Below are 288358 nucleotides of genomic sequence, written 5' to 3'. Positions count from 1 at the left end.
TCATCATAATGTTTAAATGGCATCATTTAAGAGTCTCAAACTTCTCTGATGAACGAGTCTGATGAGTGAAAAGAGGCCAGTTTTTTAATTTAAAAAAAGCATTATGTCCTCGGAGTGGGAAAGAGTGTGAGAGGCAGTGAAAAGCATAACCTTTACATACCTAAAACACCTGCGTGTCTTTGTATGTAAGCAGAATTGGGCATTTATTTGTGTGCATGTGCACGCATGCGAGCGAGGGAGCAGGTTTTGCGCGCACGCGAGGCACCAGAGTGCTGTTAATTTCCGCCTGGGCACGGGAACGGCCACTAAAAGTATCATTGAAGTGATGAATGTGCTGCTGGGCACAGGCATCAGTGTTTAATCTGAGTCATTGGAGAAATAGCACCACATCAACTTCAAACGACTTCCTTTCATCTGCAGTTAGAGACGGATAGTCACAGATGTGGACCCTCTCCCCTTCTCCTTGTTTCATTTCTCCTGCACATTTTCTTAATGCCTCATGTATCCTCTGCTGTTGAAATAAATGCAAAACCTCATCCTTCACACCTCCACCTTAGATGTATGTGCAGCACACCTGTGCGCCCATGTGTCTGTGCGTGTCAGCGCATACTGTAAGGGATGGGATGGAATAGCATCAAATGGCATGTTTATGTGCTTCAGTACAAATGCTAATCTTTAGTTAATTTAAAGTGAATGATACAGTGCTGTTGAGCAAATTAAGCATAGCAACTCAAAGAGGCTGTTTTATTACACTTATTAATTATATTACACTGACTAAAGTCATCTGTTTCCAGGTAGCTGTGCTGATGGCTGGTGTTTTACTGGAACATCCATTGCAAGTCAGCAATGTCTGTGGTGTAGTTTTTGTTCCATCTTGTTTTTAGCGCATACATTTACTGAATCAATTAAGATTAATTACTAGAATCATTCGATTTGGGCCAGATCAGTATCACAGTGATGGAAAAGATTACAGTGCTAATGATGAGGATGCTGACCGTGACCACAAACAACAGTATAAATGGAGGATGATGAAGAGGGAATGCCCGCACTGCAGACAAGGTGCAAAGGAAAGAAGAGATGGGAGGAAAATGTGAGGACGATGTATCACCGCTGTTTCAGGACGATGATGGCTAATAGCAATCAGTGGCACCATCAAACAGACTAGGAAAGGTCGACTTTGAGGCGACCACTGCGATACAACAGGATAGGTTAAGTAATTCATACAAGACTCCTATTTAGGTGTGCTTGTGATCTCCAGAACAGCTGGCACGTGCATCAGTGATTCTCTCAGCTCACTCCACATCATTGATCAATCAACCAGACCAAGCACTTCCCATGGAGTCTCGCAATAGACTTCAGCTGTGCGGAAGTACCAGGATGCTAACCAGGACTTGGAGTACTAACAACCAAGTTAATTGAGCTTCCCTTACCCCTTACCCAGATTCAGGTCTGCTCTAATTCCAGTCCTTGAGTTTTGAGAACATTGCAACCAGTGTTTTAGAACTATGTTTGAGTTTTAGTTTTCTTTTCTTTTCTTGGTCTTATTGTTTGGTTTCATTGTTTCATCCTCGAAAAGCTCAGTCGTTCACAATCGAGGATGGAGTGAGGTTCACCGCTTTGTGAACACGTGATTGTCTAAAGTATATCAGTCAGTAAACACAGTCTGACTGCAGATGAATGCATTGTTTTTATCTACATTTTATATCTTACACTGACCCTTATCATTTCCCTTCATGTATTTTTTTTCGTTGTGCATACTTCCATATAATTAATAACATTATCACAGACCACTTTACACGGAGCCCCTTGAGGGCTGGGGTGATATCCGGCTTTTTACTTGTTTGATAATCCATTATTGCTCGTAAATGTAATATATTTTTGCTGCATTCGTGTTGTCTGTATGTATGTATATTGAGCCTCGAGGCTATAATACATTTGTATATGTTGGTACAATTATGGAACGGCATATTCTTACCTCGTGCCAGCCGTAAAATGCGGTGTTTCTCCCTGTGTGTAACATTAAAGTTTATGGACGCTCAGTGGAGCTGCCAGGCATTTTAGGACTTCCTGTGTTTTGCGCAGTGACAATATAGTGAAGAAATGCCCATTTTCCTTGTGTGACATATTGTTGTGCTTGGAGTAGCTCCTGTCAAGCAAAAACTACTAAAAAAAAAAAAAAAAAAATCAAAGCTGTGCTCAAGTCCCCACAGATTGAACACAACAGAAAAGATGTAATAAAGCCCACACAGGCAAAAAATGTGGGTGCAAAAGGATTGCAATTACAGCGTGTTAGCATATAGTTTTGCTGCACGGGTTGCGCGTAAACCCAATAAAGAATCAGCCCTTTTTTCTTCTCTTTTTTTCCAGATGTATTTGGGAAGTCATGCAGTGTAGTAACTTGCTCAGGTCACATTCTAGTGAACCTGGATTCACCTGAAGTACATCTCTCCCTCTTTCCCACCTTCCTATTTCCACTGTGAGCAGCAGCTATAAACTTTTGTGTCTTCAGGATTACCTTTCCATCAGGGGAAGAATGAAGTGTGAAAAGCAATCTGAGAAACGCCAGGCCACCGCCACACAAGTTCGGCGGATGCAATTATGCCAATGACAGATCATTTTCTGACCTTTATCCCTCAGCCTGTATGGATGGCGCTTTGCCACTGTGACAGCCTGCTTTTTGTTTTCGTGCACTTTACAATTTTGTGACAGCTGGAGGCCCGGCTCTAAAATGCTGAGGTGCTCATCTGTTTGAAAGACAGCTTGACTTTTTGTGCTGCTCTTTCTCCTTCACTCTCTATTTACTTTTGTTGTGTATGTCTCTGTCAGTGTAACATTCTCATTATTTCTTTATCGGTTTTTCTGCTCCCACTCGTCCATCCCCCTCTTCATCTTTTGTTCTGTCTGTCTCTCTCTCTCTCTCTCTGTCATCTATATTTCCATCAGGCATTCTCCAAAACCTGGGTCCTGGACCAAACCGGCATTTTTCTTCTGGTTGATGCCTTCGCTCAGAGGTTCGGAGACCTGCTTGAGGTGAATTGCTCTCTCACACAACCAGACCCATGAATACATATAGACACACACCTGCACACATAGGATTGCAGTCCACATTCGCCACTCTGCAGGCTCACGCTGCAGGAAAAAAGGTGTCAGATGTATTCAATACCATCCACTTCAACTTGTGCTGCTGCTGCCACTTGTGTCGTACTTGTGAATATATCTGAAAGACTGTCTGAATGCTTGATGTCGCTTTCTTATCTCCTCCACAGTTTACCCATGCCTATAGCTTTTTTGTCATACAAACCATGGGCTGTTATCTGTCATCTCTCCGGTGGGAATGCATTGTCCTCCTCTTCTCCTTTTGTTATCCATGACATTGCTGTGGTGCTGTCTCCCATCCTGCATTGCTTCACTGGTTCGTCATAACTCCATCAACTAAAAATGTTGTTATATGTTACTTTCTTAATGTCGAAATCGCAATGAGAATGCTCTTTACCAGAGACCTAAAAAGATGTCAAAGAACCTTGGTTTGCAGCTTCTGTAAATGACTGTTTGACCTGTGCAGGAAGAATGCCTTGATTTAATTTGTTGCAGGGTTATGGTGCAGCTCCTTCCACCTCCATCCTCACAAATTGCCCTGCCTGTGACATGTAACTTATTTCAGCTTAACCTTTGCTCGCCTTTTCCACATTTTGTTTTTCCGTCCTATGTTCCCACTATCCGTGCTATTGTTGACCAAGCCTCCCTTTGGACTTTGGCTGACGATATCCTTGCATGCAGATGTCCTCCTTTACAAATCTGTGGGATGTGACCTTGAATACATTTAGTCTTCAATATTTTCTCAGTTCTGATCCCACGCGTGCGTACATGAGACTTACATACTCTCCGGTATGTAAGTGTTCATTCCTTTCACATCTATTCTACCCTGCCTTTTCTCTCTTCTGTTCCATCTCTGTGATCCACCTGCAGCTATTTTACATAGATTATACTACATTATCCCATGCAGAGCAGTGTTGCCACCTAATATCTTTTTGTACTTGTCCTTATCTTAACCCGTCTCTCCATAACAGCTTTGCCATGTGGGATATAATTTTCTCTTGGCCATGCTACTGCCAGTAGCAGCTTGCCCATTGGGAGGAGGGTCAGCTGAGGGCCCCTGCCGCGCTTCAGCGGGCGCCAGGGGCCAGAGATCACCCACCGCCTGCTGCAGATACAGAGCAGATCCCACCGCTGCCTACAGATTCTGAACTTCTGACCTTTGTTGGCACGGGCATCGTGGATGTTCAAACACCACCTGGCACAATGATTACAACAGGTAGTGCTGTTTATCTTTAAAGGACAATTACATTTTTTCCCCCTGTTTTCTGTTTCTTTGTCATATCCTCACATATGGGGCCCAGTGACCCTCTTGGCCTGGTGGGTGTCTGGACTATTGTTAGACTGGTAAGAGTTGTCAGAGCTCATACAAGTTTGTTGGCTCAAAGCAATGGTGTTGGGTATTATTAAACTCAACCTAAAGCAATTAAAACAGTCTACAACCTGCAGCATTTAGACCAACGTGTGACACTAATACTTTTCTGCAGGAGCTAATGCTAATGAAACTGTTAGTGGAGTTAAAGAAAGGGGAGTACTGGTTTCTTTCCAGGCTACCACAACTGAAGCTGTCATCTTATACTCCGTGAAATTAAAGATAATGCACAGTAAGTTTAGAACATCTTTGACTAATAATAATACTTCATTGAACTGCTCACGTTTTTTTACAAAGTCCTAAGAGACCTTATAAATGCATGCTTAAAGGTCTAGTGTGCAGGATAAAGTTGTCATTCCTCCCATTCTTGGCCACTGTAGAGACATGTGGATGAGGTCCGTTCCCGCTGTGGGTATAAAGAGCTCATTCTAAAGCAGCAAAAACACAATGATTCTTGTTGTCAAGCGATTATACACTAATGAAAACGAAATTATAGATTTTATATTTAATTTCTGCCATTAGATCCCCCTAAATCCCACACAACAGACCTTAAAAATACAGAATATAGCATTAATAAGTGAAATAACTTACACAATGCCTTTCAACACAATGGCTTGTATTTCACTAAAATACAAAAACTGATTGAGACAATACAGTTAATCACACTCATATACAGTCCTCCTGTTTAGTTTTTGATCAGTGTTGGAATAAAATATCCAACACTGCAGATAAACACCTGCTCTTCTTAGGTCCAAAATGCTTCCTCCTGGGTATAAAGTGCGTTTTACATTTGGACAATTTTCAGAGTCTCAACAATATCAGGAACAACACTAGTGACAATATCAAAGCTAAGGCTGAGCTTGGTTGACTGAATCTCTGCTTAGAGTCGGATGAATATGAGTGAAACAGTGCAAGTTTACGAGTGTAATGTGTCTGGTGTGTTCTTTTAAAAGTACATGGCAGTGATAAGCTCAGTTTGCCAGACTACCAGACATCATTACAGGAAATTGTTCTGGACTTCTTAAAGCAGGATAGATGGAAAACACGCGGCTTACTATCTAAAAGTGTTAAACAAGACGATAAGCTCTCAGAAGGCCAAGGGCAGTGTGCCCGAATGAAACGTAATGGGCAGCACTGAGTTGTAAGGTTGCTGCAAAGACACTAAACTCTGCAACTGTAAAAACACTGTCTTGCTATGTGCTTGATTTTTGGGGTGTACAGTTTGAGGTGTTCAGGTGTTCAGCCACAGAGAATGCCAAGCACAAGTGGGAGAGATGTTAAAGGACCTGAACACGCATCACTGCCAAATAAGAGGTAAATAAGGGTGGTGTTTACTAAAGAGCAGGTTGGAAGGCCATCTTCTCCTTTCCGTTCATTCTGTTGAAAAAAATAACCAACTTTGAGCAACGGGAGCGTTAAACATTTGATATGAGAGGATCATGCTGATAACTGGTATAAAATCCCTGGGCTGTCATCAGTAGAATTTAGATGCCTGGTGTTGCTGGAAGTAATGGAGATAAATGCGGCACGGCTGAGAATCTATCTTGTTTCTTCCCTCTGTGTCAGTGCCTTGCCCTGTGAGCCAGGATAAAATATCTCCTCTGTTATGCTAGTTCACACACACACATACACACACACATCCAGACAAGGGTGTTTTGTCATCTTTTTGTCATTTTTCAAGTAATAATGGGTTGCCGTACACAGTTGTCAGACAGGACAGGAATCCGCTTCCTTCCTTTCACACATGCAGATGTACGCAAAACATCCCACCCACCAGTATCTGGCCACATCAGCATTGTCCATTATCGTTTCGTTTGCATAAAGGCATAATTGTGTGTGGATAAATTGGCTCTACATGGTTTCTTTGTTCAAACTAATTGTTGTCATTGATAGTCAGCCATTTGTCATGTATGCGGCTGAGTCTATATTTGTCAACGTGTTGTGAAAATGGAGATGCAAAGTTGTGCAGTAGAGTACAACCTCAGTGTGCTTTTATCGTTCTAAAAAGCTACACAATAACTCATAAATAGTAAAAGTAAAATATTTGATAAGCTGCAGTAAAGCACAATACAGCGCGCTCATATTCATGGAGCACACAGTGCTGCGATGTTTCAGTCTACAGCTCCTCCATATGGACTAATGGCTGCTGTCCATCGCTTGAAACCAAAGTGCATCAAATTAGAGTTGTGTCTAGACAGCCTGTCCATGTGGATGTGTGCATCCATAAATTTGACATTAAATGCATAGTTAGTATGTGTCTTCCAGATAAATGAGCGTGCAATGCTACACTCGCGTGCGTGTGTGTTTGTGTGCACGTATGTAATTTATCTGCGTCGGAGCCTTTGCTCTCTCAGTGACGCTCGACAGCAACACCCCACCCATTGTCATTCAGACCCCAAAAGGGGCAGCAGGTCATTATCTTATCTGAATAACATAATCAAAGATGGATGTCCTGCCTGTGTGTCATGCATGTGTGTGGATGTATGTGTCTCCCTTACGTTTCAGTACATACATACTGTATGTATGTATGTATGTATATTTATTCAGTGTTTGACTGTCTCTGTATGTATGTGTGCATTTCCAGAGTTAAAGTCCGACCCAAACCCCCCCCCCAAGAGACTCATGCTCACACTGTCCCTCACCCAGCTCTTCTGACACATCACTAAAGGTCTTGGGAAAGGGGGCCCGCTGGCAGCACGTGTATGTATGCATGTGTGTGTCGGTGTGTGTGGTTTTGAGCAATGCGGATGATGGATTGGGGTCATGGGGGGTTGCAGGGTTGCAATGTTGTTGCCAAGACAAACAGCTGCGCTTGTGTCTGGGGCAGGTGTTTCATAGCGACTCAGCACATTGAAATTAGTCAAATCAATACACCCCTTCCGCTTCTTTGCATATTTGTGTGAGTGAGAGTGTGTGTGTGTGTGCATTCCTGTTTTAAATGTGTGCTTTTGATCTATTTAATCACTTCCTCTACTCAGCTAATCATTATTTGTCTGTTTTCTGCGCATGCACGTAGGTTTTGTGCATTAGTAAAAGCCTTTTGTACTTTGCTTACACCCTGTTCCTACACTGTATTTACAGTTGGCTAGAAATTGTAGAATACCTATTGTCTGTAGTTTGCCAGGGCCCACGCACACCAGTCAATTTTCCTCCCCTAAATGGACCATAGAGAACTGCCCATTCTATCACTTTTATACACATAGAGCAAAGGCACTTTTCCCACAATAGTCTTGGTGTGTAGATTATCCACCCTCGGTTGATTTCTGAGCTTTCTGAGAGCCCCGAGGTCTGTCTCAGCTTCCCAGGGTGTGCCGCATTCACTGTGAGCTTCTTTCTCACGCTCAACCAACTTTATGTATTCACCCATAGATATAAACACCACTCTCCTGAGTAAAGACTCTTTTTCCATTGTCTTGCTCTTCTTCTCTCTGTATTTTCATCCCCAGCACTCACTCGTACTCTCTCATCCTCTTATTCAGGTCCTTTTAAAATTCTTCTTCCATCAAACACACCACAGAGGCCAAAGTGGTGGAAGTGTTCTGTATTGTTAATATGCTGCTGCACCAGAACTTCTCCAGGTCCCCGATAGGAGGCCAGGCTCCCAGGGCAAGGGCCATCAAACATTGCTTAAATGATGAGAGAGCCATGAAGGTGAGGCCGACACAGGAGATCGATCCTTTCTCATTGTACTCACTGCTTTCACAGTTGTGTGGTAAGACCTCTGCTGGTGTCCTCACCTTTTTACCATTTCAGTGTTGTTTTTTTTTATATCCACTTCTGCATGCTTTCTTGCTTTGAGTGACTTCTGTGGTGATTTACATGGCGAAAATCCTTTCATATCAACATGTCTCTCCTTTAATAGTCTCTGCACTGCTCAACGCTACCTCGAGGCCGGCAAGTCGCCTCCGCTCAGCTCTAATTAAGTTAATTTGACTAATTGCCTGTCAGTCATGTATCAGGGATGCAGAATAATTCAAAGCGGTTCAAAACTCAGTGTGGGAACCAGGAAATGAGGATCAGAAAAGAAAAGATAGCTAAATAGAATAGCATGGAAGTGCTTAAGCTGCTAACACAATTTACACCAACTTAAGCCACAATTTGGGGATTCCTGTAGCTTTTAAGTGTTTCATTGAGCACTGTTGATCACTGCAAAAGTTCTACCTCTCCATACCTAAATGAAAACAGAAAACAAGAAATAAAGCAGGCAAAGAAAACATTAAACTGTAGCAGAGCAACCTGCACTTGAACCTAAACTGGAAAAAATCAGGATGGACCCATGCCCAAAAGCGAAAACTAGTGGCACTCTGTTTCTCAGCCCTTTCCTTCCCTCTCGTCTCCCTGTCTCTCATTCACACACATGTATGCAGACTGTTGCCTATAAAGCGTTGGGAAGCCAAACAAACAGTCAGAGATAGGTCAGTATAATATAGTCTGTAAGGAGTCTTTTCATGCCAGCAGTAAACCTCTTGAACAGGAACTATCAACCTGAAAGGAGCAGGAAAGTCAAATCTCCATACTTGGAAACACTGGAAGGAAGAAAATGCCCTTCCTCACACAAAGTAGCTGAATGTGCTTACTGCTCAGTCATTATTCAGTGAGTTCAATGCACTGATGGTCCACTGTTCAAAGAACCAATGGAGGCCAAGTAAGGCCAGGTCGCCGAGCTCTTTGTGAGCCCGGTCAGCACCTAGACCATCACAGAGATGTTTTGGGTTTGAAGCCTTGCGCCTGCCCAGACTAAACCAGACTCATCCAGGCCAGACCCAGCCCTCCCCCTGACCGAGTTCTGTATCTGTGGCTCCGGTCCAGCTGTGGCCTTGGTGGCTCGGTCACTATTAAACACAGCTGTGCTGCCTTGCCTCTGGGAACACGTGCACAGACGTACACGAGTACAAAAACAGCCAGAGCTCATACTCTCTTTAACATTATTATCTCCATCCGGATACACAAAGAACAAAAGTGAACCACAGCAGTGGAGCTTGAATCGTGCTCGTATACGATTGTGTTGCCCTTCATTTTACTCATATATTCTCTTTGGAATTAGACGTTCTTCTATTAAGGTTGAAATATGAGACAGGAGTGCAATACAGCCCTAGCAACTGTCTCCCATGAACAATAAAATAGATAATATACAGTAAGTATGCTGCAGTGTCTGTGAATCTTGAATATACTATATTTTTCATGCCCCGCTGTAGAGGGAGTAACTCAAAACTACCCTCTCATGATTAAGAAATAAAGCCCCAGCCAGTGATCCTCTCTCAGATAGCACCTTTATGGGATGATAGTACCTATTTTTTCCCTTAAGGTGATGATATACATAGTAGGTCGCGTTTTAAGCATTGAGCTGGACAATGTCTTCTGTTTGATTGTATAACACTTCTGAGTGCAAGTGACACGCAATGACACGATGATAACCGTAATGGAATCTCAGTGCATCCGTCAACGTGGAGATCACAACCGATGCCTGAGACTAGGCTAGACAGCGAGATCAGATCCTGGGCAGAAATTAATGTTTTGACAAACAGCACATCAACATTTCTTACTCTGAGAAAGACATGCTGTTTGAGCAACATTAGCTGCTGCGCCATATTAAGAGCTGATTTTACTCTGATGACGGGATATTTATTTGTGCCACTAAACATTTGTTTTTGTTCATGTTTTTCTCAGATTAATTTCAATTCAGCAGACTGTATGCAGATGCTTTTATTTTATGAGCTACTGTACAGAAGACAAAATCTGTATCTCTGCCCTCCAGACGCTCCTCCCACACAGTGGCTTCATTAGAGGCACAACTACGCCTGCCCTTTTAACCGTTACTTTTACTATTTTTAGTCTGGATGTCATGGTTGGGATTGCATTGAACCTTACCGTACCCTTATTTCCTCATCATACATCTGCTGACAGCAATACAGTCAAAGTGTAGCACTCTGAAGATTTGGTGGGTGCAACCAAAACACACTCATATTTTGTCAGTAGTTTAAATGTTGATGCGTAATTCAGACATCCCCTGTTGTGAGAACAAAGTAAAAGCTCCCGGTCTTAGTTTCTTCCTGTCAATCTGCATGTGTTTAGCTGTGTTGGCTACATGCACGTTAACCCACAGCACGCTGATGGACGTTTCAGTGTCACACAGTGCTGGGTGCAGGGAGGCAGATTGACAGTGTTATTGCAAGGTATCGTTTCATGTGGTATTTCGGGAATAAAACAACATGAATCCCAACTCGATCAAGCCTGAGGCATTTAAACTAAGATGGACTCCAGTCGTGCCTGCACCCTTGGCATTGGGTCAGGCTCAATCAGGTGTTGGCTACATATCAAAGTTGTAGTGTGCCCTCCTAAAACAATAAACTACTTTCAACTTGAAAGCGCTCTTTTCTGCTCAAAACGAAGCCAGCCAGTGTTTGTTCTGAAACACCTGCTTTTCATTGGCTTTGTGGCTTCTTCATATTTACTTTAATGTAATAGGCAATAGTTTGATGAAAGCACAATACTGTGAACATACTTTGTTTGTAGAGCTAGAGCAGTTACTGTTTATGGTCTGAACCGTGTCCCTCCTTCTTTGACCTTGTCATTTTCCTTCCCCTGCAGGCGCTTCAAAGGCCTCGCTGCACGTCTGAGACATACAGCATCGAACATCCTCAGGCAGGTCAGAGAGCGAGCACTGCTACCAGTGACAGGCCTGACACATGCACACGACACACCGAACTGAACATAAAGCCAACATACTAGGAAGTGAGATGCGCTTCATACAAGCATTAATGCATTCACACACGCACAGAGTTCAGCATCATCACTAATGATTTATCTGCAGTATGTGTTTAACAACATCCTTACAGAAAAGATATATATCACTTCATATCACTCCACCACATGCCTGCCATGAGCACAAACATTTGATTTGGCCAAAACAAGGAAGATTGGGGAGCAGAGGAGTGGATGAACATCCGTGAGTAAACAGTAAAAAAAAAAAAAAAAAAAAAAAGCAAACTTCACTTACACTCTCACTAGCAGCCTCATCATGTGAAGGTAATTATATCGCCTGACAGCACGATGTAATGCAGAGAGCCCATACGGGGCTGGGAATCTTCTAAGCTCCGTACGCACTCGTCTGAAAATTAGACCTTCCTGTAGCAAGTGAAAGTACATTTCGGTATGTGTGTGCGTCTGCAAGTGAGCCAGCACAAATCTAGCCAGCCATGCATGCCGCGAATGTTCATAACCCAAGAAGAGACCCAGTCTAAGGTCAAGTGGATGCACAAACACAGCTAATGCTGGAAGGGCTCTGCCTGATTTTTCTCCAGAAATGAAACCGTGATAGCCTCTGAGACATTTGTCGAATAAGTTTGTACATGCGGTGAGAAAATGATTGTTTTTGGAACGGTCTGCTACAATTCCAAGCCTGTCAAACATTTCCCACGAAACTTTTTTTTTTGCTTCTTTCAGTTGGTAATGTAAGGCCGTACATGGTAGTTTAGCAACGTGAAGTGACACATGTGCCCACACTTGCTGTCTCAGCAGTTTAGGTCATGTGATCATCTTGCCTGCTCCAATAATTCTTAGTGACATAAAATCTCTAATACTTACTTTATGCACATTTGAGCTGTGTGTGTGTGTGCGTTGCCATGTATTTCTCATGTTATGGGCACATAAATCTGTTCACAAGGTCACACTGTGGGGACTTGCCTTCCTAATGGGGAAAAAACACAAGTCCCTGTAATGTCAATCATTCAATTTTAGGGTGAAGACTGGGGTTAAGGTTAGAGTTAGGGAAGGAGTGGTCATGGTTATGGTTAGGTTAAGTCTCCAGGAAATGAATGGAAGTCTGCAATGTCCCCAAAAATGATGGAAAACACGACTGTGTCAGACATTATGTTTGTCGATGGAATCTCTAAGTGCGGTGAAAGCTGTGGTCGTATGCAGCAGCTATCAGGGGAAGATGCTGGCGTGTGCAGATACATGAGTGTGAAGAAGGCGGTCACTGAAGGCAGTGGTCGTAGTTAACTTAACATGGATACATAAATGTGAAAAAGAATTTCTCAGTTGTTTTCCGGTACTTGCCACAAAGAATAATGCTCAGATGAAGTCTGGGGGCTGGTGGAAATTTACAGCGGTCCTCTTAAGATTAGCAAAACAAACCTGCGTGTGAGGCAGCGTCTGTTTGTGCTTGTGTTCAATAAACAAGTGGGACAACTTGATTAAGTCTAGTTTAGTGTGAAGACGTGGGCCTAATGAGGGATATTGGTTTCAATGTGCTAAACAAAAACAATGGCATTATAAAATGGGAGCCAAGTGCTTTATACAGGGAAAGCTCGTTTGATGAAGATCACACTGAATTATACATTACGCATATTACATTAAGCATTTAGCATCCAAGTAATTTGGGCTGCAGGTGCTCTAAAATGGCCATACAGTATAGAAACCAGATTCAGTCCCAGCAGATTATGAAGGATGTACAAGTGCTGATGAATTTAGGTCAAGTCATGATGCATTGAACTGTGCAATGTGTGCAGCCTCTCTGACCCTGCTGTGCTGTGTTTCTATGCACAGCTGTAACTGTAACTCTGTCGTAACAGAGCAGTAATTCTGACAGTGTTACACTTCCCCTTTGCTTTTGCCGCCATTGCTCTGTTTCGCATGAGATTTCCAGCGTCCCCACCTGTATTTACATTCTCACTCTGCTCTTACTGTGGTCTATTCCTCGTCTCATTCTTTCTAATTACCTCTTTCATTCAGTCACTTACTCACCCACAGTCTCCTGTGTTTTTCTGGCTGCTTAGCTGTCATCACTCTGTCATCTGCGTTTTCTAGCCTATGGAGCAAATAAATGCAGCAGAGCAGCAGTGGAGGCAGAATGGCTGCAGTCCAGGTCGTGATGCATAAGCTGTTTGAGGGGAATCTGGTGTCTGACGCCACAAAGGTCATAAAATGGAAAGATGGATGCAGTGCTGACTACTAGTGCAGCACTCAGCTATGGCCAGAGGGAAATATGAGTGCACAGCACGTGTGTGTGTGTGTGTGTGTGTGTGTGTGTGTGTGCGTGCGTGCGTGCGTGCGTGCGTGCGTGCGTGCGTGTGTGTCAGTTCTAACATGTGTGCTCGAGTGTAAGCATGTGAATATGTTTGCCTTTTCATCTGCACTCATTTAACGGTTCATCAGGGAGCAAAAGGCATTAATCGTTAGAATGGAAAATTTATCGGAGATGACGGACACGTAAACACATATAGATACAGCACGTGCATGCACATACACACTGGAGCTTCCGTACATGGGTTGCTGTTGGCCTACAGTTCAAATACAATAATAAAAGCCTTGGGATGAGTTGCCAGGGGGCAGCTTGAGCCGCAGCAGGTTGAGCATGCCTAATGAAAACTTAATGCTCATTGGCAGGGATTGCCACTGCGCTCCCCTCCGAGGATTTAAGATCAGGCCGACATCAAGCCAATGTCAAGATCTGTGGAGCCCAAAGTCAAAAGCCTGGCAGTGTGTCTCTGCATTTCTAGGTACACAGACAGAGAGCGTGAGAGACACAGAGGGAATCTGCAAAAGAGATCTCAACTGGCTCAGAATAGTCACCCTCCTTCCTTACCAACAAAATTCCTCTCGGAGGCTTATTCTGCACGCCGTGCCTTATCCCCATGAAAGCCATAAAATCTGGAGATTGGCGCTTGGATCTGGAATTTTGAGTCTGAGCAAAATTACTCTCCTTAGGAATTAGGTCCAGCAGTGTAGGCAGCAAGTGAGAGAGAGAAAGGAGGGGGCGGGGGGGTGATGCATACTGTATAGAGACAAATGTGTACAGGAAGAGTTGTGGAGAGACAACATCATGTTGAGTCTCGGTGGGAACGTGGTCTCTGCTCCCACAATTTGAATAGGAAAGTGTTGAATGGAATGTTGGCCCGATGTTGTCTGGATAAGGCCTGTCTGCTGTAATCCAAACCAGAGAGCGAGACAGAGGATGTGAGGCACTCTTTCTGTATCGGAGACGTGAGGGCCATGATATCCCTGTGTAATGAGGTTCCCTCTGATCTGCAGAACAGCAGAGAGAGACGGGGAGGAAAGGAGTGACGGACTGGGATATGGAGAGGAAGGGATGTTGGAAGAATGGGAACGAGGCCTTTGAAGGGTGGAAGAAAAGATGCATCGCCGTCAAACCCCAAAATCCTCTCCTCACTTCCTCACATAGAGCACACACCCTGACAGGAGGTGCAGTTGATGAGTATGTGTCCAGGTACTGGGTGACATAGAATGTCCTTCTCACTGCATTGGATAGACCAGATAAATACCCCGTGGGGTGATGAAGGGTTTATATTTCATTGCATCTATATCTTTTAAATCATTTTTCGAACATGGCCGATGAAAATGTGTTGAGTACTTTTTCAAGGGCTTGTGTTTTGTAAATTGGTGATTACCAGCCACGGTGTAGTGAAATAAGAATAACGAGCAAGCTTTTCATTTTCAAAGTGGGTTGTATATTAAATATTACAGCAGAGCAGTTTCTTCTTGACCTGTGTGGCTTCCTGTTCTTTTCTATTTATCTTGCTTTCGTACAGCTTTGTTGTGCCCTGAAAAACAATCTTAGCCACCCTGAAGTGAATGTAAATCATCCCAAAACCTTTATTATCTATAGTTGTTGATACATCTGATACACAGTTTATGTAAAGCACTTTGCAAAAGGGCTAAATACACTTTTTGTCATCAAAGTACAAGTACCTCACTGGTGTACTTTAGTATAAAACCGGACTAAATGTACCTTGTTACTTTGATCTCTGACAGAAGTTGGGTAAAATCTAAACACTGATGTTTAGTGTCTGTAACATTAACTCCAAACTCAAAGTACTTTTGCATCTAAACTGTACTCAGCTGAAGCACTTCAGTACTTTTATTTACTATATTCTCGTGTTGTCACATTAAACCGCGGCTCCCTGGTGAACGCTTCATGTTCCTCCACTCTGTCCCGCTGTGTTTTACTGTAGCTCCATAAGCTGTTAGCTCCGTTAGCCCTCTTAGCTCCATTAGGTGTTAGCTCCATTAGCCAAACACACTGCAGGACTCTGCTGCCCACTGGCTGCTATAGCTAACTAGCTCTCCTGCTGATTTCAACACAGATTTGTCATTCACGATGTAGCATCATCAGGGAAAAAAAGCGCCTGTCCCCCGCAGATGCATCAGAGATGCAGAATGAGTACCAAGCAGAATCACTGTGATCCAAAGCATCACGGAATCAAGCACAATAATATGTGATAGTAATTATAGTAACAGCATGAGAGGATGTTCTCCATTGTAGCCAACGCTTGGTTCAGTTTATTACAAGCAATTTACATACATATGTGCATACATACAAAAATCCCTTTCATCCCAGAGGCGTCCTGAGGAAAGATCATTCCACATTTTCTATTATTGCCAGGACTTTGACATGCTGTTAGTCTCGAGCCTTGCTCTGCCCTCACTGAGATCTCTCTGCACGTCTAGGCAGTCTGATGCAGTGCACATCGGTTTTATTGGTTGCAACATGGGAATTTTTCCTGTTGTTATTCCAAGGGAGTTGAGGCTTGAGGACCACCGAGGGTCTCACCAGCAGAATTGTTTCTAAACAGCGTGCTCAGCAGCGTCGTTCTCGCCCTGCTGCCTGCAGAACTTTTACACAAACACTGTTCTCTGTGTGTGTGCCAGTGTGTGTTTTGTGGATGTAATGATTACACTCCATTGAACAGTCCGACTGTTTTGAGGAATGGCTTAGTAGAGCAGTGCCACAGATGTATGCCAGCAGCAAGGGCTTTACCAGCTGTTTGGAGCGCAGGCCAAAACAACTCAAGATAATGCCGATAATACATTTTCCTAGTGTCATTAAGGATTGCTTGTCCTTTCTCTGCCACTCCAAGAGGACTGTAAGAGGTTTAGCCAACTTAGTCTGTGGTTGTATCTAATGAGTTGGCTCTCTCTCCTTTCGCTCTCTGTGTGTCTAAGCTCCAGGAGCAAAGGGTGAGCAAGTGGACCGCATGTCTTCAGGGTCCTCACCGGAACAGAGAGTCCCCTCAGCCACAACAAAGGTAACTCTTTCTCCAGCTGGGCCAGGGGGGAATCATACAAATACGTCCACATTGTGTTCATGTGCAAAAACAGCATATTACGCGTGTTGCTGTCGTCGTCGCCGCTACTAAACAGAAATTTGAGAAACACACTGTGTTTCACAATCACTCTTTTCATCTACCCACCTCTACTATTTTCTGTTTTTAAATTACATGCTTTATTGTTGTCAGTAGTGATTTGTCTGCCCATCATGAAATATTGCTTCTTCTACCTTTCTGTTATTTCTCACAAACTCATTTTCCAAAGCAGCGGTTTCCCATCCAACGTGTTGCTTCACTATATTAACTGTGATGAAAGTGTTATAGCATTTGGGTGAAAGAAGAAAAGAGTAATGTGACCTTGGCCTAAGGAAGACAATCTGTCAACAGAGTTTGGTTCATTAAGCAGGAGCCCATAGTAAGCCATGATGTCTCTTCATACTGGAACAGTCATGAGAGGCAGAGTTACTGTAAACCTCACCAGGTGTCCCAGAATTACTGTAAAGCTTAATTAGCTTTGACACATGGCCTTGCATTTGAAAGGAAATTACACAAATGTAATGTAATGAGTCTCATTTAACTGATAATTAGATGTCATTCTCCACCAAAAAAAGGCTACGATTTAATGAAACATTTCATAATATCCAGGAGATGTCAAGCTTTGGACCATCTTTCCTCCGGGAAGCTTTTTTAGTCCAGGAAAATGCTAAAATATTTGCTTCCAGGATCTTCAGATGATCATGGACACACATGATATACGCATAAGCTTCTTTCACACATGGTTTACGGTAAATTGCTGGGATGACCTTACAGGCTGGTGATTTTCACACATGCATCGACCCCTGCTCCCATTCACACGTGACCTCGTGGAGGAAATGCGACTGCATGTGTGAACGGGCCTATGGAGAAGCTCACACGACATGTGTGGTGTTGCGCTGTGCAGAGCAGATTTGATGGCGGGACACGCTGACACATTATCATACACATAGTCCCCGCAGCAGGAAAGTTTTGCATAAGGAATGCAAAATAACAATAGGCAATAACAGCATGCGGAGGGATCTTTATTTATCTTGCGCTGACATTTACTTCAGACGGGGGAGTTCTACCAATATTATTCTTTCTCAGACACAAACACGTACACATATACAAAGGGAAGAATTTCATATTTTGGGGCTGAACAAAGTCATCCATCTTCCCTGTGTGATGCCCCAGCTTTGTTGCAGTTCCAAGGTCTGAGTCACATTGAGAATCCCATACAGACAGGGCAACACCTTGTATACAGCATGATAGGATAGGGAAATAGCCATTTTTCCTTGTCAAGCAGCTCAGAACACACACAGGCAAACACGTACACACAATGCGCGGATGTATGAAGAATATCTTGTAAGCAGACACGCAAACAGACCGTCACCCGCACAGTAGTGCAAAGTGAGATGGCATTATAGATCACAGAAGCACCCATGTCGAGGCCGCTGTTGGGTATAAATCAGGACTGACACGTGAGTCATGCCTTATGCATGTTGTTTGACTGTAACCTGCACTAATGAGACAAGCAATAGCACACATCACAGCGCGTTAACTCAGCTTGTTGTTCAGCGTCCTCGACAGGCTTGCCTTGATAGAGCAATACTGGCTGAGAGAAGACTGAACCTGATGACGCTTGATGTCACAGAAATCAATGATGTTGTCAGAGAGAGGAAGGGAGTTTGGTTTGGACTTTTTTTTTTTTTCATGTAGAAAAAAGGAAACAGGCTTGTTCAAGTAGCCTGCCCCAAGGCTGAAAGCATTGATCCTGCGGAGGCTAATATTAATAGTGATGGGGGAGGTGGTTGTGTGTGATAGATAAAATCAGTATGGGTGTAGGTGTGTCTGTTTGTCTGTGCCCACAACACCATCTCAGACTCCAAAGGGCTTCTTGGTTAGAAAATTACTTGAAGCACTTTTTTTTTTTTTTTGCTTAAGAGCTCCCCCACCACCACCACCACCACCACATTTTCCCCGACAATTGAACAGCGTGCTCTTCTGGACTCTTCTGCCCGGGTGTTGGATAAAAACGGGCCGAAAGCACAAATGGAAAAAAAAATGAATTTGCTCGCCGGTTGCGAGCTCCCAATGCTTGTTTGCAGCGTTTTAATCAACGAGGTCTTCATCATGCAAATCAAAACGGAACATTGCAGTAAAAGATTTGGAGCTTGAAAGCAGCATGCAAATATGTTTTTATTAAAATTACGATCAGCACATCAAGACTGTTTTCTCCAGACCCAAAACTCAATTTTGCTCTGCTGTTGAAACAAACCCACACTCATAAAAAACCTCTGTCTTCACATTGTGATCTGAACGGTCTGAATTTATAAACCTAGCTGCCAATACCATTTTTCCCTCGAATCACTTGGGGATCCGTTAACATTCTTGCATGACTTTTATTAACCTTTGAATGGGATCCAAAAAGAGAAATGTCTGTTTGTTTTTGTTACGCCAATGCCTCTACACAGCCGTTTCCCAAAATGTGTTTAGTTTGGAAGGATTTCTAATGGGAAAACAAGACAAACAAGCAAAAAAACAGGCGAAAAAATGAATAATTGCCAACCATAGACAGCAGTATAGAATGTGTAGAACACATATTTGACCAATCACTCACTGTAATCCCTTTTCCAGTGGCCAAACTGTTTCTCTTGTTCCATTTCATCGCTCCCCAGAGCACCCTTACCTCTGCTTTCCACGTTAACGTATCGCTCTTTCTATATTTTGTTTTCTTTGTGTTTAACAGATTCCTCCTGTGACCTTTTCACAGTGAACCGGCGAGTGTGAAGGTTCAGTTTAATTCAGCTGATTTTTCAAATGTCAATGTAAGGAAACCTACATGGCAACAGCACACTGGTTTTTTTCAGCCCTTCCGAACACATCTTCACTGCATCAAGTGTTTCTGTCCGCCTCCTCTTTTGCTATTTTGAGCTATTTCCACAGCACATGAGTTACTCTCACAACGCGCTCAGATTATATATTTGTACAAGCTACGTTATACATTCAGAGTAAATGTCAATGAAGTAAAAGTTAAGAAGTGTTCCAGTGATTCTATTTGAGTCGGATGTGTTCCTTCTACCCCTGCTGTTGACATCAAACATTTCTACTGCGCCCGTCCCCTTTAGCATGTGTTTTTGTCGTCCACGTTCAAGCCAAACAACTATTTTCTACTGCGACTGAATATGAATAGAGGTTAAAACATGACTGGTTTGCTCAAATCGGGTGAATTTAAGAGAGCACGCAAGTGCTCCAGACAGAAAAATGACAAAGTTAAAATGAGGTTGAAGCACTGTGTGAAAATGTAGTCAGAAAAATTCATGAGGCTAGATCCAGACAATCTCATCCTCAGTCTCTTCAGTCACTTCTCCCCTATCCCTCCAAAATATTCACTCAGTGACCTCTGCAGCCACTGTCAGGTTTTCCCTCCATTAATCCGCACCTCTTTATCCCCCTCATCTTAAAACCTGGCCATTACCCCCTTCTTCATGCCATGCTCTCTTCATCTCTCCTCGCTTCTCTTCTGTCCGTCCACCTGTCCATTTTAACTGAAGCATCGCCTGTCTGTCTGACTGACTGTGTGTGAGACGTGTGTGGATGCGTTGCGTATATCACCGTTCTGTTTGCTGCTGTTTGCCTTAGTGAAACTGGGAGGACGTGTTTGAGCTGCTGGTGGCTTATAGTGCATGTATGCTGCCATTTTCCATTCGATTCTATTGGCTCGTGAGCTGTGCGCTTAGCACTGTTTAAGTGAGGCCAGCCAATCGCCTTGAATGATTGATTGCATTGATTGCATCTATGTTCTGCTGCCATGTTCATGTCTATCAGTCTCTCCGTGCTTCCATTTCTCAACCTTTTGCCCCTGTTTTCACCCCGGCCCTCTTTAATCCTTCAGAGCAGGATGAGCAGATGAAAGACGGCAGTGGCCACAGGGAGGACAGCCAATCCTGGATACCCGCAGGTATAACTGAAGACCTAACACCTGGCCTGGGAGCAGACGTAGGAGATCAACAAGCACCTCCTTCCCTCCCTCTCATCCACTGGTGCATATATACTCTCAGGTAGTTCATGAAAAAATGCACCTGCCAACCATCACTCTTCTCTCTTCTCTTTCCAGCCTTTTTAGGGAAAAACAACATTCAACATTTAGATGTTGCGAATGGGGATTTTGTAAGATGTGAGGAGAGAGTGTCTTGAAGGCTATTAGTTGAACCGTAGTGCAGCATATAAAGACTTTTGTAGGCTTCAGATGAATTGAGTTGTTCATACTGTTCAAAGTAGCTTAATGTGATGGATTAAGTTATCCAAGATGGATGGTATCACGATTTCTGCTGTGTTGAAGTAACATATAATCCTCTAAACTTGAGGGTTGAGGGTAAATTTCTGACAATACACCTAAATATTTTTGACTTTACAAGTTAAAAACGGAACACACTGGTAATTTTAGCCTCTCTTAGGCTAGATGGTCTAATTCGGGGAGGCTCAGCTGGGTTTCAGGTCCTCTAAGGGGCACCGTAGTGGACCGCTTTGGAGCACCCAGCCCCTGAAATGGGACACAGCCTGTGAGTTCCAAAATTAAAGAAAAAGAAAGTCTGAGAGCACAGCACACTAGCTCAGAAATGAAAGGATACTTGTTTTCTATTCACTTTAGTTCATGATCTAGGTCGGGCTTTTGCTCTCTTTGAAAACATTTTTTACTTAAAGTAATAAAAGCAGTTTTCAACTTTTGTGTGTGGTAGAAACCCTGGTGGTGGTGTTCTACATGAGAACGCAAAATGATGATATAAACATACAGTGCTACACACACAGCGCGTGAATAATACAACACAGACCACCTCTTCAGTTTTAATGTTTATTATTGATAAGCTGTTTTGTGCGAAAACTCAAGATTTGAGGTGGTGAAGTCATTTTGCAGCGTGCAGTCTGTCCTCCGCTCAGTGCGGCCTGCTGTCTGTTGAAGGCTTGCAGTGCGAGCTTAGATTTCAAAAGGTGGAGATTGATGCAAACTCGAATGAAATGAGTGATTCACAGAAAGCGGCTGAGTGGTCAGCATGAACGAAGTGTCGATGTGTGAAGAATAAACGGGGCGGTTTTTTGCGAGCACTTCGAGCTCCGGCAGTGTTCACACTTAAGCGCACCTGGCCAGCCTCAGCTGCAGCGAGTTGTTGCAGATCTCATAATTTCAGTTCCAGGACACTACAACAGTGTTTGCGTGACTCCGCGGGTCAGCTATCAGAGAGGTTTCCAACACAGTGGTTTTTTTGAACAACACTTGGAAGCGTGCAGCAGCTGTAATGACTCAGAGGAGAGAGAAAGTGAGTTAGCGGTTAAAAGGGAAAGAAACAGGGTGGCTAAAGCAAAGAACATTGTCCCTGTGACCTTGGTGGAATCTGTACACTGATATCCAGTCACACACCACTGCAAACATTACACTGAGCGCCATGCTCATACTGTGCACCCACAGTGCAAGTATGCAGTATCGCCTTATGGATTTGTCAAAGACATGGGGATGTAGATGGCTGGAGTGTCAACACTGCTCTGCGTGTGCACACACAGTAACCCGCCTCAGCACTTTGGCTTTCAGGACGTCACACGTCAATGACACTCCCCCTGTCAATAAAGCTAATCTGATTTCTTTCATTGGGCAAATGAAGTTTGCATTGTATTGCTGCTTGTTCTGTTTTGCGGTATTGACGCTATTAACCGTGATTGCAGGACAGCGCAGGCGATCATGCTTATTACTTTGTTCCTTTTGGATTAGGTTTTTTTAGAATTCCATCAGCAATCTCAGACTGATGTCTGTAAGGGAAATTCTCCTTGTTGCTTGTTGAGAGTTGCTAATTCTCTGAAGAATTATAGACTCGGTGTGATGAATCATATCTCTTTAATACATGCAGCATGGAGGGAAGACTCATGCAGAGTGTTCTCTCTAGATCTCAACAATGTCTTGGCTTTTATACTGTTAGCAGGAAAAGGACAACTGGTTATCACACACACACCTGGTAATCATAAATCTAAAGAGCAATGACCATTTGGGGGAGTTCACTCATCCTGTTTCTTTAGGGTTTATACAATACCATAAACTCCTCAGGTACAGTGAATTGTACCTTCACCTTCCCCCTCTATCCAGTGTCCCCCACTGAATGTCCTTTGATCCTCTTTCTCCCCTCAGTGACAGAGGGCCATTAAGAGTTTTACAATTTACAGACTAATTCCCAGGATTAGTAAGTCATCTGATTCCTACATGTCTGAACAAGTAACCTGTTTGCATCACTCCAGAGAGTCTCTGGTACTGAAAAAGTACACGCTACTTAAACTAATGCAGTCTGAGTTTTGGGATTTATTGTGGGACTGTATTAGATTTCAGTAGTTTTATCATGATGTACCTGATAAACAGATAACTGTGTGTCTGTTCTGATTTAGTTTCAGTTGCTCAAGTGTAATTAACAGACACTGATCTTCCTCTAATGCATGTCTGTTTTCTTCCTCTGGTTCACCCGCAGGTGTACTCAAAAGGCCAACAGCGTCCATCATGAAGAGGTGGTATCGAGCATCCACTTTGTCTTGCTGGACTGTTCACCACTCATTGCACCCTCAGTGCAGCACTGCAATGAATGCATCAGCTTACAAGACAATGCCAACAGGTGAGGAGTAAAGGAAAGATTTCCCATGTACCCAACATGTAATGTCAAGCACAGGCTGAGCAAGGTGTGCAGGTGTCTTACAGCTCAAATGACAACTGGCTGCACTGATTGAATGTGTACTGTTGATATGCATGTACCAATGCTTTAGGTGTTTACCTCAGGATGATTTCACACCGATTTGGGACAGTTGAAATGAACTTAGGTCAGTTTTGCCTAGTTAGTACAATTCATTTAGACTGTCAAACAAACCTTGTTGTGTATCAAACAAGCAGACTGAGACCACTTTAAAAGGTGGGTCTTGTTCCACTGGTGCAGTTTGTGTGGTGAGTTAAAGCGTGGTGTCAATAGCTCAATTACTAATAATTATCCATCTGCTGACTATGAACTGCTGAGGAAACAATTTTAGAATTGATCTTTATATGCAGTGCATATATTGATGTCAGTCATTTGCTAACCATGATAGGATGTTTGTGCATCAGCAAGCGAGCGGGGGCTTTTCCCCTGATCAGTTGACAGAAGACAGCTTTAAGTCCATTGAAATTACTTCCATTACTTTTTTATCCTGCCTCTTCCTATCTGTAATTAGTCATAACATGCAGATGATTTGCAGTCTCTTACCTGACTGAGAACATAAATACACATTAGAGGCTTTTAAGTGCTGCATGACCTGCCGTCAGTCACCGGAATTTGATTTGTGGAATTTGACGTGGGTCCTGATGATTCAGGATCACCACAACTTTCCAGTTAATAAGTTAGCTGTCAGTCTGCATGACCTCGTTTACTCCTCCTAGTTCATTTGTTTAAAGCTGGTGTGAACACGAACTGGACCAGAACTAAAATGCAGCAATGCATCTCTCCCTACTGGGCTCTATTGTCTATAACTTAAAAGTGTTTAGTATTTCATTAATCTACACTGAAACAGAGGCTTTCCTTTGACATTCTGACCTACAAGGAATGAGGTCAGTGCCAGTTTGCTGCTGCTTTCCTGTCAGCTGCAGTGTCGTCCTATACAGTAAGACGATTTGCTCGTGATGTTAATCAGTCTGTAAAGATCATTTGTATTGAGAGAGCGACACAGTGAGCAGCTGCTCCGCGTCCTGTTTGTTTAATTTGAAAATATTCCAACAGAAGCCAGCATTTTTCAACCCTTTCTGGAAATATCTAAATGATCAAACCGAAGAGTGAAATGGAGAGTGTCACTGTCTCGAGGCCATGTTCCATCTTAAAAAGCTTAGCTGTCTGATGCAGGCAGGCAAGCCACTCCATGTTAGTTCAGCACAAGTGTGAGGCACCCCTTCAGACACTCGTGGAGCTCGGTGAGAGCCTGAAGCTCTTGGAGACTCTGCAGGGTGATTTGGCCAAGACAGAAGCTCCGAATCCTCTCATCCATGAACAGATTGCTATCGTGCTCAAGTATGAAGTCCTGGTGGAACGGGCTGTAAGCAGCTCGCTCATTAATGGAAACATACACACATATCTAACAAACAGTGCATACTGTAGGAGGTCCTTTGAACACAGGTTACATTTCGTTAAATGATACCGAATATTGACTGTTGACATCCTCTAAGCTCTCTGAACGCCTCACAGTTAGTGAGAGAACGCGCCTTGCATCACTATTTAATACTATTTACAGAGTGCAAATTAAAATGCCTGTCATACTTTGTGCTGCTGGTCGTAGTAATTGTGCAGGGATGCTGGGAGGGAAACTACTCATTTGCTCCTTGATAGAAACAAAGATGTGACCCAGTAGCAAGAATTTGTTATATAAATATCATTTCACCTTCATGTTAATCAGGCACAAGCTTTTGAAGGACTTTTTGACCCCTCTGAAGAGGAATAATGAAATCTGTGTTTATCCGTGTGAGCACACTTAGATGCATCAAAGCGCTGGCATCAGTGGTGCAGAATACATTATTGTGGTACGTATGGAGAACGAAAATAGCCTCATAAAGATTTCCATCCCACAACTGGTTTCCCCACAGGAGCAGGACATGTGCGAGGCGCTGCATCCAGAGCCGGTGTGTTGCCGGCAGGTGTTGATTGACAGCTTCCTCATACACGTCAGGAGGTTCAGGCTCCGCTCTTCAAAAACAAGATTCACACCACAGGTTGGACACTATCTCACACCCTGTTTCTCTCTTTCTCCCACAGATATTTTTATGCAAACGTGATAAATTCAAAGCTAAATAATTGTTTTGGAACGGTATTGGGCGGCATCGATTCTCCAGGTCTCTGGCACGTGACTGAAGGGATGAATAGCATGTTCGTGGGAAGCGCATTGGTCCATAGCCTCCTGTAGGTGTTTTATTGGGTTGATACTGGTGTCTGTGAAAGCAGTATAGCACATAATTGATCTTTTCGTACTCCACTCATGTAATTGGGTTTTTCTTGTAGTTGTCGTCTGTCTATATTATCTCTACAGGTGCTTGTGCATTGATGGAATTTCTGATTGCTTGATAGCTGTATGAGTATTTGTGTCTGTCTTTTTGTATTTACATGTGTATCAATTTGTCATGGGCAGTGCACATTAATCAAAATTAGGATGAAAAAAAAAAATGCCCAACTTAGCTCAGACTGACTAATTTCCATCCTGTAGTCCTTTGCCAGAATTTGAAATCGGCCCTACCTGCAGAGACGAGATGAGCCTTACATATTAATTGCATTTCAACACATTAACATTAACATTATACATTGCAGAACTGACATTAAATGGATTAAAGAAACATCCAACAAAGGAGCTGGAAGCCTTCATTAAAAGCACCCAGGCCTATCTCTGCGTGTGCTGGCATTGCTCGGGTGCACACTCGATCACACAGATATTTTTCTAATCTTTTCTGAAGCATGGCTTTATATAGTTCACATGTCTCTGTGGTGCGCTTGCGCGTGTGTGTGTGTCAATGCAGGCACACGCACATTTGTATCCATCCATCTGTCTTGTCCCCCAAAGACCAGATGACTCAGCTGGGTGTCTATCTGCATGTCTGACATGATGCAAGGCCTCAGCCTTGACTGGCCCAGTGGGTGGTCACGTCCCCGCGTGGCAGAGCAGCAGGCTGAGGCATCTCTCTCCACCTCCGGCCTGCCACTCCCTTCTTCCTTTATCTCCTCTCGCTGTCCCTCTGTTTTCATCCTACTGTCAAGTGGATTAACAGGGAAAGGTGCAACTATCAAGTGTTGCACATACGGTGAAATACTATCACATTCAATGTATTCGAATGGTGTGTCCCACACGACACACAAATCATTATCACGATTGTTTGCTGTGTAGAACTGGACTTACCAACAACTTTGCTTTGCCGTGTTCTCTAATATAATGTCCTTATGCATACAAGGCATCTTCTTTAGTGGAAAAGTGCTACCAGTACTGAAAGCAAACACCTCACTGCTGCTCTGTCGCTCTCTTTTCCTCTGTCCCTACTGAGCCATTACTGATCTATACAAGGCCTCATCAGAACCAATAGCCTGTATCTAATCTGTTCCTGCTCCTGGTGATTTCTGACTACACGGCTGCTCCCTTCCACAGTATAAGTGACGACTCTGAGTGAAAGACACACCATGACTGATCCGCTGTCCCGTCATCATTCCTCCCTTCCCTCTTCCTGCCTTTTCGTTCCCTTTTCGCTCTTCTCTACCTTCTCTTCTGTTTCCAGATACTCTCATCATTCCTCCCCTTTCCCTCGCCTCCTCCAAGCTCCTTTTTCCTCCCCCCTGCTCCCCCCTGTGTCTTCTGTCTCTGACCTCCCTATCCTCGCGCACACCTTGTTTTGTGAATAGCTGAATGTTTACTTCATGTCGGCCTCATCATCCATTCTGACTGGGCCTCTGCTGGGAGGATTTGCTCTTCTCCTTCGCATTTTATTTGTTCCCCTATTTGCTGTTTCCATTAAAGATGAAATTGAAATCTCCTGTGCTAACACACACACGCGCGCACACACAGAGGCACATAGAAACGCGCACGCTCACAGGCGTCAGTCTGCACACCGCCACACGCGTTGACTAACAAAACAACGGCGTGCTGTGCCAAAGCATATGAAAGAGCACAAACCTCTCGTCCTACTTTTGCTTTACCTTCTTCTCATCCTTTCGCTCCATTTCCTCAGTCTCTGTCCTCGCCTCCACCTCCTCTGCTTCCTCTTAGGTTTTTGCAAGTGCGGGGGGGAGAGACGGTGTGATCCGTGTTTTGTTTTTGTGTTGCATTTTGCTTTATTTTGCTTTCTCCTTCATCACAAAATAACTGACTTTTCGCCTTTCTCCATCTGCCATTTAATTTCAGTTCTCCTTACAAAAGTTTTTCACGTATTCAACACCTTTTACTTCTCTGCTCCTCTTTCTGAGTTTTCCCTTTCCTGTGACAACATGTAGCTCTAAGAAGAGAGACAAACTACCCCTCTTAAATGAGGACCACCTGCTCCCCTGTTTCTTCCCCCTGCAAACACTGTGCTGCTTCTGCTTCTGCTGCCACTCCCGAGCCCTCTTGAAGGCTGCCTCCTCTCCGTCCACAGGGTGACTTTTGAAAACACCCTTTCGGACAGGATGTAGGAAGTGTTTGTAGCATTGCAGAGGAAAACAAAGGCAGTCTTCGGCAGGTTAATGAGGCCAGGAGGCAGCTTTGTGCCGAGCTTCATCAGTATTCAACAGAGGCCTCCCTCGCTCACTCTCCCAATAATATCCCAGTCATTTGGGTCAGCCACATCACTGTGCCTCTGTCAAGGGCACCCACACACACACACAAACAGAAAAAGAGAGAATTCTTTGACAGTTTAATAGAAATACAGTCTCATCAAACGCTCACCTCCTCAAACTCTCTAATCATTAGCTGTGTCCTCCGCTCTCTTGTCTTTTTTTCCATTTTCCTCACTCAATACATCTCTGTCACCCCGACCCTTCCTCCTCTGATTCTACGCTACTCGTCCTTCTTTTTCTGCCCCCACACATACAGCTCCTTCAATTAAGATAAAGTGGCTAATCATATATGAATTATATTAACATCTCTAATAGCTACGGCGAGTTATTGGTTCCTCATTAGGACCCCGCTCACTTCAGCCGAGGCCGGCTTTCAACAACAGCGAGAGCAGCAAAGTGCAGTTAAGGGCCTAAGTGAAAGCAGATACGAGCTGCAGATGTGTGTGCATCTCACCAGGGCCTGGGAGCTGGGACCTCGCCACCAAAGCGGTGTGTATGCAGTGACTGCAGGCCCGGGCTATGAGTAGATGGGAGGCGAGGGAAAGCTGTGAAGATCAAATATCCCGTAAATCAAAGCTGTCGCACAAGTGAGCAGGGCCGTGGGAGCCCTCGGTGTGTGTGGGGCTTCTGGCCCGAGCTGAGGGCCAAAGAGAATAGCTGGGCATCGAGCCAGCTCCTACCATCCCACGTGTCTCCTCCTTTTCTACTCCTTTTACTTTCTCCACATCTTCTCACGTATTCTCACCCCGGACCTCCTTTAATCTCCGCCTCCGCCTACCGTACCCTCACAGCCCACCCTTTGCCTCCTCTAACTCCTTTCGTCGAACCAAATGGCTAACTCTCCTCCCTTCTTTTCCCCACCTCTCTCTCCACCCCCTCTCACGCGCAGCAACATGGCTGCCGTTATGACTAAACATCACATAGATAACAAATTCCAGTCACAATGTTCCAGCTCCTCCACTGTCTAATTATGTTGCAACTGTCACTGAGCACGTCGTCACAGAGGTCTTAAATTAGTGGCTCGGCTTAATGTTGCAGGCACATGTAAGGTGTCAGATCAGTTGGAGTGTGTTTGTGTGTGTGTCTGTGTGCATGAAGTAGGGGTGTGACTTCATTAAGATGAGTTATGATATTAGATTTCCCACCATCCCTCTCTCTCTCTCCACTCTCAATTTGCGTCTACTCGATTGTCGTCACAACACAAGCAAAAGGTGTGTGTATGTGTGTATTCCTGCAGGCTCTACTAGACACAGTGGGCGTCGTCTCAGTTATTTTTGCACCACGTCTGCGTCGTATGTGTGTGCACCTGCTCGCGTTTGTGTTGTCATGTGTAGGTGAACAGCCTCACAGCAGATTGCTGAAACAGGTGGAGAGCACCATCCTCCATAGTCTCTTCAAGACCAAAGCTCCTCAAAAACAATGCAAATGCTGGTGAAGGAGCTGGTGTTTCGCCACCAAGCTCCTAACACAAGCTGGTCTCACTCCAACAGAACAAGCAGTGAATCCACTTTTTTGTTACTTTCTCTCTATATACTGTTACTATAATTTTTCAGATTTTTCCCATTCTGACAGTTTTAGTGTCTTGTACCCTTCACTGGTTTGACCTAGCTGCATTTTGGAGAGACCTCCTTGTGCTATTACGTTAGGCACAATACAACTGTACCAGTTTTATTCTGTTATACTCACTCGGTGATCAGCTCAGTTGCCTGCTAAGTCTCTGTTGTATTGTGCAGTGTGTAGCATAGCAGTTAGCCCCTCAACAATGGCTGCATAATTGCATTAGCCATGGGTCTTGAAGGAATAGTTCTGCATTGTGAATGCTGGCCTTACAGCAGCCCTACGTGTGTTGCGAAAAGCAAGTTTTCAATTAGCTTTTGTCCGTTCATACAGTATATGTTTGTTATGTCTAGGTGTCATCCTCGAGTGCCAATCTGGAAGGTTTGCAACGTTGTGGACAAGGAGCACGGAGAGCACAGCACAGGATCAGGAAGTCCAAGAAACTCAAACCCCAGAGAGAACTAAAGGTTAGTTCTGTCACACAGAGTTGAATAAATAGCTGCAGACTTTGGCTTCATGCCACAGCGTGTCAGTCATGGTTTAGCTGTAAAATATTGCCTGGGTCAAGTTAGATTCAGATTTATGCAAATAAAACATACACACCAAAAGAATTCATTTGCTCAGTACTGTCGAATCTTAAACTTGTACTTTGATCACGGTCTCTGTAGAAGGAACAGAGCATTACACTTTGTGTTTATGATAGATACAAAGATTGCAGACTCTTAAGGGACAAGTATTTTTAGCTTCACACCCACAAACTCTGCCGCACATGCATTTTGCAGTGACAGCTAACACATTCTATGGCTTTCCCTCAGGATGCACAAAAATTTGTTGCTAATATCACAAAATGTACAGCTCCTCCGATATTAACACCTCAGCAGATCTAATGTAGACATTTCACAGTAGCGAGGACTTGACCTTGGCCTACAGTCTCCTGTTAGATGTTGTACATTGTCTCACATGTACTGTAAATCTTCTCACTTTCATTTTCTCACTTTAAATCCTGGGTTTGATTTGTCTCTTCAGCGCTATGCCATAAATGATGTTAAGGGGATAATGATAATCTGGCAAATGACCAAATTCCATAGTGGCCAGTCGAGTCCGCACCTCCTAAAGTTTGTTCTCCTGCATTCTGTCCAAGGCCTTCCTCTCAGTCTTGTTTCCCCTCATCAGTGTCTGTAGCTTAATTCCCAGAGGGCCGTCCAGACCTTTGCCGCATTCTGTCCTCACTCTGGGAAAGTGGTTCTTTCTCCCATTTTTTGAGCACCAGCATCCCTGTCTTGACTCATCGCGTCCGTTGGGTCAACATCGGCAGTGGCATCGCCAAAAATACAATTGGGTCAGACTGGCGCGACTTGTTTTGACAAGAAGCCAAAGGCAAGCAAATACGAGCAGTTGAAGGCAATGGGTCTTATCGTCAGTGATGTAACTGTTTGAAAGAGCCTTCCTAAGCACACCGCACTCAGAAAATAAATGAAAATAAACAGAGGATTACATCTTAAGCTGCACCACAAAACAACTAAAATAGACAAAAAAAAAAGAGAGGTGGAAAATACATATTCCTTTGCTCTGTGTGTCCCCTTGTTGTTCTGGTAGTCGGTGAGTGTAATGAAAGAGAAAGAAACACAGTGAGGAAGATGGTAAGGAGTCTTGTCTGTATTAAACATTGGTGTATTCGCCTTGTGGTTAATGTCAAGTGTGGCTAAGGTACCTGGGTCTCTAAGGGGTTGCCGAGTGAGAGCACTGTTGCTGTGATTAAAACGGTGGAGAACAGCCAGAGGGTGATGGTTGGCACAGATTCTGCTCTGTCTCCCCCCCCCGACACACACACACACACACTATTTCACCCTCCATCCCTCTCCTCTCAGTGCCAGCTGTCAGTTATGTCAGTCAGTGTGCTAATGATGCTCCCTGACAGAGCTCAGAGCACAGTGATACATCTGTCATGCCCAGATATCTCTCTATTCATATGTAAGCAATCCACAAATGCCCTAGTTTTGTATACTTTGGTTTTTACGCAGGATGAGCAATTTGTGATCCCCAAATGTTCACTTTTTAGTACATTACGTCGGCCTCTGTGGCATGCTGTGGTCATTAATACCACTTTCACTCAGACCCCATGTCTGATGCAGGCTAACAAACTCGTGTTCACCCGCATTTGACCCAATCCTGCCACACTGCTGACACAGGTGAATCTTGGGTTGTTGCTGTCAAGGCCCAGCGATTTATTAGCTCCAAATCCATCACTGCTAATAGTGTGCATGTACACAGTTGCTGCTTTCAGGTCATTAAAAGTGGTTGGTGCAACATTTGCTCTTAAGATACAACATGCCAAACATCCCATCTATTATTCTTCTTTTCTTGGATGGTATCAAACCTGTGAAATGTGCACATAATGTGCGTTCATAGTTAATGAGTGTTTAATGACCAACGCAGGTCAAAGCAGTGAAATCTTTACATCACACCCTACCTGCAAGTTTTCACACAAATCTTGCGACAACTCTGTTATCCCCTTTGTCCAATATTTCCTGGTTATCAGTCTTTTAATCTTTCAGATTATTTAAATGTCATGATGTAACATTCACACGCAGGACGACCAAACTGCTCCGTTAGCAGAAACGTGTGCAACTCAGCTCAGAGTTGCTAATATTACTTAGCGAATCAAGTACAATGATTGTACGAGTGTGTGCACAGAAGTGTTGACATCTGTTGACACCAGTGAGGCACACAGCTCGTATCACTTCCAAATAAGCAGCTAATTAAGAAAAAAAAACATATTTTTGGAGTGCCACTCAGAACGAAAAAGTCACTCAGATATGCAAACAACAGCCTGAGTTTTCAATCCGTATGTACTAAAAAGTAGTTTTTACCTCTAGGTCTCTCATGGAACATCTTCCTGGATCTGGACACATCTGCGATGCTGACCAACCGAACACTGATTTCACCTCGGTGAAGATCTGGGCCTCAACGAGTTTGCTGCCTGGATGTACGAGTCCTCTGGAGCTCTCCATAGAACAGGTCCAGTCTCTTCCTCTCCACTGACTCTCAGTTGACTTTGACTTGCTATTCCTCCTCCCATTCATTCTGATGCTTTTTCTGAAAAAGTGGTGCGCAGACAGCTGCTGTAATGCAGATGCGTCTATTTTTAGGTCTGTGCCAGCTTATGATTTGAAGCTTGTGTTTTCCCTGCTGGCTTACAGATTTACTCACCTTTCTTCACGTACTTCTTCTTTCCCCATTTGTCTTCATCCCCCCTCCTTGCCCCTTTCTAAAGGTCACCAGCATTAGTGTTTGAATTCTCCGTGGCTAAGTTATTCATTTGACCTTGTAGTAGTACAGTGCTGCTCTCCTGGGTGAGCCACATGAGACTCTTGTTATGGTTCCAGGGGTCAAAGGGCAAAATGGATATCCTTTCAAATTGAATTTACCCCACAACCCTGAATTCTGTTTGCATATATGTGTATGTGAGCCCTGTGCCTCTCGCATACGCCATTAGAGCTATATCAGGGTATCAAAGGCTGCTCTGCTGCTGGGAATGATGAATGGCTGCCAGGTGCTGAGGTCCATGTGGTGATCACCTCAGGTAAGGGCCTTTGGCCCCGCTGCCAGGGGAACAGAAAGGGTTAAGTGACAACGGCGGCTCATAGCTTAAGCCTCATAGGCCTCCATACCCTCTGGCAGCAGCTCATCAGCTTATTCCCCAACATCTCCAAGGGCCCATGTGAATGTGGAGCTCAGGCAGACAAGTGTTGGGAGAAATGGAGACACAACCTAATTTCCTCCAGACCAGTGTGGGACTGAAGGGGCGGACTAGCTCCTCGGCCTCTGTCTCCAGGCCTGCTGTCCTGGGGCACCAAAACCAGTTCATGTAGCAGCCTGTCAACCTGTGTCAACATCAGTGCTGCCCCTTGCCCTGCTCCACTTCCCCACAATGCACCCCGGCACTCACAGAGGTTACATGAGTGCAGATTTAGTGTGTGAATAACCTTGGCCTGGGGATGTGTCAAAGAGGTCCAATTCAGACCTCCCAGTAACCCCCAGTCACTCCACCCCAAATCTCTCCTCAGTTCACTGGTAAGTCATGTTGCGTAGAGGGAGGGGAGATGGAGCGAGATGGGGGAACACATTAAAGAGATGCCGTTGCATGCTGTCATCATTACGCCTGTTTCTAAAAGGTTCTCAGTCTCTGATGTGCACAAGCTGCAGCACTCAATAGCTGCTAAGATCAATGGTTTCCTGCCTCTAGTGCTGCCTCATATCATCATAAAAAGTTAGTGTTGGTCTTGTGGAGAAGAAAAATAAAAGAAAGCTCTCTCCCTTTGCATTCTCTCTTGACTGGGACTGTTTTCACCTGAGATGTTTCCCGTCTGTTAACGTTAAACCTTGGCTTTGATATTGGAGCATCTTGTGGGAATCGCCAAGAAGGTGCAGGAAACGTTCCTGAACGTTACGTCTTGCAGGCATGAGAGCCTTGAAGGCATGGCTGGGTGGGGGGTCAGGCGGTCAAAGGTCAATCAGCTTTTCAGATCAAGTTTCTTGATTGCGGAGATCAGCTGTTATGCGACTGTGTTGAAAATCAGGTGATTGGCTTTGAGTTAATCTTCTCCCTGGGATGAAGTGAAAGTATTTGTCTGTGTTGATTTTTGATGCTGTTCAGGGTAATCATCTCTCCTTTCTTTTAAAATGAAAGTCAGTCATCTATAAATACTCCTATCCTTCCAAAAAAAAAAAACACTGGGGTTTTGCCAGCATTGAAGTAGATGAAAATCAGTCACTGTCTCTGCACCACAGAACACACAAGCTTTTACTTCTGCTGTACTCACACCGACACGGCATCTATAAATAGTCACTCAAACACACTCTCTCATTCTTCCCTCTTTTTTTCCCCTCCCTCCTTCTCTCACTCTGTGTCCCTCGCTTCCTCGCGTGGCCAGATGTGGGCTTGAGCCCCACAAAATTCAATTTGCAGTCTAATTCCATATCAAAAACATGGTCAAAGCTCTGTTTGTTGAGCGCGACACAAACAAGCAAGGACACAGTCTCAGCATGGCTCCACCCGCAACCTCATTATGGCTGTGCCCTCAAGTAACAGATTTGTCCTTAATTGGTGAGTTGTCCTAATTGACTTTAGCTAATTTATGGATTAGATTATTTTTACCCTCTTTCCTAATTGAACCATAACTTTTATGCGTTTCCCTGGCTGGCCAGGTCGTGGGTAATTGGTGCTGAGTGCTGTGAGTCGTGCATGTCTGTGAAGAAGCTGCGCCATCACATTCAGTTATGTGCAGCATCCATACAGAGAATGAATCCAATAAGTGCTCTGTGGATGAAAAAACAATAGCACTACCTGAGCAGGAGTAAACAGCGTGAGCGTCCATTTCTCAGGCTGATGGAGTGTATCGCCTTGGGGTGCTAGTCCATCTAGAGGCGTGTTGGTTCTTGGAGTGTTTATGTTGGTGCCATTGCCGTATTAGCGTAGCTCACTGGCTGTGAGGTGCTGGGGGTAAAGTGAAGGAGAACACAAGGGAGAGCAGGAAAAGAGGCGGATTAAAGTGGACAAACTTGAGCTTTTAAGAGTTCTGATAAGCATGGACCTTTAAAATCTGCAGGCTCATCAGGAACAGGGCACGTGTCGCATCGTGGACATGGTTGGGTTTTGGATGTAAAGAGCTTCAGCACTGATCCATTAAAATATTTCAACAATTTACAGAATAGGGAGAGACAGGTCCAAGAAGTTATGCTCTGTTTTTTTGAAATGTTTGTTGTTTTGTACTTACATGTACTTTTTTCAGCTCCTCTTTTTGCTTAAAACCAGCCTGAGGCATAACTGCTGCTGTTGTTCTATACAACTACCTATCATTTGTGCATTCATTATCGTGTCTAGCCAAACCAAAAAAGAAACAACTTGGACTTTTTGTGAGTGTATTGAAAATGTTTAAGTTATAGGAGTTGTTGAATATATTAGATAGAACCAGCTGTTCTCTAATTACGATTATTTTTTTTATTTGATTTCTTTTTTTTTTACCACTTATTTTGTGGCTAACTGTGCAGCAGCAGATGTAGAATAATGAAGTACGCTAAATGAAAGTAGCTTGGCTGAACTTCTGTTGTATACACAAATGTAGCAATCAGCTCATCCACCGGTACAGAAACATGAGGGATACAAAGACAGCTCTTTGCAAGTGATGTCGTCTGTTCCCTTCAGGGAGGCGCTGCTGTATTCTGTCACTTGCTTATGCCTGTGCAGTATATGAATGTTATTTTTTTCCAGCGTGTGTGTGTGAGCATGCAGTATACAATGTGTTTGTGTGTCTGAAAGTTCATGATGGCGAGGAGAGGAGGTTGAGACGTGTCAGGGATGAAAGTGCTGCATCTCTCCTTGGCGCTGTCAGCCTGTTACCAGGTGTCACTTCAACTCCTCTCGCCCACCTGCTTTCCAGCCTCCGCCAGACCGCTGCCACGCACGCACGCACACACACACACACACAAAAGCTGCAGACAAGAGAAAGATTAGCAGAACAAGAAAGCTAAGCAAAAAGAAAGAGACGAGAATCAGCACGAACGATGTACCGTGTTCTCCAATAAAAGCCAGTGTTTAAATGACAGCTTAAATGCTGTATGCACTTCCATGGAATTAGTTCATCACTCCAAAAGTAAAAAGCGCTCTGTCACAGATTCATTAATTTAATTAAATCATTCCCTCTCACACTCTCGGCTGCTGTGAAGCTGGTGTAAATCAAACTCGACGCGGATGTTTCACAATAAAAGCCTTCCAGCGACAGGAGAGGATAATGTTCCCTGAACTGCCCGTGGGACTGTAATTTGAAACAGATGGAGGAAGTGCTGAATTTGTGTCAGCGGCAAAGAGCAGTGAATTAACGTGGCAAATGGAGGCAGAACCAGCATCAGGGAGGCCTCTTACATAAACATGAGCAGATTTACAAGAATAGGAATAAAGCCCTGTCTGTAAAGTGAGCCTGTTTGTCTGTTCTGTCGTGGAAAGTAAAGGACAATAGGCAGACTGCTCTCTGTCTAAATGCCTGCTGCCTCTCCAGAAAAATCTCTCCTCTCAATTCGAGTCTGCTCGCAGTTTAGACAGGAGACGTTGAGTTTACAAAACCTGCATCAGGCAGCTGAAATCCAAATAGATGTTGAGGTTTTGGTTCCACAGCAATCTAAAAATACTTTGGTTTGCAAGGAAATATTCAAGCGAGAAACAAGGGTTTACCACACTTGTGTTTTGTGTATGCATTTGCAGAATGGGTGGGGGGGGGCTGAGATTACACAGTGGTGGATAAGAGCCGCAGAGAAGGAGGGGTTCGACGTCAAGAGCCAGTTCACATTTGGAGGCGAGAACAGAATAATTGGAATTAGAACTGATAATGGTATACCAGACAGCCATCGATAGCTCCTGAAATGCTCCGTCGCTACTGTCATGCTGCTCATTTAGCTCCTCTTTGGCAGCAAGACGTCACTGCTGCTTCCACAAAACTTTGTCATAAACAAATCGCATGCAAAGGACAGATAGAATAGCGACATTATTATTGTAATCCAAATAGCAGTATGCTTGCTGCTGTAACATAATGATTGTATAGTTTTTTCTTAAAGTTTTCCTGAAAATGGAGTCACATGAATGGGAGAAGTCTCGAGGAGACCGGGGAAGGAAAGAAGAGAGAGAACAGAGCTCTAAGAAGGTCTCTCAACCCTCGTACGTCAATCTTTTCCCTATTTATAGAGGCTTAGTAGTCTGCTCTTCAGCTTGGAGCCCTCGCTCTCAGGTTCTCATTGTCTCTTTCTCTCTAACTATCTCTCAAGGTTTCTGTCACCGTCTCTCTCACGCTCCCTCTCCTAAATCTGTATCCTTGTTAACACAAGGGGTTTTGCGTAGGAGGGGAGAGATTCCGTCCATCAGGTTTTCTCCTCTTTCCTCCTCCTCCTCCTCTTCCAAACTGACTCACAAACAAGTAAACGCACACAACAGGAACAGTTTCCCTACAGCTTTGCCTCCTAGTTGTTCTGTTGACAGAAAGAGAAAGACAGAAATAGACAATAAGAGAAACGGGAGAGAGAAGAGAAGAGATGCTCTCACAGCTGTTTCCAGAATGGTGGAGCTTCAGACGCTGACAGCCCTTTATCATTAGCTTTCATTCTTCTGTCTTGCCAAAGGAGCATTTTATATTCTGAGCCAGGCTCTGTGTTGGGGGCGGGGGGACTAAATCAATTCCAAATTATTGCACCTCTCAATAACTGATGGCCATGTCTGGGCACAGGAGAAATGATTAATGATGATACTATGGACAATATGAGTAAGACACACACTGAGACATTATCACCCGCATGCCGACAGACACACACACCGACGGTATAACTGTGTGTGCGTCTGTCATAACCGGCGGTGATTACTGAGGGAAAAGAGACATCACTGCTCCTCTTTGTGCTGAGTAGTAGGGAGTTCAGCGTTGCGCATCTGCGCCTGTGAAGCCGTAAAATAGAGTAAGCAGGTGAGACAGGTTTGAAATCATAGGTTAGCTCACAATTCAGTATTATCAGGATATAGTGTGGAACCCATAATAATAACAGTGGCGACACAATGCAGGTGATTCTGAGCCACACAATACATTGTGATGCGTCAATAAGAGAGCCATCGCGTGCAGCTGAGGAGCAAAACAGTCCTCAGAAAACCCCTTGAAAGTTTTCACCGAGCAGGCACCATTCATACACCGCGGGCTCTGTGTTGCCGGACTGACAGCCTGCGGCCTGTTTAGTTTGATGAAGTGATTAGTCACTTGAGAAAATGATTCATCATGAATCAAAATGAACGATTTTGATGAGCAATTTATTGTTGGAGTTTGGTTATCAAGCAAAACTGCGAAGCATCATTTCAGCTGTGAGGATTGGCTGCGTTTCGCTGTTTTTGAACCATTAGTGGGACAAAACAGGCAATTTAAAGGTCTTATTGGAAACTCTTTCCCTTTGTCACTGTTTTTTAGTATCAACTGAAAGCTTGATTGATTGATTGATTGATTGATTGATTGATTGATTGATTGATTGATTGATTGATTGACTGATAAATAGGCCCCCGGTGGCCTGTGGGTTATTGCCCTGACCATGAACTCGTCACTAATTAGCGTCCAGCTGGCGACCTTTGTTGCACGTCATTTTTGATCTTTCTCTCCTCATTTCCTGTTGTCTCTCCTCTGCACAGTGGCGCTTTGAGCTTATTGCTAAAGGCAGCAACTGAACATGCTCACAATGCTTATGATAGCATGTTGATGATTACCAGGTGTAACGTTCTCCATCTTAGTTTAGCGTGCTAACTTTGCTAATTAGCACTAAAAACCAATTACAACAGGAGTTATGCGAAGGTTATTACTTGTGTCTGTATTTGACCTGATCATGGTGCTTTTCAGTTTCTGGAAAATAGTCATGTCTGTTTCAAATTTCATGGGCTAGCCTCTGTTTATGCCTCTAGTCTCTAATAATATAAAAATATATATAATATAAAATATACACCCAGTGTTCTTTCAGTTTCACAGAGGTTAAAGGTAGTGTGAGCCATTCTGGGGAAAAGTTGCTAATATCTCTCCTTCTTCACAATGTGATTACATGTTAGCATGCCGGATTCAAACGCCACCTGTTGCTGATTGGCTGATGTGGTGTTGTTTGGGTCGGTCCCAGCCACTTTAATTGTTTCCCATTTGCCATGGCTGTGCGCTAAACTTTTGCTCAGCGCACACACAAAGAATGGCCAGCAAGCAGCCCATGGGGATATCAACAGTCTTTCTCCAGAATGACTCACTCCACCTTTAAGATAACTACAGAGTGCTCAGAGTCCAGCCCTTTTAACACAAATACACAGCAGCATGGGCTCGGCACTTGAACTGGCAAAAGTCTGAACCGACAGCAGAACAGTTCAAGAGTTAAAAGGTCTGAATTAAAGGAAGAACACATTGGTTCCCAACAGATACAGCATTATTGGTGTCAGCGAATCCACCACATATTGCAAGAGAATACACTGCAGTGAGGTGCTGTTCCAGTTATTGGTGTGCTGGTTTTTTCGACCTCAAACCTTGTCTGTCTGTATTTAGCCCTGCAGATGAAGCTGAGCTGTCTTGGAGTGTCTATAATAAGAAAAATGCAGGATACACCGCGCGCTACCCAAATCACCTGCAATTACCACCCACAGTCTCAGCCATTTATCTCTGACTTCTCCCAGACCGACGCGCAAACTCACAGAACATCCACAGAGATGCATCTAAATAACTGCTTGCGCTCATACGTTTGAGCAAAAAATGTATAAACACACTTGCTTACAAATCTAAGATCTTTGTACAAAGAGCTGCTGTCACGCCCACAGCCCAAATGGCTGTTTTGTGTTGTCAGTCATTTACTCCCAAAACATACACTTACCCGCTCTGACAAAGAGTTCCATCTTTTATTATCTTGCCGCACAACAAAGCCCAAATTCATGTGTGCTTTCTATCTTACTCATAATCTTCCTCACAGCACTCAGGCTGCACTCTGGGGAGTCATCTCAAAACAGTAAGCGCAGCCCCGCGCAAGCATAAAGTGTGCTGTGTTTGCTCGTGCACACACACACACATTCGCACACACTCCCTGATGCTTCGTCCCCGGTGCACTTGATAGCTGGTGATAGTAGCCATTGTGAGAAGCAATGTTCCCCATCTTTGTGTTGGGCTGTTATTACATTAGCAGCCTTGATTTTATCCCCGTCTCTCTTTCTTCAGTTCTCCACCTCTCTGCTTTATACCGCTCTATTTCTTCCTCTATCTATCGACCTCCCTCCGTTCCTCCTTCCTTCCCGCTCTGTCTGTTGTGATTTAGTGCTTACAGTGTTTACTCTCCAATGCAGCACCAGAAACCAGGGAAATTATAACTCTAACCCAGGCTGAGTCTCACTCCAAATTATGACCATTTATTTGTGTCTTTATTATGTCTTCAATGGAGCCTTTTTCACCAGCATCACCAGATCCGAGCGCCCAGTGCAGCTCAACACTGCCATCCAGTGATGGTTTAACCCACTGGTGCTTAACAAAGGGAGCAGATTCTTCACCATCTGTTTATATATGTGCCACATACAGTGACTGTGGTGCACGGTTGTCAATATGCATGTCCGTCTATAGGAGGCTAAACATATATAGCAGAGGGCGTATATGAAGTGTGAGGTTTGCTTGCTTGTTAACTGCTGTGTGGCTCCATTGCTCAAGCGCAGTCAACTGCAGTCGAGGGGAAATCACAGACCTTGTACATTTGTGTGTAACCTCAAGGTGACTGAGTTAGGGGTGACTCGTTCTTTCTGTCTCTCTCCCTGTCTCCGTGGCGGTTTACATTACCCTGGGCAGAGCAGTGCGGAACAGAGTTGCGGCCCGCGGCTGGTTGAATGCAGGAATGCCCCAGCCATCTGCTGCACATTAGAATTAGACCTCCAGCCCAATTCAATTAGCAGCCCAAGCCAGTGCCACTGATTGGACAGAGGGGGGAAGGATACAGTCAGCCACTGGCCCACAGTAAGCACGATGGAGGGAGGCGGGGAGGGTGGAGGAGGCAAAGGGGTCGTGGAGCCAAAGAGCAGAGGAAAAGGAAAAGCAGCAGAAAATGAAACAAAGCAAACACTCCTAAATTAATTCTTCTGAGAAATTAACCATGGGTGGAAAAAATCTGAAAGGTTAGTAGATGCAACCCGAAAATGAAACACACACGACTGCTGGTGGACATGCCTGAGGTCACGTCACGTGTTTGTTCGGCAATTTATCACGCCACGGCAAAGACCCCCCCAGAGATGATGATAAAATAGTCCCAAAGTGTCAGCGAGTTGGAAGTACATTGTCTTTTGCTCTCACAAATCACGCCAAGACAGATTAAACAACAACAGTGGTGAAAGAAGAAACAAAAAGCCTCCAAAAACAAGTCTTATGCCAACTTTTGAGCAAAACAAGAGGAAATAGACAAAGCTGATTGAATAAAGGAAAAAAAAAAAGGCCCTGCAGATAAGCATCTTGTTTGCCTGCATAATGTTTGGACTACGACAGATGGAAACAAACCTGTCATTGTCCACAGCAGAGCTTGAGTGGTGCAGCTACTTTCCCAACTTTGATGAGCAAATTGAACATCTGAAACACACTAAACCTTAAGATACATGTGTCAGAAAATGTCAGCGTAAATAGGTGCATGCCTTCAAACCATTTCACGTTTTCTCAGATGAGCCAAACTGCTTTCTAATGACTCGAAATCATTTGGTATTGTAATCAGTGTGTCATAGGTCAGCAGTGGGTTTAATCAAATGCAGCTTATTAGAAGGTCCACAAATCCTCCGTGCAGTTTTTTTTTTCTTTCATTTGTCAACCTTATTCGCCAACAACGAATGATTGCAAAGGTCTCCCACCTATGAATCAGAGTGATTAGAAAGAGGAGTGTGTGCGTGCGTGCACATTCATGTGTACATGTGTGTGTGTCGTCTGGCCTAAGCAGACGACAGGCTGGGGGTCGTTTAAGATTTTTACAGCACAGCGAGGCAGCCACACACACATGCGGTGATAAATGCGGCTCACTCACGCCAAAGCACAAACATATAGAAAGACACACACATGCTCGCACACAGCTGTACACAGACCTACCTGCCTAATCTGCCTAATCTCCAGAACGTACACACACTGCATACCCACGAACACATATTGACTCGGTGGCAGCAGGACGCACATATCCAGCGGAACATACTTTCTCATATGTTCTAGATGCTGTCAAATATGCTCAGAGCCCTTGGAGACATAATGCACAAAAACATTGGCTCATATAAACAGTGCGCTGTGCGAATATGTTCCCAATTATCTGCTGCATATTTCTCTGATTTTTAACTCATGCCAGACTGGCATCTTTGGAAAACAGAGACTTCTAAACAATTGCGGGATTGTGTATTTTGCTCTAGCGAATGTTCTGCACAGCAGCATTTTTTTTTCTTGTGCGAAAATGGCAAAATATGTTGAAACAGGATTTGCTCCAGCTTTCCCCCCCCCCCATACAGTTGTGTGTAAGTTTGTGCGTGTATCACCGCGTCATTCTGTCGATGTGTGAGCGCAGGGAGGGCATCTTGTCGACTCACTTTTCTCTTCTCTCACCTGTTCCTCACACCACAAACCCCCTGCAGTGGATCAGCACACCGTGCCATGCAAACATGCCTTCAGGCGGCTGCCACACACACACACACACACAAGGACACACACATACTCACACACGTAACTAATTTTCAAAAGTAGATTAGATTTAGACTTTATTGTCCCAGAGGGAGATTTGTTTTCACAGCCAGTTCAACACAGAAACAAGCAGATATAAACAGAGCAGCATATGCATAAAGACAATTCATAGTCTCCATAAATACAGTCACACACACACAACATTGTCGGAGAGTTCAGCGCTGCAGTGGCAGTGACGGGACAAAACTCCTGACAAGTGTCTTTTGCTGTTGTGAGTCTAGGCATGTGGTGGCTCAGTCGTTCATATCTGGGAGTTTAGGTGTGGGAAGGCCGATGGTTTTAGAGGAAGTGTGATGCTGATGTTTGCTTCTGTAGGAGATGGTTAACATGGTGAAGCATGAGGAACAGCAGGATGGGTTGAATTATGTTTTTCAACCCAACGGCAGGAGGTGGGGGGCCACAGACAGTGCTCTCAGCTCGTGGGTAGCATGGAGGCTTCGCTGGAACAGCGTTTCCCAGAGGACTTTTTTCCAGCAGCAGTGTTGAAGTGCGTGAGGTTTATTTTGCGCCACCGGAAAATATTTAGCACGTCCGCTGACACGAGAAGGGCTTTAGTCACATACTTGTACACAGATGTACGTGTCAAGCTACGTTTACATAAATGCTTCAAGACGCATCCAGACAGCCTCTGTCCTGTGGTTGGTCTTGCCTCTCCTCCTCCTCCTCTTCCTCTTTCCTCTATCCTGTCCTCCTCTCACCTCGCTTTCCATACTTCCCCTCTAATAATGGAAAACAGAAAGTAACGTACTCAATTAAGCAACCTACACTAAGACTGAATTAAGATCCTGGTAGGCATTTTCACATGTCACACACAGGAGACAAAATACCTTATTGTTCTCCAGCTATATATAATATATAATCTAATACTGATACATACATTGATGTGTAATTTGACTGTGAAGCTAGGTGTACAATTTTTGAATTTCTGTTCGGTGTTTAATGAACATGTGTTGAAAATGTCAGCGCGATAGAGAATGATGTCCGTGTTAAAGCACGCACTCACCAAAAACGAATCACAGGGCCCAGATTCATTTTCAATGGAAAGCAAATAATTGCCTGTGCAGGAACGAGAAAACGTTCGGGGGAGTTTAATATTCTGTGAATGAGCGCGGCGCTCGCAAGTCGATAAACAGATCAGATTAACAAAAGCCTGCTCTGTATCTAGATCTCCGGGCCTCCCGCTCCTTAACATAGAAACTCACTATGGCAGCTTCAGATTTGCTGTTCGAGCCGTATTCAACAGTGATAGGAACAATCATGCTCGGAGGAAATTGGTGAAGATTCTGATGTTCCTGATGGGAAATGCAGATGAATTGATGTAACGCTATGGTAGACTTATTGCTTTTGGTGTTTGTGAGTTGTGGAATTTTATATTTTTGGATAATAGAGTTAGTGGTCCTTAAGATATCTGATCATTTAGATAATTATGCTCTATCTATTTGACTGTGCAGTTAGCTAAATAATAGACTTTAGACATAAAGACAAAGAGACTGTCCCCTTTGATTAAGAGGAACAGCCTGCCTTTGAGCCTGGGCCATGTCTGGGGGGGGGGGGGGGGGGGGGGTCCAGAGCTTTGAACCAGCTTTGTATCCAGTGGAGCCTTCTTTGCTGCCAGCTGCTCTGTCAATCAATAACCAATAAAACACTGCTAAACAATAGTAATGTGTGGAGGTGTATGATTTATAATCCTCGCTCATCCCTCATCTGATTGTGATTACATTGCATTTGGGGAGATACTGAAAGTTATTGACCTGTCTGCCATGGGTGGAGGGCACGTTCAGCGCAGTGTAGGGTGTGTTTGATGTGCTATGACCATTTGTTTTGATGGAGTTGTTGTCATTGAGTCATGGCAGTCAGGAGAGTATAAGCAAGGGGCTATTGCAGTCATTTGTGTGGAGGGTGTAAAGGAAGGCATGGAGGACACAGCCCTGAGGGGCTCAGGTGCTTGTGACAGTTGATGAGGAGTGGAGGGGGGTTGAGGTGGTGCAGTTTCTTGATCACCTGGTGGCGTTGAACTGCAGTGAAGGTGGAGCTGAAGTCAACAAAGACAGTTGTGGTGAACTCGCCTGTTGATTCCAGATGTTGGAGGAGGGCGTAGAGGGAGGCATGCCACAGGATCCTCCGTTCCTTGTTTGGTCCTGTAGGCAAACTGTTGGGGGTCCAGCTGTGGTCTGATGGCTTGCAGGATGGTATTCGGCATCAGTTTACCCAGATGTGTCTTTAAGTGAGTGCAACCAGTTGGTCGTGGGTTCTTAGTCGCAGGGTTTCTTGGGCACTGGTCCAATGGTGGATGGTTTCCAGACAGTGGGTATTGATGCTGTCCTGTAGGATTCCCAGGAGCTGGAGTGGATGATGGGAGAGAGCTCCATGGCACGGCGTTTGAGCACCTTAGCTGGGATGCCATCTGGCCCTGGTGCCTTGCCAGGCTTGCACCTGCCCAACAGCTGCTGGACATCCTCCTGTGTGAAGGAGGGATGTTTTTTTAAGTAACAAAAACGTATTGGGCAGGAAACCTCAAGAATAGCATAACTCTTGACACGTGTGAAAATTAAAGACAAAAAAAGGGAAGCTATAGACATGCTGTGGACAGGGAAACATTTACCTCAGTGCATTACAGACATACTCATCAGCAGAAGACATTCAGAAGATAATACTGCAGCGCTAGTGAAGCACTTCAAGCCTTTCTCTGTGATGGAAATGCATACGCAGACACAGCAGGCTAAACAGCATGGCAGTAATGACTGTTTCTCATTGGACATCTTTCGTGTGTGTGTGTGTGTGTGTGTGTGTGTGTGTGTGTGTGTGTGTATAATCTCCATCTCCCCATCGCTTTGCCCCTTGGCCAAATTCAGCCACGAAGCCGGTATTATGGGCCAACAGGCTAAACCTTAGCCTGGTGTGCTTAAGTATCCAGATCAATAAGTGTATTATACTGTCTGCGTATGTGTGTCTGTGTTTGTGTGTGTGACTTTAGCAGATCAAGCTATCTGCATGTGCAGAGAGGGGGTTGTGGGTCAATAAGTGATTTCATTGTACACATCCTCTCTGGGGGATTTGTTTCTGTCAACCTATGTAATAACTTGGATGTTGCGCATCATTATGAATTGTTGATGTTAATGTGGGTGGATAGATTGCGTGCTCATCATTTGGGTCAGAGCTCATCACTATTTGTACAGTAGATGAATTGAGTCACTGCATTGAGTCAGCATCTCATTACAACTGTGAGTGTGTGTCAGTCTGGGTTAATGGTTCTGTTCGGACACACACCTCGGTTCAGATTTTGTGTGCAGAATCAGAACATGTGTGTGTCAGAGCATAAGCATTTGAGCTCGAAGCTCTTGTGGTACTGTAGTAGTGCTAGCCGCCCATTTCTTTTTTACACATAATGGTACAAAAACCATCATACTGATAACATCAATATTATCACGTGCACAGGCTCTTCCCTGCCATTTCTGTATTTTCTCCCTCTTCCCTTTTTTTTTTATCAAGACAAAAAGACAAAGCAGCACGAGGAAGACAAGAACAGTGAACCCATGCATGCCAGTGAACTGAATTTCACAGGGAGTAAGGGAACAGGGTTATGCTAGCCGTCGCGTGTTGTGCTGGTTTGATGTTGGTATTTACAGGTGTGTGTGCGTGCATTCTGAAAAGTCGTTCTGTGAGGCGGTTGGGTGAAAGAAAGAGACCTAAAGGAGAGAGCCTCTGGTGGGTGACTGGCTGATGCTGGCATTCTGGTTATCCTCTGTACTCTTGCGATGATGATTGGGTGGTATAGTCTGCAAATGGGGCAGAATTGTGGTCAGCTTCATCTACTGCGATTCAGCTGGAGGTCATGGCCCGACCCACCCAGGCATGGAGCCAGGAAGGCTGTCGACTGTGATGGCCGTTGGGGTAGTTTCGGTAATAAATTTGACAGTTCGCCTTTCATTTCCTTTTCCAAATGACAATATATGCTGTGACAAACCCCAGATTTGCCATATTTTTACCATACTATCATGCAGGTAGCTCGCCCTTTAATATGTCTGGGTTGTTTAGGCCGTAGCCAGAGAATATTGCAAATCAGTGCTTAGGAATGCGTGATGGCATATTGGATTTTAGCATCGATGTTGCTTTGTTCCCAGGGCTCAGCAAATAACTCAGATCCAAGCGGTAATAAACAGGAATTATCCTTTAATGCATCTATATTTTTATGTAGCCATTTACAGTATACTCCATGTATGTATACACGCTGGAAGTGTGTATCTGTCTGAGTGAATGAACACAGGCAGCCTTGAGGAAGGTGCAGGCAGATAAAGAAAGCAGAGATTTCAGCCTCCTTCCTTCATGCTAAGCACACACTGGAGGTCAAGTACCGCATTTCTCAACCTCAATCTCACTCAAGGGCCTTTCTCTTTTTCTTCCCTTGCTCTCTTTTTTTTAGCGTCAGCGATTGCCTTTTTCTGTCGTCTTTCTTCTCGATCAGATGCAGACAGCAGATATTCAGCGCCGCGGCAAAGCCCGTCTACATACACAGCCCTGGACGCCATCTTTTTCCTCAACCTTACATACATACAGACTGTACGCAGAGCCTTTTCTCCCTCATACAGAAATCACGTGTTCGAGCACACAAAGGGCAGTAACGGGCGATCATTCACCCTCGAACACGCACACACACACACGCACTCACCCAGCCCTACCTCTATGTCCTCTTTGCCCTGTCTGAAATGTATTGTTTAGGTAAATGAGTCTGTGCACCCAGCAGGGGAATCAGCATGAATAAGAACCTGAATGCATTACCCCATTACTCTTCCCTCTCTCTCGCTCCCTCTCTCTCTCCTGCTCTGCCTCTCTGTGTGGCCTCTGCCTCGCTCAGCACCCACAGTCCTTGAGAGCTCAAATTGACATTGGAGACCTGGTTATTAATATGTGGGTAGTTGATGTGTACGTGCGCCTCCGTGCGTGTACATGCAGTAGAGAGTGATAGAGTGCTCTTATCATTTGTGTGCACTAGATGTTGTGTGATTTGTGCCGCGAGAAAGATGAAGATGTGTTTGTGAATGTGTGCGCGCGCGCGTGTGTGTTCGTGCCCCCATGCAGGCAGCCAGACTTGGGCAGGCTCTCTAATTAGATAGACAGAGTGGAGCACACAGACTCAGAACAGGAGGAGAGGGATAAAAGAAAGGTTGCCCTTCTATACACCTGCTGAAAGCATTCCACTGTGCACGCGTGTGTGGCTTCACACCATGTGTGTGCATTTGTACGTGTGTTTGTGTTCGCATGCACTTGCCCTTGCGTGTATCCCGCCATATATTTTTACCCACCTGTGCAAAGCTCGCTTGCCCGCTTTTCTTTGTTCCCTCTTCCTTTCAGTGGCCCCCTGCTTGCCTGCAGGAGTGTGTGTGTGTGTGTGTGTGTGTGTGTGTGTGTGTGTGTGTGTGCATTCGTCAGGTGTCACCCAGTGAGTCTGATCCCCACAGAAAGCTGCCGCCGCTGTTGGCATGGTGATGGCTGCAGTACCGTGAGACACTGCTGCCATGGTTTCCAGGCACGCCAAGCAGGGGGGAGAGGGCCAGCGCTGCATCACTATGTTCCCTTCCTCCTTGTGTGTGTGTGAGAGTGAGGGAGCCCCCTTCCTTATAGCCCATATCCCCTCCCCACAGCATCTCACAGACCTCTTTGTCAGGATCTCATCTCTCTGGTGTACTGTATGTGTTTAGGTGTTAGGAGGTGCACATATGTATTTATTCTGTCAGCCCTCTGTTGCAGGACACATATTATGTGCGTGTCTGTGTGTTCTACGTGTGTGTGTGTGTGTGTGTGTGTGTGTGTGTGTGTGTGTGTGTGTGTGTGTGTGTGTGTGTGTGTGCGTGCTTTATTTGCTCACCTACAAATGGATCAGCAATCCATATTACGCTCTGAGCCCATGGGTTGGACTCTGGGCCACTGTAATGTTTACATAATGGATATTCCTGTGAAACCTCTGTGTAGACAGACGCCTGTAGTGGGGAGTGTGTGTGTGTGTGTGTGTGTGTGTGTGTGTGTGTGTGTGTGTGTGTGTGTGTGCGTGCGTGCGTGCGTGCGTGCGTGCGTGCGTGCGTGCGTGCGTGCGTGCGTGCGTGCGTGCGTGTGTGTAAACGCCTGCATATGCATACACATATTCTGTATTCCATCTGAAATATTTCTTTAGAGTACACTCGAGCCTGATTCTGCAGAGTATTCTTTTTTTGTTCTGCTCTTAACAAGAGAGCAATGCAGCACTCTATTTTTAAACATTTTTTTTAGAATCATTCCCGATTTCTATAGTTTTATTTTTATTTTTTATTTTTTTTCTGGCCCTCATCCTGATCAAAGTCCTTGTAATATTTGGTATCTGCTGATATCCAGTCGGATTATTTATTTACACATTGAACAGCTGTAGCCTACTTAATCTGACACACCATATTTTTCGTGAGCTACTCGTTCCACATACTGGGGATGGAGATCCTGCTTCACAAATATTAAGTTCAATGATTGATATGGTGTGAATAAAAATTCCTTTGGGAACTGCTGACCCCTGAAATGGACGTGGCGATCAGCTGGAGAGAAGCCGCCTCACTAAGAAAACACTCAGTCCACTCGTTTCTGTAGACCCAACAATTTTGTTCTCTCGTTCCAAGTTACTCACAGATTTAACATTACTTAGTGAATTCTTGTTCCGACAGCTGATGAGACCTGCTGCTTGACATTTTAACCTGCGAAAGCGACCGTCAGCGCCAGATAAAAAGGCGAAGCTGCTGCCTGAATGTTTTATACTCCGCTCTTCGCTAATGATAATTAGCAGGCATTTAGCCAACCTTCCCTTTCAGAACTCACAGTCAAATAAGATATGTCTGCGCAGAGGCATCTCTATTATTGTGATGTCCTGTTGTCCCTTGTGCTTCTTAATTAACTTGCAGAAATGGTGATTACAGGTCAGTCATGCTTTCCACAGTTATCAGAAGCGTAAAATGGCTCGATGTGAATGCAATGCAGGGCGGCAGCCTTTTCCTTCTGCATCGAGCATTTTCTATGAGTGGACTAGACCTCGGAATGTTTGTCATCGTAGTCTATGTAGAAAACAGCAGACATTCACAAAGGAGCTCCCAGCAAGAAGCAGCTTCTGCCCATGGGGATGTGAGAGCCCTTGCCTGAAGCTCTGGCAGCTGGCTGGAGGTTATCTGAGCATGCCGGCTACCTTGGTGTCTGGTAAATGTGTCTGTCTGTCATTCTCTCTCAGCTTTACTCTCTTTGTCTCCTGCCCCCTCCACATTTCTGTCTTTTTATACATGATATATATATGTATATATTCGATTTGGCTCTGTAACCGTTGTCTAAATTAGCCACTAATAGAAGAAACTCTTATCCCAGCACCAATACACAGCATGCACAGATGTTAAACTTATATTTTAGCTTAACCTGTGCTCTTTTAGGTTAAACCCATCCATCCCTGCAGTCACTCATGCTACACACATTCAACACACACACACACACACACTGGACTATTCTTATTGTGGCTTGTGTTCATTTAAGATTTTGCGCAGCCTTGTTTTCCTTCTTCTTCCCTTACTACAAGCGCAGTAAATATGTCACAGCCTGCCCCTCTGATCCTCTCTTCTACCACGCTGCCCTCAGCCTCCAGGCCTTGCTGTCTTCTCTCAGGCCATGTGCTGTCTTCTGCTGCCATCCTCTAGCTGTCCACCATGCGTCCTTGGACCTTCCTCATCACCTGACTGCCACTTCCCATCCTCTTACCCGTTCACCTCATTCCCTAATCCGCCTTGACTATTCCATGTTTCATGTGTATTCATGTCTTGGCTGTCTAGCCTTCTGTACTTCCTCCATCCTGTATCCTCCAACCCTGTACCTGAACCTGTTTGTGCTGGCCTGACCTTCCTGTTTGACCTTTTTGCCTCATTATCGGAGTTTGCATTCTTGTCTGCTCCTTTTCGGATTTGTTGGTCTGTGTTGGACTGCTGCCTCCTGGTTTTGACCCTTGCCTGCATCATCATCCTGTAAAACTTCTGCGCCTTGAGTTTTGCTAATGCATCATTGAACTGCACCGACTCCTATCCCCTGTGTTCCTGTTACCCTGCTTGCACCAGCCATGACCAACAAGAAAAAAAGAAAAAAGGCTGGATTAATCATTTGTGTAACCTGCAGGAACAAACTAATAGGTGCTGGTCATATCGATGCTGTGGCACAGCTGAAGAGGATAGGTGGAATCCGTGGTGTTATTTTGTTGAGGGAAGGTTAATGTTACATTATGAATCTGCAGACTGTGATATGTGCAGAGGACAGGAGACTTACTTTGCATTTAAATGTTGTTATTATAGAAAGTATATGTAAATAGCGCTCATTAATAACTGCTTAGATTTAGCCTGAAAGTGATTTTGTTCCCCGCTATCACATTTTTACGCAGTAACGAGCGAGCGGCGCTGACAGACTCAAAGTTACCTCTCGATAAGCACCTTGGTTGACACGCTGCTCTCAGACTGGATATCTTACACAGAGACAGTGTATTTCTATTCATTAGCGTGTGTCTGTTGGATCAGGGTGAAGTAATCCATAATAAAATGTCACCGCACCCAACACTGTACAAAATATTTACACATATTACAAACAAGCAGACTCCGTTAATCCTCTGAACATGCTGTTAGCCGCTCTATAATCTGCCCAGCAGTGTCCTGAAGCACATTTTTTCACTCTGAGCAGGACAACGATCTGAAGTGTTTCAGATGTGTGTGAAACACCAGCACACATGGAACTCAGGTTTTCCGGCCTTATCTCCATGACAGCCTTCCGCTTTGAGTTTCCTTACCTCCATTTTCCTCCTGTCATCCTTTCGATAATTTGGTTTCCTTTTCTTTCTGTCTTCATTTCCGCCACCCTGCCTCAATCTCCGTCTGTCATTCGCTTCTTCCCTTTCTTCTTCATCCTTGCAGAACATTATTCAAGGAAAGGACATCAGGGAGCAGCTGCTCACCAGATAAGACTTTGATAACGTTACCTTTGCTTGGAAAATCACCTTTGTTGAAGTCATATTTTTCAAAACACAAGGGTTGAAAAACACAACTAAAATATTGACAGAAGTATAGTTCACATGCAAAAATGAAACAGTGCTCATCCAGAGACATTTATTACTTAATTTAAGAAACATCATCTTTTCATAAAACCTGTGGTAAATGACCCTTTTTCTTGCAGGGTCTAGAAAGCTTACATGCCAGGATTTATCTGATTTTCCACCTGAAGGCCACATTTATTGAGCGTGCCAGAGGAGCAGGGCTGCTGATCTAGCCCCATTTCAGCATTTTACAACATGATGAATCAGATGTTCGGGATGAACTGGCCTGTGATACTAGATCAGCAGGAGGACCCGGAGTACATAAGTACATAGCATTCACCTCATGGATGCCATTTATTAAAATTTAATCAAGTATCTCTGAAGAGGACTTTTGAGGCAATAGCACAGACTGATCCTTTTTTTAACCCACACCCACCCACCCTCTGCTTATCAACAAGGCGTTCTAATAATACACTGCAAGACGTTAACCCATGCATACATATTTCAGTCATTGCATGATGTACTTTTGACGTGTGGGATCGTACCAATGAGGAGGGGATGGACCAGCGAGTTAAGATCAGCTCTGCTTTATCTGTCAAAGGCTGAACTAAATGGGGCGAAAGACAAAAATGCCAATGAGCGTTGACGACACTGATAAGGGCGGTGTTATGGTGATAGATCTCAGAGCAATCATGATGACATTGGCGGTAATGAGCTCAATAAAGACGGTTATGATGGTGAATGTGAGCACCGTTTTGTTTAGTGCGTATGTACGTTTGGCTGGTTGTGTGGAGGAGATCATGTCAGAACAACTGCTTTAGTTCAGTCTGAAGAAAAAGGCAGGGGAGAGAAATGCATCAGATTGAAGCGAGGTACACTTTTCCATTTTCATCTCTCATTTTGGACATTTTGACAATGCGGACCGAGGCTGACGCATGGACACGCTCATCTTCCTTGTCTCTGAAGGTCATGCCAAATAAGTTGCATTTTAAAGCAATTCAAATGGATTTTCCCATTTTGAATCCAATTTGATGACTAATTTGATATCCGGTATTTTTCCTCCCTGTTCTTTTCTTCCTGTATAGCCTATTATACCATTCACAGTCATTTTGTTATATTACAAATCCTCATCCCCGCTGACCTAGATAGTACGCCTCTCCATCTCCACTAAATGTTGATTTGCCATCACTGACAGATATGAAGTACTTTACATTGTAAAGACAAAAATGAAGCCGACAATTATGGAAACTACCAACACATTCTGTGACAAGTAAAGCACTTAAGAACTTAAATCTCTTTCTAATTACGAAAGAGCTTGGAGTATACAGTAAGGCACTGCCGAGTCTAAGCTATAACAGTCGTCCTTGTGCTATGCTGCTTAAATGGCATCTGTAGGGTTTGCGGTTTGTTTTTGGGATGTCAGTGGAAGCTGGGCATAATGCCAACAAATGGACACCTATAATTGATACCTCTGAATTGCTTGTTAGTGTTCATTTTTGAGTTTTGTTCCCTGGAATAACGGCTCATGGCCATGCTCGGAAAGTAAATCTTAAAAACTCCATGTCACTTTCCGCCACTGCTTTTTAATGAATGGCAAAAGACGAAATCAATGGTGTGATGGAACAAGAGGGTGCAGATTAATAGTTTCACGCATACAACAGTTTGTGGCAATGAAAGAAACACTTCAGAAGAGCACTAACACCCTCTCCCTGCTTCACATTTGTTCCCCATATTATCAGCCTTTCTCACTCTCCACCAACGCTGATTGCGTCGCTGGCCTGTCGAACTGCAGCAAGAAATTGTTTTTCGAGGCCTGAAAACAGGACAAAAGACAAAAATGACATCAAGAGCTGATGACACTGATAAGGGTGGTGTTATGTTAGATCTGAGTGTAATCACGATGACTGGCTGTAATGAACACAATGCAGGTGATTACGGTGTTGAATACGAGCCTCGTTTTGTTTGGTTTACATGTATGTTCAGCTGTGCGGTGAAGACCATGTTTGAACAACTGTTACTTGGTCTTAAGAAAAGGACAATAGGCCAAAAAAACATCCATTCAACAATGACATGTCTGGACTCTTTATTAGCCAAAACCACTGTTAGTCACCGTGCAGTTAGCTTGATTTACAGCAGTCACCTTTGAGATGTTACATCCAAAAATCCCTTGCAGCAAATAGTCATTAAAAACTCTAAGTCCATTTCCGTCCACATGTTCTTATGTGCACTTTCTGTGTGTGCATGTAGAAATCTGAATGGAGAATATAAAAACAAAACTAGAAAAATATGTTTTTATGCTTGGTGGGGTGGAAAAGTTGGACGCTGGTGTATCAATAAAAGCAAAATGAGACAAAATGCGTCGTTAACAGACTTCAGTTCACACAATGACAGTGAGCGGTGAATATGCATGGTAGAGACTGTGCATGAATGGATTATTAATGGCCAGTCAGTGGATGTGTTGGTGTCAGAGGGTTAGTGACGCTGTATGACTGGCTAAGTGCTCATCAGGGTGACGGCTTGTGGGAAGAAACAGTTTTTGTGTCTTGTTGTTTTGGCGTCCACTCATCTGTAGCGTCTACCAAAGTCTGTGGGGCCCAGCAGACGGGGTCAGGGAAAGAGACACTAATGGATATGCTGTGGGCTGTGCAATATAGACTGGCATGTATGTTTAGTGTTGCGCTGTCATTCCTAGGAATGAATGGGAGCCATCTTGACACAATGTGTTCAGTTCTCTTAATACATCCATGAAACTGACAGACCCACACGCACTGTACATCTGACTGCAATTACCGAGGAATCTCTGCACAGCTCGTCATTGCACTCCTCAACCAGCACACACTTGAACACATCAGTCAGCTGGCCACATGAGCAGTTGATTAGCCCCACTTGTGTGTGTCAGTTCAGTTTGTCAGGTGAACAGATAGTATCCGGACACTCTTTGTGTTGAGTGTCAGACACTGAAGCTCCGATTCCCCCCATAAGCACTGGCGTGTTTCATAAGTGTCCCAGAAGGGGTTCTCTGTTCTCCTCCACTGAAAATATATCTAGTCTGTTTTTGACTGAAGTTGCGTCAAGCCGAACAGAGCAGACTGAGCCTGACAGGAAGTCAGACACAGGAACTGCACAAAGAACCCGGTCCATTTTCAAAATAAAACATTTTCTCGCAGCAGCACAGAAGCACAGAAATCAAGGAAAAATTACCAAAATAATGCTTCTAAATGCTCTCTGTGGGGTATGAAGGCGTTAGGTGGATGGAACAAAATGGCATCGCAGGTTGAACAAGATGCAGCCGTGCTGGTGCAATAAATATCTTCCCTTTCTGGAAATGCAGTACAGATTTGCACTGTGATTAGCATCATTTCTAATTAATACATGACTTTTGAGTAAAGACTAGCATTAACATTGCCAGTATAATCACCAGTTAAGACCTCTGCTTTGTCTGCACACACTGTCCAAAACATCAGCTGTATTTTTAGTTAAATTACTTGTTGTGCTCTGTACAGTAGTTATTACAACCATCAATATCTCCTCATGCTGGAGAGCACACCCGAAAGCACTTATCCTGGTCTGGTATTGGCAGGAAAGAAGATGATAGTGACAATATAGATGACAAAGTGATTGATTGTGAAAGTTAATGATGAGATAATGATTGATGGTGATGAGAAGCAGCCATCGGTTTGTGTTTGTTTCACAAGAACAGGAAAATCAGCTTGCACGGACTTGCGGTGTGTTCATGCGCTCCGTGCTTTCTGAAACAATTGTTTGTCGATTATAAGTTGTTGGACAAACAGAAGCGCGGCGCCGCGGTGATTCTGTGCAGCAAAACCCTGATTTGGCTCCTCGTTCACTCTCCTGGAACAATGCTGGAAGAGTGTAGACTTGTTTAGCCAGGGCTGGTCTGCTGGTTGCAGGCCAGCAACAAAGCGTTGTCATTTATTCGGAAACACAGAGATGGCATTACTCTATGCAACTATAAGGGCGCCTCATTTCTACTGCATCTGTCTCGCTTCTCAGTAACAAGGCCTTGTCTTTATAGTGGATGTATCCGTTTAATGAATTCTGTCTGGGTGCTATTTTTACCCTGTACACAGTTCTGAATACGCACTGATTTCTAAAGTATATCTTGTTGAATGATCACAGCCTTAATGAAACATCCCCGCTTCTTTTATGTGAAGAGCTCAGGCAATCAGCAGATGGGATTGAGTTCTTCTACACTGATAGAGATGCAATATCATCAAATCAATCTGATGGATTCAATTAAAAATACCCCGCTTGCCTTTTCATGTCAAAGTTACAGACTTGGAGGCATTTTTTTTTATAGATTCACACACTTTTTTTCTTTTTTTTTTCCAAGATTTCTGACAGGGTTTTTAACAGACAAATGTCTGCAGTGTCATTGTCCCAGCCAAAATCACTGTCATTAAAGAGATTCTGAGCAGGAAATGTGCCGTTCCTTTATTCAGAGCGGCTGGAGCCTCAGCTGAACATAGATCAGCGGTGGGTGTTGATCCATCTGTTTCCCCCCCCCCCCGATTTCTAGCTCCTTTAAGTAGTAAGCACTGGTCTGGGATCAGTGTCAGTGTAGGGTTTGGTGCAGGGCCAAGGTGTGAGGGGATTAATGTTTGTGTGTACGTATGTAAGTGTGATGATTACCACAGACACATGATTCTCCGGGACGAGAGCTAGAGCAGGATTACTGCTGACTCACGAGGGGGCTCGTGCTGATTTGTGTGCGTGTGTGTGCATGCGCGTGTGTTTCAGTGTGAAGCGTACTGCGTATTAGTGTGCAGACTGTATTTGCTTGCTACAGAGTGATGAGAAGAGGTGATGGTGGTGTGTGTGCCTCCTAACCAGCATGTGTTTAACAAGATCCTAATTCTGTCTTGCACCTGAACATGAACACCTTTTCTGCTCCCTGGAGACTTCCAGCAAAATCCAACACTGCCGCCCACACACACACACACACACACACACACACACACACACACACACACACACACACACACACACACACACACACACACACACACACTCACTACACTTCCTTCACCAACTTTTGCAAAACTTCAGCAAAACAGCAGTCTGTCTATTACTCACAGACACATTCACACGGACACACAAACACAGACGTAGGCACACAAATATACTAGGCTGAATGCTAGTGTGGCACCAGTCTTGCCATGCTGGATCCTGTTGGGAGCTGTAATTATGTGCCAGCTAGAGAATTAGGAGTGTTAACCAAGCAGCAGTGCAAACAACAACAGATTAAGACTGAAACAACAAGCCACTCAGTACCCGATGTTCACTGAATACGCTGGTGTATGAGCTTGATTAGTATATGGGCTCCTCGGACAGGGCTACCAAATCTTCTCCTATTGGCTCAAAAGTTAATCCTCGCTGCTACATGCCAAGCTATTACCTGAAGCCAAACCTTATCCTAATTTTAATGTCAGCCGTTAACCAAAATTGTTACATAAATCTAAACTGCACTAATGATCATTTTAGCTGTCAAAGTGCTTTTCCTAAACCACGATCCCATTGGTTCATATATAACTGTTGAAGCTTTATGCACAAACTCTCAAATACACTCATGCACACTTTTAATATGCACACCCACCAGTAACTCGTTGCCAGGTGCTGACAAGATCGAGATTTAGTCCTTGTTAGTGGAAAAAAAAAATCACGCTGGCTCTGCTGGAGACTTTGGTCGCAGGACTGGCCTACTTCAGTGTGCTTTGGCCTGGTTTGGGAGCGCTCTGATTACTCTTTGAGCAGGAACAGAACGGAGGTGGATTTGCCTCCCACAAGCCCATCATCCGCACCGCCTAGTATGACAGCCGTGTTGTGTACGTGTGTGTATGTGTATGTGTGTGTGTGTGTGTGTGCGTGTGTGTGTGTGTGTGTGTGTGTGTGTGTGTCCGTGTGCATGTGCGGCGTGTCTGCGGGCGTCGCTGTGTGTCACGAGCTGCGTGGAGCAGGTTGTGATGAGAACAAACTGACATCGTGGCCCAGGAGTCCTGCACACTGATTGAAATATATGTGAGAGAGAGGTTTCTATTTCACTCACATATAGAGTGCTGCTCCCTGTCTCCCCCTCCACCATCCTCAGGTTGCATACTCACAAATAAACTGTTTACATGAACAAAATATGCAGTGATAGTAAAATGTGTAGAGTTCCTCCCCTGGCATTGATTAAACTCATCAAAATTACATATTTAGAAGGGTTTTTTTTTCCATGAAAAGTCCCTTCATGCCGTAAAATGGCCTAGTTGTAACTCTGCAACATTGCCTTAATTATGCATGCTGCTGTGAATATGCAAATAGTCCAAGCCTCTATCTCCACCCACCCGTCAAATGGCACTTTCTGGCAGAAGCCCTGAGGGAAAACTTCTCCCATGTGCCATATGCACCTGAATTACGTGGCCTTACCTTGCCAACACTATTCTCACTGCTTAGGAGGGCTGCCTTTGCCAAAATCCTAAAGTTTTCTGTCAGAATTATCATTATGAAAATATCCATCATCTAACTTCGCGTCGTCGCTATCTGACAAACTGTTCTCAGTAACGTTTGCTGTAACTTTTTTCGTCAGCACCTTCAAGCCACATAAAATGTCCTGTCAGCGTTTGACATGAATCATCTTGGCAGGCTAACGTTGGCTAGCATTATCTAGCAAAGAGCAGATTTGTTTGGACACAGTCAACGGATAAAACACAAGAAAAATAAACTCACCAACATGCTGGCTCTTAGTGACTGCGTCCCCAGGATAAATGGAGGGAACAGTGCGGAGCTTCAGTACTTTAAGTTCTGTGGCAAAACATCATCTGTTTTTGTGTCAAATTTTCAAACCAGTGCTCTGGAAAAAAAATAGGCGACAGCAAACCGGAGTTTTCAGACTATGGAAACACATGAAAGCTGCCATTTCTCCCTTTGCAACTTTGGGGAAAAAAAAAAAAAAAAAACTTAGCTTGCAAACTTCCAATGCATAGCTTCACCTGCCTCTAATACCCCTCGTTTCACCGTAGCCCCACCCTGCAAGTTGACAGGATTGGGTACGTTACGTATGTGTACACCTTAAACACCCTTCATGTTTCTGTCCTTGGTCCATCGCAGTTTCAAAGTGGAAATGCTCAGCCAGGATATCATGATATGTCTTGTAGTATAACGTATAAAGAAATTGCTTTTCATAATCTGCTGAAGTATTTACATGACAGCTAGCTGTCAGTATTCCTCTGCTTCATAGATACTCCTTGAATATCAAATCGGATATTTGCATCCCAACTGTTTGTGAATAACAATACATGTAGACTCTGCATGCATTTCAGTGTGAGGAATATTATATTTTAAACTGAGCACGTACCCGCTGTAAAAACATAGACTGTAAAAACTGCCAAAATAGGGTTTCCACAAGTACAACAGGCTGGGACATCCTGAGTGGATGTCCACATCCTGCACAGACAGACACACACTTCACATGCTCAGCGCACATTATACGCTTCGTGCTGCAATGCAAGCTGGCTGCATGGTTGAATGGATGTATGATTTGAGACCTGTCTTTGAAGTCCAGCCAGGCAGGGAATGGGAATTGATGGATTTATGTTTCATAACATGCTTTACTGGCACACTGCCCTTCTCAGTCACCCTGGCTCATTTCTGGTTTATACTGCAAATTTTAATCCTATTTATCCAAAGCTGACAGCCTTGTATAATTCACCCTTCTCCTTCTACACTTTCTCTTTGTCTCTCTTAATTCTTCTTTTTCTGTCTCTGTTTGTATGTTTCTATATACTTCCCTACCTCCATCTCCTTTTATGTCATCCCTCTCTCACTTTCTCTTTCACTGGTCTCTCCATCGCTTCTGGCTAAGAAGGTGTTCGCCCTGTACTCCCTGGTGGTGTGGCAGCTGTCTAAACAGAGCCACTCTGATATTTGCCTGTGTGCCCTCACCTCTGTGCTCCACTATGCTAGAAAGATGAAGAGGGTCAGTCTATCTGTGCTACACGTAATGGGGGTTTGAACATTTGCTACGGGCACATTACAACCTCTATCAGTATGCATAAGGGTAATAAGGGTTGTGAAGTTACTAATGCAATGGAAATAAAGCAGACTTTGACTCTTTCATACACTGAAAGAGGCCAGCCTTTAATAGGCTGTGCAGATTTTGGTCACCAGCACTGTACCAACTCCTTTGTCCCTGGAATGGGACTGTACCAGTTTGATTAAAACAGCTGCTATGTCCGTGTTTTAGAAAATCTGGACGGCCCTCCAGAGGTCAGCCGAAGAAGATTCACCTCATGTGTTGATCTTTTGGTTTAATTTTATTTATAATCAATGAGCTTGACAAATCTGCTTATGTGTTTGGCAAGAAGCCTTCATCCATTAATTAAAAATGGCTACTCAAAGTCTTATATTCCAGAGGCTCTCAAACCCCCCCAAAAAGCATCGCTATTCCCCCTTCCAGCAAAGCATAGGCTGTCATACTTAAACCCCTCATTCACCCTTCTTTATACAGAAATTGAACTTTAAGAGCTTTTTCAGAGAGATTTGTGCTACTGACACTAAAGCTTGTTGGCAGTTTCCACCAAAGTTAGTTAGAAAAAAGAAGAATATTCCTAAAATCTACAATTAGGACAGTTGTTACCAGATGGAGAAGATGCAGCTCAATAAGCTTCTCCTCATCCTCCAACCCTCAATGTTCTGTCTCATCACCCTGTCCTTAATGGCTAAAACACACACTATGTAAAAGTATGTAAAACCAAAGTACGACATCTTGCTTGTCACATCATGAAAGCGTGGCACAGTTACATGTACTCAATGACTGCTCTTATGCCCTGTGAGATTTACCATCTTACTCCCCAAAGGGCCTTGGGTCAACCTGGGGTGCTAATTTCGGAAGTGTAAATGTAAACACAAATTGGAAAAGACAGCTCTTTTCCTTACCACATATATCACACCTCACTGCAAAGCTTGAAATTGAAGCTGACAGTTGCATCTCGCTAAGAACTTTGGCAATGTGGAACATAACAGCAGCACAACTGACTTTGACTCGACTTTGCATAGAGCAGACTAATGTTTTGCATAGGTAATGTTTTGGCCTGAAGGGTATGCCAAGATATCCTGTAAAGGAAACGAATTACAGCTGCTTTTATCCATGATCTTATTCTTTTGGTCACTACCCAAATTGTGGTGCCAGAGGTGAGCTCCTCCTTCAGCATCTGCACGACTGCAGGTAATGCATAAGGGTGATGTCATGCTCTTGTAAGCAGATCGGCAAGATATGTAAACTTTGGTGCAAACCCTCACTACCAACCAACAGAGACATACTACCGTTTACAGGTAAAATATTGTGTAGTTGTTCTTGATGGTGTCACCCCACCTGTTTCAGTGCACACTGAAGGTCACAGCCTGACAAATCCAGCAGAACCAAAGCACCGGTAAGGGACAGTGATGCAGGGTTGAGGTCACAAGCTGGACACTCTGCACTCCTCTCCACCAACAAAATCACCAACAGAACTGATGACAAGGGGATGCACCAGTACCTCACCTCGTAGAGGACGTGCCCCACGTACTAAGACTGTGTCCTTACTGCAGCGGCCCAGCTTCGGTTTCAGCCCGGAGCCTTTTTGCTGCATGTCATCCCCGCTCTCTTCCCCTTTTCCTGTCTCTCTCCAGCTGCTCTATCAATTAAAAGGCAAAAAGCCAAGAAAAAAAGAAAGGAAGTGGTGATAAGGCACAGCAGCCATCGAGAATGTACTCAACCTACTGCTGAGGACACCGCTTTCCCTCCAGCTTCACAAGGACCAGATGTCTTGGAGCCTATTCCCTCATCCACTAAATCTATGCCACGTCCCTGGAAAGGTTTCACTCCACACGTCAGTTCAAGCACTGTGGATAATGTGTCCATAGCATGCAAGTTAGCCAGTAGAGCTCATAGCTAACCAAATATAATGTCAACATCTCTCAGACATAACAACAACACTCAAAAACATTCAGAACACCATAACCAAGCCCTTATTTTGGCTCTACTTGAGTGCTTAAGCTAACTGTATAATTCAGAATGCATGCCTCTTTCTCATGGACCATGGAAAGGTCTAACAAGCAATTGACACCTGCAAATGCATTCTACATCTGTACTAATCACCGCCCTGACCTCATTTTCTCATCTTTTGCCAGTCAAACTCTCAACTACAGTCCCCTCTCTCTCTCTGTTTCTGCTTGTCCTCCCGGCTCTGTTGGGAGAGTGGCCCGCGTCCACACACACACACACACACACACACACACACACACACACACACACACACACACATTCTAGCGTACGATTGTGCACACTCATTCGTACTGGGATTTGATGAGATAGTGAATGTTGATGAAGGCTTGACACCAGGAAAATGTGTGTCTATTGCCCCACAGGGGCTCTGGCTGTGATCAAAAATGTATCAAAGAGGGAATAAAACTTGAAACAGCAAACTTGAAAAGACCTCATCATTTTGTACCTGATCACAAAAGGTTTTCCCCGGGTTTTTTGGGGCAATGTAAGCCAGTCGCTCACCAATTACGGTCGCTGGTTGTCACAGTTCTCAGTTTTTACCCCAAAATCTCGCCATTGTTTAACAGCCTATTAGCTTGCATTTCAAAGTAATATTAGTCATGCAAGCTGCAGTCGACTTTCTCTCTGTGGGGTTGCCCTGATGGCTGATGGGTCTAGGACAAACTTGCATGGGAATAGCAGGCAGTTGCTGTGACTGCATTAGCTGGAATCTGAACCCAAGCTGTGCTGTCATCTCTCCTTTAGTGTCCTGTCTGTCGGCGCTGCCAAATGCAAATATAGATGAACCAGCACCTTTAAAACTACGGGAGCTGCACCAGCCCCTCTCCCGGTCTTACACATGAGCCGAGCTCTGGTCAAACAGCAGGGAGGGAAATTATGTTTGGCTCTCTGTCCTCAGAGCCTACAGTCATACTTTAGATGTACAGTAGGAACACATTCACCATCAACCAGTTGCTATTACCATGCATATTCGTTGCATTAGTTATTAGAAAGCACTTACTGTATTAATGCCTTATCCTGGGGTTTAGGGTTACTGAGGGTTAGGTTGTTAGCTACAATGTTCAACAACTTTCTTACTTTTAATCAGCAGTAATCAGGAGGTTATTGAGGGAAAACCCGTAAGTTAATGGCCTAGTGATTGTAGAATATGGCCATGCAGGGTAGGGCATTAAAAAGTGCTTTATAATGACTAATAAAGACCTGACATGCTAACTAGTAAGGAGCTGATATGCATGCTAATAAGCAGCAAGTTAATGGTGTTAATGTGTACCTTAATATAAAGCGTCGCTGATCCTGCCAATGGCAATGAAGGAATTGAACGTAACATGAACAGCTAAGCTGACGGCTACTGGTCTGCCACTGTCCAGTGAGATCCCCAAGACCTGTTCCCTGCTGTGGAAACGCCCACTGTCGACCATGACAAGTGAACTAGTGTGCTGTTGTCTCCTGACGGTATCCCAGAGCTGTTTCCTCTGTGACTGGAAACTCCCAAAAAGGTGAATTCTCCTCTGAAAAGGTAGATGTAAAATGAGCACAGTTCAGTTGCTGTTCATGTACCTCAGAGTGGGTCCTGAGAGCTGTCAGCTCTTCACTGTAGCACTAAAATATACATAAACACCTCTTACCAGTGCTGAAACTGGAATGCTCAGACAGTATTTAGACACTACTGCTGTCACTGCATCTGCTGTCGAACTTTTGTCCTGGTCTCTTTGCCTGTCTGTCTACATGGTTGTCTCCTTGGCTTGCAGAGGGCTTGCAGAGGGCTTGCGTGTGCGCACTCGCGTGCCAAAGTGCATTAATAAACACAGGTGATAACAGACAGATGAATGAATAGCTGTGCATTATCACATGCCGAGCACACACAGGCTAAATTATTTATGCAGCTGTGATACTGAGTTTTTCATCTCTGCTTCGTTTCTCGTCTCTCCATGCTGTGAAAAGCAGATGGCATATTTTGAGGTGGCAGTCATGTGTGCAGAAGGATGGATAGATGGATGGGATAATCTCTCAGTCCACACTTTTTTTTTTTGTCTCTCCCTCTCCCTGAATTTAGCCCCTCCCTGCACATTCCTGCTCTGTATGTGTGTTTGCATGCACTACTTGGAGGATCTAACAGGGCTCGCAGGTTTTTGTGCGACATTTCTGTATATGTTGGTGCAGTTGCATACTCATGTATGTAGGAGTGTGTATGTGTCTGTGTGTGCATTTGTGTGTGTTCGTGCTTCCCGGTCCACACAAAGGCCCAGCCAGAGTCCATTGGCTGGGCGGGAGCGCGTACAGCGTAGTAATGAGGGCGTCATTAGTTTGGCTGGGAGGCTCCTCCGCTATTAGCTAATGGATTCTCAGCCATCTGCTCTGACAGGCTCCACTGGTTACTCATTTCCACCTCGATCAGAGTGTGCTACTGGAGATGTCTTCCCTCTCTCCGTGTGGAGGCTCTGGGAGTGGCTGAGCCTCTCCTGCTGCGTGGTTCAACTCCTCCTGTCTGTTTATCTGGCTCACTGTCAGGCAGCCGCTGGTCTGTCTCTGCGGACGCTTTTGAACCTCAGTCAGCATCTGCACCATTTCTTCTTTCTCACAGTCTACATTGTAACACTTTGTCTTTTTCCTCTCTTTTTCAGTTATCTCCTGCTCTCTCTTTGGTTTGCTTGACTGACCATTTCTTTGTTAAGTGTTCTGGGGTGTAAACACTTGCATGTTTCATTCTATTTAGCGGTATGCTGTATTTAGCTGATGTAACTGTCTACCAGTAATGCTGGCCTTTTGTACATCACAAAGATGTTTCAGCCACACTTTCTTTCTTTCTTTTCTTTCTTTCTCATAGTATGACCTCGAGAATGTCTTTCAAGGTATGTCTTGAGTGTGTTTGAAATGTCTGTTACAAGAAGCCATCAAGTGGAGCTCTGTGTTCACTCACCATCTTTGCTGGTGTCTCCAATGCACCAGGTCATGGTGAAGGACGTCGGAGGACGTTAAAAGTACACAGACAGGCAACAGGCCAGTTTAAGGTGCAGTGTGGTGGCCAAAGAATTATCACAATCACTGAAATCTGCATTTTAAAAGCCAGGATTTCTGCCTGGGGGAAAACAACAAGTTCTTGGAAAAGATTATGTGTGACCTATCTTGTCAGCTTCACTGGGAGCTGACCTCTTTCTTCCACTCGGGCTGGATCCAGAAATAGTTTGTGGGCCTATTGCTGGTGGGTCTCCACAGGACACAAGCTGTAATAGATTTTAAACAGACTGGCTCCCAGGGATAGAGAATAAACTTGCCACCTGGGATCCTTTTTGGCAAACGCGTCTGAAAACCTGGTCTATTTACCTGCTGTGTGCAGTGATGAAATGTAACTGCTACAACCTGTAAGTGCATTTAATCAAGTTTGAGGTACTTGTACCATACTTTATACCTCTACTCCACTCTATTTCACAGAGAAATATTCTACTTTTTACTACACTGCATTTATTTGATTATTGATTTGATTATTTTTTAAGAATATTCAGACAAAACAAATGCAGAGCTTATAAAATGTGATGCATCGTCTTACACGTGATATGTACACATGCCGTAAAATGTGGTAAAATATGGTCACCAGGATGTCAGATAGACAGCAGAACACAAAATGTATGCTTTCATCATCTACTCTGTAATGCAGATTGGCTGTAGATTAGAACTTTCTGTCATTAGCCCAGAGTAAGTGTCTGTCTGTTTGACTAATAGTCTCTATTTGTTTTTATCTGCCCGTATCCCCAATTCCCCCATGATCCTCTTCCTCTTCCTCTCTCTCTAACGCTGTCCATCCATTTCTCATTTACTATGAATATGGCAACATCCGTCCCTGCGGGGTCCTTCCGAGAAATTACACACCCTTTGCTTTGACACAGACGTGTTGGAGCATTTATCACACCTATCAGGATGCGCCGTCAACATATGATCACATCCACTGTCTCTCAGGGGGGCCTCAGCTCATCCGGCACACACGCTTAACACACATCATACACAGACTGCCAAACATCCAGATGTATCTGTCAACTTTATGACATCCGTCGCACACAGGCCTCCATTCTCACACACGCACACACACTTGCATCCACACATATACCACGGTTATTACAAATCTTCTCTCTCTCATGGTTTTCTCTTCCTACTGGTTTAGCATGGCTCCCTTGGGCACAGTAGAACCCTATCCTGTTTAATTGAGTGTATCTCATCATCTGCAGTGGGCCTTCCCTCCTCTAATGAGTTTTAAGAGCTCCTTTGCTTTTTACCACCCTTTGCACTTTGAGGGAGTCTAACACTGTGTGTGTGTGTGTGTGTGTGTGTGTGTGTGTGTGTGTGTGTGTGTGTGTGTGTGTGTGTGTGTGTGAGAGAGTACTCGTGAGTTTTAAACTGATCGGGTGGGCTAAGTGACGGGAATCAACGCGCCAATGCGTATCATCTTGTTGACGTGGAGTCTAAGAAAGTCTGAGTGAAGGAGACAGACAGGGAAGCGGCACAGCCTGACGTGCACTGAGCGACTGAACTTGTCTCCAGAAGTCATGATAAACACGGGGCCGTGTTGCAGTCGCAGGAAGTCGGTTTGTGCACTGCGCTGCTTCACAGGAACCCTTAAAAAAGGAGTAAATTGACTGCATGCATGCGTCACTTTTTAAGAAGATTTTTCCTGTTTTGCAGCAGGATATTAACGACTCTTTTAGCACCTCGCTTCAAGTTAAAAACAAGTGCAAATGCTGCTGAAAGGCTCGTGCTGAACACCTGCTTTGCCTCTCTTTTGTCTCCCTCCTCTCTCACATAATGTCTTTCCTTCATGCTTTCCTTCACTTCCCTCCCTCTCCTCTTCTCCTCCCTCTGCTTTTCTTCACTGCTATGGTAGCCACATATGTTGATCCAGCTTTGTCTGGCTGGTTTGTCTCTTTGGGCCCTGAGACAATCAAGTCACACACAGATACACTTGACTGGATTATGGTGACGCCTCGCAGTGTTTTAAATGGACCCTGGAGATATTGTACAGGCAGACACGCTTAATCAACCATCATGTGGATACACACACATAAACAAAACTGTAAATATACATACATGCTCATGCACCAGTCTTGTATAGATCTACAGACAGGAACACAATAAAGTATACTGACACACATTTAGTTTGCTGTATTAACTGACAGTTGCTACTCACGCACACACTCCTGTGGGCAGAGCGTGAGCATCTCCCGACACACTGGGAAAGCAGCGCTAATTCCAGCTGCTTTCCAGTGACAGTACGCGTGTGACGCTGCGTCACACTGAACTCTGCCATGTGCTGTCGCCTCCGCTGGCTGCTGGTACAGGCTGATGCTTCGCAGGGCATAAACACACACACACTGTGGTCTGGCTCTCCTCTTCCCTCCTTAGCCACGATCACTGTCCCACTCTCTGTGCCACTCTTGTAGCCAGGTGCAGGTATAAATAGGGGATGGGGCTGAGAACAGGGGTAGGTGAGGAAAGAAACCAAGAGTGGTAAGTAAGGAAAGATTAACCTCCTTTTTAGAGGGTGTGGGAGTGTGTTTTTATACATCTAGTGTGCATGCCAGGCTAAGTGCTCATCCCTCACATGTTGTGCTGCACCTGCTTAACCTCTACCTCCATCTTTGTCTCTTCTTATTCCTTCCTTTTATCTTTGAGCCTTTTATAAGTACTCTTTGCCCTTGCTTTCTCATTCCACACTTGAGTAGTGCATCGCTACATCGCATATGCAAAGGGTTTGTGTGTGTCTGTGTTTGTGTGTGTGAGAGAGTGATGCTCCCTGTGGTTCCTGTTGTAATTCTGTATGCTTTCAGCTTGTTCTAGGTTCCCAGTGTGACTCAACCTCACATGTCTATTTGTGTCTCTTTCTCCCTCTCTCTCTGTCTTCTTACTCCCTACATCTTGCTCTTAGTAGCTCTTCCTTGCTTCCATTCTCTAACAATTTTTCCCTGCGTATTTCCTCTCTCTCTCCCTCTCTCTCTCTCTGTCACACACACACACACACACACACACACTCTCCTGCTTTATTTCCCACTCTTAATCTTTTTTCACAGTTCATTTCACATTTTCTCCTCGTGCTTCTCTCTCTGTCCCTCCGTCTTTCTTCCTCCTCTCACTTTCTCCCTACTCCACTCTCTCTCTTTCCCCCATCCTCCTTCCATGCCTGCCATCTCTTCTTTCATTTTCTGACTCAACACCTTGCTCTTTGCATGTCTATTTCTGGTCTCTATCTTCCTCTCCCCATGCCAGCATCGCCTCCCCCTGGTTCTCATTATCTGTCTCCCTCTCTTCCTCTCTCCTGCCTCTGTCTCTGCTTAGATACCTTCTATTCCCGAACTTGTCCCACCCCCATGTGCATGTGTGCACGTGCACCCACGCGCATACACAGATGCACATTTATAAAGGTGCTGCATCCTTGGACGAGTCATTTTCTTTGTATTCGTTTTCCGCTTCTGGGAACACGAGAAACATGTTAAGACTGCTTGTTAAAAGAAAAGACCCATTTCTAGGATTTGCTGGAAGCAGTTTAGCCTTACAAAATTATACACAGAGCACCAAAACATTTTTGAAACACACGTATTGAATTATTAAAGAAATTAAACTTGCAGCAGGTCGTGTTTTCCTTCTCACACAGTTGACATCATCTGCATGCTTTAGGTAACATGCAGTGCCCTTGCTTGCCATATTGTCTACTCCAGTAACCACAGATTTAAAAAAAACAAACATCTTACAGGAACAGAAGGCAACCTGCCAATAAAGTAGCATCTGTTCCTGAAATGTGTTTTTTTTTTTCCCATTTGTGAGCATTCAGCGATGTGATCTGAAAAAGACTATGTGTTATTATAAATCTCGCAAAGCCTTTGATATTCTTTCTTTCTTGCTGCCCTCTGTTCAGCTCTTTCTTTTTTTTTTTTCAATTTTTTACACCATGAACTCATGTTTTTGTCACTAATGATCCCCACTCAGAGCAGCTCGCAGACAAAGCAGAGCAGATGTTGCTCAGATAGCTGCTGTTAAATTATGGCACATTATGCTATTTGTCATTCAAACCTTAGCCGCTAACAAACAAGCCAGCCACGAGTGATATGATCAGACTGCAGCAAACATTTGTGCAAACGTCTCTACACCTTTGACTTTTTTTTTGTTCCCCCTCTTCTTGTTTGCACTGCTTTTGTTGGCACATTGTTACCGTGCCCTCATTTCTTTGTCACTTGCGCGGTGTAAGATGCACACCCCCTGCTACCCTCCATAAAATGGAGCAGATATTCATTAAAAAGCTGCTGCGGAGTTATAATGCATTTTACCTTTTTATCACACACATGTTGATCGCCGACAAACAAGAAAGAGGTTTGTCACATGATCTGTGTCATTATGTGTACAATTACAATTACATTGTTTCATCTCTGTGCCACTTTTCCACCATGTGCTTCATTCCCTCTCATCTTCGCCTCCATCCCCAGTGGAGCAATGGAAGCGTCAACTGAACTCCACAGCAATGAGTCTTGGAAAGCCGCGTGGAGGAAACGACTTCTCCACCAGCGAGTGAACTAACTGAACGCCTCATGAGATCAGCCCGAGCAGGTACAGACGCTAGAAAACACAAAGCAGCGTTCAGCACTGCAGTACATGTCGTCAGATTGAAGCAGACGCACTCTGTTCACATTGATAAACTCAACTCTTGCTCCTGTTTTTCACACTTGGTGTCATAAAGCAAGGACTGGTGGCAGTATAATAGCAGAAAACAGTATGTTCACACACGTTTATCCTGTTTTTGGCTCAAGACCCACGGGGCTTTTGTTGTTACGATTAGATTAACCCTTGAGTCGAAAAAAAAAAAAGTTTGAGCAGAAGAGTGAGCTCGTGGTTCAACAACCGCCTTGTAGGCTGTGCCAGAAAAGCTGCTGTGAAAATGGATTGATTTGATTCAGCACACAATATTGTAGTCCCAGTATGGCTTTTACACTGTGTAAGTTGAGCATTCAGCGCACACACTGCCACACATAAAAAAAGGAATGGTGTTCATTTTTACGCTCGCTCGTAGATGCCTCTGCATCTGCTGCAGAGGCTTAGAGATGATGGGATTTTCAATAGGTCCGTGTTGAATTGTGCGCGTGTGAAATGCCTGTGGTGCAGTGGTAGCCCTTACAGGCCAGTTGAGAGCTCACTTGTCAGAAATTAAATAAACTGGTCCAGATGTCAATTGTAAGGAATTACGACCTCAGTTACGAGCAATGCGTACAATAATAGAAGAATAACTGCAGCAGTCAGCTGTTTTCAGTGGGAAAAAAGCTCTGGTAAACCCACAGCACACTATCTCTCCAGCTGAGTTTGCAATTAGTGAACACAATAGAGCGTTTAGCAGTTAAAGAGCCGGAGATTTCTTCCAAAACAGGGACTGAAGGTTGGACACGCTGGACGTTAATATCGTTCCACGTCTACTGGATGTGCTAACAGCCCACTGTCAAACAAGTTTGCCTGTCATTGGGAGGTTTACAGCTTGTTGCGCTGCCCCCAAGTGGCCAAAACCAATCAATGAATACTTTTGAGATGAGTGTCATTAACACTCATTTCTGGGAAACATAAAATTAGCACCAAGCTAGTTTTTACTCACAGTTTTGTTTTTGTTTTTTTTCTGGTGCCCACATATCGCACTGGAAAATAATTTCCAAATAAAAGCAAAAAATGCAGCTCTGTGTGCATCTAACACTTGTCTGGTACACCCTGACACTTGAGAAATGGATCCGCGCTGCAGCGGTGGATGGAAAATGGACACAGTGTTCTTTCTATCTGTCGAGGATAAGTACATTAAAAAATAAAACAAAGAACTTTTCCAAGTCTTGACCCAGCACCGCGAAGAAAGAGGCGAGCCTCCTCTGTGTGTCAAACAGAGCAGAGTTCAAATAGAGATATGTTCATGCCGGTTTATTGTGAGCCAATGATGCTGTGGGGAACATAGAGTGACATTTGAGAGAGAGCGAGGGAGAAGATCTGGGAGCTCTTCTGAAAAGATTAAGAGATTTTGAGGAAGGTGGAAGGAGGCAGACAGAGAGATAGATTGAGATAGAAGTGGCGTGTCGACTGAAATTGGAAGTGAAGTATCTGCAGTACCGTGGACACACACACACACACACGCACACATGTACACACCGTAACCGTCTTAACAATGAGGTGGAGAGTGTGTGGAGGGGATACATCTCTCATGCAGCTGTGTCCTGTTGCCCATCAGAGCTATATGCCCCCTCCTGCTCTCTCTCTCTCTAAACCATGTCTCCGTTTAGACCTCACACGTCATTAGCTGGAAACCCCGTTGCTTTCTGCCGAGTCCTTCCTTTCTTAACAGCCTCTCTCTCTGCCCAAACTCAATTCCCCCCTACTGGACCGAGAGAAGGAGAGTAGTAGGAGGTTGGTGAGTCAGAGGCAGGTGTCTGACAGGCAGCCAGAAAGCTCAAGAAATTTCTCACCCACTACCTCCTGTGTTTCCTTCCCATCCACTTTTCTCTCTGTGGTCTGTTGAGGCCCGGTGCTGCTCACTGGAGATACCAAGACCCACAGAGGAGGGCCAAACCCCCCCTCCCATCTCCCTCTCCTGCTCTTCCTGTCTTTCTTGCACTTATTCTCCTCTTCTTTTTTCCTCTCCTCTCATTCTCCATGACCCATACGTTCCCTTTTATGCACCTGACCATTCCCTCTGCTTTCCCTCTCTCTTTAACCTCCCTCCCAGCCTCTGCAGTCCAGGCTTCTCAACCAGCACGATGCTGGCACACAGTCCTCTCCTGCTGGAACACCACTCACAAACACACATGTTGCTGTGGCCAAATATGCACTCCCACACTGATAACTCTATATACAGATGCGCACAGACTCAAAAACGCACAACAAGGCAAGAGCCCACTGAGGAAATAGTGTTTGTTTATTTGCCTCGCTCTTGTTTCATGTGCATTTTTCCCTCATCAAGCATTCATCCTGTGTAGTTCACCTTTGGGACAGCACTTCTAAGCTCTCTGTTCCCTCTTGTTTCACTTTGTTTGGCCGAGATGCTTTGAGCCAGTATCAGATTGGTTTGTTGTAGCCCACGTTTTGTGTCCGGCTGCTGTTGGAGGTGTTTTCTGACTCCAGCGTATCTATTCTCACCATGCTTCCTCCCCCTTTTTACCTCCTGTTCACACAGTCCACACTCACTATGATGCACACACACAGACATAGTCAACAGAAGAAACACATTCTGTCCATCTATGAAGATGACTCTTTGCCACGCCCTACTTCTTTTTTATCAGTCATTATTAGATTTATTGGATTTTGTTCCATCATGGAACAAAGACATGTATTTTTATAAAGAAGTGGGCACCGACCTCTTTAGACCCTGAACAATAACACACACACACACTCATACCAACAGGGAAATAAGCAAAGCAGAAAACAATGAAAACTCTGAGTAATGAGGAGCTTCAGTAGCACATTAATGTTGTACCTCTACTCATTAAAACAAAAAGGAAAAAAGAGGAAAAGCTCACATTACCACATTGTACTCCTCCAAAATTAATTTAATAGGTTGGAATATCTGAATGCTGTTCTTAATGTACTTGAGAAAAGGCTCCATACCCTGACAAATTCATTGTACCATCTGAAGAGAGACAGTCTTATTTTCTCTGTAACATCCAGTATGACACATCCTGAATCCAATGGGGATGGGGGGGGGGGGCTTGTTCTCCGAGCCAGTAAAGTGGTTAAGACGATTACATTCTTTTGGGGTAAAGAGACGGGTTAGGGTCAAAGTGTTGAAAATCATTGTCGTCATTTCACCAAAGGATTGAAGTATTTTGAGCGCAGCGTTGATAGACGGAGAAAGGTTGGAAAGAAGAAGGAGTAAATCATCAGCATACATGGAGGCTTTTATATTTACTCCACACCAGTGTTTGCCAAAGATGTGCCAAACACCCTTCTGCTGTATTTATTCAAGGTCTGCATTCATCCTTGATCACATCTACAAATAGCTGTGTCATCCTGCCCTTTTAAATGAATATTTTGCTCCGCACACTTTTCATTTCTCCACTTTACTTGACATCCTCCTAATTTTTAACACCTCGTAATCATCAGCCGTGCCCTCTACTGCTATTTCCCGGAGCCGTTTTCTGTGTCACTGTGTTAGTCTGCTGAGAAAATGTGCAGTGGTTGTCAGCCTTTTCTTCCTGCGTGTGTGTGGCTCAAATCCCACTATTGGGACTTATAATACAGTAAATCCTGGTTGAAGCAGATGTTAGAAATGTCTGCAAAGAGGCTAAAAATGTACAATTTTTATCGTATTCTGCTATGTACGGTAGGGATGTAGCACTTGAGTCTTTATTGCATGGAGCTCTTTAAGGACCAGAGGTGAGGTTTTGCTGTGGAGGTCCACCCAGCTGCTTTTCTATGGACCAACAAGTGGAAACTTGTAAATAGATGGGCTGAATATGTTTGTTGATGCTTTCTCTATTTTTACGCCACTCAGATCACAAAGGACTTTGGTGCAGTGTACCCTCAATTCACCACTTAAAAATCCCTGAACCCTGCAGAAATGCTGCCAGACTCATCAGGCTTTCTGAGCGGACCCAATCAGAAACCAAAGGACTGTATGTGGGTGGACAAGGGCAAGCGATGGAGAGAGAGCGCCCGAGTGCAATTTTTATTTTTTACAATTCTATGTTTCTCCCGAATTGTAATTACCAGTTTTCAATGTGTTCTGGTCTGTGTCACTGCTATGAAGCGCCAGTGTTGGCCCGGGGAGGGAGCAGACAGATATGTGCCACCTTCATGACAAATGGGGAACTATTTTCATGAATGATTCCACATAACGCAGTCAAGTGTACTGTGCCCAGTGCGCTGAGGTCTGCCAGGATGTTAACATGTGCAAACACACCAGCAGGACCCTCTGACAATCTGATAGTAACCATCACACCAGAGCAACACAATCTGTAGCTTTTGTGCGCACATAAAAGCACACACACACAACCATCCATTTTCACTGCATCCATTCATCGCATTCATCCCCCTAACACTCCTTATTTCCTCCCTCCTTTCCTCTGTTCCATTTCCCCACCTCTAATTGCTCTGCCGGTTTCCCTTCCTTCAGATTCATTGCTTTTCATGCCTTCCACCTCTTATCAGAGTGACTCGATATTTATCTGCACACTGTTCTCTGTCTGATCACCTGTTCCCCACTGCCTGCTCCCAGCTGTGTTTGTGCATTGCCGTCCATGCACTGAGATGGCTCTAACAGCTGAGACACAACCACCAATCTATCTATAAATCAATCACGCTGTCACCTGCTGGCACTTCTGTGCATATGCATGCGTGTGTACAATTCACAGGCACGCCTTTCATTTGCCTCCATTTTTCCTCAATGTCTTCTTTTCCCTCCCTTTATTGAATTCTGACTCCGTTAGGGTTTGTGGAGTAGTTTGGTCTCCTTAGTGTATCATCTGCTTTGTTGTTGCATCTGTCCTGATGTGAACATGCGTGCAGGTGTAGCAGCAGACGCCACGAGTGCATATGAACGCATGTCTCTAAGTGTGTGTGATTGCGTGTGTCTGCTCGAGTGCACAACTGCTCCTCCTTTCAGCTCGACTTGTTTATCTTTCCCTGCTACCTTTATTTGCCAAAAGGCTCAGTCCCAGAAGGCTTGTGACAGTTTTAGTTGTCAAACGTGCATTTGCATTTGCTCCTCTGTGTGCGTCTTTCTGTCTCTCTCTGTTGTTGGTTTGGTCTCATTCACGTTTAAAGTTCCTGTAACTTGTCTGACTCCTTGGTTTGGAATGGGTGACGCTAAGACATGGAGACGTCATGCTATGTTGGAACAAAGAGGAAGCGTTGGGAGAAGTTCACATCAATACTGTAAAGATGATCCAAGATTTATCTCAAAGGGCCTCACAATCTGAGTGTACCACACCCTCTATCCTTAGAACCTTCAGATAAGGGAAAACCTCCCCCACAGCATGCAGTAGATGTCGTTCTGCTGGAGCACGAGGGTCAAGTAGAGTGCGCATGCTGTATAATATTCTTGTCAACATGGAATGGTCACGTATAGAGAAAAGAGTATAAATTAGGACCTATGGAGAGAGAAGTTTAAGGGGAATTAGAGCGTATGTTTGCTCTGGAAAATGATGTGAGCTAATCCTGCAATCTTTTAGAACTGCTTGCACAAAGTGTGTTGACATGTAATCATCACAGGTATTTGTACTTTACTTCAGTACTTCTGCCACCCACACTGTGCTCCTCCTCGTCATTCTTTAGATGAAGAGCCAGATGAGAAGCGGGTTGTGTTTGATGGAAGTGCAGACACGCTGTGGAGATGACAGCTGGAACGGGGAGCGGAGGGAAAGCGTCCTCGCCTGAACAGGTGAGAAAAGAAACCTGGGCAGTATGTGCCGCGTTGAACGCCAGGTTTCACCACACAATGCATGTCCGAATAAAAAAAAACAAAAAAACGAGTTTGCCAAAGTGAGTACACAGTTACTAGAAGAAGTCTTCCCCTGGGCAGTGACAGAAAGTTCTCTTTAGCAAACAAACTGAAGCAGTTTTGGTTTCTGTCTTGCAAATCCAACAAGGCAGAAGCACAAAGACGGGCCAGGATTAATAGCCCAAAAGGGAAAAGGAGCCAGAACATCCAAGTGGCTTGATCCATTTAGCTGACAGTCTGGCTCACATTAGAAATGGAACAAAGTGACAGCCAACAAATCACCACCATGTTTGTGTGTTTTACATGATTAAATGATGGGGGGGAGTATTAAATCAAAGTTACACACTCGCCGCTTAAAAACACTCCTTCCTCAATACAATAACAATCTCCCCACATGAGCGAGCGTTCATTGTTGAAAACACAAAGCCATTCCTCATTGACCACACGCGGTATTTACAAGTTAGTGGGTTCTTTGAAAGTGATCTCAGCCTCCTCGCTGTGTAGTTAAGTAGCTTCTCTTATCTTTTCTTTGGAAGCCATTTTAGACCCACTGTGCTGGCATGTTTATATCAGCAACACAGCCATTAATCTTGCAGTCGTGTGACTACGTAATAATTAAGTTCTACATATTTAATAGTCAGGGTGATCGCATTATTCCCAGCTGATGGGGTCTAGATCTGTATTAATGTGTCATTGTCGCCTCATTGTCTCCTGACCAGAGACTGCAGGTCTTACACAGGATATATAAGATTTTGAGAACATTATGTCGGTTTCATGGGGGAGTAATAAGAGAAAAATATGTTAGAAATATTCAGACTGGTCCCCGTCACTGGGCTCTGTGGAGTAATCTCTGTCTGAATAGGGATCATGAAATGTTGAGTCTGACTCTATCCCACTCCACCTCATTGCTTTGTCATTTGCGCCACGTCGACTAGCTTTTCCTTGTTCTGTTTGTGGAGCGCAGATGACTCCAACATCAAATGTTTGGAGTCCACCTTTTATGCTATTGTTGTCACCGTCTGCTCTCTGTAGTTGAAAACACGGAGAGGAGTTCAACCTGTTTTATGGTTAAGTTAAGCAGAGCATATAAAGAGATCCTTATTTTTTCCTTCACAGCCATGCATTCCTTTGTTGCCATGTGTTGTGTGTGTGTGTGTGTGTGTGTTTGATCCCATCAGTGTGTTAGTAGAAGTCTGCGTACTTTGGCAGTTCAACAAAGGCACGTTGAAACTTCTCAGGTTTTCACTTTTCTCTCTACATGGGGTGCTCTATTTTCAGAGCTCTGGCAATATGATTCACATTGAAGCAGCGCTGCAAACAGTCCCGAAAGCTGCCATAATCAATACTTTGTTATTGACAGCGGGTCAAATGATTACGCATACAAGAAAGGGGTCGCTCGTGGTAATTAACCCACAGAGAGTTATCACCTAACTCTGCAGATCCCTTCAGCTCTGCTCAGCTTCTCAGCTTCTCTCTGTTTTGGTTTCCCAGGCTTTGCTGTTTTCCATCACTCTCACTGTGTTTATTCGTCTAGTTTCCAGCCACAACAGGCAGTTATTTCAGTCAAAAAGCTAAGATACACTCACTGTACACCAAACGACAGACAAAGTTAGCAGCCAGCTAGTGAACAAAGCGGAGTGTTTAGCAGCTAAATTGTTTGATGTACCCTTCAGGAGTTGGTGGAGACCAAAGCAGAGCTAAAGGGACGGTGAATGTTTCACTGACATTCATCAAATGGCCAGAAACACGATTCCAAAGTAAAGCTCATGCTGTTTGCTGCATTAGCTTTAAAGATAGAAATCACTTAATTGAGTTGTCTTTCTCTCTTTAGAAACATACTGCATAATATTCAGCACTGACAATGTGCTGTGAAGGAGAGGCAGAGGTTACGACACAGATAATACAAACTAGAGAGTCAAAAGTTGCGAACAAGAGCCGACAAGTGGTTGAAGTCAAGCACCAGTTGGGAACATCGGCTCCTCAGGCTTCAACAATTACTGTTAACTGTGGGAAATGGACTGAAGGAGCAGTGCTTGGAGTGCCACAGTCGTCCAGCGTCACCTGCACTGCTGGGCCGTGGACTCAGATGTGTTTTGCGCTTTGTGTATTTTGTCTCACAAGTGTTTTGGTGTGTTAAATTTCTTTGAATGTTTGTGCTTCCCCTCCTTTAATTGGGGTTGTGGAGACGTTTTCTATGTGTCCAAGATTGTCACAGCTGCCACTAAATGTTACAAAAGGGCAACATCTCACTGATAGCAGCCGTAAACACACCACAAGCTGGGAATGGTAAAGAACTTGCCTGTTTGTCTAGCAAACCGCAGTCCCTCTCTTGGCAGGCACCGACGCTGTCTGAACTTTTTATGCACTGAACTCTTTCATTCTGAGCTCTTTCAGGACACTGTTTTACCCTCACGATGTGGACACCGACAACAAAACCCGGTCTTCTTGGAAGATAAGCTGTCAAAGGGCCGGTGCTGTGCTGCCAAGTGAGCAACCGTCTGGCCTTGTGTAGCTGACCTCAGGTAGTGTACGCGTGAATGTGTGAGTCTGTGTGTATACGCGCACCTGACACTATATAACCTGCCAGCCACCTGCTTTCAGGTTTGCTCACCCACAGTCACCAACCTCACCTCCATACATGAAACCACTTCCATTGTCTGTGTTTGTGAGCCTTTACCCTTGTTTGTTTTCCCCGAGTGTCTTTCTATTTTGCCTGCAATGTAAAAACTATGATTAGCCATCGTCAGCGGGGCAAAAGGCAGCTTTTTGAATACCGACATTAAAACGAAGGGGAAAGAAAATGTGCGATTTGGGAAGTGTTTAAACAAGCTTTAAAGGGACAGTGTTGAGTGTGTCAAATTGATTTCTCTTTACTTTTACTTGTAGATATGCACTTCCTGTCAGGGTGGTGTCGATCGTTTGTTGTCCTCTAATCCCCTGCTCTTGTCTTCCTAGCCTTTTCACCCCAGTTTACTTATTCCTCCCTCACCCCCGTATGTGTCGCTCTCCTCCCTTCACCCTCCTGTCTCTTCTCTCTGTGTCTTTTTCCATTTTTCTCGCTCCACCTTCCCTCTCTCACTTTATCGTGTCGTCCCTGTTCCCCCCTCATGCTTTCATCTGTCTCTCTCTATTCTTACCCATCATCCCTTATCTCTTCTGTCTTTCTCTCCCCTGTCATGCTTTCATCCCTCCCCTCTTATCACTCCTGTCTCATCTCGTCTCATCCCACTTTCCGCTCATCCTTTCATCCATGTCCCCATTTGTCAGTTAAGTTACTTTGCTGACTGCTTATCATAGACAGTTTTGCCTAAACAGTGTACAAAATGTCACTTTCAAAAAGCAGCAAGCAACAGTGTCTGCAGTCAACCCACACTGGGTTTCTAAATTGAAATGTAAGGTGTACATATGATGTGATGACATCTATTCGCTAATATCTACAGCACATTTATATCTCTATATCCTCCGTCCTCATATTCAGCAATCCATAATATAATCTAAAATGATGTAATCTATGAGATGATGCACTACAACTTCCTGATTCAGGTTCTGGTGTTAGGTCAGTACCCAGTGCTGCTCATCAGGCCAGTGGGTACTAGGAAAACCTCAGTGATTGGATAACTCAACTGGACCGTCCTCACTGCCAGCATGTCTTCACAGGTTGGTACGTGCATGAGGTGTGTGTGCGTGCGTGCATGTGTGTCCCAGATCCATGCTTCTGTTCTTTTCTCCTTGCAGAGCCTGCATTTGTAGAATGAGGACGTCATTGCCGAGGAAGGACATTTTGATTTAACCAAAGTTTGCTAAGGTTGTGCTTCAGCGGCCCTGCACACCTCTGATACCCCCACACATCACTTATTATTCATTCACAATGATTAAAGCACTTCTCAGGTCTGTGTGGGTGTGGACAAACTTGATTGGCATATCTCTCACTGTCCTGTCCTGTTGTACTCCCACTGCTTTGTTGCACCTGTTAGAGTTGGACAAGTTACACCGGTATTGCTATGTTTTACATGTTGATTATATAGTGCATACATGACATCACACCCATGTAAGACATACATGGGTGTGATCCACATCCTGTCACTGTTTTCTTGCTAATTTGCTGATTGGCAGCTGGTGGCGGTAACTTGCAAACCAATATATTAACGCACCAACAAAGGCAGTGCAGAAAAGACTATTAGGAAACATGCATGGAAACAGTGCACATTTTATAATGTTAGAAAATATCATTATGAGCAAGGAGAAGCGCTCTATAGATGGACACACATGCACATGAATTCAGACACACGTGCACAGGTTAGCGCACACATCTCACCTGTCAGCCAAATCTAAGTTTGGATGAGCCGCCCTCGCTCACAGCATGACATGCAGCCATGCAAAGGTGAATGAGTACAGGTGCTGGTGCGTGCATGTGCTACTTTCCTGTGTGCGCGCGCGAGAGAACATCTGCCTCCATCCAAGCACATGGCGACTCTGAATAGCCTCCATCTCGGCCTCACTACAATTAGAGGAAAAGTGACGCGTTGCTTCAAGGTGCCGCAATTAGGCTGAGTCACGTCAGCGCTGGACAGCTCTGATGAAGGGCTATTAGAGAGCTAGGGATGATGGAGGCACTCATCACACCCTCCCACCTCTACCACCACCACCTTTACCACATCACCATCATCACCATCCGTCACCACAACCCCCACCGCACGGCCCCCCCTGCCCTCCTCCTCCACATCCATCACCATTACCACCAAACTTTCCCAGGCAAATACTCTGAGCAAGAGTCATTCTAACCTGGCAGCTCTCTCCCTGCCATTTTTCCCTCCTCTCTTTTCTGCATCTGTCTCATTTCCTGCCACGGATTCATATATATTTCGGGATAAGTGCTCTCCATGAATCTTACACCTGCTTTCTCCCTCTCTCTCTCTCTCTCTCTCTCTCTCTCTCACTCTCTCTCTCTCTCTCTCTCGCTGCCTTTTCCAACTTTCTATCCTTCATCCACTCTCCTTCCTTCTGTTCATCTGCACGTCTATTCATCTTTCTCTCTCTAGCCTCTGCGAGTGCTTCACTCTCCTTCCTTCCTTCTCCTTTTTTTCCTCAGTCATGCACCTCTTAATAGCTCAATTTCTCTTATTCTCCCCTTATCTTTGCCAATTTGATGCATTTCACCTGGCTTGAATCATTTTGCCTGTATCAATCCATCTCCTCCTCCCTCACTCTTTTATTCTCATGTCTATTTTAATATCTTACCCCAAAGCCTCTATTTATCTCTGAAAATGAATATTTTGTGTGGCTTCTAGGAACTCTGACTCGAGAAAGTATTATTTTAAATACAGATTTTGGAGCTATTCTATGGTTTAGTTTGATTTTATTGCAAAATTGTGGGAGCTCTGTTGAAAAATCTGTTACTTACTGTAGTTGATGGAACAAATTACTTCATCTCATGACATCTTACTGTAACCAAGCAATTTAACGCCTCATGGATTCAATGCTGTTTTCGACTCTTTTTAATATTTGTTTGAATCCAGTAAGTTTTAGCTCAAGTAGTTCACTGGTGTTATGCTAATTTGGTGTTATGATTCCAAATATTGGTTTCAAAAGAGAGTTTTACTGACACAATTATTTGACATTTGCAGAGTTCCAAACATAATTAGATGCAAAAAAAAAAAAAAAAGGACAAATCTGTTTTTGCAACATGTGCTGAAGGCTTTGATGAATGCAAACTATAATGTCACTTTAGCATTAATGAACTGGTTTTTAGGCAAGTCAGCTGCAAGGTGCACAAATAGAAGAGTTTAATCAAACGATCATAAATGCAGCATTCATATTCATAAGTCCCGCTTGCGCTTGTGAAAACATGCCCCTAATTTGATCAGGTAAACAGTTCCTTGAGGACTGGATTGTACACGCTGGTGTACATACAACAAGAATATCAGTGTCATTTTTAAACCGTTTTAATGAAATCTACCCCAATTACAATGTGTAACACACAAGCTGCAGGGAAATTCAGTTCAGTGCAAAGCCCAGTGTCAGGAGAACAGTGTCCAAATGACTAACTTCAACCCGCAATTTATCTGTCACCAGCAGCCGCCTTCCTTGGATGTCAAGGATGCATTGCTATGTACAGCAAACGTGCAAAGGTCTTTGTAACTGCTTCGTTTCAAAGTAGCAATTCAAGAAATCAGGGTGCACCACTGCTCAGTAAAGCCCTTAATGTGCAAATCAGTTACAAATAAACATGTAATCTGCATGCAGTCTCTTCTGCTCACTGTGAGCTGGTCAAACAGTGTGTTATATTCATATTGAGGTCATTTTTAATGTCTTTCATGCTGCAGTTACAGCTCCTTCTTGGTAAGTGTTAATATCTAGTAGCAACTAAGATCTATGGAGGGACTGTTTTGTGCAGTGAAATGTGTGAATGCCATTTTTCTATGCACTTATCATTGGCCAAGAATAAACAGCTGGTGCAAACGGTGCTCGGTCACACAGTGAGAAACAGCATAACTATCTGTGCCTCTCTGAATCTCTCCGTCTTTCCCTTTGTGTCTCCATCACCTTCCAGACCACCTGTAATAACACCCAGGCCGTCGTGGAGAGCCACACAGAGAAGAGAACTGATGGTGTGTTTGCGCCAGCAGGCGGAAAACGCCTGCTGCGCCTCCTGGACGACCTTAACACGCCGGCACCTGACCGCTTTGGCTGCCAGCCACCGCTGGACTGCGGCTCCTGGTATAACTGCCACAGAGAGACCAGTTTGTCAATGTAAGAGAGGGCATTTTGGTGAGGGGGCGAGGGAGGTCTGCGTGTAGGTGTGTGTGAGATTACTGCAAGACATAAACAACTTCCTGCCTCCTTAGCGCCATGACTACTCCTGAATCCCCTCTCTTTTTCAGTGTGTTGATTATTGTGTACCAGACTAAGAGCCTCGTGTCATGACTTTATCATAAGTCCAATTTAGATTCTTGCATTTGCATAAACTGTGGTGTCTATGTAGTTGTTCCCAATAGAATTCCTGCTGTTTCCTGTGCATGTGTGTGTTTGTGTGTACCTACGCTGTCAGTACATGTTCTTGCTGGCGTTGAGGGGCCCCCTGGTGGAGGGAGGACTCCCATCTCTGGTCAGTATTCCCTTCCCTAATCTAAACGCTCTCCTCGTCCTGTTTGGCCATGCACCCTATTTCACTGTAATTTCAGAATGTCTGTAAGTATTATTCTGGGTGATTCATAACATTAAATATGAATTTGCGGCCTTGAACGTTCTCCACCACCGTTTGGTTAAAGAATTGTATTTTCCTCGCTGTGCTTAAGAAAGAGATACAAATATTTTAACAGCTGATCTCATTTTCACATTTATTTCTGCAAGTATTTGACTTTGTGTTTCAGTGGTAGTAGTAATAGTAGTAGTACTATTTAAACTGCAGATTGCAGCGTGGGTAATAAAAGGGTTGTTTCAACACAGTCATTGAATATCTCTCTGCCACAGCCGACCAGAAAGCCTTATTAACATTATTCTTTCATTACGTTGCCATTGCTTTGTTGTGAATGAACAGTATTATCAACGCAGACATTGTCAACCTGGTAATTTTTGAGTTTCGCATTTAATTAAAAGAGCCCTGTGTTCATTTCAGCAATCCGTCCATTTTCTACACCCTCCATCCTTCGTTTCGCTCTCCTCCACCTACTGTATCTCTGTCTCTGCTCCTTTCACCATGGTTACACCTGGTAATGTCCTTGTTCCTCCTATCTGACATTTTATCCCCCTCCATCACCCTTTGCCATCCGCCTTTCCATCTCCCCACACTGGAATTACCCTGATTATGATTATAGCCGTGATGATAATGATAACCACTGCAAAATTGCACTCTCTCTCTCTCTCTCTCTCTCTCTCTCTCTCTCTCTCTCTCTCTCTCTCTCTCTCTGTCTCTCTCTCTCTCTCTCTCTCTCTCTCTCTCTCTCTCTCTCTCTCTCTCTCTCTCTCTCTCTCTCTCATATCCAACACCCAGGAGATTATGATTGACTGAAAAGCTGCCTGCAAATGTTTCCTTCGTCTCATTTTTTCAGCTTTCCTCGATCTCTTTGTTTTTTCCTTTTTCTTCTTTTTTTTTTGTTGTTGATTTGGCTTTTTCATACTTTCCTTGCTCTCTCTCCACTCATCGCTCTCTCCCTCTCCAGCTCACCTCTTGTCTCTCTTCAGTCTTTTTCAATTTTCTGGCAGTCTTTCATCTCTGTTGTTGTGCCCCTTTTCAACCTTTCCTGGTCTATCTTACCTCCACCACTTGTCCCCGGCTCTCTCCTTTCTCGCTCCTGGTTTTCATCCTCTTATTTGTTCTCTTCTCCCTCTCGCCACTCTTCTCCTCTCATGCCTGTTTGTTCTACTTCTACAAAAAAAAACAAGGTAAATTAGCTTTTTAGCCATACTGCATTCAGGAAATAACCAGAGAGTTGCCTTGCCTCTTGACGATGTGGAGTGGACAGCATGAAATGGCTTTGTTACTCCGCTTCCTTGCGTATTTCCTGCTCTTTCTTTGTTTTTCCTTCCACAGTGCAACATTGAAACCCATATATCTTCTTGCCAAAGCTGTATCATACATGGAGTCCCAGATCAACAGAAGACCATGATCAGACAGAAGCTACAGGGGGTTTAAGGAGGAGGTGAAGCCCAATGGAAAGATTTTGACTCAGGCCACCGTAGGACTGTATTATGCTGTTTCAGCTAATTTTCTTCCCACTCCAGCCAAGATGCACTACCTCTTCAACCTTAAGGGATACAGTATCTCACGCAATAACACGTGATGAGGGCTTATATGAATATTATACACATAGCGTACACATGAATGCTGTGTAGTACGTCTGAAATGTGTTCAAGAAAATGGAAATACGCCTGGTAACAGTGATCTCCAAGTTCAAGCCACTCTCTCTCTCTCTCTTTTTTTTTTTTGAACTCCAAAAATAAAATGATAGAAAATTACTCCATTTCAGTAATCACAGTATTTTTCAAAATGATTTTTTGAACTCGAGTCTCCCCTAGCTTACAAAGATACCTCCGCCTTCTGCTTGGATTAATGCACCACATATCAGTACTATACAATGCTTTATTAGAGCAGTAATTCCTCTTACCTTTGCAGACTTTCACCACATTTTATCTGATTTTTTCTTTTTTTTCTTTTTTTTTTTTTAAGGTTTGAACTTCTCAAATTGTTCACTGCTGCCGTCGACTGAGGAAGCATTTTCCACACTGAACTAGAAGTTGTGAGAAACCCATCTGCTTTCAGCCTTTCAAAATCATAATTTCGGGTTCTTATTCATTGTGTCTCTTACTATTTTTTAGTATTATTACATACAGTAAGCAATGATTTGGAAGGCCGAGATCGGCGACATTTCTTATAACTTTTTCTAAACCGGAGTTGAAAAAGGTCAGATCGATAAGAAACAACAGCAAACAAATGGAAAGGGAGACTGCTGCTCTCCAGACAGCCAGCAAAGCCTCAATAGCGTAGCCAGGAGCAGCATCTTTACTGGCTACTGTAAGTCGAGAGTAAAAGCTGACCCAGACTCCCCTAATATCAAAAACACCATCTCTGTTTTTTGTTTCTCCCTTTTTTTTTAATCTTTTCCCCTCTCACTCACTCAATCTACTTGTCTTAGTGCCCCTTCCACTTGCTCGTCCCTCCAGACTTGGTGCTATCATCAGCTGGATATTTGAATACTGTGTGAGCACTGCAGTCCCATTTACGTGGCGTGCAATATCCTACTCATTATCCACTCTATAAGCATGGATTAGAGCGAGCGACACACCTGACAGAGAATTTCATTAGGGCAATCAGGGTGAATTTAGGGCATTTCAATTAGAGAATGGGATGCTCTTCTCTGTTCCTGATTTCGGCTGATAAAGTGAGTTTATTTTTGTGTTAAGATCCTGCCTATTGCAGCTTGAAGTTTATTTGCACAACATTGACTGAATAGAATGCTAAAAAAGGGAGAAAGCAGATGCAATCAATAATATGCCGCTGAGATAAAATGCCAAAGAGGCTTATATCAACTTCTCACCTCAACACAAACAACAACAGATGAAAATGAAACACTATATCACCATTATCACAGACAACCAAAAGTAAATAACAATCAAAACACAGGAGAATATCAGCAGTATACAGAAAATAACTAAGGGAATGATAATTACTTGGATATCATCAAAAAGGGGAAAAATGACCAGTGATATTGCAAGTTTGTCTGGTTTCAGAACACCACAGCAAATGCATGAATAAATTAGACTGTTTGATGGTGGGAGATCTTAATAAACCAGACTAGCATGCTTGAGTAGGGAAAATTTATTTATATTGCTACAGTATTTGACAAACAATCTGACATTTACAAATAACTGTAATGATCTTATACCAAGAAGCTCCTCTCAGACATATTATTGTCTCTGAGACCAAAGCATTCAAAGCTGTATTTTAATGTAGACAAAGTATCATAATGCAGTTCATACGGTAGCCCGTGTGTGGCACTTTAACATGACCACACATCCGTCCTGTCACAACATCCAAATTGGCCACAAGAGTATGAGGCGCATGAGCGAAAGACGAGCCCGATGGGCTTCTTTGTGTTACAAATGGTGTTCTTTCTTGCACAGTCAGACAAAAAAAAAAGCAAACCCTGAGATCTAATTGGTAGTCCTTGAAATAAATTTCAAGCAGAAGAACATTAGTTGAAGCTGTGTGAAAAATACAATGATTTTCAATGGATTTAAAACAGCTTTTCCATAAAAATGTCAACCCAGGCCTGATGTATTCGCTCCATACTGATCAATAATTATGCGTGGAAACCCTCCCGAATATGATGCCCATATCAATAGTTATGTGTTACTGTAGAAGGAGAAAATATCGGTGCATTTTTTTGGTGTGCGAGGTTAAACAAGAATCTGGAAGTGACTCCTATGGAACAGAGATTAGTAAGTGCAGCTAGAAAGTTGGGAGGTTTGGCTTTGCACACAGTTACAGTCGTAAGTTGACAATATAGAACCATCATGCAAAATATAGGCACAATCATTTAGCGTACACTGGTTGATCTTTGTTTTTGTTGTTGATTTCAGGCTTTTCTTGGACCAGCTTGTAGATCAGAGTGACATGGAGGCCTTTGTTGCTTTGCTGAGGGAGAAACTTGGCTCGCTCTCGTGTTTCACAGCATCTGCACAAACAAACTGCTGCCAATATTTGGTCCATTTATTACTGAACACACACTGATGTCATGGTATAAAGACGGCCTCGCAGATGAGATGATGGATTGGAAGATGAGCTGTAGCTTAATAATCATTTGAAGAATCGATCGATTGTATTATCTTAGCTGACAGATTGATGAATACGGCAGGAGATATGAACGTGTATACGTGTGTTTATTTCTGTGTGTGCGTGTCAGGCGTTTTCACAAGTGATTGTCGTGTGTATGATGTCCTACGGGACATGAAAGGTCTCCAGAAGCTGCAGGACTACAACCTGACACCTCGCGTAGTGTCCACGAGCCTGGTGCTCTTTCCCGAGACGCCATCGAACGCAGCATGTCTGCGAACACAACACACATCCGCGCTCCCCCTCGCACACACTGAAATGGACACACCGTGGAGAAAATTCTCCTGATGCATCAGCCCACAGCGTCAATTCCACCCGTCACACTCTCCCCAGTCAATCCAGTGCATTACCACAATCAATATAAGAGGTCCTCATCTGCTGTGCTGTGGCGTGTCTTTGCTGTGTTCACTGTTTGCCAGTTTTATGATTCAGGCCCAGTTTGAAACTCCTTTGAAAAACGCAGCAGGAGGCTCAGCTAAAAGCTCCCCTTTAGCTGAAAGAGAGAAGGCCTCGCGCCGCTGTCAATGTGTCACTTTACCACATGCCACTGCATATCAATAGCACTACATTACTATAGAAACAACATGAATCAACACTCTGCTGATGGCTTTTGTGTACAGTACATTTGTGTTGCGCCGCATTTACTTTGTCCATGGCTGTGGGTATTGAGGGTGTGCGTAGGTGTTCATTTCCATTAACACTGATGACACTCTTCTAAAAAATAAGAAATCTGAACCGGGATGTGAAAGGTTGGTGACCGTGATTTTATCATCTGCAAAACAATCTTCTAGCATCTGCAATTTTCAAAATAACCCTTTGCCAGTTGTGCAAGTGGTCTTCTGAAATAGCCATTCTGTTTATTATGTCGTCCGTGCACAAGGGCCGTGAAGAAGTTGCAGTAGTATTTTGTCCTCTTTAAGTATTCATTCTCCAATCGCAGCATGAAAGGCTTGGGTGCTTGGCAAATCTCTTGGAAACAGTCCCTGGGCGTGAGTCTGAGCCAGTGTGTGTGTGTCACTGTTTGGTTTTCCTTCCATCTTTTCAATGGCCTGCTTTGTTGCCTCCGTGTGTCAGTTTGTACGTACCCATGTGTTTGCGTGCCTCCTCTCCTCAGTCGGAGCCTGTTGAAGATGGCCGCCTTAGTAGTGGGTGTTCCAGGTAGAGGTGGCCGAGCAGCACGGCAAGCAGGAGTTCAGACCAGGTGAGATCACGCGCGCATGTGCACTGGTACTACATCAGTGTTGCGCATTCACTGGTGTTTGAGAAAGAACATGGTTATATCTGATGCCTCCTGCTGAGGAAATCACCCTAACCTTTAAGAAATTAAAACAAGGAAAATTGGAACCAAAGAAGGAAATGAAACAAGATTACATCAAACCATGGCCTCATGTAGCTTCCATCAGTCCTCTGCTGCAGACCATGGCTCCACTCGTGCTGCTGCAGCTTCACTGCAATAGTTCTCTCAAAAGAGAGTGGAATCATCAATACAGCAGAGGCAGAGAGATTGTTGTGCCTCAGATTGTGTAAGAGAAGTTCATTTGCGCACAATTGCAGTGAATTATATTGCCGTGACTGTCTGAACATTAAATATTAATTGTCTCAGACTGCCGCCCTTATGTTGCTGATCTCCACTAAATGGAACACTTTACACAGACGCCATTTGTCACACTTATTTGCTGTCATCTCGTATTTGGTCCCCTGCTAAAAGTAGCTCCCTCCTAACTGCATCTTTGCTCAAGACTCCAGCATCAACACAGTGACATTTTGAATGTGAAGGCAGAGGTAATTCTTATTTATTAATCTCTTTGAGATAATCAAGCTTTCTGTTTTCCTTCAACTCGCATTTATCCAGGAAAGGTTGACTGAGCACACTCCTGCTGTAGAGCAGCGTGTGGCTGCACTTCCAAACTCTTCACAGCGGAGAGGTACTCTTCTGTTATTGGAGGTGACAACTGCAACAGAGCAGTTAGGTTTTTTTTTTGTTTTTTTTTAAATCCTTCGTGTCTGTGGCAAGTGACAGACAGATACAACTAGAACAGAAAAGACTTAATTAAAGATAGATATTTCACAACAAAGTGCTCCACAGCGACATCGCCATCAATCAAGAATTACAATAAATACAACAAAATACAAGCTCGTATCACCAGGATTTGTTGTTGACAGTTATACCTGAAGGTATGAAGGGTCTCTGGGCACAGGAAGTCCACAAGGTGGTACCCTGTACGTCCATAATGACGGTTAGAGCTTGCATCCACCATAGAGAGTTTGTGATACCAGCATGACACCAATTAACAAACTCATCCACACATCCACGACGCTTTGATCCGTCTTCAGCGATCAAACCAACAAGCAGTGTGTCATCAGCGAATTTAACAAGGAAAACATCGGATGAGTTGTATGGAGAGTCAATAGACCTGGAGAGACTCGCGGGGCCCTCGTGTCGGTAATCATAGGGGAGGACACTGCAGCGTTTACTCTGACACACTGTGATCCGTCATTCAAAGAGGACTCCACCCACCTGATGATTAGCAGCGGAGCACCATGCAGGAGACAGTCTTGCTTGCATTTTTCCCCAGCTGGCTCCACAAATAGAATTTTTTATCTCCTATCTGAAAGATCTATGAAAGATGTGCTCAATAGACAGTGGGCGCAATTTGTAGTTAATAACTTCCTCAATTATTTGGTGAAAAACAGAATAAAGAAGTTTGGCTCATGACTTAATGACCTTAATTACCATTTTGATGAATCACCTCTGCCTTTGTACAGTTAGTTCCTTTCATCCTCTTCAGTCAGCTACATTACAGGAGGGGGTTTTTCTGTCCTTGCCTTTAGACATCAAGAGCCGCTTTTGTCTTTGTTCTTATTTAAACACGCAGATATTCAAAATGTTGAATTTTTTTCGTGGAATAGGAAAGTAACATGAAGTTGGATTTCTGTAAAGTGACTAAAATCCAGCCTTTATTTAAGCGTAAGATCATCATTCTACAGAATCTGCCACAGTGCAATAATAGACTGTTTAATAAACTAAACCAGGCTCAAGGTTTTTGGATAGCAACTCTGAACTATGAACAAGAAAGATTTCATTTTATGAAATGCTGTAGAGGCAGTCAGCAGTTTAGACTCCACTCGACAAAACGCAGTTCCATCTTCATGCACAGATTTAAAGAACTCATCCGTTTCATGTGAGGCTTATGAATAACACTGTTTTTGCAGAAGGCCTTCAATTAAAAGCAGCGAGCAGTGCTAATTGCTAAAAAATGAGACAACAGGTGTGACTCATCTTGCCACAATGAGCCACATATCACAGGCCAGAATGTTTTCCAGCTTCGTTTCAAACACAACAGACGCTGCATTTTCCTATTGTTGGGCCCGTCAGCAGTTAGCAGTTTCACTGAATGGCTGACTACAGAGACAGAAAATGTAGCAGTCCTAACTTCTGTGACATGTTTCTATTGTTGTTAGGCATGCCACGCTCTGTCAGTCGGCCAGGAGAGACAATGCAGACTCCCGATTCCTTGTTCAGCGAGTCAGAAACAGCCTGCATGTGGTTCTCTGTGTGCGCCTGGTGGGAGAGCCCTTCAGGTACATTCTGACACTGTTTCCCACAACACACTGAGACCCACATCATCCAGCAACAGGCCCGTCGCCACTGAGTGCACATCGACTGCCTCCCGGTTATGTTAAGTGTGATGAAGTCGAACTGTGATGCTGTGCTATTATTGGCTAAAATGCACAAAAGATGAAGATCACATTGCATCGAAAAAGTATTGAAAATCTTGTAAAGCTCATGACGCAGCAGCATTGTTGCAAAAACTTCCAAACTTCATCAGATGCTCCCTTAATTCCATCCAGCAGTATCTATAAAATGAAAACTATGAAATCAGATGTAAATATGAACATCGTTTATGAGCACTTAAAAAAAAAAAGCCTCACTGCCTCCACTTTTTTCTCTTATCTTCTCTCTCTGAGAATCCTCTTCTCTCTTGTTTCACACTGTTCTGACCCGCAGTCCTCCATGAGTACATTAACACAGATGAATAGCCGTGCTTGAACAACCATAATTAGAGCAGAAAATTTCATCTGCTAATGTGTTTGGCTAGGTACTCACTGTGCACGTACACCGACTTCCCAGCCGTCGACACGCAGGTTTATGAAAAGGAACACAGTATGAATCACACTGCAGTACTTCTAAGCTGAAGAGCCTCAGCACTTAATGGTACTCTTGAGCTTCCCTCCAGGAGCTCTATTTGAGTAGTTGCCTGAACAACAAGGGATTACATGCAGGTATTGTATATTTCAGACACATTGCGGGGGACTTTTATATCAGTTAAAAAGTCTCCGTGTGGACTTCCAGCGTAGCGTTCAGTGACAAGCTGCGGGAGCTCCGGCAGAATGAAACTGTATCTTTTTTTTAGCACTTTTTCATCTGCAACTTTCTGCCATAGTGGACTTGTGATGATTTTTTTTATACACCGCTAGTCGAAATGCCCCCAAACCAAACACAGCTGCAGCCTGCTCAACATGCTCTGGCCCCGCCTCATAGTGACTCACCGAACTGAGAAGCATCCTCAACGTGGCCGGAGGACGCAGCAGACGGGACCCACAAACGTGAACTTCTCTTCTCATTCTGCACTTTATAGCAGAGTTGAAAGCTGCTTTGGGAGACGATCTGTCGTCTATCAGGAATACGACAAATTCACATGGATCCATGTGGCCTGCTACATCCAGCTTGTCCACAAGTCACACACAGCAGCGAGGAAAAAGTCTTCAAGACAGTGGGCGAGGCCAAGGCATTGATCAACATGCTTAAAGCAGATGGGGACTGTTAATAATTAAGGTATTGGAATATAGACTCCAGACTCCAGTGAGCTATAACACAATCTTTAAGTACATGCAGACATTATGGGACAATATATTTGGGCTACTATGAGTCACTATGTTCCTTTTCAAATAGATTGAGTTTAGCATAAAAGAGCATTATTTCTGCTGAGAGCACGTCCCATAGAACTGACATGATGCCCGTCTTACCCATTTAACGTCTGGTTGCGAACGCACCCAGTCTAGCTTGATTGCCCCTTATTGTTTTCCTCACTAATGGAAGGTCCATCATATTTCAATTTCACCAGACTTTCCAGAATATTTAACATGTGATTCTGCGGGGATCTGTTACCCTATTGGTTAATTTAGCTACATAGTTATGAGCACCACCTGTATGGAAACAGGTCCCATTGGCGCTATCACAGTTGTTTCCGTCGTTTGGGGATGGAAATGTGTGTTTTGGGGAGGGTTATGTTCTGGGGAGGGTTCGTTTATTTGTTTTGTTTCGCTTTCTTTCCTCTCTTGGTTTCTTCATTCACTCCGCTCTTCAGATAACTCCAGAAACACACGCCCTGATTCCTCCATTCGATTTTTAGCTGGGAAATTAAAGGTATGGGTAATCCTGTCAAAAGTACTTCACTCACCTGAGATGCCTTTAATACTCACGTACCATTTTTATAGGAAACCCATTTACGTCCATGGGCAGGAAACATTTTTCATGCCAATTTCTATTCTAAATCCAAAGGGGTAGTTATACTGATTAATAAATGGGTCCAAATTTGTTCTGCTAAGGTTATTGCAGATAGAAACTGCAGGTACTTGATTACTGTAGTACTGTCGTACAAAATGCAGTGAATATATATGCCTGGAATTTAAACTACTGATTTTTGGTGGGGGGCAGCACGATGGCGCAGCAGGTAGTGCGCGTGCCTCACAGCAAGAAGGTTGCCAGTTCGATCCCCGGGCGGGGCCTTTCTGTGTGAAGTTTGCATGTTCTTCCCGTGCATGCATGGGTTCTCTCCGGGCACTCCGGCTTCCTCCCACAGACCAAAAACATGCTCATTAGGTTAATTGGTGACTCTAAAATTGCCCCTAGGTGTGAGTGTGAATGTTTGTTTGTCTTTGCATGTGGCCCTGCGATCGGCTGGTGACCGGTCCAGGGTGTACCCCGCCTCTCGCCCATTGACAGCTGGGATAGGCTCCAGCCCCCCCGCAACCCCAAAAGGGATAGGCGGTATAGAAAATGGATGGATGGATGGATTTTTGGTGGGGATTTAAACTGTTGATCCGACACTAGATCGATCAAACCCCTCCACTCAATCCTCCACGTCCAAACACGTGTTGCCCCTGGAGATTTTATAACCCACAAACTTCCTCTCTGGGGTGCACCAGTCATGCTCCAATTTTGAGCATTTTTTTTTTATTGATAGCGCTCTCATTTCTCACCTCAGCTGAATATCACACAATTGTCATCTCTGATCATCCACCTCACAATATAGATATCCAACTCCAGGTCCGCCCACTACTCATCACTCCGGAGGTTCAACTTCTCTTAGCTGACAGTACATTTACAGAGTTCATGTTAACATCCATAGACAATTTCACAGCTACTAATCAACCTAGTTCCACTTCATGCTCTCTCCTCAGTGAAACTCTAAAAGCATACTTGCAGGGACAAATAAATAATAAATAATAATAAATAATTTCCTGCTCATTATCTCACTTATTTGCGTAAAAGGCATAAAATAAAGATTCATGTGCCAGAATTACTTGAACACACATTTGATCTAGAACCTGAGTTTGATCTTATTATTGCAAATGACGCAGAGTGGCTTCTGTTGTGTACTCCCAGTGAGTATCATGAACATGGAGACAAAGCAAGCACACTTTTCTGTACCCGGCTTGGACTCAAACAGTTCAAAGTCCTGCACAGGGTTCATTTTTCTAAAGGTTGTCTGAAATGTTTCTAGCAGTACATGACAGGTGTAACAGACGTCATACATCTCCATGCCACTTCAGTCACATGTTCTGTTAATGCTCGAAGTTGTACCCGTTTTGGCAGGACTAGTTTGATATCATTTCTAAAACGTTAAAGATTAAAATTAGAAACAGCCCTTTTTATTGCAATATTACAGGGCCTCAGGACTGCACTTAATTCACCTCTGAGCAGTTAAGCATTTTAGCTTTCACATGGTTATTAGCACGTCTTCTACTCCAGTGGAAATCTAATCAAGCACATGAAATTCTTGCCATTCGTTGAGAAATGACAACCCTTTATAAAATACTCATTTGAAGTCATACCACCAGACGAAACCTTTGTCTTCTTTTTTTATCATTCTCTTTGTTTTGTTTAATTGTGTCTTGCTTGTTGCTTTGTTTCATTATTGCTCCTTCAACAGGGAGAGTTTGTTAATATGCGTAAGGGATACATACAGCCACGAGCAATTTTCCACTTCTGGTGAGGAGGGGGGGCTTTGAAGGCATGGTGGGATGCTGTGGGAGAATTGGAATACACAATTTGGGGGGGGGGGGGTATTGGAATTACATTCTTCCTGTAACATGTTGGACCCACCTCACAGCAGAATATCTAAAACAGAGAAATGTGACTAGATTTTGAATATGTGTGTTAAACCCGCGTTCCTTAATAAGGAAATGAATACAAAAACGCACACAAATAATGCAGCACTCAGACGCCTCTCAGGAGGTTTTGGTTGCACTGTGGTTGAGTGACATGTGCCACCTCCCATCACATCGCCATGCAAAGCAGTGCTTTTCCTTAATGTTGGTGGTTTTGCTCTTGTGTGTGTTCATTGGGTCCACTGTAATGATAATGCCCTTTTAATGATGTAAAAAACGAAGATTCAATTGAAATCCACTAGTGGTCTTACGTCCCTCAGATATATGTAATTATGTCCTACAGTTCCTCTTAGCAGCTCCTCAATATTACATTGAGGACAGTGGGTCGTGTCCCACCATGAATCAGTGTGTTAATGGCTGATTGACGCTCGGTGTCGAGCAAATGAGGTCTAGTAAGCTGGGTGATGCTGCAGCAAAGACCTGAGGCTCGCTGTAATTGGAAATGACAGGGTGGATGCTGTGGCAGAGAGGGGTCAGCTGCCTGCGCACACACGCAGACGTAGCACACATGCGCACACGTTTTTCATTCTTCATTCGCTCTCTTTCCTGGTGTTACACACATGCATGCACACATGCACGCTCACCTTCTAACACCTCTTTCCCTCTGTCTTTTTCTGATTCACTCACTCACACTCACGGCCTGGTTGTAATTAGTGGCACAGGGTAGTGGTCACACATAACGCTGCTAATTGGGCCGGCAGGCACCATTACCCAGAGCTAATCACCATTCTCTGTGTGACGAGGCGTCCTGGCCCTCTGACCGCTAGCTGCTAGCAGGATCCATATCACATTGCCAGAGCTCAGGGAGCCCTGCTGCACCAATTAACCGGCTAAACTCACTGACTCACACTGTAGGTCTCGAGCATACTCCACTTTACCATATTTTCAGGTGGTGCTTTTCATTCGGGTCGTGCTGCTCAAGGCGAGCCAGCGTTCTTACCCATATGTGACATCTAACCAACTGCAGGGCAGACTGTTGTACTTCTGAAAATATCCTTGAGTGGAACACTTGCCTTGTCCTTACCTGTGCCACTTGACAGACTCTGTGCTTGTGGGTCTATAATGGGCATTGTTATCCTCATTTGGGAAGTACCCAGTGCTGGTCAGCTGCACCAGACTGGTTCTGTGAGTGGCCTAAAGATGACCCGCTGCTGTCCTAAGGTCTTAGCTATTTCGGGTGTTTCCTGCCTCAGTATGACTGCAGTCTCTTCATCCTCACTCTGACGCGATGGGGCCTTTAAGAGCCCTACAAAATGCATCTGGCCCATCAGAGTCTCGAGGCGAGCCAACCTGTTGAGTGCAGCAGCCTTTGAACGGGAGGGAGAGAGAGAGAGAGGAGAGAGGATTGCTGTCTGGAATGGAGGCAGTAACCTGAACATGGCTGAGCAGGAACTTCAGGCTTTTTTCAGCTTTCCACATCAGGAGGCTTTCATTTTTGTGCCCATTAAACATGACCCGACTTTAATTGCATTTGCAAGCCTCTGGACCAGACCTCATTCCAAATGAGGGTTCGTAGCTCTTTTCAACAATGCTTGATTTAGCTTCAGCTGTCTTGTAATGTCAGAGAGCAGTAGCTTACTCTTTTTTATTGTTTTCTTAATGGTTTATTGCTCTGTGCAAAGAGTTAATTTGTACAAATGTTCATTGACTAAGTATGGGCTGTTTGCTTTTTAAAATCTTTGCATTTGTTATTGTCTCCCAAGTGACCACCTGATTTACTACACTTTTAACTAGTTGCTGTAGAGAGTAAGTTTCCTAGCAGCATTATAGAGTCCTGTTCATGGCGCTGGGAAGAGTAATGAAATCATTTAGAGGTGACTCGGCTAATTTAACTGTTAGCTAGTCACAGTGTTTCCCACGGTGTATTACAGGGCAGACGGGCTGCCTCACCTGAAGTAAAGACTGCCTTCGCCACCATCAGAAGAAATGATTACACCATTATAAGCTATAATGTTCACCTCCAGGGAAAATAGCTGAGGCGTGTCATCATACAACAAAGGCCTCATATTTGAAGAGTGAGACTGCTGTTTACTGTCGTGTTGGAACTAAATTCTCTCTAATTCAGCAGACGTCGCAACACGTGGCAGTGTTGGGAAGAGCAAACCATCAGTTTTTCTTCTGGGAAGACTCCGAGCAGGCCAGGCAAGAAATAGTTTTCAATGTACGTAGGGTGAGTTTTGTATTAAGACAGAGTTGAAAAAAAAAACAAAACCCTAAGCTATTGTATCCCTAAAGATGCTCTTAGCTGGTTAAGTTAACATCTTGCAACTATTAGAAGATACACAGAAAGACTATCATGATCAAATTAGCCTGGGGCCCTGGGTCTTTTCAGTCCTCCACCCTCAACATTATTTTGTTCTGTGATGCACTTTGGGCGTTAGATATATCACACTGGAACTTGGCTGAAGTTAACTTCCCCAGTCAATTCTCGTGTGCATGTGTATTCATCGTTTGCAGATAATGGGGATGACCTTTTGTCAACTCCGAAGGAGAAAGAATGCAGACGATTCACGGAAAATCTCTTTTCTTTGGCCTTTTGCAGTTTGACTTCTCTCTTCTGCCCCTTCACAATCGCCACCTGTCTGACTTCTGCTAATCTTCCTCTGTGGATAAATGGCTCCATTCAATTCACTAAACACCTGTCTCTCTTCAATCGCTATGTCACTCATCTGCTTTTGTGCGCGTGTGTGTTTGCGTGTCTATCCAGGCTGTTGGCGGAGGAAAACGTTGAATTGGGGTAACAGGTGAGCCGGCTGCATAACGGCCTTTTCAAGCTCAGTGACACACAGGAGAAGATGGAGGCCAAGAAGCAGGTGGCCGCTTCCAGTGTGACAAAACCCCGTCTGTCAAAGCACAGCAGAAGATAGAAGCTGACAAGCAGCACAGGGTAAGCCTTGGATAGTCCCTTAACATGGTAGCTGTTGACCTTTGTGGCAAAAGAAAGAGTTACAGACACTTAAGACTGTGCTTAATACATAGTCTGACAAGGCTATACAGAGATATAACATTGGCACAAAAACATCCATGGTTCCCGGATGATGTATGCTAATGATTGTGATGATGGTCTGATTTCCTCTCTCGCACCACAGTGAGGCTGTTGGTTGTGGTTTTGACTGAACTGTCTGAATAACTACTGGATGGATACATGGACATTCATGTTCCCCACAGGATAAACTAACTATGGAGTTCCCATAACTTGGTTTAGACCAAGTACTTGCAAAGCTAATGCTAATCAAATCAGCCTCTTTCTTATTAGCTCTAATTAGTAGGGCTTCAGTTGTTGTTAGTTGTTAATTGTGAATGTTAATGACCAACTATGTTGATTAGTCTGAGTAACTTACTGTAAAAAGCAAAAAAGTCCAAATTCTCCATTTCCAGCTTAAATATGGATATTTCAGCCCCCCCGCAACCCCGAAAGGGATAGTCGGGCAAAGACGATGGATGGATGGATGGATGGATGGATGGATGGATGGATGGATGGATGGATGGATGGATGGATGGATGGAGAATAATCCTCCTATTCAGCCTTACTAATTAGCAGATGTTAGCATACTGATACGCTAAGCTAAGATGGTGAACACTGTAAGCACTGCACCCGCTAAACATCACCATGTTCGCATTGTTATTTTGAGCCTATTAGCGTGTTAGCATTTAGCTCAAAGCACCGCTGTGCCAAAGTACAGACTCCCAAAGCCGCAGCTCTTAGTCTTGTCATCCAAATATGTGCATTCAAGTGCGTTTTTACCTGAGAAAAGTTCAGAATGATAAGGAATTATATCCTGTTGTCATCCATTCCTGTCCTTTCTCATTTACTGTGGAGTCTCTTAAATAAAACGAGCATGACAAAGATCAAGTCCCATGGCTGCCCCCCAGCACTGGTGCAGACAGTGATGCAGGCCATCATGATCCTTCAGGGCAAAGAGCCCACCTGGGCGGAGGCCAAGAGCCAGCTGGGAGGGAGACAGCAGCAGGATGAAGGGATGAATAGGGGAAGGAAATTGAAAGGAGAGATGCAGGGAGACAGAGCCATTTGGGCCTGACAGAGAGGAGATTGGGAGTGTGGCAAAGAAACACAGAGAAAGCTGTGAACTAAAGTGCCCTAAAAATGAGCAGCGTAAAACCTGACAAGTACAAAATGTGTACAGTCACACCATTCATGGGGAGGAACAGGAGGGGAAAGGTAGGATTATTGGTAGTATTTTCAGCCTGGGGTTTATTTTTTGTCATCTTCATTTGCATAGCGTGGCCAAATTGTTGAATTGAAGTCATTATCTCTTTCAGAGTAGAGGCTAACACGTCAGCCTGAAATTAGGATCACGTTCCTTGAACTCCTCTCCACCCTCGCAGTTTGTCGACAGATGAACAGGTTCAGGAGCTGCAGGTCAGAGTTGAGCGTTGGAGAATTGGTGCTGCTGTATTGGCTGCAAAGTAAGAAGTGGAGCTGCATGTCTTGAATTTATCAGTGTCAGTTTAGTTCAAAAACACTGATCTGTCCCGTTCTGAAAGACAAACAGCGAATCAAAAAGTGCCATAGCAGTTTTTTAAGAGCAGCCCTCCACTTACCCTCAGTGCTACAGCTCTGTCACACCTCCCATGCAACTGTGTTTGACACCTAATGCTGTCGAATCTTTAAAATGCCGCTTTCCTTCCCCTTGCCTGTGGTTCGGAACCACAGCTTATTTTTATTTGGATATATATTTATATTTTGGGCTTTTCAAAAAGGATTACAGCGGCTGAATATTCACTGTAAAGGCGTTGAGATTCAAAGTCACACATTCCCAATATCACCTTAAGTTCATTTTTTAATTAGATGCTGATACAAAAGAAGAGATGTGATTTATGGAAAAATATAATTTTCTCAAGTGCTGGAAAGTATAATGAAGTTTGCTAGCGCACAAGTGAAATGTGTCCCCTCTGACTCACTGAGCTAAATTTTCATCTTGATAATCACGGTCCCGTAACGGTAGAGGCGTTGAAAGAAAAAACGGATAAAAACACATAAAACACAAAGCACTAGGGTGATTGGGGAGATTACAAGGAAGGTCACAAAACAAGGAAACATTTCGCTCCTTACAAGAGCAACTCGGATTAGGGAATTAATCAAACTGATAGTTATAAAAGAAAGTTATAGAAAGAGAAAATATTTCCACTGTTCCCTGCTCTGTGTGCCCTTGGAATTTCTTGCATATGAGGTAAATTTTAAGTGAAAGATACTTTGAAAATAAAACGGAGCATCCGGCGTTTCACTCTGACCGACCCTGGCCTTCCTGCATTTGCTGTTAATAATAATACTGATGGAGATGATGTCAAACAGACGCAGCTTCATAACTGGAGGCATCAGAGACCTTGAAATATGCTCTGATGTTCTGTCCCTCTGTGTGACAAGAAGCAGAGGTGAACCGAGGAGAGGCGGCGAACAAAAAAGCTTTTATTATCGCTTTCATTTAAACATGGTAAAAGCCTGCCTGTGTTAAATGACTGTGTGTCGCGTTGCACTTGGCTTTTTCGATAAGTTACCTAGTTATGTGGCTTTCTCCTGTTTTAAGCTGGAGACTGATAGTGGACCTTTAAGGCCAAACTCTGAAGTGCATCAAGAATAAGATGAAAACAGTAAGTCAGCTAATTAGGCCAGGCAGCACATTACTATTGATCTGTATTTCCTGCTGCAAAAATGGCGTTTCTGAAGCAAAACATAGAGATAGAAAATGCAAAATTACAATCCAACTGGATAAAAACATTTGGCAGCTATCACAAGGACAGTGGCACAGGTGACGACTGCTGGGTGACAACCTTTCAACAAGAGATTATTTAGGACTGTCAGACCAAAGGATGAATATATTAATAGAAGGCTTCCACAGCTGTAATAGAGACACTGGTGTATGTGAGCAGTGTGTGTGTGTGTGTGTGTGGGGGGGGGGGGGGGGGGGGGGCAGCTTTTTGAAAGTCAGAGCATCAGCTTTCCCTCTTATCACTCCATCCCATAATCCTGCATTAAAATGTAATGCAAAGGGAAATTTGCCTTCCCATTGTTGCTCTTGATGTTTCCTGGACAGTGTAGATGAGCACACACTGATTAAGTGTGTGTGGGATGTACAGCACACACAAAGTTGGAGTTATTTTGGCAAAATCCATTTCCTTCTTGAGGGGACAGTGTTTGCCTACCCGTCTGTCAGGAGCCCCGTCTTTGTGTCACATTGTAGTCAGACCCAGCATGTTGACATGCACAGCTCAATTTGTCCAACTCTGTGTCTGTTTGCCTCTGGCTGCACGTTTCCATTGACTTGCATGCATTTCTTCTAAATTCTGCTTTGCCTTGGGTGATGCCACTGAAGGGCCTTTCCACCATTTATTTAGCTACCTAGAGCAGGTATTTTTTCCCAGTGTGGGCAAGTGAGCAGCAGCAAAGCGAAGACTTGGAGGTAGCTGAGGGTTTTTACAGAATGCTTAGTGCCGGGAGCAGAAACCGCCGCTGCTTCAATCCTCTCCTTCACCACTCTTTTCCCTCAGTTTAGCCTCAGACATTAGCAGGTCGAGGAAGGTAATCAGTACATTGAAAACATGAGAACATGAGCCCACGTACAGACATTTCTAATGGAAAACAGATTGTCTTGAACTGTTATCAGCTGAGGCATTGCAGTGAAGTGCATTATGGTCATATTTTAGGAAGGCTCTTGGTAGTTGAAGGGATTTACTTTGACTGGATATCAGATAAGCCGTCAGTAGTGGAAAGCCAGGGAAAGCTACAAAGAAAGTTTACAAGAGCTAATATATTCTTCCTGTTTTCCACAACTCCTGCGACTTCTGTTTTCCCTTTCGCTCTCATCTGTTTCTAAACTTAACTCTTTTCACGTGTGTGTGTGTGTGTGTGTGTGTGTGTGTGTGTGTGTGTGTGTGTGTGTGTGTGTGTGTGTGTGTGTGTGTGTGGTCTGTGTGGCATGTCTGTGTCCTCTCCTCTCATCTGTAGCTGCACTGACAGTTTGTTTCTGAACAGGAGCTCGATCAAAATAAAAATGCCTCATTGAATCAAATTAGCTCATTTTGAAATTCCCAGTTGTGAAATACTTGGTATGAAGATTTCACCATGTGTATAACAAATGAAAGTGCGTCATTTCCAATTATTTTCCGCTGTCGATATCCAAAAAAAAATGCCCAACTGATGGCAGTTGTTTTACTCATTCGATGTCTCCACACCTACTAAAGCTATAGATACCAGAACAATAAAACAAACCGTCAAACGCTCTGCACCATGTGTGTCATTAGTTTGCTTGAGGCGGATTGCCAATATGCATCACAGATTACTGATTACTAACTGTGGAGCAAGTAAACAGGAAAAAGCTGTTCATGTTGTTCATTTTCACATTGGAAGGACAAATGGTTTGTGCAGTCTGTGTTGCTTTTGTCAGCAAAGTGACTGCTGTGTGTTCTTAGAAATACAGAGTGTGTCCTCCGAGAGTTTGGTGGCTGCAAAGATTTATGTACTATTAAAGAGAGAGAGTGAGAGGACCAAACAAAGGAGCACGAGTAAGTCACCTCGCTACCTTTCCATCCCGATCTTTAGGTCATCGCTGTTCCCATCCTCTGTCTTTTCAGAACGTCCTTCATCTCCTCAGATCCTCTCTCTCCTCTCTGTTCTCTGGCCAATTTCATCCCAGTGCGCGCCATTCAGAGAGTTTCTTCCTAGTTCGCCTTTCTGACCTTTCTTTCTCTGTCTCGAGGTCTTTGCTCTGCTTCATTGCTCTCACTTCATTCAGCTGCCAGTTCACAGTGTAGCCACAGCGTGACATTTAGGGACAATTGAGTTGTGGCAGTTACAGATTGCGACTGCAGCGTCTCGCAGTGATGTATTTGTCTAATAGCCGAGCCGTCTGTTCCCTTTGACTTGCCAATAATCAATAACCCTCTCTGTTTCTTCGTTCATCCACATTCCCATCCATCGGGGTAAGACTCTAACTCATTTGATTATGAAAATGAACACCTACCCCTCAGCTCTTTTTGGTAAACCCAATAAACTTCACTCTTTTGGTACTCAAACTAAAGCAAATACACAAGTAAATAGTATTTTTTTAAATGATTAATTGCGTTACCACTGCGCCTATGCTTAAAACGTGACATTTATACAGCTTAGTTCAGAGCTTGCAGTTTGATATTTTCAGTCTTTTATGTTGCCAATATGTTTATGCGACTGGCTCACTCTGAGCTTTCAGAGCAGCTGGAAAACAACAAACACACCATGGTCAAGACAAATCGCAACCCGAGAAGTCAGGCGTGAGGACAGGCAGATTGAGGGCGGATGACAAAGAAGGGAAAGGATGAGTCTGGAAAGAGTTAGAGAGAGGACAAGAAGAGGGCAGAAAGAGAGAGAAGGCTGACAGATTGAATGAAGTCAAAGCTGCAAGAATTGGTTGAAAAAGAGTGAAAATAGAAGCAGGAGAGGGAATTGCAGGAGGAGAGGTGGAAGAGTTGATGAAGAATGTCAAGTCTGTGGATGACCTGAGGGAAAAGTTAGATGAAATGAGAAAAGAGACAGAGCCGGATTTGATCCAATTCTTTAAAAACCTATATGTGGACGACTTATCTGGGTAGTCATATTCTTGTAAAATGTGAGTTTTTTGGTAATCGCTGGTTGGTTAAATGCCATTCTGGTTTACAACAGTTGAGTATGCTCTAGAGTATGTGCTGCCAGTATGTAGTGGCATGGGCACAAAACGTTTGGGCAGCCCTGGTCAAAATTTCTATACTTACTATTACTTTGAAAAGGTGTATAGTGGAGTGGAAGACAGACTGATCTCTGAAAGGCATGAAGTTAGACTTTCTTTTCAACATTTTAAGCAGGATTAGTGGATTATTTTTGATTTGAGCAATTTTAGAGGAAAAAAGGAAAGAACGCAATGCACAGGTTTGGACACTCCAAGAGATTTGAGCTCTCAGATAGCTTTTACCAAGGACTCAAACCTTAATTAGCTTGTTAGGGCCATGGCTTGTTCACAATCAAAGCAAGGAAAGGCCAAGTGATGCAAATTTCCAAGCTTTCTAAATACTCTGAGTCCTCAAAACTTGTCCCAACTATCAGCAGTCACGGGCTCCTCTCAGCAGCTGCAGAGCACTCTGAAAATTAAAATAATTGATGCCCACAAAGCTGGAGAAAGCTATAAGAAGATAGCAAAGTGTTTTCAGGTAGCCGTCTCCTCAGTTTGTAATGTAATTAAGAAATGGCAGTCAGCAGGAACGGTGGAGGTCAGTCTGAGGTCTGGAAGACCAAGAAAACTTTCAGGGAGAACTGCTCACAGGGTTGCTAGAAAGGCAAATTAAACCCCAGCACGACTGCAAAAGTCCTTCAGGAAGATTTAGTCGACTCTGCAGTGGTGGTGAACTGCTCTACTGTGCAGCCACATCTGCACAATATGACCTTCATGCAAGAGTCATCAGAGGAAAACCTTCCTGCATCCCCACCACAAAATTCACCATCAGAAGTTTGCAGAGGAACATCCAAACAAGGCTGATGCATTTTGGAAACAAGTCCTGTGGACTGATGAAGTTAGAATAGAACATTTCGGCTGCAATCATCATGAGTTTGGAGAAAAACGGGTGCAGAATTTCATGAGAAGAGCAGCTCTTCAACTGTTGAGCACGAGGTGGATCGATCATGCTTTGGACTTGTGTTGCAGGCAGTGGCACAGGGAACAAAACATGGTAGAGGGAAGAATGGGTTCAATTTAATATCAGAAAATTCTGTCCATCTGTAACAAAAAAAAAAGCTGAAGATTAAAAGAGGATGGTTTCTACACCAGGATAATGACTCAAAACACACCTCAAAATCGACAATGGGCTACCTCAAGGTGAAGGTTTTGCCATGGCCCTCACAGTCTCCTGACCTAAACATTACTGAAAATCTGTGGATAGACCTCAAAAGAGCGGTGCATGAAAGACAGCCCAAGAATCTCACAGAGCTAGAAGCATTTGAATGGTTGAAAATCCCCCAAACAAGAACTGAAAGACTCCAGAAAACCTTTACGGGTTGTGATATGTGCCAAAGAGGGAGTTAGGAAGTATTGACCATGCAGGGCGCCCAAAGACAGACGTTTCCCTCAAGAGATGGTGGAGACCAAAACAGAGCTATAGGAAGAGTGGATATTGGACTATTGGACTGATTTAATAGTCCCTCAGCAATGCCCCCCATTACTATACTCAACAACGCTGTGTCTGCTGTGGAAACCTTTAGGTTTCTGGAATCCACTAAATTAAAGGGGGCATCCAACATAGACTCCATCATCAAGAAGACCCAGCAGATGTACTTCCTGAAGCAGCTCACGAAGTTCAACCTGCCTGAGGAGCTACTGATCCAGTTCGACACTGCGACCGTCCAGTCCCTGTTCATCCGTCGCTGTCTGCTTTGAAATGGCCACCGAACAGGACACGAACGGACAGTTTGGACTGCAGAGAAAATCACTGGTGTCAACCTGCCCTCCATTCAGGACTCACACACCTCCAGAGTCAGAAAACAGGCTGGAAACGTCAGTGCAGGGCCGCGTCACCCTGGACAGAATTGGCTCCATCTTCTCCCCACTGGTAGGCGCTCCAGAGCTCTGTAGATTTTATATCTAATAAAGCTTGTTTATATTGAGAATAGGTAATTGATAATGATGCTGATGATTTCATGTAGTATGGATTGCCATTGTTCTTAATGTTTGGAATTATCTATATATTATCTTTTTTTGTCTATGGGTAGGAGGACAGGGAAAGATGAAAGGGGGCTGACGGAGTGGAAATAAGGTACAGTAGGGGGGCGAAAGAAGACAAATAAGTGAAGGAGGACAGAGGGCGAGGGATGGCAAGGAGCCATAGCAGGAGGAGGCATGAGGAAGGAAGAGGGATGAGAGAGAAGAAGAGGTGGAGAAAGGGTGACTGAATGAAGATGAAAGCTAGTGCTGAGGTCAGTAGAAAAATAGTTTCAAAAGCTGAGGGCAGAGACAGAGGGAAAGGGGAGAGCCGAGGGAGGATTAGTAAATATTTGATAATAAATTTGTAAGACATGAAATGTAAATCTTAAGACAAATGAAGCCTGTGCTCTTTATTTTTTTTTTTATACAGACTGTTGATCATAGATGCATTTCCCAAACTCCCAGTAAAATAGTAATTCACTTGTGAATTGTTACACAGACGTAAAACACATAAATCCAGGAAGAAGCTATTGACACAAAATGAAAATGACTCTACAACCAAAGAATACAGACCAAGGATTCAGAAGACAATGACTATTTAACACAACTGGGTATTGTAGAAGTGCACTGTGGAGGTGGAGAGTAGACTAGAGCAAGACTAATTTCCACTGCAGCAATGCTGACGGATGGACTAAAGGAACCTTATTTTACCCTATAAATTTTTTATTCCTAGATCCTCCAAACTATTAGCTGCTTCCCCTTTGTTCCTTTTCTCTGCTTCCCTACCTTTCTTTCTTTCCCCTCACTCAACCTCCCCTAAGCTCTCTGCTGGGATCAAACTTTTAGAATAGCTCTGACTTTGTTCTAAGTCAGCTTGTTCATAAAATTACAGGAAAAGCTTTGGCACTTCCAGCATGAACTTGCAGCCACAAAGAGCGCCATGATTAACCTCGGGCAGTCGTCGCTATCCACCTGCATGTACAGCGCATGTTGTGCTACACGCCCCAGTAAAAGCAACATGTCTGGGGTCAGTATTTAGTAGTCAGTTATTTAGCTTTAGATTTTGTCTTTTTTTTATTTAATTTATTCAAAAACACAACCAAATATACAATAATATAAGCTGCTGGACTTGAAAGCTTAAAAAGCTTGATGCTTAAGATGGCTCAGAATGTAATTTGTACTGGTACAAACAGCAGCCTCGTGTACACTCACACAGCATTGAAGGATCGCGCCTTTGATGAATTATGACTGAGCTCTGTAGAGAGAAAAGCAGTCATGAAATTAAGATGTTTCAGAAATGATAAAACCGGAGGAATGTGGGGCAGAACTTGTATCCTTTGATCTTGCAAACAGAACTATGTACCTTTACAGGTACTGAACATTCGGTCATGTTTGGAGCGATGGTAGGCTGAATCAAATATGGAGGCGATGCGCGTCATTCGACAGGCTTGATTCCAAAAAAGCTGGCACTCTTTGGCACACAGCCTTTTTCAATATGCGTTCTTCTCTGTACTTGTGTTTTTGAGAAACGTCATCAGTCTCAGTCCAAGTAGTGGTCCAATTCAAAAGTCTGCGTCTCGCCAAGTACAGTCAAATACCCGGATGTGTTCTTGCACCTCCCATTTTATTGAGGATGCATCGGGTGGTGACTTGTGTGGGCTTGGGGCAGCCAGGTATCCCAGAATGCATTGCGTAGCAACGATGGCGGAGGAGAGGACTCACAACTATAAGTTCCATCCATCCATCCATTTTCTATGCCGCTTATCCCTTTCGGGGTCGCGGGGGGCCGGAGCCTATCTCGGCTGTCAATGGGCGAGAGGTGGGGTACGCCCTGGACCGATCGCCAGCCGATTCTGCACACAACCATTAACACTCACACTCACACCTAGGGGCAATTTAGAGTCACCAATCAACCTAATGAGCATGTTTTTGGTCTGTGGGAGGAAGCCGGAGTGCCCGGAGAGAACCCACGCATGCACGGGAAGAACATGCAAACTTCACACAGAAAGGCCCGACCCGGGAATCGAACCTGCGACTTTCTTGCTGTGAGGCACGCGCACTACCTGCTGCGCCACCGTGCAGCCCAACTATAAGTTCCAAGTTTCGAAATACTACTGTTTTAGTAGTACAGAAGGTGGTTTTAAGATTATTTTATGTGGGGAAGTGGATGTTAAAACTTAAAATCTGTGGTCGATTCATCACGATAGGGCATGGTTTAAAATTTGCTCCAAAGTTTTTGGAGATGTGTCGTCCTGCTAACGTCATCAAGTACACTGCCGTCCCCTTTGCAGAATGACAGTCCTGCGTCTTCCCGTCCTGGAGAGACTGTACTCCCAGGTCGAACTTGCTAAGTCCGAACTGCCAAGTTCTAAGTCCGAACTTGGCGTACTTGCTATTGCGAAACGGTCACTGTCTTTGGAGACATGGTGATTCTTTGGCGTTATTGTAGGCAGTAGGTGACATGAGGGGGGATGCCATCCACCGGCCACCCTCCCACTGTCTCCTTGTAGCAGAGAGAGACTACAGGACTATGGGGATTGTTTATTTGAATATGTTGGTGTAGTCTGCCTGACTCACTGATCCTTTATCTGACTGAGGTTTATGCAATTTAGAATCTATAGCCTCAACCATGGCTCTGACATGTCAGCAGCCTAACTACTGTGTATTGATGAATCCATGGTGTCGAAGTAGCAGGCAGAGTCATAATTGTGCCTTTTTCTCTCAGTTCCACCCTTCTGTCACTTCCATCTTGGATCTATAATACTCCCTAAACCACCGTACTCTATAGAGAAGTCTCACCTTCATGATCAAAGTCATCACCAGCTGACTGTAGGTAATGCAGTGTGTGTATTTATCCTCTGCAGGTCTGGTCTGTTTGAGGTCCACAAGCTTCACAACCCCTGCGAGGAGGAGTCTTAAGAAAACACAGAACACACACTAAAATAGCTCGTTTCCTTCTTGTTTGATTCGAGATAATCCAGCAGGACAAAGCTTTTATTTTCAAAGGCTTGGAACACACCTAATGCCCCCAAAGACACACTGTTGTGCTTTCAAATGTAGAACTGTGTAGAAGTTATGCTCCCCTTCTGCCTGTGCATTTCTCAGTATCCCCTGGATCATACTTGTGCTGTGTGATTGATGTGTTTTTTGTTTCATCTTCCCATTGATAAACTGGTGCATGCATTATTGGGATCGCTTGATGCTTAATAGAGCTGTTCAGGTTGAGCTGGGACGAGGAAACCTTTGCTTTGCCACCTGGTTTGTATTTGTTGTTGGAGGTTTTTATTGTTCTTGCTGCTGCAGCGAGATTATTCTTCCCCCCGGTAACAATAAGAGAGGGAGTCGGTGTGCCGTGATGTCTTCATCACGGTTTCCCTGCTGCGTCCTGAAAAATTTTCAGGTTCTGCTTAAGTGTGACACTGACAATGGAGAACAACTGTACGCCTTCTGTATTTGATTAAAAAAACAGCCCCCTGCACTGTGTATATATCATACCCTGGTGATGATGAATACATGTCTTCTTCTCTTCTCCCTCTGACAACTGAAGATCTATTCACGGCTGCTCCACTGAAGAGACGGGAGAGCCGGAGAGCGTGTGGGTTTGTGGATGTGTGTCACTCACTTCCATTGCTTTATTCCATCAGTGGGAATTGGATTTGACAAAGTCGAGCTCAATATTAATGTGATCACAGGAGGATTTTGCTGCTGCCAAGATTTCTTCTCCCTTCAGCTTAGAGTAGAGTCTAGTGTTTATCTAGCTAAGTTAATGATGTAGGGCCGTGATTCATGACTTGTATTAACTCACCCAGTTAGACGAAAGTTTCACTGTTACATAATCTTAATGAACACATACAACAAACCCTACTTTCTTACTAATTTCTCTTTCTCTCGACGCTCCTTTTATTATGTATTCTTTGCTCTCTCCACATGGTTTCTTCATAGCCGTTTGTCACCTGCCCCCTCTTGCCTTGCATCACAATATCCATCCATCCGCCCCCCCTTATCGCTTCCTCTGTCACCCTTGAATTGACTGGCCTCACTCTTCCTCTTCTGGATGATTGGGAGAATAGCTTTAATGAGCTGCAGAAGAGTTTGACGTTGAGCTCTCCTCCTCGTCACCTCCTTTATTGTTAACAACATCGGCGCTCGCTTTGTGGAGCCTCCCGCTCTGTGCTGCTCTTCAAGCTGTGAGTGTCAGCTGTTATCCCATCAGCCCCTGTTGCTTCTTCTGCCTCGTTCTTCTCTGTCCATGTGGCTGTCTCTCTCTCTCGCTCGCTCGCTCTCGCTGTCTGTTTTCTGGCTGTCTGACTGAGCCCTCCCTCCCACCCGCCATCAGAAGCCCCTCTTTGATTAACTCTGATCGCCAAAATGGCCACCAGAGACTGAAGCTGTGACACAGTGGTGTCGAGTTTAAGTTGAGAACTGCATCAGCTTGAAATGAAACAAATGTCATCGCTTGAAAACTCAAAAATCCCATCACAGGGTTACGTTTAGGTGTCAAGTTAGTTACGCCGTCTTGGCTCATCCATTCTCACGTTCTCTGCCCTCTCCCCCCAGGTTGCGGAGGAATCCACCTGCAGGACTCCTCTGATCTTTGTCCTGTCTCCTGGGGTGGACCCCACAGGAGCCCTGCTGCAGCTGGCTGAGGCCTCTGGCATGAGCAAACACTTCCATGCTCTCTCTGTGGGCCAGGGACAGGCCCCCATTGTGAAGAGCATGATAAAGAACCGTAGGACACCATCTTTGCTCTGTCTTACTGCTCTCCTGTCCCTGATTTGTTCTGCCGCTTCGCAGTGTTATTTCTTTCTCCCGCAAGTGTTTCTTTTAGGCTCAAGTGTCATTTGTGCTTGACAAAGTGCACAAAATACTTGATGAATATTTGATTGATTTGGTTTATTCAGATGAATCTTTCACTCTGCTCATCGACCCACTGTTCCCCTGCTCTCTCATGCTCATCAGCATGATTTGCAGCTATTTATTATACCAGTGGAGGCCTGACTGTCAGTTTCTATGGTTTGTTGCTTTTCAGACACGCCTCTCTGTAACTAGGGAAATGTCACTGTTATACATCAAGCAATTTGTTTGTTTGAGGAAGTCGATTTTTATTGTCTTTCCTTTGATTCATTTTCATCCTTCCCTGTCCTCACTCTTCTTTACCAGCGTACAGCAGCCATAAAGATGTGGGTACAAGTGGCACACAACCAACTTCTGCTACCTTAAAGGAATCTAATTTACTTACAGAGCTATGATTCTAAATAAATGGTTTTATACGACATTGACAAAGTTGGGGTTTGATCGTCCCACTGAAACCACACATTACGGCCAGTTCCTCACTGTTTAATGCCAATGCAGGTGCAACAATCCATGACCTGTGCAGCAGCCCTGCTGAGACCGCTACTCTGTATAATACACTGCACATTATGAACTTAATTGATTCATTAGGTTGCTCGTTAAGCTTGGATACAGTCATAGCCAGCGCTGACTGAAGATAAAGCACCTCATTTTACTCAAAAACATGCATGAAAATAGGCAGGTATGGTGGCCCTGTGGTTCAGACGTATGCTACCTTTGTTGCATGTCGTACCTTTCTCTCACTACCCATGTTTCCTGTGTGTATTTTCCACCTGTTGTTCATGAGGTATGTGCATATTAGACGCCATTTCAGCACAGGGAGCTGTCCCTACTAAGACCCCTCACTGCTGTTTCTCCTGGACGCCTGAGTATGACAAGCTAGTAGAGAAGCCCCAGCTCTTCACACGTGTCCACAAACCATTATCATAAGACTTAAGGCCCAAAGTATAACACCATATGAACATAGTGTGTGAAGTACAGAAAAGCGTTCCCAAACAAAGCTCCAGCATCCTCCTAGAAAGACATTTCTGCTTCTGGGCTGGAACACTTTATATTGGCTTCAGTGATTCTGACTTTGAGGTCAGGGCCTCATCTAACACTGAAGGAAACAGTGACAGCTATTGGCATGTCTGCCATCAGATGGACTGCCATCAGTGCAGCGAGGATGGTGGTGAAAACTGCGGCGATGACTATGATGAGGTTGAGCAGAATTTATTCATGGCTGATGCGTTCTTTGTCAGTAACGTGCTCTAAAACACAAATATAGACGTAAAGGTGCCATATCTAAGAATTGGCCAAATTCATACTACAAATAAATTGGAGGTCACCAGAAAGTTGTCCACCCCCGTCGCAACAAACAATGAGCTGCATAGTACAGACCCAACCTCAACGTTAACAGCTGTTTGTGTAGATGAAACATTGAGTTCAGCATCAAAGTTCGCCCCCGTTACTCACTAAGAGCTGTCACCAGCGCATGTAAAGTAGCATAACACGGTATTGGTTAGCGTGCAAGCTACTGTGGCTATTTCTGCAACACAATACTTTGCAATAACGTCAAAACTGTTATTTCTAATTTTCGTTAATTTTCAGCTAAAATTCTTACATGTAGATCCTTGAGCTCAGTCAGAAAGGTCTTTTTTTCCCCCGTCAGAGTGAGGGCCAGTTAGAGCAATGAACAACGACAGTCTAGTTCACATGAATAAGACTGAATCCTGTGCATGGCCCATTCTGTCTACTTCATGCAGCAAGGAATTTTTTACCTGCCCTTGGTCTGTGTCTTTAATTTCAAAGTCAGTCTGTTAAGATCATCGTCTTGATGCCCTCCCCCCCAGGCTGCTGAGTCTGTACCTGGATGAGTATGAGGAGTTTCCCTGGGATGCACTGAAGTACCTCATTGCTGGGGTCAGATATGGAGGTCATGTCACAGACGACTGGGACATACGTCAGTGATTGCTTCTGCGATGCTGCCATGAACCCTCTTCAGGTGAGACACTGTAGCACACACACATCGCTTCAAGTCAGCAAACATGGGCGAACCACTGTATGCACCATCGGATATGAAGAAATGATGAGCCGCGCCTTCAGACTCGAGCTGTGCTGCAATATAAAGACCCAGTATTAAGGTGCTGTATTTAAATTGCTGTCCTTTAAATAAGAAGGATGTATTAATATCCAAATGCACGCAGTCCACTGACAGAAAAACACATTAGTTTCCGAGGAAGCGCACTGCGGCTGCACTCAGCTGACAGAGGCCACCTCAGCTACCTGCTGATGCTCCCCCTGCTCACAGAGTGCCAGCACCACCAAGTGGACACTCAGATTATTACAGCCTAGGAAATAAAGACACAGTGCCACCCTGATGAACACTGACAGGAACACTTAGTCCTTGCTTTTTTTCATTTAATCACTTACACAAATGCACACAGGCATCCGTGTCCACTCACTTCATTTCTAACCAACCATTCTCAAAAGACTTAAGGCTGGGGCATGCTGGTGGTGGAGCAGATAAAGTGCCATTTCTTATTTACAAAAAGCCAGATTGAAGTCTTCAGGATTTTCCTGTTGACACTTGATCCAGCTGTCACGACATGATTAAGGTATATGAATAGCTCGGCTCCTAAAAACACTAAAACCACCTCATAATGCACACCATAATAGGTAGATGGAACCATGGTAACTAGTTATTCCTTTGGCATTTTTGTCATATTCTAATTGAGCTGTATTGTGTAGTTTTACTAGGGTACCTGGATCCAACATATATTAGGCTCATACTTTTAGTCTTATGACAGTATTTAATGTGTGTGGTTGTCTGTACTCGGGTGGGGATTTACTATCTTTTGCATTTGTGTTTTAAAGTCTGAACTTGTGCGTCTCATGAATGGGTAATGAAGAGGGCGCGGTGAATATCAAATTGCAATTTTGCAAGTTGAAGTTTGAGAGTTGTCTGTGGGGATGTGTCCCACGTGCCGTCAAGGAAGATGATAAATATGTGAATGTGTCTGTGTGTTTGTGTGTGTGCGTGTGTGCTGGGCAAAGTGATGAGAAGCTTAGTGGTGATGTCATTGGAGACCTGTGTATCAACACTGTGGGAGAAGGTACCAGACCCTCACTGCACACACACGCACACACACACATGCATTTTCCAAACCAAGCTCTTTCAAGGCTCCTGCTTCTCTGCTTTTTATTCATTCTTTTTCCAAACCACATCATGTAATTCTCAACTTCTCATGCTGATGCACTCCTTTGCTTGCTGCCTTCCTTTTTTTCTAACTTCATAAAGTGAGCAGACACGGGCTAGAATGAAGAAGTGCTGAGATCAATATTATTGACACAGGTTGGAGAATGAATAGTCTCGGATAAAACGAGACCAAAAAAAAAAAAGCCAATGCTGCGTCAGGATGAAACGTATGGAGAAACACTGCTTCTTTTCATCCTCACGACGCCGCCCACCTGCTCACACACACTTTATTTAAGCACGACAGACAGCATTGTGCCTCTGTTTAACACTCAGCTGTACAGTATGCTGCTCCTAGATATTCAGGACTCTTGTGTATTGATCTTTGTGATTGTGATCTGATCAACACTGATCTGCTCTCCTCAGCCAGTCAAACAGCTGCAGGCCTGTGTCTGTACTGACTCACTGGTCTGTTATTAAAGGTGTATTTATCCATCACTCTGCCTGACTGCACAGACACACACTTATTGTTCTCCTCTTTCTAACCACACACACACACACACACACACACACACACACACACACACGCGCGCACACTGTGATGGGACTCTGGCAGCATTCCAGCTGTAATTCTGTCCGAACACTCTACTCTGGCTTCATTATCACTGGACCTCTCTTTACTGTGGGGCAAGAACACAGGGTGCTGTCGGCCCGGGTCAAGGGGCTGGAAAAGACTCTGGCTACAAGTGTGTGTATCTTTGTGTGTGTGTGTGTGTGTGTGTGTGTGTGTGTGTGTGTGTGTGTGTGTGTGTGGTGTGTATGAGTCAGTGGAATGTGTGTGTCTGTGTGTTGGGGGGGTGAGTGAGCAGGGGTCATTCAGGGCAGTGCATGTTTATCTTCAACTGTCTGATTCTGTCCTCATTATGGGCTGTGCATGAAAGCATGTATGCAGATGCATGTATATGTGTGCGTGCATGTGTGTGTGTGCGTGTGTGTGTGCGTGCATGTATTTGTGGGTAGCGGTTCATCAGGTGGAGCATACCTTGGCCCTCGGTGGCTGAACAAAGCCAGCGTCTGTGGACTAATCGCAGTGTAATAAGCAAAGTAAACCTTCCAAGGCTGCTCCACTTTCCTAAAAAGACCCTGAGCTCATTGTGCTCAGGCCAGTGGCTTATTACAGCTAGATGTACTGTATGTGCATCTGTGTGTGCTTGCGTGTGTGTGTCTTTCTTTTTATAGGAGTATTGGACAGCTATTAGGGCTGCTGCCTCCAGCTGAGCTTCTCTGTTCCTGTGACCACTTGGAAACTAGACAACTCTCTGTTTCTCCCTCTTTTTAAATTCTTTCTAATTGTGCCTCTCATCTATCCTCCGATCGTTTCTCATTTTGCTAAGTGATGCGGTGTATCTTTGGTCTTATCTGGTCTAAGCAGCAACAACAGCCCCTCATAGACTCTCTGTCCTGCTTATTTATCCCTTCATCCCTCTCTTCTCCGCCCCTCCTTGGCATGGCAGCCTGTCATTAGTTCTGAGCTCACCGACTGATGGCTTTAATTTTGGCCTGCCTGCCTCTCAGTCTCTGGACATTTTGTATCTGGTTTCTGCGCAAGGCTCTGCTACGTGTCTGTGTGCTTCTATGTGTTCAGTGGTTATATGGCATAAGCACTAGAGATGACTGTTGCATGCAGAGGTGCTTTCATCACTCCATTGGAGTACTCCTCAGATGTATGCATGAGTTTGCATCTAATACGTTCATGGATCTGGACCTCAGTCCAGGCTGCACATCTATTCATGCGTCAGCGCCTCTATTCTACTCTCAAAGCATCATTTTCTCATTGTATGGCAGGCATCATTGACCAGGCAAAGAGTTTGCTTGCTGGGCAGGCAATTCACTGCCAGCACTTCATGTCAACAGACACAATTCTGTTAGCATTAATTTTCGATATCTGAACCACAGAGGAATATTTTCATTAGATGAAAATTACATCCATCCTCGGATTGACACATGCAGATACACAGACAGTGGCGCACAGTAAGAAACACACACACATGCAAACAATTGAGTTAATCAAGGTGAGGTAAAGGATATTATTATGCTAATACACATTTCCCCCAAGCTGAAAGAAGAGGACAGAGGGAGGGAGCGACTGAAGGAGAAATGAACCTATTCAAACAAATGAATGCTAATGAAGCTTCGCAGACAAGACGTTTGGAGTCGGTCAGCGTTGTGAGAGAGAAGGCCCGGACTTCCCCGCTGGAAAAAACTCCTGAAAAGGACGGAGAGGAAAATTTCGAAGGACCCTGGAGAAAGTGAGCCGGGAGGAAGAATGGTCCAGTAATGAGAGAGGGGAACCAGAGAGGGGGGGGCCTGAGTTCAAGGTTGTATTCAGACGTAAGGATTGTCCCCTGAAAGACCGAACACAGACTTCCTCAGGGTTTAAGAGCCTCTTTATCAGACCCAGGTCTGTGTGTGTGTGTGTGTGTGTGTGTGTGTGTGTGTGTGTGTGTGTGTGTGTGTGTGTGTGTGTGTGTGTGTGTGTGTGTGTGTGTGTCTGTGTGATCATAAGTGAATAAGATGAATAGTGTATGAATACTGTATGTTTTGTGGCTAATAAGTGCCATAATGATACAAATATGCATTTTTTTTAGCACTTTGTTACCAGTTGGATGTCTCTTTTTACTTTTTTCTTTCCCAGTCCATGGAAATATTAAGTTCTTTCAGTCACTGGAAGCCCATTTCTCCCGCCTGCTTCCCGTTTAAAACTAAAACCAGTTTATCGAAAAATGACTCATTTTTAAAAGACGGTGTGAACATTTAGTAAATGTCAGTGATTCAGTCAGAGTCAGTGAGTTACAAACATTTTCAAATGACAGACCTCTTAAAACCAGATTTCCTGCAGACCTGGAGACCCCTGTTAGCAGATGCTGTCTGTAACTTCAGTAACAAAAACACACATACTGTCTGACTACTGAATGCTGATGTTCAACAAATCTACAGTTTGCTGGCAGACCTGCTGACATCATGCAACCCTCGGGGCCAAATTCATCTGTTTTGGAGCTACATGATGGATTTAGCTTGTGCTTTAATTTGTGAACTAACCCAATTTTACCCAATGTGCTCTAGTTTTCAGTTTTTCGGGAAATGACAGCAACCTTACGTAACATTTGATTCCTTAACTGACTCCTGGCTCTCAGTTACTGCCTTCTTTACTCTTGAACCTAATGGGAACGACGCACCAACATGACATGAAATAGATCCATTGAATGGTTAATAATAGAATTATTGGACAGTGAGTTTGGGGAGGGGGGAGTCATTCGTGGTCAGATGAAGCAGAGTCTGTGTTCCAACAGAGTAAATGCTCTGTTGGCTCTGACTGCAGTGGGCTGATCCTCAATGAGAAATGCTTATTACTAACAATATTTTGGGGTCGCCATGGAAGCCTACGATGAGAAGTTAGAGCACTGCAGCTGCTGTTTTATTATGGACACCTACAGGCTACTTTTTCTCAGGCTGTTTACTGGATGCATCCTTCAGAGGAGGAAATGAGCTGCTGATCATTAAGCTCATCATTTCGAAAGGCGATACGACTGCAGAGATCAGTGATGAGTCTATCCGTCATGCTTTGCCCATGGGTGAATACATTTTCTCAGCCTGGGCTGTGATCTATCTGAGTGTACGGTGCTCCCCGTGTCGACTTTTGCACCCAAGCGCGTTATGAATGTTGGATGGGGGCTTCATGTTTTGTTTTTTTGGGGGGGAGAGGGCTGCGTCATCAGTGGCTGGAGAAGGAGATGGACAGCTTTGCAGATTTTCCACTATTACGCTGTTTTTTAGCAGTGAGAGTCAGCACATTTTTGGATTGTACATAAAAGGTCAGATCAGCTCTTAGTTTATCAGAAGCAGAGCAGAAACACTGCAGCCATAAAGTAATACTGTGTTGTTTCTTGATTTGAACATTAAACAGTATTTCAAGTCACTGCAATTAAACAAACGGCTGCAAAACTTAACCACAGTATTGTTTTTTTGCCTTTGTTTTCTCCAAGATGGAAGGTAAGTCTGGAGTTACTGATAACGCAAATTATAAAGTTTTCCATATCCTCAATATATACAGTACTTGGGCTATAGCTAAATATAGAATATCTAACTTTAATATGTAAATGAATGAAATGGTTGTTGGGTGTTGTGAGAAGAATGTCTCATTTATCAATCACAATGTGCAGTTTGTTTGTTTGTTTTCTTTCTTTCTTTCCTTGTGTCCCGCCAGCACTTTAGTCATTCAGCCACTGGATGGCGACCCAGGACAGCTATGGTTTGGTTTTGGTTTAGATTGACAGACAGCAGAAAGAAAAATGTCAGAGCAAAGTTCTGCAGAGCGATGGTGACTTTCACATTCAACAGATTTTGACAGAAGTTAACATCCAGCAGAAGTCAACGGAAGACAGTCTGGAGACCAAGAGGACCCAGAGCGTCCACAGGTGAAAGAGGAATGGGGGGGACTCGGCAGCAGACAGTGAGAGCAGCTTGAGCTGAAGCAGGTGACTGATACCTTTAAGTTCACAGTCAAGATCAGACTCTTTACTTGATCAACGAAACTCAAGAGTGTGGTAGAAGAGAAGCCTCTGAGCTATCTTGTAGTTTGGAGCTCAGTGGTATCAGAAGCAAAGGGCAACCATCTGCTCCTTTCTCACATCTCTCATGTAGCTGAGGGCCAAGATCAGGAAGGAAGCAAGCACGGAGACTCAGGATCAGCGGAGAAAAGCAAAAGTCATGCCAAGGATGTATGCAACCCTGGCTTAGCAGAGATTCACTGTAATGCTGACACATGGAGAATCCATACAGATGATCATAATCCTCCAAATCTTTGAAACGATTGTTGCACAGTGAGTGCTTACTTCCTTCCTCTTCAGTTATATGAGTGACGTGAACTCTGATGTTGAAGCTGAGAAACTCCCTCTTGTGGTGATGGTTCACTGAATGTTGTGCTGGTGATAGCCATGGCCGCAGCAATTACATTTTGGGGCTGTCTGTCCGTCCATCCATCCCATTCGCATGAATGTGATGGCAAAATCTTGAGGGAATTTCTTCAAATTTGGTAAAAACATTCACTTGGACTCAGAGAAGAACTGATGATCAAAGGTCAAGATCGCTGTGACCTCGCAAACACATTTTTGATCATATCTCAACAATTCATACGCAAATTATGACAAAAGTTTGCACAAATGTCTTGTGGGATAGAATTAAGAACTGATGAAATTTTACATCCAAAAAGTTCAACCTCACTATGACATCATAATGTTCTGCAAAAACTCTTTTCTGGCCATTTTTCAACATCATAACTCAGGAACAGAAGAAGAGATTGTGAGCATATTTCACATTTGGTCAGAATTGGTGACACTAATCTTGGGTGTCCACCATGAAACTGGGGTGTTTGCACAGATCTTGTGTTCTGCTGGGGTGAAGATGTGTGGGAAGCATCCACGTTTTAGAATTTGTAGCATCTTTGCAGCAACATCCATATGTGAAGCATTGTAGTTCACCACAAGCTCACTGGTTGTGCTGACAGTCAGCTTTAGGTGATTGTCGTTGCACCATGTGCTCTTGCAGTTTACCAGCTAGACGTAAAGTGAAAGTGGAATTGATCAGTGGAGCTACCTCATATTCAGAATTGGCTTTGGCAAAGTATGTTCTGATTCTGGTTCTGGTTCTGATTCTATGTGTACAGGTGAGGAATCTGACTCTGGTTTTTCATTGATCTCCATGTACTAGGCACAGGAATAGATAGAGCTAAGAACAAGGACAACAAACAAACAACTGAACAAATAAAGGTAAGAATGGTAGAGAATAAAGAATGCTCAGAGCTGTAAAGTGCACTCAAATGTGAAAAAGATCCACCAACATGAATAAAAAGTCTAAATACAAGTCATTCAGATGTTGTAAAGAATACAAATAGTGCAAAGACATACATAATGAATGAGTACACGTACATGGAGTGGATTATTATGCACAGGATATGCATGTAAATGTAAATACATTATGTATAGCTTTATAGCATGCAAGAGTTGACTGACTGCATATACATGTTAACAACTGCATTTCAAACTGAAAAAAAAAAAATTCATATTCATTTTTCAATATTCATCCTAGATTTCCTGGTCGTACATTCATGTGATGAAACAACACTCAAAAATATTTTAATGAAAGTTTGATGTGACTGAGATTGGATTTGCATTAAAAAAAAAAACTAACCTTCATATGAAAGTGTTGATCAGAGGTGGTGTGAAAATACTATTCTGGTCTAAAGAAGTCGCTCATAGCAGCTTGGCTCTGTATGTCAGGTCTGTCTACACAACAGCAACATGATATATGAGACACTGTACCTGTTATATGTGCTAATATGGATGCACCCATCTCATGTTTTCTCCCTGATGCAATTTCAACAGCTAAACTCAGGTTTTTGGCTGATGCAGACCAATCAAATACAAGTGCTCTTTTTAAAAACATTATTCACAAGGACAAGAGTTAAGTGAGGCTGGACGATACAACACACCCCTCATTCTGAAAGTTATTATTCTACATTTCTTCCAAAGCTTGATATTCATACATTTATTTCCCTCAACAGGTTTGACTGTGGAGCTTCTGTCCAAGGCCAAATTGAGTGTGGTGACATGGCTGATGGGTCCTGTGATGTGTCAGATATGTTGCCATGATGAATGATGAACACTGATACAACAGCCAAAATGTATACATCATAAAAGAAATAAAGTTTGTTCTAGGATATAAAATGGAATGACACATCCTGCCATGACTCTAATGGGAATAAGATACAGAACAAAAATGCCAGTTCAGATATTTTAGAATGAAATAGTTTAGTCAACAATTTCTTAATCAATATTTAATATTAAATTTTAATGAATGGACTCTGGTCCAGGTTATCGGAGACCTTTTTCAGAAGCAGAAGTGTCAGATCGCTCTTCCAAGTGATTTCAAGAACTAGACCAAAGGACAAATTACTCAATGATTTAAAAATTGATTCTCAACAATCTGGAAACCCCAAAACATGCCTATAGACCATAAAAATGGCTCATTTCTAATATATTACCAATTTCTAAATTATTTTTTCACATTCAAAAGCCATAATTTACAATTTATTACCCCTTGTAATTATACAGAAGAACCTATTTATTTGTGCATTGCATTTACCATCATTTGTATGATCATGTCAATGGAGGCGAGGTCAGGAACAAGTTCTGTTGACAGACCACGTGTGTGAATGTGTATATTTACATGTAGGGCAGCTGTCGGTGTCGTATCATCGAAAGTAAACTAAACACGTACCCCCGGATGTATAAATGTGCTTTAACACTGTGGAAACGTCCGTAATGCCTCGTGTGTCAGCTGTGCATCACAATCCACGCGCTCCAGTTTATCGCCCTCGTGAGCGAGCTCGTATCGGACCCTCGCCCTCTCCGGGGTTACCCAGGCAACCTAACGTTTCTATGGAGACATGCACACTCAGCTACAGGTTTGACTGAAGGGATGGTGAGTTCACGGAACATTTAAAGAAGCTTTCACAAAGAATGACTTTTCCTAATTCATTTTAACTTTATGTAGTTGTTGGAGCAGACCAGTAAAAGGCTGGAATAGGTCGTCCAGTAGTTAAGGTCGTTTGGGCTAAAGGGCTGCGGTAGTTACATGAGAGCTAAATAGATTGCTAGCTAAAAGTTGCTAGCTGGCTAACACTACATGTTTAAAGTTTGTGTGTAAAGAGCTTGCACACCGTTCATTGCACTGTCAGTCACGTGCACAACTGTTGGGCAACGGCCACTTTTTACGTAGTTTTAACGTTGTCCAAATTCGATTAAAAGCTTGATTTATTCTATTAGATAAACAAAATACATGCGCTTGGAAAGCTACTCATATCAGAATAAGATAAACGATGTAAGTATTGATTTGAAAATACCTCCTTTCTCACTGCGATTATAGCCAATTTATACTCTTTTTAACAGCAAGCAACAGGAGAGTTAACGTCGAAGTTTAAAATGATGAATTGTCTCAATATGTCTCAGCATTTCAGTGTGTGTCTGTGTGCTGACTTGCTTCAGTAACCGCAGAGAAAGAAGTGAAGATGAAGATAGAAGCTCTGAGGGAAATGGAAGAGGATTATTCTAAGACCATCCGCCTGGTAAAGCTGATTGATTGTAATGTCTTACTTTTCCTCAATTACCATTCCATTATATCAATAAATAACTATCCATCTCTCCTTCTCTCACTCCTTTTCTCCTTGGGCCCCTCCTTTCATCTCTCCATCCACTCGCAGTTGTTTATCCGGTGTGTGGCTCTTCCTGGTGTAACTGAAGAGTTGTGGACAGAGGAGAATGAGAAGGCTTTGGATCAGTTTATTGTAGACACCTCTATCACAACCATGGTGGTCTACGTGGACACTGAAGCCAGGCTCCAGGTGGAGTACTCCATGCCCTTGCCGGTACAGCACGCTTTCCTCTCCATTTTAATCCTTAAATCCTAATTTTGTTGCTAATTTTGATGCACAAGTACTTTTATGGTCATGTTTGAGAAAGGGCTTTGAATGCCCCTTTTTCACACTCCAAAAAAAGCATCCATCTTCTTCACCACCACACCTGAAAATTCCTTCAGGTGGTAGCGCAGCTGTGCTATTTCATCCGCATGCCAGGAGCCATAATCACAGCAGAGACGTTTGATGCGGCCATACAGTTTGGCACAGTGCGGGGAAACACTGCCAAGAGGCTGCTTCATGACATGACCTGTTTGCATGCCCCCCCAATTGCCCTCAGCACCTACAGGGAGAGGAGCATAAAGGACAAATATACCAACAGTATGCACTGCTTCCTTGCCAGCTTGACAGGTGGGTGCGTCAATGAAAAGAGCGTGAGACAGTTCACCGTTAAACACTACACAAGGTAGTAGTTATACAAAATGTGTGGGCACCTGCAAAGGTGTCTTTGCCTTTCTCACCATAATTTCTTACTGAGACTTTTATATACTTTCATTGTTGAACAGATGATGTATATAAGGAGATGGTTAACACAGTTCTATACATCCCAATGGAAGGCCTACAGTGCAGCCCTGAGGAGGCCAGCAAGGACAAGAAGCTGGTGCAGAGAATGGAGAGTAAGCCAGACGAGCTCTGTATGTGTGGGGGCAGTCAGGGTGCTCTTTTCTGTCTGTCTCTATCGATCTCTGTGGAGTCTTTGTCTCACAAATTTTTGTTCGAAACATTGTCCAAACTGCAGCATTTCCTTTCAGTCTTACACTCATTAGAGAGTTTTTATTGAATAAGGCTCAGGGCCCCTAACCTCTCACCTGCATCAACTTGTTCATTGTTTTTTTTATTCCACTCTTTATCCACCCATTATATTCCTTTTTTTAATTTATCTCTAAAAACCTTCCTCCTGTCAAATCCATGCTTTTGTGCTCCTTTGCTCCCTCCATCCCTGTTTTTTTTCTTCTGACTTCTTCTCTCTGACTCTCCCTATGCCTACTTCCCTTTTCTTTCTCTCACTTGTTCTTCCTGTTTTTAGCTGTCATGATCCACTGGACTGATCAGATTAAGGAGCTGCTGAATGATGAAGAAATAATGATGACCGACAACTGTGGCCCGCTGCAGGAGATAGCCTTCTGGAAGAGTCGCTCTGCCAAACTGTTGGACATCAGCCAGCAGCTAAAAAAGCCAGCGGTCAGGCACATCCAGAGCATCCTGCACCTCTCCAATTCTCTCTATGAACAACGCTTCTGCAAACTGGCCAAGGAAATACAGGTACAGCAAGTCTGCAAATTTGAAGTCTAAAATAATCTCTTAGAAAATACATTTAATGTCATACTTTAGATGAAAGAACAATTCCGCTCTGCTTCGTGGAGAATACGCACCTGGGTTTATTTTTGACGGATGCTACGTCAAGCTGCACAGAGAAGATAGAGGCAGCCAGGAAGTCAGACACAAGAATGGAATAGACAGTCTGGTCAATTTTCAATATAAAACACCTTCTCAGACTCCCAGTCATATATCAACAATAAACACAAAGCAGACAAAAATAGAAACCATTGAACTACATAACCTACTCCCCCATAATAGAAGCACAAACATGAAAGAAAAATGACCAAATCAGTAAAATCTGGGGAAATCAACAAAATCAGGCCTGGTTTCTGAAATGCTCCCAGAACTCAGAGAGCTTGAATCCATGTGGAGGACGGGACAAAACTGCGTTGCAGCTGGAACCCGATGGAATCTTTGGCTTACTCGTAAAGTATTGCTGGTGCTGCTCATTATTGCAACATTAGTGTATCTGTATTTACCCACAAGTACAAGTTAGAAAGTTAGAAAATGTTGACATGAAATCTTCTGTTAACTTGGCTAAAGCATGACGATAAGAATAATAAGAATAATTATTATTCTTATTATTATAAGAATGATAATAAGATTTTTGTCTGTCTTTTGTGTGTGTGTTGCCCAGGATTGCTCCCTGCAGGCCCAATCCAACCTGACGTTCCTGTCTATGCTGAAGGAGCCCTGTGCAGAACTTGCACACCTCAAGCCGAGCCAAGTTGCTCCTAAGCTGCGACACATTGTCAGTCTCATTCGCATCATCTGGGTCAACTCCGCCCACTACAACACCAGCGAGAGGATCATTGGCCTCTTCTGCAAGGTACCTGTATTTTACTAAAGCATTTGGGTAACAGGGAGTGACATACACAGACGCATCATGTAATCCATATTCATATTTTTGGTTTTGTAGAAATAACAGCTATTTTGTAGATAATTAATAGATGTGCTAATTCAGATTCCTTAACAGAGCAATCGTGTAATCCACAGATAAACCAGCAGAACAACATTTGCAGATAACCTTTGGTCCTTTAAGTTGTAGATCAGTTGGATTAGATTTTTCTCTTGTCCTGATAAGGCATCATCATTACTGGAGCCCACTCCCACTCATCCTGGTTGCTCAGACATCATTGTTACAATACCATGGGAATGAATGCACTGAATAAAAGACCCCTTCACTGTCTCCATTACCACAGCTCTTTTCATTTCAACTGAGAGCTCCACAGACCGAGGGGAAAACCTTAAATAACCTTAAATCATTATGTTGTGACCCACCATCATTTGGTGCCCTGCTGCATTTCTTGTGTTTTTCCTGTCCCTTATGTACCCCTTGATTTTGAGATTTTCTTCATCTTTTTCATCTTTGCTCTCTCACTCTCACAAACACACAGACACACACTTGTGTGCCTTTGATGTTACATAAAACGTGTGAGTGTTTGCATGTGGGTTCAGTGATTGGCAACACAAGCACTCCTGCAGTTGTGCTCCCTTCAGAGTCACTGGGGTTTCGTCAAACAGACAATGTCTTTTTTAATACCATTTACCAGTCACTGAAGGCTGCAGGGCAAGACCTTTCGACTGGGCTCTTCTGGCTAAGAGAAGAAGTAACACTACTGGGTGATTCATTGTAGTCCCTCTGTAGCTGTTGCTGTTCTTGTCTTTTGTTTACATCAGTATAACAAGCAGCCTGATATCCTTTGCCTCTTCTACATCTGTCAAGGATAAATTTAACCTTGTGTGGTTGTTTTACAAAGAAGGAGCGAAAAACAGACATGAAGTTAGGAAGACGCATTACTGCAGTGTCTTCTGCTGTGTTGCAGATGAATAACGAGATCAGCCGCCTGTGCTTCCAAAGCATCTCTCTGGACAGGGTCTTTGAGGGCTATGTGTTATCCAGCAAGCAAAACATTAACGACTGTATCCAGTGCTGCCTGTCCTGGAAGGAAATTTACCTGCACGCCTCACAGATTCACCACAAGTAGGCGAAATCTCACCTGTGTAGGGCCTCAACACATCTGGGTACCACTGAGCATGGGTTTGATTTCTGATTAATATTCACTGCTTGGTACGGGTCTCTGTTTTCACATCAGGTACTCTCCAAAAAGCTGGGACCTGGACCAAACAAGCTTTTTTGTGGTGGTTGATGCTGCCATTCAGAGGTTCAGAGACCTGCTTGAGGTGAATTTTACCCACACTCACGTACACGGAGACATTAACACTTGTACAATACATGCACACTGCAGCTGTGTAACTTATGCCGTTGAAATCCATGTCAGACCAAGCGATCACCCCTGTAAACAAATGCTGAAGCCAATGCAAGGGTTGCTTATAAGACAGACAAGATAAAACTTTATTGATCCCATACTGGGTACATTACAGAAGGAATAAAAGGGAGTGGTAGGAAAAAGAACAAATAGACAATAAAAAGTACACAAAAATCAACTCTATATATATATGTGTGTGTGTGTGTGTGTGTGTGTGTGTGTATGTGTGTGTGTACATTATATATAAAACTAAACTGAGCCTGAAATGATGGCTCAGTTTCACAATGGAACTTTTGAAATTGAGGGATTGTGGAAAATAAAATACAGTGTTTTATACTGCTGCATCATAGAAAGTATATAACACAGTAAAAGAAAAATATGTAGCACAGTAAAAAATTTAGAAGCAAAGTAAAAAATACATAATATTGCACAAGATAGTTGCACAGCTGTAATGGATATTAGTAAATGTTAACATAAATAACGTATTATTTCTTATTTGAGTTGTTGTTTTCACATGATTTCTCTCAGATATGTGATTGCCAGTATCAGTTTGCCCGCTGGGAAGATGGTCAGCAGAGGGCCCTGCCATGCTTCAGCAGTTGCCAAGGACCAGAGTTCACCCGCTCCCTCCTCGAGATAGAAGGAAACTTCCACTGTGGTCTAAAGACACTACGCTCTGTTCAGAAGAGCATCCTTGATGTCAGGAACACCACATGGTGCCAGGATTTCAGCAGGTGGGTCTGTTACTCATTTACACATTCAAACTAAGACTAAACCCCAAAGTTTGAATTAAAATATTGATTAATTGTCATGATACAATCAATACAATTTTCATTAAAGCATCCACCAATTCCTGAAAATGTATCAGCTGCTCTGATGTAATCTGTGCATCCTCACTATCTCAATACGTGCTATGCAGGATTTTTAACTACTCTTTGACATAAGCTCTCTCTCTGCCTCTCTGGATATTAGTGCATAGGTTCTATTTTCCTGGAATTTGGTACAAGCAAGATCTCTGGAAGCAAACACAAATAGGGTTAGAAAACCAGCACATTTTTGCTATTTTGTTAGTTGGTGCTGCCACACAGAGTTAATTGCACAGTGAATGGCTGATGTATATCGCTGTTCCATCTGCTGGAATATCTGCTGCTTATAGTTGCACAAACACTGAAAAAAAGCAAATTAATATATTTAAATCCTCTAGTTCCTCTTCTCCGCTGCAAGTTTTGACTGAGCTCACGACCCTGAGGACAGCCACATTACTCCAAATTATTTTCCTATTACCCCTGGAGTTTCAGTCTTAGCATTCAATCCAGATTTATCCTGTTGCCATGTTGGGAGATTTAGATAATAAATGAAGTTATTGCTGCTCCATCCATGTGTAAAATTATGCATAGCCCCTCATAGGCACAGCCCATTTTGCATCAGAGACTGTAGACAAAACGTGTGTCATTCGTGCTGCTGTGTGATGGCTATAGATGTTTAATCAACTGCGACCGCAGTTAAAAAAACATATGTTCTTGTGTGTGTGTACACAGGTTCCGTGTGTTGGTAAAGGATCTGGAAGTGAGGATGCAGAACCTGATCATTTCAGTGTTTAAGACGGTGCACACAGTGGAGGAAGGAGTTCGGCTTCTGGACATTTTTAGGCCTATGTCTACTCGAGAGGTGTGTCTCTCACAAATACACGCACATGCACACACACAGAGTCATGTTTCTGTCACTTTTGGGAACATTACATAGACTTACACTCAACCTTACCCTAACCCTAACCCTAACCCAAGTCTTCTCCTTCTCATACCCCCACACAATTCATCTGCTCATTCTGCTCCATCCAATCCTCTCCGTTCCAGGCCATTAAGATCGTCACAGACGAGAGGGTGGAGGAAGTGTGCAACATTTTTAGCAAGGAGCTCAAACTAATCAACAAAGAGCTGAACTTAAAGACAAGGTCTTTTCCTGACCATATGCCCCCAATAGCAGGCCAGGCCCACTGGGTGAGGGCCCTCAAACATCGCTTAGAGAGACCCATGGAGGTGAGCTCGTTTGACCACACAGTAATCTTTTTCTTGTTGTCTTGGTACATAGCAGCTACTTCACGCCATCACATAAGCAGTGTGTGAACTGCGGTAAGAGCTCTGTCCACACTGGTTCTGCTTGGTTGAATTTTATCCATGTGTTGACTGTAAACTGATAGTATTTATGGTCCTTGGCTTCTTCCTCGTTTATCCCCTTTCCTTCCCCTCCAGGTGCTTCAGAGGGCCCACTTCATTCCCGAGTCATACAGCCACAAGCAGGTCGTTTTCACCTGTGGCCAGGTGGTCCACATTTTGGATGAGATGATGAGGAAAAACTTCAGCGAGTGGAGCCAGAACCTGGATGGACAGTACCTCAAGAGCCTGGAGCAGCCACTCATGGTGCGCTGCAAGGACAAGACAGCCATGTTGGACATCAACTTTGACAAGTGGGTTTCACAAACATGAGACATAAAGCATTCACATTAAAGTGTACATGCATGCAGTGTCTTACACTGTGCACTTTCTTCTGTGTACTTGTGTCACACAAAAACCTAGCCGATACTTTGTGTGTTATTTCTGCATCAATACCCTTACAAGAGAGAATTTTCTCCATCAGTTGGATACAGAAATACACTCTTACACAGTTTATTCATGTAGAAACAAGGCAATTTGACACTAACAAATTTGACACATACACGTCCTCATTTTTCATTTTGTGTTTTTTATGCTTTTCCAGCAACCTGTTGAACCTGTTCTCTGAGATCCACTACTGGGATCGACTGAAGTTTGAGATCCCCCAGTGTGTGTGTGACATTCACCAGGACAGAGAAGACCTCAGAGGCCTGAGGGAGAGAACACTGCTGCTGATCAGGGACTATAACAGGTCTGACACACACACACACACACACACACACACACACACACACACACACACACACACACACACACACACACAGACAGAAGAGGAGAACATGCATACGACACTCAACAATGATTTCTAATATCAGGACACACACACTCTCAACAGTTCTTAGATCATTTTGCCTGCTCTAGCAGTATTCACCCACTAGTATTTACTTAATTACCTTCTCACCTCTGTGTGTGTGTGTGTGTGTGTGTGTGTGTGTGTGTGTGTGTGTGTGTCAGGATCATTGGGATGCTGTCTCCTGATGAGTTGGGTCTGTTTCGGGAGCGAATTCGTTTAATGGATAAGAAGATTCAGCCAGGGCTGACCAAGCTCCTGTGGCTGTCTAAAGGAGCTTCTAACATCTTCATCCGAGACTGTCTCCTGCACATTGACAAGGTCAGAACACATGGTTCACCTCATGCTGATGTGGGCACGTATACAGCTGTTCAGTAAGAAAACCAAACTGGATTGTAGTTACTGAGGAGCTGCTTTCCTCTTCTCTCCTCTTCATTACTCTCCAGGTTCAGGTGATAGTTGATGGATACAAAGTATCCACTCTATCCATCTCCAACCTTTGTCGGCAAATCGGTGAAACATTGCTGGTTAGACTGGATGGAAAGACTGTGTACAGGTAATGACAAATGGGATTTCTTCCTCATTGCATGGGATGCCTAATACTGTAAATACACAAAATAAATAATGTGAATTCTTCCTAAGTCCAGCTTAAGACATGATTTATATATCATATATATTTAATACTGTATTTACACTATGTATGTAAAATGCATTTTCATTAAGTGCGATAAAACAGTGGGTTAAGCAGTTTTTCAGTTGATTTTAAACAAGACACAACCTCACCACTTCAAATGTCTCTACTTCTTGACATTGTCCAAGGCCTGTGTCTTAATTGTACCTGGGTTCCAAGTGATGCACATTGGTTTCCTTGTTTGTTGCATCTTGGGTGTTTCTCATGTTGTAATTTTTAGGAACCTGGAGTTTGAGGATGACCAGAAGGCTCACCAGCAGAGCAATCTCCAAATACTGCGCTTGGCACACCAGGATATTGTTGATATCATGACTCGCATTCACAACACCTTCTCTAATGATGGACCTGAGGTCTGTGCTGTGTTTTTCTGTCATTCATTCACTATTGGTAGCATTCCATCAGAAATATGCATGCACTTTTAGAAAGCACATTTATAGGATTGCTATTCTAGACTTACTTTATGTGATATAGTGTAAATATTCAAGGTTGAGGCTGAAGTTGAAGATTTTCCACTCGAAACGGGTCATTATTCAGTTCTTTTTCTGGAGATGGAGTTTAAAGCTGTACAGAAATTGCTGGATAAAAGTATTGACCTGCATAAGTTGTTCAACTAGTAAAATAATCCCAAATGTTCAGATGTTCAGAAAACACAGATTTACTAAGCCGTCTGCATCTTTGATTTGATAATGGGTATAGGCCAACGCTGCTGTGTCGTGTGTAAATTGTAACCATGGTGTTTAAGGTCCAAGAGCACTGGGTGACCTACACAGAGAAGGTGGACCACATGGTAGAAGAAGCTCTAAGAAGCAACATCAAGTGCTCCTTGAAGAAGCTATCCAGGGCCATCAATGGAGACAGCAAGACATCGCCTAATCCCTTGTTCAAAGTCCTGGTAGCACTGCGCCAGACAACTCCCCAAACCACACCAAAGGTACCAGCAACCCCCTTTAATCCAGTTAGGTCATGTGATAGTGATTTGTTTACACTACGTCCAAATATGCCCACATGTGTTGGGATATGTCTGCATGTACTGACCTTCACTCGCACCTTTCTTATTCTTACTGAGACACACACAGTGATCCATCCTGTCGTGCTGCTCCCCTGTCTGAGTCAAACTGAATATATTGCGCGTTTGCGTCTGTGTGTGTGCGTCTCTGTTTTGACAGGTGGAGTTCTCCCCGACACATGGAAAGCTCGCTCAGATTGTGAACATTATGCCTCAGCTCATCAACACTATCTCAGAATTTAAACGACTACCTGAACTTCTCTCCTGCAGACTGTCACAGGGCAATCCCATACACATCAGCATAGGTTAGAACTATTCCTTAATTTATTTCAATTTATATAGCAAGTTTTTCCTCAGAGAAAGATTTGCCATGTTTCGGAAAGGAGTCCTAGTGTGCACATCCAACCCAGCCCTGATATGTAAATGTCCCTGGTCCTCTTTGATCTTTCAGAGCAAGACGAGGAGATAAGGAAGATTCAGGCTGCAGTTGCAACAGGGATGACAGCTAATGCCAGCCACCTGCAGGCCTATCTGAAGACCTGGGACAAATACAGGGACATCTGGGAGATCAACAAGGACTCCTTTATACAACGCTATCAGAGACTAAACCCACCAGTCACTTCTTTTGATGCAGATATACACAGGCACTGCGCAATACATACTAATTTCTAGTTTTTTGATACTTCGTTGCTGCAAAAGTGTTGGAGTATCTTGTAAGGGGAATTAATTTTCTGCATTTCTGTGTCATGTCCATTCTTTATTTCACCCCCAGGTACACTGAAAAGGTAAACAGTGTTGAACAAGAAGAAACTGTACTGAACATCAGGTTTGTCACGTTGGACTGTTCGCCGCTCAAGTCCTCCTTGGTGCAGCACTGCAGTGAGTGGCAAACCAAGTTCACTCAGCTGCTCAGCCGCATGGCCAGCACGCGCCTAAGAGAGCTTCATGCTTCACTGCAAGACAATGCCAACAGGTGGGGGAGTCAAGTGGAAGGATTTTATTTACTGTTTTACTTTACGTCTAAACCTTGTCCATGAAATAGACTGAATTCAGGTGAAAAATATAAATTATGGCTTTAACCTACCTGTCTCTTCAGTCACTGAGGGAAAATGAAGATGATGAAGATGGGAAAGGAAAGAGAGGAGTTTTTGATCCTGTGTGACTCATCGTTGTTGTTTGTATGCGTGTGTTTAGGCTGAGACAACCCCCCCAGACTCTGGCAGAGCTTGCTGAGAGCCTGAAACTCTTGGAGACTCTCCAGGGTGATTTGGCCAAGATGGAGGCTCAAATTCCTCTCATCCATGATCAGTTTGCTATCCTGGACAAATACGAGGTCCCAGTGGAACAGGCTGTAAGCACCTCGCTCATTAATAAGAAAATATATACACACAGAGAACATGATACAGGGCTGCACACTACATAATTACCAGTGACTTTACCCTTGTGTTTGCATCCCTGTAATTACTGACCTGACCTGAGGTCAGTGAAATAATGTGCCTGCTATGAGCACCAATCAAAATACCTGTCATATCTTCTCTTGTAGTAATGAGTACTGTATATGTACACATAAACTAACACTCACAACATTCCTTATCATTATTCTAATCGTGCCACTTGGTTCACCCACAGGTGCAGAATATGCGTGAGATGCTGAACGGGGAGTGGGTTTGGTTCCAGCAGGTGCTCATTGACAGTAATATCATGCTGCAGAAGCACAAGGAGAAGTTTAAGAACAGCCTCATCAGCTCCTCTGAAGAGTTCAAGAAGAGGATCCAGAGTGCTGTGCAGGAGTTCAACAGCACAGGTCACCCAGTCTCTCTCTTACTCTCTCTTTCACACACTCTTATACACTATCACCAAGCGTGTCATCACCGTTTTGTGTGCACCTTGCTGGAGCTCTTCCTCTCTCTCTCTCTGTCCCTGCTGAGCCATTACTGATCTATACAAAGCCTCTTTTGAACCAGTAGCCTGTATCTAATCTGTTCCTGCCCCTGATGATTTCTGACTGCAGCGCTGCTCCATTCCACAGAATAAGTGATGTCACTGAAGGGAAGACACATCGTGACTGATTTCCTGCCCCGTCATCATCCCTCGCTCCCCTGCGCCTCCTCTCTGCCTTTCCCACTTCTTTTAACTTCTGTCATTTCCCTTCTGTTTTTGTGCCGCCATGTTTTCTTCCTCATTTTTCCCCTTCCTCCATTTGTTCAGTATTTTCTTTTGGCTCACTATTCTGCACAGCTGTTAGTTGGCCATCCATGGTTTGGATGATAATTTCCCAATATATGAACATCTGAGTGTATTCTTGCTGACCATTAGGACCCACTAGACATTTTATAAGATGTTTTCCTTTTGTTTTTGTGCTTTTGTGTGTGGACATATGAATGTACATTTTTGTGTGTTTTTATACTTTTTTCCATGTCTGTCTCCTTACATTTTTGCTTACATATCCAGGTCCATTTGACAGTGCACTGAGCACTGAGTTGGCCTTAAAGCAAATAGCAGGGCATCGCAGCCAATTGGAGGCTCTAAAGCAGGACGAGAGCACCATCCTACAAGGGCTGGGCTTCTTCAAAATAGAACAGCCCCTTTCCAAAAGCATCCGGACCCTGGAGAAGGTCTGACGCAGCACTGGCCTCATAGTCTTAACATACTGTTGTCTTTTGTAAGCTTGTACAAACTCAACATAATGAGCAGTTAATTGAATGAAGGTTACTGTGGGGACTGTGGTTGTGATGAAGTGGCTCAAAATGTGTGGATGAGGCAAGCAGCCCAAGATGATGATGATGATGATGATGATGATGATGATGATGATGATGGATTTTAAAGTCCATCCCTTTACCATTTAACATTTAAGGACTGAGGTTTGTCTTTGTTTGTGTCTGCATGTTTTGTACAGGACTTAGACCACCTGCAGCAGGTCTGGGAGTTCACACAGGATTGGAACACCAACTGGAACATCTGGAAGGCTGGTCAGTTTGCTACGCTGCAGACAGAGAGCATGGAGAGCGCAGCACAGGACATGTTCAAGAAACTCCTCAAACTTCAGAGAGAACTAAAGGTTGGTTCTGTCACACAGAGTTCAATAAATAGCTGCAGACTTCGCTTCACGCCTCCGTGTGTCAGGCATGGTTTAGCTGTAAAATATTACCTGGATCAAGTTAGATTTAGTTTTATGCAAATAAAACATACACACCAAAAGAATTCATTCGCTCGGTACTGTTGAATCTTAAACTTATACTTTGATCACGGCAGACGGAGCAGGGAGTTACAGTTTATGATAGATACAGAGTTTGCAAACTGTTAGGGGACATCATTCCAAGTATTTTTAGCTTCACTTGCCCAAACTCTGCCTTTTAAATGCATTTTACAGTGACAGCTAAAGAAGTTCTATGGCTTTCTCTCAGGATGTACAAATGCTAATATGCAAATTGCTAATATCACCAAATGCACAGCTCCCCTAAAATGAACTCCTCACTAGATCTCACATTTAAATTGCACAGTAGTATCTGATATTTGTCTGATTGTAGGATAAGGAGTGGGACATCGTAGATTTTTCCATGAACAAGATTGACCAGTTCAAGCGGATCATCCCTCTCATTGATGATCTGAGGAACCCAGCCATGAGAGACAGGTACTGACAGAAGCGTATCTTCATGTATTTACTTGTCATATAACACTTGCCATTTCAGTATATCTTGCAACTGTTTACAGTAGTTACAATGTACAAGATGTGGCTGTAACATGAATAAGAAATGCCTGTCAAATGGGTGGCAAGTAATTAATGCAGTAATGTCCTTATTTAAGACTAGTACCAGATGGGATAAATGATATGCATGTTTAGTTTGCTGTACAGGGAGGTGTTTTACAATTTTTACTGAAAGGATGGACATTAAGCATGTCAGCTCTTCCTGAATATTTTGCTTTCCAACATTTTCCCCTCAGTCTTGTTTCCCGTCATCAGTGTCATCCAGTCCTTTGCTGCATTCAGTCCTCACTTTAGGAAAGTAGTTCCACATTTGAATGCATATATGCTGCCTGGAAAGAAAAAACTCTTTAACAGAACCCAGAAGCCTCTCTCACCATAAAACAGCTCTGCCAAAAAAAAAAAAATAAATAAAAAAGATAAAGAAGCAAAACACATCCCATCATCTCTGTTATGGTACAGTAGTTGATGAGGGTGATGAAAAAAAGGCATGTTGAGTGTGGATGGAAGGAATAAAAAGGGTGTGTTAACTAGGTGTCGAATGAGTTACTGTGATTAAGAAGGAGAACAGCCAGAAAAGTGCTACTTTGCACTAATTCTGCTCTGTCAACTCCCACTCTGTTTCACCCTCCATCCCTCCCAGCTCAGTACCAGCTGTCATTTATCTCAGCCAGGGCACTAATGATGCTCCCTGACAGAGCTCAGAGCACGGTGGTACATCTGTCACGCACAGACATCTCTCTATTCCTGTAATAATAATGATAAAATAATTATACATTTTATTTAATGGTGCCTCTCGTGGCACACAGGGTCACTTTACATCATAAAAGATCAGCCATAAAATAGAGTAAACAAAAAATCTGTGCAGTTTACAGTAGGACATGCAGTAAGCAACAGAGCATAGGTTAGCTAATGAGTCAGAAAATATTATTATTAATAATATTGTAGTTAAAATAGGATGCAGTTGATGCAGTTAAAGTGAGTCAGCTAGTTTGAAGAGATTTTGTAATGGAGTCCAGCATGTGGATGTGAGAGGAAAGGGATTTCAAAAGTTTAGATGCAACATAAGAGAAGGCCCTAGCACCTATTGTGCTGAGGTGGATGTCTGGTACTGCCAGCAGACCTGCTGATGCAGAGGGAGATTAAATCTGAAGGAGATCTGTGAGATAAGAAGGGGATAGATTATGGAGAGCTTTAAAAGTTAATATTAAGGTTTTAAAGTTAATCTGTGATGACACGGAGGCAGGGTGGTTGAATCAGCAAGGGAGTGACGTGTTCAGTGGACTTTGAGCATGTAATAATCTGTGTGGCAGGGGTCTGGATGAGTTGAGGTAATTGAAGAAATTTGTTGGAGATGCCTGCCAGTGCTGCATTGCAGTGATGTGACCAAAGCGTTGACTGAGACTTTCGTTGAGCGTTGCATTAAAGTGGGTGGTAATCTGGACGTGCTTCGCAGAATGGAAAAAGGCAGTCCAGGAGGTATTGTTTATATGACTGGAGAAAAAAGCCTACTGTCCCAGATAATGAGAGATAATGAGATAAGATGTTGTGAAGAGAGAAGCCAAATAATAAACAGGAGTGGCCCCAACACTGTACCCTGTGGAAGTTTGTCTGTCTCTGTTTGCTATCGGCTAATGGTCTCAAGATGGAGGGCGTTGTATGTTGTACAAATTGTAATTGTAAATTTGAGTTCAAAAACAAACTGACACAAACACAAATACAGTACATATACAGTATCAATACAAAGCAAGGTATGAAGCTGCTTTAAATGATGATTATTGACATCTCACATTCCTTATAACAAAGTTACTGTATTGCAGCCAAGAGAGAGATATTCTGACAAAGACAAACCATGCTTTCAATGCCATCTTTCTTTCAGGCACTGGAAGCAGATCTGCGAGGAGCTGCAGTGCTCCTTTGACCAAACCAGCACTGAATTCACCCTGGAGAAGATCATTTTTCTCGGCCTCGACAAGTATGCTGACAAGATCTGTGAGATCTCTGGAGCGGCCAGCAAGGAACTCTCAATAGAACAGGTCATCTGATGCTTAGTGGGCATTTTTGTAGCTTGTTCTGCCTCCATTTGTTCTAACCAGGGTCTCGCCCAGGAAGTTAGAAGCGTAACTGAGTGGCTCCCTTCCACTCTGCCTTTAAGACTCCTGTTCTTGGGCAGCTCAGCCAGCCCATGAAGCAGAAGTGCCTGCCTCTCAGCCTTTGACAAACTGAATCCTGCCCCTAGCCGCTAGCACTTGTAGAGGTTTGAGGGCTAGATTTATGCACATGGAAGCACAGTGCAAATTTGTTCTATGGCTTTCATTCAATTTGCACTCGCAGTCTGCATGTACTTAGCAGACGATTTACTAAAACAGCAGATAATTGTACAATTAGAAACATTCTGGGGACATTCTGTGAGTGCCTAAAAGGTACAGTCATGTGATAGGATTAATTTGAGATTAGCCAGCTCAGAAAAGAAATCAATCTGTCAATTTGAAATCTTTCAGATGAAAGTGAAATGATAAAGTGATTCCTACCTTAGTGGTGTCTAACCTGCCTATTACAAAGCTGCCATTTTACATTAAGACATGTTTGTAAAGTGTATTTTGTGATATCTAGGTCCATCTCTGATGCATGGTATGGAAGCAGCAGAAGTTAAGAAAGCTGAACTCACACGCAAAGCCAGGACACATGGTTTCCAGCCATTAATTATCTAGTCATGACAATGTGTCATATTGAGCTTGTGGAAAAGGAGAATAATAGAAACGTGGCCCCCTCATTTTGCCACCTCTCAGTGCTGCGTTCTGTCTGTTAACATTACTATTTTTGTTTGATATTTAAGGGCCTGGAGGACATTATGAAGACATGGGAGGAAACGTTCCTGGACATTGCACCTCACAAAGATGAAGGCCACTACCGGCTGAGGTGAGAAAGTGTTTGGGTGGAGGGTTCAAAAAGTTATAATTGTAAACCAGGCTGAAGCGCACTCCAACCTATGGTCATAGATTTGTGCCTTCATTATGTCTTATTTACATGCAAGGCTAGTTCCCACAGCTCAGCGCAGCTTGATACTGCCATCTGGTGATTTCTCAATCGAGATTTTTTGTATGTACTGTAGTTAATGAAATGCCTCAGTAGCTTGGCTGTATATAGTAGAAAGCATACATTATGTGATGCCGATGTAAGAACAATCTGTATGTGAACCACCTTGTTGGAGAAGTCAGAAAAAAGGAGTGAGATTGTTGAGTGACAAGAGTGAGCAGAGCAGCGACAGTCTGGCTGATGAAAGCAGGAATGCCCAGCCCATCTGCTGCATATAAAAATGATAGTGGTATGAATAAAGATGAGCACCAGCATTTAGACCTTCATGTTGGCAAATTGAACTTACGGAAATAAAAAGAACAGTTCATAAAATGAATTAAATATAAATGTTAGGGGGAACCTCTATTCATGACCTCAGTGTTTCTACAACCCTGGTTACAGTTCTGCTTATATCTTGTGCATTATTAAACTACTGAGTGCAAAGAGGACTTTCCCAACTCAACAGACAATATAAAACTGCATTTGTCCCTCCAGATACTGTAAATTCAAGGTTCTTAAACCAAAGATATGCTCCATCGGTCTGTTTAGCTTACTCGTTTAGCTTACTTACTTAATAGCCGAGGCCTATTATACCTTGCTGTGGCAACGTTAAGCATCAGTCAATATGGTGCACAGCATGAAAATTCTGAAGAAATTATATGGCGTTCTTCCGACAATGAGATTGCTTCAATGTACTGGACTCATAAAGCAGGATGTCAGGTCTCCCCAAACAGGAAACTGTATCAAAAACACAACAAATGTGTTTCCATAGTTATCTGTCAGGCCAAGTCAAAGCCAAAGCCATCTTAAATGATTAAACAGAGGGGTAAAGCTACAGTCAGCCACTGGGGAGAGGGGAGAGAGGCGAGGTGAGATGATAATATTATGCAGTTAAAATATGTAACATTAATTACAGCCTCAAGGACTACCAACAAGGTTAATTGAAACCTTTTGGCACAAACTGAACATGATAATCCTCACAAAGATGACATTCATTGCAGAAGTTATGCAGCTGCATTGCATTACACTAAACTGTGCAGGTTTACCTAATAAACTGATAACTTAAGTGTCACCACTGGAAGACATTATGAGCAATCATCAGCGGCCATGTTTGACCCCCTCCCCTCCTTCTTTGCTAGAGGCACAGAGGAGGTTTTCCAGACCCTGGAGGACAACCAGGTTGCTCTGTCCACAATGAAGGCTTCTCGCTTTGTCAAAGCCTTTGAGCGGGAGGTGGACTGCTGGGAACGCCGGCTGTCCCAGGTGCTGGAAGTCATCGAGATGATCCTCACTGTGCAACGTCAGTGGATTTATCTGGAGGTACTGTACAGGAAGCATATTCAACTTTACTGTGTCATACTATTCATTGTTATACATGGGTATTCATTCACAGCTCTCTGAGTTTGGTTTTCTCATGTTTGTTTTCTGCTATCAATTAATTATACTATCACCTTCCTTTTATGGACTCTTATACAATTAACCTCTTTCCACTACCACAATCTTTTTCTTTAACTCTCCATTTTTCGTCACTAGAATATTTTCCAAGGAAAGGACATCCGGGAGCAGCTGCCTCATGAGTGCAAAGAGTTTGAAGACGTTAGTTCGAGTTGGAAGACCATCATGGGCCGACTCCACAAGGACAACAATGCCTTGCAAGGAACACACCACCCTGGTATGACAGCATACTTTTCTACTTTACATTTTTCTTTAAAGAGCAACCATAGTATTAGATTTTCTTCTGTGTCTCTGCGGCATATAAACAGATGTCCTTCAACAAATTGTGTGCCTATATATAAGGTAGGCCAATATTTATATTATCTTAAACTTGTGTTGTCTAATGTTGAGATGTATTTATTTTCTTTTTGCTGTAGTTATCCTGTGATGGGTATACAGCTACTTTGTATGTCTTCCATGTTTAATCCCAATCCTTCATGTGAGAGGTAAATTCTGCTTTGAAATTAGGAGTGAAAAACATACTGTACCACAAAACACGTGGTTAAAGAACAGTTGGTAGGATTCTAGTATGTTAAGAAACAAACCTCTGATGATGACATCAGCCCAAAGAGACTTCGTATTCAAGAATAAAATACATATTTTATTACATGAATAAGAACAATATTCAGAACGTAGTCTTGAATTGGCCTCTCGGCTCTGTCTTTCAGGCTTGCTGGAGAAGCTGTCAGAGATGAGTGCCAAGCTGGAGGAGATCCAGAAGGCTCTTGACATGTACCTGGAGACCAAGAGGCAGATCTTCCCAAGATTCTACTTCCTGTCCAATGATGACGTGCTGGAGATCCTAGGGCAGTCACAGAACCCAGAGGCCATGCAGCCCCACATGAAAAAGTGTTTCGACAACATCAAGAGCCTGCACATTGAAAAGGCAGGAAACTGAGATACACACATACTTTCTGTAGCCAGTGCTACTCAGAGAGAGTCTTTTAAGGTTCCTAAACATCATACATTTACATGATTGATGCTTCTAGAAATGCTGCTGTGTATCTGTGTCTTCTCTAGGATTTCAGTAAGCCAGTCGCTGTTGGGATGTCCTCTGCTGATGGAGAGTTTGTTGCTTTCACTTCCCCAGTGAAACTCGACAGACCTGTGGAGGTAAAGCGGTGGTGATCGTGGTGATGAGAGTGTTATGCAGATAAATCTATATGAAGCCATCATAGTATTGATGCTAATGAATGCAATAAAAAGAGTTATAGTAGAGGATGTCTACACTATTTTGTTTTGTATGTATGTAGGTTTGGCTGTGCGATGTTGAGAAGACCATGCGTATTACACTGAAGTATTGTTTGAGTGACTGCCTTGTAGCTCTGAAGAAGATGAAAGGACAGAGGGACAAATGGGTCAGAGACTGGCCAGGACAGGTACGCCCTTGTCATTGGGTTAGTGTAGAAATAACTTGCTTAAAGGTACACAAGCTGTATTCCCTAACCTCAAAATGTATTGAATATTCTTCTGCTTATTATTATTATTATTATTATTAGTAGTAGTAGTAGTAGTAGTATTAGTGTTAGTATTTTCATGCTAACATAAATGAAAACAAAGATAAAAGGTTCTTTAAAGTGTAGGATTCACTTTTCCTTAAATGTGTATACTTCCTGTTTTAGATGCTGATCACAGCCAGTCAGATCCAGTGGACCACTGACGTCACTAACTCTCTCATTACCAGCAAAGACAGAGGTGATAAGTCCTCTCTTAAGACCATGAAGAAGAAACAGGTGTGATAGACTTTTTGTCACTTGACTAAACTTTTCAGGAATTTGTGTGAAAATAGGACATTATATATAGATTTGTTTATGTATTTATGTATTAGATTATTGAGTGAAATCATTTTGATGATCTGTTAACACACCAGTATGTCTCCATACAGCAAGCTGAAAGCTCTGTACCTAGCATGATGATTCTAAGCAGGTGAAATGTGTCTTCATTTCTCAGGTGTCCATGCTTCAGTGCTATTCAGAGACCATCCGTGGCAACCTGTCCAAAGTCCTACGTCTAAAGATTGTAGCGCTGGTCACAGTGGAGGTCCACGCTCGGGATGTCATTGATAAACTGGCTAAAGCAGGCTGCAATGACATCAATGCTTTTGAGTGGCTCTGCCAGCTGCGACTGTACTGGGAGAAGGTAAGCTCTGAGAGGGACAAGTGAGGACAACAGACAGGAGTTACTGTTCTTTGTGGCTTTTGTGGTTTAGATGATGAGGGCTGGAATCCATGCAGAGGAAATACACCTCAGTACATCTTGTCTTCTCCATCAGTTACCCATCACTGATTTTACTGACATTTAGCACCAAAAATAAAATAGAACAAGTGTGTATAGATAGATAGGTTTTACTGATTCAGACATATATCCTGTCTCTGTTCCACATTTTTCCATATTATCAGCATTTCTCTCTCCACCACTCAATTTACTGATTTAATGCCAGCATGAGATCAATTTTGCTGAGATGAGCTGGATTTTCTGTTTTGTTTGTTCTCCCTATAGGATGTGAATGACTGCATAATCCGACAGACCAACACACGTTTCAAGTATGGCTACGAGTATCTCGGCAACTCTGGACGGCTCGTCATCACTCCACTTACTGACAGGTCAGCAGCATCAGTTATTCAGTCAATTAGTGCACCGATCAACCAAAGCATCAACACATCAGTCAATCTGTCACATGCCGGTTAATTAATTCTTGAGTGATTTATTAAAGTATTTTGTATTTTTATATTTAAAATGTAATTTTAATGTTGAATATTGATGCAGAGAATCAGACCTCTGAATGATTCCCCATTCTGGAGACTGAGGACAGGTTTACACCGTGATTAGTATCTTGTGTAATTAAATGTCAAGTAAATTACATGAGAGCAGACAGAAGCTACCATTAGCATTGTCACAGTCATATAATCACTAGATTAAACCTGCATTCACAGATAAAAGGATTACTGCCAGTTATTATGTTAATGGTTGTCATAGTGGGATTAGTAACTGCAACATGTAATATATTAGTTCATGCTGGCACGTCTCATCTCGTATATCATTTATCACCATATCATATATTTATTTTTAAGGTGCAGCATAAAAAGCTAACATGCTACATGCAAATGCTACATCCAAGTCATGCAGTCATTGTCTTTTTTCAAGATTTCAATATGTGTTTATTGAATTTGTCTAATATTGCTTTAATACCAAGAACGAATGAAATCATATAATGAATATAGCTTTCCACACTGATTGTCGGGTGAATGTCCATGTTTGATTCTGCTCAGGTGTTACATGACCCTGACCACAGCGCTCCATCTTCATCGGGGGGGCTCTCCTAAAGGCCCTGCTGGGACTGGGAAGACAGAGACTGTGAAGGACTTGGGCAAAGCTCTAGGCATGTACGTCATTGTAGTCAACTGCTCTGAAGGACTAGACTACAAATCCATGGGACGCATGTACTCCGGCCTGGCACAGGTAGGCAAGAAAAGATGTGTGTGTTTTAATCGTCAGCAACTCTGTGTAATTGAGCTCTTAAATCTATAATGTCACTGTGTCCACGCTGAACAGACAGGGGCATGGGGGTGCTTCGATGAGTTCAACCGCATCAACATCGAGGTGTTGTCAGTAGTGGCCCAGCAGATCCTCTCCATCCTTTCTGCCCTCTCAGCTGGACAATCCAAGTTCCATTTTGATGGACAGCACATACGTCTGGTCTGGTCATGCGGCATCTTTATCACCATGAATCCCGGTAAATCAGAGCTGATGTGCAAATGTACACACTGCTGTATGTGACCACAGGTTGGTTGAAATGCCAACATTTTAATCATACAGTAGAAATAGAAATATTTTTATTGGATGTTTGGATTGTTTTTTGTGCGTCTTTGAAATCTGTGATAATTGTCTCTTTCTGTATGTATAATTCTAATCTTCTCTCTCCATTTGTATTTTTTCCTAGGTTATGCTGGTCGTACTGAGCTTCCAGACAACCTCAAGTCCATGTTCAGACCTATCTCCATGGTAGTGCCAGACTCCACTCTAATTGCTGAGATCATGCTGTTTGGAGAAGGCTTCAACAACTGCAAGGTGAGACCGCTCACGGAAAATTTATACTGGTAGTGTGCTTGGATGCCCTTATTTTTGAAGCCGGGCAAGCATTGGTCTGTTGGGTGTGACAGTAACAAGGAGTTGCAAGTCATCCAGGAACATGGAGATGTTGCTTTCCTCTTTGTTACTGTGGGAACTTTCTTAAACTCCCTCACTGACATCAGTTCACTAACCAGGCAACTTGTCTTTATAGCGGTTGTACAGTTAAATTAATTATGTATGGGCACTATTTTTACCCTGTACACAATTCTGAATACGCACTGATTTCCAAAGTGTATCTTGTTGAATGATCACAGCCTTAATGAAACATCCTCATTTTATGTGAAGAGCTCAGGCAATCAGCAGATGAGATTGAGTTCTTCTACACTGATAGAGATGCAATATCACCAAATCAATCTGATGAACTCAATCAAAAATACCATGGTTGCCTTTTCATGTCACCGCTACAGACTTCAAGGTTTTTTTCTTGATTTATCAAGTTTTTAACAGGCAAATTCCTGTTATTGTACTGTACAAGCCATTTAAAGTGATCTTGCTGGAAAATGTGAATGGCTGGAGCCTTGGCTGAACATACAGTGGTGGGTGTTGATCAATCTGTTTCCCTGTGATTTGTAGCTCCTTTTAGCTGGATGCGCTGATTTGAGATCAAAGTCAGAATGGGGTTTGGTGCAGAGCCAAGCTGTGAGGGCATTGTCGTGTGTAAGTGTGATGATTTCCACAGACACATGATTTTCTGGGACCAGAGCTAGAACAGGATTAGTGTTGACTCACCAGGGAGCTCTTGCTGCTTCATTCACTTTGTATGTGTGTGTTTATTTTGAGGGTGATGACAGAGTTGATGTGCATTAGTGTGCAGGCTATATTTGTTTGCTAAAAGAGTGATGAGAGGAAGTGATGGTGGTATGTGTGCTTCCTAGCCTATGTGTATTTAAGAAGATCCCGGTTATGCCTTGCACTTCCACATCAAGACCTATTTTGTTCCTTAGAGGCTTCAGCAAAATTCAACGCTAGCTGTGAATGTTCTTCCACTGAATGTGTAGATGCTGGGACAACTTTAGTGGCCATCCATACAGCATGAAGTCTATACAGACAAATGGATGTGACAAACACTTTCCATGCTCAATTCACATTATTCTCTTTTGCTGCAATGCAAGTTAGTGACATGTTTTACTGACACACTGCCCTGCAACCTCACCCTGGCTCATCTCTGGTTCATACTGCAAATTTAAATCCTGTTTGAGATGACATTTTGCCCTTCTCCCTCTGTCCTCCTTTGTGCCTTCCTTTCCTGTCTATGTCTGTATGTTACTATATGTCACTCTACCTCTGTCTCCATCTTTCTCCTCATAGCTCCTGGCTAAGAAGGTGTTCACACTGTACTCCCTGGCAGTGCAACAGTTGTCTAAACAGGACCACTATGATTTTGGCTTGCGTGCTCTCACCTCCTTGCTTCGCTATGCTGGAAAGAAGCGCCGATCTTGCCCCAATGTTCCTGATGAAGAAGTAGGTCTCTCTCTCTCTCTCTCTCTCTCTCTCTCTCTCTCTCTCTCTCTCTCTCTCTCTCTCTCTCTCAAGACTGTAACTTGCTTGGGAATAGTAAGTTACATGCTCATGCTACGTCTGCATGAGCTGGTATGTGAACTCAAGCTGTGCTGTCGTCTGTCTTTTAGTGTCCTGTATAACTCCAACGCCAAATCATTGGAGAACCATCACATTTGAATTTAAATGAACAAACAACTGTCTTTCAAATTAACTAAACTTTTCAATAGGAATGGTAATTGTCTGTTTGTATCTCTGCGCTCAGATCCTGCTAATGGCTATGAAGGACATGAACATTGCTAAGCTGACGTCTGCGGACCTGCCACTGTTCAATGGCATCACCCAGGACTTGTTCCCTGCTGTGGAAACACCGACTGAAGACTATGGCCAGGTATGTCAGCAGTCAGCATTTCTACTGTTTAGCTATTGTTTTGCTTTGTTGGCTCTGACTACATGACAATGTTCCCTCTTATTTGATCCCAAAATAGCAAAAGGTTGTCCTGAGAGTTGTCAGCTCCTCTTAATATAAACTGTAGCACCACTATATAGATAAACAGCTCCTACCAATATTGAAACTGGAATGCTCAGCAGAGTTAGACAGCATTTAGACACAACTACTGTCACTGCATCTGACATCTTACATTTAATGTATCTTGGTCTCTCTGTCTTTCTATGTGTCTGTCTGTTTAACTTAAGTGGAGTGTGTTGATAAGGTTTGCTGAAAAAATATACAGTAGATAACACAACTGTGTTTATGTAGCATGTGTCTATCTGAATCTTAATGCATAATTGACATGCAGTACTTGCAGTGCAGTTGGGAGGCTTTGATTAATTAGGACAATGGATTCACAGCCATGTGCTCTGATAGCCTTCACTGATTACTCATTTCTACCTTGAGCAGAGATGTCTTTCCACTGTGTCGAGGTTCAACCCTTGCTACTGTGTGGTTCAACTCCTGTCTGTTTGTCTGGCTCACTCTCTCTCTCTATGGTCACTTTTGTAACACAGTCAGTCAGTCAGTCAGTCAGTCAGTCAGTGTATCTTTTTTTTCATATATAGATACTTGTCAATCTATTCTTCTTACCTTTCATTATCAGTTACTTTCTCTCTTTGGTAATTTATATACCAAAATGGCCAAACGTAATTCAGCTTGGTACATCATGATCAATGTTTCATAATTATCTGTATATTTGCAGTGTCACTCAGGGTATCGCACTCACTCCCTCTCTTTTGCTGTCATTTTGGTGCAGTTGAAGGAGGCTATAGAGGCGCAGCTTCGTCAGAGCGGTTTGCAGGTGACTCCTTTTACCATGACCAAAGTCATCCAACTATATGAGACCAAAAACTCTCGACACTCCTCCATGCTGGTGGGCAAGACAGGGAGCGCTAAGAGTGTCACCTGGAGGACCCTGCAGAGTGCCCTCACGGCCCTGCACCACAGGGGAGTGCCTGGCTTCCAGCTGGTGCAGGTCGGTGTGGATGGAAAACAATACGCTGTAATGTATTAGCTAGTACTGCTGCTCAGTTTGAGGGTTGGGTTCTAGACAGTCAAATTCGCACAAACTGACAAATAACATCTGCTTCTGAAAAAACAGAGTTTCTTGTTTTAAATTCTAACTCTACACAAATTAGTCTGTTTTAGGTCAGGAAGTTCTCCAACTTTATTTTAGGAAATCATGAGCAAAACATGAAATTAAGGGACACATTATGAGCAGTGATTTTGTTTTATTATTGCTTGCTGTAGAGGACTCAAGTGTCTAAATACAATTGCCACCAAAAAGTGACTGTTGTCAGCCTTTTCCCATTTTATTCTGTTTGCTTCTTTGTATTTGCACCCAGTGAAAAATTTAGATTAAGTGGTTTGGTGGACTTGTTTACTGTTTTCATCATTACATGATCTTCTTACTGATCTGTCTATTTACTTCAGCAGCATGTATAACTAAAGTGTTACACACCCTAAAGACATATACTTGAAAAAGAGTCTTCAGTAATGATGATCTGCCATTATAATGCACTTTTTCTCATCTTGTCTTTCATTCTTTGGTCCCTGTGGCGCAACAGGAGTATCCTCTGAACCCCAAAGCAATGAGTCTGGGAGAGCTGTATGGAGAAAATGACCTCTCCACCAATGAATGGACTGATGGAGTGCTGTCCTCCATCATGAGATCAGCCTGTGCAGGTGCTGACACGAAAAACACATGTAGTACAAGTGAACACATACAAGGGACTGACGATTCTTCCTCTGCTCATTCCCCGTTCAAACCTCAATCCCTCCATCCAGCTCAACCGAATCCCGTTTTCTATCATTCGTTCATGCAGAAGCCTTAGTTGGCAATTTATTACTCTCTGACTGTTGCTTCAGACAGTGCATCTAGAATTTTTCTATGTGCACTTCTGCTTTGGAAAGTTGACATCATGGAGTACAGGGAAGCTGTATGTTACCGTATTGTGAATGTCCTTATGTGTCAATCATTGAACTCTTTTTGTGGTCAGTATGTAACTGGTTCTCAAACCAAAAATCCAAAGGTTGAAACTCAATTTCTTCTCAGAATGTTTTAATTGAAAAGGTAGAATGGTCAGCATTGCATAGACAAATTAATCCTACTGTCAGTTTAAATAAACATTTTATTTCTGTCACTTTTCCTTGTCTGTCACTCACTGCGTCTCCTCTCCACTCTTAGATGAGAAACCAGATGAGAAGTGGATTGTGTTTGACGGGCCTGTTGATACACTGTGGATAGAGAGCATGAACTCTGTTATGGATGACAACAAGGTGCTCACGCTCATCAATGGAGAGCGAATCTCCATGCCTGAGCAGGTGAGAGCAGAACTGGAAACAAGACATTTTCCACAAGACATGTTGATTTTTCTGGCGGAAAAGCACAGATGTGTCTAATAACATGAACGATGGCTTTGTCCTTTTCAAGTGTCCCAGTAAACCATGACAGTGTGACAGTGAGCCAGCATGCACGTGAAACTGAGGCAGCCATCAATAACCTGGGCTTTTCCTCCTTTTACATTGCAAAATGTCTTCCATTAAAAAGCCTTTTTAATGTAGGAACATGTGCACAGTGTGTGAAATATTGAAGTGGATTCATTGTGACCGTGTATACAGTCGACATAATTCGCATGTTGCAAGCTTTCACCAGTTTCCAAATGGAAAGCAGTGAATACGCAGTGACTAAAATGTCTTTTGTTGTCGGCAGCAGCAAACTGAGCTGTTTTGGTTTCTGTTTAGTAAATCCGACAAAGCAAAAGCACAAGGACGGGGTAAGATTAATAGCTTAAAATTGAGAAGGAGCCAGAGCATTCAAGTGACTTGATCCATTTAGCTGGCTCACGTCAGAAATGGAACAAAGTGACAGCCAACAAATCACCGCCATGTCTGTGTGCTTTACATGATTAAAAGAGGGAAGGAGCTTCAAGTAAAATTTACCCCTCAAACTAATGATCTGAGAAACACAATTCTCCACTTGAGACATAATGCATTAAAGCGAATGATCAAAAAGTCATTGTTTTAAGTTAATTAATTTAGCTGTTTCTTGAAATTGAAGTTGGCATTCTGTGTTTTGAGTAGAGAACATAGTAACATTGAAATGTACCTTTTACAATAACAGTAATCTGGTGCAATAAGATGTTGTCCCAGAAGAATAAACTAATAACTAAACAAAATCTAATTATCATGCATTATTATATTGTAGTCAATCAGGACAGTAATACTGTATTTAAATTCTTCTATCATAGGTGTCTCTGCTGTTTGAAGTGGAGAACCTGGCAATGGCCTCTCCAGCTACAGTGTCTCGCTGTGGGATGGTCTACAATGATTACACTGATCTGGGATGGAAGCCTTCTGTTCAGTCCTGGCTGGACAAGCGACCCAAGGTACACTTATAATAACTCTTTTTGTAAGAATAATTTGATTTGAAGGACATAACAAAACCTTCATGAATGACGATTTTATGACCTTACTTTATGCTACCCTCTCTCCTCCACCATTGCAACATTTCTCCACAGACTGAAGCAGACCATTTAAAATGTCTGTTTGAGAAGTATGTAGAGAGCACGCTGTACTTTAAGAGGAGCAACTGTAAGGAGCTGATTCCCATCACTGAGCTTAATGGAGTAACCTCTCTCTGCCGCCTCTATGACTCCCTAGCCACATCCAGCAATGGGGTATGACAAGCAGAGTGCAATCTGTAACCACTGCACATTCTAGTTTTCCAGCACACCTTAAATGTTGATCCTTAACTGCACTTGATGTTGATGCTGACATCATCTCGTAAGCATCCCCAGTATGAAGAACAATGTGATTCTCTCCCTTTCTCAGGTGAATACCTCAGACACAGAAAACTTGGGTAAGATGGTGGAGCTCTGGTTCACCTTCAGCCTTATCTGGTCCATCTGTGCCTCTGTTGACGAGGATGGACGCAAGAAGATAGACAACTTCCTACGGGAAATGGAGGGCAACTTCCCCATTAAGGTCCTCTGTAGAGCATAATATTTGTTTACACACGTATGACATACAATGTCAGCCACATGGCACCGCCTCTCTTCACTGGGTTCCTCGCTTGACCAGTGTTAGGTGTGCTGTAGGTTGCAACTGCTGTGTCTTAACTATATTTTGCTAATTGAGTTTGGGCCTAGGCGGCACAGGTAGTGCGCATGCCTCACAGCAAGAAGGTCACCGGTTCGATCCCCGGGTCGGGCGGGGCCTTTCTGTGTGAAGTTTGCATGTTCGTCCCGTGCATTCGTGGGCTCTTTCCGGGCACTCCGGCTTCCTCCCACAGACCAAAAACATACTCATTAGGTTAATTGTCCTTAGGTGTGAGTGTGAGTGTGAATGGTTGTGTTTATATATGTTGTCCTGTGATCAGCTGGTGACCGGTGGACACCACTGTCCATCAGCATATTGAATGAATCTGTCTCAGCATGCACCAACATTCTCTAAATTTTCTATGAAAACTCTTTCAGGACACAGTTTATGAGTATTATGTGGACACCAAGAACAAAACCTGGGCTTCGTTTGAAGATAAGCTGTCAAAGGACTGGCGCTACAATGCCAAGTAAGAAACCAGGTGGTCTTACGTAGCTGACATCTACTGTTGTGTATATGTATGTATGTACAGTATGAGCATGGGGATGTTTTATCCATTTCACTCAATGCCGATTCAGTTAACTTTTATAGATGACACAAGCTACCATCTACATCTACAACACATCAGTATCTCTCCCTCTACCCTCTCCTGCAGCGCTCCGTTCTATAAGATCATGGTTCCTACAGTGGACACAGTTCGCTACAACTTCCTGGTTAAGGCTCTGGTGTTGGGTCAGTACCCAGTGCTTCTCACGGGGCCAGTGGGCACTGGTAAAACCTCCGTGGCCCAGAGCATCCTGCAGGGATTAGATAAGAAGTGGGCCGCCCTCACTGTCAACATGTCTTCTCAGGTTAGGGCCTTGGCATGGTCTGTGTGTCTGTATGCCAGGTATGTGTTAATCTTCTAGAAAAAGTGTTACTGCAAAGAAAGGTCATTTTGGTAAGTGGTGTGATATCATCTTTGATATTTTATTATATTTTATGTTTATCTTCATTTGCATGTGTGTCTGCCCTCTTGTCTTTCCGTGAAGCTTAAGGTTATAATTGGAATATCCCCGTTGTGTCCTCCTGTGCCAGACATCCCTAGCCCTTGACTTAGTCTCATTAAAGACAAAGATAGGATATAAATCCCATGATATGGATTCACATGCTGTCCACTAGGCTGCAAAACACATGCTAAAGTAGAGTATACTTGCACAGAATTCACCCACAGATGCACAGGCTAGCACACACATCTCATCTGTCCACTAAATATAACTTTGGATGAGTCGCCATCACTCGCAGCATGAAATACGGTCACACTGAGATGATTGAGTACAGGTGTTGGATGTGCATGTTCATGTGCTTGTGCATATTTCTGTGTGTGAGAGCAACTGCCTCCATCCCACCACGTCATGGCTCTGAATAGCCTCCATCTCGGTTTTACTACAATTAGAGTCAAAGTGCTGCATTGCTCTAAGGCGGATGTCAGTGCTGGATGGCAGTGATGAAGGGCTATTAGAGAGCCCCCCCGTCCCTCTTTAACCACCATCACCATAATCACCATCACCCCCGCAGCCCAGCTCTAAGCTGGCAGCTCTCTCCCTCCCATTTTTCCCTCCTCTTTCTTCTGCATCTGTCTCATTTCCTGCCATATGAATTGATTCATATATATTTTCGGATAATTGCTCCTGATAAATCTTCTCTCTGCATTTTCCAGCTCTCTGTCCTTTACACACTCTGCTGCCTATAGTTCATCTGCACATCTGTTAAGTTCAGCTTTAGCTTCTTTTTTCTTACAGATGGTCTTGAATAAGACTTTTTAAAGATTTCAAAGGGTGTCCCCCAAGGTTCAATTTTAGCTCCTATACCCAGTACCATTCCATCTTTTCCATATCATCGTCTCTCTCTCTGTCTCTCCTCACTGTCCAGACCACTTCTAATAACATCCAGGCCATTGTGGAGAGCCGCATTGAGAAGAGGACCAAAGGTGTGTTTGTGCCAGCAGGTGGGAAGCGCCTGCTCTTCTTCCTAGATGATGTCAACATGCCAGCCCATGACCTCTTTGGCTCCCAGCCGCCACTGGAACTGCTGCGTCTCTGGATCGACTATGGCTTCTGGTATGACCGCCAGAAACGGACCCTAAAGTTTGTCAAGGTGAGAAAGTTTGGAGGCGTCCTTCATAATTGTCTTTCAATGACCATTCATGTTCAGTATGTGAGGCAAGAGCTTTACGTGTGAAATACGCTTCATTTCATAGATGTGTGGTCATTAAAGTCTGCAGTTTTCTGTTGTGTTTGTGTGTGTATTTGTCTGCTTTGTTAGGATATGTTCTTGTTGGCAGCCATGGGGCCCCCTGGTGGAGGGAGAACACACATTTCTGGCCGCTTACAGAGTCGATTCAACGTCATCAATATGACCTTCCCTAATGTGAGTCCTGCTGACAGTTTCCTCTCTTCACCTTTTTTCATTTACCACTGTGGACTACATGTGTCATTATAGCACTGTATTGAGTTTTACTTTAACTTTAATAGGCAAAGAAAATACAGACTCATAAATAAGAAATAAAATAAAAATACCCACGATATATAAATTAGTAGTAGTAGTAGTTTTGGCTTTTTGTCTTGTGTGTAGGATGAAGTTTTACCCACTAGCTATAGATAAATCATAATGATAATCACTGCAAAATTGTGCGCTCTCTCTCTCTCTCTCTCTCTCTCTCTCTCTCTCTCTCTCTCTCTTTCTCTTTCTTCTCTTCTCTCTCTCGTGTCCGACACAAAGAGGATTATGATAGTCCGAAAGCATTCCTGCCATCTTATCTCATTTCTTTGTCTTGTTTTGTTTTACTTGGCTCTCTCCACTCATTGTTCACTCCCTCTCCAGCTCACCTCTTGTCTCTTTTCAGTCTTTTTCAAAACTCTCTGTTGTTGTTCTCCTTTCAACCTTTCCCATCCATCTTTTCTCAGCACTTATTTGTTAGTCCCTCTCTTGACACCTCTCTTTGCCTGGCTTTTTGTGTTGCCACAAAAGAACAAACTAAATTTGCTTATGACACCTGACACTTTAGTTGCCTTGACTGTTGAATGTATGAAGTGGACAACATGAAACACAATTCCTATGCTGTTTTTCTTTCTCTTGACCAATACAGATTTGAAATACTCTCTGTGTATATTATTGATATGGCTGTATCATTCACAAGACATACCAAACATGAACAGACCTGTCTTCTCTGCATGCAGGAGTCCCAGATCAGGCGGATCTACAGCACCATGATCAACCAAAAGCTCCAGGGGTTTAAGGAGGAGGTGAAGCCCATTGGAGAGATTCTGACTCAGGCCACCTTAGAACTGTATTATGCTGTTTCAGCTCGTTTTCTTCCCACTCCAGCCAAGATACACTACCTCTTCAACCTCAGGGATATCTCCAAGGTACACAATAATACATAAAGAGGGGTTAGCTTGATGCAAGTATACCCACAGCACACACACGCACATACATACAGAACATACAGTGCTTGAAATGTGTTTTGATGAAAATACAACTGGATCCTTTTTAAAGGTAGTTCAGTGTAGGAAAGATTATTATCCCTGGCTGGCCAGGGCTAATTTAACTTGGTCACAATATATTTCTTTTGAATTTAAAATGCTTTATTAATGTGCTAATTGAAATGTTAGATGACATATGTCTGTTTTTGTTTTCTGTTCGACCCCTTCTAGGTGTTTCAGGGCCTGCTAAGAGCTCACCCAGACTTACACGACACCAAAAACAACATCACAAGACTGTGGATCCATGAGTGCTTCAGGTAACCATATTTCCCATAGTTCCAGCCACCTTGTGACAGTGTCTTCATGCATCATTATCCATCAGCTGAAGCCTAGGATATATCCAGTAGTGAGTGGTTTTCTACTTTTCTACTTTGTGTGTATACTTCATATTCTTTGTTGTGTGCGTTTTGTGGTTGATTTCAGAGTTTTCTCAGATCGGCTTGTAGATCACACTGACATGGAGGCCTTCATTGCTTTGCTGGGGGAGAAACTGGGCTCACTTTTCAACCTCACGTTCCACAACATTTGCCCAAACAAACAACTGCCAATATTTGGTACATTTATTATTGTACACACACATGCATGCACATTGCAATGACAATGTCACACCAATGAGTGTTGAAATATCCTTAAAGACAGGATGATGGATTGGTACTGGACTATGAATGTGTATACATGTACTTATTTATTATAGTTATTACTCTAACTGTGTGTGTGTCAGGTGATTTCCTGAGTGAGTCTCGTGTATATGAGGACCTACTGGACATGAAAGGTCTCAAAAAGTTCATGGAAACCCAGCTGGAGGACTACAACCTGACACCTGGCGTTGTGCCCATGAGCCTGGTGCTCTTCCGAGATGCCGTCGAACACAGTGCGTCTGTGAACACAACATACACACACACACACACACACATACACACACACACACACATACACACCTCCGGACTCACTCACTGAGCATAAAATTCTCCTGATGCATCACTTCCACTCATCACATTCTCTCCAGTCAACCCAGTGCATTACCACAATCAATATAAGAGGTCCTCTTCTGCAGTTTCATGATTCAGGCCCAGTTTGAAACTCCTTTGAAAAACACAGCAGGAGGCTCAGCTAAAAGCTCCCCTTTAGCTGAAAGAGAGAAGGCCTCGCAGCACCAGGCTCTGCACACACGTCCACACACATCAATGTGTCACTTCACCGCATGCCACTGCATATCAATACCACTGCATTACTACAGAAACAAAGGGAATCAGCACTTGGTTGTGACATGTATTGTTGGTTTGTATATGTGGGCAGGGATTTCAAGGGACACGGAAGTTTTGTGTCAATATTAGAACAGAAAAAGAAGAGAAATTCTTTTCAGTTGTACAAACCACACAGGGTAATTATAAGAATGCTGTAAAGAAAGGTTTTGATAATATTTTTGTCTTTCCTCCACAGTAACACGTGCAGTGCGTGTCATCAGTCAGCTCAGGGGCAACATGCTGCTGGTTGGTGTTGGGGGCTCTGGTAGACAGAGTCTGTCTAAGATGGCTGCCTCCATCTGCGAGTACCAGGTGTTCCAGGTGGAAGTCACCAAGCAGTACCGCAAACAGGAGTTTAGAGAAGGTGAGATTAAATGCACTACTATTATATTCACAGATATCTGTGAAAGGGGATGTATTACTGCCCCACTTCTTTCTTTCTGGAAGTAACTCTCTGGTCTGGAAATTTAAACACGAGATGATGGATGGAAATTAAACAAGATTAGAACAACCATGGACTCACATATACACTTTAATATTCACCACCAAGCATGACTAAAGCTTTAGCACCCGGTTGGCTGACCTGAATTCAGTTTTCGATTAATTATCTCCACTTTTGTACAGTCAATTCCTTTAATCTCACCTTCAGTTAGCTACAATACAAAAGGTGTTTTTTCTGTCCTGGCTTTCAGACATCAAGAAGCTGTACCGCTTGACCGGTGTGGACAACAAACCCACAGTCTTCCTGTTCAATGACACCCAGATTGTGGATGAATCCTTCCTAGAGGACATCAATAACATCCTGAGCTCTGGAGAGGTGCCTAACCTCTACAAGCCAGATGAGTTTGTCGAGGTCTGTATTGTCTTCAAATTGTTTTTGACCCCGTGCTTGCCTCCCTATTTTCATGTCTATTTGCACACTTTAATACTACTAACTATAGAGGTTTGGTATCCTTGGTCAAATTAATGAAACCTCTGCTGGATATAAGATATGGTTTTATGATCACTTGTAACATTTTGCTGATTTTCTCAATTTCTGAATATGGCTGACTTAAGTCTGCCCTTGAAATCTTCCATAAATCCAGTATGTATTTGACAGTTTGACATACATCATGTGCATCTATAGATCATTGAAGTAAGATTAAAAACACGTGTTTCTGTTGCTGTTCTACACCTAGGTATGCAATGCTCTGTCAGAGTCTGCCAGGAAAGACAAGGTGGTGGAGACTCCTGACTCTTTGTTCAGTTACCTGATAGAGCGAGTCAGAAACAACCTTCACATAGTTCTCTGCATGAGCCCGGTGGGAGAGCCCTTCAGGTTGGTTCTGATACTGTTTCCTGCTGCACACTGCATCCTATCATATATCCTGAGTCACAACATGTTCCTTCCTCCTCTTTCTTCTCCTCTCCTCTCTTTGAGAATCCTACTTGCGCTTTATGGAAATGAGTACAATTTGAATCACATTATAGTCCTTATAGCTGAAGAGTCACAGCATTTCAGCAGCTTCTCTGTAGCCGCCTTATGTGCATTGTTGCCCTAACAGGGGATTACTTGAAACAAAGTATTTTCATTTCATTTTATAGTGATTTTATTTTACACACAATTAAATACTGGCCTTCACAGTTGTGTTGATAAAGTGCCCAGTAGTCTGTATTTCTATAGTTAGACAGATTTTTGCAATTATCTTAAATTAATTGAGTGAATATATGCTTGTTACTGCTCTGTACTCTGCTGCTGAAAACTGTAAAATTAGTGCCTCTCCCTGAGAGGCACGCCTACACTGTGGACTGTGAGTCGTGCCTCGCCATGAGACAGTATGTTAATGGATTATTGACGGCAGGTCTTGAGCAAATCAGGTCGAGTAACTCGGGTGATTCTATTGCAAGGACATGAGGCTTAGTGTGTTAACAAACAGTGTGGATGCTGTGACAGAGAGGGTCAGTTGTCTGCACACACACACACACACACACACACACACACACACACACACACACACACACACACACACACACACACACAGATGAAGTATGCACACAGACAGATGCACATTTTCTGTTTATCATTCACTCTTTCTCTTGTCACACAGATTCTTCTCACAAAACACCTCTCCCCCTCAGGCACTGATGGCCTGGCTGTAATTAGTGGCACAGGGTAGTGGTGACACATAATGCTGCTAATTGGGCTAGCAGGCACCGTTACCCAGAGCTAACCATTCTCTGTGTTACAAGGCATCATGGCCCTCTAAACACTAGCTGCTAGCAGGATCCATATCACGTTGCCAGAGCGCAGGGAGCCCTGCTACACCAATTAAGCGGGTAAATTCACTGACTCACATTGTAGGTCTTGAGTATACTCTGCTCTACATTGCTGTAGGACGTTCTCTCAAAATGAGCCTGTTGGGAGCTTTTGTGTCATTCTGCCTGAGGCTAGTCAGTGTTATTTACACATCTATTTTAAGGTACCCATCTGAAACTGCCAAATGTACCTGCTCTAGTATACAGACCCTGTGTCTTCAGGGCTATGGTGGGGATCACTGCATCAACAAATTATTTCCGAATAAAATTCAGAAATGTCTGGTTGCCAACAGGAAACGTATCCTCCAGTACCCAGCCCTCGTCAACTGCACCTCCATTGACTGGTTCTGTGAGTGGCCCAAAGATGCTCTGCTGGAGGTAGCTGAGAGGTACTTGGATGGGCTGGAGCTGGGCTCCTTGGAAGGGGTGAGGAATGCAAGCACACAGACATAAACCTACATTTGTTGTATCTGCTGTTATCTGAATGTCAGACCATCTTTTTACATATGTTGCATGATGTTTTAGATCCAAACAAAGGTTGCCAGCATCTTTGTCACCACACACCAGTCAGTAGCAGAGGTGTCCCAACGGATGAAGTTGGAGCTGAGGAGACATAATTATGTGACTCCCACCAACTACCTGGAGCTGGTGTCTGGATACAAGAAGTAGGCATCTCATCTTCAGTGTTTCTCCTTCATTTGTTCTCACTTCACTGCTTCATATGTGTCTTCAGGATCACATAGATGGATAACAAAGATACACTACGCTTGTCCTGTTATAGTCTTGGAGTATGAGTGCACACACCTTAAGTAAAGATACATCACCTGTGGGTGCTTTGGATAATTTGGGTGTTATGTGCATCAGATTAGACCCAAACCAGAACAATCAGGAGCACAACACTACCCTGTTTAATGTGTGCGTGTCAATCCAGGCTGTTGGCAGAGAAACGCAGTGAACTGGGGGAACAGGTGAACAAGCTGCATAACGGCCTTTTCAAGATCAGTGACACAAGGGAGAAGGTGGAGGCCATGTCTGTAGAGCTGGAGGAGGCCAAGAAGCAGGTGGCCGAGTTCCAGATACAGTGTGATGAGTACCTGTCCGTCATTGTGCAGCAGAAGATAGAAGCTGACAAACAGCAGAAGGTGAGATTAAAGTAATAGTTTGATTAAGGCATTTGCAGACTTCACATCCACCTGACTTAACAAATCACAAAGAAAAAGTTTATGTTAGTGGCTCATGTTTGGATGGGTGTGTGGTAGTTGGCTAATAGGAAAGAAGCATATAATAGTCAATGACACATTGGAGTATGTTTGTGTGTGCTTGTGTTGAGGCGGTGAGTGCTAACAGTGAGAAAATCGGGGCAGAGGAGTTACAGTGTAAAGCCATGGCTGAGAATGCACAGAGAGACCTGGATGAGGCCCTGCCTGCCCTGGAGGAGGCCATGAAGGTAGATCCATGCCCTGTTGACTGCTTTAATCTTGCCAGTCCCTCTATGTTGGTAATTTTGTCTTCACTGCATGAGCTCACTTTGTTCATTATCATGTCTGGTTGAATTGTCATTTGATGAGTAATGATTGACCTTTCAGTATTGACTGCTCTATTCGTCCTCTGCACAAATGTAAGAGCCTTGTCATTTGAGTGTGTGCTTTCTGTCTGTCTACATTTGAAAACGACTCAGCAAGCAGTATCCCCCGCCTTCTCAAATCTCCCTTTGTCTCTTTGCGCATAGGCTCTGGAGTCTCTGAATAAGAAGGACATGACAGAGATCAAGTCGTATGGCCGTCCCCCAGCACTGGTGGAAACAGTGATGCAGGCTGTCATGACCCTTCTAGGCAAAGAGCCCACCTGGGCAGAGGCCAAGAGACAGCTGGGTGAGAGACAGCAACAGTGCAGAGATTAGGGATGGATGAGGAGAGTTAGGCAAAGAAATAAAGTAATTGAGAAAAGTGAAACTGCTATGCTAATCGCTTTTGCCCCAGAAGCAAACCGGTCAAAACCACACGAGGACAGATTGTGTACAGTTACACTTAAAGAAAAGAAAGATGTAACTGGAAGGAAGGGGGTTGTACTTATGCTCCATTAGAAGTGCCATCATTAATGACCTTGGTAAAAATTCAGCCTGGGACTTGTTTTTACCATTATGGCAATGGATTGCAATTAAAATTGTCTTTAAGTTATTACTGAACTAACATGTCTTATATAGAATTTATCAAACAGATTATGACAAATTCATTTTTAAGGATTGACCCTAAGCCTAATGACAAAGCTGTGGAGTTGTCGCAAAATTGGATGACACAAAACAGGTTCACAGATTTGGGGAGAATATAACAAAAGTCCAAAACAGGACAGCACTTCTTTCCTTTGAGAGCAATGACTTAATGAAACTGAGAGCTGCATATAAGAGAGATTTGGCAAAAAATGTTTTGTTCTTCATGTTTGTCTGACCTATTTGACCTTGGAATGTTTCTGGCAGGGGAGTCCAACTTCATCAAAACGTTAGTTAACTTTGACAAGGACAATATATCGGACCGTGTGTTGAAGAAGATTGGCCAGTACTGCAGACAGGTAGACTTCCAGCCAGAGATCATCGGCAAAGTATCGCTGGCTGCAAAGTCCCTCTGCATGTGGGTCAGAGCCATGGAGGTAAGAAGGTGTCTGCTGTCTACCAACACACACACACACATATGCACTCACAAAATCAAAATCACAAAACAATGAGACTCCTATTGGTTAAATGAATATATGAAGCAAAACTAAATCCATGTGTATACTCTTCCTCCAGGTTTATGGACGTATCTACAGGGTGGTAGAGCCAAAGCGAGCCCAGCTGAATGCTGCCATGGCCCAGCTAGCAGAGAAACAGGCTGCACTGGCTGAGGCCCAGAACAAACTACGAGAGGTACGGAGTCCCAGTGCATCTAGCCACCGGCTTGATAAATGTTTAGACGTTAGCTCAAGTTAAATCAAGTTTATATACAAGTGCAACAGTATTGTAATAGATCAGATTTACTTGCGTGTGTGAGCAGGTGGGGGAGAAACTAGACCAGCTGAAAAAGCAGCATGGTGAGAAGCTGGCCATGAAGGAGAGTTTGAGGAAGAAGTCTGATGAGATGGAGGTGAAGCTGGACCGAGCTGACAAGCTGGTGACTGGACTTGCTGGAGAGAGGGTCCGCTGGGAGGAGAGAGCTGCTGTAGGCCATACACGTGCACACACACATACACAGCAAAAATAATAACCCTTCTCCTTACAATTGGTCCTTTCAAGTCGCCAGCAAGAAGCAGGCAGATCATATAAAACATAACTCACACACGCCTATGTAACTTGCATGTGTGTGTGTGTGCTTCAGGGTCTTGAAGAAAACATGGGATACCTCGTTGGAGACTGTTTGCTAGCAGCATCTTTCCTGTCCTACATGGGACCCTTCCTTTCCAACTATAGAGATGAGCTGCTTGCCATCTGGATGAAGGAGGTGAGACACAGACACACACACACACACACACACACACACACACACACACACACACACACACACACACACACACACACACACACGCACACACACACACACCTCATAAAAACATATATCCTGCTGTGCAGTTCTACCGGTGCTCACAAATTGATGGTTGTATTTCCAACTAAGCCCATGTTTTACCCTGTTTTTTTTTCTCTCTTTCTTTAACTCCATCTCGCTCTCGGTTTGTCTTCCCCTCAGGTTCGGGACTTAGATATCCCATGCACACCAGGGTTCAGTTTTGCAGTTTTCCTGTCCAAGCCTACAGCAGTGAGGGACTGGAACATTCAGGGCCTACCGTCTGATGCATTCTCGACTGAGAATGGAGTCATCGTCACCCGAGGGAACCGGTCAGTACAGGAAGACACAACCTGTTGACAAAGGGTTTATTAACTGCATTTGGGTTTATCAGTCTTGGATTTGGTTGCCTTCGCTGTACAGAATATGTGTTTTGTACTGTAAGTACAAGTTGCTTCTTTTATTTCTGTCCCGTCTTTCAAGATGGCCACTGATGGTGGACCCTCAAGGTCAAGCTCTGAAGTGGATCAAAAATATGGAGATGAAGAGAGTAAGAGATTCCTTTTCAGTTATTGTGTCATTACATTTCTGGAACAATCTTGGTTGTTTGGGTGTCTGCATAGGAAACAGTTTGTGAATAAAAGATTTTCCGGAGAAGACAGGAAATGCAGTCAAATTCTGCTCTTATTTTATTGAATTAATGTAGTTGCAGCTAGTAGTATTCAGTATTCCGCATTTAGTTTCTCGTTTATTGCTGAGTAAAACCCTGGAAACCCTTGTTTTGTCAGTGTTGTCAGCACAGTTCTGATGATGTGTAAAACTGCTTCTTAGAACTGGCCCAAGGAAAAGAATTTATTTCATAATGGATAGGAAACATCTCTTTGTCTCTCAAATGAAGTTAGACAATTTAACATGATACCAGTTTCTGTTTTTCTGCCTCAAGGCATATTCACATTTCAGCAGAAAAACAAGGCTCTGACTCTGCACGTTTCCCACTCTGGAACTCCCAGTGGCACTGCACCGAGTGTTGTTAGCAGTAGAGTGCTACTTTTCAGACAGTGTTTTTGTAACGAACCTGGTTGCTTCATCTGCATGCTAATGCATCGCCAACCAAATATCCATTTTGAGCCAGTTTTGTATTCAGGTTTGGAAATTAAAAATTTGTTTTCCATCCACCTTTCACTTCAAACAGCAGTGAACAGTTGGCTGTGCCCACAAAGGCCGGGGCAACCCAAGCTGAGGATGCATCCACAGACATCCACAAAGCATATAAAATAATGAAGGGAATACACGATGATGGGAATACACCTTCACTTCCCACGATCGTTGATACTTTTCACTTGCTCTCTTTAAAGCAGTTTCAACAGGCTGTGTTTTGGTGTGCGTGTTATCTCTGTTCTGTTTCTCCAGCTGCACTCAGGTCTCTCCTGCAAAAGAGACCTTGAGCTCAATGAGACGGCCTAACTAAATAAAGATTATATATGATTCATTTCTCTTTCTGTGCTCCTGTGTGTTTCTGTGTGTTCACATGTTCAGGGTCTGAAAGTGATAGACTTTCAAATGCCAGACTACCTGCGGGTGCTGGAGAATGCCATCCAGTTTGGGAATCCTGTTTTGCTGCAGAATGTCCAGGAGGAGTTGGAGCCCTCTCTCAACCCGGTTCTTAACAAGTCCCTGACACGGATAGGTCAGTCAGACACACAGACACGCACTCAATATTTGTTTCCTATATTTTTCTGAAGATATATTCAAATAAATATGAGGAGTGCCTGAATCTATTGTCTGTAAGGGTGTGCGTTTGTGTGCACTTTCTTCCAGGTGGCAGGCTGCTGTTGAAACTGGGTGATAAGGAGGTGGAGTACAGTCCCGAGTTTCGTTTCTACATCGCCACCAAGCTGTCTAACCCCCACTACACACCAGAGATTTCTACAAAGACCACCATAGTCAACTTTGCTGTCAAGGAGCAGGTCTGTGTGTGTTTGTGTGTGCACATCTGTGTGTCTTCTTCTGCAAGTTTTGACTCGATTTCACTACAGCACACTTATCTATGTGTGTGTATCCTCATTTGTGTGCACATACATTTTGAGAGTATGAGCTGCTGCCTTGAATTGTCTGTGTATGGGATTATGTGTGTGTATGAGCAGGGTCTGGAAGCCCAGCTACTGGGAATTGTGGTGCGTAAGGAGCGTCCGGAGCTCGAAGAGCAGAAAGACTCTCTGGTGATCAGCATTGCCTCTGGCAAGAGAAGCCTGCAAGAGCTGGAGGATGAGATCCTCAGGTTGTTCAGATGACATTTTAGAACACTATGACCTTTGATTTTTTTCATACGTATGTTATTATTACATATTACCATTTTTTTCTAGATATGATGTATTATAATTTGATATATTCGGAAATGATATGTTATGTTATATGTACTGTATGTGTGTCTACCAGGCTGCTGAATGAGGCGACTGGCTCACTGCTGGATGATGTGCAGCTGGTGAACACCCTGCAGACAAGCAAAGTGACAGCCACCGAGGTTTCAGAGCAGCTGGAGATCAGTGAACAGACCGAGATCAAGATTGACTCTGCTAGAGAGGTCAGGTGTATGGATGAAGGGATTGGGGATTGGGGTCTCATGATAAATTGCATACCTTTGGTGTTTTGGACCATTTGTAAGCCATCACTGGGGTTTCTGGAGAATTGATAGGCATTTGTTATTCGTTTATAGACTACATATTTAATGAAATTGAAATCGCTCTCTTAACAGGCCTACCGCCCATGTGCCCAGCGGGCCTCCGTTCTCTTCTTCATCCTAAACGACATGGGCCGCATCGACCCAATGTACCAGTTCTCCCTGGATGCCTACATTAACCTGTTCAACCTCAGCTTAGAAAAGAGCAAGCGCAGCCACAAGCTGGAGGAAAGGATTGCCAACCTCAATGACTACCACACGTATGCAGTGTACAGGTAAACAAGGACACATTAAGAGAAGCTCTTTCCATAGGTGGTGTCTTCGGGCAGGTGAGTCAAGCGAATTCCAGTCAGAAAATGTTTTGTATGGACAGAGTGCTTTACAATTTGTCTCTCATTCACCCATTCATGTACACAAAGCGACATGGGGTTCAGCGTCTTGTCAACAGCAATTTGGCATGGGGACTGAAGGAGCTGGGGGTCAAACTGCCAACCCTGCAGACATGCTGTAGTATCACACACACTATGTCTGTAGAGTTACTCTAGCTAACTCACTGTGTTATCATCTCTAGGTACACGTGTCGTGGTCTGTTTGAGGTCCACAAGCTGCTCTTCAGCTTCCAGATGTGTGCCAAAATCCTGGAGGTGGCTGGCAGACTCAACATGGATGAGTACAGCTTCTTCCTCCGAGGAGGGATTGTAAGAAAACACAGAACACACGCAGAAATCTTCTTTATGCCTTATTTCATTTGAGATAATCCAACAAAATACAGTCATTTATTTTCAAAGGCTTGCAACACACTTAATGCCCCAAAAGACGTTCCACTGTATATTTAAATGTTGATCCATGTAGATTTTATGCTTCATTCACAGTGTGTTTTCCCAAGCTTGCCAAAGCCAGTAGGAGATGCGTTTTCCATGACTACCTGTCTTCACCAGTGAATTTGTTACTGTGCCTCGGACAGCCATGATTCTGTGTGACTGATGTGTTGGTGGATTGTTTGGTCTATTTATTGATGCACCCATGCGCGAATAGTTTGACTACTGATTCATTGATGGGTGTTTTTCAAGGTACTTGACAAGGAGGATCAGATGGACAACCCCTGTCCCAGTTGGCTGGCAGACTCCAGCTGGGACAACATCACAGAGCTGGACAAGCTGCCCAACTTCCATGGCATCATGACCTCCTTTGAACAGTACCCCCGGGACTGGAACCTTTGGTTCACCAGTGCTGAGCCAGAGAATGCCACACTACCAGGTCTGTGTGTGTTGTGGGAGGATTTATTTTTCTTTTGTGCTGTGTTGCTGCGGAAACTCCTTCCCACTTTCAACAATGAAGTTGAATCATGCTCTACAGGCAGGGTGGATATATCGATGTGTGATAAAGGCAGCTTGTTCATGCTGCTGTGCATTTACATGTTTCAAGTTGTGGCTAAAATATTACACTTTGACAACATTGAACATATCATACCTTTAAATGCTTTCTGTGTTTGATACAGGATATTAACCCCCTGTGATTATAAACATGTGTATTCTCCTCTGCTATTTCTTACAACTGAGGATCTGTTAATGGGTGGTTCACTGCAGAGCAGCCCCTCTCTGCTGAAGTATACTTCTTTCAGCCATCCACCTCATTGTATCCTTTGCTCACTACCCTTTTCATTTCTTTTTTACTCAGCTCTCTTAATAATCACGCTAATCATACATCTACTTCACCCCTGAATTCCCTGGTGTCACCTTTCCTCTCTGTTTTTTTTTCCTTTTAGGTGATTGGGAGAATAACTGTAATGAGCTCCAGAAGATGCTGATAGTGCGCTCCCTGCGTCAGGACCGTGTGTCCTCGTGCGTCACCTCCTTCATTGTTCACAACCTCGGCTCTCGCTTTGTGGAGCCGCCTGTTCTCGACATGAAGGCTGTGAGTGGCAGCTGTTATCCCTTTCATCCTTGTTGCTTCTTCTCCCTTGACTATTAGTTTCGAAGCTTTGAATGTGAATGAAACAAATGTTTTAGATGTCTCAGTTGTGTAATTGCAGCTCACTTGAAAACTTCATTTCACAAAGCCCAACAGTGTTTCTGTTAGGTGTCAAGTGAGGTAGACCGTGTTTGCTCATTCTCACGTTCTCTGCCCTCTCCTCAGGTTGTGGAGGAATCCACCTGCAGGACTCCTCTGATCTTTGTTCTGTCTCCTGGGGTGGACCCCACAGGAGCCCTGCTGCAGCTGGCTGAGGCCTCTGGCATGAGCAAACGCTTCCATGCTCTCTCTCTGGGCCAGGGTCAGGCCCCCATCGCCAAGAGCATGATAGAGGAGGGCATAAAGAATGGTACAATTCCATCTATGCTCTCTCAAAGTGCTCTTCTGTTACCTGATTTACTATGTTGCTGTATCATTTTTTTCCTCCCACAGGTTTTTCTTTTGTGCATTTTCTTCCTCTTATGGTCACCCAAGATTACCCAAACACACAAAAGCAACTAGAGATGACCAAGAAAATCTAAACAAATCCTACCAGCTTCTCTCAAGCCCTCTTTTTCTCTGCCCAGGTCACTGGGTGTTCCTTGCCAACTGCCACCTCTCTCTCTCATGGATGCCTGAGCTGGACAAGCTGGTGGAACAGCTACAGGTGCAGAAGCCCCACGCAAACTTCAGACTGTGGCTTAGCTCTTCACCACACCCAGAATTTCCCATTACCATCCTGCAGGCTGGCATCAAGATGACTACTGAGCCTCCAAAGGTGCTTGTGCTCACACATTCCAATTTCCAGACATAAGATATTTACAATGCAGGCATATATGCATGATATACATGGCAACAAATTTACAATCTGTTTTACTTGCTTACATATATTTTACACACGCAACACCCTCCATAGTGTTAACGATACCCCCTGCTGTTCTCAGGGTGTGAAAGCCAACATGAAGCGTCTGTACCAGTTGGTGACGGAGGCCCAGTTCAACCGCTGTTCAAGACCCATCTTGTACAGGAAGCTGCTCTTCTCCCTCTGCTTTTTTCACAGCATCCTGCTGGAAAGGAAGAAGTTTCTACAGCTGGGCTGGAACATTGTCTATGGCTTCAATGACTCTGACTTTGAGGTGAGGGCCTCTTGTGATAGTGAAGGAAACAGTGACAGGTGTTGGAATGAACAGAGCATAATAGAAAGATTACTCTCCTGTTCAGTCCAGTGAAGATCTACTGAGTGATGCAGTGAAGATGATCAGGATATAGTTGTAGCTGTGATGGAAATGATTGACTTAGATGCATCGTTGATGATGTCCTCTTCAGTAATCTGCTCTAAATTGCAAATATAGACTTAATCAAAAAAGTCATCTTATACCCTGTCAGAGTGAGGGCCAGTTAGACTAATGAATAATGACAGTCTAGTTAGGATGCATGATATTGAATCCCATTTACTGCATTTGTTAACATTTCTTCCTCTCCTATCTATTTTTACTGTTTCTGTCTACTTTGTATAGCAGATAATTTTACTTTCCCTTGATCTGTATCTGCATTTTAAAGTCAGTCTGTTAAGATCATTGTCTCAATGCCCCCCTAGGTGAGTGAGAGTCTGCTGAGTCTGTACCTGGATGAGTATGAGGAGATTCCCTGGGATGCACTGAAGTACCTCATTGCTGGGGTCAACTATGGAGGTCATGTCACAGATGACTGGGACAGACGTCTTCTGACCACATACATCAATGACTACTTCTGTGATGCTGCGATAAACCAGCCCTTCTTCAAGTGAGACACACATCATAGTGTACTAATGTTTCTTGCTAATAATTTATTATGCGTCAACAAAAAAGTATGAATTGTAGATGTACACATGCCTGGACATTTTGATAATTTAGTCTTCAAATGCACACAGTCTCACTGAAAACACATTTTTCCCTGGTTGAAGCAAATTCCAGCTGCCAATTGAACCGCCCGCCTCGGTTCCTGGCAGGTCATAGAGTGCCAGCACCACCAAGTGGACAATCATATTATTACATCTGAAGACATTCAGACACTTTGTTGCACTTTTCATCCTCTGTTACTTCCACAAATCCTGTGTCCACTCCCTTCGCTTCTAACTGACCACACAAAATATTTAAGGGGAAATCTCTGTAAAAAAAAAAAAAACGTTCAGTGCATCAGCTCAAACCGACACAGACCGTACAAAGAAGACTGTGCATCCACTCCGTATGTGTGTATTTAAGGATACGTTTTCAGGCACTCTTAACGTTCGGACAGAATGGGTTATCAGAAAGTTGTAGCTGTGGTATAGGACAGTGAGCTGCTCCCCCTTGAATAGAATACACTATCGCTTAAGTATATTCTTGTCATTTATATGAGAAGGCTTTTTTATTGCTGTACTTGCATTATTACTAGTCACATTGTTAAAGCTAAAGTAAGTCCATTTTCTATTGAATTATTGTACCTTTGTTGTATTATTATTCATCAGTTTTTATAAATGAAATCACTGACTTTGCTTTCTGATAACCCTTGTTTCTGTCAGGTTGTCCTCCTTAACCTCCTACTACATCCCCCGAGACGGTCCTCAGTCCTCCTACAAGGAATATATCAGCATGCTTCCAGCCACAGAGCACCCAGAGGTGTTTGGCCAGCACTTTAATGCCGACATCGCCAGCCAGATCGCTGAGAGCAGGACGCTGTTTGACACCCTGCTCTCCTTGCAGCCCCAGGTCACCAGTCCCACCGCTGCGGGGGCCAGGCCCAGTAGAGAGGATAAGGTAAGGAGAAAGCAAGGTGAGAGATAAAATGGCTTAAGATGAGACCAACAATTTTTATATCTACGCTGTGGTTGAGCAATACAACATACAACATACAGTAAGTTTCATCTCTATTGTAGCATATATAGAGTATAACTAACTAGAAAAGCAGCAAAGCAAAGTGCAAAAAGAACCACCAAGTTTTTACCTGCATATTTTCGATGTATCATCTCATCATCTGGCTACTTAACCATCTCCTTACGCCTTCAGTTAAATGAGCAACACTAAAATACTTCTCTCCCACAGTAGTTATGGAGTTCAGCCAGATGTTCATTCCAGCCAGGTTTAACGTGTAACAATACCCAGTGTGCCTGACAGTTTTCCCTTTCCTGTTCATACATTAGATTAGTTCTTACCTCTGGTATTTATGGCTGTTTACTTTATGTTCTCAAGTCTGGGTAGTATCTTTAAGCATGTGACCTGTCAAGCCAGCTTGTCTTTAAGATATACACAGATACAATCAGCATTGAGGTCAGGGGAAAACCTGCAAAACACTCAGCACCTTGATCTTAGCTGCAGGTGTATTTCTCAGATTCCCAGTGCCCAGTAGTTTCCTCCTGCTTGTTTGAATGGAGCTTGTGTGGGCCAAACAGTTGAAACACAGCAGCTTGATCACATGCTGTTCATATAATGTGCCACTAAGTATGTAAGTAGATGTATTTGGCATGGCCGTAGTCATAGCTGTCGTGTCAGTGCCTGTTTTTGAGTCAGACTAGTCAACGCTCAGAGCAGTAAGCTTAAGAAGTCTCTCCCCATGAAGCCGCTGTCCATATTTGACTAATTTTTTCCGAGCAAGGCCAAGGCATCCATATGGTTACACAACCCTAGCATGTGATCATCAGTGTAATAAGATACAGATCTAGGAATTTATGCTTCTGTATGGAGAGCACTGCACTGTAAAGTTTTAGGACAGGAACTGAATCTTTGTGTTGCTGTCAAGATTTCACCCTGGCTCTTTATCTTAGATTAAAATAAGTGTTATGTTTGTCTAAGAAAAAGGTCAGAACACTCACCCATATACTACAAAACTCAAATGTGGATCCCACTCGGGTGTCTTTTTGACATATTTTAATCACTTGTATGTGGAAATGACTGTGTTGTTTTGAGTTCGAGGGAGCCTTATCTCTTCAGATCCATCACCAGTTCTCTATTAAAACAAACTGGCTGTTGCATAACAATGACACTAGTCTTTCTATTTTCCTTAAATGTTAGGGGAGTGTAATAGTGCAGACAAATACATGCAAGTGGTCCAGCTGATAATGGCTTTCAGCAATGTAATCTCATCACCCAGCTCATTTTTAGTGGTTCTTGTGGTTATTGGAGCATGTTGGATTCTGTGTGTGTGTGTGTGTTTTGGAAAGGATTACTATCAACAGTCATAGCCTGAGCTATTGTAAGTCCTTCAGTGATATGCACTGCCATGAACTCTGCAGTTCTTCATTGCAAATTCTTGTGTGGTAAGTTAATCATTCTCATCTGCTCTCATACATTGGTGCTTCCAGGTATTAGAGCTGTTGGCAGACATTCGTGGGAAGATCCCAGCATTGATTGACTACGAGGGCACCAGGTCGCTTCTCCAGGACAACCCTTCACCTCTTAATGTTGTCCTGCTGCAAGAGATCCAGAGATACAACTCTCTGCTGGACACCGTCATGTATGAACTTTACCTGTTTTCCAGATAAAATGAACTGCAAGTGTCAGTTTATGGAGAATTAGGTTGAGCAATTCATAAGGTCAGGTCAGACCCTTCCAACATGTACTAATGGTCCAGTTGGGGTGGTTAAACCATTCACACAAGTGAATTTTACTGCAAAATTAAAATATAAAAGTCCTGGCAGCCACAACTCAAATGAATTAATAGTGCTTGTGTTGGTTCCAACATAAAACGAATGCAGAAAACAATCGTCCAATCACCTGGCCTGTTTCTTTGTACCGCTGTGTCTGAGTGCATGGTGCAGACCAGGAAGTAGGGACTGCTGAACACATACAGTATAACAGTGGGTAAAAACGATTTGTTGCTGTATAACTGGATGTTTGTGTGTTAGCTTGTCCCTGGTGGAGCTGGAGAAAGGGATCAAAGGCTTAGTGGTGATGTCGTCCAGCTTGGAGGAGACCTTCCACTGCATCTATGACGCCCGTGTACCACCGCTGTGGGAGAAGGTACCAGACACACACACACGCACACACAGCACTTGCAATAACACACACAATCATCTTAAGTCCTCCTCCAAAACAAGTTGTTTTGTTGCAGAAAATAAATGAACACATATGCTTTACTGCCTTCATTTGTTCTTGCCAGTCTGTGCTGCTTGAGGTGTAATTCTCAACGTCTTACTTCGTATAATGTGTAGAGGATGCATACTCTAAGAGGGATGCATATACAGTATGGGAGGTGAGACCTCCTGAAGTGAGAAGTGAGACTGCGCCTGCTACCTTCCTTTTATCTTACTTCATAAGGTGGGCAGACTATGATAAAGAAGTGCTGCTACGATCAATAATATTGAGACAGCTGGTCTGTGGAGAGTTGACTTAAATAACACAAGAATAAAAAGACTACGCTGGCTCAGGATTAAAATTATAAAAGGAATGCTTGAGAAAGGTAGCAAATCATGAAAACATCCAAGGTAAACAGTGAAACAAATGTGGCCTTTATTGGTTTGGCTACACTGTACTGTGTAATCAAGTATTGACCGAGCATGTCTTTGTGAGGTTCACAGATAATGTTTCGATACAGACACACAGCTATGTTTATTTTTCCATAACCTATTCTGACTTCATTTGGAGTGAAGCCTTTCTCTCTACAAAAAAAAGTATGATAGATTTCTATGGTCTGCTGCCGTGTAATGGAGACCACTCAGGACTCTTGTGTATTGATCTTTGTGATTGTGATCTGATCAACACTGATCTGCTCTCCTCAGCCAGTCAAACAGCTGCAGGCCTGTGTCTGTACTGACTCACTGGTCTGTTATTAAAGGTGTATTTATCCATCACTCTGCCTGACTGCACAGACACACACTTATTGTTCTCCTCTTTCTAACCACACACACACACACACACACACACACACACACACACACACAGACACACACACACACACACACACGCACGCTATGATGGGACTCTGGCAGCATTCCAGCTGTAATTCTGTCCGAACACTCTACTCTGGCTTCATTATCACTGGACCTCTCTTTACTGTGGGGCAAGAACACAGGGTGCTGTCGGCCCGGGTCAAGGGGCTGGAAAATACTCTGGCTACAAGTGTGTGTATCTTTGTGTGTGTGTGTGTGTGTGTGTGTGAGAGTGTGTGTGTGTGTGTGTGTGTGTGTGTGTGTGTGTGTGTGTATGTGTGTGTGTGTGTGTGTGTGTGTGTGTGTGTGTGTGTGTGTGTGTGTGTGTGTGTGTGGTGTGTATGAGTCAGTGGAATGTGTGTGTCTGTGTGTTGTTGGGGGGGTGAGTGAGCAGGGGTCATTCAGGGCAGTGCGTGTTTATCTTCAACTGTCTGATTCTGTCCTCATTATGGGCTGTGCATGAAAGCATGTATGCAGATGCATGTATATGTTTGTGTGCGTGTGTGTGTGCGTGTGTGCGTGTGTGTGTGCGTGCATGTATTTGTGGGTAGCGGTTCATCAGGTGGAGCATACCTTGGCCCTCGGTGGCTGAACAAAGCCAGCGTCTGTGGACTAATCGCAGTGTAATAAGCAAAGTAAACCTTCCAAGGCTGCTCCACTTTCCTAAAAAGACCCTGAGCTCATTGTGCTCAGGCCAGTGGCTTATTACAGCTAGATGTACTGTATGTGCATCTGTGTGTGTGTGTGTGTGTGTGTGTGTGTGTGTGTGTGTGTGTGTGTGTGTGTGTGTGTGTGTATGTGTATCTATTTCCTTTTATAGGAGTATTGGACAGCTATTAAGGCTGCTGCCCCCAGCTGAGCTTCTCTGTTCTATTGACCACCTGGGCTGTTTCTCTTTTTGTATGCGTTGCTTTACTCACCGTTTACTTCATCTTCGTCTGCATCTCATTCCTTTTTTAATCCTCCATCAAGTGTTCCCTCCATTTTGCTCTTCTCTCTCTCTGTGTCTTCATGCCTCATCTGGTCTAAGCAGCAACAACAGCCCCTCATAGACTCTCTGTCCTGCTTATTTATCCCTCTATCCCTCTCTTCTCCGCCCCTCCTTGGCATGGCAGCCTGTCATTAGTTCTGAGCTCACCGACTGATGGCTTTAATTTTGGCCTGCCTGCCTCTCAGTCTCTGGACATTTTGTATCTGGTTTCTGCGCAAGGCTCTGCTGCATGTGCGTTTCTGTGTGAGTGTTTTGGGATTGTATAGCATATGTGCATTGGAAGACACGTGCCTGTTATGAGAATGCATAAAAGGTAATTACATGCCAGTGATCCTGTGGTCATTCCCTCCTGGGTGGCAAAAAGGCTCTCAGACAGGAGAGTAGTGATATACTGCAATTAAGATGTGCTGAAAGCAAGACACAAATAAGCAAATAATAATGATAAACCCAGTATTGATCCCATTTCTTCACATATTCCTGAGATGGAATAAAGAGTTTAACTTTAAACACTGAATCAACAGCCACCAGCTCCACTCTGTAGACTTTCCCCACAAACGTTTGGTCTTTTTGCTGTGTGACAGATGACCAATAAGGAGCTACTGGCAGATTTTTTTTTTTTTTTTTAAACAATGTTTTTATTGATTTTCAATAAGAGCATACCAAAAACACATCCACACATACCATACTAGTTGCACAATGACACATATGTATCCAAACTTTTGCACCCCCCTGTCGGCCCAAACCTGAAAACCACCATCTGCCCTACCAGAAGTGAACTACACATTATGCCAAATAGGTGAAAATTGAGGATTGGGGGGTGTATCATCAATATGTCTATGAGCTTTAAACCATATATCAATGGAGTTTTTAAGGAAGGTATTTGTTGTTTTTTTTCTTTAAAGTCTTAAGATCTGCTGAATAAAAATGTAGGCTTAATGGCAGCTTAGATGTTGATGCTTGTTCAATATAAACCCATGCTGGAGGAGAGTGTGTGACAAAATGAAACATAGCACTGTGCAGCTGAGTGGCCCAGTGATACCACTGTAAACTGGGCATCTGTAATCCACCCCTAACATATGGCAAATACAATAATCTGAGTCTTAATCTAGGTTTTCTGTTGTTCCAGATAAACCTACAAAATACCCTATTAATTTCTTTAAAAAAGGATTTAGGCACTGGTAGTGGGAGTGATTGAAACAAATATAAGAATTTTGGCAAGATAGTCATCTTAATTATGTTGATCCGGCCAATCATTGATATTGGCATTGTTGTCCATTTTTCATGTGAGTCTTGTACCTCTCTCATCAACGGGTCATATTTTGCTTTAACAACTGTATTAATTTTGGGGGTAATCTTAATCCCAAGAGAGGTAAAGCCCTCGCTCACATTAAAAAAGGGTATACTTAACTGGATTAGTTCTTTTGTCTTTATTCGAGAAAAGTACAGAAGTTTTTGCATTATTAAATCTGTATCCAGAAAACTGGCCAAATGTATTAATTAAATGTAATAATGTCTGGATACTGTTTGATAAGTTTGACAAAAAGTGAATCACATCGTCTGCATATAACGATATCCTATGTTCATGATCCCAGATTGTTATACCTGACAAGTTGGCTTCGGCTCTAATGGACATGGCTAAAGGCTCAATGGCCAAAGTGAACAATAGTGGGGAGAGGGGACAGCCCTGACGGGTTGACCTTTCTAACGTAAACAGGCTTGATAAATTGTTATTCGTCATTACACATGCTGTAGGGTTGGTATACAATAATTCTATCCATTTCAGAAATTTTTCCCCAAGTCCATATCTTGGTAACAAATTGAACAAATAAGGCCACTCAATTCTATCAAATGCTTGTCTGGCATCTATTGATAACAGCACTGTATCCCTGGTATCATTTTTAGAGTGAATTATGTTGAGGACCCTTCTAATGTTATAAAATCCCTGGCGACTCCGCACGAACCCTTTCTGGTCACTATGTACCAAAGAAGGGATATATGGATCTAGCCTTTTAGCAAGAACTTTACACAACATTTTTTGTCTCTACTCCCATAAGACTAATAGGCCTATATGAGGAGCAGTTAGTTAGTATTTTCCCAGGTTTCAAAATAAGGATTATTGTAGCGAGTCTTAAAGTTGGTGGTAATATACCATTATTAAATAACTCGTTAAACATATTCAAAAGTTGGGTCAACAACTGCTTCTGGAAGGTTTTATAAAACTCTATTGACAGGCCATCAGGCCCTGGAGCTTTGCCTGAATTGATACTTTTAATGGCCTGTAATAGCTCTTCCATCGTTATGCCTTTATCCAGGTCCTCTTTAACCTGCTCTGTGAGCGTTTTAAACTGGAGCTGATTAAGAAAGGTATCTCTATTAGCATGTGTGGGGGAGCATTCCGACCTGTACAGTGATTGGTAAAATTCTTTAAATGTATTATTAATAGCTTGAGGATCGTTTGATACCTCCCCTGATTGAGTAGTTATGCCATTAATTGCTCTTTCAGGTCATATTTTTTAATTCCCCAAGCCAGCAATTTGCCGGCCTTTTCTCCTTGAGCATAAAAGACCTGGTTCAACCACAGTAAAATTTTTGCTGCTTCATGAGATGTGCTGGCAGATTTTATGGCAGCTTGACTGTGAAGAATAGTGAATTGTTTCACGGGGACTTACACTAAAGCAATGCCTAAACCAGACGAAGCATGCAACACATAAAGAAGATTCCATGTTACCAGGCAAAAGCTGTTTTAAAAGCATGGGCTCCATAGTTGCTATTATGACATATGTTGTGATCTGCGTTGCTGCCACTCTAGAGAGCTGCGTGCCTGAGACTGTCAGTGTAATCGCTCTTCTGTTATATATCTTTGTACATTGATTACATTTTTAATATTTAACTGTCAGACAATGTAGACGAGGCTGGCATCGCATTATTTCTGATGTCAGAGTGGGTAATCGATTACTCAAAAATGTAATCATTCATTGATAATGAAAGCATAATGAATTAGATATCTTTGGTACTGCTAATGGTTAGTGAATCATTCTCGTTCATCTTCTGTGGTTCTCTGCAAATCGTGTTAGTAGCAAATCAACCAAAGGAAGTAAAAGTCATCATATTAAAATTTAAACTATGTTAATGCCTCGCTTGTGAATTTTCACACAGTTCTCCCACACCACTCCTGCATCCTCTGCGTGTGTTGACAAGACCACGGTGCTACTGCACTGCACTGAACTTGTACTTGTTCCCATGGTGAATAGCTGCCAACAGCTGGAAGCATGAAATGACTGTAGATTTGCCGTGTCTCTCTCTCTCCCTCTCTCTGCTTCACTCTTGCTGTCCGCTAGGCGTACCCCTCGCTGAAGCCGCTGGCAGCGTGGACCAGGGATCTTTGCCAGCGAGTCAATCAGTTTGCACGCTGGGCAGAGACGGCCCAGCCCCCCAACTTGTTCTGGCTCTCCGGCTTCACCTTTCCCAACGGTTTCCTCACCGCGGTGCTGCAGTCCTCTGCTCGACAGCACAATGTGAGAGTTCACTCAACCACACGCGCACAGGCAGAAAGACAGTTCTGCAGGGAAAGGCTGCTTGTGTTGCCTTGTTTGTGATTGATGGCCATACATTTTACAACTGAAGAATGAACTGTTTTTCACACCTTACACTGTCAATTATGTTCTATTCTATTTGCACAGCACTCATAATACACACACAAAAACACCCTGGGAAGCACAGCGGTTTTCAGACACACTGCACTCACCCCCTTGTGCTGGTTTGGCAAACCCAACCTCCTGAACAGTCTGTTCTCTCACTCCTTTGAGTCCATACATTCATCTCAGCATCTCGCAGCCAACAGCCACTTAATGTTGCACATTAAGAAACCTGAGCAATTTATCAGACAGATATGCATGCATGCCTGTCAGTTAATGTGAAAAAGCCATTCTAATATGGCTCTGCTGCAACAAATGGACATTTGGACCGCCGATAATAACAGCTGTTCACATTGTGTGGAACTGCTCTTGCAGATTTCAGTGGACACGCTGTCTTGGGAGTTTCTTGTGTCCACTGTGGATGACAGCAACCTCCTTTACCCACCCAAGGTGACTCCCTATACACACATTTCTATTTCCATAAAGATTTCCATAAACCTACCACTTTCCTGAGCCATTAGCTCTCATCTGTCATCTCCACTTTCCAGCACGTTCTTCATTTCTGCTCAAACATTGTGCCTGTGTGTGTGGTTTTTCCTGAAAAGTGTATTTCCATTCAAAGCAGCACACATCTTTGCACCTCTCTCTTCGCCTTCCTCAAATCTGCTCTTGCGTTTTAATTTATTTTTTACCGAAGAAGTTTTACAATTCAAATTTTGACACTGGTAAAAAATGTTTTCATTCGTCAGATTGCTGCCACTTCAGAATATCTGTCAGTGTGACTCTTTGTTTCTCACTCCTCTTTGCCTCACATCACTTCTCTCTCTTTTTCTCTACATTTCACCTCCCTGTGCTACTCCAAACCCAATGCACTCTTCCAGCCCTTCCTGTCTTTTGTGCTGCTTCCCTCTTGCCTCTTTTAGCTCTCTGACTCTATTTCCTTCTGTCCAAACTGGTCCTTCCTTCTTTTTCTGTCCCCTCCTTCTCTCCCTCTTTCTTCCTATGTCCTGTCTCTCATGGTTCCTCTAACTCCTCTTCTCTCTACCATCTTTCCCCCTTCCCTTATTCTCGAGCTCATGGCTTACCCTCATGACCCATGCTCCTCTACTTTCTCTGCCTCCCGTTTTTCCTCTCTCCTTCCCTTCCTTCTTCCCTCTCTCCTCTATCTTCCTCTTTCCCTCTTCCCTCCCTCCTTCTTTTCCCTGTAGCCCTCCCCTTCCCCTCATTTCCTCCCCTCCCTCTCTTTTCCTCTTTCAGTTTCATTACCTAATTGGCATGGCTGTTTGTCATAAGCTGTGGGCAAACTGTCACCTCCAAACAAGTGTTTATATCTCTCGCCTCATCCGTCCCTGCCATTCCCTCCAGGATGGAGTATTTGTCCGAGGTCTGTACCTGGAGGGGGCGGGTTGGGACAAGAAGAACTCCTGTCTGGTGGAAGCAGAACCCATGCAGATGGTCTGTCCCATCCCCACCATCCACTTCAAACCTGTGGAAAACCGCAAGAAGATGGCCAAGAGTGAGTTGTTTGGGCCTTTTGTCTGGGACTTCTTGTTTTCACCATCGGTTTGAAAGCAGCATGTGACGTCATGTCTTGTGATCTCACCGTCTCAACTCTGTGTCTGTGTCTCGTGTGCGTGCGCAGGCATGTACCTGTGTCCGTGTTACTACTTCCCGGTGCGTTCAGGTGGAGCAGGCCGAGCATCTTTTGTGGTCAGTGTAGAACTCAAATCTGGAGCTGTGACCCCAGACAACTGGATCAAGAGGGGGACCGCTCTTCTCATGAGCCTGGACAACTGAAGGCCTTAACACACACACACACACACACACACACACACACACACACACACACACACACACACACACACACACACACACACACACAAAGACACAGACTATTACACAATATTATTTATTACATGAGCTGTTTATTACTATATATGCCATTTCTAACATTGGATATGATCCTTATTTGTGACCTTCACATCTAAAGCCCACAATGGAGAGCAAATGAAACAGCACTGTTACTTCTCAAATGTGTGGGATTCTGAAAAGCACACTTTCACACCTGGGGCTTCACAATAAATGGACTGAGTCATTGTTTGACTCTTTGAAGCTGCTCTGACACAATTCTGGTGAAGTCTCTTTCTCTTCTGTTTCGTTTTTGTCTCCAGTCTCTGCCGTCAGCTGACCGATTATTCACTCCTCTTCACAGACGTGCATCAGTCTTTCCATGCTGACCCCCTTTTACCCTGCTCAGACACACACACACACACACACACACACACACACACACACACACACACACACACACACACACACACACACACACACGGGATAGTCTCTTACTGTAAAGTGTAATGTTTTACTGGAAACTTGCTTCTTTGCAACATCTGGATCAAGTGGCTGTCTGGTCATGTAAGTGTCTGTTGTGCTCATTGCTTCTGTGATCTGCTGAGCTCTTTCAGTCATTGTCATCTATGTTGTGTTACCACAACAGAAATGACAAAGCACTTGCGTGAAGGCAGCCCTGGTCTATAAAAAGATGTGTGCAAAATAACGTAATTGAAAAATTTCCTTAATTATTCAGAGTCCTGTAATATATCACTTCCTGGCTTTGTGCACTTATTCGCCAGCTAGTCTTAGAAATACAAATTAATTAAAATCTGAACAGAAGTCTGCAATTAATTGTAGTTTTACATCTTTAAACCAAAGAATAATATTTTAATTTTGTGATAATTACATTTATCCTTAGTTTGGCACGCTCACACACAGAACCTTGCACACACATGCAAACAATTGAGTTAATCAAGGTGAGGTAAAGGTTATTTTCATGCTAATACACATTTCCCCCAAGCTGAAAGAAGAGGACAGAGGGAGGGAGCGACTGAAGGAGAAATGAACCTATTCAAACAAATGAATGCTAATGAAGCTTCGCAGACAAGACGTTTGGAGTCGGTCAGCGTTGTGAGAGAGAAGGCCCGGACTTCCCCGCTGGAAAAAACTCAGCCCAAACTCCTGAAAGGGAGGGAGAGAAAAACAAGAGAAGGACCCTGGAGAAAGTGAGCCGGGAGGAAGAATGGTCCAGTAATGAGAGAGGGGAACCAGAGAGGGGGGGGCCTGAGTTCAAGGTTGTATTCAGACGTAAGGATTGTCCCCTGAAAGACCGAACACAGACTTCCTCAGGGTTTAAGAGCCTCTTTATCAGACCCAGGTCTGTGTGTGTGTGAGTGTGTGTCTGAGTGTGTGTGTACACTGGTGGTCTCAGGTTGGGTGGGCAATGGGGGGGGCACTCATAGCAACATGCTGAATTCAAATTCAAATTGGCTTATTCTCAGGCTGGTTGTAACACAAATATCAGACTTGGGAGGTGTTTTTATGGATTAAAGCTTCGTCTCGAATCAGCTAGGGTGTAAATGTGGCTTGGAAACATTTTAGATGTGTTTGTTGAGCCTTATTGTCTAATACGTATGTCTAATGCATGATTTTTTTTTAAAGTGCAATTTTCAAGTGTTTATGGTTTTGTAAGAGGTGCTGTCTCTGCTCTCAAACGCTGAACGTCTTATTTTGGAGCCAAGGTTTTCAAATGCTCGCCGCCCGCAGAAATATTCATTTCTTGAGGGCACTGGAGGCCAACTTCTTCCATCTGCTTATCCACTCAGATACTATAAAACAGACGCTTCTGAAATTCCTGCCTTTAGAAGAAATTTGGACAGTCATTGAATATCTGTGACGAGGGAATGCAAGATTTCTTATGTAACGCGGAGCTATGAAAACGATTCTCTGCAGACCCCTGAGGATAAGCAGTGAGGTTAAAGCGTCTCCTATTGAAGACAGTGAAACTGAACCAGTCTGCAGTTTGCTGGGGGCCCCCTGACGACTCTTTAAGCACCTTGGGGAGCCAACTGAACCTCAGCGTGGGAGCTGCTGACCTTAATCACTGTGCTTTGATTTCCCAACATGCTCTTGCCCCAGTTTTTAAGTTTATTGGGAAATGACAGGGACCTGATAAGACTACCAGACGTTACTCAAGCACAACTTTTGATTCCTCAAGTGGCTCTTGGCCCCTTTAGTAACAACCTCTAACCGGGAGTTTGACTCTTAAACCACACAGTCTCACGAGGGAAAACCTGGGGTCCAGTTGTTGAACAGTAGTTAATAGTGGAATTTGGGTAAGTTGTACAGTGCGTTTGCCAGTGACTATGGAGGCGGGGCAGTTAATGTCCAAGACTCTTCCACCGAAAATAAACCTGCATGAGGGAAGAGAGAGAAGGAGAGAGAAAGGGAGAGGAGGGAGGGAGGAGGAGGAAGGGAAAGAGCCTTTCAACGGGGACAGAAGGGAAAGAGTCTCCGTTTCAATGGAATAAAAACTGCGCAGTTTCTTTAAGGACTGCCTGTTCTGGCCGCGGCGGACCATTCCTCTCTAGGAAATGGATATCAGTTGTGTTTTTGGATGATTAGGGAATCCGTGCCCGTTGCAACCTCCGCTACCTTGGAGGCTACAGGAGCTGGCGATTTTTTTTTTTAACAGATGGTCTTCAGAGGAGCAAACGAGCTGTGCAATCATTTAGAAAGGCGATATGACTGTGCAGAGATGCGGGATCAGTGATGAGTCTATCCGTCATGCCTTGCCCATGGGCGAACACAGCCACATTTTCTCAGCCTGCGCTGTGATCTATCTGCGTGTACGGTGCTCCCCGTGTCGACGTTTGCACCCAAACGCGTTATGGATGTTGGATGGGGGCTTCATGGTTTTTTTTTTTTTTTTTTGGGAGAGGGCTTCTCGAGGGCTGCGTCATCCGTGGCTGGGAAAGGAGATGGACTGCTTTGCAGATTTTCCACTATTACACTGTTCTTTAGCAGCGAGAGTCAGCGCGGCACCTCCCCAGCACATTTTTTGGATTGCACATAAAAGGTAAGCATAGCGCACAGTGTGACTGTCAGGAATACATGCTGACATGTGAGGCTACTGGCCGTGTTACCTAATTGTAACAGGGGAACCAATCAGACTCCATTGAAAACAACCTGAACTACGGTTCTTTCATCCTGTGATCAATCTTACAGGACACGATCGACATAATGGCAAAAAATACGAGCCGTTACGAGAACACGATCACTGTAGGAGACAGTTGTAGTCGTAAAGTCAAGATGTAGCAGAGCAGAAACACTGTGTGCCTATGTGCAAACAGCGGGCTGCATTATTGTGACATGATTTGATCGCGTTATGCGCACAATGCAATAGGCTGCACAACTGGAACTTTACGTGAATAGGGCCGACAAGTTTCTACACTGCAGCAGCTTCACGTTCCTGCGTGGCTGACAGCTGTTTTGTCCGTTTTGCCCACATTCACATCGAAAGTGGCGTTGGTGATGTCATGTTTTTACGGTAAGGAAGGGATAGTTTACGGGAAGGTATGTCTGGAGTTGGTGATGTCGCAATCGCCTTGCGTTGATCTCGCGTACACGTTCGGAAATGCACGAAAATGCGATGGATCGTGTCCGTGGGTGTGATCGGCCACGCGTGGCCGTGATATGTTGCAGGTTCGGGGTTGAATAGCGGCTTGTTGAATGAAATGCGGGCTCGCTGCTTTCAGTGGAAGGAGTGTCGCATTTTCTTTATGAAATGTCATGTGGTGAAGTTGTGGCGGGTTCTCCACTATTTCCAGGAAGAGCGTTTGAATTCTCTTCCCTTGGATTTTTTTTTCTGTCTCCACCCCTCTCGCTGCTCTTTCTGCTGCACTTTGGGCATTTTGCCACTAGATGGCAACCCAGGACAGTGAACGTCAGGCAACACCTGTGATTTTTGTGGCTCTAAACTCTCAGCGTAAAGCGATGGTGCGCATTTGGCGCTGGGGTGCGCACCTGTGGCGCACATGGACACCTTTAATACACCTGGCCGTTTGTGTCTCACGCTGCGTCCAAATCCCACATCACCACTTTGTTGCAATAACTAACAGAGAGGGTGAGCATGTGGTGTGTTCATTTCAAGTCCATTTAAATGTCAGTCAGTGAATAATAAATCTTATTTTGACCGTGTTGTTGTCCCACAATGCATTGCAAATCGAGTAATACTCACAGCTGCAACAAATTAAAACTAATCGCGGGCGGTGTGCGGGCCAGGACTATACAAAACAAAAGATAACTGGCTTTTTGCCTGAAGACTTTCTTTTATTTTTGTTATTAATTTCCCACAGCGTCTCTCCAAAGCCGCAGACTGGAGTCCTCCGACGCACCGTTTGCGTTCATTTCCTGCAGTGTTTGTTAAAACTGCAGCAAACATGTAACTGTACGCTGCGATGCCTCTGCCCAGGTAAATATGTCATTTAGGTCTTACCCACACGCTTCCTGCCGTGATTCTGAACACCGCTGCGCTAAAAGTACTGCTCTGTGTCGCAGGTTGAAAGTTAAAGGTTTCACTGGCTGCGTTTGAATGCATCAGTCTTGAGACCAAAGTGGACCTGAAACGGTATTAAACCTCCATGTTGCTTAGCTGACAGTACGAAGTCATTTCCTGTCCCTGTGACATGTAGCAGTGTAGTGTGTGACACTTCCTAACAGTGTCTCTTCTCCTGCTGTGACATCTGGATAATAGTTATTGTTTTTTTTCTGATTCTTTTGTGTATTCATATAGACTCATACAACGATGTACTGCTAATGTAAAGTTAGTGTATGTCCTGTTACTGTCCCTTGATTAGTGGCTTCCAGGGCCGTCTGTTACATGTCTACAAGCTCCTCTTCTCCTCCTGTATGATTGAAATCAATGAGTTATTAAAGCTTTTACTTAGATTGACATGAAATAATTCCACGCAAACACTGAAGCTGTGTATCAGCTCCAGTGTACAAAGCTGTATTAACTGCACAGATTGCTGAAGTGCAGGAGTGTGTATCCTCCGCTAGATGGCGACACATTTCCAGTCCATCCCTGGGTTGTGCGTGAACAGCTGCTAATTTCTCACAGTGCATGGGGTGGAATGGCAGACTGTGGTCTCTGAATACACACTGTTGTTCAATTGTCTGAATTTGACAGTAGATAAAACCAGCAGATTCACTGCAGTAGTGCAGTACATGGCGAGCATAACTCTCTGAGGCCTTTACCATGTCTGTGAGTGTTAAAATCCCCGATCAAAAAGATTAATGTTCATCTTTCCCGTTCACAGAGAAGGGGCGAGGAACATGGCGTTCAAGCGTTGTTGTGCCACGCTTGAAAAACCAGCAGCGCCGGACTGAAGCGATAAGTGAAATGTCTTCCCGGGTGTGTGACCTGCTGCAGGCACGAATGGACCAACGTTAAATCACCAGCGCAGCCTGTCAGGATGGAGCGCACGGCCTGGGCTTGGAAAGCACTGATGCCATTCCTCAGTGATGGTAAGACAGACAGCAACAGCCGTCACAGTCATTCCTTGAAGCAGCCCTTTCCATTATTTGACATCATTAATTAGGGTGGAAACAGGTTGGGGCACTGGACCGCTAGCTTTTCAGCTGTGCTGCGTTAACTGAAGGTTAAAACCCGCTACTGTAAACATTCAGTCACTCAGTGTTTAGTTAACAGCATTCACTCAGATGTTTACATTCCATCAAAGAGTGAATAGTTCCTGAACATTTCGAGGCGTTTTACTGCACCTGACTGTCAGTAACAGCAGAGTGATTGCACTGATCCATATCAGACCCACTGTTTAAGCGCTGCTGTCCCTGCAGGGGAGCCATCTGCATTTTGCTGCAAGCGCCCACCTGCCCAGGTAAGACCTCTGACCCTTTACCAAGACTCTGACCTGCCTGCAGCGACGCACGGCACGGGCACGACGTTTCTGTTATGACACGTTTTTCCTGTTTTGTCTCTCCAGAAGATGTTTTTGTCTGAGCGTCTTTCAGAACAAGGAAAGGTTTGAGTAACTCAAACTGAAATATCCGTATGTTCGCATGCCGTCTCTGACAGGGAGGAGGTGAAGGTGAAGTTTAGAAGCTTTTCGCTGACAGGTGCGCGAACCCCTGCTGATGTGGGCTCAAGTCACTGTAGGAGCTTCTGCTTCTTCCTCACTGTTTCAGCGAAGGCAACATACGTGAGGGATTTTGCCTCCTTTTCTCCTTAAAGGAAATGGTAGTTTAGCAGTCTCAGGTGTGTTTGGGGTCTCCATGACTCAGGAGGTATGTTTCAGGTTTTGAGGCCTGATGGAAACAGTTTCAAACAGACAGCCTCAGTTTGTGCTGACCTGCTGTTTGCTTGTTTGAAAGTGATATTATTATGTGTTATGAATCAGTTTGGTTTGTTAGTTTTTTTCTATTTGTCATGTGATGAGTGAGCTTTCATGCAGCCTATTGTTTCAGTATCATCCCGTCCTATAAAAGCTCTGCGGTGTCGGATTAAATTCATGACCTGCTGACAACTGAAGATTTAAATTTTCATCGTGTACCTCAGTGTTTTTCTCCTGTGGTCGAGCTGCTGCCATTTTCACCATTGCTGCTAAATTGATTGGGACTGGGGCCAAGCAGGCAAGCACGCACACACGCACACACGCACACACGCACACACGCACACACGCACACACTTCAGCTGAGCTGTGCACATTCAACACCCTCGCTTAGGCGTATGCTCACCTCATCCAACACCAGCTTTGTTTCATTTTCACACAGCGGCCGTCAAACACTCTCTGACACACATGTCAAACACCCCAACACCCTTCTCACCTACTGTTTTGATCTCTTCATAGGGACAAAGACACACACACACACACACACACACACACACACACACACACACACACACACACACACACACACACTCTCTCTCCCTAATGCCAGCGTCTCCGAGGACCCTGCTGAGTCTCTCACACCTGGGCTTTTCCATCACTTTGCCTGCTCAGCTTTATTGCATACATTTACAGCTGGCCATGAATCAGATCCATTATACACATGAATGCGCGTGCATGTGGACACACAATCCAGCTCAAGACCGAGTACACACCCTCCATTGTGATTGTAGGCAGATACACGCACACATACATGTGAAGCACAGTCTGGCTACGAGGTTTTCTGTAGGAAACGATGTTCCTGAGCAGAGAGGAGGAGGAGGAGGGAGGGAGGGAGGGAGGACGGACTGCTGGAAAACTGTTTCTCATCTGTGTATTTAAGAGGAATCTCTTGTCCAGCACCATTAATGACTATGAATCAAGTAGCCTGTCTTTGCATGTGGCAGTCAGTGCGTTTATATTCCTTGCATTGTTTTTTCTGTGGGGGCATAAAGTGAGAGTAACCGTCAGAGAAAAAGAGGGTTACTCTACATTTCCCGGTGAAACTGCAGCTGTGAGCGCTGGCATCAGTCAGCATGACACACCTGTCAATCGGCTTGCATCTGCGGCCGACACACACACACACACACACACACACACACACACACACACACACACGCACACACGCACGCGCTCTCCCCCTTTAGAGACGCCACCTCGTATCACCTTCCCTTTGGGTTCGAGTGTCACCATGTATCTCATCTACCATCATTACAGCTGCTAGCTTTTTTTATACACTGCCGCAGAGATAAATGTGTCACAAGGCTGCTACTGTATCCTGGCGGCCAAGTTAGATATTTTGCTCATTATGCACTTTAAATGTGTGCGTTTGAGTTCCCAACCTTTTTGACTGTCGTTCCCTCTTAATGTTGCTACAACTCCAGAAAGCTGACTTTAATACCGATAATAAATCCAATGCTACAGTGATGTCATACTCGACTTGCAGAGCTTGGCAGCAGCCTTTACACCAGGGTTTAGATGTTGACTGATTGTGAAATAATTCCATATGCTGCACCTGGGACCAGTTTTGTCAGACGGCTTATTTGGACAGGGATCTGGTTTAAGACGTGGTAGATGAGTGGCACATGTTCAGCCTGCATGGTTTTGCTTTGCAGCGCACAAGGAGTCCATAGACTCCAGGGTGTACACTGTCCTGCAGATGTTGATCAAGGAAGTAACTCACAAGTTAAATCTCAAAACCAGGCATGGAAATGAAAGCCTTGACATGCGAGTCACACTTTTACTGGTCCAAGAAATGCCAGTACCACAAGTAACATTTGATTTCAGCCTGTTTGCTTTGCGCCTCCTTTCATACGAGCAGGTGCCAGTGTGAGTGTTCAGCTCAGGGTGCAGGACAGGATTGCAGGACTTGGACTTGTCTACGTCCTCCTCCACCTCCTTCTTTTCTTTCTTCTACATGCTTCAATCCATGTGCCATCCACATGTGCCACACACCCTGTGGAGGTGGCACAGCAAAGGTTCTGTGCTTTTCTGCGCTTCTTATTTATCTATTTAGTGCTGACTTCAGTCTGTCATAGCAGTGATAAAGAAGTGTGGCTATTTCAGCCATCATAGCATTAGTCTGCTTCCGCTGCCTGATGTTGAATGAAACCACATTTCTACAGAAGTGTGAAATCGCCTCAGACCCTGAGAACGAAGGTCACGCGATGAAAGGGAGGGAAAAAAGCTTTTGGTTCAAATGAGAACAGATTTGAAGAGAGGATACGGAGCGAGATTGAGGAAGAGAGGTGGTGAGAGCTGACTCAGGATGCCCGGGGGAGGACGGCAGGAAGCAGTGGGTGAGGAGGAGGACAGGAAAGAGAGGGAGGGGGAAGAGACTCCTCTTCATCATCCTCCTCCTCCTCTGTCATCATCAGCAGTGTCACTGAGGGGAGGAGTGGCGCAGGGAGGGAAGGAGGAGAGGTGGAGCTGACATCATCCACCTCCTGGAGGTCTGCGAGGGCGTTACCACATTCTCCCTGTTAAAGCTTTTAACAGTCACATTTATGCCATCAAAGGGATTCGAATGCATATTAAACAACAGCTGGCAGAGGACAAAAAAAAAATCTCATTGAAGAAACGCTGAGTAAAGAAAACTGGCAGCGAATGAGAGAACAGAAAGGCAGGGATGGAAGAACAGATAGAGAGGAGAGAAGAGGAGTGGAAAGATGTGATGAAAGAGAGGTGTGCAGAACGAGAGCTCCTCTGCCTTTCTGGTTATGTAACGTTCCTGCAAATGAGGGCATTGGGTTTGTGTGTGCGTGCTAGTTCTCATGTGAGCTCTCTTTGTAAACTGTGTGTGTGTAGAGAGGTGACAGAGTTTGCAATGAGGACGATGGCCAACATGCCTCCTGTCCTCTGCCGGGCTTGTTGTTTAGCCTGATTTACCCAGCTGTCACAGTTTGGTATGCCCTATGTTTGTGTGTGTGTGCATAACTGTGTTTTGTGCGGCTATGTATATGCTCTGACATCTATGACTGTTTCAGTGTTAATGCGTGCACCTGTGTCTAAGGCAGTTAGGAGAGGTTAGATGCTGCATGATTAATGCGAGCCTGCGGTAACTCCAGCAAGTGCAGGGAAAAGACGTGTGTGTGTGTTTGTGGGGGGGGGGGTGTAGCGGGTAAGCAGAGATGCTGCTTTTTAATGTGATGCATCACTTGTCACCTCCAAACAACCCAAAACGAATGAGGAGAGCTGTAATATTAGAAGGAAAATGGAAGTAATGCACTGCAAACGCAAACCCTATCACGTGCCAGACAGCCTGAACATTTAGAACATATTGGTATTTGTAAGGCCGACGAAAGCATTCGTTTCTGATAATGGGCACCTCGAAGGGCATTATCCTGCTTATACCATGGTCACTTACGAAAGAAAGAAATATTAGATCAATTATTAATACGTTAATGTTGTTTTTTACCGTTCAAATCGTAAGTTTTTCACAAGAAGCGGCTGAGTGGACTATTTAATATCTCTCGTTGTGACGCATTGCCAAGGTAACCGGCTCTGGCCACAGAACCTGCAGCTCGGTCGGTCGCGGCTGTTATATTAGGCCTAATCAGTGGAGGGAAGTGAGATGATTGCTTAACGTTAAGTTATGTGATACAAAGTATCATTTCAGAGGGCAAGTGCACCTCTTACCACTTGTGTGTGTCCTTACTGTCTTGCTGTTGTGATAAATAAACTGTGAAATAACGTATGTTTACGTATGTTCTGAGTTTCTGTTGCCACGGTTACCAACTAGCATTTGAGCCAGCGCAGTAATTTAGAACAATCAGGCTATTCGACCGGAACTTTTTTATAGGTGTCCTAAAACACTTTTTAATGCACACCCTGCAGCCAATCAGAATCGAGTATTCACCCAGACCATGGTGTAAGTTTAGAAAATATATAGGCCTCCACTTTACTTTCTTAAAACATGCAACAACTGTGTGAAGCTTATTGGCTTCAACATGTTCAACAGTATGGAGAAATGCGCCTACCTCAAAGCAGCTCTGCAGAAAGTCTGTAATCTCAACAAGAATCCATCTGAATCTCCCACCAGGTGAGGGAGAGCTTTGCTTTTCAACACTGAGTGATCAGCTGCTTTATTACTATATCTAGCATTGCTTGGCTATCACAGGAGGCATGCTAAGAGAATATGGGATCAAATGATATGCTGAAGTCGTCAGGTTGGGAACCCATAGTTTATGCATGATTCTCCTTGTTGCATTCAGTGTTGCATGAATAATGATAAATGTGTTTTGACTGTAGTTAAAGTTCTACCTTAGAGACAAGTGCAGTTCCTGGGACTCCCAGGATAGAGTGCGTCTCTTCCCGGGATGGAAAATGTTTTATTTTCAGGAAAAATATTAACCCCTGGTTTGCACCTTGTCTCCACTCTGGAGAAGTAGTGTTACATAAAACCTGAAGTCACATCAGGACCCTGAAGTACAAAGCCAACCCCATCTGACGCCGTAGGACAGTGTGTGACTGAATGTCACCTGACTCTGTTTGTGTGTGTGTGTGTGTGTGTGTGTGTGTGTGTGTGTGTGTGTGTTTGTGTGTGTGTGTTTGTGCGTGCGTGCGTGCTAAATCCGATTCATAGAAGTGCAACAAAGGTCAGCTCGAACATTTCAGAGAGAATGTCAAGACAAATACAAGTGACTGACTCGTTGTTTCTTCTCAGGCATGATGGAAGCCGCTCGGAGTGTTTGCTGTGTGCTTCAGTGCATTCTCGTGTTCCGTGACGTGATTTGGGGTCTGATTTGTTGGTCCACTTCTTTGATGTCGGCTTGGTGTGCGAGAGACCTAAAAGAGGGGACGACATGTAGCAAAGGACCCCAGCTTGGGATTGAACCATGGGCTCTGTAGTGAGGACGCAGCCTGAACATGGAGCACTGTTGTCATACAGAGAGTCACACAAGGAAGGATTTTTGTCCAAAACATTGGGGACCAGGTGTCCAGTTGTCCCACTGAATAACTGTGGTCCATTTGCTTCTCTTAGCTCTAGACTTTGACAGTTAACATAATAATTATTTTCCAGTGTGGTCTCTCTGCACTGTAAACGTATCGCCACCTTCATGTGGTGTTGTGGGAAGAAAATGTCGGCGCAGTCTTTGGCAAAGAGGGCACAAGACGTGAACCTGAAAAAAAGAGAGGTGGCTGTGAGGCTTCTGCAGGCTTTGGTAGATAGTGGATGTGCATTTCCCAAACCAAATCCTTCTCTTGAACAAATCCACTGCCAGCCCCCCTTCAAAGTGGGAACAAAAAGCCCCTCTGCAGCTCTAAGCTGTCTTGTGTAGTGCTCCCTCACCCTCGGACCCTCCCTTCCCACCATCACTCCCCGTCTTTTTACCCCAGCTCCTGTTCTGGCTTTCTGACTCTCAGGTTTCTCCCCACCCCACCCCCCAGCCCTCTACACCCCCATGGCCCCCCTTTGACCCCCTGTTACCCCCCATCCACCCCCTTACCCTCCCTCTCCCCAGGGCAAGCCCACAGCTCCCAGCTCCTTTGTGCCTTCCTCCCTCTCCCTCCTCCTCCACCTCTGCCTCCCCCTGCCTTTGTGTGTTAGAGGCCAGCTAAGGGAGAGGAGAGGGAGGCTGCAGGGGAGGAGAGAGGAGCTGGAAGAGAGGCATCCTATAGATCAGATGTGAAACTAGAGCTTGAAGCCTTTTTATTTTGACATGCTCTTACTTGACTTGTGGATTTGCGCATCGAGTGGAGGCTGTGCCTTCGCCTCTCTCGTGTTGTCAGTGTCCTTTGTGACAGTAATCAACTGGAACACACTTTAGAGATGGTTTTTGTCACAATTTCTACTGTTTCTTACCATCTCCAGTAGTTTGAATTGATATGCCTTTGATTGGCCGTACAATGATGGATATTGCACCTTGAATTAACCAGCGTCCTTTAAAAAGACAGTAGGAAGTAAAGTGTGTAAACTTTAGTTTTCCATATTCGTCACTTTCAGTTCTTCTTCAGTGAGAGCTATGTGCTTTATCAGCTCAAAGCTGACGATGCAAATAATCTGTTCATTATTTTCTCAATTCATCAATTAGTTGTTTCATCTATAAAATGTCAGAAAATGGTGAACAGCGCCTCCCAAAGAAACCCAAAAACTGACCTTAAGTTTTCGAATCGGCATGACTGACGACTTATCCAGCCTGACAGCCCTGAATATGATTCCCATCAATCCAAATGTAGGATAGCATGAAAGAATTTATGCTCGTATTTGAGTTGATCAGGCTGTTCAGTGCTCACTCTGGTTTTTACGGGCTAACCGACCACTGTACGGCCTGAACAGACCAGAGAGGAAGCAAACATTCGGTCTTACATTATATGTGATTTTTAGCTTCATCTGAATAGATTTTACATTCTCTGTGTTTGTAAAAAACACTGCAACATTTCACTACAGAAAGGAGAATTGTACATTTTCATCTATGTGTTTTGTGGCCGCTGATTGTTGAGAAAGACCAGAGTTTTATTTTGGCTCCAGAAAAGCCATAGACATGTTTTGACTTTCATGCTACTTGACGTGCTTCAGGGTTACTCCGACGCAGACACACAAGCATTTACGACAGTTTTTCTACATTTGCACATGGCGTGCACGTAGCATTGACGTGTCATGTTTAGTATGTTACACACATACAGCACGTGCACAGACATGCACAAAAGCAATCCCACACTGAACACACACACTTCATGTTCACTTCATGAGCTGTAGCTTAATGAATGTATACCCATGAATGTAGAGTATGTCCAAGGAGGGTTCAACAGGGGGCGATATAGAGCAGTACAGGCACAGATACAGTACACTAGGAGCACAGACAGTACAGTTGACTGATGTGTTTTGCTGTCACACTACACTGTCTGTGTCCTCTGTGGACTCATGCTGAATTTTAGGTCACTGTCATTATTCTTGAAGTGACGCAGTTGAAAATATATTTGATAGCTGTGTGTTGTCACCTGACCGCGTGCTGATGTCACTTTTGTTCTGTTTTTCCACTGTATTTCTGCTGGAGTGACTGCTGTTGGCGTGCTCACCAATCCTTAAGTAGACTTCATTGTTTAGATTTTTTTTTAATACCTGAGAGCATGACACCTACAAGTCCGACCTCAATTAGCCGAGATGTCACCTGTTAGGAAAAAAAGAGAGAGCCGTATTTGAAATCATGCGTCAGCCATACAAGCATATTCAGAAGCGACAAACACAACTGCCCCCGTTGGCACAGGTCATTGAGTTCAGACAGTGGAAGGGAGCCATTATGTGGCTAAGAGGGCCTGAGTGTTTGTGTTTGTGTGTTTGAGTCCAAACGAGGTGGCCAGACACTGAAGGCGTCACTCACCTACTGACCTACCTAAATGTCTCTCAGATAAACAACACGCACGCACGTATACGAAAAGAGTGACATGTAAGCACACGCGGGGTGATAGAAGCTGCTGCGTGAACGTACGGAGTGTGTTGACGAGCTTGTCTCAGTGTGTGTACCGTACATGCATTTTGCATTCGCTGCCCGAACACCCACGGCACCACACATGCATTTTTTAAAACCCCAGGAAACGGAAAGGTAGGTCACGCTGCGTGGATCCGGGTGTGTGTGCGCGTGCTTATTCGCGAGCGTGCCCGCGTGAATCTGGGTGTATGCATGTATGTGTGAAATCCCCTCGCAGGGAGCGCAGGCTCAGTCGGAGAGTGTATTCCTGGAAAGCCAGCTGCCACTCCTGTTATCACAGCTAACTCGATTAGAGGAGCTTCTGCCGCCGAGCCCTCTGCTCTGAGAGCTGCAACATGCACACGCACACCCACACGTGTTGGAGGACCCCCACTCTAGATTTAATTGAATCAGCCAAAATAAAGTACATTGAATCTCCAACTAATGCAGTGTCGTAACCGCTGCACTTAAAGCGTGTGCCTATAAAACTCCATGAGTCACACGTATATAAAAGCTGCCTGAGACATACACACAACCAGAAAAGCTCAACGCAGCAATTTTCAAGTGAAGTAAAAACAAAAATGCAGCAATCTGGCCATAAAAACATATAGATTCAACCATAAGAAATATGACTTCAGTCTTTAGGAAAGTTTGGAGCGCCGGTCTTAAAATTCATTGCACCCAACGTGGCCCCCAGGATGTCGCCCTAATATGCTCTTTTCCAAATCGCTAATAGAGAACAGCTCTTTGTTGCTGTTGCACCAATTACCCACAGCATAGCAGGGATGTCAGTTGGGTGGCCAGCCTTTCACGAGAGGTGCTGACCTTTGCCAGCGATCATGCTAATCATTGATCATTTAGATAAACACAGGCTACCATAAGAGCCCATTATTGTCCCTCCCACAGCCTTCCTATGGACAGTGGTTATAATTATGCCCCGGGGTAATCGGCTGACTAATTGCTGTTGGTGGGATACATGCATCGCCTCGCATCAAACCCAAGGCGAAGCTCCGCTGTTACTTCTAATTACCTGCTGTTAAGTTTGACAACTGACCCCGAGTGCTGCTTTCGGAGCCGATGGCTGGTTTTGTGGGACGGGAAGGGGATACTGGAGATCGACCTCTGGTGCGGACGCTGCCACAATGGCCCAGATGGATGGTTTCTGTAGTTACACACACACACACACACACACACACACACACACACACACACACCGTGGGGTGAACAGGCACATGCTGGCTTTAGAGGCAGCAGACCCATTCATCATGTGTCTGTCTGTAGAAGAGCTGCTATTCATTGTCTCGGCTCCAGCTTGTTCTCCAGGAGCTGGCCTGTCTCATACATCCCTCTACCTCTCTCACCGCTTCTCTCTTTGTCTTTCTCTTGCCTCTCGTCTTTATATCTTTGATACTCTCCCTGCCTCTCTCACACGCTTTATCTATCTCGCCTCACTGAGAGAACAAAGAGGACACAGCTAGTTACCTTGTCTGCGTCTGTCTGCCTGCTTGTGTGTTTGAAATGTATGAAGTGCGCCGTTAAGGACTCATCCCAGTAAGCTCATTTCTCCAGTGCCACAGAAATCACTCAAAGTTAGAAGTGTTTTATGGATCACAGAGGGCTAAGAAGCTGGAACAGACACCTGCTATGTAGCCTGCTGTAGCCCTTCACTTAATATCAGCTCAAACTCATGAGAAGAGGGACGTGCAGTCGAAGCAAGAGGAAGATTATATACACTTAAACACAAAATGTAGTCAGAAAATGTGTTTCTGCCTTTAAACATCCACCCATGCATCCACTCTATGGTCACATATGTGTGTTTTTCTTTGCAGCCATGCTGTCAGCATTGCTACTGGTCACATGTGGCTTTCCCAGACCCACATGATTTCATAATCCATTAGATTAGATTAGATATGACAGAATTCTGGTTCCTGTTTTACACAGTTAAACACAGGCGAAACTATAGTATAACAAAGTTTAAGGGCAACAAAACAAGGTTTAGTTCTCTCGTAAGGCCTGTGAATGATACTTGATGATACTTTTTATTGGACTTCTGTTGTGTGAGCAGTTTCCACGATGGTCGTCTTTGTTTGTGTTGCAGTATCCAGCATTGTAAAGAACAGTCAGAGTAAATACACTCACAAGATAACCTTGTTGGGAAGTAACCTTGTGTGTGCGCGTAAAAGTTGTTCACCAGCGTCACCAGGTCTTGTGAGAGTGAACCGCCAGAGCAGCGTTTACAGAAACTACGTGATACCAACATGTAAAATTGCCAAAGCATTTACAGATTAAATGTACATGTGTGAAAGCAAACTGAGGTGTCCTCTTCCAACCTTGAGTGAATGTTAAGGACAACCGCGAGGATGGTCCACTCTCATTGGAGGACGCGCGCTGACAGGTGGACAAACACAGAGTGTGGCAGCGTTCTTCCTCTCCTCATCGTGAGTGTCAGGAGGTACCCGTCCAAGCGTTTCCTGGGCGGCCTGAGCTGGATGGGAACACTTCCTCCAGCTTCCCGACGTCTTTCACTGTGTGTAACACTTACACACAGGCAATTACACGTTCACAGGTGTGGAGACAGCACAGTTAGCTGTTCGAGTTCACTCATCCACCATGTGAGGTTTGTTTATCGCTGCTGCTTTCAGACTAATTGCTTTGGCTTCATCAAGGCTTGTCAACATTGTACAGTATGTACAGTATGATTGTGCGTGTGTGTGTGCATGTGTGTGTGCATGCATACGCTACACAGGCCACATCCAGGGCCAGGAGCAGGGTTGTGTTGCCATGGTGAAAATGAAATCCAAAATGCAGAGTTGCAAGGAAACCCCTGATTGGCTGAGGAGCCATGCATGGGATTGTGATGCATGCTGTCAGCTGGCCAATGGGACGCAGGCTGAGCCAGGGCTGTTGCTAAGGGGAGTAGCTTGGAACAGAGTCAGCTGGGTTTTCTCTCTCTCTCCTCTCTCTCTCTCTCTGCGTCTTCCAGTCAGCTTCTGGCTCGCTCGCCCGCTCTCTCCTGCCGCTCGCTCTGCCTTTGCCCTCATTGACTCCTTCTCCCCCTCCTTCCTGTCTCCCCATTGCTCTCCCTCCTACATTTTTTTTTTTTTTTTTTTTTGCACTTCTACACGTGCGAAAGGGGAAAGAGCACATGTTGAAAAATTCACTGAATATTTCATGCAGCTTGTTGTGCGGGGCTGGGGCCGGATCCGAAGACACTCTGCACACAAAGTGGTGTGTGTGTGTGTGTGTGTGTGTGTGTGTGTGTGTGTGTGTGTGTGTGTGTGTGTGTGTGTGTGTGTGTGTGTGTGTGTGTGTGTGTGTGTGTGTGTGTGTGTGTGTGTGTGCGCGCGGAAGTTTGCATGTTTTCTTAGTCCGTGTGTCGGTCTGAGCTGTCGTTCATGTGTGATTGTATGGTTTATTGTCGTGCTCATTGCTTTGTACCTCTGTGTGTGGACTCGTGAGCCCTTCCACTGTCTCTTACCTCTCAGTGTTTGTGTGTTTGGGGTGTTTTAGGTGTGTGGAAGGGTTGTATGCTTTCGTACGTGTTTAATGCCTGTGGGCTCTCCAGGGACTAGGGGCTCTCCAGCTGAAGTGGGGTGTGCTTGAACGCAAGCCAGGCAGCGTTGGGTACGCGCCTGGCGTCACGTAGTGCTGAGCCCCCTCCACTGCCACCTCCCCTCCACCCTCTCAGCTCCCCATACCCAACTGCTGGGTCATCACCATTATTCACTTCACACCTCACATCTGTACCCTGATGAACAGCGTTAAGTTATGTATGAGTTAACAGTCTTAACGCGGGGTGATTTGGTATTTTTAAAAAAGGATAAATCAATAAAAAAAACAAATTAAGTCATGGAAAACAGAGAAATCTTTAGCTTCCATGTGATGTGGCTATCGGTCTTGGATGTACAGCGCTGGATCTCAAGCAATCTGATGACATGTCAATGACATGTAACAGCTCGCTGCTGCTGACTCCCATAATGCATGGCTCTATGTGCTTTGGTTGCCATGCCAACTTTTGTATAACTAAGATGGAAGTTAATGGCCTGTGTCAGGTTTTCATTGTCGCTCTCCGTGCAGCCTGGACAACAGCTTTACTGTCATATACGTAATGCACTTGATATGCATAAGCAAGAGGCGAGTTAAAGCCGTAACTTTACTGTGGATTTGTAGTTTCTCTTATTGCTCGTGGTGGAGATTTTGTTCCATGAATAAAGGACGTACAGATGAGTCGTATATTGTTCACATGGTAAGACTCTGAGACAATTTTGTGCAGTATTTGGCTTTAGAAATGAAGGTGAGTCTGGCTGTTTAATGTGCCACCCACTGAACAGAAAGTCAAATTACAGTGGCCTTCATTTGCCTCCTGTGCCTTTGTGTGTGTGTGCGCATTAATGACACACAGTGTGCGCAGAGTAGGCTGAGGTATTGCGTGTGCGTCCACTCATGAGAATGTGGGTTAGCATCAGTCACAGAGTCATCGTCAATTATGCATTTATGACACAGTTGCTGGTGTCAGAAATAGTTGCAGTCGGCTGTCCGACATTGGTTTGAGCCTAACATCCTGATCCAGCTCGATCTGAGGTGTCGCACTGAGTCATGTTACGCTCTGCGGTATTCAATGATCAAACTTTGCCAAGAGGCAGCAGCGACACAAAGAATGACCTTTTTGTTCGTTTTTGGAGAGGCAGGAATATTGTACGTCACCTCACAGTGGGCAGAAACAAAGCATCCGCTCTGTCTACACATTTTTCTGCCGCTCCCCCTTCTGTTTCCTTCCTCCTCTCATTTCCTCCTTCCACACTTCCTGTTTCCTGGCTCTCATCCTCTCTTTGTTCAGCTTACTCTCTCACGGATACGTTTTTTTCTCCTTCCACTGTCATTTAGTTTTTCCTGCTGTGTGTGTGTGTGTGTGTGTGTGTGTGTGTGTGTGTGTGTGTGTGTGTGTGTGTGTGTGTGTGTGTGTGTGTGTGTGTGTGTGTTGAAGTAACCTTATGTGTGGTTGTGTAATGGATCTATTGTGCCGATGGCTGCCAGGGGAATCACTGAAGTGAGGCTTCCTACTTATGAATCAAACTCCACTAATAGAGCATGGCTGGCTTTGAGATGACATAACACACACACACATTGAGACACACACACACACACCATGGCTGTCCCATAGCCCCCAATCATTCATTCATAATAATCCTCACAATCAGTTATTCAGAATGAGAGATGGAGGGAGAAGAGTGATGAGTGAAAAATTGGGAGGCAGAGGGTGGCACTCACTCGCTTCATGTGAAAACAAAGCAATTACAGGCATTATTAGTCCTGTTAGGTGTGTGTGTGTGTGTGTGTGTGTGTGTGTGTGTGTGTGTGTGTGTGTGTGTGTGTGTGTGTGTGTGTGTGTGTGCGCACACGCAAAGATAAGATCAGAAGCAGGAGCCCCAGCTGTGGCTGGAGCTGGGCTCTTAGCTCTCCCACTGGTTTCATTTGGGTTATCGCCATTGTCCTCTTATTGATAGCGTGTGTGTGTGTGCGTGCGCGTGTGTGTGTGTGTTTCCTTCCCCTTTGCAAAAAGCATTCACATGGCATTAATGTAACAAGTTCAGCCTGAAATGGAACCACAAATATCCGAAATAACCAGGAATGAGAACATCTCGGCACGCTTCAGTGCACGTAGGTGTGTTTTGAAGAACACACTCTCACACACGTGCACATGGTTTCCACTTCTGTAACAATGGAAAACATTATACACACGTGCATGAGCGCACACACTCAGAAAGTTTCCTAGCGTGCACTTGTGCAGTCAGTGGGACTTATTGGAAGAGAATAAAGCAGTCAGCCTCTGTGCAGTGGTTTAAAAATAGAAATAACACACACGCGCGCACACACACTCGGCTTGCAGCTCAGAAATAGAAGAAGGGAAAAGTATCTGAGTAGCTGAGCCCAGCCGCTTTCCCCCTTTTTCTTCCTCTCTTTCCTGCTCTGTGTTTTTGCCTTTTTCTCCTCCTCATCCGTCCTTTTCCGTCTCTTCCCCTCTCTCCCTCCGCTCGCTCTGCACTCTGCTTCAGACAGAAAACAAAGAGCGAGTCAGCAGAGAAGAAAGAGCAGAGGTAAGAGAGCGAGAACGAGAGAGAGAGTTAAACCGAAAGCGAGCGTCCGTGGGAATCAGACGCGCCAAGTTTGCATCACCACAGCGCCACGTGCATGTGTTTGGGTCACATGCAGTCGTGTGTGTTTGATGTTCGTCAGCGTGTTGCTGCGTGCATTCAAGCAGCACAGTCTGCATATATCGACGTGTCTGTGGTAGATAGAGACGGTGAGACCTGGGATTTCAGTCATCGCTCTCTCTGCTTCTCAGGCTGGGATTCAGATAGAGGCAGAAAAAATAAGTAAAAGACTGAGTGTGAGGGCAGAGCAGGTGTCATGGTGGATAACAGAGCGCACTGTTACTGCCAATATTTATCTGTTAACACAGAAAAGTTCCCTCACCACTCTGCACGTCTTTCCATCCCCTCTGTCTGCGTGTGTGTTTTCCACGCAGCGCAGCGACAGTTTATTATCCCTCTGATCACCGCTGACTGCCCTGCACAGAGAGAGAGGGGGAGAGGAGTGATGAAGAAGTCGAAATTTGATGTCAGAGACGACGACAGAAAGACAGAGGGAGGAGGAAGATGAAAGCGAAGGAGAGAGAGAGGAGATGATTATGCAGTTTAAGATAATGCTGGCTTTGAAGAGAGAAGAGAGCGAGCTCGAGCGAGATAAACAAAGAGGAAGGCAGCACAGCTGAGTTGTCTCTTTGCTCCTTCACCTGCACTCTTTCTGTGTCTTCTTCCATTATTCTTTTACTTTCCTTCCTTCTCTCTCTGGTTTTCAGTTATTTTTATCTCTGACTCTGTGTCGGCCCCTCAAAATGTCAAGGTATATTTCACAATAAAGCTGTGGATGGCATTTCTTCTCTTTTTCCCAAATGAGTCTCAGCACAGGGAGGAACTCTAAACCGAAGCGCATGCAGATAAATCAGAATAAAATCCTGCGACGCGGGCTCACTGCCTCTGATGCGCTGCTGGAAATACAACCATTACAAGCTGAACCGCACATGAATGAGACAATAAAAGGAGTAAATGCAACTGCGGAGGCGTCTCTGTGACATCTGAGTTGTTGGGAGGGTATGAAGGGCAACAATTCACCTCATTCACACATCCGCTCACATCTGATTAAACGCCGCGCTGATGGAAGCAGAAGCAAACTCAGATCCAAAGCTTCAGTCTCGAGATGAGCAAGGCTGCACGAGCCGTCTTCTTACTCCTTGTTCATCAGTAGTTTTTTTTATGATGACCTACATTTGTGAATTCAGACTAGAATGCACGTTTTCAGCATGAAGTGAGAGAAATACTGAGGCTCAGAGTTCGTTCTTCATCACTGTCATCAGCCCATTCAGTAGCTGCTCTGTAGCTTTTGATCGAATCATCAGCTGAGGAAGATCATGTGATATGACCATGTCGTCTTTCCATCACGTGCGTGTGATGAAGGTCCGCTGAGCACGTTTTCAGCGCGCGTTGGACGCATTCATAGCTGTCACAGGATAACCTCAGGCTGTCACCATTACCAGATTACGTGATGTTTCGCTTTCACTTCTTCTTCTCTCGCACACCCATGCGCTCGCTTTCTCTCTCATGCTGACATCCACTCAATGAAATGTCTTTTGAAGCCCCCCCCCCCCCCCCCCCCCAACTTGAACACATTAAAAACCGTGCATGCAAGAAGGCCCAAGAATCTGACAGAAGTAGAAGCCTAATGGGTGAAAATCCCCCAATCTCAGTCTGAGAGACGGCAGTGATCTGTGTCCCGCCACCACACACCTGGCCCGTTAAACATTTACCTGTACGAGTGTGTGCTATCCAGTGTGTCAGTTTGTGAGTGTGTGTGTGTGTGTGTGTGTGTGTGTGTGAGAAAGAGAGAAAGACACACAATGTGAGTGGTTCTCGTAACAATGTGAGAGACAGGAAGACAAAAACAAGCTTCTCATCAAATCTTAGTTTCCTTTGCTCTTTCTTGTAATCACTCACTCATCACGCTGACTTACTGCGACATGTTGAGGAGACAATAGACGTGTAGGCCGGACCAAAAGCCTTTTTTTTTTTTTTTTTTTCGAGCTTCCGGGCACAACGCTAGGTTCTAGCTAAAGGAAGTGGGCGTTGTAGTTTTGAGCCACTTAAAGTTCCTGAGAAATACAGTAGGAAGCAGCAGGTGTTTGTCGGCTTCTGCTCAGCGCTCCTCTGCGCTTTGAAAGACTTTCCACTCGTCTCACGCTTGTGGGGTTTTCTTACATGTGGACAGCGTTTGCACTCCCTGCTGGTGTTTGTCAGAGCCGGCCTTCGCTGCTTCTACCCCCTCCGCCCGTCTCTCCCAGTGCTCCACTCCTTCCATCTCTCCGTCTCTCCCTCTGTCACTGCGATATGACCTCTCGGTCAGCGACCTCATCAATAAGGGGCTCGTTTGGGGGAAGGGCAGGGTCAGGGGTGTGTGTGTGTCGGTGTGTGTGTCTGTGTATGTGTGTGCCTGACCCTGATGGGGCCCCTAGCCTCGTTCGATTGAGAGTGGGGGAGACTAGCAGGGCAGGGTCTTCCAGGCCCCACATTTTCCGCCATCTTAGGTTTCTGTCTATTGACTGCTGTGGCGACCAGCGATCTCATGTCTGTGTGTGTGCGTGCGTGCGTGCGTGCGTGCGTGCGTGCGTGCGTGCGTGCGTGTGTGTGTCCAGTGTCTGTATCTCCTGTCCATTCTCCTCGCAGGTGGACAAGACAATCACTCATTCTCATCTCTCTCTCTCAGTCTATATGAATCTCTGCCTCTCTGTGTGGGTCTACTCTCCTTCCACCCCTCCCTCCCATTCAGCTTCTCCATCCTCCCTCCCCCTCCCTCCCTCCCTCATGTTCCTGCTCTCTCATCCTTTTATTCTGTCCCTCTCTCCCTGCCTGCCTCCCTTCCTCCGGTCAGGTGAGAGGGAGGTGAGGGAGGAGGAGGAGGAGGAGGAGGAGGAGGAGGAGGAGGAGGAGTATTAGCCTCGCTGTCTGGAGCCAGTGGTAACCTTATATCTGGACAGAGAGAGACAGAGAGAGGAAGGGTTGGTAGTAACTTGAGCTTTAGTGATTGTGCATTCAACACAGAGGTCATTTTTGTAGACACTGGATATGTGAGCACACACTCACAGTCTCCTTCCTGGGCCAAAATGTATGTATACATCGAGCAAACCCACACTGGGAAAGTGTATTCAGTTCACTCTATCAGTGATGTCATCCCAATGCAACGCCGCCGTGGCCATTGTCCTCTGCCATCCTCCGGAAACGGAGGCTCTGAGGTTTGTGGATGATTGGCTTGTCCAGGCAGCTGGAAAATGGAGTTTAGTCAGCTCTGTGCCCTCAGGCTGCTGCTCTGTGCTGCAACACACACACACACACACACACACACACACACACACACACACACACACACACACACACACACACACACACACAATGTAAATACAGTAAATGTACTCAACACAGATGAGCTAAAGGAAGGAAATGGAGAGATTCATAATTAGGGGGAGAAACAAGCAAAGCAAAAAGGATTATGTACTAGTCCATGTTTTCAAACCAAACAGTAAGTCTCCTCAGCGTGGTTTGAAAGGATGAAGCTGTTTGGCAGTTTTTCGGACGGTTTGTCACACAGCTCTGGCAATGTGCCACGTGAGCAGTCATACCAGTAAAGTGACTCGATTAATTAGAAACAGGAAGGAGAGCGTTACAGTGGCAAAAGGGAGACGCAAACAGAGGTTGAACGGAACAAAAGCAGAGAGGAAAGCAAACCGAAAGCGTCGTGCAGCTCTGAGAAATCTCTGCAGAGAGAGACGGGCCGATGCACGGGAACTTTCTTTGGCTTTCATTCAGTCTTCGCTGGTGATGGTGAAACAGTGTTCGTTAGCGAGCAGCTGTGGGCTGAATGCTGCAGTCGCTTTCATGCCTTCAGATGACTTTCAATTCTGATCTTTTCACGGCCTGTGCTGCAGCTGGTGAACTGATTCCGGGACCAGTATTTGCTGGCTCTGATTCAACGACTTCTGCCTTTCACTTTTCTGTTGACGTCACATGTGACGTTGAGAAAACTCGCTTTCTCAAAGTTGGCCCAGCCTGTCAGTTCGATTTGACCTGCTGACCACGCAGGAGGCGTTCAGAGCTGCGTAGATGAGATCTCATTGGTTGAGTTGGAAGCTTAAATATCCACTTGATGTACAAATCTGATCACAAACCAGTTTATTTAAGCCATAAACTCACCTCATGTGCACATGCCTGACTGCATGAAGTGACAAATGCTCCCAGTGTTAAACAGCTGTTTTGCTTTACAAGGATAACATTTATTCATTAATGTTGTTCATTTTTAAGATCTTAATTTCTTTATGGTGAAGACAAAATGTTGTTTATATGGTGCAGTTTTCACAGAGCTCCTCTGTGTGTGCGTGTGGTCAACCTTTCTTCGCAGGTTGAGCAGGTTTGTCATAGCTACTCATGCTATTACCTAATTGTTCTGGTTATTCCAGACAAACTGCTGTTGCAACTGTTGAAGGGATTGGCCTACTTAATGGTCCGCTGTAGAGCTGAGTCAGCTAATCAAGTACTCAGTCAATCGATCATTAAAGTCATTTATCAAACATCTGCTGGTTGTAGCATGATGAAAATAAGGGCTTCGTGCAGCCGTGTGCACTGTGGAGGTTGTGACCGCTGATGGCTCCATGAAGCAATGTTTTGATGAGCGGGTCCGTGTTTTTATACGTGTTGCATCACCCGCACATGAGCACACAGGTGATGCAATACATGTGTTAAGCCATTCCAGTGAGAGTGGGTGACGGTGGAAACACGCCAAGAAAAGTAGCAATACAACAGGAAAAGGTGGGGCCTGAAACACTGAATGTCAACGTAACTCTGCTTACAACAAACCTCCACAGGGTACTGTTTAGATTTTCGAATTGGACTTTTCTGAACATTGCCTAACTTAGTAGCCAGTAATCACCCATAATTCAAAGCTCTCAGTTGCGATATTGTGCCGTTGAGCCAAAAGCCAAGTTTATTTTAGTCCCAGTATTTACTCCTGAGTCTGTATAATCAGCTGCAGGCCACTCCAGCTCAGGTTAGACCGCAGACAGGTTTGTAGGCCCACAGCCGCACCGCAGTGCCAAGGTGAACGAGTCCTCTCCAGGCTGAGGGGACCAGATGTGTCAAGTGGTTGAGCTGGGGACACAATAGGCCCCCTGGGGGCCTGTTGAAGTGCCTTGTCGGGGGCAAGGGGACTTTGGGTCCCCCCCCCCCGCACCCCCAACCCCCTGTCCCTCTCAGACCGGGGCTTTTCCTGGGCAGCGTGGCGCAGTGTGTGGCCTGGCCCTGGGCCAGAGCAGCCAGCCTGCCTGCCTCTGCCAGCCCCCCTCCCCTGAGACCAGAGACAAAGCTGGGACACGGCCAGACACTCCACGCTCTCTGTTTATCTCTCCATCATTCCCCTCCTCTCTCTACACTCTTTTTCTTCTCAAACATTAGGGGTCATTGTGACCCCTTTTTCTTTCAGATCACACCATCCCAGCTCTTTCCCCGTCTGCTTTCTTTCTCTTCCTTTCTTTTGCTTTAGTTCTGCTCCACGAATTCATGTTATGTTTGTCTTTCGTCTCTTACTCTTGGTTTATTTTACCATCTCACTCTTTCTGCACCACTCCTAATCTCCCGTCAGTGTCCAGAGTTTCTCACACATCATTTCACACACTGACACACACACACACACACACACACACACACAGTCATTGTTTCTTACATCTGCACACATACCCAAACACACACAGGTTCACAGGTATCAGCCAACCAGCTGCGCGCGCGCGCGCACACACACACACACACACACACACACACACACACACACACACACACACACACACACACACACACACACACACACACACACACACACACACATTCACCCACATTCAGTCTCTCTTCAAGCCCCCGCACACAGAGGTACTATTGCACTTTTCCCATATAAACACACATATAGCCCGACTCAACACATCCCCTCCCCACACCCCCTCCCTCTCGCTGGTGGTGTGTGAGTGAGTGTGTGTGTGTGTGTGTTACAGTGTGTCTGTCATCCTGTCGCTGTGTGTGGGCTCCACATCAAACCAGCTGCCTAACCAATAAAGGCTAGTGTTAGCCACCAGTCTCAGACCGGCTAGCATGCATCAGTCACTGAGGGTGTGTGTTTGTGTGTGTGTGTTTGTGTGTGTGTGTGTGTGTGTGTGTGTGCATGTGTGCTCCATCCTCCACAACCACCCACGGTGCTGCTGCCAACAACTCTGGTTGACTCTGTTACTTTATTGGGAGATGACTGCCGCTCTCTCACTCTCTCTCTCTCACAGCAATCATTTTCAACTTTCATTTATTTCCTCTCTCTGATTTGCGCTCGTTGACTTTCCCTCTTTCTTCAACGCTGAACTTCTTTTCATCTTTCATTTGTTGACTTTTTTTATTTTCATTATTCTCTATTCTTCTCGTGCTTTCCTCTCTTCCATAACTTTCTAATCACCACTCCGTCTGTCACTCTGCCGGTCTCAAAATGACTCCGAACCACAAACTTCACACCTCACATGAAAGAACAACACACACACAAGCCGGGGTGCAAAAGGGATTGCACATACCCGCAGCCAGCTCACTCAGCATGCTGCCCTATTTCCTGTCTACTTTTCAAGAATCTGAAGCATTTAATTTTTTTCCATTGAAATGCCTGCTCGGTCTCACTGCCCTCTGTTTCTCTTTGACCTTTTCTGCTCAGGCTATGACAGAATTGTGTTTCAGTATGCTTCAAACAGTGTGCTTACTGGTGGTCAGTGTCTGAACGGAGAGGAGAGACTGTGCAAATATGTGCTGTTAGCCTCATTTGAACGATGATCACATCTCAGTGATGGCGGGCTGTGCATCGCGATGCCTTTGAGTGTGGCACTTCTCGGCAGCTCTTAACATTTTGGACCACATTTCATATTAACTTCTTCATTTCAGCCATATCCCAACATTTACTGTTACTTTGGTGGTTCAACTCTAGCTTTGATTCATTGGAGGCTCTGCTCACTGAAACACTGCGTCCATATGTTCTTGAGCAAGGCATTCAGCCCCCAGTTCCTCTAGTATAGCTGTCAGATGCTTGAAATACATATGCATGGTAAGTCAACTTGCAAAGATGCATTAGACTTGGAATCACTCAGCCAAGTCTGTCCTACATAGAGACCTGAGTGGACGTGTGAGTAACAGTTCAGCACCTGTCTTCATAAAGATGCACAAACACACCATCACATACACACTCCTTCGGTCACAAAACACAAACGAGAGCATCGCGCCCGTCGCTTGACCTGCATTCCTCAGCGTGAACTGGTGTGGCCTTACCCCACCGCTCGTCACCCTCACCTCCCAACCCCACTCACCCCTTCTAACCCTCATACCACAGCTCCCAGTTCCCCCTGAAAGAAGCTTCAACAGCCTTCAATGCAGCTTAGCTCCTGTTTTCATAGCATTCATTTAGCGCTATCAGCCAGCCAGGTTGTTTTAGCACATTAACAATAGAGGCAAGTTTCTGAACTTGGGTCCTGATCTATAGCTCAGATTATTTTGCTACGTGTTCCACAGTGTGTTTCCCCCTTCACTCAGTCTCTAACATGACATGGGACAGTTCCTTCCATTGCTACTGTGCATGTCACAATATGCCTGCGTATCAGTGCTTAACACATTAACGCTGCAGACCTGCAGCTTCACGGTGTGCTTGTGTAAAATGAAGTTGCAGTAAAAGTGAATTGATCTGTATGGTCCTGCATTAAAGGCTTCGCTTGGATTCGGTTGAGGCTAACGTAGCGCGTCACGTTACATGATTCTGACGTTGTCTCTCTTTCAGCTCTCACTGACGGGGATCACTTTCTCTCCCATCAGGTCAGCCTGTCTTAACATAGCTCACTGAGGTGGCGCTGGCTTGGGATCAGTTTTTAATTTACTCTACAGACAAAAGGAGAGGTTGACTGATAACACATCTCTTTCTTTCTCTGCATTTGCTCTCTGTTATGATTGATTGTTGCTGTTTGTGTGTGTGCGTGTGTGTGCGTGTGCGTGCATGTGCATGCGTGCATGCGCTTTACTAGAGAGAGAAGTGTGTGCAGGGGAGGTAATCTTTTTAATTCTATGCAGTGTTTGAAGTTTTCCTTTGGTCGGCTCCAAACTTTAACATCAAACGCTCAGGTCACCCGCCCTCCCTTCATCTCTGCGTCTTCCTCCTCCCATCACCCCCCCCTCCTCTCGCTCTCTGTGATCTGGTGAGACTAGCACAGGAGTGTCCCGCAGATAAAGTGGGGGCAAGGAAGATTAGACATACTGACGCCCCTACGCACACGCACGCGCACGCACGTACATCACAGAGACAAGAGAGGACACAGCCGAGTAACTGTTTGTGCAGTGAGTTCAGACAATGACTTTGTGGAGCTGCATACGTCCACAACAGTGTGTGTGTGTGTGTGTGTGTGTGTGTGTGTGTGTGTGTGTGTGTGTGTGTGTGTGTGTGTGTGAGCAGCTGGTACGGCCAGTTGTTTCATCATCACTCTGTAACCATGTTTGACACGCAGGGCTATTTTTACAACACAGTCAGACCCACAACCCACTAGATGACTCACAAGTCACTATGAGCCAAACACACACACACACACACACACAACCTGAGGATTTCCACTGAGATGCACGTGGTGGGGAAAAGTCTCACACCCTCGTCCACTGCCCAAGTAACAATTAAGTTTACCTCTGTTGCTATGGCGTCGGGTTGTCTTTTTGTGTTTGTGTGTGTGTGTGTGTGTGTGTGTGTGTGTGTGTGTGTGTGTGTGTGTGTGTGTGTGTGTGTGTGTGTGTGTGTGTGTGTGTGTGTGTGTGTGTGTGTGTGTGTGTGTGTGTGTGTGTGTGTGTGTGTGTGTGTGTGTGTGTGTGTGCGCGTCATGTGCCTCTCAGGGAGGAGCTGAACAGCTGCATGTGGTTTGTGTTTGTGTATCTGACAGCGCTGGCCCCTCTCTCTCTCCTGTCTGGACTCATGGTGAGCCCTCCTCCTCCTCATTCGCCAGCTATCAAAGCACTGACCAAATGACGGACACACACACACACACGCACGCACACACAATGCCACATTCTCTGCACATACTACTTCTTTTGTGTCTTGGTCTAAGCAGAGCCAGATGCGAAGTAGCACATGCACGTGCTTGTGTTCCCCAAACTGGTGTGTGTGTTTCTTCCTTTGTCTTCTTGCATTTTCTATGTGTGTCTGTTCCTTCATGTGTGTGCAGGTTTTCTTTGTTCCTGGGTGTTTCTGTAACTATGAGCACGTTTCTGTACTTGTGGGGTGCAGTATGTTGCCGTATAATACGTGATCATAAGTGAACTTTTGTGTGTGTGTGCGTGCCCCATGTGTCTCCTGGTTACAAGGCTCGTTGTATTGTCTAAACCTCCAGTCTTTTCTGCTTTGGTGTGCTGACTCAGCTGATCTGGAGCATTTAATTGGACGTGTGTTGCAGATCCGGCAGCGTTTAATAGGGTCTGTGTGCTTTCTGGGCTCAGACTCACGACCCAGTCAGCCAACAAGTCTCTGAACACAGCGTGCATGTGTGTGTGTAGCTGGTGTGTGTACTGTGATACCAGTTTAACACGAGTCATTACAGTATATGTGTTGGCAGAAGTATCTTAGAAAAGTATTTACTATGTGGAAGTTCTATAGGCAGACTGAAGGGCTGTGTGCGTGCGAGTGTGTGTGTGTGTGTGAGTGCGCACATGTGTGCAATAATGTATTGACCTTGTCTCTCATTGCCAGTTCCCAGAAGGTTGATGAATAAATAAAGGCGTGACGCCTCCCCAGCGAGCCTGTGTCTGCTGCTAGCAAGACAGTATGACACCACACACACACACACACACACACACACACACACACACACACACACACACACACACACACACACACACACACACACACACACACACATACACATACACACATGCACACATGCACACAAAGCCAATGCCCACTCTGTTTGCAGGGCTATATTTGCACAGAGGAATAATGTTGGTTCCATGTGATACTCTGACCCAGAATTCTACCTTTTTTGTGCCTCTGCATTCATATATATTTCTAGATATGTGTGTGTGTGTGTGTGTGTGTGTGTGTGTGTGTGTGTGTGTGGCTGGCAAACTAGGCAACCGCCCAAGTCCCTGCACTATCCTGGTAGCCCCTTTGCTTGGAGCTTGTTTTGTCTTTCTTCTCCTCCTTGGTTGTGTTTCCAGACTGCTTCCAAAGCTGCTGGTGTAGATTTTAGTTGACAGTTTAACACTGTGTACTCTCCACATCGCTTGCAGAGAAACAGAACTGAGCAGGTTATATGTATTTTGTTTTTCATTGACAGTTTTCAGTGAGGGAGGAAACAAAAAACGTGCCCAAGCAGCGACCTCCGGGCCTGAAAAATGAAGTGCCAAAAGCTACAGTTCTGCTAATGGCCACTTGAGGTTCTCCATAGACTCCCATATTAAAATGCCCAACTTTACAGAGAAATAAACATGTGTACAGCCTGCCACAAATCATGGTTTTGCTCATAAATTTGTGGGTGATGTCACAGTCCATGTTTTATACAGTCTGTGTTTGTGCCCGGGAGTTAAACTTCTGAAATAAAAACATTTGCATATTAATGAATTCTGGATTAATGAGTGAGAAGGAGTAGATGAACCCACTCTATGTGCATCCATATACATGCAAGAGTCCCCAGCACCCACTGTCATGCCTGTCATGATGACAGATTCTCTCTTACACAGTGTACGTGTGTGTGTGTGTGTCTCTCTCTCTCTGTCATACACACACACACACACAGACAGAAGTATGGTGGGAGTGGTCAGTAAGATGAAGTGCCAAACCACTGCTGAGGTCATGAGGGTTAGAGCTCTGTGGGTCAAAGGTCAGGCCAGACAGTCAGGCCTCTGCACGTGCCCAAAGAAGAGCAGGTGTCCTAGCAACCAGGGCAAGTGGAGGGAGGTGAAATGTACAAATGCACACTGGAAGAAATAAGTGGAAGCAGTTAGAGACACACACATTCTCTCTCTCACACACACACACACACACACACACACACACACACACACACACACACACACACACACACACATACACACATTCAGAACCACCCTGCAGCACACGCTCCAGCATATTGAACACAGTTGTGGGATTTTCCTTCTCGGTGTGATTTAGTGCTTTTGCGTCATTCGGTCGTCGCCACCCACTGAATTTCACTGAATTCCGTCCTCTAATTAGTACAACAAAAAGCATCATTCACAGCGCAGCATCCACTCTGTATTCATACGGTCACGTGACGTGCCAGGATACACTGACTGAGTGACAAAACTGACGACATGGCACATCTGGCTGCGAAGAGCAGGATTTTTGCAGTACATCTCCTGTCACGCTGTGTAAAGTTGCATGCTTGCTCCTGTCCTGAAGCATCTCATTGTGTACCTGTAATTTGTCTAATGGTAAGTCCGGTCATCGGCTGGTCATGTTTAGTTTGTTTGGCTTTGTCTGCATTATTTCACTGTCAGGACCTGGGCCAAGAGTTGAGACACTACCACTGCTTTCATTAAGACCACTATAACTCATAATAATGGCTGTCATGAACCCGAGTGAGCTGCAGACTTATTAGGACGCATAAATCACACAGTTGTAGGTTGCTCTTGTGTATTTATAACTCCTGTTCATATCCCATAATTAAATTTCGTCCATCCCAACAGTGACATTTACTTTTTTAGTAATGCTACATCCAGTTTTGGCATGTATGTAGCGCTTTGCTGTCATGTGGATTACATAAAAATGAAGACTTTTACAATGGCTTTCTCCACAAGGTGTCTTGTAATTACTCCTGACGGCTGTAAGAAGTGCTGAAGTTGTTTATATTTTTCAGCTGCACCTGAGTTTTTATACAGCTCTGCTTTAAGCGGGTATTTTCCTGCCGCTTTATTTTTCTTTGGGGAGCTTACACATGGTCCTCATAAGGTGATGTTTTTTCTAATTTAAAGAGAAAGTTACCACATGCAGCACATCGCAAGTGGACAACTTTGATGTGGGCTCACAGGTTTAAGGTCGCTCTGATTTAAGTAAGCAATAAATTCCTTCATGCCCTGTCTGTGTCCCTCTCAGACGCACACACACATAATGACTTGTCCCTTTTGAGGTCAGGGTTGCAGACATCAAAGCGAAGCAGACAGCCGAGTTGGTAGCCAATTTCAGACATGAGCTTCTCTCCTTAAATGTGCTGGCGATTTTCTGCGGCCACGTCATGTTTGAGTCATTTTTTATGCAAAAGTCACGCAGGCAAACCTACCAGGACCTGATAGCATTTCTGGAACACTGCTACAGGGCTCGAAAAGGCTACAGCACAAACAGGGATTTACACACACATCAAAGAGAGAGGTTGCATGCACATCATGTTCCTCCAAGACAACACTTTGATGACTTAATCATCAATTCTTACACACAGGGAAATTTCTGAAATAAACAATGAAATAGCACAAATGAGCCAGTCTTAAGTTGTAGAGGTGTTTTCTTGCTTCTTTTCTATTCACACTGGGAATATTGGGAATATAATAGTCACACCTCCTCAGTCATGTTTCCTACACAGCCTCCATACCCAGACAAACACTGAGGCAATACATATGGCAAGTGTGAGAGCGACACATTGTCCAACACAGTAATTATAAATGAGGACTTCAGGAAGAAAAAGGTGCAGAGTGAAGTCAGAGAGGACAGCAAATCCGAGTCAGAAAGAGATCATAATGATGGGCGACTAAAGAGACAGAGCCGACTGGAGGAGACACAGAGAGAAGAGGTGACAGAGAGATGAGAGCATATGGATGGGGGAGGGAGGGGGGGAGGGAGGCAGGAGGAAGCGGGAAAACTAATTAAAGAAAGTAGACTTTTAGTTGGGTGTTGATTCCACGAGGAGTAATGGTCCCAGGTGTGTGAGATGAGGGGAAACAGAGGAGATGAGGGAAGGGGAAGGAAACTAGGTCCCCATACACCATATGTTCTCCATCTTCCCCTCTTTCTTCTCACTCGCTTTCATTCCCTTTCATTTCAGGCTTTGCACTGGCTCAGTGAGAAAAGCTTATGGTGGATCGCTTTTCTTCTCGTTGCACAGCTTCCTCGCGGTTCTGTCAGCTATCGCTGCGTACCGCAGGTTAAGTGAGGTGACAGCGGGATCGCGTGTGAGGTGGCGTGGAGACGGAGTGATTGTGCAGCTGTTTGCATATGCCTTTGTGTACATTTCAGAAAGGACCGATAGCTTCCTTTCACGATCTGACGCCTGTTTATTAGGGATTTCTGTTTGCTGTTCTCACTGTAGATTTCACTGTTTGTCTGACACATTCCGTTTTTTTTAATGTTTAACTTCTCCTTTGTTTACATCACTTATTGTTTGGAAGTGAATTTCTCTGCCTGCTTTGTGTAAAGGTGCAGCGCTGCCAAAGTACGGTAGGTTTGGTCGCTGCGAGTTTTGCTGAAGTGCCCCTTTGCAGGCTGCGCTTTGTCCGACAGACTTGTGAGTACAGTACAAGTCCACGTATACTCGCGTTTCATTCCTTGACCGCAGGAACAGACCGCGAGTTTAAAATGACATGTCATCTAAATATAGCAGCTAAACTCATGCGCCCTCCTCCTCAATGCAGCCCCACTCCGGATAATCACCCTCCTCATCACGGATCTCTCCACCCCGTCATGAAATGCAAGCTGCTCCCACTGTACATTCCACCCAGAGGAATGAGCCAACTCCCCTGTAAATTAGAGAGCGGGGGGCTAGTCATTGTTTTCTGCCAAACAAAGGCAGTTAGCAAACAGGAGCCGAGCAGCCTCCAACTAGTGGTTAGTCGGGTTTACCGGCCGGGGGCCTGGAGGGAAGCTGCTGCCGCCGCTGCTGCTGTGTCACCAGGTCGGAGTGCCTCAAGGCTCAGTCCCCGGGCCCATCTTTGGTCCCTTTTTTTTCTCTCTGTTGTGACTGTGTGTTTGTGTCTGTATGTGTGCCCATGTGTGGACCCTCAGGCTGTTGTCAGGCAGATCACGGAGCTGTTGTGAGTTAGCCCGGCTGTCTGTGTCTACCTACATGCCTCTGTTCCCCAAAGAAGGACAAAGAAAGGAGGAGAAGGAAAGGAGGGAGACTGGGGATGGGAGTAGGGGGGTTACAACAGAGGGATGGAGCGAGCGCATTCCTTGACACGCACAAAACATGTCCGCAGGGAACTGCAAGCCCAGCAAGATTCACAGACATCCAAGTTCTTATAACAAGACTCCCCTCTTCTCCCCCTCCCCATCTTTGTCCTCCACCTTCCCCTCCTCCCCCTCTCCTTGGCCCTGGAGTGGTTTAAGCGAAGGGATAATCTGTGGAGGAATTCCAAAAGGCAGGAATCCAGGGATTATCCAAAGAGGAAAATGGTAGATGATGGAATATTTAACGCTTTACCTGAAATGATTGCTCGGGTTTCAGGCTTTGGGGTTTGAATTTGTGACAGCGTGACCAATTTCAGTTCATAAATAAGGTGATGAAAATTTAACTAAACAATTCAGCATCAGCCTAAACACGATGTGCTGGCTGCTGGCTCGAGATGTTGACAGCATGCGGTGCAGGGATGTTCCTCATGACGAATTCCCCTGACGTTGAGATGGAAGTTAAAACTTGGACGACTCAGGAAACAGTCAAAGCTTGAGCATAATGTCATCTATAAGGGGCTCTATAACATTTTAGGTGCAACAGTTAGCCGTGGTTGTTAAAATTAGTAACAATGCCCATTTTTTAGAAAGCAGGACTAGGAAGACAAATTATGTCAATATGTAATTAGATGTGTACTTTGATAAAATAATAAGTTAAACCAAGTCATATTTCTGGTGCCCAGTAATAGTAGCAACATTTAAGCAGTGTTAACACTTCTTAAATGATGTTTACTGTTCTTACCGTTAGAAGTAACACGATAGTCGTGTTCACTCGTCAGAATGAAGTTACATCAGCATCAGTCAGAGTTAGTAATCTGGTGTTCTGTTTCACCAGTAAGAAGTGCTCATCTAATTGTCAGCCAATCAGACATTATGCTGTGACCATGAGAGCCAGTCGCATCTCATCTGGGTCAGTCCAAGATGATGGAGGATTATGGTCTGTTTATTGGTATCAAGTTACAGCTGGCTGATGAGTTGATGGGACATTGTGATGAGGCATTTTTCACATATCTGACAGTGATCAACAGTAGACAGATTGAGGAAATAACCAGCAAATGAATCGAAGCCCAAACCAAATGAAGACTAAAAAAAGCACTAACTCTAGATATTCTGGTTTAAGTCATGGATTCGAACCTTCTGTGTCATTTATTTCTTGCTTCTGCGAGTCTGTTGTATCCGTCTGCTCCTGCAGCATCCCGTCAATCTCTGTGGACTTTCTATGACCCCAACGCATAGAGCACAAAAAAACCTGGTGCTATTCTGTAAACTACAATAAATATAGGCTGGCAGCAGCACGGTGTTTAAAATGCTCTTACACTATGTAATTGTAAACACGCTGCATCTTTGGGGCTTAGCTCCTCCTGTCCTACTTAACTGGTCGATAAACAGGCTTTAGCTTTAATTATGGTGATGTCTAATATTGCGCCTTCTTACATCATGCTGGTATCTTGTTTATGTGTTTTGTCTGGCCGTGTGTTATTTGTGCATGTCCGTCACAATTTCTCCACGCTTGCATGTGTGCCAGCGTGTGTGTGTGTGTTTTGGATGTCTAAGGATGTAATGATGGTGGGTGTATGTCTTGTCTGGTAGCTGTTATCATTACTGCTCTGTGTGGTTGGTCAGTACATCGGGTTCTGTTCGCCTCAGTATCTGTGAGTGTTTTCATGTGTGTGCGGAGAATTACATCAGACGTGTATTTTTAACAGACTCGCTTAATTTCTGCTATGATGGCGAGGAAGGAAGAAACTTTAAAACATGACCTGGTCCGTGAACATTTCCGCCTCAGCCACGGCCAGTTTTCATCTGGTTGTTTAACAATGGAGACAACAACTGCTATGATCCCACGCTCCTCAACAATGTCATCAAACTACATCTTTTGTTTTCATTGTTTTGATTGAGAGAACCCGAGCAGCAGAAATTACACACTGTGCGTCTGAATGACGATGCTTGAGCTGTTGTGCTTGCGGTGATTTTTGAGGTGTGCGGCAGAAAAGTACGTTGAAGTAAACACTGCAGCGTCCTGTGATACACTCGATACTCGGGATGTCATGTCTCAGTTAATTCTGCTATTCTCTGTGATTAACCAATTATCGTGGTCTGCACAGTGAGGTCCATAAAGAAACAGTTTTCTGAGTGTGGTGCGGAAAAAAATGATTGGCCGACACAGAGCCCGAACTTTGACCCCATCCAATAACTTTTCAATGAACTGGAACGCTGACTGCGAGCCAGGCCAAACATCAGTGCTGGACCTCACTGATGCTTTTGTGGTCGAATGGGAGCAAAGCCTTCCCAGAAGTGCTACAATAGATGTGCCTGTTTTTTTTAGCACTACTACAGTTTGTGTTTGCCAGTGCCGCTGATACATGTTGTGTGTGTATGTGTGTAAGCTCTCATGTTTGTGGTGTGCTTGCTTTTCAGGTACAGCCAATATCTGGCCCACCCAGTTACAGCCGGTACACACCCAGAGTGTGCTCAGCAGTGGCAGGTAGGAGGAACAAGCGTGTGTGTGTGCGTGTGTGTGTGTGTGTGTGTGTGTGTGTGTGTATTTCTACCCTAATAGATTATCGATGCACTGCTGGCTTGGTTGGCTTCAGCAGACAGTGGAAATGGGCCTGGACTCCCCTGAGGAAACAAGATATCTCCAACACACACGCACACACAGCTAACACACACATACAGTAACTCCAAACACAGGCACAATGTGACTTCATAGAGAGACAGCTCTTGTGCGTGGCACTTTAAAGCACATTTTTCACACTCACACACACACACACACACGCACGCACACACACACTTACATACAATTAGCCACACCACACACCTGCTGGGTCTTGAGAGGAAGCTGAGCTCCATTCTGCCTGTATCTGAAGATGAAAGGAGGAGAAGACGAGAGACAGGCGGGAGGGGAGAGGAGGAGGAGGGATTAGAGGAGAGGAGGAAGAGGAGGTGGAGGAGGAGAGAGAGATGGAGACTGGCAGAGAGGTGGAGGACAAAGAAAGAGCCCAGATAAAGAGGAAGAGGAGGAGCAGGGATGAAGAGTGTTAGCCAACTCTGCACGCTCCCACCTATCCTCTCTTCTCTCCCACTCTGCTTTGTGAACAGATGGGTGGAGGTATCAGATTGTGATGAAAGCCAAAGCAGGAAAAAAGGGACAGACAGACAGACACGTACATACAGTACACACACACACACACACACACACACACGCACACACACACACACACACACACACACACACTCTTTCACTCCACCACACAGATGCAGTACTTTGCATGCCTTGTTGCTCTCTGTCTCCTCACTCTGCCCCTCTATCATATTAACATATATGATCACACTGTGCGTGCGTGTGTGTTTTGTGTGTCGTGATCACGGACTCATCAGGTCAAACAGGTTCGACAAGGCACTGCACACACACAATGCAACAAATCTGCATTGAGAGCCAGTGATGTTGATGTTTTTATTCCTGGACGGGGAGACAGACACAGAGAGGGAGGGAGCGAGGGAGAGGCTCCAGGCACATGATGTATCAGACGAACGGTGGGAAGAAAGAGATAAGGCGCGATGAAGAAAGAGGAGGATGAGAGGGAGAGAAGAAAAGAAGGCATCAAACTTGTGAGCCCTGTGGGTCTTTGCTCACAGAGGGGTGGAGGGCAAATGGAGGCATGGTGGAGAATTCAAATGTCTCGGTGTCAGCGGGTTCACCGGCAATCTGTTCAGAATCCATCGCACATCACAACACACAGTTCTGCTTGAGCTTGGAACTGATGAAATTTGTGTCATGCGGCGTTGCATTTTTAAAGCTGCACCGGGCCGGCAACTTCAAATGACACAGAAAAGGTAGCGGCTCGCCATTTAAGGACTTCACCACCCTGACATATTGTCACAAAGCATCAGTGGACTGCACACAGTACGCACATTTAATCCAAACCACACAGCCTGATTGGTCTATGCCAGCAGATAACACAGAGCAGGTGGACAGAAGAAATATGTGATGAAATATATGAATATAGATCACAGGATGTACAGCTGTGGATGCTGCCTTTAGGATACAAATGTCGGTCACGGATCAGGGATGGAGATGGAGCACTGAAGAGACAGAAGCAGTTGGATGTTTTCACCGGGCGATATCAAGCCCAACATTCTGTGAGATGTGCGATGAGCCTGCTTTGCTTGGAAAAGCTCAACCAAGTTTTTAACGATTAAAGGCGTACAGTCAGACCCACCAAGGGTTCCAGGTGTGTTTGCGTACGTGGAGAGATTTCCTCTGGTCACCGAGTCTGTACGTCGTCAGCTTTCTGCCAGTCATGGTGGTCAAATGTACTGCCAGCATGAACTCTGTGCTCCCAGTCAAACAAGTTTAGCTGAACGTTTTTTTTCTGGCCAGACCACCCTCTGAAATCTAGCTATGTTTACATTCAGCTGTCAAGTGAATTTTATGCAAACTTTCAAAAAGTAAAATGCAAATGAGGTGTTTTCCGTCAGTCAGTCTGAAGTGAATGAAAATAGGCTTCCTGGATGTCAAAACCGGGCATCCGCTGGAAGAAGTCTTTCAACAACTAATCTCTATTGGATTGATAACTTGTGGTATTTCAGAGCCTCCAAACCATCTCTTAACTTTCCTGCAACAAAACCGAACCCTTTACGCCAGAAACCATCCCTACTGAAGCAACAGTTTGACATTTTGAGAAAGACACGTGTACACTTTCCTGCCAAGAGTTACATTTGGAGATCAATACTTCCCTCATATCTGTCCGGTTAGTATAAGCCTACAGCTGATTCCCTTTAGCTTAGCATAAATGGAACGCAACCAGCACAGACTTCAGGAAGTTACTGCTTCCTCCAATCAGCGTCTTAGCTTCAACAGATCAACCTGACTTGCGATAGTGAGGAATCAACTGCAGCGGGGAAAGGAGAGGTAAGATATTTGATGGAGGGGGGAAAGAGATGGGGGGCGGGGGTGCCGGGAGAGATGGCGCCTAAACCAGTGTTAATTGAACACAGCTGTACCTCGTTAAACATTAATTGGCAATTAATCAGATCACACCCATCACCCCAGTTGAATGTAACTTGAATATATCTTTTAAAAGAGAGAGAGAGAAGGGGGGGTTAAGTAAATTATTCACAGTAGGACAAGGAAAGCCTGTTCTAGCTCAGCCTCTGTCTCCCTCTCTCACTCCACTTTTCTCTCCTCCATCTCCTCCCTCTTTCTCTCCCCCCCTCTGCTCCATTCAGCCCATTAATCTAGTTTTCTGCCTTTATCTCCGCTTCCTGTCCCTCACCCGTCTGTCGCTCACCCAGAGATGGAGAGAGAGGGAGTGGAAGAGAGATGTCACAACAAGGAGGAAGTGTCAGAGGGGAAAGGAGGGCTGGAGGAGGAGGAGCAGGAAGGGGAGGCCCTGATGGAGCGTCTTAGTAGCGGAGTTGTTACTGTGCACACTACATAATGTCACCAGTTCGATTCCAGCTGGGGGACCCTTGTTGTAGGGCTGGACGGTATACCGGTTCACACAGAATACCGGTGTATATTTTTGTTATGATATGAATTTTTAATACACTGCCACCCCGGTGAGTGTGATTACACAATGTTCGGAACTTTGTGCCGCGCGACACTGTTTCAGATGGGACCGTTTTCAATGTTGCGCTTCTAACCTGGCATGGTGCAGGGCGTGGTGAGGGTAAACTGTAGTGCTCTGGTGTTACGTTACGGTGAAGATGGATGGGACAGACACTGAAAGTTCCGAAATCGAAGCTGCAGAACTAGCAGAACATGATGACACAGAAGAACTTGTGCCAAAAAGAGGAGCCGTGCCTGTTGTTTTGTCAGGCTAACACGAGCAATTTGCTCCACTACCTTAGCTGCAAGCATGTCTTGTAACAAAAAGACGAAAGACAAACCACACAAGCCTGGAATCACATGAAAGCAGAGGGTCTGATGATCACGAAGATGTCTGCCTCCTCACTGTGCGAGGAAAACTCTGCGAGCGAGCAGCCAAAGAGTAGCAGGAAAAAACTTTGCTAAATCATACAGTATGTTTTACTTTTGCTGTTTTGTGGTCAAAAGTTATATTCCAGCTTGAAAAAACGCTGCTAATGTCTCCTCCTATGACTCTGCGTTAGTTTGAGATCGATCATGAAGGTCCTGGTTGTTTACATAAAGAGGAGGGGGTTTCTGGAGTGGAGGGAGCGCTCTTCACACGATGATCTCTTACTTCCTTCTGGATCGTCATTGGTGTTACTATGATGAATTTGGCCCCTCGAATCTCTTGACTCTGACTGGTCAATAGAGGTGTCAATCATCAAAATAGACCAATGAGTCGCTGAGCGCTCCGTCTCATGAATGAGCAGAGCACTCAGAGGACTCTGCTGGGCTGCCTGATGTGTTATTTTCCTGTTTTATTTGCATTTTGTCCTTTTATGAGAGATAAGAACATTAGCAAGCAGAAAAAAAGGCTTTTCAACAGAGGAGCTTCTCCATATGCTTGGACGAGATAACGGTACTCTGCCCAAATGAGCGCCTGGATGTACCTGTGTTAAAACATCTGTCCTCCAGATGAAAGAAAAAGAATACCGTCATATACCATGAAGCCATTGGAATTTTGAAAAATACTGTGATATACATTTTTGGTCATACCGCCCAGCACTACTTTGTTGCATCTCATACCCTTGCTCTCCCCACGCTCTGCCTCTTAGCTATCAAACTAACCAATAAGGCAAAACGAATCTATAAAATAACAGAGGCCCTGCATGAAGGGAGTCATGGCGAACAGTAATGGCCACACTTGCATCGACGCTGGTTTTCAGGTTCTGTTTGTAAGGATCTTCATCCAACCTAATCACAACAAGTTCATTCATTCTGCCTTTATTCAAAACCTTGAAAAATCATTGAGGGCACGGTCTGATTTCCAGTGACGTTACTATACCCAAACCCACAACATGATTGTTCTCATTTACATATTTTTCTGTTTCTGTCATCAGAAATTAATTGCAGGCCATAAACGTTAGCCCCAACCATGTCTCAGCTTGACATCATCCTTTTCCAAAAGCTCTCTTTTGCCCATCTATCACCAAAGGTCCGGTTTTGCTCTACATTGGCGTCTGACCACGTCTGAAGAGCCGCTCTTGAAGGCGGGATGGAAAGGCTGTTGTCATACAGATGGGTGAGACGTAATGATTGTTCAGATGAGGGTAACGGCACATGCTTTTGGTTTGACGTCCTTTGAAGCTGTTCGCAGAGTTGCACTCAGCTGTACATTTGAAACACGACAGAAATAGTTGTGTAAAGAATGAAAGAAGAGAGCTCGACCTCCCGAACAACCGCTGCGTGAAACGTGCATGCTGGTCGGATTTAGAAAGTGTTTAAAAAAAAGAAAAAAAAAAAGACGCATCCCCCGCTAGCCGATTCCAATGTCAAAAAGGTGTGCAGAGAGAGCCAAAACTGAGAGAAAGTGTCTTTTCACATTTAGCCAGCTAGTGTGGATGTACTTTGAGAGCAGCCAGTACGCGCTGCTGAAGTTTATATCCAGCATATGTGGCCACAGGCACTTTGTGTTCCCAGCGTTTGAAGACGTACAGTGTGTGCGCGCCGTAAAACCAGTCTGTCCTGTAGATATAGTGTGCCAGCCTGTTCTGCCCAGCGCTGCTGGCTCTTATATAACAGCACTGATTACAGCAACAAGGATAACCTGCAGTGCACTCGCTGACACACATTCTTTCTCTCCCGCCTTCCCCCGATCTGTCGCTCTCTCTTCATCCCTGCCGACACTTGTTTCCTCTCCCCCAAATCTCAGCTATTTCCATCTCGCTCAATTAAACGCTCTCTTAAACGCTTTGTTTCCTTCTGTCTCTTTTCATTATCCGTCGCTCCTTCCTCTCCCTTTGCTCTTTTTATTGCTGTCACTTTGGCCGCATCCCAGAATTCCCAGCCTTTCTCTGCTTGTATCTCCTGTTCACTCTTTTTCACTGTCCTCTCTATCAGTCATCATCTATCTGCCCTCACCATCTAAGTCTTTCGTTCTCTCCCTCGCTCTCCGTCTGGGCTCCAGCTCAAATATTACAAATGCTATTGCATACTGGCTAGGGGCCAAATCAGCAAGGCGATAAATCAATACAGAGAGAGAATTATGTAACGTGCCACCATATTGACTGGCCCGCTCTCCTCCTCCACCCTCCTGGGTGGTTTCCTCCTCCACTCCTCGCTCTCTGTCATCGACTCACCTTGTTTTGCTCCCCTTTGTTTGCCTTTTGCCCTCATTTAACAAGGGAAATTGTCAAAGTTATTTACAGCCTTGGCCTCGGGGTTACTTTTAGGGTGAAGGCATGTTCTGTGCGCTGGCGTATGGGTTCATACTGCTGCTGTCAGCAGACAGTTATCTCTTGTTGGAGGGCATGGGATCTGATAATTGTCAGATAATGAGAAAACAGTGATAAAATGCAAGATGTTCGACATGACAGGGGTTTGACTCATCAACAAGGACAAATTTAAAGCCATTGTTTTATGAAGCATTTGGGATCTTTGTGTGTTTTTTGTGTGTTTACTGGTTCATCTGCTCTTACATTGCAGTGCTTAATTACAGTACACCCAGTGCCCCAGGCAGTACAATAGAAATGAAACATGGAAAAACTTAAAGTATTAACTGGTGTACATGCTCTCAGTGCTGTTGGTCCATGTGCGGTACTCAGTCATCTGCAGCATTAGGCTGTGAGTGTAAGCTGTTTTCCAGTGGTGGCTCGCTGAAGAAACGCTTCTGCAGGTGTGAATCTTGCCTTGATCTCTCTGTGAATTTTGCTTCTCCTCGTGTTCGTCAGGGACGTAGTCCTTGACTGAAGTGCTGGCTTCATACTGGAACTGGTCCCAGTGGTTTGAGAGCGCGCTGCCTGCTCGCTGCTCCGTGGGGGTGGTAGGGAAGAGTTATTCAGGGTTAAATGCTGAGGACAAATGCTGCGTTTGTGTGAAAACTTGTTTTTTTCTGCGTGTGTGTATATATATAAGCAATACTTGCTGATTTTCCAACTTTATAAGCTAAAGTCTGAGCAGTGCTTCTGCCCCTTCTGTTGTCATGCACCAGTGTTGTGTCTGCAACACTTTAATGATGTCATCGAATGTATAATGTTAACTTTCTCTCTTGGTTCATTGTTTAACTTCCTGTCTGGGTGCTGGCCAAACTCAATTCAATTCAATATTCCTTTATTTGTCCCGCGAGGGGAAATTCCATTTCACAGCAGTACCAATAAAGCGGACAGAATAGTATAACAAGTGCATGCAAGTTAAACACAACAAGTATATACAAAAGGGTGGGATAAAAAGAAAATGTCATCCTTAAAAAGAATTGTAAATAGTATTTACAGACTGTTATGTACCGGTAAACTCCAGTGATATCCTCAACCACTGAGTATTTGTTTGATGCACCAGACTGCAAATGTGCATGCACAGTGAGATTTCAGCAGGTTGACTCTTCTGTCAGCCTCTACTGTGAATTTCAGCCTCAGTTAAATGTGTAGGTTCGTCTATGCTGATGAATAAAACTGTGAACTGCTGCAGAGCATGAAGGGTTTTGATGACATAGTTTATTTGTGTGTGTGTGTACATGCTGTTCTGCAGGATGTTGATTGAACAGTGTAGACTGGTGAATGGACAAAGAAGCAATGAGCGTTAGCTGAAGAGTATGTGAGCTGGAGCACACCACGTGGAAACACATAGCTTCACCGACAGGCTGACAAAAAATGAATCCATAATGCTTTTGTATTAATGTAAAGTATGTGCAGAGGTCAGGGATCTGGTGACTCGTGAGATCAGAAATAATTAGACGTGGTTATCAGCTGTAATACATTTCCATCGCAGCTGCTCTCTGATGAAAGGTTTTCATTTCAAACAGGCAGCTTTAGAACACGAACGCACGCTATACAGCAGGAGGTGAAATGAAATTAACCTCAGACACTTTCAACAACTGGCCCAAACTGCTGCCACAATAAGCTGTTGATTTTATAGAAACTCTTGAGTTTTGCCTTCAGGGTTTTTTGTCTCACTGTTCTCTGTTACCTCTCCATTCTGGTCATGCAGTCTGGAGCTGTGGCTCCTGATGCCCTGGCTTCTTTATGGAGGGGGGGGGGGCGTCTATAGGAGTCAGTGAGTGCAGTAATAGTGCCTATATTTCCTCCAGCCTATGCCCTGGTCAGAGAGTGCAGCGGCTCCATGCTGTATTTTCCATACCGTCACCCCCCACCCGCCCCCTCTCTCTCTCCCTCTGTCTCTCCCCCGCTCCCGCTCCCTCTCTCTCTCTCTCTCTCTCTCTCTCCCTCTGTCTCTCCCCCGCTCCCTCTCTCTCTCTCCCTCTGTCTCTCCTCCGCTCCCTCTCCCGGCTTTCCGACTGTACTTTTTCTCTCCGCTCAGGAATTCCATCTTCCTGCACGTGGCCGGCACTCAAGAGGGCACGCTGTGTGTGTGTGTGTGTGTGTGTGTGTGTGTGTGTGTGTGTGTGTGTGTGTGTGTGTGTGTGTGTGTGTGTGTGTGTGTGAACGTGAGCCATAGGAAACATCTCTCAATGAAAAAGAAAACATGAAGCATGCATTTGTGTGTGTGTGTGTGTGTGTGTGTGTGTGTGTGTGTGCGTGTGTGTGTGAGAGAGAGACATGCTAACAAGTGGGAAGTGGGCGCTGCTAACTCCACTGTCCCAGCCTCCCGTTTGTAAAGGGCTATGAAAAGATTATTTCATAGGAAACATTATATTAAACTTTCTAAATGTCAGTTTGAAGAGTTATGGTTGTTTTTTCATTTGTCCAAATTTCTTAAGTTGCACATTAAGTAATATTAATGTGGAAAGCCAGGTTTTCTTCTAGGTTTTTTTTTTAGTTTTGGCTACATAAGAACAGCTACAGCCGAGCACAAAACAAATTTAGTCAGACAACCAGACAGTCTATCAGACAGGAAATGTAGTCAGAAGAGAAAGTGATGGCAAATGGTATGTTGTGTTATTATCCAAACTGTCTGTTGTAAACGTTCAGCTAACAGACCAACTTCCTGGTTCCACTTAGACCTACCTTACTTGGAGTCTTTGTTTCCGTGTGCATGGTTTTCCCATGCAAAAAGGAACTGTGGCACACATTTTGAGTGCCATCACTTTGTGGTTTTCCAAAAATGTTGCCGTGGTCCATCTGAGCAACTGCTCTGCAAAGCACAACGTTATCAGAATCGATGTACATGATGGACAAAACTGTGAAAATAAGACCCAAATTGTAATGAACCCGGATGAACCGTCAAGGTTGGAAAATTGACAGGAAAAGTAGACAGAGCTCAGTCTGTGAAGAGGAAATGGCAGTGAAGCAATCGTCTAATCCAATTCATTTAATAGGAAACAGAAATTAGGTGTAGGAAATCCAATCCAAACACTGAACGTATGCTGGTAGACAGAAGTGAACGCATGAGTTAGCCAGAGTTAGCAAGTCCTCCACTGGTCAGGCTGGACCAGATCTGGATACTGAACCTGGAAGCCATTGCTCTCATCGCACCACATGTTAGCTAGTTTTCATGCCAAACCTTATCACTGGCTTCACACATCTGTTGGTGCAAAGATGTTGGTGTAATAAATTCACATCTGCGCTGCAACACCCGTCGCAGAGTTTCACAACCCCGACTGAAGGTTATCTGCATCTGCATCGATTTGTTTTATTTAATCATCTGTAGGTCAAAGCATACCTCCGTCAGGCTTACATCACACTAATGAAGAAGAGAAATCAAGGTACAGAGTGAGCACAGAGGCTCCTTCTGCTCTCCAATCCCATCTGTTTGACACACAGAGGCAGGGAGGGGAAGGATGGAGAGAGAGAGGGAGGGAGGGAGGAGAGAGGGAGGGGTGGTAGACGAATGAGAACGAGGCCAGATCAGGCTGAGGGAGGGGTGGGGGTGGGGGGGTGGCAAGGGGGGAGGTGCTGTTTAGAGAAAGGCAGGGAGTGAAAAAAAAAAAAAAAAAATCAGAGGCAGGCTGGGGGGTTGGGCTCCGAGCCTGTGCATGTGTATGTGAGAGAGGCAGAGAGAAAGCAGCAAGCGAATGTGTGTTGTGTATGTCTGTGTGTGTTTGTGCGCGTGTGTGCGCTCGCTCTGTTCCTTTCCTTTCTTTGTTTGACTACTGAGTGGGGAAAAAAAAAAGCGAGACAGAATATAGAGAGATAGAGAGAGGGTGAGGAAGAGAGACACAGACAGAGGAGAGGAAGAGGATCTAAAACGAGTCACTTTTTTTTAAAGAGAGAAAGGGAGAGAAGAAGAAAGACAAAGGATTTCTATTTTGGTCTGTTTTTTCTTTTCTTTTTTTTCCTTGCAGTTTGTAAAATGAGAAAAAATATACACCAACAACAACAGCAGCACTGAATGCTTTTGAAAACAGTGTCATATTCAGGAGCAGTGTGTGTTTTGTGTGCTGGCTCGGTACGCGTGTGTGTGTGTGCCTGCGCTGAGGAGGTGGGGGGAGGCAGCCTGTGCAGTTTAAAGGGAAAATACAAGGCACACACAAAGCTGGGAGCGCAGGCAGGCAGGCAAGCAGGAAGGCAGGCAGCAGGAGAGGCAAGGGAAGGGGAAAGGTAGTGGGAATCTGCTGAGCTGGCTGACGCTTTCACTAACAAACCTCTTTTGGATTTTACTCCACCGAGCCCACCCCGTGTCTCCCTCTGAGCTCACCCTGAGCCCGGCCACGGTAAGACAAGCTTCCTATCCACAAGCTCTCAGCTGTTTCGCCGCTACCGCTCTGCAGACAAAAGCAGGAGAAAGTTGCTGTGTGTGTATGTGTGCAGATGGAGAGGAGCTAAGCTAAAGGCTGAAGCTAAGGCTAAAAGGCGTGAGGAATGCAGCACAAAGGGAGCTTGTGTGCTCCAGCTGGGGCTGTGTGTGTATATGTGTGCGTGTCTGTGTGTGTGTGTGTCTTTGTGGACGGGCTTGGATGTTTGTGTCATGGGGCTTCCCAAACTTTTGCATGTGAAAGATGCCCCGAAAATAGATGAGCACCGGATTGCAGAGCCCCTTTTCGGTGAAAGATTTGTCCTGTCCCGGCTGATTGTGCACCGAAGGTTGAGAGAGTGAAAGCTCCGATCAGATCAGTCATTATATGGAGTCTGCTAGAGCTGCACATGAAAGCAGATATTCAGGAATTAAAGCAGTTGTCATTATGCCGGGAAACAAAAGGAAACCTCGTCAGGGGGAGTCTTGAAGGTCCCAACACGTTAGTTTAAAAACCAGGGGGTCATGTCAGAGCGGGGTGATTTAAATACCCCTGATGGCTCTGCAGCCAGCTGGCTCACCGGCGTGGAAAACAAAATACAAAAGTAGTTAATTTTTGCTTCTCTGTCTCCTTTCTCTCATCCCTTTTCACTCCTTCTCCCATGTCTTTTCTCTCTTCTTCATCATCACCCCTGGCTCTTCACTGATTTAAATGCCACTTTGCACAAAAGGTTTGTCTCTTCCTTCCTCCTCCTCGCCTCCTTTTTTCTCTCCTTTGCTTTTTTCCGCCCGCTCCTCTCTTTTATCTCTCCATCGTGAAATTGGCAGGTGACTGTATTGAACAGGGGTCTTGTGACTTTGCTGCCTAAGCATTAATCAGTGAATGCCTATCTCCTCTGCACACACACACATACACAGATGCCGGCTCCCATTAGCTTCTTACGCACAGTTAAACACACGCACACACACACACATAAACACACAGTACTACAAAGTGTGTTGTCCTGTCCGGTGTGTTGTGGTCTGGGGGCTTTCAGCTTGTTCCTGTCACTAGTCTGGTCTGCGGTCAGCACCCGTGTTGTAAATGTGTGTGTTACTGATATATGAAGAGCTAAGAGGAGCCAGCATTCTGCGTGTGTGTGCGTGTGTGCTCCTCCCTACACGAGTGTGTGAGAAACACAACACTTGTGCCGGCGTCTGCCCGGAGCTAATATCGGTGTCAGTATGTGACTGGATGTGTGTGTGCATGTGTGTCTGTCCCTGTCCTAATTAAGTCCGTGCACCCCCCCTCCCCCTGTGAACCAATACAAACATTCCTAGAATAAAAGCCTCACTAGAAAGACATCTCACGCGTAGTTCTGTAAACTGATCCCTACAGTACTCCACCACACACACAAACACACACACACACACGTGAGCGCCTGGCTTGCACATGCGCACACACAGACTTACACACACAAGGAAAAATTACTGTTACTATTCCATTTGCTGCCCCCACCCTTCCTGCTCCCCCCCCCCAGGGAATTTCCTCCTTTCTCTCTTTTCATTAGTTCATTACCAGCGGAAGTAGAACATCCTCTACTCTCTGACATTTCTCTTTCCCCTTTCTCGTCTTTCTTTTTTATTTCCTCCACCACTTCCTGTCCAGCTGTGATTATCCAGTGGTGGCGTGCCAGGCGCGGTTCAGCCAGGGTCGCCAACTGCGGGCTGGAATACATCATAGCTGCTCTCTCGCTACCTCACGTAGCCTTGCCCTGATTAGGAAATACTGTATACAGGACTCAGCCAGCACTAATGCTGCACTAATCTGTGGAAACTGTGCTGCTGGGTCCCATGCTGATGGTATATTAGGTCTACAGCAGAATGCGATGCAGCATGATGTATTACATTATGGTATGTCAGAACTGATTGTGCTGCGATGGATTACTTTTTGATAGAGTTCTGCATGGAGGAGCGACTTATTTTAGGAGCAGGTTTTGGAATAAAAACAAATAACATCATAGATGATCTGATTTATCTGACTTTAATCATGTTGTAGAAAAGAAAATTATGTTCTGTAATGAGCAGTTTTATGGTAAGTGGAACCACACAGGGCATACTGGAGAACATAAGTATAGTAAAATTGAATTGATAGTGTAAAATACGTATTGCATCATTGTTCAGTGTGTTTGTTAGTTTTTATTTTTATCCTAATCCCACGTGGGCATATCAACGCATGAATATGTCTATATACTTTCAAAATAAGTCATGTTTGTGTGCAAATGTTTGAAGTTTATCAGGATAAAAGATTTTTTTCTCAGCTCCTCTCTTCAGTAAAAAGGACAACATAAAACCAAGGGGTTATGTTTTTAGTTACACACAGAGTAATTCAGTATAATAGCATCTGTAATGTGGTCAGACAGATTCCATTACTTTCCGTCATGGCTGTTGTTTTTTACTCTGTAGGCTACAGTTTTGCATAGTCATTAGTTGGGGGAGGGGGTGACCCGGCCCAGCTGTGAGTGAACGTGTGTGTTTTGCCAATGCGGATAAAATATGGGGATGTGGCCCGTGATGACAGTTGATTCTGGAGCTGTCTGTGTAGCAACAAGCCATTTCCTGCACTGAGAGCCATTAGGACGCCACCCAAACCTCCCACCCCCGTCTGTCACCCACCATGCTCCTGTGTTCCTCTGCAGATGTGCACACACAAACACACAGACATGGGGGGGGGTGTTTTTGTGATTGAATTTGTGTGTGCATGTGTGCTGCTCTCCTCTTTACCCCTCCTCAGCCCCGGGGCAGTCCCCCCACGGCTGAAGGGGGGAGATTGTGCATTCATTGGAATGGAGGCTGAGATGGCAGGGAGGAGGAGGAGGAGGAGGAGGAGGAGGAGGAGGAGGAGGGTGAGGGTGATTGAGTGTGCTGCCTGGAGAAGAAAAAGGGAGACAGAAAGAAGAGAGAGGGGAAGAGGAGAGGGGGAGGGGTGGTCCGCCTTGTGTTTAAAAACAGGGAGAAAAGGGGGAGGAGAGGGAGAGGAGCAGACAGGCAGGAGAGGAGGTTCAGGGGTGGAGGTGAGGGGAGGCTGGCTGGCGCCGTGGCTGGGTTGTGTCTGTGGAGAGGGGCTGGAGCTGGGCTAAAAACAGCTCATGTTCAAGTGCTGATTTGAGACACTTCCATGTAAATAAATGTCTCTCTGGGACCGCCAGCCTCTGATTGATAGAAAGTCACAGCCGGCTGATGGAAGCTTTTTCTGCACGTCTGAACTCTTTGGTGTCTGTTAGATCTCGATACGTGTTAGATTTCTGTTCTCGTGGGTTGCAGTGAAGAATCAAAACCGTTGTTTGACAGTTGAGAGTAACTAAAGTGATAAACAGCGAAGTTGCTTCAGCACCTTTGCTGATTTTCTCCCCTGCGCTTGATGTTCGTTTATATTTTTCGTCGCTGAATGTTTTCCATCTTTGGAAGGCTCTACTGAGTTTGCCATCACTTTTAGCTTGACTTGCTGTGACCACATCAGAGCCATGATGGCTACTGCTCTCAAAGCCCCCCGCCACACAGTTCTTTGCTTTGTTTGTCACATCACCTCTTTTGCAGCAGAGGGATGAAGCTTCGTGCAAATGGGTGTTGCTAAATGCTTTAGGAAAGTGGTGAAAAGTTGAGTGACTGATGTGCAGCATCATGTATTATCAGAGAGCAGAAAAACAGACATGTGTCTTTATCCAGATATGCTACTTAGTACTTCAAACACTGTGTTTAAAGCAAAAATTGGGTATAATGTGTGGCTGAGTATAGTGATGTACTTTGGATTTGTGTTGGACAGCGTTGGCGGTTTGTGCTAAAGTAACATTACACAGATGTCCAGTATTTATTTAGTTTGGAAGAATACAAGCATTAGTGAACTGTGTATATGCAGTGGGTGGTACCAGCTGGCCTTGTATTGTCTCCAAAAGATTTCCAAGATGCAACGTGGTGGATTCAGTACCGCATATACAGTACTTTGGTGCAAGTGCTAACAACATTCCCCTTGCACAGTCAGCTGTTCAGAGAGCACATTTGCCAGAATTTGTCGAGGATCCAGGTGCATACATTTCAGTGGCACACATACACACACACACACACACACACACACACACGGCTTTATCTATGACTACACTTACCAATTTTAGATTCAAAAGCACAGTTTGTCATTGCACAGAGGGAAGAGGCTTAGATGGTTAATTCTATTATGCAGGGTCAAAGGCCTCATGCAGATTAACTTTGGCCTTGGAGCCAATATCCACTATAGAAAACTAGCCTGTGTAGGTAGCTGTATATGATTAGCAGAGAGGAAGACAAAGAGAGCGGCAGAGACATGATGAAAGACAGAGACGGAGAGGAGAGGCAGTCTGGTGGAAGGTCAGATCCACGTGCTGCAGCCTGTCTTCCTTATTTATTCAAGTTGGTCTGGATCTGAGCTGCAGTCGGGGAGATGCATGAGAGAGCAGAATTAGAGAGAGAGGGAAGAAAAAGATCTGGACATACAGAGATATCTGGGAAAGTGAAAGAAGAAAAATAGCCCCGCTGAGTTATTTTTGAAGTGTGCGCACACACAGGCACACACATACACACAGGGCCATTGGCAGAGGTAGTTTGCTGAATGTGCACATGGCTTCTTTGTGTGATGGAGACGGGCTGGGGTTTGTTGATTTGAGGTAATAGCTTCCAGTTGTCTCAGTCAGGAGAGGGCTGTGTCACTACTACTGGGGATAGGCAGGGGATTGGCAGGCTGAGTGGAGTCAAAATCCACAACACACACACACGCAGCTGAACACTTGGACATTGTGCGATCATGATTGGGGTTTCTCGTGTTGGCCTTTGTACCACGGAGCCTGTGACTGACTGAAACAGGTGTGTATGTGTGTCGGTGGGTCTGTCCTCACTGCACAGCTGGTTTTATCACTCCTCAGCAAAGGTCAGCGGTGGAGCTGTGTGTGTGTTTATAGCATCTCTTGCATAATGAGTGTCAAGGGTTGCAGATTGTTAAAGCGTGCCTGCTCTGTAATGAAGGATGCAGACTTCTTTATAGCTCATGATGAAAGGGGAGGGAAGAAGGGAGAGAAGAAGAGACGTGGGGGGGGGTTAACACTTGAAAGACTGTCGAGTTTTAGAATTGAAACCTGTCCAGCAGTTGTGTGGGACTTTAACTGGACTTTGTGTCTTTCCTGCTGTTTCTGCACCAAGCACATCTTTATTTCCCCGTTAATGAAGCATGAATATTCCCAAGATAAAGGAATGTGTTTTTTTCCCCTCACTTGTGTTGTTTGTATTTGTCACCAGCTGCTTGTAATGTTAGTGATATCAGCATTGGAGCTTGTCCTACTGTTGCACTCTGAGTAGGAGCAGCTGCGAAATGCCTGAATTGTAAACCACACAGAATATATAAGTGCACAAACACAGATTTAAATAAACACACACAGACACATGACAGTTGGCCCATGCCTTGTGTTTTTACTGCGCTCTGTAATTGTGCACGCTACAAATGTGCAGACTCTTTGAAGGTTACTGCTCCCCTTACATCGTCTCTTTGTTTTCACTGCGGTGTTTCTCCTCAAGTGATGTGGCCGTGCCCAGCGCCTCATTGTGTGTGCATGGGACGTTGTTTCTGTACTCAAGTTTAAGGTTTGCGTGTGAAGCTGCATGTGCATGTGCTAGGGACTGCTCTCAAAAGGAGATGCAGGTTAGGTTTTGCACTTTATTGTGTGTGTGTGTGTGTGTGTGTGTGTGTGTGTGTGTGTGTGTGTGTCTGGGAATATTTGTGAATGAAGAGTGAGTCTCTGTCAGGGCTGTGCTGCTCGTAGGTGTGCTGTACGTTCTGCTCTTAATGATGTAAGACTGACGCAGCCTGCCTTATCTTACTGGTCTCACTGGTTTTTCTGTCATGATGTGAGCGTCTTTACCCCAGGGCTGCTCATATGAAGACATGCAGTCATGTATTTCAATTTCTTTTTTCTAATAAGCTAACAAGTAGTAAGTGACCTATTTTCTTATTGAACCAAATCTTAGTCTAATAATTTGGCTACTTGCACAGTCAGCAAACCTGAACACCTGACCTGGGCATCCCACTGGATTCACATGTCTGTTAGCTCTCCTTTGATCCACCAGTTATTGAAAAAGATCTCTTTGGCTTCCTCGATGTTCAGCTGTCTTCCCTTGGTTTCAGTCATATGTACTCAAATGCAGCATATGCAGTCATATGCATACCCTCTGCAGTCCTACTAGCATCTGTACTTCATTATGCAAAACTACATTCTGCTGACCGAACCTCTGTGCATGGCAAACACATGACACAGCTGATGAATCGTGTGTGTGCATGTGTTTAGTTGCATGTGTGTGCAATAAAACAGTAATACACACAAGTTAAACTCAACATCTGACATCAGTAATTAGGTTAGTATGTCTGTGGATGTTCATTAACAGCACATACAAAAGAAAAACACACACACCAGACCATCTGCCCTCGAAACTACACACACACACACACACACACACACACTCACACACACACACATACACTGTTTATGACATGACCCCACAGTGACCTCAATCGATCCGGCTGATTGACTTACAGTAATGCATCAGCCTGATTATGTTTCTAAGGAGAATGGAGGGTTTATAACAAGAGGAGAGGAGGAAGATGAAGGTGTGTGTGTGTGTGTGTGTGTGTGTGTGTGTGTGTGTGTGTGTGTGTGAGAGACAGCTGTAATTAACTGATCAGCTCGGAGGGGGAAGTTTCACTGTGTAAATTATTTGGTTAGAGATCTCTTCTCCTCTCTTCCTCTTTCATATCTGCCTCCTCTTTCCTATCTTCCTCTGTTCCTCCCCATCCTCTTCCTCCTCCTCCTCCTCCTCCTCCTCCTCAGTCTGCCACCTCCGCTTTGCTCTTTTCTTCTCCCTATTCTTCCTCTCTTTCCTGTTCTCTCTCCCGTGTGTTACATCGCCTGTCTCTTTAACCCACTTCCACACTGAACCCTGACCCCTCTCACTTGTGTAACTTCTATGATAACGGTGCTTTTGTGTTCACAATGTCTCTCGCTCCACTTCTTCTCCATACGTGAGTCACAAGTCACAGCTGAGCCACACAGGAGTCAATTCATTCTGTAAGATCTAATTGAATCTTTCCAATTTTCTACTTTATTAGCAGACTTTGTGTCTAATGTACTTACCGTGCTTTCTCTTTGAGTGTGTGTGAGCAGATTCTTTTAAGTTGTGCATGTGTGGAATTGACAGGTGTGCATTTACTGAGTGTATAAAACAGAGTGTGAGAAATCAAAGCTGTGTCTGTCTCGCAATGTTTACGAGGATATCTGTGTCTCTGCATGAGTGTGTCTGGAGGGCAGCGGGTGCACTGTGACCTTTATGGGCCTGAGTTTGCGTGTGTGCATGTGTGTGCCCCCAGCCCGGTAACATGATCTGTCTTAAGGAGTGGAACCCTCCATCCCTCCTCTGTCTGTCTGCACCCTGACCGTCCTTCCCTCTCTCATATACCATCCCCTATCCGCTCACTGCCTTCTCTCCTTTCTGTCTGCCCCTTTTCCTGTCTTTCATCCCTCTTTCCCTCCTCCTGTCCCCTCTTTGTCCTTGTAACCTTAAACTTGTAAGGCTGTCAGTCAAAACCTAGAAGTACATCTGCCCAAACCCTCAACCCTTTTGGCTTTTGGCACCCTTTTCTCTCTCTGTCACACACAAACACACATACTGCTGTGATTAAATGGCTTTGATTGCAGAGATCAGAGAAGGGAGAAGTGTGTGTGTGTGTGTGTGTGTGTGTGTGTGTGTGTGTGTGTGTGTGTGTGTGTGTGTTTGGTGGGGGGGGGGTCAGAGTTGGTGTTGTAATTGATTTTCTGTGTTTCCTTTGTTTGACTAGTGTGTGAGATGTCTGGAAGCACTCTGAAAGCTGCCTATACTGTACTCTACTAATACGAGGTGGTATAGATTGTGTGTGTGAGTGTGTGAGAGTGAGGGTTGGGTGGGGCAGGGTGATGGAGGAGGTCATGAGACTAAATCTCCCACAGGATTTCTATCACTGATATATAGAAGTAGGATGATCGCAGTGTGTGTATTCGATCTCCTCTCTGGCAGATGGTCACACTGCATATTCAGGCTCCTTCCTTCTGTTTTCATTCAGCGGAAACAGAGAAACTATGACCCTAAATGTATTCCTGAGGCATGCAAAATACCAAGTCCATGCGTTCAAGTGGCTTTGGGAGTTCGGATCCTTTCATAAGATACAGACAAGACATTAAAAACTCCTACACTCATCAGCTGATGGCCATAGGCTGACATGTGTAGGCGGTTTTAATATATTGGAGCAGTGTTGTGGTTCTAACGAGTGTTACTGCCCAAACTGGAGTCCTCCCTTCGCCCACCACTACAAAATATTCTCTCAGAAATCTCTCTGTTCTCTCTCCTAAGTGTTCGGCTCAGGCCGACTCTTCTGAGCCTTTTATTCAAAGTTTCCAATCAAACTGGAGCCTTAAACATGGGGCTGAGCATGCACCATGTGCTGTTTGGGCTGTGTGTTTGCAGTTTCCATGAACTGTGTGTGCGTGTGTGTGCGTGTCCTGTCCTCTGTTGCCATATGGCAGCTGTATTAGTCCACAGTGTAAACACAGCTGGCTGCCTCCCGTGGCTGCATGGGTGAACAGCAGTCTGCCTGCAGATACAAAAGACCCAAATAGGAGGATCACATTCACCACTAGTGCATTAATGGCTATTAGGCATGTTGGGATTCATGGTGTGTTATTTGTGAGGGACGTTAGTGTTGATGTTGGAGCCTGATATCAGACTGTTACTGTCTGTCAGTGGATGCTCGCGTTGCTTTGCTGCAGGGAGTTGGGATTTTTATTTTATTTTGTAATTGTGATGACATTTTTGAACATTGCAGTCTGAACAGGATACTTAAAAATTTGTTCCCTCTAATGGAAAGACAAAGTACAATCTCTTGAAATAACAAGTCTTTGTCATTATATTGTTTTTTGTATAAATCGGTGACGGTAAAGGCTCCATTCCTGTGTGTTTGTTTTGCTCGGACTATGTGTGGATACTATAATTTGTTAGTATTCATATGGCCGGCTGATAAAGGCATTTATCAAAGAGTAATGTTTCTGATGGCCTGAAGCAGAGACACAAAGAGGGAGATAAAGCAGAGAGGAGAAGGCAGGTACTGAACATTTCACATCATAAATAATGTCAGAAACACTGGTGCATGCTAGCCAGTGCTCAGGGTAGCGTGAAATCTGCTCTCGCCCCGTCCTCTCTTATCTCCCCTCCCTATCGCACTCCCTCCCTCGCTCTCTGTTCATGTGTGTCTGTGTGTGTGTGTGTGTGTCTGTGCACGCAGGGTAATTGAGGTGTGTGACCTTGCTGTAGGCCTGGCAGGTGTGAAGGGAGGAATGGAGGGAAGCAGGGGATGAGATGAATGGGGGGACAGGGTGAAGGGATGGATGGATGGATGGATGGATGGATGGATGGAGGGAGGGAGGGAGGGCTCTGCTGCTACATGTTGGCAGACTGATATCCTGCCTGCATGCATATATGTATGGTAATGTTAGGCGTTCTGTAGTGGAAAGAAATTCAAGTGATTGTGTGTGTGGGTGGAAGCCCATTCTTCTGCTGTAAGGCCCTCTGCATGCAACTTGGAAATGAGACCATGTGCACATGTGTGTGGGTGTGTGTGTTATCAGGCAGGACGGCATATATAATTTTCTGTATGGCGCAATGTGTGCATCTGAGTCTTTTTCCTACTCAAATGGTTGCACGTCGCATTTTTGACGTTGTCAGATTGAAGTATGTCGGTATAATTGCCGCAAAAAAAGGAGATGATTGGCAGCCTTTATGTCAAACCCTTTCTATTACTATCATTAAGACTACATTTCCTATACACCCTGTTACTTCCTGCCACAAAGATGTTGATGAGTGTTGGTTCTTCTGCCACTCCCTGGTGTTTACTGAAGCTTTACAGAGGAGGAGAAACATGTTGGTGGCATTTTTTTCCTTTAGCTCTTTTCAGAAATGCACCCCTTTATGTCAGTCTGTTAGCAATTTAACATTTTTGTCTCGTGTCTGAATGAACGTTTGAGTCACTTTTATGTTAAAGTCATAACGGCCATCTAGGTCAGACCGAGTAATATTTCTGTGGCACATTCAAGGCGGTACTTTCAAGGTGGGAATTGAATGCAGTCAGATTAACGTAGCACGAGGTTAAACATGTGTGCCTTGTCCTCATATTCTAAGGTTGCTGTAATAAATCAGATATTTCAGCCGACCTCTCTAATGCAAAAAATTAGTTCAATAAATGAGGGAAACGCTTTGAGAGAGGCAAATTTAAGTTAGCGAGGAGGTCGATCTTCTCATATCAATCTGTAAAAAATATGTTCTCCTCACGGTGCGACGGGGCCAGAAAAGGTTGACAAGCTCTCACACATCCACAGCAATATTTCTGACCAACAGTTCATTCATGCCAGCTGTAAATGTCCTGTCATGTGTGGACAAAGTCATGAGGAGCATTAGCCTAAAAGTCATCTCTGTGTGAACGACACAATGGCATCACTTTAACAGATAAAGGAGTCTGTCGATCTCTACCTGCGCTGCAGTCAGATTAACGATCTCTACCTGCGCTGCGCCCTCTCTGATACATACTAGAATACAGAACACAGCAGAAATGCAACTTAATATTCACAACTACATTTTCATCAGTGTTAAACAGCCTGAAAATCAGAAGCATGTTGAGCTCTTTGTATCTACAGAGGGGATGGCTCCTCTTCCATGCAGACTGCCGTGTTGCACCACCATGTTTCTACAGTAGCCCCGAACGGACAAACCAAACGCGTCTCCGAGTAGCGCCTTTTAGCGTGTTCTTGGTGACTTCCATGGACAGAACCAGGCTGATATCAAGTCATCTCCTTGAATTAACTTGCATTAGTCTTGCAGCTGTGTTTTGTGCCTGGTGTGCAGTAATTATAATAACGCTCTATAATGATGAACTGATGTTACATGTAGCTCCTTTTGACAAGAAAGGGCATGTTTTCATCTCCACTCTGAGCCTGCCATCGTGTTCCCCGCAGAACTGTGTGCAACCAGAGCAGAGAGGCAGTGAGCTCTCACACACCCACCCCCCTCTTCTTCTTCTTCTTCTTCTTCTTCTTCTTCTTCTCCTCCTCCTCCTCTGTCGCTCTGCACCCTCCTCCCCTCTGCTCCCTGCACAGTAGCACAGTGCATCTGTGTCATGTCACTGGGTTCTGGCGTCCCGGAGTAACCCCCACCCCCCACCCTCCCATAACAGCACGCTCTCTCTCTCTCTCTCTCTCGCTCGCTCTCTCTCTCTCTCTCTCTCTCTGTCCTTGTGTGGCTCAGGCTGTCATCTCCGATCTCTTCATCTTCTCTCCATCCAACTCATCCCTGTCTTCTTTCCCCTCAAGAAACCTCCCCCTCTTGCCTGTCTCTGTCGTCCTCTGTTTCGCTGTACTTAATGTGTGTCACTATTTTAATATCTCCCCCTCTCTCTCACCCCATCACGCAGCACAGACCCAAATACACATCACTGCTCTCTCGCCCTCACTCTCTGTCCTTCCCCCTCTCTCATGGAGCGTACACAAACATAAAACTGTCTCGGTGCATACATTAATAGATCCAAGCTCCTTAGCTGGCTGCTGCATGCATAATCTATCTGCTCATACAGAGTGTGAACAGTGCGCTGAACAGTGCGTGTGTTTGAGGCCCTAGGCTCCTCCCTCCAGAGAGAGAGACAGACAGGTGTGGACCAGATTGAGTTCCGCCTCATTTCCTCTGCCCTGTGCAGCTGGTCAAGGACACACATTGACGCACACGCAAAAACACACACAGGCATGTCATTGACACATGGTTATGCACACGCACACACACTTCAAATACAAGGGCAGGGACATGCATACTGCACACACCTCATAGAAAGACACAATACAAGATGTAGAAGGATCAAATGCAGCTTTAGGGATGTGTGTGCGTGTGTGTGTGTGTGTGTGTGTGTGTGTGTGTGTGTGTGTGTGTGTGTGTGTGTGTGTGTGTGGTGAGTGTTCATAGGGCCCCCTGCACTTGAATTCCTATGGAAGAGGATTACAGCAATGATTACAACGAGATTGGCAGAGTATTTCCATGGCGACGCTGAGAGATTTGCAGATGGTAGAAATCCTGCCCCAGTATAAAGTCGCTTAAGTCCCTCCCACCGCATGTTATATTCATAATTTATCCAGCACACACACACACACACACACACACTGCACTCACATTATAATATTTATAGCTGTCTTTGGTTATTTATATTTGACATGACAGAACTCGTATTGGTCGTCCATTTTTCATGCTGGTATCAAATGTATCAACAGTGGAGGCACATTATGATCATAACACATGCTCCTGAACTCTCTCTCTCTCTCTCTCTCTCTCTCTCTCTCTCTCTCTCTCTCTCTCTCTCTCACACACACACACACACAAACACTCCCCGCTGACATTAGCAGTGTTCATGTCAAGGCAGTCTCAGGAGGAGCTGGTCATTAGCCATCAAACAGTTCTTCCCCTCCAAGCTTCTTTCCTCCACTTTAATTTTCCATTTGTATTTCACGCATATGTCTGATTTATTTTAAGTGCAACAGCAGAGGGAGATTCAGCTCTTTCATCACCAATACTACAAGCGGCCAACAGCAGGCAGTGCAAATGGTTTTGAAATGAATTGTTTCGTTCCCCTTGAGATGTCCAGTAGAACAGAATGTGGCAAAAAAGGCTGCAAGATGAAATCATTAGGTTGCATTTCTTTCCAGTGTGGATCGAATGAAACCATAGATTATCTGAAGGCAGGCTGTGCTCTTTGGATTAGGTGTGGTGACATAGAGGATGTGAAATATGTCTCATCCACACCGTGAAATAGATTTGTGCAGAACCTCTCCCTGTTTTGTTCTGTTCTGCTTTCTGTTGCCTCGCTTGACTTAGTTTCTTTGTTATGGCATTTCCACCTTGATAGATATTACACACACACACACACACACACACACCCTCTTTTGTCTGTGGTGTTGAGGTCTGTTGTGATTATGTATGGGTCTGTGTGTGTGTGTGTGTGTGTGTGTGTGTGTGTGTGTGTGTGTGTGTGTGTGTGTGTGTGTGTGTGTGTGTGTGTGTGTGTGTGTGTGTTTGTGTGTATGTGTATATGCCCGTCTACTGTGGAGCCTACCCAGTGCAGGAAGTGTGGGGTCACAGTGTCTGGAGGGCAGCCAGACAGCCTCCCTCCCCTTTAAATGTCCAGACACTCATACTTTGCCTTTAAGAACTCAGCCTATAGGAAGGGGGAGGGGCGGTGGTGGTATGTATACATTATGGGTTTTTATGCTTACTTGCTGGTGAAAGTGATTAAGTGCTTGTCATATTGTGCAAGTAAATAAGTGAGTGTGTGCGCGAGTCTTTGTGTGTGTGTGTGCGGGCGTGCGTGTGTGTGTGGTCCTGTGAAGACGGTATGAGCCACCATGTGGGGATCACGTGTGCCACAGCAGATAAAGGAGTCTTTGTGAGCAGATGCAGAGGATGCAGCTCAAGCACACACACATGCACAGATAGACACACATGATCTTATCCAGACGCACGCTGTTGTGTTTTTACACGCTGTCTCTCAGCTCACTTTTGCTTTCAAACACACCCTTATTGTTCAACTCACCTGGTGTGGTTGCAAATTAGAAATTTCCACTTCCAGCCGTTTATATTTATTAGGTATGAAATCACTGCGGTTTGGAGTCCACACACACACACACACACACACACACACACACACAGTGGTGTGATTATAAAGACCTGAGTCAGTGTTTTTGGTATGTGACGGTTAACTTAAATGGCATTGTGCAACTGGATAGTACAGTTTAGCACCTCTGCACTGGTATGTGGGCTTGGCAGGGCTTGCCTGACCACTCTCCAACTTTACCTCTTACACACTCAGCCAGAGACAGTAACAGTGCATCCTGTGCTAATGTCTCCAGCTTTAAACACACCTTCCTCATAAACACGTCTAATTCCCTCTCCACCCCCCCCCACACCCCCACACACACAACAAACACACCAAATGGCGCACATAGGCAGAGTTCCTTAAAGGGTGAGGGAATCGCTGTTGTTATGACTCATTATCAGAGTCCCTTCACTTATCACTCAACAAAAATAGCATTTTCTTTTCTTCTTTTTCCAGTGTGTTTGTTTTGTTTAGCTTGTATGAAGGGATGCCTCAGGCCACATTTCTCAGATTGCATGTGTGTGTTTGGATGCGTGTGAAGCGAGTTCAGGCACGCCGGCTGCCTCCCTCCCTTCTTTCTAATGTTGTTGTTGTTTTTGAGCTACTAGCAGTGTGTCAGCATTAGGGTTGGGCGATATGTTAAAATTTTGCAACCACTCAGCATCAACCAGAAACCGTTGACTACCTGTTAGGATTAATTGTGTAAAAACTCCACACCTCAGAGTTTTGATAATCCCTCTGCACAAGTGGAAAGTTTGGCCTGACTGGCAGTAGAGAAAGAAGTTTGCAAGCACCCCACAGCTGTGTTCTTCATGGTTAGCCAGGGAGCTTTGCTCTCTGCTCGGCATTTCTGCACTCAGCTACATTAGATGCTGTTTTAGGAAGTTGACAAGTCAGAGTTTCAGGCTTTGACGGCAAAGCTGTGTATAATTTTGGCGGACTGACGTCAGAAGACTGCCAGCATCGACTGCTGCGAATCCTCTGCAGCTGTGAGGGACGCACTCTGCTTGGCTGCTTTGGCATAGTGTGTGTGTGTGTGTGTGTGTGTGTGTGTGTGTGTGTGTGTGTGTGTGTGTGTGTGTGTGTGTGTGTGTGTGTGTTGGGGGGGGAAGGACAGTGGGGGTAAAAACAGCACTTTACAAGTGTTAAAAGGGTTATGCTCATCAAACACTCATTTACATGTACTTGCACAAACATCTCTCACACACACTCACAAACTCTCTCTCTCTCACACACATACACACACACACACACACACACACACACACACACACACACACACACACACACACACACACACACACACACACACACACATAATCATACTGTTCACAGGTCTTGATTTTGGCAGCAGCCACAGCCGGGCTGCTTTCATTAGCGTCTGTCTAGACACGATTTATTACCAACTGTTCATTCTTGTCTTCTCTCCTTCTCTCTGTCTGTCTCTGTCCTCCTGTTTGTTGTTGCTGGATTTTCAGACAGTCTCAGCATGTGTGTATGTGTGTGTGTGTGTGTGCGTGTGTGTGTTTGTGGTGTGGCTTTAGTCAGTGAGTCTGTCTGTCACCCTCCTCCTCTTTAAGTGGGTGTCATTTTCTTGCCTGTCCCCAAAGAGGAAGTCGGTCTGTCTGTCTTGTCTGTCACTTCATCTCTCCATCCGTTTCTCGCGTGTGCGTGCGTGTGTGTGGGAGTCGGAGTGGGTGCGATGGTTTGTGAGCCAGGCTTGGTTTTGACCATGACCTTTTACTGAAGCCATGTGGCAGAAGTTCACCGAGCCGAACAGCCCCGACCACAGTCAACCTGACACTCCTCCTCACTGTCTGTAGATGTGCCAGCCCTGGCCGTGCAAACACATGCATGTTTACAGGCAAATGAGACAGAAAACAGACTTGCTGCCTCTTTCATGCATGCACACAAAAATAATTCCTTCCCCACCCAGTTTGAAACCAGTTTATTGGGTTTGAGTGATGTGGTATTTGATGCATTTGCCACGTACCTTTTTAAATAGCAGCAGATCTGACAGAAAATGCGAGAACAGATGAGTGTTAATATCTATTTTAGTTTTTGGAGGTTTGAAAGAGACATGTAGAAACATGGAAACACACGAAGAACATCCACTCTGAGCAGCTTTAAATAGCCAAGTGAGGGAGGAAAAGTGATCCCCCACGATTGACAGAATCTGTAAAACGGTCTCCTGTACGATAAACCACCACAGAGGAGGAAGAAACCCCCCTGTCACTCAAACAGCTTGAACAGCAGTACCCTCTTACAAATGTCTGCCCACATCCTGATCTCACGCAGGAGTTCAGGATGTGGCGCGACAGCATTCCAAGGAGCTCTGAAGTTGTTCACAAAGCAGAGTGTCCTCGCTCATGATGGCTCCTTCATGTGTGCATGCTGATCAGCGCTCGTATTGTAATATCCACCCAGGGCTGTTGACTTTGCTAAAGCTTCATTTAAGGAATTAACCTGTCCCAAGAGACACGCAGGCAGACAGTGAATGTAGCCTGAAAGACACTGAAGGAGAAAACACTGTCATTTAGCACTCCTGCAGCAGCCTGCTATTGTATGTGTGTGTGTGTGTGTATGTATGTGTGCTGGTATGAAGCTCGCTGCCCCGACTTGAAGAGACCTACTGAATCACAAGTGACTAAGGGCTGGAGCAGCCCAAGCATGGCTACTCTGCTCACGCCATGCAGGCTCACACACGTCGAGGAGATGTATGTGTGTGTTTGCCATGAAGTCAATGTGTTAAGCTGATTTTAATGTGCTCTAGGTCAGTATGTACAGCGCGCAGCAAAGCAGTCAGACAGGGCTCATGTAATTAAGAACGCAGGTGTGAGACTGTTCACGCGCAAACCTTTGCATCAGATGGTCTGACGTGTGTGTGCTTAATCGCATATGTACGACATATATGGATGTGTTCAGCATGTGTTCATACATTTGTGTGCGTTTGTAGTTTGTATAGTACATAGTGTATGTGTGTGTGTCTTTGAGGTGGAACACCGAGGTGTGTCAGCTTTATGTGGGATGTTTCCTACACAATGGCACTTTTGACAACAGTTTGACGTTTTTATTGGTTTTGCCTGCTTAATGACCTGGATGGTTTACTTTTTCTTGTGCTAGGTCACTTCATTTCCTCAATCCTCAGATTGCATAATTTCCTCAGCATCTACGTACAGTCGATCATGGAACTGCTTGGATGCTTGCTCATTTACCTTCTAGAGGTTGTTTAGGTTGCCCTGATAGCCTTTGGTTACAGCACATTAAACATGACCTTTGATGCATGTCATGCTTCTCTGTCCTCCCTTGTTTATCGTCGACCTCTTCACTCTCAAGGTTGTTAAGGTCTGTAATAAGTGAAACGGTATGCAGCAAGGCTTTGTTCTGACAAACCCCTTGACATCTTGGAAAAAAAATTTGCAGGGAAGTCGCAAAGAAGTTGAACCGTTTGCTGCAACAAAGTGCAGCGTCATCCAGAAGTCACTGTTGGCCAATCAAATAAGAGCCCGTCTCCACTGAGTCGTGTTCTGCTGTCTGATCCTGATCTGAGCCTTCAAACTATTTTCATCATCATTTTCATCCTCTTACTGTACGTCTACCATCACTCTTCCATCAGAGCCCTTTACTCTTGATGGAGTGCTGTGTTGGTCTAAATGCCACACACACACACACACACACACACACACACACACACACACACACACACACTAAATGCTCTCTCTCCCTCATCTGTCTGTGTTGAATCAGCCCTGCTCTGTTTGCGCTCTCTCATCTTTCTCAACCCATCTTGGTTTTTCCTTCTTTTCATCTTTTGTCTGGCTCAAGGCCTTTACTTCATCCCCCTCCTCCTCCTCCTCCTCCTCCTCCCATCCCTCTCAGCCTCTACATCTCCTCTGGTCTCCACCTCTGGGCAGAGTCTCTGTTGCTCCACCCCTCAGCATCTCCCTTTGACATTATCCAGCACACAGAGAGAGAGGCGCCCACTGGTTAACCTTTACATAAACACCACTTTCTATATCTCTCTATCACTCCGTCAGCCTTTCATTAGTTCTCTTGTGTTCTCTCACAAATGGTCTCTGTCTTTATCCTTGTCTCTCTATCTCTTTGATTACAATCATAGCTTCAAAGTGTACTTCATTGCCTTCTTGGTTTTGATTTTGTCTCTCTGTTACGCCTTGCCACGCTCCCCCTTCATCCTCTCAAGGTCTCTCTCTCTCTTTCACTCGTTATCTTTCTCACAAGCCTCCTCCCTCCTTCTCTCCCCACAGTCCTGATATTGATCAAGGTCAAATGATTATGTCAAAGCTTGTGACATTTACTCGATGTGTCATGAAAGAATATATTCTACCCTTGCAACAATCCAGCCTTCGCGCACACTTACTTTCTCTGGCATGCCTTCTTTTAAGGTAGCCCTGCTCGCCCACATTCTCCCTCACCCACCTACAGACACACACACACACACACACACACACACACAGCCAGTCCACCTTTACATTGTGGCCAGCTGTGACCCTTTGGGGGGTGTGACATTTGACCTTGAGTTCAAAGGTTTGGGGCCGTAACCACCAGGCTGCAATATCAGTGAAGGCTGAGCCAGCTATATCTGCCTGCGACTGACACAGCTGGCACACACACACACACACACACACACACACACACACACACACACACACACACACACACACACACACACACACACACACAAGCTGCCTTAGGCTATGTATACTGCGTTGGTTCTGTGTGTACAGTCTCAATAGAGAAACATATGGAAGCCGCCATGTGTGGGTGTGTTTTATGTTGCAGCCCTGTAGGTAGAATATCAGAACAGACAAAGAAGACAGGAGAGGAAGAAAATAGAAGACTGAAAGATGAGCAGACTGAAAGAGAGAGAGGTTTTCATCATACACAGATTGGTTTGCAGGACAGCAGCTTCATCCATGTGTCTTTAGTAGATCATTCACTTCGCTGTTCCATGCTAGCACTTCAGCATGGACATTGACCAACAGTACAGTCACCAAAAAAGCTAGCGCATTCCTAAAGAAAGCCAAACCCTGCATTGTGGTATGATAACTAAAGGAACCTTACACCTTGAAAATGGACACAGTGTCTTTGTGTGTGTGTGTGGGTCAAAGGTCAGATGTTACAGAAGAAGAGAGAGGACAGGCTGATGGCTTACGTGTGGAGTGTGAGGAGGAGGAGGAAGAAGAGAGAGGTGGTGACATTTAGGTTGTGACTAGTGTCAACCACAACCAGTTGTCTAAAGGGCACATTCTGTGTGTGTGATTGTACAAGAGAGACAGAGAGTGTGTGTCTTTTTCTGTTTCTGTGGACCGTTTGTAGTGCATTTGTGTTTAGCCATGCTCTTTTTAGTGTTTGACCACCGTCACAGGTGCTGTGTGTTCTCAGAGTGCAAGCAGAGGTGTGTTTTTGCGTGTGTGTTTTTAGTGTGTGTGTGTGTGTGTGTGTGTGTGTGTATGTGTGTGTGTGTGTGTGTGTGTTGGGGGTGGGGAGGTACGCCAGAGTGCCACCTGTTCTCAGTCATGTGGCCCAGCACTGACACTGTGAATCACTGAACAGGCGGCACATGAGGAACACACACACACACACACACACACACACACACACACACACACACACACAGATGGCCACAGCACTGGGCCAGGCCCTGCTGTGCATTTTGGCTGACACACACACACACAGACACACACAGTTTCATAAGCCACACCGAATGACATATCGACAAAACCATGACCGCAGGATAGTCTGCAAACGTCACGCATGCATGATGAACCGAGCGAATGGAATAACCAATGAGCTCTGGTTGTCTTGTGTAGGCAGATTGAGGTGTTGATCTTTTAACCTTTGACTAAAGTGCTGATGAATTGCTGACCACTGCTTCAACTCACGCTGGAATGTCACAGATGTGTTTGACCTAGTTTTGACAAAAGATGAAAATAGAATCGCTGCTTCATCGTTCCCAACACACACTACTGCAAACCAGCTTCAAGCCACCTCACATTTGTGGAAAAAGTCCTAGGCTAATGCCTTGTCCACACGTACACGAGTGTGTTTTAAAACAGTGCTTTTCCTCCTTCGTTCTCAAAAAATTCTGTCCAGATAGGCACTGTTTTAAGAAAGATCTCTGTTCATAGATAAACCGGAAAAAAAATTCAAACACCTCATGTAAACAAAGGAGATAACGGCGCACAAGCTAAAAACTCAATTTTCTCTGTCTACACGTCAACACCGCAAACACAGTTTCACAGTTTTCCAAGAGGTCAGCTTTTAGTGACTGAAAACTGCGTTTGTGTGGATGAAAGACCAAAATACATGTGGACAAGGCACTACATGGCTGCATATTGTCACCAAACTGAATTTTGATGGGAAAAAATGGGCACACTTGACCTTACTTTGTGTGTGTGTGTGTGTGTGTGTGTGTGTGTGTGTGTGTGTGTGTGTGTGCGTGCGTGCGTGCGTGCGTGCGTGCGTGCGTGCGTGCGTGCGTGCGTGCGTGTGCGTGCATGCATGCATGCGTGTGCCTGTGAATGTTGATCAAGCACTGCGATAGCATGCTTCTGAACTTGCGTCCAGCTCCTTGCTGCTGTTGTTGACACTGTCCAACCTCTCGACTAACCTTTGTTCCTCCATGTTGTGGTTTCAGGAGGAGGGACGTGTCATGGTGGCCTTCTGAAAGTGACGGACTACATTACCCATAATCACCAGGTAGGGCTCCCTTCTAGCTTACAGTTTACGGTTTCCTCCCTTCATCTTGCTCACTCTGTTTCTGGCCTACTGTCATGTCTTTAGTCCACAGACACACAACGCTGTGCCTGCACTGACACACACTGCGTGACTGGTGATTTATGAGCGTGTTCAATTGTTTTGTCCACTTTCTGCCGTTACCTGTCAGTACCTAACGACAGGTGTATTGCCCTAAGTACATTAAGCACATAAATGTTGTACAGCCTATACACACAGGCCAGCTCCATTGTACAATATAGGTAGGTTAGACAGGTCGAGCAGCAGGGCGAGATGTGTCAAAAGAGAATGAGTAAGACAGGAGTAGGAGTAAAACAGAGAGAGAGTACATTACACACACACACACACACACACACACACACACACACATTCATTGGAAGGTAGTGGGTTGTGAAATCATGGGTGTGAGTGGACCGCTGCTGCTTTCTGCAATCTCACAAAATCAACCGTTCTCTTGAATGGTATGTGTTTTGTCAGTCCTCAAAGAGCTGTGTACTTTCAGGCCTCTGAGTCAGATGTTAGACTTCCAGTTCCTCGCTCTTCAAAGCCACATCAGAGTCCAAAAAAAAAAAAAATAAGAAAGGTAAATTATTTGCTTGCTGTTAGCAACTAGTGTTATGCAAAACACCCAAGTGTGTGGTTTAGTTTTTCTAAGTGATGGATGCCAGAATGATCCATGTGTCACATGAGTTTGACTGGCGTGTTTGGAATATGAAGCTGTGAGTATAAGCTGAAATAATTAGACAATCAGTCAATAATTTGACAACCAGTTAATCATTTAAGATATTTTTTGTCAAAAATACCACAAATTCACTGGTTCAAGCCTCTCATAAAGTGGATATCTTCTGTTTTTCCTCATCTTTCATGATAGTAAACTATTTTCCTCTGGGTGTAAGAGACACAACAAGCAGTTAAAGGAAGTCGGCTTGGGCTTTAAGAGATTGTTGTGGGTAGCGTAGCCAAACATGAGTTTAGCAGCTGAGTACTCAGCTAAGACACTCGGCTACAGTGGACTGAACCCTGGCTGATGGGAAAACCCTTACAGTCTACAATCAAGTGTTAGCATGTAGCACCAAAGCCAATTATCTACCCAGCAGGGACACATGGATGATTGCGGTGTCCATGCTTTCACACTTTAAGAGGAAAATTGACCAGTTCAACAATCTCCTGAAAACATGATGTATTCTTCTGAGAGTCATCCAAAAATTTTAAGCTCCTCAAAGAGGAGTTTACTTTCTCACTATGTATAACTTTGGGATAGTGAGTGTGTTAAGCAGGGCTGGGGTGCTTAGCTTATCATAGAGCTACAGTCGGGATTAGCTGGTTGCTTGAGAAACTAGAGGGAAAGCCAGGCTCCCTATCGACCCCTCTCTCCTTGAGTAAGGGCCCTAATTATCAGGGCTGGAGTGCTCAGCCACTCAGCCAGCTACATGGCTGCTATATGTGGGTGTGCTAAGCCAGTCGGTCTGTCTGACTGCCTGTGTGGCTCTCTGTCTCCTCGTGGTGTGACTGTGTGTGAGTATGTGCGTGGAGGTGATTATTATCGTGTCTGCCGGCCTCTCAGTGTACCCAAAAGGCTGACTCACGCTGTGCCACATGTACACACACACACACACACACAGTCCCACACACTATCCTACATATCAGAGGCTGAGAAGTACCATCTGTACCAGGGACACAGTCTCCTACGACTGCAGAGCACACTCACTCTCTCACATGCATACTTTCTTTCTTTCTTCTACTGTTGCTCTGTCTGGACCTCATCAGTATTACATGCTGTTTATTTTTTATGTGTGTGTGTGTGTGTGTGTGTGTGGCTGGTATGACAGGAATTCTGGGGCTCGTACCCATGGGAGAGCTGCTAAATATATATATATGTTTGGAGTGTGAGAACTGAGCCGTCCTTGTCCCCGATCTCTTTAATTAGACACACACAAAGTCCCCACCACACACACACACGCCTGCCTGCCTGCCTGCCTGCCTGCCTGCCTGCCTGCCTGCCTGCCTGCCTGCCTTCTACACACATGAATACAGAATTGCTAGCCACGCATAAGAGCTGTAAGAACTTAAACACACAGTGCTTCACTAAAATCTTTTTTCCCATTATTATCCCTTCCTGCCACGCATGCACACACACACACACACACACACACACACACACACACACACACACACACACACACACACACACACACACACACACATTTGGGAGACCTGGGGCTCGCTGTAATGCCTTGGCTTCCCTTGTTGTGGGAGAGGAAGGATGGAAATTGAGCTCAGACATACATTTAATATTCTCAGACCCTTATTATATACAGTGCAGTGCATCTATGAGAGAGGCAGCTGGAAGAAGCTGTGCATGCGTGTGTTTGTATGTGTGGGGTCGTGTGTGTGGTACACTACAGTCCCACCCATGACCACATCAATCAGCCATCCTCTTCCTGTTCACTTCTGATGGCTAATGGTCTCCCACCACACTCTTTATAGTGCAATCACACACGCTCACACACATTCATTGACACATCTACAACCAAGCAAAGACGCACACTTTGGACACTCTCAACACACCTAATGGAGCATGTGGTGTAATAATCTCACACACTTTGATCAAAATGAGAATAGAAGTTGAGAACAAAAATGGAAAACATACACAGCAGCACAAAACAAGCAGGACAGCATTTGATCGTACTGTCAGTGTATTTTTAAGCAGCAGAGACCGGTGCAGAAACACTGGACAACATACACAACAGTGAGACGCACATGATATATAGCCTCCATACAGAACGCGCTCGTTTACAGCTCTATGATAGGTAATTAAGGACTGCAGCAATCCAGGGTGTAATAGCTTCCAGATGATGTTAGAAAATGTCTTGGGCTTCAGCTGACTTGATTTATTATAATATACATACTGATTTTAACATTAAGGGTGCAAGTTTTTCTGAGTATGTAATTATATCATCTGGATTTTAATTGCTTTTTTTTTGTTAACAACTTCCATCTATTTGCAGAGGAAACGTACGCACTGACATGCTAGGACACTGTCGGCTGCTGCAAACTTTTGTTCCTCGGTCAGTCAGAAATGAAAGTGGCCTCTTCATTTTTGCACTAGACCCTCACTTTTACTCACTTTCGCCGGCACACTAGCAGCTGCAAATGCTTCCAGTTTGGCCAACGCAATCTTTTTTTTTTTTTTCTAAATTACAGCTCACTATACAGGACCATATGAGCTGTATCTGCTGATTTCTCCACACGGCCTTTGACAAACAAAAACAAAACATCTATATACAAACACACTGCCTCCCAGTGTCATGAAGACCCCCACTGTGCTGCATCCCTCCTCTTTCTCAACACAAAACACATTATTGAACATTCATTGTCACTTGACAATAGACTCTAGATCCACCCTGGTGGTACATACCACACATGCCATGCACTTACTTCATCAGGGGTTTGAGGCTACCCCCCCCCCACCACCACCACCACACACACACACACACACACACACACACACACACACACACACACACACACACACACACACACACACACACACACACACACACACACACACACACACACACACACACACACACACCTCTTGACACTCTCACTCATTGCACACTGATGGCAGTAGGACTGCCTTCAATATGAGCCTCCAGTGAGAGAAACCTGTTGTGATAGGACAGAGAACAGACAGTGAGAGACTGATAGATGTACTCAGCCAGACAGAGCTTTCAAAATGTTCTCATTTTACTTGTTTATGCTGTTGTTTTTGGAATTGTTATAAGCATAAATAAACTGCCTGTGTGTGTATCTTTATGTCATAGCCTCAGCATCATCCATGACACACTCCCATCCTCCCTGCCACGACTAATTTTGCCTCCCGTTGTCTTGCTGAGGCAGTGCTTTCTAAATATAACCTCTGCGTGTCTGTGTGCATGCCTATGTGCGTGTGTGTGTGTGTGTGTGTGTGTGTGTGTGTGTGTGTGTGTGTGTGTGTGTGTGTGTGTGTGTGTGACACATACTGCTGGTTGTACCAATGTGGTTCTTTGGCATTATTACAGAGTACAGGATGGTTACTTTGGCGAGGAAAAGCTGGAACTAATGTTTCCGGCCTTAGAGAGACCCATTTGTCTTTTTCAAAGCCTTGTTTACCTCACACAGGATGTTAGCAGGCTGCCGCTGAGCGTAGCATATACAGAAATTCTTGGACTTCTGTGTGCACAGTCATGACATGCACATTGTTAAGGTCACATCTACAGACCCAGGAACAAGAAAATCATTAGCCACATCACTTAGGCTTTATTTGCTGTCTACATCATGTTTTCTGTATTGTGATAATAAATAATACATTAGTTAGATATTACTAAGCCTTCACAGACTTGCCAAGCGAGTGAACAATGCTATTAAGCCTAATGTCTCTGTATGTTGCAGTATGCCACTGGCACACAGATAGCAATAAGCTGCGTTTTATGTCAGTCAGCAAAATGGTGTGACCGAGCTGAAGGGGGGCGCAACCGAAGCGACAGAGCAGGCTACAGCAGCTTAGCAGTATTGCCGAACCTATGACGTCATGAGCGCGTAGACAGTGTTTGTGTAATTACTATCACTGCCAGGGGGGGGAGATAAAAGTTGTGCGCTGCAGTTTTAATGAGGCACCTTTAAACGATTTCTAAGATATAACTAATGGCTTTTTATGTGGCTGATAAATTATTTACTCATGCTTTGTAGCTCGGTTATAAGTTATTTATTAGAGTAAGGTTTGGCCACTGGAAAAAGGTTCCAGAGGATCTGGGCCAAATTCCATTTATTAACATCTTATTAAGCTAATAAATACCAGAAAGAGTAATCTTTCACAAAGCTAAATGTTGTTGTATAATATATAACAGATGCAAATTCAGAAATATATCAGGGACAATGTCAGTGTCTTCCAGTTTGGTTAGGGACAGGCTTGCATAAAATATTTCATTATTATTAAAAGTCTAAATATTGAGACATGGTTGTTTTTGGTCTATGAACATGCAAGTTTTCCTAAAGGCCATAGATGTTTGAGCAGTGTAAACCTGTTCGTATCTATAAGCCTCACAGTGAGAGCTTTATTTACCCACACACAGATATAATACACAGTAGGTTATAACCCCTACATAAGTTTATTTTTGAATATTTGGCCTGTACAGCCCACACCTGGACCTTCAGTATTTATAGTCCGCTAAATCTAATCCTAACACTGTGATACTGCATCTGTCTTCCTGTGGTAATATGGCGTCGAGGGCTAATACACCATCCAAAAATAGACGGTCACTCGGAAATATGGCTGTTCACCGAGTCCAACAGTCGGTCACGAGTCTGCCTAAAAACAGCTCCGGTGTGAAACAAAAATAAAAAGGTACAAATGAATGTACCCAGCAGGAGGGGGGCCGCGTCGAGGAGCAGCTCCAGTACCGGCAGGCGGACTCGGTGCCAGTTTGCGCTGTCAGGGAATTCCGGGGCCGTGCGCTGACGTCACGCCGTGTGTACGCCTCTGTCTCGGTGTGCGCGTGTTTGAGTGCGCGTGGCTCTGTCCCTTTAAAACAGAGCTCAGCGCAACAGGATCCTGCCCGGCTGCTTCTGAGTGAGAGGCAGAGGAGGAAAAGAGCTCGACGCGGAGACACACAGGACCGCGGCTGTCGCTGAGACGGCGAAGGCAGCCATCAAATGGAATAATACGCTCAGTATAGAGAAGAGGAAGCTTATCACGGACAGCACAGAGGCTCTACGGACGTCGGGCGGCTCAAGTTTCATGGTTGTTTCGAGAGGAAGCGGCAGAGACTAACAGGGATTACAGAGCTGCGGCTCCGCTCAGGCAGCTGGTCCGGAATTTCTCTGCAGACTAGGAGCTCCCAACTTGCGGATACAGACACTCTCAAGCCTACCGTGGACCTCCAGGAACCGGTTACATATTCTCCCTGGGAAATTATTTTTATCCCTGGAGCGTCCCTTTGCTTGAATGAACGGTGAGTGCAGGAGCGGCTGTGTGCGCCGGGAACGTTTAAAAGCCCAGCGGTGTGTGTTTTGGTTGTGAGCAGGTTAGTGCTGATCAAAAAGTCCGTTTTAACGTGAAAACCATCCACGTGTCGGGTTGTTTCTCACTCATACCATATGTTGCTCCATTGTGTTTTCCTGTTGCGATTCGGGACAGCAGTGAGTGGATTATTGTAATCAAGCGGAACCCTTGATCATGTGTAATCGATGAGGTGGGGGAATTTCGCTGTGTTTTTTCTCAACCACTCCGACTCCGATCCCACGCGCGTGTGTCTCAATTCGGTGAATTGTTTTCCTCATATCATAGATTGATCATCTTTACCGGCCATGTTTAATCATTCAATGCACGTGGATCACAGTCATTACTGTGAACTGGCTTTAATGTGAATTTGGGGTTCATGGGGGTTACTTATGTATTTCTCTTGGGGTTGGGGGTAACATGCCCCTGAATAGCCCCTTATCATGAACTTGTAAGATTTTGTGTATTTCGGGAATTTGTATTTCAGTGTAGAATCCAAAATTTCAATGTTTGATAATGACACCGGCTTGATAACAAAGTAGTCGTCCTAATACATCTATTCATGGAACTGTGAAAATGAGCTGATCCTCGTCTTGCTGGGGGGCACCCCGGGTCCTAGTTTGGTCATTGTTGCCCTGAAAACCCATGATCATCCCATGGCTAGAAAAGGGAAGGAGAGCTAGAGGACGGGGAGAGAAAATTGCCTGTGTAAGGAGATCTCACGCCATTGTGTGTGTGTGTGTGTGTGTGTGTGTGTGTGTGTGTGTGTGTGTGTGTGTAGGAGTGGGTGGCTCTGCTGGAGTAGGAGTGGGGGGTGGGCAGGAGCACTGAGGTCGGCAGCCGTATAAAGTGAATGGATAGCTGCCACCCCCATCACCCCCAGTCAATCCTTACGCACACAAAGAGCCGGATTGAAAGGAAGTGATTTGCATCACCTCTCGTTTTGGGGGGAGGGGCGCTGTTTTGGTGCTGCCCTTTAGGTCTGGGTTTTAGGGGTGGCTTGTCTGACCACGTAGGATCCCCTTTAGAGGAAACAGTGGTCCAAAATGACTAACTGCAGCGGCTTTTTGACGTCTCTGCTCTTATCGTGGTCCACGCTCTCCATGACGCGAAGAAAGCCCCGAGGACTCAGCTGGGTGAGGTCACGGCAGGTCTGCACACACCCGGCTGGCGCACATGTGTGTTTGAGCTGTGCGTAACTTCAGTGCGGAGGAGAAACTCCCGAAACAATGCAAGTTCAGCGGGACTAAGGGGGGCAGTCTGGGGGCGTGCTGCCGTCTTTCTGCTGTAGAACCAATGGTTGTTGATATTGGTGATATTATTGCCTCACCGCCCACAGACAAGCAGTTGCTGAGAATTTGTGACTTGGGTGGGTGGGTGGGGGGGGGGGGGGGGGGGGGGGACACTCATTTGTCGCTTTATTGCCCGCAATAAACGAGCCCAGATCAGGAAGAGCGGAGTGTGCTGGCATGGGGTCGCGAAGAAAACAAAGCAACTTAAAAAAAAGAGATCCTTTGAAGATCCACTTCCGATCAATCAGATCGATTGGTGTGGAAGCCAGTGGCGCGTTTTGTCCCCGCGTTTGATGTCGGAGGTTGTAAAGAAGATAAAGCTCCACACACTCTTGGCCGACCGTGTGCTGCCTCAGCTCCCCGCCCCCGTCTGTCCCGTGATCTCAATAGAGAGAGTGTGTGTGTATGTGTGTGAATGAACAATTCACCGCCCATTTTACTATGAGTGATGACGAACATGGATGAATATCGAAGTGATGCACACGCGCAAGGGGAGAGAGAGGGAGAGAGAGATGACGGTGGACATGAGGCTATAACTCAACAATAGTGACTGAGTCACAGCTCGAGTAGGCAAAGTAGAGGAGAAGTGTGTGTGTGTGTGTGTGTGTGCCCATATGTAGCCTTGATGGGGGTGTTGCAGGATGTCCAAAGGAAGTTGAGGATTACTTTGATCTAATTAAGATTTTTCCTTCATGCATGTGAAATGGGTCATGGCTTAAAGTGCTTACTCATCTAACACTGCTGACAGTTGACTGTGCTGAAACAAGAGCTGTGTGTGTGTGAGAGAGAGAGAGTCTGATAACATTTGGAGGGTTCTTCTGCTTCTCAGCTACCTTTGCCGGGTGTTACAGAAAACAAACGCAGAGAAGTGTGCGTGTGTTTCAAAGGGAAGCGGGTGGGGGAAGTGATTGGATGTCATCACGAAACGTCTGTTTGTGTGACACCATGCCGTTGCAGCCTTTCCAGTAAAGGGTGTCGCTTCTCCTCCAGAGAGTAACTCAAAATGAGAGTGAGGGAATGAAGGGGGGGTGCGGGATGACATCTGCCCCGGTGACGATTTCTCAAACACTCCCCACACGCCCCAACAGATCAGGCGTGAAAACACAAGTTCTTCTACGTGTTAGCTGGCACAATGGTTGGAAACCAGATGAGGAATTTCCCATCACTTCATGTCAGCAGAAATACTGAACATTTAAAGGGGCATCATCAGACCGATTCCTCTTCATTCAACAACATTTACCACATTAATATTCATACAGCAATTTCATACATTAAGCTGGTTATAGTACTTATCGGTTGCCCTCTGTACTACAGTGAAATACCAACCAGCTAATGTGCATGCTAACACCACAGCTCACTGAGCTTGCCCAGACAGCAGGATGAAGGTTTCAGAGTTTGGTCGGGGCCAAGGGGGGCAAAAACTCAGTCAACCAAGTGTGGAATTCCACCATGCAGCGTGAGACTGCCTACTGTGGATCCTGGTCTCTCTCAGTGAAGGCCAGGCCCCCCAGAAGGGAACTGCGCTCTAAACTTTTGTAGGATCTGCCATATGTGAAGGGTTAATGTCAACTCAGCGTTCATACTGTTGAATATGTGATAGCGGGGGAAAGTTGAGTCATGGAAGCAGAAATAGTACAACTCACATGAGGTGAAATGACCAAAAAAAGGCAATAAAAAGCACAAAAATAGAAAGAATAAGGGTTCTTATGCACATGGGCATAAAGAGACTTTTTTAGGTTTGAAGTATGGAAAACCAGTTGGGTTTACATTAATCAGTAACATGTATTGATGAAGTCATGATCCTTATTACACATTTCTCATTAGTTTCTCGGGGCCAGCAGGACTCTGCTGTACTGCCAGCCAATCACGAGGCTCAGACATCCACAGCTATAAATATTGGTCATACATGCAGCTGTGGTCTCATTCCAGGTTCTGTTCTGCTGTGTTTTGGACCTGAGAGCTGTAAGTTAAACCAGATCAGCGTAATTCAGTCCAGAAGCTGAGGAGTGAACGCAAAGAGCGCCTTTAGAGCGGCGAGCCATTCAAATGCAGCCGAGCCAGTAGGTTAATGTAAAACACGGCAGCGATGACGTTAGAAAACAGAATAATATGAAGATGGAATCCGTCCTGGGTGAGCAGATCTGCATCAGAGAGCAGCAGGGTGTTTACGTCCTGCACGCTTGTTCAGCCGAGTGAGAGAAAAAGGGAAAGTTTTCCCTCTGACTTCAGTTCCTCTTTGTTATCTCTGGCACTTCGCCACCGGCGATGATGCCGCAGTGGAAGGGAAGTGTGCAAACCTACACACTGCATGTGTGTGACTCATACACACACTTAGATACACACTGCAACAACTTGGAAAGAATGTTCTTCCTTCTCTTTTTACTTCCTCTCACCTCCTGTGACTGTTTTTCCCCGCCCCGAACCACGCTGGCAAAATAAACGATAGCGTAGCTGGCGAGTAGGCCCATGTGCATCATGGGAACTTTATTAATGGATCAACGGCATTTGTATTTGAGGAATCCGTAAACAGTCCTTGGATTCTCAGAATGAACAAACGTCGTCATAACAAAGGTGGTCAGCCTGCGTCACAGCTGAAGTCAGAACGATCCGAGCGTGTCAGAGCAACGCTGCACCGCCATCTGCACACACGCTGCCATCACTGCTGATGCATACAGGACTCGTACACTTGTTGTTGTTTTTTTTTTTGTTATTCATACACACACTCACATACAGACTGCTGATGAGACATAATGTTATGAGTCCAGGAAGGAAGAGGAAGAGGGTGGCATGTGTGCGTGAGGTCAGCCTGTCCTGTGTCTCAGTAAACATGTTGATCAGTAAAGACCTCTCATAAACTCTGTCCCTCTCTGTGTCTGTCTCTCCAGCTTAGTTTTATAACTGTTAGCGAAGACGCCATCGGTTCCCTTGGCAACTGTTACCAAGGGAGCAGAGTCTGCATTTCTGAGCTAGCTGGTGTGTGTGTGTGTGTGTGTGGTAGTCCTGGATGTGGAAGAGAAGCAGAGGGAGAGGCACAGAGCAGCGTGAGCGAGGTGGATTCTGCAGTTGTGATTTTGAGGCATTGTTCTGCGTTAAGAGGCGTCACTCTGATGTTTGTTTCCAAGCTTTTCGTAGTTTCATGACCAGAAAGTTCGGGGGGTTTTGAAGTCGCTCAAATGTGGAAAACGAGAGTGACAGTGATGAAGTCGCTTGTCAAAGAGACACCCACGTCCTCTCAGATATCCTGTTTGTCAGGATCTACGTGCTGTTTTCCTTTCTTTGGAGTCATTCGCCAGGTGTTGAGTCATTTTTTTCTTTCAGACACAGACAGCAGCTACGTGAGCAAAACGTCTGTCGAGAAATCCAGACCGTTTCCTCTGTTAAACAGAGAGTTTCTGTGAAAGCGAAGCAGGGAGCAGAAGTGACTGGGAGGAGGAGTTACGCAGCGTACACACACTCATTCTGCCATCAGATGTTTGTCATTCACTTTTACCAGAAGCTAAAAAGAGGGCAAACAAGGCTTTTCAACCGGGGTCAGAGCCAAGCAAACGGCTTTTCAAGTCATTTGACTGTCTTGTTTTTGTTGACGAGGCTCGTGTGAGTCATGAGTTTGGGCACACGTGCTGTTCACACGAGATGACTGTGTGTCTGAGGTGTATTTTAGGAGCCGCGACTGAAAGCGAGCTGGCTTTTTGACTCGACTCTCCGTGTTTCACATCTGCAGAGACTCGTATTAGTCACATATGTTCACTTTCATCTGCCTTTAAACAGTCAAAGGCTGTTTCAGACACACTAAAACACATACAGTTGATATCTTTTCAACAGGAAGCCTCAGCCTTCAGACCCCTCCCCAAGGCCTCTCTCTTCGATACACACACACACACACACACACACACACACCCACCCCCACACCCCTCAGGGAGGCTTACTTCCTGTGGTTGTGACGACAGCTTCCTCTGTTCCCCTTCTCTTCAACGTCACACACGCACACGTGCATCAGATGTGTGTGTGTGTGTGTGTGTGTGTGTGTGTGTGTGTGTGTGTGTGTGTGTCAGATGCACCACAATGAACCAGTAGTAACTTCACCTCCCCGTTCTCTTTCTTTTTCCACTGACAGTGGCAAAACTCTTTATCATCAGTTTGCCACTGGGGGTCCGGAAATCGACGTTTTAATCTCTTCAGTGTTTTACAGCCAAAGCAGTTTTTTAGTCCAATGGAAAAAGAGGTGGTGACAAACCAAGCAAGCAGCACGCTGACAGGCTGACCACCAACAGCCCAAACAAAACAGTGTTTGGTTGGTGGTTGCAGCCAACCTGAAGCTTCTCGCTGTTGTTTCCAAATCTGCCGAATGTTGAAATAAAGAGCACGGTGGACCCAGCAGAGGTTAAATGTGAAGATCTGGGACCTTCCTTCCCCTGTACCGTACAGCCCCTCTCTGTCATGGCCCGAATGTAGAGCAGATGTGAGGCCAGGAGTATAACCAATAAGAGCTTCTCTCTGGGCTGTTATGGCTGCCCGGCCTGCTGCTGCTGAGATGGCCCGGGGGCAAGCGGGTGAAGGGTTAGGTCAGTGGTCTGTCCTCTGGATCACGTGTTGTGTTGTTGAGACGGATGCTAGCAGGAGCTAATCATCCATTACTGAGGTCAGATGCTTCTGTGTTTGTGTGCAGGAACAATGTCTGCCTGCTGTGTCCTCAGCTGACCTGCAGTGTGCTGCCTGAAACTGCGTCTTCTGATTGTGTGTGTGTGTGTGTGTGTGTGTGTGTGTGTGTGTGTGTGTGTGTAAAGATTTGGACGTGATGAAGTTAGCCCGCATCACTGTCCTGGAACGGCATTTACTGACGTTTGCACATGCACAAACAAATAAACACACACGTGTGCACGCACACAGGCAGGGAACCTGGCAACGAGGTGGGAGGGGGGGATGCAGGAGCTGCCTGTTCCTCTGTGGGGGTGTGTGTGTGAGAGAGAGAGAGAGAAATGCACGGTGTTTCCTTCAGAACACGATCTCTATCTGCGACTGATTATGTAATGGCCAAATGGAGTAGAGAGGGTGAGGGAGGACAGAGAGGGAGAGGAAGGGAGGGAGGGAGGCAGGACCATGCATGGCCTTTCCGTCATCCTCTGCCAGAACTCTTCCCTTGCTCTATTTTCTGTTATCTGCTTCTTCTCCCAGCCTTATCTGGTCATTTCTTATCAGACTGGCTCCACAGCGACTTGACCAGGACGCTAACGTTCTGCAGCTGCCTGCTGTTCCACCCTTGAGCTTTTAGTTTCAGCCGTCTCGTCCTCTGTGGTGGTTCTCTCCGGCACTCTGAGCTCTTCTTACAACACGTCTACCTCCTGCTCTTTCCCCAGGCGGTATTGATCAACACTGCCGTGCTGTAAAAAGTCAAATCCAGCACAACAAATCACTCATCTCGTATGGATCGCTAAATCTTTAACTTTTACCTAAGCGAGTAGAAACCAGGATGAAAGAAATCTGCTTTTTTTAGGCTTTTCACAGGTCACAATGCAAGAAAGAAGTAGAGTTTTTACAGTTGTACCAATGGATATTTTTTGCAGTGTATGCCCTCACTGCACCCCCCCCCGTCTCCCTCCAGTCTATTTTCCTCTCATGGCCTCAGTGTGGTTGTCTGGCCGTGGACCAGAGCAGGCCAGTGGTTGGCAGGGACGGGTGAGGGTGAATAAATTAAGGCTACTGCACAGAGACAGACGTCATCCGAACATCTTAATTTCAACCATTTGTTCCCCCCAGCTCATGTCAGTGACCAAGCAAACGTCCCCTTGCGTAGCCACAAGCTTGTGACTCGGGTTTGTGAGTCTTGTGGGATTATGCTGGATTTATTTATTTTGCTTGTGTGTTTCTTTGTTAGATGCCACAGAGGATTCAACAGAGCTCCTTTATTTTCCTTCCAGCGTTTTGGTTGGCGTGGTTGACGGCAGTTGGCACCAAAGCTTCCTGCTTGACCCCGCCTCCCTGCTGATAGCCGGTGTTGCTGGGACAATCACTAACTTGCATAACTACAGCAACGAGGCGTTGACGGGAACGGCCCTTTGATGTGTGGTGTCGTAAGGGGGGGATTTCACTTGTGCGGGGGTGGGCAGAGGGATTTTTGATGGAACAGTGAAGTCACCTGTCATGTCATCTGTTTGGTAATAATTGATAAATATATCAGCTGTGTATGTTTTCACTGAGGAGACAATAGCAACAGTCCTTAAATGACTTTCGCTTGTTGTGCTCAGCGGCATTCCGAGAGAACACGGCGGCTTGTTGTGGTCAGAATGAGGTAAAACTGAAAGCAAAAATCTCTCCTCAGCGCTCCCAGTTATAAACTCAACCACCTGAAATTTAGGTGAATTCAAAAGTGTTTGATCAGTGCGTTCGTAGAATTTGCCCCATCATTTCTCCTAAAGTGGTCGTTTGATTCTTCTCAGCCATGAACCCCCCCGCTTCGCAGCACGCCATCACATCCTGTTTGTCTATCTATACACACACACACACACACACACACACACACACACACACAGCCAATCAACCCATGCGGTGCACTTCATAGGAAGCAGAAATGACATCACGATGTCCGAGAAGTTCCCGTGGCTGTCACATCTGCGACAGCGTAGCAACACGCCCCCGGTCACCTGACTGTAAGCGGTGTCCCAGGAGGCCGGCGTTATGGGCGAGCGGTTTCGGGTAAGCCCTCTTCCAGGGTGCTGAGTCATCGGGGGTTCCCCGAAAAATGACGTGCACAGCACTCACACTCTCACCATTTTCTCCATCACACAGCACTGAACCACTAGCGCATAGCTGATACGACCACATTTCATGACTCTGGTGTCATCCGATAGAACCTGAGCCGCTGTGTAACACTGTCTGCCGTCCGTGCGCGCGATCTGGTTTCAGAGTGCTCAGTTTCTCACACTGTGCCGGCAGAGTGGCTGTGAGCAACGTGATAGCCAGGGTAGCAACTGGATTAGACGGCCGTTTGGTCACAACAGACATAAACACACACCCTCTATAAAAGTGGTAATTACAACCTCGCCACTGTGTCCCTGTTTGCACTCAGCAGTCACAACTGGGTCTCTTGCTAGATTTCTCTTTATCTCTCTCTCTTCTCGTTTCTAATTTAAAATTTACACCCCGTCGCCCTCTCTGTCCCCGTCTCCTTTTTCCATGCCTTTTATTATTTTACTGTGTTCCCCCCAGCGTGACTCTTTCGCATGTGATAGTTGACTTAGCTGGGCTGGCTCTTCCTGTTCGAGCGAGATCAGCCTCGTCTGTGTGTCTGCTCGCCCGTTAAGCTGCGCAGTCAGTCTCACCATTGTGTCTGTGCGCGAAGAGAAAGCGAGAGCGGGCGAACAAGAGCCCCCCTCGCTCCCATTGTGTCGGCTTCCCCCCGCTGATTTACCCCATCGCCTCTGAGCCACCCTCAAGTTTTCCACCCCGCACTGAAGCCAGCCGTCACCTCAGGGGTCTGGAAGTCAGGAGAGATGAGAGCGGCGACGATTCGTTGTCTAGAAAGTCAGAAAAGAGACGCAGCAGGATGAAAGAAATTGTCAGTTGATACTGAAAGCAAAGACCACCCTCAGCCCTCGATCTTGTGCTTTGAGGCTGTACAGTTTTGATCATAACTCTGAGTGTCATATATAGCACGGCTCCGTGTTGTTATGACAGCTGGACATGAACATTTTTGTCTTCTGTCTTTCAGGGTTGAGGAGACCCCAGAGAGATGATTGGCAGCCGAAGCTGAGACTTAACACAACTGTGAATCAATAACTTGGTGCTACTCTAAAAGGTATGCTCAGCGTGAGTGTGTGTTTGTCTTAAAGCATGTTGTGTGCAGGCCTGACAGTTAGCCTATCTTCTCATAGCAGCAGAGTCTGGTGGATGTGAGGCTCATGGGGAGAGATAGGGAGAGGGGGTGTGTGTGTCTGTGTGTGTGTGTGTGTGTGTGTGTGTGTGTGTGTGTGTGTGTGTGTGTGTGTGTGTGCGTGCGCCTGTTTGTCACTGTATAGCACCCCTCCTGACAAGCTAGAAGTGTACAGCGATTGAAATATCCCCCACTGGGCTTTAAATAGAGACCGAGAGATCCAGAGTTGGTGGGAGGAAGAAGAGAGGAGGAACTGGTGGGAGGAAGGACTGCGTATGACCAGAGCTAATTTTGGAAAAGTGTTGGAAGAGCACTGTGCTGAGCAAGAGCAATGAATCATAACCTGTGTTTGCATGTCTGCCCTCCGACTATTGCATTACACATTACTGGTCACGTACTTGAAAATGTTATCATTATGTACCCTGAACGCTCGCAGTCGCACTTCAGTGAGCAACTGGTTTCTGTTACGGTTCACTCCCACAGAGACAGACGTCAAGTATAATTCTGTCACCTTCACATAGTTTTTGTTGTTTATTGATGTCAAATTAGCGCAAGAGGTTGAAGTAATCAGGAGAGCGAGGAAGAGGTTGCTGTGTTTGAAGTATCCAGCTTCACTCTGTAACAGGAGTTTTAAACAGCGGTGAATGTGTAGGTGTGACACATCCCTCTCAGGTTTTGTCAGGGAGCTCCTTTGTTGTCTTTTTTTGAATCGAGATACTTTGAAACAGACTTCTTTGTATCTCGACACCTTCTGTCTTTTGTTGTGTGTGTGTGTGTGTGTGTGTGTGTGTGTGTGTGTGTGTCCGGTCTTTGAGAAAGCAGGGAGGGGAGGGAGTTATCTCTCAGCTTCTTTTATGCATTTTCCCCTCAACCGCTTTCCTTTGTGTCGTCTCAGCGTATGTGTGTGTTTGTGTGTGTGTTGGTAGGTGTGTGGGCGTTTTCATGGCACCGTTCCTACTCTCCACTCCACTCCACCTCCCTCCATCCCTTCCCTCTTCTCCATCTCCATCTTTTCTCCTTAATCTATCCTTCCATCCTGTTCAGACCGTCTGTCGCTGCTGCCCCCCTCTCCCTCTCCATCACGCCTGCCGTAATGAGATTAAACCTTAGTGTATCCACCAGGCATGCACACACACTTTATACACACACCCTTTAGAGTGCTGCAGCACACACACACAATCATCCACTTAAGAGAGCACACTATTCTCTCCCGCATGCACTAAATCAGTACAATCCTGACACGACCATGCAGCTTGCACACTTGGCATTGCTTCCTACATCACACACACGCGCTCTCACACACATACACACACACTTGGCATGTGACCAAGGCCTCTCACTCTTAGTCTTTCCCTCTGTCTCTTGTTATCAGGAGGCCCATGGTAAGGATTACAGTAACCCCAGGTCTGTCCTCATAGGTGAGCTCCCCACTGAGCCATCTGGGCCTCAGTAATAATCCTGTCCTGGACCGACTGGTTTACTGTCGCCTCCTACAGGCTGGCTGACTCATAGCAGCGTTCCTCAGACAAAGACATCTATCATGATATGAGACTTCAAGCAAATTTAAGTTATGCCAATGTTACTTGGCAGAATGTCCTGACTAGAGCAGAATTAAAGGACATTTCAATGGTGAGAATGAGATGTAAACATGGGCAGACACAGGCTTTAATTCAGATTGCCTTTGCAGTCACAGTAAGCTCTCCCCTGCCCTATATTCTACTTAAACCCTCCCCTCTCTGCTGGCAAGCTCTCCAACTCACACACATACACACACCAACTAGCCTATATAATAGAGAGCCCACTGGCATTTATTGACTTTTCAGTGTGTCTCTGTCTCGCCAATTCTCATAGTGGCTCCCCTGTTCTTCCCTCTCTCTCTCTCTGCAGCCAGTAGGCTTTCGGGTTCTTGGTGCTAAAGCCAGAGGAGTCGGACAGCACAGATATTCTCAGTGTTGGAGTGAGGCCCTCTCTGTGCTGCAGTGGAGGGCTTCACAGACACAGCTAGTTTGGTGAGTATGAGCTCCCTGATTCTCTTTAAGGACAGGTAGATACAGTTCATGGTTCAGCTACCTGGCCTTGAATAAGTTAGTGGTAGTTTATAGAAATATGGGCTTATACATGTGGAAATATGCTTAAATCAAAGCATGACATTTCAAATAAACCATCTTTTAAACTACAATATTTAAGTCAGAGGAGAGATAAGGACGTTTAAGTGTAATTACATTTCGGAGTCAGAATCCCTCAGCTGCAGCCTGTAATTTTGATTGGCTAACTAGTAATTGTTGTGCAATAGATTTTTAAGGCAATCCGTCGAACCCTGGTGTTTGTTGCATAATGACACGTCTGCCATTTGGCCACAAGTACACCATGGATGCCATGACAGTTAAAAGATTGTGGCACTTTATAGCAGTATCACATAGTGGTTTAGATTTTGTACATAAAAAGCTTGAGGTAATGAACACATTTTTAAAACCAATACACATTAAATTTTCATTCTACTCTTAGTCCATGTGGGTTTTTCTGTGTGGAGCCCAGTGAGTAAACTCTGTGTTCATGCACAGGCTGGATGCATCACGCAGTAGAGCAGTTTGGTGGGCGTGGCACACGGGATTCCTTCCCTCTGGACGGACTCAACCGGGGACCATGGGCTCCCGTGGGCGGCCGCGCCTGGCAGCCACCTGCCAGGTCTGTAGCCATGACAACACATACACACCAACCTTTTTCAAACCTCTTTGTTAACTTAAATCCACCAGGTTTAACCTGTAATTAAAGCAGCTGACTTCATGTTTTTACAGCAGAACTGAAGTAAAAGCTTACTGAACAACCTTGGAGTAAAAACTACTAGGAAGCATCATCTGACTGTCCTGTGTGCTCTGTTCCTAAGCAGGTGTTCGCCTGGAATGAACCAACATCAACTCCTTTCCCATCTACCTCCTGGTCCTATGGGCGGACTCAACCATCCCAATAAATTCTTTAGTAATGGGTAAGACATTAGTGCAGAACAAAATTTAGAAAGCAGAGAGTAAATCATTTCACGATGAAGCCAGTGTGTGGTGTCATTTTATATTTGTTTTGCAACATTGTTTAACCCTTTTTTCTTTTTTGGCTGACCAGGCCTGTGCGAGGAGGTGAGAAGCTTGAGCTCCCACAGCCTATGTTACCAGGTCTGCAGAGGGAGCAGCAGAGAGCTCCTCATCATCATCATCTTCATCCTCCACCTCCCCACAGAGCATGGGAGCAACTAGGTCAGCTGTATGAATCCCACCTTCCTCCTCAAGGACATCCTGTTGTGCCCCTGCCCAATGAGCACTCACTTCGTCTCCATAACGGCGGTTATGCAGGCAGCAGCGGACCGCCCCCCAACCCCCATCATCCCCCCAGCAGGCCAAACCAATTGCTGAAGGTGAGTAACAAGGCTACAGGTGGTTTCATGGCAGATTTATGCACCAAGGTTAAACGCTGTCTGAACAGTTGTCATAGAAAAAAGGAATCTGTTGACATTTTCTGTGTTCTGTCTTCACTGTCTGTTTTAGTTTGGGGGTCCTCAGGAGCAGCACGCTCCCCGGGGTCCACCATTGCTGGGAGATGAGATGTGGGCTCAGGTGCAGCAGGTAGGAGCTCTGTAATTGGCCATGATCATATTTCATCATCCATACAGAAATAGAACAGCCCCTGCTCTGGCTGTCATTTCTGCTGCAGCCAGACATGAAAGACGTACAACTTTCAAAGCCACTGTTACTGAGCTTTGGCTGCATATTTCAGCAAAGGAATGCTTTTGAACCAACACTGCAATAATTGCGCTGGTTGTCCACATATGCTCTGATCCTCTCATATTTCTGTTCACAGCAGAGAGGCTATCCAGGGAAGATGCTTGGGGGTCAGCTGAAGAGACCCGGCCCTCCACTGGGAGAGCACTCTGTTATCCAGCACACTCCTCCACCATCACTGCACCCGTCTTCTCGCCCAGCTGCTGAGGACTGTCCCAGCCCCAGCAAGAGGAAAAAAAGTTCAGATCAGGTACAAGACAAGAACAAACTCGTTTAGTTCTGTTATACCAGCACAATGAATAGCATTTCTAACCTCAGATCTTTGTGTCATAAATGCGGTCCCACTCCTTGTGCAGGTATCCCATCCTGGGCTGCAGCGTTTCCCTGGTCAGTCTTTGTTATCTCAGCACCAGTCTTCAGTCCACCACCTCCCTCCAAAACCTGCCTTCTGGAATCCCGTTCACAAAAACAACAGCGGTCCCTGGCAGCCCCACGCTTCTGACCGCAAGAACCTTCCGTCGCAGGAGTACCAGGTCTGAACTGCAAGAAAATATCCCTTCATTAGACATGGAGCCAGGAATTAATATTTCATCGACTCCAATTGATGGGAAAAGATTTATTGGATTGAGCGATGCAATAAACATGTATTAAACCTGACAGAATGTTGTTTGATGTGCTGTAAATGGATTTTGTATTACTCTAATAATCCTCTCTTACGTTGTTGCTTGTCTATATTGTTTAATAGGAAACCAACAAACACGGAATGGGCAGCTACACCCAGAAGTCCTCTCCTGCCTCTTCCACCCCTTCAAACCTCTCCCCTTTACCAAACTCCTCTCCAGGAAACTACAACCAGGGATGTGCTCCTCAGCTCCAGAAAGACACATTCCAACCTCAGGCTGTAAACCAGCAGTCCCCTCACTCCTCCTACCCCAGCTCCAAACTGAGACTAGCTCCACCCTGCCAGGCCATGGAGCCACATGGTCCTAACAACCAGAGAGGCCCAGTCATTGGGGGTCACGGTGGCAGCCAAGCTACCTCTCACCCTGCATCTACTCCAACTAGGGGAGACAGAGATCAACATCTACATGCCCAGTCGTCACCAGCAAACCCTCCTGCAACCAGCAGCAGCAGCAGCAGCAGTAGTAGTGTGCCTTACAGCCACTTCCAGCCTCACCCAGGGCTGGTGCACCAGGGTCCCCCTCCTGCCAGCACCACAGTACCTCAGCAACAGCAAAATGGGCCCCATGAGGTCTGGAGATACCAGAGCAGGCCCAGCAGTCAGTCCCTAGTGAGTACAAGTCATTCATGCAGTAACACATTTTCTACCATGGCAATATCAGTTTGTTCCTCTGCAGTTATGAGAGTTATGGTTATTGTTTCAACGCAATGGGTGTTTCTACTCTGTTGGACTTAACTGTTACTTCAGCTGCAATTGTTCAGATAATTACTTCAGTAATGATCACTAAATTAAAATTGTTCAATTAATTGAATATGTGTCTCCTCAGGAGTCAAGCGTATACAGGCCTCCAGGACTGCTACCTCAGCGCCAACAGAACCACAATCAGGTCGTGGACAGTCGGGTTCCAGGTCCCTCCCAGCATCACCATCACATCAGCCCTCCTCTACCCCCAACCAACTCCACTCGAACACCTGTCATCACCCCCAATCTTCCCATATCACAGGCCTCCTGCTCCATCGCCAGCTATACAGGCAGCTCTAGGGGTATGGCTGGTGTCTCCTCGCTTACCACATCACCCCCTGCTGGTTGCCCTGTGAATAAAGGCAGCGGTAATAACAGGTGGCAGAGAGGAAGAGAGCCAGTAACCCAAACCTCCACCAGTGGCATCACTAGCCCCACCTCTCAGCTAGATGCTCTTCTGCAGCCAGGATGTCAGAGAGGCCAAACTGCCACTTCCAAACAGTCTCACCAACAGGGGCTACCCAGACCACAACAGCAGGAACCCAACAAGTCCCAGCCCATGAAGGGGAAGACATCATACTATGCTCAAGTGGAGCAACCTCCTGCATTTTCCTCTTCATCTTCTTTCTTCTCCTCAGGGCACCAGAGGGCAGGGGACAGTGTGATTACAAGCCGTGTTTCAAATCCTCTTCCTAGCTCTCCTACTACGTACTGTGCAGCTCCTCGTTCCACTGTCAACTCTGACCATCAGTCATCCAGTCAAGCCCAGTCCTCCAGACTGCGTCATCAGCCAGGATCTGCCTCAGCACAGGCGTACTCTCAGCCCCAGATTCATCCACCAGCTCCAACCTCTGTCGTCCCTCAGTCCATCGAAGAGGCTCTTGACAAGCTCGATGCAGAGCTAGAGGGTCACATGCAAGCTGAAGAAAGGAAGAAGAGGGAGAGAGAGGAGCGAGAGAGAAAAATGAGAGAAGAGGAGAGACGGAAGAAAGAATGGGAGCTGAGACAAAAGCGGGATGAAGAAAGGAAGAGGAAAGAGCTAGAGAAGGAGGAGGAGGAGAGGAGAAAGAGAGAATTGGATAGACAGGAGGAGGAGAGGAGAAGGAGAGAATGGGAGAGGCAGGAGCAGGAGAGAAGAAGGAAACAAGAAGAGGAAAGGAGGAGGAGGAGAGAAGCAGAGAGGCTGGAAGAGGAGAGGAAAAAGAGAGAATGGGAGAGGCAGGAAGAGGAGAGGAAAAAGAAAGAATGGGAGAGGCAGGAAGAGGAGAAGAAAAAGAGAGAATGGGAGAAGAAGGAGAGGGAAAGGAAGAGGAGAGAGTGGGAGAGACAGGAGGAGGAGAGGCGGAAGAGAGAGGCAGAGAGGCAAGAGGAGGAGAGAAAGAAGAAAGAACTGGAGAGGCAAGAAGAGAGGAAAAAACAAAGAGAGTTGGAGAGGAAGGAGCAGGAGAAAAAGAAGATGGAGCGAACAAAGGAGGAAGACCTGTGCAGTGAAAAAGGCAAAGAACAGACTGCAATTGAAAATCTGGAGAGACTGCTCTCTGGCAACACTTCCCCAACACCCCCACCTCCTCGCCTGTCTTCTGTTACTGCACCTCCCTCAGGTCCATCACCCCCCAACTCCCAGGCTTCACCCCCCTACCCTTGGCTAAGCCGTGGTGGCATGCTCCCATGTCCACCAGGCCAAACACCCACCGCCACTACTCCTGCAGAAAGGCTGCGTCCACCCCCCCTCACGCCTCAGACTGAGTATGCTAGAGAAAAGCAGAGGCAAAGAGAGATGTGGGGCAACAATAGCGGAACAACTTTCAGTCCCTCATCAACACACAGTACCTCAGGGATGAATCAGTCGGTATACCCCAACAAGCCCCCGGCAATGCAAGCCGCACCCAACCAATCCAAAGACTTAGCTAGGGAGAGAGACAGCAGCCAACAGTCTCTGCCTCCCTTGGCACTTAGAGAGCCCCCCAAACTGTATCAGGCTTTTCCCAGAGAAAACCTGCCACCACCACCTCTGTCCTCCACTTCCACAAGGAGCATCCTCATTAAGCAGGTGACAGGAAGTGGTTTGGAAAATGCCAGCAGCTGTGGTGCTGACTCTGACAGTGCTCAGTTTGAGGAGGAGCCCTCAGAGATGTCCACATTGCTCCCTGATGGTTTGGCTAACATCATGGCTATGCTGGATGAATCCATCAAAAAGGAAGAGGAGATGTATAACAGTGAAAAGACTGCGTCCACAGGTCTGCTAAACAACTTTCCTCCTAGTGTTCAGCCAATCAAGAGTTACCTGTGTGCCCCAGACCTCATTCCAGCAACAAAGCATCAGCCCAACCAGGAAGACTTTGGGTCCAATCCACATGCTAGCCCTCCTGTGCTCAGCCGCCAAGGCTCTCTGGCATCCCCCTGCAGCCGAACATCTTCTCTCAATGAGGAGGATGAGGACTACCTTAAACCTTTTCCAAATGTCCCTCTCAACCCTAAACAATCAATTGATATTGGAATGGGAGTAGGCAACACCAACTACCGCCACAGTGACTTGGCTAAACTTTATGGCCTCCCTGAGCAGACTAAAAGTGAGGCTGATGAGGATGATGACGAAGAGGATTCTGAGACCCCCTCTTGTTCACCACCACCCCAAAGACCCCACCTCCATCAAACGGGTGTAAACAGCATGTTCAAGTCCCTAGCAACTGTCCTAGAGAGCCAGAAGTATGCTTACCGTGGTGGGCCTTTTGGGAGACCCCCTCCATCAGCGCTGGTTGGGGTCAAATATTCCTCTTCACTGTCACTGGGCCCCGACATCTGCCGCCAGCAGCAAGGCGGTTCTCCTACATCAGATTCAACAAATCCACCATTCAGTCCAGCTTTCACACCTGCGAAGTCCTCTCCTCCTCTGCTAGAGGACAAGAAACTGAAAATAGAGGATGCTGATGTTTGGAGAGATGACAGAGAAACATCGGAGGAAAGAATAAAATTTACCAAAAGGGAGAGTACTCCAACCATAAATCCTATCAGAGTGGTCAAGGAGGAGCAACTGCTGACAACCATCTCTGAGTCTTCTCTGGCAGAGTTGGGCAAGAGCTGCGAGGTCATGCTTAGTCGACACTCACTTCCTAATAAGAACTCCTTTGATAAACCTGACGGCCATGGCAAAGTGGAGGACAGACACAAACCTGAGAAAGTAAAGGAACACAGAGAGAAAGACAGAAACAGAGACAGAGAGAAGGAGAAGAAGAGGAAGCACGGTCACAGCCACAGTAGCAGCAGGAAGCATGAAGACAGGAAAGAAAAGAAGAAGCATCGAGAAAAGAGAGAGGAGATGGCCCTCTCCTCTTCTTCTTCATCTTCATCATCTTCATCATCATCCACTCATTCCAGTTCCAGCCACAAGCGGCATAAGGACAGCAAGAGCCATAAGGAGAAGAAGGATCGCAGAATTCTTGGTGATCTCAACCTCCAGTGCAAGGAGGGGTCTGAGAAAAATCGGAGTCATTATGACACAGAAAAGAAGAAACGTAAGGAGGCATCCAGTGCCAGCTCCACCAGTGAAGGGAAGCATGCAGAATGTTCTTCTGAGCACAAAAGAGGCTCTGAATCTAGTTCTTCATTAGGTTCAACAGACTTCTTGAAACTGAAGGCACTGTCAGACGGGCCACCCAAGGAGCTGAAGATTCGCCTGATCAAAGTGGAAAGCGGGGACAGGGAGACGTTTATTGCCTCTGAGGTGGAGGAAAAGAGGATCCCACTGGAGGAAATCAACATCAAGAACACTGCCAGTGAAATCATCAGATCCTGCAAGTAAGTGCACTTGTTGACACATTTTTTCACAGTGCCTAGTCTAAATGACCTTTCAAATATCTCTGTAGTAGTAGTAGTAGTAGTAGTAATAGAAATGTATGTAAAATAGGGTTGCATCTGTCAACATGTTCTCTTTTCTGTTCTAGGGGGGCCAGGGTGAAAGGAAAGTTCAGAGAATCTTACTTGCTCCCAGCCTTCTCTGTCAAGCCCATCATGACCTCAGAGGAACCCATTCCTAGAGAGAAACTCAACCCTCCTACACCCAGCATCTATGTACGTCACCATGTCCACTAGTTGCTTTAATATGTTCTGTACACTGAAGACAGTTGATAACTTCCATGTGCTGCCCTCTTGTGGTGATTAAAAAAGCCAAAACAGTGTTAAGAGTGTGCTGACATGATTTTTCTTCTCTGTAGTTGGAGAGTAAGAGGGATGCCTTCTCCCCTGTGCTGCTGCAGTTCTGTACAGACCCCAAGAATCCTGTCACTGTCATCAGGGGCCTGGCTGGATCTCTTCGACTCAGTAAGTGCACACTAACAGTGACTGTTAACAGATTACTGCACCAGAGGTTTGTGCTTAATGTTCCCTCTTGTGTTTTTTAGACCTGGGGCTGTTTTCTACAAAGTCTCTGGTGGAAGCCAATGCAGAGCAGGCAGTAGAAGTTAGGACTCAAGTGCAGCAGCCCGCTGATGAGAACTGGGACGCCAGTGGGACAGGTCAGACGTGGCCCTGTGAGAGCAGCCGATCCCACACCACCATCGCCAAGTACGCCCAGTACCAGGCCTCCAGCTTCCAAGAGAGTCTGCAGGTGAATATTGCCACCACTGCTCCTCTATTCTCGTAGACTGCATTTTTCAGTTAAATGGTTTTATACATCAGGTAGAGTGTCAAGATTTCCATGTTTCAACATTCTGTTCTGCAGTCCACTTAATAAACATGCTGTGATCTGTGTCTTCAGGAGGAGAAAGGCAGCGATGAGGAGGATGACGAAGATGATGAGAAGGGGAAGAAACCATCCAACAGTTCTGATACTCCCAGCAAGGACAGCTCTAAAGAAAGTAGCAGGTAAGGCTAGTGTTAGAGAAGCAAAAAGTTTAATGTAATACTGAGGTTTTTTGCAGTTTGTAGTAATGCTTTAATATTTTTTCTTTTCCTCAGTGCTGAGCAGAAACCAGTGGGGAAGATAATTAAATTTGGAACCAACATTGACCTCTCAGATCCCAAGAGGTGAGCAACTTTGCCCTAAGCCATTAATGAACTCTGTGGCAAAATGTGGTGGTCTCCACTACATGCACTGCCCTCTAGTGGGCATGTCTCAACACTGCAGCATAATCACAGCAAAAGCTCCTTTGTACCCATTTATAGATACTGGATATAGCTAATCCTAACTACTAAAGTTAAAGTTGATAGAGTTATGACCTGCTGTCTCTGCTCAGGTGGAAGCCCCAGCTTCAGGAGCTGCAGAAGCTGCCGGCATTTATGCGTGTAGCATCCAGTGGAAACATGCTGAGCCATGTTGGACACACCATCCTAGGCATGAACACTGTTCAGCTTTACATGAAGGTTCCAGGGAGCCGAACGCCAGGTAAAGGACACTGACACTGCTTTTTGTCTGTAATGGGTGGAAGACGTCTTAGTTAAACAACAATGTGCAACACAAATTAGTTCATGGAATAAGATCTATGAAATTCTGAACAGAAAAAATAAAATACCATTGTATATTCTGTCCTTATTCCACAGGTCACCAGGAGAACAATAACTTTTGCTCGGTGAACATCAACATCGGCCCTGGGGACTGCGAGTGGTTCTCTGTCCATGAGAACTACTGGCATGCCATTAGTGACTTCTGTGAAAAGTGAGTAGACGGAGACAAATCTGAGAATGCAAGCTGACCTCACTTCATGATGCTAAGTCCTACGTCCAAACATCACAGCTCTAACACAATTTTTTCCTCCTATGTGCTCAGGCACGGAGTAGACTACCTGACAGGATCCTGGTGGCCAGTGCTGGAGGACCTCTACAACGCCAACATCCCTGTGTACCGCTTCATCCAGCGACCTGGAGACTTGGTGTGGATCAATGCTGGAACTGTTCACTGGGTTCAGGCCGTTGGCTGGTGTAACAACATCGCCTGGAACGTCGGACCACTCAGTGGTAAGGAGTGCGCCATCTAGTGACCAAATACAGACTACTTTAACAACATAAAGAACACTTTGTGTTTATTTTACATCTTCAACATTGTTTCATGTGTGTGTCTAGCTTACCAGTATCAGCTGGCCCTGGAGAGGTTTGAATGGAATGAAGTAAAGAAGGTGAAATCCATCGTCCCCATGATTCATGTGTCCTGGAACGTGGCCCGCACTGTCAAGATCACTGACCCAGACACCTATAAGATGATTAAGTGAGTACAAACGGCTGCATTCAGTTGCCAGTTTGAGTTACACTGAGCTAAAACTAATGACCAACCCTGCAATAGATCTTACATTCATTAAGGTAACAATCAAGCAGGACCACACACGCAACAGTATTAGTAACCGTTCAAACAAAAACTTGATGTAATGTATCATACTTGATGTCTTGAGGTGTTACATATGAGCTGGAACAATATCTCTGTCTCAGTTTAACAAGTCAACAGCACTATAGCCTCCACAATCAATATGAAACACTGTAGCGTTCATGACAGTCAGACTTCCTGCAGGACTATTCCATTTGTACACTTTGAAAACTGCACAGAAAATTTCAAAATTTGGAGATTAAACATCTGATAGCAACATAGTATTAACGTTGCTGTCTTTAACTTTTTTCAGACACTGCCTGCTGCAGTCCATAAAGCACATCCAGATCCTGCGGGACCAACTGGTGGCCGAAGGCAAGAAGCTTTCCTATCAGAGTCGGGTCAAAGATGAGCCAGCCTACTACTGCAACGAGTGTGACGTGAGTCGCCAACAGTCACTCTAACCATGAAACGCTCTCTTTCACAGACACACTCAGTTACAACAGATCCTACTTTCAGTAAGGCAGAAATGTTAATTCAACTTTATAGTCATGGAGGTGTTGAAACTTTTACTTTATACTGATAGGAGTTTACCATTTTCTCTACCCATTTGTCAATAAATGTGTGGTGCATATAAGAAAAGCCTCAGTTTACACTATGTACACTTCAACAATAAAGTTAAATCAACAACTTCTATACAAAGTAAGAAAACTTACCTTGAATATAACAATACAATATATCCAGTGTTTTGAGAATCAACAAAATCACCACCTGAAGAGTTTATATTTTGGTCCTTCAGAGGGCAACAGCAGCTAAAATGTATTCTCACAGTGACCCAGTTTTACAGCAAAAGAAAATGCACGACGGTGTCCATGAACATTTCCTGTGTCCCAAACACTCATAAGCCAGTTCACTAGCCACACCTAGCTTAATAAATGCAGTCTAATATAACAAACCTGCTATAAAGTCATGATGGAAAATGTCAATTTGGAGGCTGTAATTTTTGGTGTTGCTCAATGCAACAACATCACAAACTGCAGCCTCCAAAATAACGACCATGGTAGGATTGTTAGTGCAGTTTCTTGGTATCTCTTGTTCACATAATTCTACTCTGCAAGCATCTTGAATGTTTGTTACCCTGCTCTCTGCCACAGGTGGAGGTGTTCAATTTGTTGTTTGTGACAAGCGAGAACAGCAGCAGGAAGACATATGTGGTTCACTGTGAGGACTGTGCACGTCAGCGCAGCTCCAACCTGACCAACGTGGTGGTGCTGGAGCAGTACCGCACAGAGGAGCTCATGAATATATATGACTCCTTCAGCCTGGTAAGCAGACGTACCTCTATTCCATATTCCCAGTAGTCTTCTGTTGAAGATCCAGGTTGTTAGGGCTGCCATTGACGGTTCCTTTCTGACCTGAAATTTAAAAAACAAACAAAAAAAACAAAACTTGTGGCCACCAAGGCATAAGTACATGACTTTAATTGTGTCTGTTGTGTGTTTTGTCTCACCAGGCCTCCTCCTCCCGGTGACAGAGCTCCCCTCCTGCGTCTCCTCAGCCATAACCAAAACTCCTGCAAGCCAGGACAAAAGACACAGTTTCACTTTGGTTTCCAACTTACCCTTCCATTATTTAAGATCATTTTTGCTACTACTACTACTGCTAATACTTGCCGAACAGCCAGTTGAATACGTTTACTCATCATTACTGTTTACAAAAAGAAATACCAAGCCGCCAATAACATACCAGTTTACTCTCAGATGGTGCTTTCAACCAGAAACCCTGGCAATGGTCAAGTTGAGACCCAGGGGGCAGTTGGTGCTGCCATTGAACAAACTGTGGAGGGAAGTTGATGGTTTCAATGGCATATTTCTGTCAGTACCAGAGAGAATTTTTTTTTTCTGTTGTTGTCGTCTTGAATACTGAAATTTGTACATGCTGTTTGCAATTTTTGTGGGGTGCTGTCTTTTTTAAAATAATTTATTGTTTTGTTTTTCTAAACTAGATCAGCCTAGATATATACCACATTGGCCTTGTATTTAGAAAAGAGAGAAAATGAAAAATACTAATAATAGAGATATGAACATTTTTCTAAAGCATTAAGAATTTTAAAAAATACAAATGTTTGGAATGCTTCAAAACATACGGGTTTTAATGACTTTGGTTGTTTTGGGGGGGATTTCATTTTGTCTTTCAGATTCTTGTATGTGTTGTAAATCTTGTGTTTGTATGAATTATACTTTTATTTCCTCTAGAGATTAATATTCAGTTGACACTCATCAGGTCTTTTAGTTCATTTCTTCCATCTTTGTATGAACTCTCTCTTTAAAAAAGAAAGAAAAAAATCATTGTCATCTGGTGTTTGTGTGTTGTATCTGATTGTTTTGTTCCAATATGCAGACTTAGTATTTCCTGGAATTTTTTTGGCATTGTACATTTAATTTAAAATGTTTTCTCTATTTATTGGATATCAATGTTCTCCCTTTTTTAATAGGGTTGTAAAAGTTTGTTTGTTTGTTTTTTCCTTTTTTTTTATGGTGACTGATTGCTCTGTAAGAACTGAAATGTGGGGGTTGTGTGTCCACGGGAGTGGAGGCTGCTGTTTCTCTGGTGCTTGCCTCTCATGACTCCTGCCTTCTTCTCCTGATATATATTAAATAATATCTTTATCTTGAATATAATGCCACCTTTCCTGTAGACAATAGGCACACTGCTCATGTAGAGAAGATGACTAATGGAATGCTGTGTTTGTATGCTCATTACGGAAAAAACAAAACGACTTTTTCCAAAGCGTTTTGAGAAATGGTAATTTTTTTTTTATTATGTAGGGGGCTTTTAGATAAGATTTTATGATATCTGTTGAATATGATAATGGGATAGATGGTGCTAAATGTTCTCTTTGAACAACCTTTTCTTCTGTTCATTTTCTTAAAATGAGAATTCTATTTTTCCTGTTGCAATATTACCTTACCCCTTTCCTTCTCTTTGTGGTCATTTATTTATAACTGCACTGTTTAGAGAATTCACACAGACATACTTGCAGACACACACACACCAAACTGAGCCAGACATGTCTTAAACACTTGTGAATTTGTGTGACATTACTATGATTATTAATAATAAACGCTTTTTTGATAAATCCGAAAGGGAGAAGGATTTGTCTGCATTTTTTTCCAAATCACATGCTTTGGAAAAAGGACTGAAATGTGCAACATACAAAGCTTCAGTGTTGGCGTCCTTAGTTCCCAAAGGAGACTTTATTTTTCACCACATACCAACTCACTGACTACACCCTTACCACCTTAGCAGCCAACTCACTGCCCTCAAATGTATCACAGCCCACATTAAATCCAATCACTCCACTCCTACAATAACAAGTCGTATCCCTCAGCTGTGACAAATGTTTGGCACAGCTTTGTCATTCACGTCCTCAATCTGAGCTTGCGATTGTTAGAAATGCGTGTGAAAAAATAAGGCCAAAGTCGACAGAAGAAGTTTCTATTTAGACATCAGCATCCAGGGTAAACTACGGAAGGAGATCGTACTAGGGGCAAAACTTCACAGATAGCAGAGCAGGAAATAGCAGAGAGCAGTAAGAAGATTGTCCATACTTCAGTTTCCTTCAGATTATCCAATAGGGAGTCAAACAACACTTTTTAACCTTACAGGCAAAAAAAAATAGTGATCAAGGAATATATGCCTGAATGAAAGGTGCCCACGTGGAAAGGCAGTGTAGTATCCACATTTGACAAGTAACTACACATCAGAGAGACCATGCCATTAGTAGGGAAACAAAATAGTGTTTAAAAAAATTAAGCTAACACCTCCACTGTCTTGAAAATTTTTTTTATCTGAAACAAAAGAAAGCTAATTTTCCTGTAGGTAAAGGAATGAATAAATCCATATAATCACAAGTGTGTATGTGCCTTTTAAGAGCCACTACTGAGCCTGAAACTTCAGCTTTCTCAAGCAGAAAGAGCAAGCTTTGGCAGGTCACCGTGTCCTTAGGTCAAGTTAGGGGCCACAAGGCCAGCAGAAGGACAGAGCATTACTGGACAGACTGAAGGAAATCCTGCTTCAAACCACACAGGAAGACCACCTCCGTCCGGCTGTCTGTCCACCCCGCAGCAGTCAGAAAGACAAAATACATCAGCAGTTCAATCACCACTTCATGGTGGAAAAACTTTGATGTTTGTTTATGCTACTCTTGTTGAGCATGAGAGGAAAGATTGCGTAGTTACCATTTCATCTATAAAGTATCCCAAAGGAGTGCTCGTGAACTCTTGACAGCAGTGACATAACACCACCAAATCAAAGGCTGCAATGCCAACCATGAACTGATAAAACTCATCTAATGAAAGATAAATCCATACACTAATATGTCAATGGCTTCCTTGCCCCTTTCTGTAAACCATCATGCTGTTCAAATACTATTTATTATTATATATTATTATTTATTTTAGATCTATATCGTCTACCCACACTGCATGGGGACCAACAGAGGGCTGGAAGTAAACAAACAATGTAAGCTCAAAGCAGAGGGAAAAGGGTAGAAAATCAGGATCAGACAAGAGTAATTATTTAGCTTATGCTCTGACCTGTTCTTATCATTTCACTGATTACCGCCTTCCTTGATATCTTTGTTCTTTTACTTCATCCTCCTTTTCTAATCCGATATTCTAGAGAATCCAAGCTTTTATCTAAATCACATCGCCAAACAATGCACACATTTTCATCATACATTGTAAACAGTGAGATTGACATCTCTTGCTTGGCTTCACAACATTGCACATCTTTACATCAACATGAACAGCAGAGGGCAAGGCCCTCTGCTACGAGGTTTGACCCTGCTATAATGAACCCCCATCTGAACCTCGACAAGTACTCATTGTTTGTGAGCTTAAACAGACTCTGCTCCCAAACCACACGTTCTAAAAATTATGAAGTCTGTAAACCTTATCTTGTTATTCAGTCTTAATCAGGTAATTCACCTCAAGAATTATCTTTAGCTTTGTCAAGTCCTGACAACAGGATGTTTTTACATAGGTGATGTAACGTTTAGAGACAATGTCCTTCAAGAGAGGGGAAAAACTGTTTCCTCTGCTTTAAATGTCATTAACTGAAATCCTTTCAGCTCCACTGGTGCTGATTTACAGCTCATTTCCCTACAGGAATTAGTGAGTGCACAATTCAAAATGGTTTACAATAAGATGATGATTCTCCTTTCCCCAATCACTCTCAAACGCACTGTATTTTCAACTTTTGTTAATTCTTCTAGCGTTGAGATTAACACACACACACACACACACGTACATACATACATGCATACATACATACATGTGTACTGACATGCATACATATACATATGCACATACATGTACTTACATAGATATATTAAATACATACACATACATATGTAATGACAAATGCATACATATGTACTTACATATATAAATACGTACGTACATACATACATACATACATACATACATACATACATACATACATACATACACGCAAACACACATACGTATTTGCATATGTACATAGATAAATACATATTTCTATACATACATACATACATACATACATACATACATACATACATACATACGTAAGTACTTACATACATGTGTACTGACACATGCATAAATAGGTACTTACATACTAAGACATGTACTGACATACATACGTACTTTCATACGCACACACATAAATACTTGCATACATACATAGATACGTACTTAGATACATACATATGTGCCTACATATGTACTGACATATACACATATGTGCTTACATACACACACATGCATGGACTTAGACACATACATACATACATACATACATACATACATACACTTGCATGCATGCATACATACATGTACCGACAGATACATACATGTACTTACATACACACATGTACTTGCATACATACATACATACATAAATGGATATGTACTGACGTACGTAGATACATACACATACACACACACACACGTACTTAAATAACTACATACATATATGTATTTACATACATATATACTTGAATATGTACTGACATACATATATACTTACATGCAAAGATAGACATGTACTGACATAAATACATATGCACTGACATAAATACATATGCACTTACATACATAAATGCATATGTACTGACATGCACACATACATACATACATACGTACACACATACATACATACATATGTACCTACATACATATGTACTGACATACACATACATACATATGTACTTAAATACATACAAACATGTATGTACTTACTTTATATAAATGTGTACTTATATAGATACGTACTGACAGACATACATATGTACTGACATACATACTTAAATACATACACACATGTATTTGCATACATACATATGTACATAGATAAATATATACTTCTATACATACATGTGTACTTACATACATGTGTACTGACAAATGCATAGGTACATACATACTTGTACACACACATAGATACGTACTTAGATACATACCATATGTAATTACATACATACATACATGCATATGTACTGACATACACACATGTACCTATATACATATGTACTGACATATATACATATGTGCTTACATATATGTACTTACATACACACATGCATGGACTTAGACACATACATACATATGCACTGAAATACATACATACACACGTTTTTGCATATGTACATAGATAAATACGTATTTCTATACATACATACGTACTTACATACATGTGTACTGACACATGCATAAATAGGTACTTACATACATACTTAGATATGTACTGACATACATACGTACTTTCATACATACACACATAAATACTTGCATACATACACAGATACGTACTTAGATACATACATATGTAATTACATACATACATACCTACATATGTACTGACATATACACATTTGTGCTTACATACACACACATGCATGGACTTAGACACATACATACATACATACATACATACATACGTACATGTACCGACAGATACATGCATGTACTTACATACACACATTTACTTGCATACATACATACATACATACATACACACATACATGGATATGTACTGACGTACGTAGATACATACACACACACGTACTTAAATAACTACATACATATATGTATTTACATACATATATACTCGAATATGTACTGACATACATATATACTTACATGCAAAGATAGACATGTACTGACATAAATACATATGCACTGACATATATACATATGTACTTACATACATACATGCATATGTACTGACATACACACATACATACATATGTACTTAAATACATACAAACATGTATGTACTTTATATAAATGTGTACTTACATAGATACGTACTGACAGACATACATGTGTACTGACATACATACGTACTTACATACGTACTTAAATACATACATACATGTATTTGCATACATACATATGTACATAGATAAATATAAACTTCTATACATACATTCGTACTTACATACATGTGTACTGGCAAATGCATAGGTACTTACATACATACTTGTACTGACATACAAACACATGTACTAACATACATACATACTTTCATATATACACACATAAATACTTGCATACACACATAGATACATACCATATGTAATTACATACATGCATATGTACTCACATACACACATACATATGTACCTATATACATATGTACTGACATATATACATATGTGCTTACATATATGTACTTACATACACACATGCATGGACTTAGACACATACATACATATGCACCGAAATACATACATACATACATACGTACTTAAATGCAAAGATAGACATGTACTGACATAAATACATATGCACTGACATAAATACATATGCACTGACATACATACATGCATACATACGTACCTACATACATATGTACTGACATACACACATACATACATAGGTACTTAAATACATACAAACATGTATGTACTTACTTTATATAAATGTGTACTTACATAGATACGTACTGACAGACATACACGTGTACTGACATACATACACACATGTATTTGCATACATACATATGTACATAGATAAATATATACTTCTATACATACATATGTACTTACATACATGTGTACTGACAAATGCATAGGTACTTACATACATACTTGTACTGACATACATACATACATACATACTGACATACACACATACATACATATGTACTTAGATACATACAAACATGTATGTACTTACTTTATATAAATGTGTACTTACATAGATACGTACTGACAGACATACACGTGTACTGACATACATACATGTGTACTTAAATAAATACATATATACATACATATGTTCTGACATACATACACACATGTATTTGCATACATACATATGTACATAGATAATTATATACTTCTATACATACATATCGTCGCTGTCCGATAAAAAGCACGCATCTCCAAAACTCATTTTTTTCAGGAGCATGAAAAAAGTGTTTTACTCGTCAATTAAATTACAAATTAAACCCAAAACACAGTAATTAGACACACTTAGGACTCGAAATGAAAACCTATAGTTACACGGTGATTAGCAACCCGTTTAGTATTTTAATCGGATTTACGTGCATTGTTGTGAGTGACATTGGACATACGTGTTTTTTAAATAATGCGTTCCAATGATGTCTGGTCTTTTACGAGCCTCGAGTCTCCCGTTCATGTCCCACTAAATCCATAAACTATTGATAGCAGGCTATCCTACATTAGTCCATATAGGCGAAGAGTCATCTAATACTGTATTAACGCACATGCATCAGTCTGACTTGGTTCAAGGAAATCACAGAGTTTATCGTCTATCCCTTGCTTAAAACCTAACGTTATTTACCCAAAGATATCATCTAAACCCCTGACAAGAAACGGTGCAGTGTTTCCTCCTGAACAGATACATTTGGCATCGCTCGATGCAAGGACAACATTAGCCTAGCGTTAGATGCTATAATAAGTCTGCCAAGTACTGACGGTATACAGTCTGTGTTTACGGACATGACAAATCATCTGATATACAGGCTAAGGTTAGCTAGCGGTTAGCCCTCAGGATTGAGTTGTACAGAACGAAAATATGTGAAATACTACGTGCAAATGACAATCGTGAATGTCTGTTAACTAGTCGAAAACTTGAACACAGTTGTCATACAATAGATTGACATACGCGCATACGGGAGATCCGCGCATTGATGGACACTTCTGACACCCAATGGAGATACGTGTTAAATATATGATGTAATAAAACGTCTTTCCATTGGTCACTTGGATCCTCAATGCTACCTGTTGCTTGGAGAGAATGTGAATATTTCTTAGCCAATGGAAAGTCAAAAGCGTTAAAAGTGGAGATACGTGTTTTTTATCGGACAGCGACGATATGTACTTACATACATGTGTACTGACAAATGCATAGGTACTTACATACATACTTGTACTGACATACAAACATATGTACTGACATACATACATACATACATACATACTTTCATATATACACACATAAATAGTTGCATACACACAGATGCGTACTTAGATACATACCATACGTAATTACATACATACATGTATGCATATGTACTGACATACACACATACATATGTACCTATATACATATGTGCTTAAATATATGTACTTACATACACACATGCATGGACTTAGACACATACATACATATGCACTGAAATACATACATACATACTTACATGCAAAGATAGACATGTACTGACATAAATACATATGCACTGACATAAATACATATGTACTTACATACATACATGCACACATACACACATGTACTTGCATGCATGCATACATACATACATATGCACATACATACATATGTCCTGACATACATACTGACATACATATGTGCCGACATGCATACATATGTACTTACATGCACACATAGATAGATAAATACTAACGTACATACATAAATATGTACATACATACTTATACACATACACCAATCAAGTATAACATTAGAACCACCGACAGGTGAAGTGAATAACACTGATCATCTCTTCATCATGGCACCTCTTAGTGAGCAGGACATATTAGGCAGCAAATGAACATTTTGTCCCCAAAGTTAATGTGTTAGAAGCAGGAAAATGGGCAAGCATAAGGATTTGAGCGAGTTGAACAAGGGCCAAATTGTGATGGCTAGACAACTGGGTCAGAGCATCTCCAAAACTGCAGCTCTTGTGGGGTGTTCCTGGTCTGCAGTGGTCAGTATCTATCAAAAGTAGTCCAAGGAAGAAACCATGGTGAACCGGCAACAGGGTCATGGCTTATTGATGCATGTGGGAAGCGAAGGCTGGCCCATAACTTTGCAGCTTGTAACAGGAAGAGGGAGCTGTTCTTCTCAAGGAAACAGATTCTACGTTTCTAAGCCGATGGTGGAATTAAAGGCCATTTGTGGGGGAAAAAATAACTGTCACTTATAACCATTTCCCTATTATTCTGAGTGAACACAAGCACCATGACCCCCTCTGTTAAAGGAAGCGTTAACAAACATCAAGTGAGATGAGAAAGAGGCTCTCAACAAGCTTTTACTCTGATTTTGTTCATGCTAATTATACCTGGAGATCACATAAATACAACAATCTCATCACCTACAAAAAAAAATTTAGCCTGGAGAAAAATAAATTAAAAAATAAAATTCAAAGATAAAAAGATAGCCAGTCTGATGAATAGGCACAGGTTCAGTGTATCTGAATTCTCATCCTGAGAGAGCTGCTGTAAAAATAAATCCTGTCAGAGTCACCTGCACTAAAGCATTACTTTCAGATGTTGAATAACATTCAACATCATGGTACCTCGTCTCTACTGGTCTTAACACACAAGTCTGCCTCTGCCACCCTTCCCCCTCATTTTCTGCTCTCCTGAACCTCAACTTATCAGGCATGTCGACTCACTCTGACCCCCAACACACAACACCCAGCCCCCACTGCAGCATAGACAGGGTAAAGGGGGGTGTAACATGTTCTGGATATGAGAGGTGGAATGCATGCACTGAGAGGAGATGTTGGAGTAAGGCAGGGGGGCTGATAAGCCTGGTGGGTGGAGAAAGAGAGTGGGATGGATGCATGAATTAGGGAGGGACAGAGAGACAGCACTGCGGACTCAGTCAGAAGGGGGTGTGGATGTGTGTGTGTGTGTGTGTGTGTGTGTGTGTGTGTGTGTGTGTTGGGGGGGGGGGGCAGATAGAAGTTTGACATACTTAAGACAAACACCACAGCAATTTTGAGTTCAGTTGTTTTCAGCCACTGAGGAAGGAGCATCTCTGTGTTACTACTTCATCACAACAGCATAGGAATTTCAAGTGGCATATGGAAAAGAAAAGAAAACAGAGACTCTGAGACACAATCTGTTCCACTGACAACTCTGGATAGTGGAGACAAGAAGCAGCAGGAGACCGGAGCTGCAGGAAGCCAAAATACCAACATACCACCACTAAGAAGATAAGGCTTTAGGAGGGAACCTCCAAAAATACACAAAAAGCTTGTTCACACGGGGAAAGGAGGACAAACCTCTCTCTAGAGAGGAGTCGAGAGTTGAAGGGATAAAGAGAAAACTAAACGGACCTGGTTGAAGGACTGACTGTGCTGAAGCAGTCTTGAGAGGTAGCGAGACAAGCAGCAGAAATCTGGAGGACGAACAGCAAGAGGTCCATCTTGCCCCACAGCACAATGTGAGTACAAGAGCAGCTGCATCACTTAGACACATCAAAACTGTATTATAACTCATTTTCATAAAACAGATTACAGTGAAAACAAGCTGAATGTTCAACGTAAAGCAACTAGTCTATGAGGTCTGAGAAACAAAGAATTAATTACTGCAGCTTCTTTGTTCCAGACAATAGAATAACAGAATGCTAGAACAATAGAAAATCTCCCTGCATCATCCAAGCCTGCTAACAGTGTAAGACCTAGCTCGGCATCTACATGCTGGCATGCACACTATGAAGAGTTTAGAATCAATCAAGGTGATGTATTGGGTGACTACATGCCACCATTTGGCAGCTACATTAACTTCATTGCATAATATTCCCTAACTTACTAACTAAATTCCTGAGTTTGGGTCAAACAATGACATGACGTGTTATTCAAAGAAACGCTATTCCAACAATAATAAGAACAGTGAGTAAAATAGGTGGAGCGCTAAATGTATTTTCAGTCGGGGGTGCAATGAGTCACCACGTACACACTTTCCTGCCAGTCCTTCCTGCATGACCTTCAACCTTAAAACTGCACTTGAGACAACAATGGAAGACAGACGTGGAAAATAAACAATGTTAAAGCAGCTCGGCCTGTCTCATAAATAACATCTCCCACTGTCAATTCAGATATCAAGATATTATTATATGCTGGACCTTAAGCTGGCTGAACTAACAGAATTAAAGATACCGAACAAATCTCACAGGAATGGATGACGGCTTGTTGGATTAGCTGAATGAAGGAGCTGTCTTATTACACCTTTCCTGTTCAAGCAGCAGCAGCTTTTGCTGTTCACAGAAGTAATGCCTTTAAATTATTGTATTATTATATGACCCGTCAGGCACCACCACCAAAAGACATACAGTCCTCTGTTGGTCCTTACACTTCAGCAGTAGATCGTCGCACGTCAGAGCATGGAGCGCTGTACATGTACAAATACAGGATGTTTAATCACGTAGTGTGACAATACTTAAGCAGTAATGATGATACATTTTGAGAGGACAAATTACTATGAGAGATTTGTCACCATTGCAAAACTAGAAAAACTATTCATGCATGACCCTTAAAAGCAAAATATCTTCAAATTAACATGAAAAATTGCACATGTGAAAGCACCTGTCTGTGTTGGCTAAAAGGAAACACTGACAGGTTGACTATGTCATACCCACGAGGATTTTTTTGCTGGCCCTGTTGTCTGGCTGGGGTATCACTATTTCCTGATCTCTGAGAAGTGAGGATATCCTGTGCCAGACACAGCTGCGTACCACATAAAACCTGTCGGAACACAGAATGGACACAAACTAAAGGGGCTTGGATCAAAGCAGACCTTACACGGAGGACCTGGTCTCCTACTTTGAAAGTACGAGCTTTGACATACTGTTTAGTGACGCGAACACAGACAGTATTTGTGAAGGCAAGTTAAACTGCCAGTGTTGTGCCATAATCACTTTATATATCATTATTATTATTATTATTATTATTGTTATATATACCAATATCTGAATGGAAAAAGAAAGATAATAATATATATGGCCCATTAATTGTTGTTTTTTTTCCCAGTTGATAATAATCCTTTAAATTATACATACATATATACACACACACACACACACGAATCTTTTATCATGACCAAAATGTGCAGTACTGTGTTTTTAATTTATAGATTAAATGTACTGAGGTGGCGCAATTTCAGTATCATGTTTTGTTCTAATTAAATGCCATCAGTGATTGCATCTGGACATTAATACGTCTGTCTTACGATCTCTTATTAACCCACAGGCATGACAATGCGTATTAACACAAGCGCACATGCAGACAACACCCACTTTAACACAAACAGACTTTGATGCCAGTAAGCCTTAATGTCTCTATCACACAAACTACACATGGCAATTATGAGCCCCTTTCCTTTTGGCCAATCACCTCTCTGATAATCATCACCTCACAAACAGCATCACACAAGGCTGGCTTCCCGATGGATAACACATCTAACCTCCAAGTGAACCCAGAGCCACCAAGCCTTTGAAGAGTGGAATTTGATTAGGTTCAAAAGTACTGTGTAACTATGACACCAGACTCCTGTACTCATCCAGCCAAATATCAGAGCTGGCCAACAGTTTCTAAATATCTGCAACGACACGTGCAAGTCTGTCGCCTTGTTGATTCTGCTAAAATTTCTTTTTCCATCTGACACTGCTGATACGTTTGTTCCTCTGCCCACAGTTCACTATGAGTATGACTGGTACTCTAGAGAAGGGGGCCCACCACCAGGCCTTGGACTTGTCTGAGGAACTGCCGCCTCATCACCACCATCAACATATCAACCACCACCAGCATCTTCACCACTCCAACTCCCTAGCCTCCACCACTGCTGTGGGTGGAGGCAGAGAAACGCCTTCACGTGTGGTCGTACCTCCTCCTTATTCTGCAGCTGAGAGCGGTGGTGGAGGCAGTGAAGGTCCTCTGGAGCTGCGGGGGTCCCTGGACTGCTGGGCCTGCTCAGTGCTGGTGACAGCTCAGAACCTGATTATTGCCATGATCAACGCCTGCCTCGCTGGACTGGTGTTTGGCACCATCCTGATGCCAGCCATTGTGATGGTGGCATTTGGCTTCCTCTGCCATTCTACAGTAAGAAAGGGGAGATCAGGGAGCGGATGGATGAGCGCTTCATGCATGTTGAAGGATTCTGATCTGTATTTAATTTGTGGACAGTGAGCAGTCACACTGTAGGTGGCAAAGCGGTCACTCAAGGGCATTATGTAATACTTGTTGGTTTAATTCTTTAAGTCTAATACTCCCAAGTCAAAGTAATATACCTCATCCATCACATTTGAGACCACTGCAGTTTGGTGTGAGAGTGAAAATGCGCTTGCATGTTGGGAAGAATAAATATTTACACACACATCTGCTACATCTAAACAAAAGATGAATGGAAAAGAGGACACATACACCCATCTTTTCATGAAACATCTAGAAGTCCTAATCTCAAAACTTTGATCCAAAAGTTTGAAATAGTTGTGCCCTGGGCTTAGGGTGGGGGTTGGCTCCATCACTGATGAGAAGCTTTATAATCAGATAAGTCTGAGGTTCTCTCAGATGTTGAGGAGAAGGGTGAACTGGAAGGAGCGAGGGGTCAACAGTCTAGGGAGCCAGACGTCAAAGCAGCTAAGTTTAAACACTGCTTGGTAGCTAGTTGAGGATTAAAAGGCAGGGACTGACAGACAAAATATGAAAATGCACAGAACGTGATAACAGCTGAAAATACAAAATAAGACATGCAATTCAAGCAAAACAACCTATTTGACCCATTAGTCAGAAGGCATTATCCTGTGCTATCCTAAAAAGTTATCATGGTTCAGAGACTTTTAATGCATACCGATGGCACTTCTGTGGGCCGACGACCTCCTTAATGACCAGAGAGACCGGGATTCTCTCTGTTCTCCCACTCTCTCACAATTAGACCTCATGTGACAGCAGCTTAGAGAGGGATTAACCAGGACCTGGGAGGACGGAGAGAGGGGGAGAAATCAGAAAAAAATAAAAGGGTGAGAAGAAAAACAGAAAAAGACAGGTGGCTTCAGTATCTAGGATTCCACAAATAGAGCAGGAAACATTGAGAGCACTTTCAAGATATCTGAGGAAATTTTGTTTGAAAGACCTGTCCAGAAACGCTCCCAACACAATGTTTCACATGAGCAAAAACAAGCACACTTGCACAGGAGGCCTCACCAAGTAAAAGCAAACATGGGCATACTTGTGTGAGTCGTATCAACTCCAACCCACCTTCTAGCCTTTACTTTTTTAAAATCATGTACTGCTGTTTCAATCATCTCACTCCCTCCTTCATGTTTTGCTTTCTTTCCCCAGTTGGGATTTCTTTCTGGCCAGCTGTAACTCAAAATCTATTGGGGCACCTTTATAATATGTCTGTACCATTTTTGACTGAGATTTGGAAATGATAAATTTTGGACTATTCAAGTAATACTAAAGAGCATTTTACTTTGTAAACACTAAGCTAATGCACTTTTTTTTTCCTGAAAGACTGATGAGTCAAAGCATAACTTAAACTTTTGACCTGTTACAATGTCAGCATGCCCTCTCCTATTATGAATGCTCCTCTTCCCTTGAGCTCCCTCAGCCCTGCAAACCATTTTAAATCTCTGCACTTTCCTCATGCACTCAAATGTTCACTTCATCCTTCATGGGGCGATAAGGATGATTCAGACCTGCTGTCTTTCCATTCCTCTGCCACACTCAAAGCCTGACTCCTTTTACCTCCTCTCCCACTCCCCCAGTGTTATTGCTCAACATGCTTTGACACTGAGTATTTACTGATCACACCTTTGAATCAGACATGCTAATGATGGCCCAATGTGATTCAATGTATGCATGTATGTATGTATGTGTGTGTGTGTGTGTGTGTGTGTGTGTGTGTGTGTGTGTGTGTGTGTGTGTGTGTGTGTGTGTGTGTGTGTGTGTGTGTGTGTGTGAGACAGAGGAAAAAAAAGTTATATTGCAGACGACCAACTGGTGTCTGTCCTCACCTTGTACACACATACCACACACAGCACGTCATCTGCTGACCTTATCTATTCTTCACTGCACGTCACCAACTATTTGAATCACTTCTATGTGTTCAACATGTACAAGGACAACTCAAAATACAGCATAAAACAAAATGTTTGCCAATATGTGCCAACACACAACTGCATCCAATTTTAAAATCTTTGCATGAAATGGCAAACTGGAATATATAAAGTAAATGTAATAGATCTTCAGGAGAGGCACCCACACTGTCTCCATCCTGCATTAGTGCAGCATATTTTGCAAAGAGACTTCATCCAGCACAGTCACTATTCTATCATCATGCAATATATATTCAGCAAGGCACCCGAGTCCCTCGCAGCTGCAGGCTAAGTCGCTCTGCAGCTGCCCCTGACCTATGACCTCAATCTGAAAGGAAAGGTTTTCTCTAAGCATTACAAATATTTTTCCTTTATTCCAAGGGAAAATAGTACTTGAACCCTTACCTATTACCATAGCAGAGGTGCCCTTGAGCAAGGACTTCACCCCTCAGTTTTAGGAACTTCTGAGTGGGGTTTTATCAGTCTTACAGGTGTGACTGCCTGTGAATGTGTGAGTCTTGAGTGTTCCTGACAATGTATTCCTCTCTGAAGCTACCCTGGTCAAATAAAGGTTCAAAAAGTATCTACACTGGTTAAATGACAAACTCACCTCTGCGACATATCATTCCAATTACTGTCTTTCTCCTCTCCGTTCCTTCTCAGGTTCGTCCCCATGGAACCACCCCCTACTGCTCAGACCTGCTGACTGACGGAGGCTGTGTGGCTCTGCTGGTGGTGGGCTTCCTCTTGGTCACGCCTCTGCTGGTCCTGGCGCTGGCTGCATACTGCCGCCTGGCCCGACACCTCCAGCTTGGCCTCTGCTTCATCCCATACAGCCGGGCTGTCTACAAGAACTTGCCTGCCACCCAACACCGCGGCCTGGGCACTGGCTGCTGTGGTGGACGAGATGGAGCCAATGGTAGTGGAAAGGGAAAGGTCTGGGTGTGAGATGAGGGTAGGAGCGAGGGGGGGAGGGAGAGAGAGGGAGAGGGAGGAAAACCATTAGATGAAGCATATGAAGGAAACTGAATAAGGCAACAGGATTAGGGTTGTATGGCTAAGAAAAGGCAGTGTATGTAAGGACCAGCAAAGCAGATACCAGAGAAGGGAGGACGGTATGAATGGAAATTCCAACAACAACATGCTGAACATCCTGGAAAACCAGTTACATTGTTATAAAAACTGACTAATGACTCACTCCCTGTGACTTAACATCAGAAAAACAGTATTGATTGTTCAGGGAAAAAAAGAACATGGTGAACGGAGGAATTTTGTTGGTTGGTAATATTCCACTAGACACATTGGCTGTTACTGGAATTTTGATCTGTAAGTTTCCAGCTACAACGTGAAGCCATGTACTCTCTAGGAAAGATAACTAGGATAAACTCCAAGGTCAAATATGTATTGTTTCAAGTAAACAATCACAAGAATAAGAAAATAGCATGATACTAAAATGTTGAACTATTCAAGGCAATAAATAAACAAAAATAAAGCACCTAATCAGACCTGTACACAACATTAACAACCCTGAATTAACCAGGGGGCAAGAGGAAACATGAAAATATAACACCTCAAAAAAACACTAACCAGTATTTGTATCTTATCACATTTATTTTATCATGAAAAACATTTGTTTAATGTAGTTTCTTGTCGAGTTGTTGCAAACTGTGGCTGCAATTTCTCATGCTTTTTCCTTTTATAAATAAAGTTTTTGGATTTAGCTGGAGTCATGTCTCTCCTGTATGAACATGGGGTGGGACGGGTCCTACTACTGGGAAAGGAAAAGATTACGTCAGAGTGTTCCCACTTGGCCTCAGGACCAGCCAACACCAATGTGAATGTACACACAGTTCAAAAACACCATAGCTCCACTGCTGATAGCCTCCCATCATTGTTCGAAAATGGCCCTTGTGAAATCAGGTCTGAAAATTGATTAGAGTGGATTTTAAAAAAGGATGTAGGTAAAGCCAGTCTTGTGACCCAACAGATAAAACCTCAACTGTGGTAGGTTTGACAGTGTGTAGTTATTGTCGCCCACAAGTGGTGAAAGAGTGGAATTACACATAGGACAGAAACGCTGACAGATCATCATAAAATCATACATGTATCACAACTATGAATGATGTGGTGCTTGTTAAAAAAAAACAACAACAACAAAAAACGAACAAAAAAAAAAAAACAAAGGCACATTTTCAATGATAAGTACAAGTAAACTCCCAGTCCATGGTTCCCAACCCTCTTGCCTTATGACCCCATTGCAAATGTTGTAATGTTTATCTGCAGTAATTGTATACAAGTTACAACTCAAACATTTTACTGTGTTTTGCTTTTCAGTCCTGTTAAGCATCTTACGACCCAAATGAGATTA

At 44.3% G+C, this 288358-nt stretch overlaps 3 protein-coding genes and 1 long non-coding RNA gene across 8 annotated transcripts; 3 read left to right on the top strand and 1 right to left on the bottom strand.

Moving 5' to 3' along the window:
• Window positions 1–120831: 120831 nt before the first annotated feature.
• dnah2 (dynein, axonemal, heavy chain 2) lies at window positions 120832–176035 on the top strand. The gene is made up of 87 exons (XM_070993817.1): window positions 120832–120888; window positions 121024–121188; window positions 121359–121587; window positions 121743–121853; window positions 122264–122499; window positions 123194–123385; window positions 124383–124540; window positions 124653–124740; window positions 125355–125560; window positions 126365–126494; window positions 126680–126862; window positions 127076–127290; window positions 127581–127727; window positions 127991–128147; window positions 128273–128382; window positions 128738–128867; window positions 129260–129448; window positions 129684–129828; window positions 129975–130167; window positions 130296–130496; window positions 130718–130874; window positions 131153–131327; window positions 131975–132138; window positions 132420–132581; window positions 133051–133154; window positions 135106–135262; window positions 136063–136145; window positions 137441–137621; window positions 137835–137973; window positions 138464–138685; window positions 138823–138908; window positions 139049–139174; window positions 139418–139528; window positions 139746–139934; window positions 140295–140398; window positions 141065–141254; window positions 141348–141528; window positions 141736–141863; window positions 143235–143387; window positions 143689–143814; window positions 144674–144892; window positions 145485–145602; window positions 146105–146241; window positions 147168–147305; window positions 147438–147596; window positions 147751–147903; window positions 148395–148486; window positions 148673–148868; window positions 149929–150153; window positions 150322–150426; window positions 151236–151424; window positions 151713–151798; window positions 151965–152095; window positions 152263–152412; window positions 152982–153149; window positions 153478–153638; window positions 153964–154103; window positions 155374–155506; window positions 155606–155745; window positions 156012–156222; window positions 156411–156527; window positions 156810–156951; window positions 157554–157723; window positions 157863–157979; window positions 158107–158271; window positions 158428–158550; window positions 158794–158942; window positions 159094–159160; window positions 160147–160297; window positions 160429–160577; window positions 160755–160888; window positions 161047–161191; window positions 161363–161562; window positions 161859–161985; window positions 162358–162544; window positions 163053–163201; window positions 163424–163607; window positions 163825–164015; window positions 164182–164373; window positions 164835–165019; window positions 165777–166011; window positions 167553–167704; window positions 168096–168210; window positions 173448–173624; window positions 174120–174194; window positions 175110–175260; window positions 175387–176035. Exons 1-87 carry the CDS (start codon window positions 120832–120834, stop codon window positions 175539–175541), a joined length of 13335 nt encoding a protein of 4444 aa, XP_070849918.1. The 3' UTR covers window positions 175542–176035.
• Window positions 176036–178030: 1995 nt separating this feature from the next.
• Window positions 178031–272782, top strand: kdm6ba (lysine (K)-specific demethylase 6B, a). 5 transcript variants are annotated; one of them, XM_070993619.1, is made up of 27 exons: window positions 178031–178656; window positions 180899–181106; window positions 212152–212218; window positions 242854–242915; window positions 257989–258075; window positions 260038–260159; window positions 260712–260835; window positions 261038–261133; window positions 261265–261553; window positions 261684–261761; window positions 261997–262167; window positions 262274–262450; window positions 262663–263208; window positions 263426–263642; window positions 263979–267135; window positions 267282–267408; window positions 267552–267657; window positions 267738–267943; window positions 268094–268200; window positions 268294–268362; window positions 268572–268720; window positions 268876–268990; window positions 269102–269289; window positions 269395–269536; window positions 269943–270069; window positions 270784–270954; window positions 271143–272782. In XM_070993619.1, exons 7-27 carry the CDS (start codon window positions 260717–260719, stop codon window positions 271158–271160), a joined length of 6375 nt encoding a protein of 2124 aa, XP_070849720.1. In that variant the 5' UTR covers window positions 178031–178656; window positions 180899–181106; window positions 212152–212218; window positions 242854–242915; window positions 257989–258075; window positions 260038–260159; window positions 260712–260716; the 3' UTR covers window positions 271161–272782. The 5 variants fall into 5 exon arrangements, with proteins under 5 accessions (XP_070849720.1, XP_070849717.1, XP_070849718.1 ...); XM_070993616.1 differs by lacking the exons at window positions 178031–178656; window positions 180899–181106; window positions 212152–212218 and adding an exon at window positions 221672–222413 and having other exon boundaries at window positions 263426–267135; XM_070993617.1 differs by lacking the exons at window positions 178031–178656; window positions 180899–181106; window positions 212152–212218; window positions 257989–258075 and adding an exon at window positions 221672–222413 and having other exon boundaries at window positions 263426–267135.
• On the bottom strand, window positions 271109–284867 carry LOC139351640 (uncharacterized). The gene is made up of 3 exons (XR_011603585.1): window positions 284742–284867; window positions 283779–283988; window positions 271109–271202 (listed from the first exon to the last, which is right to left on the bottom strand). It is a non-coding gene; the product is annotated as an uncharacterized lncRNA (long non-coding RNA).
• Window positions 280932–287224, top strand: tmem88b (transmembrane protein 88 b). The gene is made up of 3 exons (XM_070993623.1): window positions 280932–281340; window positions 283589–283993; window positions 286654–287224. The coding sequence occupies exons 2-3, from the start codon at window positions 283595–283597 to the stop codon at window positions 286936–286938; spliced, it is 684 nt and encodes a 227-aa protein (XP_070849724.1). The 5' UTR covers window positions 280932–281340; window positions 283589–283594; the 3' UTR covers window positions 286939–287224.
• The last annotated feature ends 1134 nt before the right edge of the window (window positions 287225–288358 follow it).

Source organism: Chaetodon trifascialis, chromosome 23 (genome assembly GCF_039877785.1).
Source record: "Chaetodon trifascialis isolate fChaTrf1 chromosome 23, fChaTrf1.hap1, whole genome shotgun sequence".
In the NCBI taxonomy this organism is placed as follows: Eukaryota; Metazoa; Chordata; class Actinopteri; order Chaetodontiformes; family Chaetodontidae; genus Chaetodon; species Chaetodon trifascialis.
This window is presented reverse-complemented; position numbering and strand designations above follow the sequence as displayed.

Coding starts and splice junctions, on each gene's coding strand:
- dnah2 (XM_070993817.1), top strand. CDS start 120,832: ATGAAGATAGAAGCTCTGAGGGAAATGGAAGAGGATTATTCTAAGACC. Junction 137,974..138,463: donor GCAAGGAACACACCACCCTG/GTATGACAGCAT, acceptor TCTGTCTTTCAG/GCTTGCTGGAGAAGCTGTCA. Junction 158,272..158,427: donor GCTGGGAGGAGAGAGCTGCT/GTAGGCCATACA, acceptor TGTGTGCTTCAG/GGTCTTGAAGAAAACATGGG.
- kdm6ba (XM_070993617.1), top strand. CDS start 260,717: ATGCATCACGCAGTAGAGCAGTTTGGTGGGCGTGGCACACGGGATTCC. Junction 267,136..267,281: donor GAAATCATCAGATCCTGCAA/GTAAGTGCACTT, acceptor TTTCTGTTCTAG/GGGGGCCAGGGTGAAAGGAA. Junction 268,991..269,101: donor ATTAGTGACTTCTGTGAAAA/GTGAGTAGACGG, acceptor CTATGTGCTCAG/GCACGGAGTAGACTACCTGA.
- tmem88b (XM_070993623.1), top strand. CDS start 283,595: ATGAGTATGACTGGTACTCTAGAGAAGGGGGCCCACCACCAGGCCTTG. Junction 283,994..286,653: donor GCTTCCTCTGCCATTCTACA/GTAAGAAAGGGG, acceptor GTTCCTTCTCAG/GTTCGTCCCCATGGAACCAC.